This window comes from Elaeis guineensis, chromosome 15 (assembly GCF_000442705.2).
Source record: "Elaeis guineensis isolate ETL-2024a chromosome 15, EG11, whole genome shotgun sequence".
Classification (NCBI taxonomy): domain Eukaryota; kingdom Viridiplantae; phylum Streptophyta; class Magnoliopsida; order Arecales; family Arecaceae; genus Elaeis; species Elaeis guineensis.
In genome coordinates this window covers 62,963,540-63,215,035 of record NC_026007.2, presented here as the reverse complement: position 1 = coordinate 63,215,035, position 251,496 = coordinate 62,963,540, and the positions used below count along the sequence as shown (strand labels likewise).

The window sequence follows — 251,496 nt, the reverse complement described above, 5'->3', positions numbered from 1 at the left end:
CTGGGCTTACGGCCGTTTTATATACTAAAGTGCTCATGTGTAAACAGTATTAATGTGTTGAAGATGAAGAATTATATCATTTTGAAAGAGATAAAATAGTAAAAATAATTTGGAGCTAGATCGAGTAATCTTACAATCACAATTTTGAGAACAAATTGCTTTAGTACCATTGTCATAAGCAACATTCAAACAAGAGAACAAGTTAAAATTTGAAGAAATGAAACTTATATATTATTGATAAGAAAGGAATTACAACCATCATCCTTGCAAACCTCTACTGGATAGGCTGCAAGATGAACTTTAGACACAAAATAGGTATACAAAATTGACTTTTGATTTTTGATAATTGGACTATATTAGAATACAAGAATTAGAAGGATATTGAGACTTGAATCAGAAAGAACTAATGTTTGTCTTTAGCTCCGGAGGAGAGGAGTCTCCCTCTTCTCAGGTCTTGGCTTCTTTGTATAGATGGAGAAGAAGTCTCTCAGCTTCGGACTTCATCTTGAGTTGAATCCAGGAGTAGACATCGGTGGATGCACGTTGTCCGGTCTTCAGACTTTTGTCGGAGGTCGATGCGGTCGTGCAATCTGCCCTGGTAATTTTGTAGCAGATCGATGGAGTCGTACTGTTAGGGTGGAATTTTTTAATTGCTTTTGGTGCATGGTTGGTGCTATCTTTTCAGAAGGACAACTTTTTGGTGCAAAGTCGATGCTGGCTTTGTAGGAATTGCTAGTGTCGTGGTGTTCTTGCTATCTTTTTGTTTCTAGAGGGAATCTAATACTGGGTTGTCATAGATTGGATCTAATGCTGACTAGGTGCTGATGGAGCTTGACATGTAAGTGTTGAGTTGGTGGCTGACTTGACAGATTTTGATGCATTCTACACTGATGGAAATTGAGGGTGGTCCTCTAAGATATAGGCTGGTTCACTTGATATAAATTCCTATGAGTTGGATTTGTCCTATTCATCTTCTTCCTCCATCTAAGCTATGATTGGGTCAATTGTAGCTGGTGCTTGCAGAGAACGGTGAAAAAGCCATTTGAGAACCTTTGATTTGTTGGCTTTTTTGGGATTAAACTCATGCCACCATTTGACCTTGAATTTTTTGGCAAGATGATAATAATGGATTTTGTATAAAAATGTATTCCCAGTTGAATATCCAAGATAACGCAACTGGGAAAAAAAGTTATGTAAGATGGAAACTTTTTATTGCCTTTGTAGAAAGTATGGATTTTTCACGGAAGATGTCAAAGCCCTCCATGGCAATAGAGGAAAGTATTTCTAGGATTGGACCAAAATAATCTCACTAGTTACTAAACCAATAGAAAAATTAGAATGCTATTCCATATTTGAAAAAAAAAATCATGAATATTTTTGAGTTTGATTTTGTAATAGAAAGGTTATATATCAGGCACTTTGATAGTCTCAGTAATTAAAATATTGGGAGTTGAAGTCTATATAAATTTTTTTAAAGTTTGAAGGATGCTCTCTCCAGGAAGTTGGAGCGACGGTTTTGATAATTTGGATAGAGGAATGAGCAATTTTCAAAGGCTTGTTTTTGTCTTTATGATGTTTAATTTCTATGGAGTCTATATTGATCAAAATGAATTCATAAAATCTTTGGATTTTTTGTAAATCTTGGGGTTAAAAGTGCCAAGTTGGTAAAAAATTTTTTTCACCACCATCCTGAAGCTTTTGCTAAATATTTATCCTCAACTGGTACTATCAACTGAGGCTCTTTTTTGTCAAAATATTTGAATGTATTTTTCTTTGCAAAGAATTTTTGAAATGAAGTTAGGTCAGAAATCCCAACCTGCTGTTTTGGTTTTATAGAGAGTAGTTGCAAAGTTTGAATAGAAGACTTTACAACGGCTTTTTGAAAAACTTCCAATCCTAGCAAGTTTTGCAAGTTGGTTTGTGGAGAGCTTAAGATCTGAGACGGTCCTTGTTCTTTTTGTACCATAGCCTCATACCATGAGAGTGATTTGGGAGTAGGTAACTAGCCAGGAGCTATACATTTTTTGGAGGTTAAAGATGAAGATTGAGCATAGTCGAATTTCAACTATTTTTAGACATGATTTGGAGTTGGAGGTTTTTAAGGTGCCATTGGATTTTTCTTGTAGAAATTTAAGGAAAAGAAAATCAAGTAGAAAGTTGTCCTTTTCTCTTATGAATTTTATGTCAAAATCAAATATTAATAAAATAGCCTGCTATCTAGCAAAAATTTGCTTAGGCGCCAGGTATTTTTACATCTTTTGGTAAAACAAATTTCATAGATTAGCAATCAACTCATAGTAAAAACTTCTAATAAAATAAATCATTTTGATACTTTAAAATGCATAAGACAATTGAAAGAACTTTCTTTTTAATTGTGGAATAATTTTGTTGGGTTGGATTCCAAATTCCCGATGTGAATTGAACCAATTGTTTTGTGTTATCTTTTCTTTGTTTAAGTATGTCTCCATAACCTAATTTAGAGGCATCAATTTCTACTTTCTATTATTTTGAATGCATTTGGGTCAGTTAGATAAAGGTAGGGCAAGGTTTTTACTTACTTGACCCCTTTGGTGTGTTCATCCATCCAAGGGGGTGGTTTTTTTTTAAGCCCGTTATAAAGGGGCTTTGTGATTGATTTCAAATTTTTGTAATAATTCGACACAGTTTAAGCTTCCTATGAATCTTTGGAGCTGGATTTTATTTAAAACTTCATCTAATTTTTTTTTTGCAAATTCTATAGATCTCTCTATTGATTTTATATTTCCTTGGTTGATTACATAACCTAAAAATTTAATTTTATTTTTTAATAGCTTTATTTTATTTTTTTTGATAAGATCAAGTCATTTTTAACAATAGCTTCCTTAAATATTTGTAAATGTTTTATATGTTGTTCAAGAGCATTTGAGAAGATAGGGACATCGTCGATATAAATAATGATAAATTTGATGAATGGATTGAAAATATCATTCATTATTCTTTGAAATTCTGAAAGGACATTTTTGAGGTCGAATGGCATGATTTTCCATTCTTATTGATCAAAAAAAATAGTAAATAATATTTTGTATCGATCTTTTTTTTATTTAAATCTATCAGAAGCTAGATTTCATATAAAATTTTGAGTAAATCTTGACTTTAGTAATTCTTGCTAGCAAATATCTCTTTTGTTGGGTATAGGATATCTAATCCATTGAAGAGCACTATTAAAAGATTTATAATTGATGATTAGTCTTGAAACCCCTTTTTCTAATTCTGTCCTCTTTTGAACGTAAAAGACTGTACAGCTTTAGGAAGACTTACTTGGCCTAATTAACTTTCTTGCAAGGAAAGTCTCAATTTCCTTTTTATAATATTCAATTATATTTTGTTTATTTGGATTGATCTAGCTTTTGTTGGAATTTTTTTTTTCAATCAAAAGATTTTTCATAAGGTAAGTTAACTACATATTATTTTCTTTTTCAAAATATATTGGAAAGATCTGAACGAATTGTCTTTTGTTGTTTATTTTCAATTTTTTGGATTATCCTTTTCATTTTAGGGTTTTCTAGCTGTTTTTCTATTCTTTTAGATCCTATTTCTTCTTTTAATTATTGTAATTGTTTTTGTGTTTGGCTTATTTGGTTTATTGATTGGATTTTCAACTATTTTATTGTCTTTGAAAAGGATTGGTGGATAAAAGGAAAATCCAAAATCCATCCCAGAATCTACATTTTAATTCCTCTTTCATAAAAAAGAAATGGTTTGACTAAATTTAGAAATGAAGTTCTCAAGATCATTGCCTTGTCTAAGTTTTTTACCAAAATAAAAGATGTCTTAAGGTAGATTCTTTCATTGCAAACAAAGGCTTTTGTTAGTTTATATTCTATTTTCAGTTCAGACCCACTCGTGGTGTTGATCTTTTCTTTTTTTTTTTTTTTTCAAAATATTTGGTGTGCGTATGAGATCTTTTTAAATATAATTTAGGTCCGCATCTAAGTCTATCAAGACAATAATATCTAACCTGAAGTCTTCTATTATTATGGTGATTCGAATACACCATTGTTGAATATTAACTTGAGACAGGGACTTAATGAAATTCTGGTCTTCTTCTATCAAGTCTCGGTCTTCTTTAGGTTTATGCTTTTCTGTTATCAATTTGATTTGAGATTTGATTTGAGTTATTTTATTTTTTAATTGATTTATCTTCTTTTGGAAGTCTTGAATTGTTATCGAGTTTTCTTCTCTTGTTTCAAACCTTTAGAGTATATTACTTAAATTATAAATTTTTGTTGGCTCAGATTTTCTTGCTTCACTTAGTGATTCTTTAAGTTTCAAAAAATACTCTTTTCTTAGTTCTGGATCATTGATTTTATCGATAAAGTCTAATAACAAGTTTTGTTCTCTTATTATCATGCATATTTCATTGATATTTGATTGATCTCAGTCACTACTTGCCAACTTGGTTTCTTTTGACTCAGATTCCTCGGGACTTGAGTTCAATAGTAACATTTTTAATTAACTTTTTATTGAGTTTATTATGTCCGACTCGATAATTTTTATTTCATTTATTTTTGCCTTTAACTTATATTTGTTGCTATAACGTCTAATTCTACCACATATGTAGCAGAATGGAGGTTTTTCTTTGGACATGAATTTCTTTCTTATTGGAAAAGGCTTGAGCCTCTTGGTTTGATATTGGTTTGGGTTTGATTTTAAATTGCTTCCAAACCATTCTCTTTTAGTTGATTTTCTTTCTTTTTTGACATGTCTTGCAAGATTTATTTGTCTTAATATGCCTTTTTTCCTTTGATAATGGTTGTAAACCAAATTGTTTGTAGAAAGAATAAAGTTCTTTCTTATTTATTAATTGTCTTCTTTTAATTTGTTGTTTCATTTTTAAGTCATTACAGATTAAGAGAGCTTCATTAATTATGTTGATTAAGTCTCTATAGGTTAATCGGTTATACGGGATCCCATCGTTGTTTTGGTTTCTAGATTTTGTTCTTATTTTTTTTAAAAATATGGTTGAAAGGCCAGTTAGAAACTTCTCTTTTCAGAAAGGTTGATTACAATCATCTCTTGTCATTACTCTAGTTAAGAACACATCTTTATACTACCTAAAATCTTGAAGCTTCTTTCATCTCAAATTGGTTAGAATTTCAGAGGTCTATTTCTAAATTTTGATGCATCTCCTGCTAAGTGTTTGACTATTATGAAGATTAATGTTGGAACAACATCTTGATGATCAGAGCCATCCTCATCCTTGATGACCAAACCTTTCATAGTTTTCTTGACTACATAAAGGATTTTGGAATAAGAAATTGGGTCCATACCTAAAATTCTTTATGCAGTCAAAAAAATTGCGAAAGATTTGGTCATCAAGGATGAGGACGGCTGTGATCATCAGGATGTTGTTCCAACATTAATCTTTGTAATAGCCAAATACTTTGTAGGAGATCCATTAAAATTCAAAGATAAAATCTCTGAAATCCTAACCAATTTGAGATGCAAGAAGGTTCAAAACTTTAGGTGGTATAAAGATGTGTTCTTAACTAGAGTCATGACAAGGGATGATTGTAATTAACCCTTTTGGAATGAAAAGTTTCTAACTAGCCTTTCAATCGTATTTTCAAAAAAGACAAGAACAAAATCTAAAAATTAAAATAATGATAGGATCCCATAAAACCGATTAACCTATGGAGACTTAATCAGCATAAGTAATGAAGAAGATCTGTTAATTTGTAATGACCTAAAAATGAAAAAACAAATTAAAAGAGGACAATTAATGAGTAAGAAAGAACTTGGTTCTTTCTATGAATAATTTGGTTTACAACCATTATCAAAGGGAAAAAGGCATATTGAAACAAATAAATCTTGCAAGACATGTCAAAAAAAAAAAAAAAGATCAACTAAAAGAGAATGATTTGGAAACTATTCCAAATTAAATGCAATACAATATCAAACCAAGAGGCCTAAGTCTTACTCAATAAGAAAGAAGCTCAAGTGCGGTAAAATTAAACACTATAGCAACAAATATAAGTTAAAGACAAAAATAAATGAAATAGAAATTGATGAGTTGGACCTGATAAACTTAATAAAAAGCTAATTAATAATATTACTGTTGAACTCAAGCTCTGAGGAATCTGAGTCAGAAGAAATCAAGTTGGTAAGCAGTAACTCAGATCAATCAAACATCAATGAAATATGCATGATAACGAGAGAACAAAACCTGTTATTAAACTTTATAGATAAAATTAATGATCCAAAACTAAAAAAAAAGTATATTCTGAAACTTAAATAATTACTAAATGAAGAAAGAAAATCTGAGCTAGCAAAAGTTTATAATTTAAACAATATACTCAAAAGGTTTGGAACAAGAGAAGAAAACTCGATAACAATTCAAGACCTCCAAAAGAAGATAAATCAATTAAAAAATAAAATACAATAAATCAAATCTCAAATAAAATTGATAACAGAAAAATATGAACCTGAAGAAAATCAAGACTTAATAGAAGGAGACTAAAATTTCATTGAGTTTTTGTCTCAAGTTATTATTCAACAATGGTGTGTTCGAATCATCATAATAATAGAAGACTTTAGGTTAGATATTATTATCTTGATAGACTTAGGTACGGACCTAAATTACATTCAAGAAGGTCTCATACGCACACCAAATATTTTGAAAAAAAATAAAAGAAAAGCTCAACACCACAAGTAGGTCTAAGTTGAAAATTAAATATAAACTAATAGATGTCTTTGTTCTAAACCTTTTGAGTATAAACTAACAGATAACATTCAAGATTTCTAAGAGATAAATCCATTAAAAAATGAAACAACTCAAATAAAATCTCAAATAAAATTAATAATAGAAAAATATGAACAAGGCAGTGATTTTAGGAACTCCATTTTTATGTTTAATCAAATCATTTCTTGTTGATAAAAGATGAATTAAATCGCAAGTTCTGAGATAGAAATTGGACTTTCCTTTTATCCATCAACCCTTTTCAAAGTTAATAGAATACTTGAAAATCCAATCAATAAATCAAATAAGCCAAAAACAAAAATAACTATAACAATTAAAAGAAGAAGTAGGATATAAAAGAATAAAGAAACAGCTAGAAAATCCTAAAATAAAAAAGACAATCCAAAAAATTAAAAATGAATTACAAGGGACAATTTGTTCAGATCTTCTTAATATTTTTTAGAAAAAAAAATAATATGTAGTTAACTTATCTTATAAAAAAAAATTTAATGAAAAAAAATTTCAACAAAAGTTAGATCAATCTAAATGAACAAAAAAATGACAGAATATTATAAAAAGGAGATTGAGTCTCTCATTGAAAGAAGGTTAATTAGATCAAGTAAGTCTTGTTAGAGCTGCGTGGCCTTTTTCATTCAAAAGATGGCAGAATTAGAAAGAGTAGTCATCAATTATAAACCTCTTAATAATGCTATTTAATGGATTAGATATCCTATACCCAATCAAAAAAATTTACTAGTAAGAATTACTAAAGTCAAGATTTACTCAAAATTTTATATAAAATTTGGCTTCTAGTAGATTTAAATAAAAGAAAAAGATTGGTACAAAACAATATTTACCATTCTCTTTGGTCAATACGATTGGAATGTCATGTCATTCGGCCTAAAAAATAACTCTTTAAAATTTTAAAGAATAATGAATGATATTTTCAATCCATTCATCAAATTTGTCATTGTTTATATTGATGATGTTCTTGTCTTCTCAAATTTTCTTGAACAAGATATAAAATACTTATTAAAATTTATGAAAACTATTGTTAAAAATGGCATAGTCTTATTAAAAAATAAAATAAAGCTATTCAAAATTGAAATTAAATTTTTAGGTTATGTAATCAACCAAAAAGCCATAAAACCAATAAAGAGATCTATAGAATTTACAAAAAATTTTCTAAATAAAATCTAAGATAAAATCCAACTGCAAAGATTTTTAGAAAGCTTAAACTACGTGTCGTATTATTATAAAAATTTGAAACCAATCACAAAGCTTCTTTATAATAGGCTTAAGAAAAATCTATCCCTTTGGACAGATGAACACACCTAAGTGGTCAAGCTAATTAAAAAATAAGTAAAAACCTTGTCTTGTCTTTATTTGGTTGACTCAAATGCATTCAAAATAGTAGAAACTAATGCCTTTGAATTAGATGATAGAGGCATACTTAAACAAAGAAAAGATAACATAGAACAATTAGTTCAATTCACATCGAAAATTTGGAATCCGACCCAACAAAATTATACCATAATTAAAAAAGTTCTTTCAATTGTCCTATGCATTTTAAAGTTTTAAATTGATTTACTTAATCAGAAGTTTTTACTACGAGTTGATATTAATCTACGAAATTTATTTTACAAAAAGATGTAAAAAACCTGGCATCTAAGCAAAATTTTGCTAGATGACATGCTATTTTATCAATATTTGATTTTGACTTAAAATTCATAAGAGGAAAGGATAACTTTCTACTAGATTTTCTTTTCCACAAACTTTTGTAAAAAAAATTCAATGGCACCTAAAAAACTTCCAACTCCAAATCCTGTCCAAAAATAGTCGAACCCGACTATGCTCAATCTTCACCTTCAACCTCCAAAAAGCCTATACCTCCTGGCCAGTTACCTACTCTCAAACCACTCTTATGATATGAGGCTATGGTACAAAATGAATAAAAACTGTTTTAGATTGAGCAATCAACTAGTCTCTCCACAGACCAACTTGTAGAACTTGCTAGGGCCAATCCTATTTTGCTAGGATTAGAAGTTTTTCAAAAAGTTGTTGCAGAGTCTTCTACTCAAAATCTGCACCTACTCTTTATAAAACCAAAATAGGAAGTTGGGATTTTTGATCCAACTTCACTTCAAAAATTCTTTGCAAAGAAAAATATATCTAAATATTTTGACAAAAAACAACCTCAATTGATAGTAACAGTTGAGGATGAATATTTAGCAAAAACTTCAATGATGGTGGTAGAAAAAAATTTTCTGCCAACTTGACACTTTCAACCTCGAGATTTATAAAGGACTCAAAGATTTTATGAATTCATTTCGATTGATACAGATTCCATAGTGATTAAATATTATAAAAATAAAAACAATCCTTTGAAAATTGCTCATTCCTTGGTGCAAATTATCAAAGTCCTCACTCCCACTTTTTGGGGAGATCATTCTTCAAACTTCAAAATTTTTTTTCAAGACTTCAATCCCAAATATTTTAATTATTAGGACTATCAAATTGCCTGGTATATGGCCTTTTTATTCCAAAATTAAGCTCAAAAACATTCATGGTTCTTTTATTTCAAATATGGAACAACATTCTAATTTTTCTACTGGTTTAGTAATTTTTGGGATTATTTTGGTCTAATCCCAGAAATACTTTTTCCTGTTGTCATGAAGGGTTTTGAAGTCTTTCATGAAACATACATATTTTTTGCAAGACAACATAAATTTTTCATCTTCTTCAACTTTTTTTTTCAGTTTGCATTATCCCAGATACTCAATTGAGAATACATTGTCGTTCAAAATCCGTCATTACCTGACACCCTTGCCGAAAAATACAAGGTCCAGTAGTGGTAGGAGATCAATCTTGAAAGAACCACCAAATCAAAGGTTCTCGAATGGTTGTTTCACCATTTTCTACAAGCAACAGCTGTAATTGATCCATCACAATTAGGTTCTTTCAATAAAAATCGACAACCAGCGCAAACTTCGCTGGAGCAAAATCCAAGACAGAGTACAAAAGACTCCTCCAATCATTAGCTAAGATGGAGGATGACCCTCAATTGTCATCACTGTAGAATACATCAAAATCTGCAAGTCACTCACTAATCCATCAGCACCTAGTTAGCATTGAATCCGATCTGTTGGGTATAAAATACCCACAGCCAAAGTTCTCAACAGAATCAACTCCGAGAGGACTCCGCCCGGACTCCCACGGGAGCCGGGCTCCGTCGCCAACTTCGACTGCCGGTAAGATCCGTCCGGACTCCTACGGGAGCCGGACTTCACACCTGACTTTAATTGCAGGAGACTCCGTCCGGACTCCTACGGGAGCCGGGCTCCGCCCGTGACTTCAACTCCGAGAGGACTCCGCCCGGACTCCCATGGGAGCCGGGCTCCGCCCACGACTCCAACCTCAAGGGGGACTCCGCCCGGACTCCCACGGGAGCCGGGCTCCGTCGCAAATTTCGACTGCCGGTAAGATCCATCCGGACTCCTACGGGAGCCGGACTTCGCACCTGACTTTAATTGCAGGGGACTCCGCCAGGACTCCTACGGGAGCCGGGCTCCGCCCGTGACTTCAACTCCGAGAGGACTCCGTCCGGACTCCCACGGGAGCCGGGCTCCGCCCACGACTCCAACCTCAAGGGGGACTTCACCCGGACTCCCACGGGAGCCGGGCTCCGTCGCCAACTTCGACTGCCGGTAAGATCCGTCCGGCTCCTACGGGAGCCGGACTTCGCACCTGACTTTAATTGCAAGGAGGACTCAGCCCGGACTCCTACGGGAGCCGGGCTCCGCCCGCGACTTCAACTCCGAGAGGACTCCGCCCGGACTCCCACGGGAGCCGGGCTCCGCCCACGACTCCAACCGCAAGGAGGACTCCGCCTGGACTCCTACGGGAGCCGGACTCCGTCATCAGCTCCGACCGCTGCCGAACTTCAGCCGACGGATCTGCACTCCCAGGCAGGCCACAATAACGGCCACGATCCTGCTCCACTTCCTGCGGTGGATTCCGCGCAGCTCCATCACTCCCTGACAGGCCGCAGTAACAGTCACAGCACTGCTCCACTTCCTACGACGGATCCCGCGCAGCTCTACTACTCCCTGGCAGGCCACAATAACGGCCACTATCCCGCTCCACTTTCTGCGACGGATACCGCGCGATTCTCCCATCCGCTGGCAAGTCGCGACAACAGACGCCGCTCCACTCTCCGCGGCAGACTCCACGTGGCACGCCCCGGTGATAGCCACGGGTCCACTCCACTACTCTTCGCAGCAAACTCCGCCTGATCCTGGGCAGCCCACTGCCAGACGGTTACAGATGTCGCTATCAGGCTATTGCCCCCTCCGCCTATAAAAGGGGACCCCAGATACGTTATTTAATAAGCTCTAGTTTTTTACCTAAAAACTCTGCTAAATTCTCCGTTCGAGCACTCCATTCTTGTTGAGGCAGAGAATTGATTTGAGTGTCGGAGGGTCTTACCGGAGCAACCCCACCTCCAGTTTAGACTTCCTTTGTAGGTCCCGATGACGACCGCGACTCCCTCGACTCCAACTTCTCCGGCGCAAGCGAATTTTTGCACCAACAGGATTGGCGCTAGAGGAAGGGTAGTGAACCTTCGCAGTACCCTTGTTTTTAAAGGAGCGCTCAACGGAGCCGCCTTCGATCGTCTCCTCCGACATCCACTCCTTGTTTCCCCCACGAGATCCTTACTTGATGCCTCCCCGCAAGGCATCCACGCGACGGTCCACGGCCTCCGCAGCCAGATCTTAGGCTCCGGCCTCTTCTCCTGTTTTTCAACCTCCTCCTCCTCCTCCGGCGGCGGCGGTCGGCGCGGAGCAGTTTGACCTGCTGGCGCAGCAGGTCAGAGGCCTCACAGAAGCTGTGCAGGCTATGCAGCAGCAGCAGCCGCAGGCATCAGTACGCCCGAAAAGGGTGTCCCCGGAACACCAGAATCCGACGGGAAAACGAACCCGAGGGTGGAGAGCCCTCAATCGGACCACGACTCCACCCCTGGAAGATCCCTGCCCCCATTCTGCCAGAGGACCCTCGAGACTCGAAGTCGGGAGGATTTCCTGGATCGGAGGCTCCAGGAGATGAACCGGCGGATCGAAGAGGTCCGTCATGCTCCCCCCGCTTATGGTGAGGATATTTGTACTGACCCTCCCTTCTCTCAAATGATCATGCAGAAATTGATCCCGCCAAACTTCAAGCTCCCCCAGTTTGAAAGCTACGACGGGACTTCGGACCCGGTTGATCATCTGGAAGCCTTCCGGACGATGATGCTGCTTCACGGTGCTCCCGATGCCATTCTATGCCAGGCCTTCCCGTCCACCTTGAAGGGAGCGGCGAGAAACTGGTACTCGGCTTTGAAACCGGGTACCATCTTTTCCTTCGATCAAATGAGCCACCAATTTGTGGCCCATTTTGTCAGCAGCCGATGCCCCCGAAAGGGTTCAGAGTCCCTCATCAATATCAAGCAGAAGGAAGGGGAGTCCATTCGGGCCTACATCAACCGTTTCAACGTCGTGGCGCTGGAGGTCCAGAATTTGGACCAATCAGTCGCCCTTCAGAAGAATGACCTTTTGTTCTCCCTGGAGAAGAAGTACCCCAGGAATTTTGCTGATTTGCTGGCTCGGGCTGAAGGATATGCCCGAACGGAAGAAGTCTTCAAAATGAAGGATGAAGAAACAGTGAGGGAGCGGCAAGCGGGAGACTCGAGTAAGCCCGCAATTGAAAAAATGCCCAGAAAAGCCCGGTCGCGTTCTCGATCCCCTCCTGGGCACAAGCGTGCCCATACTCCACCCCGAGTACGCAGGCAGAGAAGTCCGGATCGCGGGGTTCGACGGGGTTCCCCACCGGGGAGATTCCGCAACTACACCCCCCTCAACGCCTCGAAGGTCCAGGTACTGATGGAGGTCAGGGAGCAGCTCCCTAGGCCGGAGAGGATACGCACACACCCCGAGAAGCGCAACCCCAACAAGTTCTGTCTCTACCACCGCGACTACGGCCACGATACGGAGGAATGCATCCAGCTCCGGGATGAGATCGAGGAGCTCATTCGGCGAGGTCGACTCGACAGTTTCATCCGACGCAGGCCTGAGGGTAGAGGAGATCGGCCAAGGGCCCTTCCGCAACCTGAACCACCAAGAAGGGAGGAGCAACCCGAGGACCGGCCTCCCATCGGGACCATCGACTCCATCACCGGAGGGCCTCAAGGAGGAGCAGACCACTCGCAACCGTGGAACTCGAAAAATCTGTAAATGTATCACTTACGATTTCACCTTGAATCTAAATTTCTTTCTACTTGACGTACCATTCCCATTTGGCATGGATTTGCCACGACTGGATATGACCCCTCCAAACGCCTGAAACAAAGTTATGTTGGGAACAGAGGGAGAACCCCATTCTAACATACCTGAAATGAAAGTCCGACTATCTCGAGATCGGATTGGGGGAGAGGCCTTACAACGCCCTAATGTGCCCCTACAGCCATGTCAGGAACAGGAGGAGGACCTCGTCCTGACATGAGCAAAGTCAAAGGCCCGGTTCTTTTAGACCGGATGGGGGGAGAGGCCTTACAGCGCCCTAATGTGCCCTCACAGCCATGTCAGGAACAGGAGGAAGACCTCATCCTGACATGAGCAAAGTCAAAGGTCCGATTCTTTTAGACCGGATGGGGGGAGAGGCCTTACAGCGTCCTAATGTGCCCCCACAGCCATGTCAGGAACAGGAGGAAGACCTCGTCCTGACATGAGCAAAGTTAAAGGCCTGGTTCTTTTAGATCGGATAGGGGGAGAGGCCTTACAGCGCCCTAATGTGCCCCCACAACTATGTCAGGAACAGGAGGAAGACCTCGTCCTGACATGAGCAAAGTCAAAGGCCCGATTCTTTTAGACCGGATGGGGGGAGAGGCCTTACAGTGCCCTAATGTGCCCCCACAGCCATGTTAGGAACAGGAGGAAGACCTCGTCCTGACATGAGCAAAGTCAAAGGCTCGGTTCTTTTGGACCGGATGGGGGGAGAGGCCTTGCAGTGCCCTAACGTATCCCCACGGTCATATCGGGAACGGGAGAAGAACCTCGCCCTGACTTGAGCAAGGTTGAAGGCCCGGACTCCTACGGGAGCCGGGCTCCGTCCGTGACTTCTGCAGCAAGGGAGACTTCGCCCGGACTCCTACGGGAGCCGGGCTCCACCCACGACCTCTGTAGCAAGAGAGACTCCGCCCGGACTCCTACGGGAGCCGGACTCCGTCCGCGACTTCTGCAGCAAGGGAGACTTCGTTCGGACTCCTACGGGAGCCGGACTCCACCCCACGACTTCTGCAGCAAGGAAGACTCCGCCCGCCCTGGCAATGGCCCTTACATGCCCTCGCGGGAATGGGGGGAGAACCTCATCCTGATGGTGACAAAACCCGACCGCCCAACAAGATCGGATGAAGGGAGAAAGCCCCTTAGCGGCACCTCCATGCTCCTGTGCAACCCCGCAAAGGGCGAGGGGAGGGCCCTCACTCGGAGAAGAGGAGGAAAATTAAAAAGGAAGGGTGACGAACTACGACGGAAACAGATGAAGGACGAACCGCACCAAAGACCTAAAGGACTTCGTCCCAACGGAGACGGGGAGTTCCTACCAAACACCCCCGGCCTCTAAAAAGACTCCTGACACAGGTCAAGAAGACAGCGACATCCTCGAAGTAATGCGGAGTCCGGACCGCCAAGCTCGGGCTTGCGGCCATGTACGACGAGGAAGGCAAGCTAACGCATCGACGACTGGGCGTCTCCCAACGACGTCTACATCAGACAAGTCGAACGACAAGAAAAGTTCGGCGGACGACAATCTAATACAACGCACGAACGAGGTAACACAAAACACCCTTTTCATTCCATTTCCGAAATACACGCTACAAAGCCCGGAAGGCCAAGGAAAGAAAAGCAAAACAACAAAAAGAGAAGTAAATACATGAAAAGACAGAAGGACGAAAAGAGCTCTAAGGAGGCTCTGCTCCCTCCGACCTAGAGTTATCTGCTCCACCCCTCATCCAGGACTGCCTTAGATTCTCAATTTCTTCTTCTAGCTCTTTCCTTTTCTGCAGTGCATCCTGGAGCGCCCGACGAAGTCGCTGGCTCTCGGCCTCCGCCTCTCGACGCCTCTTCCTCAAGACCTCGGATTCCGCCTCCGCGTCCGCGACGGCCCGCTGATCGTATGCCAGTTGAATCTTCAGTTATTGCAGCTCGGCTGTCTTTTCCCCGAGGGCGACAGAAATCCCTTCAACAGTTCCTCTTAGGGACTAGAGCTCATCAGAATCCCGGGCGGAAGTAAGTTGAGCCCTGCTGGCCAGCTGCCTCTGGAGACGGGCGACTTCGTCGGTCGCCGCCCTGAGTCTCCCTTTATATTCCTCCACCTGCCTGCGCCAGCTGGCCCGATGCACGTCGTGGCTCACCTCGGCATCCTGAAGCTGCCGCTGAAGGTCGGAGACCTTCTTCGACCACTCCTGGTAGCCATCGACCCGGGCCAAGAGCCGGGACGAACTTCCTTCCAGCTGGCCGATCTTCCCCTTCGCGGCTGACAGTTCCACCTTGAGGGCGCTAATCCTGGCGGCCTGAGCCCAAATTCGGTCGCTGGCGCTCTTCTTGCATTCCTCAAGCTCCTTCACGAAATCCGCCTTCCTCCGGCTACACTCCATGATCCCCTTCACGTGGAGATTCCGAAAGTGGGCGGCCTCCGCGGCGGCTTCAGAATGACCTTCCCTCAATCTGCGAAGCTCGCCTTCCATCTTCTTTGACTTCTTTGTCAAGTGAAGGACTTTCTTCTTCAGCCGCTGGATCGTCGACTTCAGCGGGACCCCAAGGGGCAGGGGAAGTGCTTCTGCAGGACACTGCCATCAGAAGGCAAAAGCGTCAAAGCACGACTCATCGCAGGAAGAAAAACAGAGAGAAGAAGGGGAGGGAGGAGAAGCCATCTGCGATAAGAAATTCAGCTTTATTGATTGGATAATTCTTGAAGACAAAAAAAGAAAAGAAAAATTGCGATGAAATAAAAATACAAGGTCGGAGGTCTCAGACCTCAGGAGCGGGGGTTGGAGAACTCGGCGTCCCCGGTAAGGGGGCTGCAACAACAGTGGCGGCTGGCAAGGGACCGGCCTCGTCTTCGCACTCCTCGCCTAGGAAACTGAGGTCGAGCTCCGAAAATTTTTTGGCCACCTTCTCTTGGCAGAGCTCAAACCCCTTGATGAACGCCTCCTGGCCGAATTGGACATTCAGGTCCCTCATCTCCGTGGAAGCCTTGAATTCCTCTACCGTAAGGACTCTGGCCTCCGAGACCAGGACCGAAATCTGCTCAGCCAAGTTAGCGACCTCGGCCTCCGCCCTTCTCGTCGACTCCTCCAAGGTCTGCCTCTCCTCCTCCTGGGCTTGTTTCTCTCTTTCCAGGGCCTCTTAGAGGGTGACTACTTCGGCCGTCTTTGCTTGGAGGCGAGCAACCTTCGCCCGGTAGCGCTCCTCCACCTGGAGGATGTCCCTCCTTGCACGGTTCACCGCCTCGATATTGGCGAGGAGCTGGTGCCCGATCTGCAAGGACGGCTAGGGGATCAGAACAAAGGCCGAATAGCCAGGTAAATAAAGATTTGCTTACCTCAAGGAAGGACCCCAAAGAGTCCCAGGCCCGCTGCTCAGGATCGACGCAGTCGATCCTCTCGACGACGTCGGGCAGAATGCAGCCGTCGATCAACCGCCTGATCAAGTCCCTGTCATTGAAGGGATTCTCTGGCCCCTCTTCGAAGCAGAGGGACTCGTCAGCGGCAGTTCGACGGCTACTCACCCTGCGGGCCACCGATTTCCTTCTCTTCCCCCTCTCGGCCACGGGCGCCTCCGTGGAGCGGACCCCCGAAACAGGAGCCTCGGTCGGCGGACTCCTCGAGGAGGCCCGGGGAGCCGTTGCCTCGGCATCCGAGGGAATGTCAATCGCTGGAGCTGCCTGGGCGGGTGCGGCCAAGCTCGACTCCTCCGCCCTGGCCCTCTTCGTCGATCCGGAGGTCGCGACACCCTTTCTTTTGTGGGCCCTGAGGCCCCTAGCAAGCATCCGCGCTGCTTCGACGTCCATTCCTTAAAAAAAAAAAAAAGAGAGAGAAGAAGAAAAAGAAGCAAACCAATCAATCGAGAATCGAAAAAAAAAAAAAAAAGAGAAGAAGAAAGAGGAGAAAAGGAGAGAGAAGGAAGAAGAGTGAAAAAAGAGAAAGAAAAAGAAGAAGGGCAGAAGAAAAGAAGATAAGGGAAGAGATGAAGTACTCGCAGGATCCTGGGGGCTCAGGCCAATGTTGAACAAAAATTGCTCCCTCAGAAGATTGGGAAAGAAAGGAGCGGAGTAGGCAAGAAGCTTCCGGGCAGCCTGGAGGTCATCCTCCCCCAAGCTGGGGGCCCGGCAGACAGAATCCCTCAGAGAGCCCCAAGGGGGCAGGCCCAGCCTCAAGGTCGGGCAGTGGATGAAGAGGTATTTCCTCTTCCAATTATGGATTGAAGAAGGGGCACCTTTCAGCAACCCCTTTTTGCCGAACTGGGGGGAGAAGTACCACCAGTCCTTCGCCGAAGGATGGTGCTTGAAAGTATAGAAGTGCCTAAATAGGGAGAGAGACGGTTGGACCTCGACTACGTGGCAAAGGGAGAGAAATCCTATCAAAAATCTAAAAGAATTCGGGGCCATAGAAGCCAAGGAGATGTCTAAGAAGCGGAAGAGGGCGACAACAAAGGAAGGAAGTGAAAGTCGGAGTCCGGTACGGAATGCCTCCTGATACAGACACGACCGGATGGAGGAGTGCTAGCCCGGTCAGAAGGGCTAGGCAGCTCCAGGTCGTACTCCGGAGGAACTCCATACTGAACCCTTATCAGAAGGAGTTCCTTCGGAGTCAGGGAACATGGAATGACGCCCGGTGCAAAAACTGGGCGGAGCCCAGCCCCGGACGCGGGTTCGTCTACAGAGCAAGGGACCTGGGGGTTTGAGGTGGAAGAACTCCCGGAACTGCAGGGAGCGGAAGAGCCAGACGACATTTTGAGTAGCTTCGAATGAGGGCTCCAAAGATCCCGAAGAAGATGGACCAGATGAAGGGCGAGGGGTCACAGGAAACTAACTCGGAGGAATACAAAAACAATGGCAAAGAAGAAGTCCCTAAGCGGTGGGAAGAAGGTTGAAGGTGCTGGAACTAACCTAGATCGCTCTGAGGGACCGGAGGGACGAAGACAGGGATGATTTGGAGGGCGCCTACGGCTCGAGAAGATACCAACTGAAACAGGACTCTCAAAGGGAAGGCAGACACTGATAAAACTCTGGAACGGAATAGGGCCCCTAAAGGTGGAAGGACGGGTTTAAATAGACCCTGGGATCCGACGCCATGATGATCGCGAATCCCCCCAGGCCAGCCCACGCCCGACACGTGTCCCACTCCCCCCGACGGGCGGCTAAAAGCGGCTGACGAATCGACAGAGCCATTATGGCACCGTACCTGGGCCAGTGTACCGGCGGAAATTTCGAAGGGTCCCTTCGTATCGCCCCGATTCGAAAAGACTCCAGCACGCGCACATTTAATGCCAAAATATATGGGGGCGGCCGTGCGCAGGATTCGAGGGGACAACTTCGGCTATGCCAATCTCTCTGTACTTTCTTCATTCGAAATTCAAACTCGGAAGTAGGGGGACTGGTGTTGGGTATAAAATACCCACAGCCGAAGTTCTCAACAGAATCAACTCCGAAAGGACTCCGCCCGGACTCCCACGGGAGCCAGACTCCGTCGCCAACTTCGACTGCCGGTAAGATCCGTCCGGACTCCTACGGGAGCCGGACTTCGCACCTGACTTTAATTGCAGGGGACTCCGTCCGGACTCCTACGGGAGCCGGGCTCCGCCCGTGACTTCAACTCCGAGAGGACTCCGCCCGGACTCCCACGGGAGCCGGGCTCCGCCCATGACTCCAACCTCAAGGGGGACTCCGCCCGGACTCCCACGGGAGCCGGGCTCCGTCGCCAACTTCGACTGCCGGTAAGATCCGTCCGGACTCCTACGGGAGCCGGACTTCGCACCTGACTTTAATTGCAGGGGACTCCGCCCGGACTCCTACGAGAGCCGGGCTCCGCCCGTGACTTCAACTCCGAGAGGACTCCGCCCGGACTCCCACGGGAGCCGGGCTCCGCCCACGACTCCAACCTCAAGGGGGACTCCGCCCGGACTCCCACGGGAGCCGGGCTCCATCGCCAACTTCGACTGCCGGTAAGATCCGTCCGGACTCCTACGGGAGCCGGACTTCACACCTGACTTTAATTGCAGGGGACTCTGCCTGGACTCCTACGGGAGCCGGGCTCCGCCCGTGACTTCAACTCCGAGAGGACTCCGCCCGGACTCCCACGGGAGCCGGGCTCTGCCCACGACTCCAACCTCAAGGGGGACTCCGCCCGGACTCCCACGGGAGCCGGACTCCGTCGCCAACTTCAACTGCCGGTAAGATCCGTCTGGCTCCTACGGGAGCCGGACTTCGCACCTGACTTTAATTGCAAGGAGGACTCAGCCCGGACTCCTACGGGAGCCGGGCTCCGCCTGCGACTTCAACTCCGAGAGGACTCCGCCCGGACTCCCACGGGAGCCGGGCTCCGCCCACGACTCCAACCGCAAGGAGGACTCCGCCCGGACTCCTACGGGAGCCGGACTCCGTCATCAGCTCCGACCGCTGCCGAACTTCAGCCGACGGATCTGCACTCCCAGACAGGCCACAATAACGGCCACGATCCTGCTCCACTTCCTGCGGCGGATTCCGCGCAGCTCCATCACTCCCTGACAGACCGCAGTAACGGTCACAGTACTGCTCCACTTCCTACGACGGATCCCGCGCAGCTCCACTACTCCCTGGCAGGCCACAATAACGGCCACTATCCCGCTTCACTTCCTGCGACGGATACCGCGCGATTCTCCCATCCGCTGGCAAGTCGCGACAATAGACGCCGCTCCACTCCCCGCGGCAGACTCCACGTGGCACGCCCCGGTGATAGCCACGGGTCCACTCCACTACTCTTCACAGCAAACTCCGCCTGATCCTGGGCAGCCCACTGCCAGACGGTTACAGATGTCGCTATCAGGCTACTGCCCCCTCCGCCTATAAAAGGGGGCCCCAGATACGTTATTCAATAAGCTCTAATTTTTTACCTAAAAATTCTGCTAAATTCTTCGTTCGAGTACTCCATTCTTGTTGAGGCAGAGAACTGACTTGAGCGTCGGAGAGTCTTGTCGGAGCAATCCCATCTCTGATTTAGACTTTCTTTGCAGGTCCCGGCGACGACTGCGACTCTCTCGACTCCAGCTTCTCCGATACAAATGAATTTTTGCACCAACACGATCCATAACAATCCAGCATCTGATTTTCTTCAGAAACAAAAAGACAGTAAGAACGCCGTAACACTGGCAATTCTTGCAATTCTTGCAAAGCCAGCATCGACGTTGTACCAAAAAGATGCTTTTCTACAAAATTAGCACCAACTCTGCACCAAAAGCAATCAAAAGATTCCAACCTAACCGTATGGCTCCACTGACCTTCTACAAAGTTATCAGGTCGGACTGAACAACCGCATCGACCTCTGACAAAAGCCTGAAGATTAGATAGCATGAAGATTAGATAGCATGCCTCCACTGGTGTTTGCGTCCAGATTTAACCTAAAATGAAGTCCGAAGCCGAAAAACTTCTACTTCATCTGTAAAAAGAATCCAAGACCTGAGAGGAGGGGGACTCCACTCCTTCATAGCTAAAGAAAAACCTTACTTCCTCTTGATCCAAGTCTCAATACCCTTCCAATTCCTATATCCCAAAATAATCTAATTATCAAAAATCAAAAGTCAATTCTGTATACCCATCTTGTGTCTCAAGTTCGTCCTGCAACCTATCTAGTGGAGGGTTCCGAGGGTGATGGTCGTAATTGCTTTCTTATCAATAATATATAAATTATATTTCTTCAAATTTTAACTTATTTTCTTGTTTGAATGTTGTTCATGAACGTGGTACTAAAACAATTTGTTCCCAAAATTATGATTATAAAATTACTCGATCTAGCTCCAAATTATTTTTACTATTTTGCCTCTTTTAAAACAACATAACTGTTCATCTTCTTCAACACGTATATACTGTGCACATATGAGCACTTTGGTATATAAATGGCCATAAGCCCATGCAAAGTATGCTAAAGGGAAAACTTAGTCGGATTCCCTAGATGAGAGCCTGGCATTTCTTCAAAATTATGAAGATCGGATCCCCAGGAGCCTGGTATTCTTTCTAGGCAAGAACCGATAGGCATCGCCCTTAGGAGCCAACACGGCGACCAGAGTACCAGTATTAGATAAATTTTATAAATTTTATTGTTTATCTTCTTAATTTTTAATTTTTACTGTTTTACTATTTATCTTCTCAATTCTACGATTGTTATTGTTCATCTTCTTAATTATGTAATTTTTACTGTTTTGCAATTCAATGCCTGGATCCAGTAACTCTGTAAGATTGTACTAGCATGATCGAGAGTGGTGAAAGCCGGTCATATTCAAAATATTGTCGTAGAGCGAACGATCCTAAATACTGTCATTCATTTTTTGTTTGATTTACTAAATACAGAACTTCTACAATACAATAGGAATCAACCAATTTTCCTATCTATAGCCACAGTCCCCAATACAAAGCCCACCTTCTTAAGTGTTATATTATAACATTATATTATAGTCTATTATTAGATTAAATTATAACCAATATATTAAATTATATTATAATTATAATATTATATTATATTACAATATTATGTTACATTATATGATAATAGTATATATAATATTTTAATATATAATATTATATAATATTATATTGTATTATTGTTCACTATACAATATCGTACAATATCTTTTATTATCATTTTATTATACAAAAAATATTTTTTTTAGTTATCAAATATATGTTAAAGTTTAAAGTATTTTATAAATATGGTTATCAAAACTCTACTTTTAAAAACTCTACTACGAACAGCAATCCTAAACATAATTATAGTCAATGAATAGAAGTCACCTCATATAAGAAAAGAAGAGAGGAGAAAATATTGAGAGAAGTTCCCATGTAGAGTATGTTTCTTTTTCTTTCTCTTGTTAGTTATTTCAATTTGATTCGACTTGTGAAATATTACTGCCAAAAATGGATGTTTCTTCATGAAAATTGAGTTATTATGAAGGCCAATGATGATAAATTTAAGTATGTAGGGTGGATGTCAGTCAGGATACCATCTCTCAAAATCTTTTCGATACCGCACGATACAGCATGAAGAAAGAAGAAATAAAATAAAAAATAACAAATACGTGGATCAGCCAAAAAAGAGCTCACCTCCACGGAGCATGTAAACTTTACTGTGAGAAAAAGAAATATTACGACAGGAGATCTCATCCTTAACCCTCATACACCTAATTTTTTTCTCATAGGAAGTTCTCCCTCACAAAAGCTCTCTCTTTAGGAAGATCTCCCTAAACCCCTGAAGCGACCACTGTCCGCTGTCCAGGAGCCCTGCTCCTTCTCCTCTCAACGTCCTCGTGTCTCTCTCTCTTCGCAGGTTCTCTTCTCTAGGTTTTCCACACGAAGCCATCCATGCCACTACAAAACCACTTGTTTGTTTAGGCCTTTTAAAGGCTTAAAACTCAATTAGATCATGATTAGGACTCCTAAAAATATCCAAACAAAGCCCCTGAACCCTTGGATCATGACTGCAAACTACCCACACCGTCCAATCATGCAATGATCCATGGAATAGTCCGTGGACTGCGAGAAATGACCCAGAAATGCCATGCGGTCCACAGTGGATCATGAGAAATCGAGGGAAAACACCTTGTCGGTCCACAAGCCATCCCATGCACCGCCCGATCCACAGTGGACCGGGCTACGGGCTCCCAGGTGCGGGCTTGCTGGGCCTAGGCCTGGGCCTGGGCCGGGCCCGTAAGCTCGCGCGCCCGGGCCTGGGCTGTGCCCGGGCCGCACGCTGCCGCACCTGGGCCGTGCACCGCCACACATGACCGCACCGCCGCCGCTCCACCGGCTCGCCACCGGTCGCCGCAGGTCCTCCATCGCTTCGGGATTTGTGCCAGCTTCAATCACGCATATCTTGACCATCCGAACTCCGTTTAAGATGATCTTAAGCTCGTTGGACTCCATTTTTTGTTGCGGATCTCACTGTAAGCTCAATATAGATCAAATTTTAAGACATCAAATCTTAACAATCTTCATCTCGACTCTATATTCGGTCTCTTCCTAACTTCGAGAGCTTTTGGATCTCTTCGCCCTCATGTCCTAGGGCAATTGTCTGTTGATCATGGATGGACAAACATGGGAGTCGAGGCAGGCCGCTCGATCCCATCTCCGTCGTATGCTGTGCTCCTCCTGATCTGAGACCTACTCGGGGCATCATCCTGCAGTATATGATGCGTGATGGGCAGTCAGTCTATGATCATTATTTGATAATGATCAAGGACATTAAGGAGCTTGAAAGGCTCGACATGACCATGCATAAGGAATTGCTTATGGATTTGATCCTGCGATCCCTAATTAGTTTATATGGATAGTTTATGGTAAACTATCATATGAAAGATCATTATGGCACTTTATCTGAATTGGTCAAAGTGTTGATAACAAAGGAACCTTGAAAGAGTTTAGAGGTAAATACCTGGAGAGCCTGAAGAAACAAAGACACGCCTAGAGTAGACATGTCAAGATTGCTCAATGCTATCCTTATGATTTCCTCTTCTTCCAGTTGAGCTATAGACTCTAGTATAGAGTCGATGGGAAGGTGTAGGGCTGAGGAAGTAACCCTTGAATTGGCTATAGGGCAATAGTTGCTGCTGCGGCCATGGGTATCTATCCTTCACGATCATCGTTTGGATTTAGTTCTTAAAGACGGTCTCTATCATTTGCATAGTGATGCATATGTGAACTTAATTGAGCAAGTAGTGAATGCCATTAGATCTGAGAGATTCAGAATTGAGATAAGCTTAAAGTATATTTGGACCCTTAGGCTAAGTCATATTGGAGAAAAAATGATTAACAAACTGGAGAATATGGGTCTTTGGGCTCATTGATTGTTTAGTCATATCTAGTTTGTGTATCATCTCTTTGAGAAAATATGACCAAGCTACTCTTATGAGACAAGAGGAAAAGGACCACTGAGATACTTATCCTTGTACACATTTGATGTGTGTAGCCCATGTGATGTGTTAACCAAGGAGTTATCTCTACTTTGTATATGAGATATAAATCTGAAATTTTTGAAAGGTTCAAAGAATTCAAATGTAAGTAGAGAAACAAATCAAAAAATTTTTATAGATACTTCGATAGATCGAGGATGCAATACCATTGAAAAATTTTTTTCGGTTATCTCATGAAATGATATTATTTCATATTTGACCCCTCTTAGTACATCTCAGCTAACAAGATAAGAAGAGTCATGGAACTGTATAATATATGGTCTGATCTATAATGAACTTCACTGATTCATGTTTCTTTAAGGGCATACTTTATTTCTATGAAATTAGATTCTCTCTAAACCTGTTCCTACATTACCGTATGAGATATAGTATGGTGAGAACTGAATCTTAATTATTTTGAGATTCAAAGATGTCCTGCTTGTCTCTAAGATAGCATGTGGATATGTTAAAGGATAGGTCTATAAAGCTCATCCTAAAAGAGTTTGGGATACTACTTTCTGATGGGATTACAATGTGGTTGTGATCCGACATACTATTTTTTTGAAAAATTGTTTGACCAGGATGAAGTAGTAGGAGGAAAGTTATGCTCAAAGAGAACGTTTCTGAAGAGCAGGGAGCCTTGAGATCTTAAGAACCTATTTATCATGATAAGCCAGTAGATGTATATTCCTCTTTCACCTCGTACATATAGTAGGATCTCCAATCCTCTCGAAAGGTATTTAGATATACTTAACAGAGGATGTAGAGAAAATCGTTTCTCATGAAAGATGAGAAGCATAGAGATGATCCCAAAACCTACAATAAGACGACATACGATATCGACTCTAAGAAAGGGATGTGAAATAATTTTTCTGAGTAGAGATCCTTTGAAGATTTCTATATGGAATAGTCTATAGATTTCACTTCTTATGATAGGAGATCACAAAGTCTATAATAATCTTGAAGTTGGAACCATCATTTTGATGATATAATCAAATTGTTTGATCAGATATAAAGTATTATGGGTTTCAAAAGGGTCAATTGGGAGTATTCAATATTGACATCGGTTAAAATATAGTTGAATATAGATTTCTCCATGAAAGATAAAAAGCAAGAATCCTAAAGATTTATAACGATAGATGCAATTGGATGTTTGTATTTTCATAGATAAAAGAATGGGGACTAGATGCTGAAAGGGTTCAGCATAGAAATCTCGAAGAGGGGTCTGCTACCCTCTCGGACATAGTCGTATGTCATGTAGTACTTGAACTGATTATACTGTAAATGTCACTAGTAGATATCAGTTATATCTAGACTGAGAGTGCTAGATTGCTGTGAAAACATCTTTAAGCTCTTAAGAACTAAGGATATGCTCTTAATTTGGAGAAGGATTAAAGCTAGGAGTGGGAGGATACACCAATTTAGATTTTATATCTGATATTGATGGTAGAATATCTATATCATGGGTGTGTTCCTGTGTCGATATCTTGGAAGGATTCTAAATAATCGATCAATGGAAGCTAAGTACACTGTAGATATGTAGGATGCATTCTGATTTTAATGTTAGTTATAGAATTGGTTGTCATGCCATCAGATGCCGTGACACTATACTATAAAAATAATAGCACCATAGCCTTTGTTAAGGAGCCTAGGTCTCACCAGATATCCAAGCACATAGAACAACAGAACACGCGACTACCTCGAGTATAAATATATAGAGGTGCAGAGAGCAAATTTCACATGTGATGTGGATGACCCACTGGTAAGTCACTTAGCTAGCCTAAGACTATAACCTGTCTTGTGAAGATAGGACTTGGTACATGGCAGATTGGCTTTAGTGCAGGTGGAAGATTGTTGGATGTATGTTTTAGAAGTCAATCTTGGCTGACCCATTTCATATCTCTAGGACATGATTTTGTACTTATTAGACAGTTATATTATCATTCATGTTTATGTGTCTATGAATCATCCAAGGGATTAACAAGATGATGACACATATTCTCAAAGAGTTGAAAATTTGAGACATGTGTCATTGTTGGTTAATTCCTAAATTGCTCCTGATCATAGGATCATGGAGATGGTGATTTATCTGGATAGATCAGTGCACGGATCATTTCCTTCGGACAGATGGATCTCGAGTCTGCAGTATAGAGACACTGGAGCAAGAGTGCAGGTGGTTGTTAGAGAATAACTAGCACTGAGCGTGACCAACACAAAAAGTCACATGGATGTCTGCTCACTCGTTAGTGACTTTCTCGATGCTGCAATTGTATGACTAGTCCTTTGATCTGAGATGGTACTATTGCTCTCAGTGAGACTGCTGAAGTTTGATTGACATATCAACAAGGATTTTAATGAGCCCTTGTAGTGGATGTTGGCGACAGTTGGTTCACTGTAGAAGTGTGGTATGCATCAAGATGGAATCTATTGATTTTAGCAGAAGGGAGTAATCCTATGAGATTTAGGAGGCTGAGTCCTTAAGTCTATGGCCATAGCAGTGTGATTGATAGAAAAGAATTTTCATAGAATCACATATGGACTTAAACTGATTGAATCTATCATATGACCGATGTTGAGGTTTGACGATTCATCTATGATCTGCCATCTGATTGGGACTCATGATAGAGAGACTGTATCATATATTAACTGCATCTAGAGGTTCATCTTTTATTTTACTGGATTGCCACTACATACTGCTAGGTGTCACTGGTGGATTGTGAGATCACAAGCATCATCTTGATGATCAATGATCCTTGATAGACTGAGTTGGAATTATTCCAACCCATTGAAAAGAGTTTCAATGATATTGTGATAGAGATCATAATATATCTCACTACCAAACAGAATAGAACCTATGGGGTCACACACAAAAGAGATTTTTGTCTGATCAGATGGTTGAATTACGATTATAAATCGTAACAGAATTTGATTATCAATTTAATTGATAATTGATCCAATGCAAATGTTGCATTATTTAACTTACTAAAGAGTTAGTGAGTTATATGAGGATTAATTAGCAATAGGATTGCTAATTAACTCAATTTGATTGAGCAATGGGATTTGTATTAAGTCTAATTTGATTGGATTTAATTTGACTCATTATGGGTTTGATTTGATCAACCTTATAGAATTATAGGATAACCCCAAAAAGATCGGATGATTAGTTCCAGTTGAATTAAGATTTGGGTTTGACTTAATTCCTAATTAGACTAGGATATATAAATTCTTATTTGGACTAAGAATCCTTATTTTCTTGGGTGCATCAAATCTTAATTGGATTAGGATTAAAAGTTGAGTGTGACTCAAGCACCAAAAAAGAGTCCAATAGGACTAGGACTCCTCCTTCAATTAGGAGAAATCTAATCTAAATTAATTGGGCTCCATATCAGATTTGGATTTCTATTTATTTGAGTCTAATCTGGTCATAATATGATTAGGATTAATTGATATTTTAATTCAGTTTAAAACAGTAATTTAAACAAAGAGTCCTATGTTCTTAAAAGACTTCCTTTCATGCGCCAAAAATCAGCCCACGCTAAAATTGATTTTGTGTGCATGCCCATGCCAGATTTTGACCTAATCTTTGTTCCCTAATTAGAGTGTAAGAAGGACTCCTAATTCCCTTAGTTCATATGTAATAGCTGGGCGAATTCCTTGGATTGGGTGGCGTTGAAAAATTGAAAGAGTCCATGAACGTTTGGACTCTTTATTCCTATCCATGTTAGGACTCCATGTTAGCCTATAAATACCCACCTTATGGGACGGTGAAAAAGAGGGATTTAGACCAGGTTGGGATGTCCAAAAGGGGAGGATTTGGCATGGAGAAAAATAAGGAGAAAGGGGCGATGAAGAGGTCCTTGGCGTGAGGTATTTCTCTCTTTCTATCTCTTCTTTCTTACACAACTAATAGTTAGTTATTAGGACATCTTCTTCTCTCCCTTTTATCCATGTTTAGACATGGATGTCTCCTCTTCTTCTTGTCCAAAAGTTGGACAAAATTTCTACATCTCTATTATAGAGATTTGGTACATGAATTTTAGGAAAAAAAAAAAAAGAAAGGTTCTTCTCATGGATGTCTGTTTAGGCCTTTTAAAGGCTTAAAACTCAATTAGATCATAATTAGGACTCCTAAGAATACCCAAACAAAGCCTCTAAACCTTTGAATCACGACCGCAAACTACCTATGCCGTTCGATCGCGCACCGATCCATGGAATAGTCCATGGATCGTGAAAAATGACTCAGAAACGTCATGCGGTCCACGATGGACCACGAGAAACCGAGAGGAAATGCCCCCTTGGTCCACAGGCCATCCCATGCACCACCCGGTCCACAGTGGACTGGGCTATGGGCTCCTAGGCGCGGGCTCGCGTGGGCCTGGGCCACACCCGCATGCGCACCTGGGCGTGGGCCAGGCCCGCACGCTCACGCGCTCGCTCCCGGGCCACGCCCTGCCCTCCCAGGTGGCGTGCTGCCGCACACTGCTGTGTGCGGCGGCTGCATGCGGCTACGCCGCCGCTAGCCCGCAGTCGCTTCGAATTCGTGCCAGCTTCAATCACGCGTATCTTGACCATCCGGACTCCGTTTGAGGTTATCTTGGGCTCGTTGGACTTCATTTTTCGTCGCGGACCTCGCTGTGGACTCAATGTGGATCGAATCTTGAGACATCAAATCCTAACAATAGCCAATAAATAGAGTCATCTCTCTCTCTCTCACTTTATATATATATATGTGTGTGTGTGTGTGTGTGTAAAGAGCAAATGTCGAGGGAAGTTTCCTCACAAGATAATTTTTAGTTTTTCGCCTATTCTTACTAATTTCAAAATTGATGGGAACCAACGATATTACTGCTTGAATGGTCAACAATCTCTTTACAAACAGCAAAGTTTATTATAGACGCCAATGACAATGAATGGAACATTTGTTCTTTGGGGTTCTCAGAGATGTATCTTTGCATCTTAGCCAGCAGTCATTGGGTCAGATGCCCCAATCCCGAGTTCTGCTGTTATTTTAAAATTTGTTTCTTCATGATGACAAAAAATGATTGTTTTTGGTCAGGTGAAAGTTCATGGATTTTTTATCATCAGCATTGGATTTAACCACGAAGACAAGACCTTGTGGCTGTTAAGAATAAATATTGCTAGCCTAATATGCTGGATATTTTTCTTTAGTATGTGTAGCATAGTCATCAAGTTTTCTGAAAGTTTTTGAAGATGTCACATAATTATAACCGTAAATCTTTCAAGGAAACCTAATGATTATTACAAGTATGTATAGTTTACAGTCACTTCCAAAGTGTACATCAGCAATGAGAACGGGTCTTTCCAGTTCATTGTCGAATTTTGAGGAAGGAATCTTTGTAAAAACCCAAGGGAAAGAACACATAAGCCATCTAATGTGTTGGGAGCAGGTTGGAGATGTGATTAGTTAGAGGCAAGTAAACATGTTGGACGTTAGCAAGGTTTGCTATAGTTTTTGAGAGGGCTTGTTGATCTGATCCAAATTTGATTTGATTTGCTCAGATTTGTTTGAAATTTTGTGACCAAATAACAAGTTGAACTTTTTTTCTCAGGCTGCTGAACATACCAGATTGGCAATGGACCAATTCAAAACTATGAAGGAAGCCACTGAGTACATATTTAGGCTTGTCTGATAACTCATTATTCCTAGATGGGACCTACTTGTATTAAGGCAATTGGTTACAATGGAACCCTTTGGTTATCCAAAGAATTAGTGAGGATAATAATTAGTGTGAAATTTGGTCTGGCCTGTAGTTTTGTGGGCTTGAGTGTGGCATTAGCTTTAAACTACTTTCATGTTATGTCAAGTATAACTTGGCAACATGGAGCCCCAAAGTGTACTATTGTTGTCATATGCACCAGCATCATGGATGATGTACATGAAGATTGGGATGAATGATCATGAGTTTAGGACTAAGATTTTTAAGTTGAAGGCGTTCCCACTTGTAATTGGTTTGTTTGGTGAGAATATCTAATTTAAAAATTGCTTGAACATTTGGAGATGGACAGAGAGTTGAATGTCTAATGGGAGTTTGTTTTATATAATAGTATGTACTAGTAAATATATCTTTTATATCTCCAATTGCTTTCCTGTTTTTTGAACAAATAACTAGACCATTTCTTCTAGTTTTCTGTTTTAATCTTATCCAATTTTGGTTAGTGTGGCTCAGAAGTCAGAAGTATACTGCACTTTAGACTTGTGGCAATATATCTTGATATAGTTTTCAAAATTTGACTATAGTTTTTGAGACTAAAGCAAATGAGTTATAATGATAGTTATTTGCAATCATAAATGTAACTGGAAGCGACATATAAAACGTAGAAGTTGTTGCTTTTTCAGGTCATGAAGTATCATTTTGAGCAGTTCACAGATTCAAATATTTCTCCAAACCAGGGAGATTTGAAGTTTAAGCATTTCTTTTATCTAATGTGTAATTAAAAGTTAAAATACTGGTTGTTATAATGAGATAATAGCAAAATAATTATCATCATGCAAACCTTCAGTGTGTATAATATGACAGGAGCGGCCCTTGTCCGAAATAACAGCAACCATTAAGCTGAAATCTTACTTTTAGGTGGAAATAGATTCCGAATTGATCTGTCCTTCTCCAACTGGTCTTCAATTGACCTCCAGTGGGAAATTCTGACCATGTAAAAGATTTTGATGACTCAGCTCCAACCTCAAAGTACCTGTGAAAGGTTATTCTAGTTTGCAGCCTAAATAGAGATGAGGACCATAGACTCTCACTATTTAAATTATAGTGTAGATACTTTCGGTGATTTTTTATATCATCATCACCAGGTCTCATCTTTTATATATATATAAACCAGGGTTCTCATCTATGATCTATCACTTCTAGCTACACATAATGGTCCTTAACTAAGCTCATAGCGCTTCTTATCTTGAAAAAAAAAAAAAAAAAGTCACAAAAACACCATATTCCAATAAGCATCTTTGGCGAATCATGTAAATGGAATAGTTAATGATCCACAAAATTGCCATGTCACAAGGATATAGTGTAACATTCGAGGTTGAAACTTGTTAGGGGTGCTTGGGATGCATGTGGTCTATTCAAGAAGAGAAGTGCTTGATGAATTATTGATGCCATCAATCATTCAATTGCTTTGAATATGCTTTGATAAGTATATTTTCTTTATTTTAACATATATTTGCTTATCATATATTAAATAACTAAGAGTTAATATAGAGTGATGTTATTTAGTAAAAATTCAACATATTTTTAGAGGGATATTGAAATACGCCAACTCCCACGCAATATGACCAGCCATACTGAGTGTTTGCCATACCATATCGCATTGTGCATGCCGACCTTTGGGCATAATCTTGGTGCAACGGTTGGACCAGACCAGGGGGTCTGGTTCAGGCTTAGCAAGGAATCACATGAACACAAATTGGCAAACCCTCCTTAAGCCAAAAGTTGGAAGGTGAGTAAAGCTATGGCAGAAATCACTTGAGATAAAAAGGAAAGTAGAGCACAAGAAAAGGTATGGCTAAAGGGAAGGGGATCATACTCAGAGCTTACTAGGAACCCACATAAGCCACCCCATTAAAAACCACATGACCCTCATTTCTACACTAAAAAAAACAAAAGGAGACCCCTTACTTTCCAAATGTTCTCTCACTTCCACAGCTTCCCCACTGTTTCCTTGTCGGATTCAAGTGGTGGACCCAAAGCCAATGTCTCTTCCTTGGACTTCAAGGCATTGTTAACATGATTCTAAGACATATATCTAGTTCTGCCACTTTGAAGTCCTCTATGAGCACTTCAGATGGCTCTCAATTCCCGGTCATCGATCAGCTGGTGCTGTGAGAATGACTGCCGAGAAATCCATGCAAAATGGAATCAACTCAAATACATTGGTGAGACTCTGGCCAGCCGAACTCCAGCTGAGAGGCAACAAATCAAGGAGATGTATCGAGCCATGTATCATGAGGACCTTGTCGAACAATTTCACAAGGCTTGGATGGCCAACCCAAAGAATGAGGTTAGAATCAATCCATATCATACTAACGTACCATTTCAATTCAAATTGTAATCTTGGTCATCACCAAACAGTCTTTCATTAGCTTTCTTGATATCCTTGTTCAGATGTTCAACATCTTATACATGTGGATGCTCGAGCGTCATGAGCGCGATGCCATGGTTGCAAGGGATGCAGTAGAGCAGAGCAATGTTGATTACAAGGCCCTCATTGAGATATACACTCATCGGAAATCAAACCAGCTCTTCTTCATCAAACAAGCTTACTTTACCAAGTTCAAGAGGCCCTTGGACCAGGATATCATCTCTGAGCCATCCCACCCACACCAAAGGGTAGGTTGATCAAGTCCTTGTTTCTATTACCTATAGTTGCCTTTTGCCATGAATTCAGCACTAGCCTAAGTCGTTGGCATCTACTGAAGTTTTCTTGAGCAGAGGCTTCTAACTTAGAATTCTGCTCCATGTTTGGCACCACTTTGATGGGGAAATGCTTGGATTAGAATGACTAACAAAAAATTTGCACAGATATTAGGGGCTCTGGCTGCATCACACAAGTCACACCATGATGATGTCAGTGCACACATCGCCAAGTGCGATGCGAAGAGGCTGTATGAAGCTAGGAAAGGAAGCATGGGATCAATTGATGAATCTGTGATCCTTGAGATGTTCAGCAAGAGGAGCATCCCACAGCTGAAGCTGGCATTCTCCTGCTACAAACATATATATGGGCATGATTACACCAAGGTAAACAAGTGCAGAAGCTTACTTGTATTTGTTTAATCCATCACCATCCAGTTCTTAATTAGTTATGTGGTCATATAATATCCAGACACTCAAGAGTGAGAACAGTGGAGAATTTGAGGACTCACTTAGACTTGTTGTCAATTGCATACATAATCCATCCAAGTACTACTCCAAGGTATTATATCCTTTTGTTCCATCATATCATCAGCTAAGTTAGACATTTGGTGCATCAAAATTTCCAGGTAATGGTCTTTGTCTGTTGGTATGTTTTAGATGTTGCACACAAGCTTGAAGGAGGCAGATGCTGATAAAAGTTTGCTGACAAGGATGATGATGGGTAGTGCAGAAGTGGGCATGGAAGAGGTGAAGTCTGCATTTTCAAAGAGATATGGGAAGAATCTACAGGATGCCATTTGTGAGAGTCTTCCAGATGGGGATTACAGAGACTTCCTTGTGGCTCTAACAAATGCTCCAATCTCTGGGCATCATCTTCATGTAGCATCAGCTATATAGCTAAAATAGTCAAAGGTTTCACAAGGTTATATTGTCTCAGTATCATCATGTTGAAAGGGTTGGATCTAATTAGAAATGTGTCTAATTAAAGTTTCTTGGATATTATTCCTTAGCATATTTTTGTTATTCTCTGTCCATATTTGGGTCTACATATTTGTATTTATAGGCCCCTTGTATACCCTCTTATATATGAAAGAAAAATAAAAAGAAAATCTTTTCCTCCCCATATTCATCATGGTATCAGAGCTCTCAGGTTCTGATCCATTCTCCCGTTTTTCTCGATCATAATTTTTTTTCCCTTCTCCTTTCCTTTCTCCTTCCCCTTTCCCTCTTATCTCTCTCTTCCCGATCTCTTCTCCTTTCCCTTTCTCTCTTATCTCTCCCTTCCCGATCTCCTGACCCGCTACCCCACCGAGCGCCTCGCACCCAGCTTCCCGCGTGCCCCTCGGACATCCTACGCGCCTTTTCTCCGGCAACTCGCACATCTGTGCCCGCTGTCTGATCTCTGCCTGTATTGGTATTGGTGACCGACTCCTCCAACCGTGACCCGGTGAACCCCGCCCCCGGCACCCTCTGCTATGGCGCCATCCAGGAGGGCCACTCTCGATCGTCTTCGCTGGCGACATGACCATCTGCCTCAATAAGGAACTCATTGTGAACAGCTTCAAGACCATCAACAGCCGCGGTGCTAACGTTCCCATCGCCGGTGGTACCTGCATCACCCTCCAGTACGTCTTCTCACCTCTGTGCCCGACGAACGCCCCTCTGCACCCTCCGAGAGCCATGGCATCACGGAAGGGATGGGTTAGCCCCTTCCTTTGATTTATTTTTTTTCTTCCTTTTCAAAAAAAAAAAAAAGAAGAGAAAGAAGAAGAAGAAGAAGATGGAGAGATTTTATGGCTGGATGCTTGGAAGTCTATAGTTAAGGAGTATCCGGTGATTGATTGATAGCGTGTCGGTGAGATTATCATACTTTGAGATGGCCAATCCAATTACTATGTAAGATATTGAAAGTCTATTGAATCGACTTATTACAGTTGACACTCAATCCGGTGGTTCATCAAGAGATAGTGGATCGCTGAATGCTCTTTAGGTGGTTATAAAACTTGATGGCCCAGCGACATATCTGCAATGGGAGAGGAGCATTCGTCTGCTTGTTCAAGGATGAGGTTTGGAAGGATATCTCACCGGCACAAAGAAAAAACTTGCTAATGGTGAGCAGGATATGGCTCAATGGAGAATGGAGAACTCTGTTATTCTGACGTTGCTTCTCAATACCATGACACAGAGTATGGCTAGAAGTGTGCAGCTGCTGGAAACTACACAGGAGATCAGAAAAATGGTGGCCCAAATATTCTCACAGAAGCAGAATTTCGCTCAAGCATTTGAGATCCGTTCTCAATTGCATCAGCTTCGTCAGGGAGATTTATCTGTCACTGAATATGCCACCGAGTTGAAGCGTCTCTAGTCTGAGGCTGATCATTATAGAACTTTTGTTTCACAATGCCCTATTGATGTTGATTGATTTCAGAAGTATTTAGAGGAAGAACGGATTCAAGATTTTTTATATGGTCTGAATCAAGAATTTGAGTCTGTCAGAGTTCAGCTTCTCACCGGAGATATGTTGTCTAGCTTGGGTCAAGTTTTCTCTACTATTTTGAGCGAGGAGACACGACGACGAGTGACCTCTGAATCCAGTAGTCCTATAAGATCTACTCTTACTGTGCAGCCACAGCAGATAGGTGAGAAAGTGTGTTTTCATTGCAACAAGCCTGGGCACACCAAAGTATTTTGCTGGGATCTCCATGGTCGCCCAAATCAGCGTGGGCGTGGTAGTCGGGGCCATGGTGGTCATCGTAGTCATGGAAGAACTAGAGGTCAGAATCATGATCGTGGACCTACCTAAGTCAATCTCTCTGAAGAGACTGAGGATACTGCACACAGCTTATCTGCAGAAGAGTATCAGATCCTCCGACGAATGATAAAAAAGTATGAGTCATCTTCCAGCATCACACCCTTTACTCTGGGACAGCCTAGTCACCAGGACGGGTATCTTGATTCTTCTCTTTTTGCCCACTCAGGTACTCCATATAGTTTATCACATGTATTTACTTGTGTAAACGGAACATCCAACTCCTGGATAATAGACTCAGGAGTATCCGGTTACATGACAGGGGCATCTAATAGTTTTATTTTATATTCACCATGTTCAGATTAGAATAAGATCCGAATAGCTGATGGATCCTTTAACTCTGTTTCAGGGAAAGGATCCATTGACTATACCCCTAGTTTGAGATTGTCATCAGTATTGCATGTTCCATCCTTTCCTACAAATTTATTTTCTATTAGTTCTATTACTAGAGATTTGAATTGTTTTGTCATATTTTGACCTTCTCATTATCTATTTCAGGAGCTGAAAATGGAGAAGATACTTCGGGGTGGTAGGCTGCACAATGGACTCTATTACCTATCAGCTGATGAGAATAGTATGGAATCTTCTTTGAAGGAGTATGTATTGTCTGCTGGTGGTGCCACTTCAGAACTTATGTTACACCATCGTAGGATGGATCATATTTCTTTTTCTATTCTTAGTCACTTATTTTCTTCTTTATCAAATAATTGCAACAAAAAATTATTAGTTTGTGATCATTGTGAGTTGGCTAAACACACCAGGGGAGTGTTTCCTATGTCTGGGGTTAAAAGTTCTGAACCTTTTATTATAATTCACTCTGATATATAGGGTCCATGTAGTACTACTACTCCTATGGGCCATAGGTGATTTGTTACTTTTATTGATTATTTTAGTCGAGTAACTTGGGTCTATTTATTAAAAGAAAAGATTGAAGTTTTAAACTGCTTTAAGGAGTTTTATAAATTTGTGGGTACTCAGTTCGGTGCCAAGATTAAGATTCTGCATTCTGACAATGACACCGAATATATTAATCAAGAGTTTCGTGCGTATCTTCACACTCACAGAATTCTTCATCAAACCACTTATGTTGATACTCCTGCTCAAAATGGGGTTGTCGAGCGAAAAAATAGACATTTATTGGAAGTAGTCCGGTCGTTACTCTTTACCATGCAAGTTCTTAAGTTTTTATGGGGTAAGGCTGTCTTGACCGCTACATACTTGATCAATTGTATGCCTCTCAAGACACTCAGATTTAAGTCCCTCATACAGGAAGGGGTCTACCGATTATGTGGTCTCTCCTAGAGTCTTTGGGTGTATTTATTTCGCTCGAGATCATAGACCCTCAGAAGGAAAACTAGATCCACGAGCATTAAAGTGTGCCTTTGTCGGTTACCCTGCTACTCAGAAAGGGTACAAGTATTATTACTCTCCTGAGCGGCGAATGCTTGTTACTATGGATGTTACTTTCAAGAAACTGAAGCCTAATATGAAAGTCGTTCATCTGATAGTGGGACACCAGAATTACTTCTTCAAGGTGACTCTCTCTGCACTCCTGGATATTCTGGTGTCTAGGGGGAGTATCATAGCAATGATGTCCAGGGGGAGCCTTGTCACGCCCCAAATCCAGGACATAACATGGCCATGCTACCAAGGGATGGACCCACGATAACACGAAGCCATATTCATCTTCTTAAATATAATGACAGGTGTATCACAAATAAATATAATAATAAAGTTCAATTCAATTATTTAATTAAACCAAAACTGGTTCAGAGCATCTAAATCCAAAGATGAAATAATCAAAGTCTTAAAATTCATAATGACTACAATCCATAAACATAAACTGAATTTCTAGTGCAAAATTTTCAAGCTTGCTTTGCTGATCCCCAAGCCTGGATTCCCTTTTCTTCGGTCCTAGCCTCATTTCTCTGTACATGAAAAAGAAAACAAAAAGAATATGAGCTACACTAGCTCAGTAAGTAGACTTCCGCTTCCTTACCGGATCAAGCATAAGTTTTCTATGATAATGCATCATTTAGCAAATATCAATTATTGCGAAAATAAATATTTCATAGAGCATATAATAAAACAAGTTATAAGCTCATCATGCATGCATAAATCATGTATATTTCACAATTATGAATTGTAAATCATTTTCATCATGTATTCATGTCATGTTTCAAAACATTGCTCACAGATATTCGTACTAAGGTCACTATTATACCCGTGACAGGGCCATGTTTCTTAATCGACAGAGTTCTTAATTCATGTGCCAACTTTATACCTGCTGGCAGGGCCATGTTTCTTGTGGATGCTAGCTCCGGATGTCGACCTTCCCTTAGAGATTCATTCATAGCCATCTGAGAGCTTTTGAAATCATTATATCTTTTTCTTAAAGCATACATATACATAGATGGAAAAATAATGAAATTCATACTTCATAATCATGCTATTTTTATAAGACATATTCATGAAATCAATGATCGTAATAAAACATACTTTTTCATATCACATATGCTGATCCTTATTTTATGAAAATTTATGATTTCATCAATATCAATTCTTTGCATAAAAATATGATCATTTAAAAAAAATAAATAAGGAGCATAAGATCTACTTACCTCGATCGTCCGGGACCTTTTAATCTTTCTTAAAAGAATCGGACAGTCCTATTTAAAATATTAAATCATCAATAAATTTTATTTCATATATTTAATAAAATTTACAATATAAAGAAATGACCGATTTGGTGATCAGTCCACTAAATCTCTTCCTTCGACTCTAAACCGATCTAAGGTCATAGGTCCTTAGGTCCCTAGGAGTGGAGAAAATAGCCTAATAAGGGATTCATAGGATTTCTTGGAGAGAGAAATTTTTTTTTTTAGAGAGAGAAAGTAGAGAGAGAATGAATCCAATTCTAGAGGGAGAAAGACTTTAGAGAGGGATGAGAGAAACTTTCTCTCTTTTTTTTTCTTTTTTTTTCTTTTTTTTATTTTTATTCTTATTATTTTATAAATATATATTTTTCTTTTCTTTTCTTTTTCTTCTTTTCTTTTCCTTTTTATTATTATTATTATTTGATTATATATATATATATATATATCTTTTTTTTTTCTTTTCTTCTTCTTCTTTTTTTTTTCTTTTTCTTTTTCTTTTCTTTTTCTTTTTCCTTTTCCTTTTCTTTTCTTTTTCTTTTTCCCTTTTCTTTTCTTTTTCTTTTTCTTTTCCCTCCTGTGGCCTTCTTTGGCCGGAACAGGGGACCTAGAGGTCCCCGTTCCCTACGTCGGCCGTTCACGGCCACCCCTTGCCCGGCGGTGGCCGACGGCAAGGGCGGCCTTCCCCCGAGTTCGGAGGGCCTGTACCGGCAGTCGGTGATGACCGTCGGTGCCAAAAAATCGGAGAAAAGAGGCCGGACAAAGGTTCTCTTTTTCAACAAAATCCGGCGACATCCGTCATCGGCAATCGTGCCCACAGGCACAGAAAAGAAGGGAGAGAAGAGAGAGAGGAAGGAGACCTTACCATAACCTCCTGTGACCCCCACCGGCGTGAAATCGCGGCGAACACAGGTCGAGGAGTCGCAGCTTCAAACGAAAAAATCGAAGAAAAATTTCTGGCAATCGGTGGTGACTGATGGATCTAACCATAGAGGAGAGGAGGGGGGTTCTTATAAAGCTCGTCCTAGGGTCTTTTAATGGCCCTAGGACTCCGATTCTTGATCGGAGAAGAGGAAGACTCCGATCGGGAGTCTTCCTGCTCTGTTTTATTTTATTTATTTATTTATTTTTTACTGGCTTAGTGGGCCGGATTTTTACTGGGCTTAGTGGACTGGGTTATCACATTCTACCCCCCTTAAAAAAATTTCATCCTCGAAATTTAATATACCTTCATTTTCAAATAAGTGTGGATATCTCGTCTTCATATCGTCTTCAAGCTCCCAAGTAGCCTCTCTCTCTTCATGATTACTCCAATGAATCTTTACGTATGGAATGGTACGCCATCTTAGAACTTGCTCTTTTCGATCAATAATTCGCAGGAGAAATTCTTCATAGGTTAGATCTTCATGAACTTGCAATGGCTCATACTTTATCACACTGTTTGGATCAGGTACAAACTTCCTCAGTAGTGAAACATGAAAGACATTGTGCACTTTGGATAAATCTGGTGGTAAGGCTAGTTCGTATGCAACATCTCCTACTCGATTTAAAATTTCAAAAGGTCCAATATATCACGGACTTAGCTTGCCATATCTCCCGAACCTCATGACATCCTTAGTAGGTGATACTTTTAGAAAAACATGATTACCGACCTGAAATTCTAATTCTCTTCTTTTTCTATCTGCCCAACTCTTTTGTCTATCCTGTGTTGCCTTGAGTCTTCTCTTGATTAGATAAGTTTTGTCTCTGGCTTCTTGAACTAACTCGGGACCAATTAATTTCTTTTCACCCACTTCATCCCAATACAGAGGGGATCTACACTTTCTTCCATATAGGGCTTCATAGGGTGCCATCTGGATACTAGAATGAAAACTGTTATTATATGCAAATTCAATCAATGCCACATGATTATCCCAATGTCCTTCGAAGTCAAAAGCACAAGCTCTTAACATATCCTCCAGAGTTTGAATTGTCCTTTCAGATTGGCCATCGGTCTGAGGATGGAATGCAGTACTAAGCTTCAATTCTGTTCCCAAAGCATCTTGAAAACTTTTCTAAAATCTAGATACAAATCGTGGATCTCGATCAGATACAATACTTATTGGAACACCATGCAGACATACAATTCCATCAATATACATCTGGGCTAACTTATCAAGCGGAGTGCCAACTCGAAAAGGTAGAAAGTGAGCTGATTTAGTAAGCCGATCAACAATCACCCATACTGCATCATTTTTTCTTGTTGTCCTTGAAAGTCCAGTAACGAAATCCATCATGATATGTTCCCATTTCCATTCTGGTATCTCTAATGGTCTTAGTAGACCAGCAGGTCTTTGATGTTCGGCTTTCACTTGTTGGCATACCAAGCATTGAGATACAAATCGAGCTATCTCCTGCTTCATTCCATTCCACCAGAAGAGTTGTTTTAAATCTCTATACATCTTTGTACTACCAGGATGAAAAGAGAAACGGGATTTATGGGCTTCCTCCAAAATTTTCTTTTTTAGTTCGAGATCACCTGGTATACATAATCTATTCCAAAAATAAAGAGTTCCATCTGTATGGAGTCTAAACTCAGTTCGTAATCCTTTCTCCATGTCCTTCTTAATCTGACATAAATTGAATATCACTTTGTTGGGCCGCTTTTATCTGTTCGATCAATGCTGGTTGTACCATTAAATTTGCTAATACATTCTTAACATCAGTACAAGTCACTTCAATTTGTAAATCTTCAAAATCCCTAAGAATTTGTTGCTGAAAGGATAGTAGAGTCATCACATTCGCTGAGGACTTCCTACTGAGTGCATCTGCCACCACATTAGCTTTTCCAGGGTGATATTTAATATTTAGATCATAATCTTTTAATAGTTCAAGCCACTTTCTTTGCCTCATGTTCAGCTCTTTTTGAGTAAATAAGTATTTCAAGCTTTTATGATCAGTAAAGATTTCACATGATTCTCCATATAAATAGTGTCACCAAATCTTTAAAGCAAAAATAATAGCTGCTAACTCCAAATCATGGGTCGGATAATTCTGCTCATAGACTTTTAATTGTCGAGAAGCATAAGCTATGACCTTATCATTCTGCATCAACACACAACCTAATCCTTTCTTAGAAGCATCACTATAAATGACAAATCCTCCTTCATTAGATGGTAGAGTAAGAACTGGGGCAGATATCAATCGTTACTTCAGATCTTGAAAACTCTGCTCACATTCACTGCTCCATTCAAATTTTATTCGTTTCTGAGTTAAGCGAGTCAGAAGAATTGCAATTTGAAAAAATCCTTTGACGAATCTTCTATAATAACCAGCCAAGCCTAAGAAGCTTCTAACTTCCGTCACATTAGTCGGACGAGGCCAATTTACCACGGCTTCTATTTTCTTTGGATCAACTGAGATTCCTTCCTTAGATATTACATGGCCGAGGAAGACAACACTATCCAACCAGAATTCACACTTGCTAAGCTTGGCGAAGAGCTTCTCTTTTCTCAAGGTCTGAAATACGATCCTCAGATGTCTCTTATGTTCCTCTATATTTTTAGAATACACTAGGATATCATCAATAAAAACAACAACGAATTGATCCAGATACGGCTTGAAAATCCTATTCATCATATCCATAAAAGCAGTCGGTGCATTGGTTAGTCCAAAAGGCATTACTAAAAATTCATAATGACCATACCTGGTTCTAAATGCAGTCTTAGGTACATCTTCACCTCTAATTCTTAGTTGATGATAGCCTGATCGTAAGTCAATTTTGGAAAAAACTTGAGCACCCTGAAGTTGATCAAATAAGACATCTATTCGTGGAAGAGGATATTTGTTCTTTATGGTTATCTTGTTCAACTCCCGATAGTCAATGCATAATCGCATGCTCCCATCTTTCTTTTTCACAAATAACACAGGAGCTCCCCAAGGTGATGTACTTGGTCGGATAAACTTTTTATTCAAAAGTTCTTGCAGTTGATCCTTTAATTCTCGTAATTCTACGAGAGCCATCCGATAAGGAGGTTTCGAAATAGGTCCAGTTCCTGGGGTGATATCAATTTTAAATTCAACTTCACGCTCTGGGGGCAATCCGGGTAGTTCATCTGGAAAAATATCAGAAAATTCTTTGACAATTGGGATATCATCCAGCTTTATCTTTTCCTCCTCGACGTCTATTACATGGGCCAAAAATGCTTTGCATCCTTTCCTTAAAACTTTTCTTGCATTCATGATTGAGATAATACCCAAAGATTGTTTGGATTCCGTATTATGAACTTCGCCTTGAAAGAAGAATTGTGGTTCATCCAAAATTTGAAATATCACTCTTTTTCCAAAACAATCAATATGTGCATGATATGAAGATAACCAGTTCATCCCAAGAATAACGTCAAAATCATACATATTTAGCTGAATCAAATCTGCTGCTAATTCTTTTTCTTCTATTTGAATTATGCAATTCTTGAAAATAATATCAGTAACAACAATATTTTTAAAAGATGTGCTAACATATAATGGTTCATTTAGTTTTTCAGGCACACAATTCAAAGAAGTAGCAAACTTGAGAGATATAAAAGAGTGTGAAGAGCCAGAATCAAATAACACACGAGCATAAATAGAATTGACTGGGATAATACCTGTCACCACTTGATCATTTGCATTGGCCTCCTGCTGGTTTAAAGTAAACACTCGTGCGTATCCTTTTTATTTTTGATCAACTGATTTGTTAGATCTAGAGTCATCTCTTTTCTTATTTGGGCAATCACGAGCCATATGTCCTTTCTCACCACATAAGAAGCATGCTCCAATCCTCTTGAGACAAGGTCCATTGTGATTTTTTTGCACAGTAGGAGCAGGATGAAGATTCTTTCTTCTTATCAGAGTTATTATTTTTGAAATTTTTCTGCTGATCCTTTAGATTTCCTGCTGATCTCGGTCTCTTCTTATCTCCTCTTTCTAGTTCTGCTCTTTTTAATTCAGATTCCACTTTCAAAGCTCGCTCCAATACGTCCTTGTAGTTATTGAAAATATGAGAAGACAGACGGGATCAAATTCCATATCTTAGACCTTGTTCAAATCTGTTAGCTTTACTCCTTTCGAATTCCATAAGTTGGGGGCAGAAGCAGCCTAGCTCATTAAACTTGTTAGCATATTCTAGCACCGTCTTATCATCCTTTTGCTTTAAGGCTAGAAACTCATTTTCTTTTACCAATCTCATTGTCTCCGAAAAGTACTGATCATAAAATATCTCTTTGAATTCTTCCCAAGTGAGCTGATCATCATTGTTCTCATAGGCAGCTTTTATTGCAGTCCACCAAAACTCGGCATTTTCTTTTAACATAGGAATGGCTAATCGGACCTTCACATTCTCAGGATATTGCAGGGCATCAAACATCTTTTCTATCTGTCGAATCCATGTCTCTGCAGTCATAGGATCAGATCCACCCTCAAATAGAGGTGGGTTGAGCCTTCTGAATCTCTCATAGTATGACTCCATAGATAATGTCGGTCGAGGAGCCGTCTGTGCCTGCTGCTGGATAAGCTGAGCCACCACTTGACATACACCAGCAATGTCCGCCTGTGTGGTCGGTGCGTCAGGAGCCCGCTCAGCTGGTTGATTGTCAGCTCCTCGTGACGTCAGTCTTGCTCCTCTTGCTCCTCTTATCCTAGCGGCCATATTTGCCAAAGTCTCGCCCTCCCTATCGCTCATCGCTTCCTATTTAAATGCCAATCATTATTACGTTATTTTATAACAGAGTTACAGTACAGTTAATGATTTAAGTCAGAGTCTAACTATGCGTAACCTAACTACTCACTATTAGGTTTTAAGTTCTACCCTTGATTAAACCTATTGCTCTGATACCATAAAATGTCACGCCCTAAATCCGGGACATAACACGGCCATGCTACCAAGGGATGGACCCACGATAACACGAAGCCACATTCATCTTCTTAAATATAATGACAGGTGTATCACAAATAAATATAATAATAAAGTTCAATTCAATTATTTAATTAAACCAAAACTGGTTCAGAGCATCTAAATCCAAAGATGAAATAATCAAAGTCTTAAAATTCATAATGACTACAATCCATAAACATAAACTGAATTTCTAGTGTAAAATTTTCAAGCTTGCTTTGCTGATCTCCAAGCCTGGATTTTCTTTTCTTCGGTCCTAGCCTTATTTCTTTGTACATGAAAAAGAAAACAAAAAGAATATGAGCTACACTAGCTCAGTAAGTAGACTTCCGCTTCCTTACCGGATCAAGCATAAGTTTTCTATGATAATGCATCATTTAGCAAATATCAATTATTGTGAAAATAAATATTTCATAGAGCATATAATAAAATAAGTTATAAGCTCATCATGCATGCATAAATCATGTATATTTCACAATTATGAATTGTAAATCATTTTCATCATGTATTCATGTCATGTTTCAAAACATTGCTCACAGATATTCGTGCTAAGGTCACTATTATACCCGTGACAGGGCCATGTTTCTTAATCGACAGAGTTCTTAATTCATGTGCCAACTTTATACCCGCTGGCAGGGCCATGTTTCTTGTGGATGCTAGCTCCGGATGTCGACCTTTCCGTAGGGATTCATTCATAGCCATCTGAGAGCCTTTGAAATCATTATATCTTTTTCTTAAAGCATACATATACATAGATGAAAAAATAATAAAATTCATACTTCATAATCATGTTATTTTCATAAGACATATTCATGAAATCAATGATCGTAATAAAATATACTTTTTCATATCACATATGCCGATCTTTATTTTATGAAAATTTATGATTTCATCAATATCAATTCTTTGCATAAAAATATGATCATTTAAAAAAAATAAATAAGGAGCATAAGATCTACTTACCTCGATCGTCTGGGACCTTTTAATCTTTCTTAAAAGAATCGGACAGTCCTATTTAAAATATTAAATTATCAATAAATTTTATTTCATATATTTAATAAAATTTACAATATAAAGAAATGACCGACTTGGTGATCAGTCCACTAAATCTCTTCCTTCGGCTCTAAACCGATCTAAGGTCATAGGTCCCTAGGTCCCTAGGAGTGAAGAAAATAGCCTAATAAGGGATTCATAGGATTTCTTGGAGAAAGAAATTTTTTTTTAGAGAGAGAAAGTAGAGAGAGAATGAATCCAATTCTAGAGAGAGAAAGACTTTAGAGAGGGATGAGAGAAACTTTCTCTCTTTTTTTCTTCTTTTTTTCTTCTTTTTTTTAATTTTTATTCTTATTATTTTATAAATATATATTTTTCTTTTCTTTTCTTTTTCTTCTTTTCTTTTCCTTTTTATTATTATTATTATTTGATTATATATATATATATATTTTTTTTTCTTTTCTTTTCTTCTTCTTCTTCTTCTTTTTTCTTTTTCTTTTTCTTTTCTTTTTCTTTTTCCTTTGCCTTTTCTTTTCTTTTTCTTTTTCCCTTTTCTTTTCTTTTTCTTTTTCTTTTCCCTCCCGTGGCCTTCTTTGGCCGGAACAGGGGACCTAAAGGTCCCCGTTCCCTACGTCGGCCGTTCACGGCCACCCCTTGCCCGACGGTGGCTGGCGGCAAGGGCGGCCTTCCCCCGAGTTCGGAGGGCCTGTACCGACAGTCGGTGATGACCGTCGGTGCCGAAAAATCAGAGAAAAGAGGCCAGACAGAGGTTCTCTTTTCCAACAAAATTCGGCGACACCCGTCGCCGGCAATCGTGCCCACAGGCACAGGAAAGAAGGGAGAGAAGAGAGGGAGAGGAAGGAGACCTTACCACAACCTCCGGTGACCCCCACCGGCATGAAATCACAGCGAACACAGGTCGAGGAGTCGCGACTTCAAACGGAAAAATCAAAGAAAAATTTTTGGCAATCGATGGTGACTAATGGATCTAACCATAGAGGAGAGGAGGGGGGTTCTTATAGAGCTCGTCCTAGGGTCTTTTAATGGCCCTAGGACTCCAATTCTTGATCGGGGAAGAGGAAGACTCCGATCGAGAGTCTTTCTGCTCTGTTTTGTTTTTTTTTTTTTTACTGGCTTAGTGGGCTGGATTTTTACTGGGCTTAGTGGATTGGGTTATCACAAGCCTGGTATTGGGATAGTCGAAGAATTTGAAGAGTCCAGTGTGCATCCACCAACTGCCCAAGTGCCTCCACCGCTTGAAGCTTCTTCTCCAGAATCTTCTTTTCCAGAGTCCTCTAACCGTAACGGTAACACTATTTCTACTACTCCTTCCAATTCTGATCTTGATATTTTTATTGCAAAGCAGAAGGATACTCGTCCAATTGTTCCTCCTGCTCGTTACCGTTACGATATAGCTAACTATGTTTCATATAAGAATATGTCTCTATCTTATCAAAGCTTTGTAGCTGCATTAGACTCCATCTGTATTCCTAGTACCTGACAAAAGGCTATGGCAGAACCTAAGTGGAAGGAAGCAATATTAGAAGAAATGAATGCTTTATCCAAAAATTGGATGTGGGATCTGGTCACTCTGCCAGCTGGTAAGTGTCCTATGGGATGTAAGTGGGTGTACACCATAAAGCAAACTCCAGAAGGCAAGATGGAAAGATACAAAGCTCGGCTAGTAGCAAAGGGTTACACTCAAATATATGTGGCAGACTATGATGAGACCTTTGCTCCAGTAGCCAAGATGAACTCTGTTCGAACATTGATATCATGTGCTACTAACTTTGGCTGAAAATTATATCAGTTAGATGTGAAGAATGCATTTCTTCAAGGGAACCTTCAAGAGGAGGTATACATGCAAATACCACCGAGATTTGAGACCAGAGCAACTGCTGAAAAATTTTGCAAGCTAAAGCGCTCACTATATGGCCTCAAACAATCTCCTCAGACCTGGTTTGATCGATTCAGTCGGATTGTGAAAGGAATGGGATATAGATAGAATAATGCAGATGATACTCTGTTCTATAGACATTTTAAGAGAAAGAAAACTATACTCTTAGTTTATGTTGATGATATTGTAATAACAAGAGATGACCATTATGAGATTAAGCAACTCAAAGAAAAACTGAAGCAAATATTCGAGGTGAAAGATCTGGATCCACTAAGATATTTTCTGGGCATAGAAGTTGCGCGATCATCTAGAGAGATTTTTCTGTCACAACGAAACTATGTACTAGATTTGCTTTCTGAGACTGGGATGTTGGGGTGTAAGCCTGTTGCTATCCCGATAAACCAGAATCATTGGATAGTGATAGATGGTGGAGCTCCTGTTGATTGAGGAAGGTACCAGTGACTGGTTGGAAGGTTGATATATCTCTCACATACAAGACCCGACATAGCCTATGCTGTTAGTGTCATCAGTCAGTACAAGCATGATCCACAAGAATCTCACATGGAGGGAGCTTTCAAAGTATTACGCTACTTGAAAGGATGTTCTAATCATGGTTTGTTGTTCTCACGACACAACACTGATAAGTAGTGTATATTTATATTTATTGAAGGTATTTTTGATAATTTTTGATGTTAACATCTTCTTAAAAACCTAATTTCATGAATTTATTAATTTTTTTTAAAAAATAAGTAATTTTAGAGAAATATATAAAATTAGAATATATTTATGAAAAATAAGATATTAATTTAATTGAGCAATTTAAGTACTAAAATGAAGAAAATTTTTTGAAAAATTTAATGCATATTTTTTTTTTAATTTTTCAGATAAAAATTGGAGCAAAAATGAAGCTAAAATATCTTTAAAAAAAATCTAAAAATAGCCTCCGATGCATGGTGGACCGACCGATCGGTCCATAGAGCCAGGGCGCGGTCCACGGGAATAGTTATGCGATCCACAGGCACGGTCTACGGGTAGTGGAAGCCTCTTTTGTGCGATCCAATAGCTGACATTCATCCCGACCCAGATCCGACGGTCCATGTTTGCTGCCGGTTTAGAAGAGGAGGTTTTGCGTGATCCGACGGTCTAAAAGCGATCTATCACGCGATCAGACGGCTAAGAGCATTTCTGACTTTGAATAGGAGATCAGAAGCGTTGATCGACGGCCCAGATCTCATCTGAAGTACGATCAAACGGTCAGAATCGAATCCGACACTGATAAGAAGAAAAGAGCTGATTTTTAGGCTAATCTGGGTGGTCCAAGCTTGATCCGACGGCCAGAAAATTTTTTAACAATTTTTATATGATTTTTAAAGATTTTAGGACTCCTTTTTCTACCAAAAAATTATGAAAAATTTATTTATAAATAGGAGGTCCGGGAATAAGCTTTGGGAGGAGAAAAAATCAGAGAAAAAGCAAAGAAAAAATAGAAAAAAAATGTAAATAGCTTTAAAGATCAATTATTAGGAGATTATGGAGCTAGAGAGCTTGATGCGAGGCTAAATCCCTTCAATCTAGGAATATGATGAAGCCTGTAAATAAATTTTTATTTTTTTTATATTTAATTTTTATGCAATAAAATTTTACTTTTATTACATATCTTTTTATTTTTTTTTGAGGTATTGATTCAGCCTACACGGCCTATACTCTCTATTGACATGCCGTGATCCCAAGATACGGTACGTGCTTTGGAGAGATAGATCGTAGTATGTTAGATTGAATCTTAGATCTTGTAATTGAATTTAGATAGTTTATACTCCAACAGGATGAGCTGTAATCTACTGATACAGTCCGTATCCCTTAGAGATAAATTATACTAATACCATAATTATAAGAATTAAATATTCTAATATAAAAAAAAAAATCTCTTTGCATGGTGGATTCAAAATTTTTGGGTTATTTCTCTGAATTATTTTTTTTCATAATTTAATTTATACTTTTTAATTTCTTGCTATTCTATTTCTTGTTAATCTTTTTGCAATCAATTCTCTTTCATTTTTTTCATAAAAAAAAAAAGATAATCGTCCTAAATTTCTGTAGAGACAATCCTAACTCACCCTATCTATATAGTTTGAGTCAGTTTTTATTCTTGACCACTTACGACAGTGATCAAATTTTGACGCCATTGTCGGAGATCTAGGCATGATTATTTAAAAAAAAAATTAATTTCTTTTTAACTACTTTCTAACTTACCTAGTTCCTTAGTCAAACTTACTTTCTTTCTAAAAAAAAAATCTCTACATTGACCCCTCATAATCTACTTAAAGAATTAGATACTTAATCAGAAAATCTAAAAAATAAAACAAATCAATTTACTCTTGACTAACTACCAAATCTGATCATCTTTTCTTCTTGCATTGCATAATTTCATAAAACATCTTAAGGGCACAAATCCTAAACAAGATAAGGTGGAGATTTTATCACCTTTCCTTAGCCCACAAACCACCATCCTGCATATTACATTGACCTAAACATTAACTTAAAATCAATTAGACGTTGGCCCCTAAGGACTTTCGAGCTCAATAGGACAAGGGATTCTAAGAGTAAGATCGGGTTAGGGTTAGTTAGTTTGACTGGTGTCTAAGAAAGTCGTTCAAGGACTACGTCTTAAAGGAAGGTGGTTATTTAATTGGTTCCGTTCGCTTACCTGGCCAACTCAGTTGGTGTCTAAGGAAAGAAACGGGAGGATCCCCACTGACCCTATACTTATCTGGCCAGTTGAGTGGCTAGTCTTTTACCTGAAGTGCTCAAAGGCAATCTTAACAAGTTAGGAGCTATCTAGATCTAGGATTACCCTTAGCTAGGATTGATTGTATAACGTGACTACTAACCTACAAATATTAAGCCTAATTAAAATGCTCTTCTCTATCATCTCTAGATTTAGGACTCCTTAGGTGCCCATCTTTAGAATTCTTTTCTCATCTATTTCTTCTTCTTTAAAAAAAATAATAAAAAAATATAAAAATAACTGAAAATTCTCAAATTTTTTCGAGAACAAGATTATCTGGTCGATTAGTGAGAATAGATCCAAACTTTGCATCGAGTCCAATAGACCTTAAGCCCACCATAGGTGAACCCGAATATGAACCTAGGATCTTGAAAGACCTTTGCTATCCAGTTGGGACAGTCCAACCCTCATGTATCCGACTGTCACAAACTGATGTCAATTTTGAAATTAAATCTCAGATCATAAACATGCTTCCCAAATTCACCAAAATTGAGGATGCATACATTTTTATGAAAAATTTGAGAAAGTATGCGCCACGATGCGGCTTCAACAGCTCACGAGGATGCTGTAAAACATAGGTTGATCAACTTTGCCCTCAAGGATAGTGCCAAAAAGTGGTTATACAATCTTCCTAATCAATCCATCACATCATGGGAGGGTTTTGTTAGAGTGTTCCTGAAAAAAAAATTTTCACACCATAAGACTGCCAAATTTAAGAATAAAATTAATCAATTTTATCAAATACCAGGTGAGTCTTTTTGGAAGTACTTTGATCGTTTTAAGAACCTTTTGAGTCAATGCCCACACCATGGAATAGAAACTTAGAGGCTGTGCCAAATCATTTATGAAGGACTAGACCCAAACTCAAGAACCATGTTAGAATCAATATGTTAGGGTCAATTCATGAATAAAGAACCCATAGAAGCCTGATAATTTTTAGAGGATCTAGCAGAAAAGAGCCTACAATGGAAGATTACTAGGGAATTCGACAGACACACACCTTCAAGAGGGGTTGTATATCAAGTTCAACCTTCTCTAGCTGAAGAGGCTAAATTCGCATCTTTGATCCGTAGGATAGAGGCTCTAGAACTCAAGGAACACACCCAAGTGAACCAACTTGCAACAACAACTTGCAATGGGTGTAATGCCACAGACCACACGATGGAAGGATGTCCTTTCTTGATGGATCCAGCCGAGAATGAAGTAGCACAGGTGAATGCAGCCTATCAAAGACCCACAAATGACCCCTAAGCACCAACATACAATCCAGGATGGAGAAACCACCTCAATTTTTTTGGTCACAAGGGTCAAACTCAATTAGACCTGCTTTCACTCAACCCAACCCCAGACCCACTCAATCATCAAATACCCCATCAGGTTTCAGCAATGATCAAAGGCTTAACTCGCTAGAAAAGAGTCTGAAAATCCTAGCAAAATCATCTGCTAGCACCAATACTACACTGAACAACTTCATGTAGATCACAGGCCAGTTTTTAACTTCCAACACCTAGGCTATTATCTGTTTAGAGATGCAATTAGGTCAATTAGCCACGGCTGTAAGTGAAAGAGAAAAAGATAAACTACCGAGTCAATCCGAGGCTAATCTTAGGACCTAGAACAATCAAAGAGCACAACAAGGAGCCCAGATCAACCAATTAAATGCAATTCATACTTTAAGGTCTGAAAAATAAGTAGACAACCATGTCGATACACCTGAAGATCAAGATGAACCATTGTCTAAACCACCTCATGAGCAAGTGATTGATTAGACCGAGTTTGAGGATCCAAATAAGTCTAAGGAGTCAACAGAGATTAACAAACCACCCAAGCCACTTGAAGAATCCACATCAGGGATTAAGCAATTTGAGACATTACCCACTAATTCTGTAGCTCATTTTCCAAATAGACTTAGGTCCAACAAACACTCAACCCATATGGATCAAATCTTAGAGATGTTTAAACAAGTGAAAGTGAATATCTCTCTATTAGATATGATCCAACAAGTTTCCACATATGTCAAATTTCTCAAAGACCTATGCACAAAGAAGAAGACCACCAATGTTCTCAAGAAAGCCTTTTTGGTGGCTAGTGTAAGCTCATATCTATCAAGCTACATGCTTGTCAAGTACAAAGATTCAGGATCTCCTACAATCTCTTGTGTTATTGGAGAAACCATCATTGACAGGGCCTTATCAGACTTAGGGGCTAGTGTGAATATCCTATCGTATTCGGTTTATAAAAAATTGAAGATAGAAGAATTAAAGCCTACAGAAATTACATTACAATTGATAGATCGATCAGTGAGGGTCTCCAAAAGAGTTGTGGAAGATGTGTTAATCAAGATAAGTAATTTTATTTATCTTGTGAATTTTGTGATCCTCGAGACTGAATCAGTGATTAATCCAAAAGGTCACATTCCAGTAATTTTAGGAAGACCATTCTTAGCGACCACCAACGTCCTAATCAATTGTCGCAATGGACTAATGAAACTCTCATTTGGATATATGACCATTGATCTTAATATTTTCAATCTTAAAAAAAAAGGGGACCAATTTGTTGATGTAAATCTAATTTAGGATGAGATTTATGAGACCATTGACCTAGAGGAAAAAGATTTTGACTGTAATCTCTGTTCAGATTAAGAATTTGAAATAGCTTATGAAATATCTCCATCTAATGATCAGAGAGTTCATCCATAATGGCAACCACCTGTCGAATCACTTATAAAGATAAATTTTCTGAATGAACCAATTGAAAAAATTCAAGTCCAGGAGATTAATGCCCTGCTTGATTCACCTCACCCACCTTACCCACTTGAATTTTTTAATCCAATATTTGATACAGGATAAGTGAGGCAAAATTAGTATGGTCTGGCTGAAGACCTAAAACTTAGCACTTTCTGAAAGGCAACCCAGTTTTTAGTTTTTGCTTTTACTTTCTTTTGCATTATGTTCAGGTTAATCAAGACTTGCTTTGTATCTTTTGTACGGATTTGAAGGCAATATTGACTAAGATAGGGGAAGCACTAATTTTGAAAAAAATTTCTGGATCTGATGACATCTCTCTTTTTTTCTTTCTCTTTTTATGCACCCTTCATTTTTCCTACTCCATTGAGGACAATGTCGATTAAGTTGGGGGGGAGAATAAAAAAAAAATTCAAAAGTCCTCAAGTAAGTTAGTATTTAGCATTTAAGCACTAGATTACATTTAAGAATTGAGTTAAATCAAGTATTTTTAAAAAAAAATTGATGTACAAACTAGAGAGTTTGTGAAATATTGAGAGATCAAGTATTAAGAAAATTCAATAAGGAGTTAAGTTTAAAATTTAAACAGTTTTCTTTGAGTATTTTTAAATTTTTCTACCAGCATCAAAGAAGAGTTAACTTTTTTATGGGCTTGTGTAGAGTAACTATACGTTTCTTCATATATTTAAAAAAAAAATTCTAAGTACTTCATGCTGAGTAACCGAGTCTCTTTGCCTAAGCAGGTATTGAGTTTCGCGTTAAAAAGTATCAAAGGCAAAAAAGCTTTGTTGTAAAGTTAGTTTTAACTCGTAGCCTGTTTAATTCGAGCAAGTAGATCCGAGGGGTATTCTATACCTAGTGCCCTAAAGCCATCTGGTTTAGGAGTTCTTGACTGAAAACTCACTACATGGGTCAAATAAAAAGCTTAAAGGGTTAAGACACTCAATAGCGGTACAATATTAAAAAAAAAGAGTTCAATAAATGAAGGACGAAAGTAACAATGTACTTGTCCATAAGACGGTTAATAATTTAGAGATAAAGGTAGAAATAATTTAGAAAAAAATCAGAAAAAATTTAGTATTCTTAGTTTAACTCTTATATTAATTAGTATTAATACTCCAATGACACACCTCACTCACGCTCTATTGTATATTAGTGACTTTTTTAAAATTATTTGATGAAATTTGAGACTTTAAGTTAAATGGTACTTAAATCTAAATTCTTTCTTTACTCGAAGATGAGCAAAATTCAAGTTGAGGGATGTGATAAGTAGTATATATTTATATTTATTGAAGATATTTTTGATAATTTTTTATGTTAATATCTTCTTAAACATCTAATTTCATGAATTTATTAAATTTTTTCGAAAAATAAATAATTTTAGAGAAATATATGAAATTAGAATATATTTATGAAAAATAAGATGTTAATTTAATTGAGCAATTTAAGTACTAAAATGAAGAAAAATTTTTGAAAAATTTAATGCATATTTTTTTTAATTTTTTAGGTAAAAATCAGAGTAAAAATGGAGCCAAAATATCTTTAAAAAATCTAAAATAGCCTCCGACGCATGGTGGACTGGCCGGTCGGTCCACAGAGCCAGGGCGTGGTCCACAGGAATAGTTATGCGGTCCACAGGCATGGTCTACGAGCAGTGGAAGCCACTTTTGCATGATCCAACGGCTGACATTCATTCCAATCCAGATCCGACGGTCCACGTTTGCTGTCGGTTTATAAGAGAAGGTTTTGCACGATCTGACGGTCCAAAAGCGATCTATCATGTGATCAGATGGCTGAGGGTGTTCTCGACTTTGAATAGGATATCAGAACACTGATCGATGGTTCAGATCTCATCTGAAGCACGATCGAATGGTCAGAATCGAATCCGACGCTGATAAAAAGAAAAGAGCTGATTTTTAGGCTGATCTGGGTGGTCCAAACCTGATCCAACGGGCAGAAAAATTTTTAAAGAATTTTATATGATTTCTAAGGATTTTAGGACTCTTTTTCTTATCAAAAAATTATGAAAAATTTATCTATTAATAGGGGGTTCGAGAATAAGCTTTGGGAGGAGAAAAAATCAGAGAAAAAATAAGGAAAAAATTAAAAAAAAAATTCAAAGAGCTTTAGGGATCAATTATTGGGAGATTATGGAGCTAGAGAGCTTGATGCGAGGCTAAATTCCTTCAATCTAGGATTATGATGAAACTTGTAAATAAATTTTTATTTTTTTTTGTATTTAATTTTGATGCAATAAAATTTTGCTTTTATTTCAAATCTTTTTATTTTCTTTTGAGGTATTGATTCAGCCTACACGGCCTATACTCTCTATTGACATGCCGTGATCCCTAGATACGGTACGTGCTTTGGAGAGATAGATTGTAGTATGTTAGATTGAATCTTACATCATGTAATTGAATTTAGATAGTTTATACTCCAACAGGACGAGCTGTAATCTACTGATACAGTCCGTATCCCTTAAAGATAAATTATACTAATACCATAATTATAAGAATTAAATATTACAATATAAAAAAAGAAAGAAAATAAATCTCTTTGCATGGTGGATTCAGAATTTCTGGGTTATTTCTCCAAATTATTTTTTTTCATAATTTAATTTATACTTTTTAATTTTTTGCTATTCTATTTCTTGTTAATCCTTTTGCAATCAATTTTCTTTTATTTTTTTCATCAAAAAAAAAAAGATAATCGTCCTAAATCTCTGTGGAGATGATCCTAACTCACCCTATCTATATAGTTTGAGTTGATTTTTATTCTTGACCGCCTACGACAGCGATTAAACACCTTCCAGGTAAAGGGATTTACTGATGCAGATTAGGCTGGATCACTGGATGATAGGCGATCTATCTCTGGGTATTACACATATGTAGAGGGTAATTTAGTTACCTGGAGGAGCAAGAAACAGTTAGTGGTGGCTAGATCATCGACAGAAGCTGAGTATAAAGCAATGGCCCTAGGCATATATGAACTTCTTTGGCTTCAGAAGCTGCTTCAGGAGTTACAACTTCTGAACAAGTTTGTTCTTCGGTTGTAATGTGACAGCAAGGCGGCAATTGAGATTGTAAGCAATCCGATACAGCATGATCGTACCAAACACATCGAGATTGACCGTTACTTTATCAAGGAGAAGATTGATCAGGGCCAGATCTGTGTTACCTTCATTCGGTCATTTGGTCAGGTGGCGGATATTCTGACCAAAAGACTTAGCTTATCCTCTTTTTCTGGATTGATTGACAAGATAGGGCTTCGAGATATCTTCGTCTCATCTTTAGGGGGAGTGTTGGAAGGGTTGGATCTAATTAGAAAGGTATCTAATTAAGGATTCTTGGATATTATTTCTTGACATATTCTTGTTATTCTCTGTCCATATTTGGGTCTACATATTTGTATTTATAGGCCTCTTGTATACCCTCTTATATATGAAAAAAATAAAAAGAAAATCTTTTCCTCCTCATATTCATCACATCAATTTGCATGTTGGACATAAGGAAACTCTTATTAATGTAAGGAAAATCTTATAATTTCAAAACAATAGAGAAAATTTAGGTCAAAGGATGGGATATTCTGCTGTTTTTATTTGTGCATAAACTAATGCATGATCATGTATGTGTAGAAATCGGGCATGTTGGATCAGGTCGTAGGTCAATGAGGCCGAACTTGACATCCTAACATCTTCGATCAGGTCTCAACTTGACCTGACTTTATCCCCAGCTCCTGAACCCAAATCCAGCCCGATCTCAATCTTTCGAGCTCAAGTTTGAAGTAGGTTGAGTGGGTTAGGCTTGATCAGGTTGGGATGGGTTGGATTGGTTGGAATCGTCCAATTAGTTGGAATAGTTCGACTCAACCCTAGTTCTGAGCCAGGAGGGCTTACAAAAAGAAAAAAAAAAAAAAAAAAACAGAAAAAAAACTTGTACAAGAAAACATAAGATGAATTAAACATCACCACGCTTCCTAAAACTTTATAAGAAGAATTCAATGGAAACTAGTTCTTTATACCTACAATTATCTTGCCAATAATGGATAAGTTGGAACCAAACTTTGAGACTTTGGAAAATAATAGCTTCACCAACACATGCAACTCACCGTCACCATCAGGACTAAGATAAGCTATTGTAGTTTCTCCATTTGAGTTGGACATCAAGACGGAGATGCAAGACGTTGCATGGTCTTGCTTCTCAATTCTTTTTCTTGGCTTCAGCCTTGGCTGAAATCCACATGCAGTGGCTGGTCAATTTATAGCTCAAAATAACCCCAGATGCATGGCATTCGGGTGTTGAATCCCAAACGAAATCATTCCAATTCAATTTTCAGCATCAACTCCCTTCTTAAGCTGCATTTTTTATCCACAAGTACAGATCTATGTGCAGCTATGTACAACGTTTGGTTGCATTTTAGCCAAAAATTCCACATGCAGCCTCCGTCCAAGTTTATTTGGCATTACCATATCAATTGTATCAAACCAATCTAAATTTGAATCGAATTTCTTTATAAATCCAAATATTTGAAACAATTGATCCCAAATCCTGATTTGCCCATAAATTTCTAATTTGGGAGGTGTAGCGTCTAAGTTAGCGGCCAGATTAGTTCGAACCCAAAACAATGTCGTCTTTGTAATGCTTATATTCTAATTCCAATTATAAGACACGGGTGAGTATACTAGGCTCGCACTAAAAGAGATTTAGGTTAAAATTAATGATATGACAGCTTGCATCTGACTTACACTCACATCCCACCATACATCTAAAACAATAGCATTCTATATTTGGAAAGTCACGTGCCAAGCTAAGATGTCTCCCGAGGTAGAATTCACACAAGCATTAGGATTGGGCTTGTTTTCGTTGTCAAAACGTTACTCTTCATCATAATCATAATCATAATCATAATCATAATCATAATCATCGATGATGATGATGATGATTGTTAGTACGCACATGTCAAGATGATCGTCGGAGCGGCCGCCTCAGACCCCACGAGGTATTATCCGTTCTCCCTAGGGGTCCAGGCGCTTTGGCCCAGTGAGAACCCCCGGAGTCACGGTTTTATCCCTCGGCTCCAGACGGAGGAAAAGGTGCCTCGTAAGAGAATGCGTGCTCGTATCCCATTTAAGCATATGACACTACAGAGTTTGACCAATGTGGGACTTTTAAGGGAGGTCTCCCCGCGGCCTGCCCACAACATAGCCCCCCACTCTATGGAGGGGCATGTGCTATACGCAAGGGACGGGTGGCCCCTTCCTGACGCGCCACTGTTAGTGTGCACGTGTCAAGATGGTCGTCGGAGCGGCCGCCTCGGATCCCATGAGGTATTGTCCGCTCTCCCCAGGGGCCCAAGCGCTTTGGCCCAGTGAGAACTCCCAGAGTCACGGTATTGTCCCTCAGCTCCGGACGGAGGAAAAGGCACCTCGTGAGGGAATGCGTGCTCATATCCCACTTAAGCACATGACACTACAGAGTTTGACCGATGTGAAACTTTTAAAGGAGGTCCCCCCACGGCCTGCCCACAACATAGCCCCCCACTCTGGAGGGGCATGTGCTGTACGCAGGGGACGGGTGGCCCCTTCCTGACGCGACACTGTTAGTGCGCACGTGTCAAGATGGTCGTCGGAGCGGTTGCCTCGGACCCCACGAGGTATTATCCACTCTCCCCAGGGGCCAAGACGCTTTGGCCCAATGAGAACCCTCGGAGTCACGATTTTGTCCCTCGACTCCAGGCGGAGGAAAAGGCGCCTCGTGAGGGAATGCGTGCTCGTATCCCACTTAAGCACATGACACTACAGAGTTTGCCCGATATGGGACTTTTAAGGGAGGTCCCCCCGCGGCCTGCCCACAACATAGCCTCCCACTCTGGAGGGGCATGTGCTGTACATAGGGGATGGATGGCTCCTACCTGGCGCGCCACTGTTAGTGCGCACGTGTCAAAATGGTCGTCGGAGTGGCCGCCTCAGACCCCACGAGGTATTGTCCGCTCTTCCTAGGGGCCCAGGCACTTTGGCCCAGTGAGAACCCCCGGAGTCACGGTTTTGTCCCTCTGCTCCAGACGGAGAAAAAGGCATCTCGTGAGGGAATGCGTGCTCGTATCCCACTTAAGCACATGACACTATAGAGTTTGCCCGATGTGGGACTTTTAAGGGAGGTCCCCCCACGGCCTGCCCACAACATAGGCCCCCACTCTCTAAAGGGGCATGTGCTGTACGCAGGGGACGGGTGGCCCCTTCTTGGCATGCCACTGTTAGTGCGCACGTATCAAGATGGTCGTCGGAGCTGCCACCTCGGACCCCACGAGATATTGTCCGCTCTCCCCAGGGGTCCAGGCGCTTTGGCCCAGTGAGAACCCCCAGAGTCACGGTTTTGTCCCTCGGCTCCAGGCAGAGGAAAAGGTGCCTCGTGAGGGAATGCATGCTCGTATCCCACTTAAGCATATGACACTACAAAGTTTGCCCGATATAGGACTTTTAAGGGAGGCCCCCCCACGGCCTACCCACAACATAGCCCCCCACTCTGGACGGGCATGTGCTGTACGCAGGAGATGGGTGGCCCCTACCTGGTGCGCCACTGTTAGTGCGCACGTGTCAAGATGGTCGTTGGAGCGGCCGCCTCGGACCCTACGAGGTATTGTCCGCTCTCCCCAGGGGCCCAGACGCTTTGGCCCAGTGAGAACCCCTGGAGTCACGATTTTGTCCCTCGGCTCCAGACGGAGGAAAAGGCACCTCGTGAGAGAATGCGTGCTCGTATCCCACTTAAGCACATGACATTACAGAGTTTGCCCGATGTGGGACTTTTAAGGGAGGTCCCCCGCAGTCTGCCCACAACATAGCCCCCCACTCTGGAGGGATATGTGCTGTACGCAGGGGATGGGTGGCCCCTACCTGGCGCGCCACTGTTAGTGCGCACGTGTTAAGATGGTCGTCGGAGCGGCCGCCTCGGACCCCACGAGGTATTATCCGCTCTCCCCAGGGGCCCAGGCGCTTTGGCCCAGTGAGAACCCCCGGAATCACGATTTTGTCCCTCGGCTCCAGACGGAGGAAAAGGCACCTCGTGAGGGAATGCGTGCTCGTATCCTACTTAAGCACATGACACTACAGAGTTTGCCCGATGTGGGACTTTTAAGAGAGGTCCTCCCGCAGCTTGCCCACAACATAGCCCCCCACTCTGGAGGGGCATGTGCTGTACACAGGGGATGGGTGGCCCCTTCCTGGTGCACCATGTTAGTGCGCACGTGTCAAGATGATCGTCGAAGCGGCCGCCTCGGACCCCACGAAGTATTGTCCGCTCTCCCTAGGGGCCCAGGCACTTTGGCCCAGTGAGAACCCCCGGAGTCACGATTTTGTCCCTCGACTCCAGACGGAGGAAAAGGCACCTCGTGAGGGAATGCGTGCTCGTATCCTACTTAAGCACATGACACTACAGAGTTTGCCCGATGAGAGACTTTTAAGGGAGGTCCCCCCGCGGCCTGCCCACAACATACTGTTAATGCGCACGTGTCAAGATGATCGTCGGAGCGGCCGCCTCGGACCCCACGAGGTATTGTCCGCTCTCCCCAAGGGCCCAGGCGCTTTGGCCCAGTGAGAACCCCCGGAGTCACGGTTTTGTCCCTCGACTCCAGACAGAGGAAAAGGCACCTCGTGAGGGAATGCGTGCTCGTATCCCACTTAAGCACATGACACTACAGAGTTTGCCCGATGTGGGACTTTTAAGGGAGGTCCCCCCGCGGCCTGCCCACAACATAACCCCCCACTCTGGAGGGGCATATGCTGTATGCAGGAAATGGGTGGCCCCTACCTGGCGCGCCACTGTTAGTGCGCACGTGTCAAGATGGTCATCAGAGCGGCCGCCTCGGACCCCACGAGGTATTGTCCGCTCTCCCCAGGGGCCCAGTGAAAACCCCCAGAGTCACGATTTTGTCCCTCGGCTTCAGACGGAGGAAAAGACGCCTTGTGAGGGAATGCGTGCTCGTATCCCACTTAAGCACATGACACTACAGAGTTTGCCCGATGTGGGACTTTTAAGGGAGATTCCCCCACGACCTGCCCACAACATAGCCCCCCACTCTGGAAGGGTATGTGTTGTATGCAGAGGACGGGTGGCCCCTACCTGACGCGCCACTGTTAGTGCGCATGTGTCAAGATGGTCGTCGGAGCAGCCGCCTCGAACCCCACGAGGTATTGTCCGCTCTCCCCAGGGGCCCAAGCACTTTGGCCCAGTGAGAACCCCCGGAGTCACGGTTTTGTCCCTCGACTCCAGGCGGAGGAAAAAGAGCCTCGTGAGGAAATGCGTGCTCGTATCCTACTTAAGCACATGACACTACAGAGTTTGCCCGATGTGGAACTTTTAAGGAAGGTCCTCCCGCGACCTGCCCACAACAATGATGATGATGATGATGGTGATGATGATATAAAATTGCAACAAGATCCACATGGCTCCCACAGAAGGATGATCCGAACTAATCAAGAAGTATGGTCCAAACAAACTTATATTTTATTTTTTAACGTAGATCGGTTGGACCGTAGTTAGCGTATGATATTTTTGAAAGAGCTTCGGGGTTTAGGGTGCAAATTGATATCTAAAGTTGAAAAAATTACTAATATACTTAGCAATAGAAAACAAATCTTAAAACCTTAGATTTGGATTCTAAAAGGAATGCAAAAATCACTTCTAAAGCCAATGAAATCTACGTACAAGACCTAGCAAAAGCTCACCCTCTTCTTCTTGTTTTTCTCTCTAGATGTCCCCACATTCTTTCCTTCCTTTGCCCCATTTATAGGCAAGAAAGGTAGTTCTAAAAGGAAGTGGGGCCTGCCAGGTTAGTCCTCATGCATAGGTCAATTTCCTCCAAGGTAAATTGGTAGGATAAGATTAGTTGTCTGTGCTAAAACCCAAAATTTCAGCAAAAAAGGTTTTATAAACTATTCATCAAATTATGCCACTAAAAATGATGCTTAACATGTCTCAAAAAAAAAAAAAAAGATGCAAAATGATATTACCCTCCTGTGTATGATAATTGATAAACTTGTAATATAAACTTTGACAACTTTCTTCTGGATCCCTCTTATTTCTGAAAGTAATATTGCACAGTAGAATACGTCTATCAGGTGCTGATCTAAATAAGTTTCTTCTTTTGGAAGAACCTCTTCAGATGCCCCAACTGCAAAGCAGAGGCAATGATGCAAACACTGAGGGACATAATACTGAGCCATGCAACCCTATCATATGTTCTCTCACTCACTTCCCTCATTTCTGTTTCCCTACATCCACAAAGCAAAAGAACACTCAGGCATAAGCTATTTCATTATTAACAGAGCAGATATGGATTGCCAGCCAGGGTCAGTTTACCTGGTCCTAATATATAACAGGTTCTGATGGATTGACTCCACAGTATCTTCTAATTTCCTTAGCTCGAGCTCGACACCCTAAATTTAGCAAACCCACATATCATGTATGTTCACAAGAAGGATAGGTAACAATTGTAATGAAAGTCCTGCATTCCGGCCAGAGAAGTTGATTTTGTAGTTTCAAGCGTTCACCTCAATTTTTTCTTTCTTAGCAACTGAATCCCAGTCCTTTGCTGCAATGCCAATCCTCCAGTCAAGGTTAACACCTGCACCTGCACCTTCATCGCTGCTATCTATCGAGAAACATGCTACATAGTTGCCAGCCTCAGTGGTTGTGAATGCAAACTGACCTATGGTAGCATTTTCTTGGTGATGAAGAGTGTTTCCATATGGTGATGTCACCTGCAAAAGAGAGTTCAATCCAGCAATAAGAAAAGCACAAGCACATCCAGATACTATCATCCGTCTATACTGCTGAATAGAGATATAAATACATTCATCTACAATCACAATTGAGCAATTGCAGTTTACTTATTCATGCCATAGTTAAAGCTGACCTGCCATGGCTCACCAAAACCAAATGAGCTCATTCAGAAGTAAATAGAGAATGGAGAAGCCTGTTTTGGTTTGCATATAAAATATAGTAGGCACATCAGATGCATAAAATAATATACAAAGGAGCAACAGCAAAAGATGTTTAAATGATGTTCCTAGAGCTGAAAATGCAAAAAGTTAGGGTTAAACAAGCAGTAAACATGTTGGTAACCCCTGAGAAAGAATAAAGAAACCACAGCACAACCACTGAGAAATTAGTAGACAGCAGTTCCATTAGTTTCTCTAATACTTTCAGGTAGTTCATAAAGTTCCCAATGATCTGCCATCCATTTTCAGTCATGTTTCCCAGATGTTCACCTATTGGGGGGAAAAGAATTGCATATATGAAGAAACTCTAATTTGATTGGGGAGCCCATTTCCTGGTAAGGTACAAGCTACAATTTACTCTGCAACCTTTTTGATGTGACTGAGTACTTCTAATGTGAGAGCACACTGGTGCAGAAAAGAATGAAACGATTTTAGCACAAAGCCAGTAGCACAGCAGTTTTCCTTTTCTTAAAAAAAAAAAAGGGTTTCTTTGCTTCATCCTTGCTTTACTCTGCTCATCATAAAATTCCAAGTCCACTACCTGTTTAAAATCAGATTATATAATTAGTTGATACACACAATAAGATAGAGGGTACACTTTTCTCTTCAACTTTGGGATGAGACTGATTACTACAGATGCGAAAGCACACAGGTCCACAAAAGCATGAAATAATTTCAGCATTAAGGGTTTTTTTTAAGTGCTTATATAATCAGTTGATACATATAATAAGACTGTGAAAATCAGTTGTTTAAGTGGTAGATAAAGTGGGAACAATTTGGTGAAGAAGGATTATTTCAGGTTGTGGAAAATAGTGAAGCAGACATACTTAAGTCAGATGAATGATTGACAAACAGGAAAACTAGTTTTGAGTCTGCACATTGCACTTACCTCTTCCTAAAAGAGATCAGGTCAAGACATTCTTATTACGACATTGGTTAAGACCTAATGAAATTATTTTCAATTTCAACAACATGTTGTTACCTGGTCTAGGTGAAAATTCACTTGTTAATCATCATCATCACCCAAACCATTTTACATGAAATAAATTCACTTTGGAACATAACAGAATGGCTCCACGCTAGGATTTCTTTTTCCATTTTTTTTTCATAAGTACCAATTGGAAACCCAATGGCAGCTATCTTGATAGTTAGTGCATGCTTTCAAATCAAGTCAATCTTAGGCTAGTCCAGGGATTGAGAAGAAACCTCAGGACTGCATGGTGGATAATTAGTTTAAACATATGCAACCAGGGAACAACCTTCTGAAATCCCCATAATTAAAAGATCCCAGATAAACAAGGTGACATGGTTTGTTATGGGAAATTGCATTCATCTTCTAGGAAACAGAGTCAAGGACCTAAACAGCCTTTTAAGCATCTTGCAAGCCACAACATGAAGTAATCTTAAGCATTACCAAGTAGCATGCAGTCATATAATATGAATTCACATCTGTTGCCTAAAATTTACATGATAATCTCAACATTGGTTTTCATATTATAGTGAAGCAAGCAATCTTGTCAAGTCATTTAGGTTGTCCTAGTTGGTAGAACCCCTTCCTAAGCACTGTTTCCCCATACGGCCATCTCCCCATATCCCTGCTCCTGCACCTGCACCTGCACCCACTTCTGGTAACTAATAGGCAGACTGCAGGGTAAAAACATGAATGCTTAAAGTTTACTTCCTCTCCTAAAGGTTTATCCATTATATTATCAGGAATTGCATTGAGTAACTAATGGCTTAATCCTCCACACCATCCGAGTTCACTTAATTTCCAGGGTGTTAGCTCCCTCATTTCCACTTGAGTTTCCTCTTGCTATAAAATCTAACCTAAATAAATACTGTCAAGAAAGAAATACCGTGATAAATAAATTATAGTAACAACCGCCATAAAAAAACCAAAACTTTTAGGAACTCCTTGACTAAAAGAATTGAACTCTTGAAGAATCTTATGAGAATGCCCTTGAGAGCATGTTTGGATGCACAGGCAGAAACTGCCAAAAATTTTAGGAAAGGTAAAAAATATAATGATGTTCTATGCAAGTCCTACCAAAATGAATTACGATAGCATTTGTTATTTTCAGGATTTATGATCACACACACAACAAAAAGAAACTCCCACGGTCAGAAGCAGCAATCAGAAAATAGATCTTACAAACTGATAATAGTTGGTCATTATGACCGCAAGTTGGGGTCTTTGGGTTTTAAAGATCGGCCTCTAAAGAAACTGATACCATTTAATCCAGTATTATAAGGTCCGACCAACATTCCAATCCAGAAAAACTCTAGCCTTAACTCAGGCTTTTCTGAAAATTAATTCCATGCATCCTTTAGAAATCCTTCTCCACTTGATCTCTAGCCTCAGTGAAAAGTTTTAAGAATTCATCAAGCACATAACGAAACTAATATATTTAGCATCACAAGACAAACCATATTCGTTTTCACCCTGCGACGCAGAGCATGTAAGTAGTTATGAGAAATTTCATGAAACGAGAAAAAAAAAATCAAGGTAAAACAAAATCCAAAAGAATAGAATAAGACGAGGAGGACATCATCAAAAAATTGGCAAAAGAACTCCATGTGATCAAAATTCTTGCCTTTCGATGTAAACAATCGATCCATTCTAATAAACCAATAAAAATTCACAGATCAAAAACCAAAACCAGCCACAAGAACAAACCTATTCTGAGGTCTCAAGGATTAATGAGAGATGAGGAGTAGGAACCACCTTAACGGCGAGAGTGGGGATTCGGGTGTGGTCCTTGGGCACGAGGAGGTATTTGGCGAGCACGACGACGTTGGGCTGAATCTCCTCCGTCACGCACTTGGTCCCCGACGACGGCAGGCTCAACCTCACCGCCGTCGCGCCGAGCGGAAGCAGGATGAGGAGATGCACGGAGCACATCAGCAGCGCCGCGGTGGGTCGCAGGATCATCGCACCGCGCCGCATCGTCGATGCTCGCTTTCTATTTTTTTTTCTCGTGTCTCCCACCGGATCTCTTCCAACTCGATTGCCGAGAGGAACGCTTCTACGGCGCCTGGTCGAGCCGTAGGTCTTTCTGCCTTCGGACACAGCGGGGTAGGCCGTCGGTTATATCGAGGCGCTCGGGAGATGGACGCAGGCTTCGGCGCGTGTGGACTCGAGGAATTCAAAAGGGTCCTCTAGGCTTGACCCGTGCCAGAATAAATTGGACATCCAATCCTGAGGCGATCGGATTGGTTCGGATCCGATGTATTAAAAACTCTTTTAATCTAAATCTAATTTATTTATTAAATAAATTTTTATTGAGCAGAAAATTTATACCAATCTTTAATGAATTAAAAAAATTAAACGGATTGAATGGTTAAGCATGGCGACCTTTATATAAAAGTAATAATAGGTTTAATTAGGGGTACACAATGCACGAATTGAACGGTTGAAAGTAACAGAAGTATTTAACAAATAATCTGCATTTTGCAAGTCTTAATGAGAGTTGACTGCGAATTTCTTTTAAGGTCCATTGGATTCTCATCAAGATCTATTAGCAGTTTGTCTCAGTCCATATTTTTTTTTTTTTTTTTTAATGATTCAACAAGATTGATATAACTTCTAGTTATCCATTATTCATGATATGCTTCTCGAAAAGAAATTGACTGGGCCATATTGATTTAGAACTGGTGGAATTCTTCATTTAGATCACTTTAGTAGTGACCAAACTTATCTCTCATTTGTACATGGAGAGATTGTGCATGAAAAAACATCGTCACTTTATAGACAAAATGTGTAAAATTAATAAAACATTGCTTATCTTTATGAAAAATAGGAAAATAGAAATATAAAACATTGCCAAACAACTGCGTAATTGCAGACCAATGCTAAACTTTTCTTTGGCATCAGGTCTAACATGACTTGGCAACCAATTTATTATCAGGCGTATCGTGGCATCTTGCCAATTACAATTTATTACCCAAGATGCACCATAATTTAATACTCAAGCTAAATCCATCACAAGCTTCCAAAACCTCAAGCTGCATGAAACGCTTTACGACAACTACGCATATATTGAAACCAAAAGCCAAAAAAAAAAAAAAAAGAAAGAAAGAAAAAACTCATATATGGAAAGCACGCTATTTTCCGAGAAAGGTTGGGTTCACTGCTCGAGTATTTGTGATGCAGGAATCCCCACAGCAGTGCTAGATTTGCCAGCATCGGTAATAGCCAGTGGTAACTCGAAGGCCCCAGTCTTCTCGCTGCTCTGGGAGCGCTGGTTCAAGTGATCCTTGCTCTTGCCCCATATGAGTGAGTAAAGGCCAATCACTATAAAAACTGCACCAATAACACTACAAGTATCCAAAGGAAGAAGATGTTAGTGTTCGTTCTCTTTTTCTTTTGCATTTTCCTTTGCTTTGATCCTATTAAGAAAGAGAGGAGATGGTTTTTTTATGGTGATGGGACAAAAATAAAGAAAAATGTAGCTGTGGTCACTATGTTTGTACCCACCTCCCCAGAGTGATATCCTCTGCTAGAACGATGGAGCCCAAAACAGCTGTTATAATCATGCAAAGAGGGTTGAAAGCAGTCACAAAGACTGGGCCTCTCTCCTTCATCACTTTACCTTGCATATAATATGCCACACCGGAGCAAATCACTCCCTGTCAAAACAGAGATTAGAAAAGCTAGCTCATCACAAATTAATATGCAAGTAATTAATTTGCATTCAAGGATTTCTTAGCTCAGTGCTTGTTAAGATCAAAGACAACATTGCAATTATCTTACGGAATAAACAGCAGCGAGGAGTCGTGTGTCCCAACCAATGATCCAAGGCTTGGCACTGCCCCGTTCCGCCACAAGAGCAACCAGGCTGCCCATCAGTGCTCCCATGAGGCATATCAATGTGGTTAAGGTAAGCTCAGCAGGGTATGAGTCTATTGTATTCGACTGCACCAAAACAAGTTGAAACTAATTAGTATTCTACCGTAGTAAATATTTTGCTAAATTCTCGATAATGAATTCTAAGTATGATTACTTGTAGGATGAAGAAACAAGACCAACAGAAGCAGCCACTCAGTAGCATAAGGGTACCCTTGAGCCAGTTGCTGCTGTTCTGATGACCAACCGCAGTATTTTGATGGCTTCGCCCTTTGGACCATACAAAATCTAACACTGGACCTTTGTATAATATCATAAGCACTGCGCCTGCCACTGTAACGATGGTTCCCACAAGCTTTGCTTGGCTACGTCGTTGCCTTAGATTCACCTTTTCCATCCTAAGCATGCACACAGCAAAGTATATATAATTGGTAAAGGATATAACTAATTACTTTACAGAACTAGCTAGTTGTGAACTACTCTTTACCTTAGAACAATGGCCATTAGGAAGGTGATTGCAGGGAGGATGTTAAACAATGCAGACGCGAAGCCTGCTGAGGTTAAGTTGGCCCCCACGTAGTAGAAGTTCTGGTCAAGCACAGGCCTGGCATGGGAGATAACAGTAGTGTCTAGTGGAGCTAAAGATGAAAATAAGTGTATATTATTTAACTGAGATCAAGGTGGAGGTAGATCAGTACTCGAGTAATGCCAGCGCCATTGTTTTGAGGAAGATGGAGAGGGTCATCTTGGGTCTCACTTTCCTGCTGGGGAGAGAGAAGAATGACACATGCAAAGGTCAAACTGTTAGGAGGATTTTTTTCTTTTTTTTTTTTTTTTCCTGATTTCTAACAATGGATGGAAGGAAATTGAAAGCCATAAATGATGTGTCTATTTGTAATTTTGATGCTTTTTTATACATCAAAATGATTAAAGGGTTTCCATCATTATGCATCAAGGTTAGGAGATATGGAATAGTTATATATTGGATCAGGTCCACCGCTTAGCCAGTGGATCTAGAGCAACACAAACTAAGGTGGATAAATTGGAAAATAGCGCCTTCCATACATATTGCTTCATGGATAAACTAGTCCACCAACTCAGCAATAGATCTAGTCCAACTAAAAATATGCTAGTTATGGGTGAAAGACAATTCCAGCTAGTCAGGACAAAAGAGTCTTCTAACATATCCATTATCAACTTCCCTCAGCACTAAACAATTTCCATGACCGTTAAATGCTGCCATCGGATTAAAAGCTGATTTATTATGTCCGTTTTTTGAAAGGAAACCTGATATGATGTGATGTCCAGAGGTTATGTCAGAAAGGATTTCTACTGGCCAAAAACTGGTGGTATTTTAATTTATCTCTTTCAAAGAGAAACGATGAGAATATAGAGTGGCCATCTTCCTATTTAGATGCATAGGAAAGAAAACAGAGAAAATCATGTTTTCTTATTTGATTAGCTCTTAAAATGAGGAATTAAAGAACTTGTCATGCTATCTAGGTCATATGTGATCAAAAGGCAAAATTGGAATAAGAAAACATAGAAATAGTCATTTATGTCTTCAAAACTCTCCTTTGGTAGAATGATTGGGAATAATTAGCTTCTTTTGCTTTTAATTTATCATCGAAATAAAGATTTTATTTGCATTTGTGAGAACTCATGCGGGTATGTATTTAGTGTGTGTTTGAGAATAAGAAAAAGATCGAGAGAGAGAGAGAGAGAGAGAGAGACCTCTCGAACCATAGGGCGAAGGGGGCAATGGCAGCCACGGCGACGGCGTTCCGATACACCACAAGCACGTAGTGATTCATGCCGCGCTTGAGCGATGCCACTGAGATGACATACATCCCAGCATAGCCAACCTGCAAGAACACCATAGCCAAATATGGCTTCGCTTTGCTCACCACCTCACCAAATGCCATTCTGACCACAATAACTATCTCACCTCTTCTGCCAACTCCCAGACACCCCTCTTCTCTTGCCAACCCCTCAAGAATGCAAGGCAACTGAAAGGATCGTTGAGATTTAAATAGAGAAAAGCCAAAGCAGACTACAAAACATGTAGAGAGATATGGATCTTTCTTTTGGGGTTTAAAATTCTCTCTATTGGAAGTGAGGTGTGCAGGGAATTTATTTATTGTTGGAAGGCCCGCCTAATGGAAACTGGGATTAGTGCATGCTGATGCTGGTCTTTGGTGAGTGGTGCTTCATGTTGGGATTTCAGCTGCCTAACAGACCACATACATTTGTTACCACCCTCGATGGAAATTGTGGCCATGCGACGCAGCTGGTTCGGTAAAATGGTGGCATATTATTGATTAGAATTACTCTACTATGTAGACTTTGGATCATTCAATAAAACGATGCCATATCCTTCGATGATTTAAAATTTTAAAATTTTCCACTTGGTTGAGAAGTATGGATGAAAATAAATTATATAATTAACCACGGTTGGTCATTTGGAATCCAATTCTTGCTGGACTTTTTTTAATCTCACCGAAATGATGTGATGATGTTTTTATGAGATGATAGGATAGTTCTAACCAATAATTCCTTCTGATTCTATTGTTGCTTTTCCAATGGCCACAATCTCTATTCCTTCATCCAGTTGAGCCTTTTCAGCTCACTAGGTGCTTTGTGGGCCAGGATTTGGCTGTCCTCGTCGCTTCGTTGCTTTCTCATCTTTTGGATCTATTCTCTCTCTCTCTCTCTCTCTCATATTTTTGAGAGCGTTTTGTGCCTTGCAAATGTTGATTAATATATTAAAAAAAAAAAAAAAATTTCCAACCCAATAAATCAATGTGCTTAATCTAACCCACATGTATTCAGAAACAAATGTATATTATTTACGATCTTTCTACTCAATTTTTGAATATTTTATTTTTTGATTTCTACAAATATATTTATTCTTAATTATTTTTTTTTGATTTATCAAAATATAAAGAACAAGCATACGTTCTAATTGCAACACTAGTTTTATGCTCCACATTTTTTTTTTATCACACGCGCATGTAGCATTTAGACATCTCCACATGCGACAAAGGAGAAGTGCCCACTGAATCACTAAAAGAGAGAAAACAAACAAAGCCCTCGGAGAAGTCATATGCGGGAGATCGGAAGCGGCCAACGAGGACCACTGCATCCCTTCCATGGGTCTCAGGGCACGCCACAAGAAAATACGTAATGAGGTATCTGCGCTCCACCAAGGGAACCTCAGCAGCCATGCCATACTCCTAGAAGCACCTATTCGAAGGCAATTCAGCACTAGATTGCGAGAATCCATCATGTGAATTGACATCACTTTTAACGTCATAAACAAGTGATAAATATAGCCGTACCATACACTTACAAGCACATATTCAAAGGGAATTCAGCACTAGCTTACAAGAATCCATCACTGCCAACCTCATAAACAAGTGATGATATAATCTTTAGACAAAAACCCGGATCACAGAGTGAAAAGGACAATTGGCTTCCAGTCCAGCGCGTTTAAGCGAGGCCGAGGATGGGGCAGTTGGGGACTTCTAATCACGTTCCGTTTTGTAGGCACTGCATAACGCGGTTATGCTTTGGGAAACCTGAGATCCAGCTATGCGAGAAAGAGTTAGTAATGGACCACTAGACAGCGGTGGTTGGGTGGTGGAAATCTGGCCCGCGCGTCCCCATCCCTCCACCTCCACCATCATATATTCGTGAAGCTGCCTTGGGACCTAGGAGCAAGTGCCCCAAGGAATATTAGGTTTATTTTATCCTCCTGCGGCTACAGTTGTATGAACCTCTCCATGACTCCTTGCTGCTTGGTACACACCAATAATCACACAACAAACTGTAATTGGTAAAGGATATTAGTGCCACAGTACCACGGGATAAGTGTTTTCTTACCCAAATATCCGTGCGGCGCCTCAGCATGCTACACATCAAAACCAGCTCTTTTAAATCTTTTCTTCAGACATACCAATAAGCATGCAGCAGTCTAGTCACATAGCCAAACTTGCACTTCTATGCTCCTACCTGGCAACACTGTTGTACTGAATACAGATGACACCCTCAAATGCCCATAAGCAATCCGACCTCTCGGATCAACTACAATACTCATGAGCACATCCGTGCCATAACTTAAACTCTTTCCAAGAGTGCTCCGCAGCTCAACACCTCTGTGTCAACTCTAAGACTTTGCCCCTCAAACCAAACACTGCTCATTCCAGATGTCTTGATTCTTGACATACCCTCGTATCATGAGATAACAACTGTATCACTGATCCGCAACTCACCAAGCTGCCCTTCAATACTACACATACCAAATCCCCATAGCACGACCATGCAATGCCACTACTATGCTTAAGGCTCGGGCAAACCCATCTTTCATGCTGTCCAGCTAAACTACCAAGCTGAAACGACCTGCAGCTCCTTGAAACTACAGATGATCGTACACATCCGAGTCCTCTAGGGTTCGACTAACTAAGCTTCCCCCACAAACTCCTGTACCACGATCCCGGTCTTGCATCCTTGATATGCCTTTCCATCCGTAACCATCTCTGATCCTTGGCCCAACTCCAGGGCACATATTCCGATCGATATATCAAAGCCTATCTTGTTCTCCACAATCGATCGATTTTCGTGGATCTCCGCAAGACATCACCTTGCGATGCTCATGAGACTTGCCTGTTTGGGTAGGCCACACCCTTGCCCGACTAGTCCTCTATCACTTCTTCGCTCCACTACAGAGATTAAGAACGCATAGAGTAGTCTAGACAAACCCCTTAAGGATAAAACCTCGAGATATCCCCTTCCCGCACAATGTGGCCAACTCGTCCAACCAACATTGCCCCGAATACCTCCACATGAGATCATTCGGATGTGGCACCACCATTGCCCACACAACTGTGCCACGGCGGACTTGTCTCCTATGGGTCTTGGGGAGTCGGGTACGCGGTCAAAGCTCCGCGCCCCTCCTCAAACCAAGAGGAATCCTTGAGTATCCACATATATCATGGCGGACCACCACCATTCCAAATATCACGCGTCCCGAGCCCCCCGATATCAAGCCATGGCCATGCCGCTCCTTGGCGAATCATTGCTCTCTCACTACCCCAGCAAGGCATCCCCTAAATCTCACCCTGGGGGTTCCAAATGATCGAGTAGCATTGCAAATTTTGACCAAGCCAAATCCTTTGCAGCACCGTGCTATGCCCATGCTGGCACCCCTTGCGACATGCCTGCGGATAAACCTGTGACAATAGGCTCCCGATCGGACCGTGATTCAATCTGATAATAGAGAATAGCATAGGTCTGTAAGACGAGAACTCCGATCGGTACCTACAAGTAAGTTTACTTGTCGAAGTACGTCCAGTGGAGGATCCTCTGACGGTCAAATTAGTTGGAAACTAGGAATAGAGGAAGGAAGATAGAGGAGAATAAAATGATTAACCCTCAAGGATGCTTGAAAAACTTATCTAAGGATACTTTTCTTCCTTTTTTTAGACTGAGAGCCGGTAGCCATTTTTGAAGGAGTGACAGCTGATCATTTCATAATTATATATACGGGATTTTGTTATTCTATCAATGGCATAGTGATGTTGGCAATCTCCTATCCTTTTTGTGAGATCTTGAGGATTTTCTATGCTAGACGTTCGCCAATGATTTCAGGCCGATATAGTCCCTGCACTAAATCAAGGACATCCTAACTGCACAGGCCACCTCAGTGCTATAGCAACTAGTTCCACCACCATCCGAGATCAACCTTGTATCAGGCATAACTTTCTTTAGATAAGTAACTAGTTTTGGACTATTCTTTGCCTTAGAACAATGGCCATTAGGATGGTGATTGCAGGAAGGATGTTGAACAATTAACGCAGACGTGAAGCTTATGGAGGTTGAGTTGGCCTCCACGTAGTAGAAGTTCTGGTCAAGCACGGGCGTAGCATGGAGGATAACAGTGGTGTCTAGTGGATCGTTAAAGATGAAAAATAAGTGCATATTATTTAACTGAGATCAAGGTAGAGGTAGATCGGTAGCGAAGAAGTGCCAGCACCATAGTTTTGAGGAAGATGGTGAGGGTCGTCTTGGGTCTCACTTTCCTGTTCGGGAGATAGAAGAGTGATACATGCAAAGGTCAAATTATTGGAGGCTTGGTTGGATGGTGGGACTCAAAATTTTATGAAACTTATCTATTGAATCAGTACATCCAAAAAAAGTTTGGATCATAGATTAGGCTAGGTCTATATTTGACAAGTTTTCAGATTCGAATTCTGTAGGGAGAAAAAAATAATCCACTGATTATTGTATCCGTCCAATCCATGAATCTCATAAAATTTTGAGCTCAACCATCTAAATAAATCCTAAGAGATTTTATTTTTCCAATTCTACTTCTGACAATGGATGGAAGGATAAAGAAAGCCATGAATGGTGTGTGCATTTGTAATTTTAATGCTTTTTTTTTCCCCCGCCGCCCAAAACAAGAACGTAAAAGAACTGAAAGGATTGTAGAGATTTAAATAGAGAAAAGCCAAAGCAACAGCGACACCCAGTCTACAAACACTTGGAAGACATGGATCTCTTCTTTTTGGGGTTAAAAAAATTCTCTCTATTGGAGGTGAGGTGTGCAAGATTTTCTTTATCCTTAAAAGGCCCACCTAATGAAAACTGGGATTAGTGCATGCTGATGCCCATCTTTAGTGAGTGGTGCTTCATGTTAGGATCGCAACCGCTTAACAGACAACATACATTTATTACCACCATCAAGATGGAAATTGTGGCCACGCGACGCCGCTGGTTTGGTGAAATGGTGGAGGCGATACGTATGGTGGCTGCCATAAAAGTATGAGCACAAACTTTCAAAAAATTCCCAAGTGCATGCACACATGAATTTTTGGTATGTTCCCTTGCGATTTGGGGTCTACCTTGCAAAATGCAAACTTGGCCTGCAACCATAATGAGCATGGAAATGTTATTTAAACCTCAAAATTAAGTGGCATACACCTTGGATCCCTCAGAAGCAAATCTTCTCCCTTCTTTGTGTGTGCACTTTCAAGGAAAGGCTTGACTTGGCATGCTGAAACACACTTGGCCAATCAACCTAGGCCATAGGATAGGAGTTTCAGATATAGTTTTGTTTGTCAATGTCAGCACCATGTCGACCGGCATAGTAGGTCGAATACCATTCATCGATAGCAATGGTCATTAAATCCAAACCTAGCTAAAATATTTCATTTGTGGAGGTGCTATCAAATGAAGCCAATGCCTAATTGATTAATGGATCCTTAACTGCATTATATGAAAAACAAATATCGAAATGGGATTCAATTGTCCAACAATTTTCTTATCGAGGAGTTAACAGATCCATACAAACACATAAAGATTTAAACACTAGCTTATTTCAAGGGTTCGCCTAGCAATCAAGAAGAAGTCATTGTCATGCATCACATGAAAAATTAGTGATAATAGAAGCTTTCTATGAAAGGGGTCATTGCTTAGCACCATGGTAAAAGATTTGGCTTTACAAGCAGAATGGCATGATTTTGAGTCCTGGTATGATGGGTGTGGAGCATTGGCATGGAAAACCATTAATGGAAACAATTTTCTCATCAACTTCTGAACTCAGGTCCAATTGTGCATGCTCCCTGAACCTGATGTCTTGAAAACTCTGGGAATAATGATTGAACATACTCTTATTTATTTTAAAGATAATTTATATATAGTATAACCCTATTTTCTTTGCATGTAACAACCAATTATGTTTTGTGGATTGTTTTTGCAGACATGAAACAAATATTATTCACTATCATATCCAGGCCATAATATGTCCTATTTTTTTCAAATGATCTCTCTTTATATCATGTTGTGTCTCCATCTTGCATCAACAATTACTATCACATAGAATTTTTCATTTTTTACCTCATTTATTAACTTTTAATGAATAAAATATAAATAACATGTCTTTTTTTTTTTTTGATAAAAGATAGCCCCGCAGGAATCTTGACTTATAAAAAAAAAAAGAACTTACAGGCTTCCTTCCCAAAGGAAAGGGATAAGTACCAAAGGTGCTTACAGACTTTCTATCCACAGGAAGGGACAAGCAACAAAGTAATATATGAAGCAGTACCTTATAAAAAAGACATAACATTCCCACCACCCAAAATAAAAATACATTCGAAAAATATTTACATGAACCTGCACAGCATCCATCATGAATAAAATTTGAGTAACGATGTGGCTGACTTCATGTTTGCCAAGCATGTAATATATCCATCAAACTTAGTAGAGACCATTGTAAGTTTTTAGAATAGTGATAATAACAATGACCTCCTATGGTCGTGGTCCTGAGTAATTCATATGAGTAGATAATATGTGATAGAGCAAGAAGGCATAAACTAAAATGTGGAGAAAACTCAATCTGAAATTTATCATTTATCCTGGCTACCAAAGAAAATAACATGTCTAATTTTTAACCACTTTAGAACAACCAAAAATTAATGGCATCGAGGTAGATCGAGATATTGCAAGCTTACTTATCCACTTTCGATGGATAACTCATCTTATAATAATCCTTCAAAATATCTAACAAGTATTCATAATGATATGAAAGAAATAAAGTAAAAAGTACCTTTTGTGCATATTATTGGCAAACTATGCTATATTTAAATGCACATAATAATGTCCTTCTAAAAGAAACCAATCCTCACACTATTTAACCAAGCATGCATGTTTAGCAATATATTTTTAATAAAATTAATATTTTAATATTGGTTGTAGTAAAGATCACCAACTCATAACCAGACCCCATGTCAGCCAGCCAGTAGTACGAATTAGTACACCCCTACATCAGATTGTATCGGGCCTGAACCAACATAGAAGCTAGCTTCGCTATTTTGTTAAATATTTTTAAGTGAAGCCGACAAATCTATTATCCACTTCATGGTGTATCAGATTTTTTAAAAAATTCGATGAAACAAGCCTGTGTTTCGAACAACGACAGCTATGAGGATGTTTTGAGCCATCTAGCAGCCTCGACGGCCCTCCAATAGCCTCTCTGCCGTCTTCTCCTCTCTCCTCTCCTCCTTTTTTCCCCTCTCTCTTCATCTCTCTCTCTTCTCACATCTCACAAAGGATTGCAGAGATCTGAAAGCTCGACAGCTCTCTGGCAACCTCGATGGGCCACCATGACCCACCGCTGGTATTTTCCTTTCCTTTTCTCTTATTTTTTCTCTTTTCTTTTTTGTTTTCTTCCTTGCATTTTTTTCACTGACGTTCCGAATCGAACATTCGAACCATACTAGTTAGCTGCCGATATGGTTCGGCATGCCCCAAACCACCTCGATTCGAGATTGTTTCATGAATAGGGCTGGAAGTGGGCCGGGCCGAGCCAGGTCATACTTCTGTCCGAGTCCAATCCAAAATTTTTTTCGAATTTCTGGCATGGCTTAGGCTTGAAATTTTTTGAAAGACTCAGGCCGAGCCTGATCCGAACCCAATTGGGCCAGCCCACGATCCACACCATCTCTCTTCCCTATCTTAAAAAATATTAAAAAAAGAGAAAAATCCTGAGCCCTAACCTGTTCCGACCACGATAACGATGATAACTACTAGGTCTCTGATGATCGATGACGACGACCCCCTGGAGCTTGAGCTTGGCTTGGTCGGCACTAGTGATGTCGACGAAGGTGACGTCGGTCTTTGGAACTGCATCAGTGAACTTAGATTTGGGGCAATCAAAGTTCATAGAGCTGTCGAGGCCACCCCCCCTCCAGGTGCAGTGGAAGAGGAAGAAGAGACCGATGAAGACGAGAACAGGAAAGAGGAGGTTATCGATAAAGGTGAAGAGGTCGTTGCCACCGTTGCCCTCAAAGATGGAGATGTCGACACCGTTCATGTCAAGAATATCGATGAGGTCAAGGTCGTTGAGGACGACAATGGTGGCATGGCAGTCATCGATGGTGGTGAGCTAGAGGGCACCGCTGTCTTTGCTAACGCCAACATGCTCCACCTTACCCTTCTACACCAAGGTGAGCGAGAGCTGTCGAGGAGGTCCAAAGATGGTTGGGGCTGGGGGGCAGCCGGGAGAATCTACAACTGAGAAGGGACACAACCAAGACAAATCTTGGAGCATATGTACAGTGGATAGCACATAATTGAGAATTGGTGAAATACAAAGTGTACGTAGCATGGCATGTTATGCACCATGAGATTTAATCGAATTGGATTTTGGGTTTGGACTCAGACTGAGCCAAAGATATATCTAAGCCTGGCTCGAAAAACCAACGGATCCTATAGTTAGATCCAAGTATGATCTAAACTATTTTGGGCCTGGTTCAAAGCTCGGTCTGAGTCCAATTTCAGTCCTATCCATGAATGCTGAGCTGTAGTTTTTATTTTCTTTCTTAAAATGTTAGCATTTATTGTTACAGTCCAGGACAAGGTGCGCTGCAAATACCATGGCTCCAGTGAGCAACTTACAAAGGGATATAGATTTTCTATGCGGAAATGTCGACTGCAGCTCTATAAAACCAAGTGGTGTTTATTTTCAGGCAAACACTGTTAAGGATCATGCTCCAATGTTGTTCAACCTTTAGTAAGGGCTCATGGGTCTCAAGAACCCTCTTGTAAATTTGGTGGTGATGCCATGTTAACTCTATCAAATCCTTGTAAGTTACAAGCTAACCTCATTATGATAATGATATGAAAGAAATAAAGTAAAAAGTACCTTTTGTGCATATTATTGGCAAACTATGCTATATTTAAATGCACATAATAATGTCCTTCTAAAAGAAACCAATCCTCACACTATTTAACCAAGCATGCATGTTTAGCAATATATTTCTAATAAAATTAACATTTTAATATTGATTGTAGTAAAGATCACCAACTCATAACCAAGCCCCATGTCAGCTAGCCAGTAGTATGAATTAGTACACCCCTACATCGGATTGTATCGGGCCGAACCAACATAGAAGTCGGCTTCGCTATTTTGTCAAATATTTTTAAGTGAAGCCGACAAATCTATTGTCCACTTCATAGTGTATCAGATTTTTTAAAAAATTCAATAAAACAAGTCTGTGTTTCGAACAACGACAGCTATGAGGATGTTTTGAGCCATCTAGCAGCCTCGACAGCCCTCTAACGGCCTCTCTGCCGTCTTCTCCTCTCTCCTCTCCTCCTTTTTTCCCTTCTCTCTCCATCTCTCTCTCTCTTCTCACATCTCATAAAGGATTGCAGAGATCTAGAAGCTCGACAGCTCTCTAGCAACCTCGGTGGGCCACCATTACCCACCGCTGGCCTTTTCCTTTCCTTTTCTCTTATCTTTTCTCTCTTTCTTTTTTGTTTTCTTCCTTGCATTTTTTTCACTGACGTTTCGAATCGAACGTTCGAACCATACTGGTTAGCTGTTGATATGGTTCGGCATGCCCCAAACCATCTCGATTCGAGGTTGTTCCATGAATAGGGCTGGAAGTGGGCCAGGCCGAGCCAGGTCATACTCCTGCCCGAGTCCAATCCAAAATTTTTTTTGAATTTCTGGCATGGCTTAGGCCCGAAATTTTTTGAAAGACTCAGGCCGAGCCTGATCCGAACCCGATTGGGCTAGCCCACGATCCACACCATCTCTCTTCCCTATCTTAAAAAATATTAAAAAAAGAGAAAAATCCTGAGCCCTAACCTGTTCCGACCACGATAACGATGATGACTACTAGGTCTCTGATGATCGATGATAACGACCCCCTGGAGCTTGAGCTTGGCTTAGTCGGCACTAGTGATGTTGACGAAGGTGACGTCGGTCTTTGGAACCGCGTTCGTGAACTTAGATTTGGAGCAATCAAAGTTTATAGAGTTGTCGAGGCCACCCTCCCTCCAGGTGCGGTGGAACAGGAAGAAGAGGCCGATGAAGACGAAAATAGGAAAGAGGAGGTCATCGATAAAGGTGAAGAGGTCGTTGCCACCGTCGTCCTCAAAGATGGAGATGTCGATACCGTTCATATCAAGAATATCGATAAGGTCAACGTTGTTGATGACGACAATGGTGGCATGGCAGTCATCGATGGTGGTGAGCTGGAGGGCACCACTATCTTTGCTAACACCGACATACTCTACCTTACTCTTCTACACCAAGGTGAGCAGGAGCTGTCGAGGAGATCCAAAGATGGTTGGGGCTGGGGGGCAGCCAGGAGAATCTAGAACTGGGAAGGGACACAACCAAGGCAAATCTCGAAGCATATGCACAGTGGATAGTACATAATTGGGAATTGGTGAAATACAAGGTGTATGTAGCATGGCATGTTATGCACCATGGGATTTAATCGAATTGGATTTTGGGCTTGGACTCAGGCTGAGCCTGATCTGAAAGACAAATAGATTCTATAATTAGATCCAAATATGATCTAAATTATTTTGGGCCTGGTTCAAAGCTCGGCCAGAGTCCAATTTCAGTCTTATCCATGAATGCTGAGTTGTAGTTTTTATTTTCTTTCTTAAAATGTTAGCATTTATTGTTACAGTCGAGGACAAGGTGCGCTGCAAATACCATGGCTCCAGTGAGCAACTTACAAAGGGATATAGATTTTCTACGTGGAAATGTCGACTGCAGCTCTATAAAACCAAGTGGTGTTTATTTTCAGGCAAACACTGTTACGGATCGTGCTCCAATGTTGTTCAACCTTTAGTAAGGGCTCATGGGTCTCAAGAACCCTATTGTAAATTTGGTGGTGATGCCATGTTAACTCTATCAAATCCTTGTAAGTTACAAGCTAACCTCATTATGCATTGATTTACATGTAACGTCCACATCCTCTTCTTTGGAAACATCATATGTTCTGGTTATCGATGCTTTTAAGTGTTGAGAAGGATGTGCTAAGAAATATTATATATATTTATTGCAACAAATGGAAAGTGCATCCACCAATGAACGTGATGTCAAACTTGGAATAAAAAATCATCAGTCTTTGAAATAAAGAAGGCTTCCTAGTTGTATTGTTTGATCAAATAAAGATTTACCATTATGGTCAAACTTTTGGTCCTAATATTTTGTCTGTTGAACTTATCTAATACTTTACCAAAAAACCTTATCTAATAAATGTCAAATCATCATACCATTACTTGTGATGGAAAATATTCTCTCTCAAAAAAAACTCAAAAGATAAATTTTTATTTTAGATACCTCAATAACTCGATGTAGAGAGGACGAATTCTACTCTAAAGAGAATACCTATCATAACATGCCTTGAACCAGGTAATATCTATAACTTAATTCATTTTATTTGCTTTCGGTGCAGAAAGCTATTTGTTAAATGATGAAGATAAAATAGCAATATCAACTTAAGAGATTCTCAATGTTTAGAAGAATTTCCAACAGTCCCCCAATGTAAAGTTACTTGAGCACAATAAATTAAACAAGATGTCATGTTCATTTCAAGTCTGATCCTGCCAAATTTAACACCCCCACTCACACATGGCTGCGGAACAAGCACAAGCCACAAAGCATTTCCCAGCACAACTACAGTGATTTTTCACAAACCATGCATAAAGTATATGGACAGGACAGAGTAAAACAGAACAAAAAGATGAAAGAAAAAATAAAGAACAGAATGGATCAAATTAACAAACTCAAAAAAACCAGAAGGTTCATGTTCTTGGGTTGCAAACTTCAAACTAAAACTAACTTTCAACAATCCCTGTTGCATTTCCTTTTCCCAAGCCTTCTCTGTCCACTTCTGAGTAGTTCCTTCTTGTTGCTGTCTTCTTGTACTCCTTGTTTCTCAGTCAGAAGCCTACAGTGAGGGGATGTTTGGGGGATCTAAGAGGTTTGAACCAAGGAGGTCATCACACAAGCTGCCAGTGCTATTGTGAGTCTTGTGACTCTCTGCTCTGGGGCTGCTCCCAGTGCTGCTGGATAGCGAGCGAAAGTTGGTCTTCTGCAGGACACCTGTTGGCGATGACTCCAACCAAGGACTCGAATCCCAGCCATCTGTCAAGAGGTTTAGAGATGATGACGAGCAGTTCTTGCTTTGGTCCTTTGGAGTGCTAGATGCATTGGTCAAGGCTTCCCCTAGAGGTCCAGCCATGGAGGCCTCCCAGGAGATAGGTGTCCAACTTGCTTGTCGTTGGGTCACCTCATTCAGAACACCTCCTACTCCTAGACCCATATGAATGGGATCGAAATCCCGGGATAACTTAAGGGGTGAAAGTGTAAGCTTTTCATGGTTAGGAGAAGAGGATGATGATGAGAAGGCTGAGGAAGCCATAGGGATTGAAATGGAGAGTTGGGTTCTGTCAGACTGCATTTCCTCAACATCTGGCCACATGATGGTTGAGCGGTCAGACTGGTTTTTAGGCCAGTCATCCACAAAATGCCGAAGAGGATGGCATTTGGGTCGTTGGTCACTGAGTTTTGGAGTAGGTATAAAGCTGAACTTCTGTGTGGAGCTTCTTGAAGGATTGAGAATGATTTCAGTGGTAATGTGTCCAAAGTCTCCTTGGGATGAGTCTACTTCAAAGGGATCTTGTTGTTTAGAGATGGGAAACAAGGTATTCATAGGTTTTGAGTTCATAGAATTTAGTGTGGAGAGGTCCTGAGAGTCCTGCACATGATCGTTTACATTCTCTTTGCTTATCAGCATCCTGCAGGAGACCAACGACCACCGTTAAGTACTTGAAAGGGGGATCATGCAGTACAGCTCAAGGGTTCATTTTTCAGGATTATTAGCCCACATATATTCACTACAATATCATGACTATTTGAAAGGAAATCAATAATTTCACTACTATGGTTAGATTGTACGTAAAATAAATAAATAGCATTATTTTGTTCATTGATCTTGGAATTTAGAAGAGGTATCTGAGGCAGTCACAATCTTTAAAGACTTGAAAATGCAATAGCATATTATCTTTTTCTTTTCTTAAGGACAGCAAATCACTGAAGTCATCAAGACCGTAAGTAAGCATAATTGACCGAAGAAAAGCAAACTCGGGCAACCTGATAAAGATCTAATGCAATAGCTTAATCTTGTGAGCAACCAAATACTTTTTGCACATCCAAGTAGAAACTCTCAAATATTTGTGGTTCAAATTTCTGGATTAATTAGGAAATCCTTCAAGGATGTCTATTAAAGCTAGGATTCTTTTTTTTTTTCTTAATATTCAAAAGACTAGAAGATCTAGAAATCAAGCAATAGTCTGACTAGAACTCGCAGTATATAACTGAAACTATGGCTGTTAAATAAAAAGATGAAGAAAAGCAAAACTCAACATCATTCCTGGTTGAGTACAGGCAAGATAGCACTGTTTGAGACAGCTGCATGGAAACAGCTTAACAGTTGTAATATATCAATGCTCGTTACTTATAAACCTAATTGCAAAGTGAACTAGGATATGATATAGGGAATGGTGTAAATCATTTATTGCAAACATGAATAAACAGAGTAATGTCATAAGCACCCATTTTTCTTATCAGGCATTGGGAATGCTGTGGAGAAGTGAAAAAAATTATCTTGTAGAATATCATCATAAAGGCCTGCAAAATTATCTTAAACATGTGATGGCTCCAAAGTATAATCACTTCATAAGCAGATGAAGGTTACTGCTAAATTTGGTTTACAGAATCAGCTTAAAGTTGACAGGTAATGTGATTAAGCTTGCTATAGATACACCCCAACCATTTGTAGGCAACTCCTTTACCTAGCTCATCAAGGCCAGCGATTGCTATGTGTTCTTCAAACTGCAGCTTATTGCAGCAACCTCATTTCACCTTTATGACCATGACATCTTTGCAAAGGAAAGCAGCATAGTAGTTTCTCTTTCCTCAAGTTTCAAATGAGATAGCTGAAAACTATATGTAATCTAATTCTTTTAACAGAACCTTATCACCTATAATAAATAGATTTATTCAATGCATAATTTATATTTTTTGAGATATCCAGGATATTTTAATTTAGGACACATGTACATAATGCCCAGCAAGCAAAATTTGTGAAGAAGAGGGCCTGAAAGTTTTCACTCATGCAGTATATTTTTTTCCAATGAACTATACAAAAGTGAACTATTAAGAGTAACTCATATAAATCCATATATCTTTCAGGCTAAATTTACCAACTCTCTCCTTTTTTTTTCTTTTTTTTTCTTTTTTCGCGCATGATTATGCCAAGTAAACATGATAATGCTGGTTATAACAATAAATAACATGCTGCTTTGGATTCCAATAAGATCTACATAACTTTAATGCTTGGACATCAACTGTTTACCTATTACAATGTTTATAAGGATAACAAAGATGGTTCTTTATACATTTTACAGGATTGTTATAGCCACAGAACTTTTTAATTATGTGACTGGTTGAGTTTCGGATGGAACTAATGTCAAAGTAACACTAATTATAGCCATAATAAACATTGTTGAATTCCCAAATGATCAAATCAAAGTAGTTATGGCGTTTCAACAACCATTTAGCGGTGACAGTTCTTAAAGAGATAACAAGGGAATGGTAAAGTTATACAACAAACAATTTGCATCAACCTATGGGTTGAAACCACACACCTTATCTTCCGTTATCTAAGAGAATCACATATTCAGAATAATATTGGTTAAAAACAACATTATGTTATAAATTTCAAACAGATCAAAAACAATGAAGCAACTTACTTTGAACCTTTCATTGTGCCAACTCTATAAACAATAAACAGTGCACAACTATTTTTATTTGTTACAAGAAGCTGGTGAGGCGACTCTACAAAGTACTTGTGCTGGCACTAGACATGTTAGACTCATGGATCGCTGCTGAGTTGTCATTAACTTGCCCAACCAGATACAAGTGGTTATAAAAGAATAATAATTGGGTCATGAATGTTCAATCCAAAGGGAACTTGGTACAAGGCTGTGCAATATTCAGGAACTAGGCACAATTCAAATAAATTCCCACATCATTCACATCATACACCTTTAGCAGCACCACACATGCAACAATGTCAACTCCCAGAGTAAGTTGACAAGAGACTGCCTCCAAATGAACGAGGGCACAACCACTTGGCCAAGCAACAGTTGGTGGATGTTAGCTCTCTTTAGTTCCTAAGGGTTAAGGAAATCATCTTTTGCCAGTTTATAATTGCCATTTTAACATCTACAATAACGACAATAGACTACCATATGCTTCAAGAAAACAGTAAGCAATTGCTTTAACATCAACAATGACGACAATAGACTATCATATGCTTCAAAAAAAAAAACAGCAAGCAATTGCTTAAACATGTTGACAAACTATCTTTTGGAAACTTGAGGATCTTCAGGACAACAATGATGATCATCACCAATGACATGTTAGAAATGCCTGCAAGATTGGAAAGCACCTTTTCACATCTTGCCTACAATTTCACTAGTATAACAATGACAACTTGATCATAATGGGAGCATTAAAGTCATGCAATGATCAGTTATGTCATCTCACCATCTTTTTGATAGACTTCACCTTCCATGAAATACTAGCTATAGTAATGAACAAGCATCCAGTTAAAATATTTAGCATAAGAAAGGAAAGCACATTTAGCATTTCACAACCACTTAGATGTTTTAACAGTTTATCACTGTTGACATATGCTATTACAGTGTTTATCATAGCAATGCAGTCTAGTCTTCATCAAATATCTCAAAAGGTAAAACCATAAATGCTTTGTAACAACAAACAAAACTAGAGAAACTATAACTATAAGTGTTTTAGAAATCAAATGATGTGGCATGTAAGGAAAACTAAGGCATTGATCTGATTCTACCTGTTGAGCTGTGCAGGGCAAGGATCAGTTGCATTCGACTGCAAGTTTTTTGTCTGCTGCTGCATAATGGTGAGGCTACTAGATGATCTGCCAGCAGAAACAGCTGAAGCTGATTGTGAAGTAGGGATGATGGGGATAGCTTTAGCGGCATGGCCAGTATGGCCTTCCACATGCTTTCTTGAACGATGGCGGCCCCGGTTCATGTGTCGCTCACAGTACTTCTGGTCGGCAACTGCATCCCTCGAACACCGCCATTTTTTTCCGTCAGTTCGACGGCATCTACCAGGCTCTGAATCAACATTTCCAGAATATCCCAGATGAAATGATCCCCATCCCACTGCAACAATCAGAATGTATGCCAGAGAAATCAGTAACTATAACTATTTTACCAACATTAACAAGGCAAAAAATGTACATCATTGTATTTCAGATACAAAAATGAATCTTTACAAAACAAATCAACAGGGAATCTAGCAAACTGAATCGAAAAATTGAGAATCATTTTGTGAAACATAGAGCAAATCCTTTTAAGATAAAAAAAAAACTAAGTTCAAGATCAAACTTGGAATGATTTTAAGAACAAAAGACCAGAACTAGCTGGCATAGTAAAAAATACTGCTAAAATAGAAATAGACACATATCTCCAACGAGAGTAAGAGAAGAAAATGAGGACATGTATTATTTTTTCTGCACCTAAAAATATCAGAAGACTAATGAAATTTTGGTTTCAATAAAAAATAAGCCTATGTTGAAATAGTAAATGAATAGATGCCAGCAAATCTACGCTTTATAATTATATTCTACCTTTTGCTATTCTGGAAGGAGGAGAGACTTACATGCACTGGAACCAAAAGATCCGGCTGAGATGGGAGAAAACCCAGGCTTGAGGCTTCTTCTGATCGAAATAAGCAAGCTATGCGGTATGGGCACATTGGCATCAATGTGCTTGTAGATCAATGCCTGCTGCTCCAGCTCCATCCACTGGGATGGAGTGAAGGGCCCCCTCACCCTTGACAAAAAAACCCCATCCATGTTCACATTTACGCATCCAGAACCCAAGCCTGAAACACCAAAAGCAAAACGGAGAAGAGAGATAAGGAAAAGACAAGACAGGATTCAAGCCATATCGAATGAGACATAGAAGAGGCAACAAGGTAAACGAAAAGGAACGGGAGTAAATCATGGAAAAATTGGAATAAAACAACAGAGCCCTCAAAGAAGGCCCGGCAGAGAGGGGCATAAGAACCCCATGACTTGCCTCCAATATTTAAAGAGGCACATCAAGCAGGATAAATATCAAAAACATAAACAGAAATAAAAGAGCCCATTTTGCCATCCTTTGTCATTCGAACAACATCTACAAGAAAAGAAAAGGGAAAAAAAAAATCAATAGGTCTTGCTGCATTACTGCATTTGCTCCTTCCTATTGTTCTTTATGTCCCCATTTGCGTTAACCCGTCACTCCAAAATCACACCTTTGAAGACAAGACACAACCTAGAGGCCGAAAGAAAGGTAAAGAATCCAACTTTTCTTCTTGAGAAGACCTAAAACCAAAGATCAAAAATACCATGAGAAGACCCCTTTCAATCAACAATGGGATCAAACAGACCACCTAATAACAGACCTCTTTCATACTTAAAAGCCCGTATGAACCCCAAAACCAACACCAAAAGCCCACCTTTCCCAACCCAGAAATCCAACATTCCCCAAGACAAGCATAATGGCAGTGTTATTATACCTGCATTCCTGAGATAAGAAGGTGTAGAAGAAGATGATGATGGGTGATGGTAGTAAGGCAAGGTTCCATCACTGGTGAGCGCCAAGGCATCCGGCTTGGAGGATGGTGATGATGAGAAGCTGAGCATTTGCCCCCCCTCAGGGAAGAGGGAATGGGAGTTGGATCTATGGAGGGGGTCAGCTCCCCTGGTGATGCTTGGTGCTAACATTGCCTCAGTCCTGGCCATCTTGGAGAACCTCCATTCATTCTCCTCAAAGCCACCAGACCTCCCACCTGAGCAAGAGACCCCCCTTTGCTTGAGTTCAGAGTGAGAGGAGACCGGGGGAGAGGAGAAGAGACCACCAAACTCAGAAGAGGCAGCACTCACCACACCTTCCATACCCACCACCCCACCTAAGTCCATTTCCTCCACCACTACCTCACTCTACCATATGGGAAGAGAAGCAAAGAGTGATGAGGTGCGCTCACGAGAGAAGAGGATGCAGAGGGAGGAGGACGAGGAGAGTGACAATGAGAGGAGGAGCATTTTAAGGGGGAAGGGAGGAATGAGAGGCTTTGCTTTGGGCTTGAGTTCAGAAAACCAGCCTGGTTTTCTTTTAGGTGGTGTTGAGACTTGGAAGTAAATGTTGGTGGGAGAGAGAGAGAGAGAGACAGAGCCTGGACATGTACAACGTGACTTATATTTTTTATTTAACAGGAAAAAGTTTCACTTTTATCTTTTTGCCATGGGAGCACAGTATAAGGAAATATTGCACAAGACCTTACCGAGTTCAGATGGTTAGATTAGAAATCAATGTTAGTTTATATAATATGATATTCAACATATGTACAGGAAAAATAAAGACATTTTTTAGTTAATAAAACTAATATTTAGAAGGACAGTTGATGAATAAGACTGTAGATTCGATAATCAATTATTTTAATTATACTTCATCATATTTTATTTTTTTTATTTATTCAGTGTATTTATATTAGATATGTATGATCCATACATCTTAGACAGTAAATATGACTCATGACAAGGCTTGTGTTGCATGGTTTTAGGTTTATTGAGCTGATTTTTCCATGTTACTTGAGAGTGGGTCTGGAGATGTGATTCCAGACCCGCTTCGGTTGCATTGGCTCCCTCGGGGAAAAGCAGGAAAGGCCGCTGCAGGGCCTCTTGGAAGCCAGCAGGAGGCATTGATTAGGTGGTTATGGGGGTTCCATAAACATTTCTTCCTTGGTAGCTTCTCTTTTTTGTTTGTATTGCTGGGCCACTTGCCATTTATCACCTTACAAACTCCACTGGTTATTTTTATTTCTTTCCATCTCTCTCGCTCCCCAGTCCCTACTTTCTCTCTCATCATCAACTTGCGAGAGGGGCGTGCATGAACAAAGATGCATTGCCATGCGGCAATGGCCCATCTTTCCTAGTTTCGAGGGACATATGGTATGTCTTGCATTCAATTGTATCAACAACAAATCAAACTCTCTCACTTACCGAAAAAAAAAAAAAAAAAACAATCAAACTCTCTTGTCATCTTGCTGGCTCTCACACACATCCCCTTTCATGGTTTGCATATTGAGCTTGGCACATCCATGATCTGTTGTCCATCTCCTAAGCTATTGTTGATTAGCCCTTGAGAGAAAAAGGTTAAAAAGGTTTTCTTTTCATCCTCTTTCCTAGTATTGTAATTTAAATTCCTTCTGAAGAAAAATTACAACATGCCCAAGTCTGAAATTTATGCAGCACTCAGCCAGCCAACCAACCAACTTAGAAGAGGACCAAGGTGCAAAAATGATAGCAGTATCCTCACTGTATTTTTTAAAAAAGATGTATAAAACATCACAACTATATTCCTATTACAAATTTTTTAGCATATCATGATGAAATACAACAAAGCCATGCTGGAAATAAATCTTTTCATTAGATTTGCATAAGCTAATTCATTCTATTAACCATCCACCTTTAGTTTTTTCCCCATTAATTACATTTATTTATAAGTTCAAAATATTCTCAATACTAATTGATCATCAAATAGCTTCTTTGAGCATGCGCAAAGAGATTGGTGAACGTGCATGACAGAGAATTGTGATGGTGTGGAATCATAAATAATGAAACTAATTAATTTTTAGAGTAGTTACTAGGTCAACAAAGGCAAGCTGCAAAAACCACTAACATGGCCATATGATACTCTTTTTTTTGAACCATCATGGCCATATGACACTCATGGCAATTGATTTCAAGCTTGGAAGTTAAGAGCAAGTTTAATTTGCTTTCTAATATTTCAACCTTAATTTAAGCCCCTTTTTTTGTACAAATTTAAGCTTAATTTTAAATAGAACTAAATATGAGCCTACTTGATTAGCTTGAGAATTCTATAAAAACTTGAGGCATAAAAGACCTAGTCGAGATGATGGAAAAGAAATGATACTACCAAAGTGAGACTAAGGTTCTAATATTTTTTTCCAAATATAATTCAAAAATATTTCTCAAAATAAACAGTAAAAAGAATTAGGTGCCAATAGATGAAAAGGAGCTCATTCGGTTTCTATCTTTGTTTGCAATTTTACTATTATTTTCCATAGTGACAATGATGTTGTATAAATATGATAACCATAAAAATAATTTTATGGCATATACATAAAGGAGAAAACTCTACTTAAAATTTTTTATTGTAATATAACATTAAACTTCTTGTACTTATCAAGAATCATTTTATAAGTGACGACAAAAGAGCCATCACAAAAATTTAATAATTTTCTTCATGAAAAGATCCTAGTGACAAGAATTAAATTTCCTCATCAAATGATGAATTTTATCTTCTCCCCCTTAATTTTGTTTGGTGCTAGAAACAACAGTATCACCCCTTTCTAATAACTATTAAGATATTATAATTTAAAATATCATTTTGTGATGAGATTTTTCATTGATTCAGAAGATAATATAAAACTTACAATTTTTGATAGCTATTAATTGCCATCAAGAATTGAACTTTTTTCATGATTGAAATCCATACTATCATAAATATATTCTCATAATAAAATAATTTTCTTGCAATATATATTATTTTTATTATGCTGTTATATTGTTTACATAATTTTATCTTAATTGATATTTTTCAATCAGCTTCAACACACCATCACATCACGGCCGACACCAAACGAACAGTCAGCATGATGCTAAATGTTAGTTTGGACTTTGCCATGGGTCTTATAGTGCAAAAAGCAATGCATAAAAAAGCACACCACTCTTTAGGTTTAGTCCTTCACATAGTAAAGAGGAGTGAGTTCCTAAAATAGCAAACCCAATGGCACCCATGGTACAAGATCAAGTGGCCCCACCACAAGTCGGTCATGTGCACGAGTAGCCAATTTTGAATTAAAAGTCTAATTCTATATGAACGAGTAGCGAGGCCAGCTCTTAGCCTCACGTGCTTTCTACACCCATTTGTGGTTCCTTTGTATCGGTCTAAGCTTGGTTGTGATCTACTTTTTAGCATTTCTTGGTCAAACAAATATTAGATACTAATGGGAGGATTTATCCAGGAAAGGTGTGAAGATGACACAACTCCTTTTTAAAAGCCATGGCCTCACGCCCCCCTCCTGTACTTCACTGAATAAAAAACATAGTTTACTCCTCTCTATTCTCTCCACGCTCCTCAAAGGATAAAAAAAAAAAAAAAAACCTTTTGACATCCATGGGTGCCATCGTCCAACTTTTTTCCAACTATATTTCGAAGATAAAATTTTTTTTATGCAAATATATTATTGAATCGTATAATTGTTGCCCAAAGATCTATATGGATGGATGAATAATGGATGGATGGAAAGACTCAAAATATTTTGAAATCTATGTGCAGTGCAATCCAACGAGTGATATTGTAAAAAAAATCAGTTATTCTTTATGCGAAAGACATAATTTGAATCTTTATGTATGCTTTTGTCCCTCGTCCTCCTCATCCTTTCATGTGCACCAGCATAAAGACTTATTTTATTCTTCTTTTTCTTTGTATAAGCAATAGTTTGTTACTAAAATGTACAAAATTTATTATAAATTAGTGTATATGATTTTTTCGTAGGCAAGTTTTCGAAAAATATCATCCATGTAAGACAAGCCACGTATTTAGCTAGTGAAATAATGTGAATAAAAAGAACTTGGCCTATTAGTAATTTTGCGTGAAAGATCTATCATTCTCATTTATGTTAGGAAAGGTTAGTTATTGAGAAGCAAAAATTTTCTAACTTTAAAATAGAGAATCTGCTGAAGATTATGATAACTCTGGTTCCAAAATTAATATCCATATGCTGAAGCAAATTAAATACTTAACACTCTCCTTTTGCCTCAAAAATAAAAAAAGAAAAGAAAAGAAAGGAAAAAAAGAAAAAAAAAATGATGCTCATATAGCAAGCTAACTTTGACACGGGAATGACCACCATGTCTCCCATGATACCTTTAGGATTAGGACCGGTAAACCAGCCCTTTGTCGATGAAATATGTTCAATTCTCATATAACTATTCTGCTATTGCACTGCTCTAAAACGTGACAACTTGGTGTTCAATTAAAATTTGCACTATTGGAAGTTGCAATTCATAGATGTAGCAGCATTAGTTCATGACTGATTGAATTATTTGATTGGGCTAAACTATACTATTGTTGTGCATGATTATTATCCGCATCGACGTAGTTAATGGCTTTTCATCAAAAGTAGACACTCCAAGAAGCCACCAATTTTCCATTAACAGGATCTGCCAATACTTAAAATTACTTCTAAATCTTCTGGCAGACTTTAAGCATCGGAAGTTCATAGCTCTTATTTAAGCTAAATTAATGTATAACCATGTGTATTTCATTTCAAAAGAGGTATGTGATGCTTAATTTCTGAATATGCACAGCGATGTCGATTATTGGATAAGTCATTGATCATCAGATTCGGAGCATCATTTTCAGGTAAAATCTAGCTGTAGAAACTAACTTAGAGAAGAAATGGACAACTAATGACCAGAGGAAGTTAAGTATGAGTCTTCAGATTAATGACCTACCGGCATCAACCACCCATTTGTTGTTTGGAAAATACTTTTCCTATCAACTAGAAGAAGAAGAAGGAGTCCTTGTGCCTGTTCCTTGATTCACATCCCACGCTAAAAAGGCTATTTGGACCTCAATTCTTTTCTTACTTAAGGGTCATAGGACATAAAAGCCACTCATCCAAAGAGTTTTAAGAGGTGATTGGTTTGCAACTAAAATCAAAATCGAAATTGGAATAAAAATAAGAATCAAAATAAAAATCGAAATAGATTTGAATTAGAATTGGAATGAAAATTTGAATCCTTAGGAGAGAGTAGGGATTCAGTTTTAAATAGATTGGATGATTTCCATTCCACTTCAGAATCAGAATCGAAATAGAACTTCTTCCAACCAAACGATTAGAATGGGAGTCACCTATTTATATCTTGATTCCAGATCCCAACTCTTCCAACCAAATATTTTATTAATATTGCATAACAAATACAGTGAACCTTGTTTTGTGTATGCTTCTATTATCCATCAAATTCTAGATGGCTTTTCCTCCTGCATTAGATGAGGAGTATATGGTCATGACCAATAGGTGCCATAGAAGAGAAAGGAGAGGGAGGTTACATATTAGAACAGTGGAAATGAGTGGAGGGGCTCTTAAATGCATTAGAAAGTATGAGCAGTTAGGTGCGGTCCTTCTTGTGCGTCTTTGAGAATGTTGGAAATACTACGCACACCATGAGGTGTGGCATGCACATGGCGAGACATGCTAGTGGCCCGTAGTGGATTTATCCTAGAGAGAGAGAAGGAGGGAGAGGACTCCTAAATGATGGTGGGTAGGGTAGGTAAAGAGGAGGGGTATGCTTTTGTCGTATGTTAATTTAGACCATTGGGTGAAATTGTGCTGTAAAAGGTCATAAAGTTCTAACAACATTATATCCACCTCACACTAACTTGGAAACAGGCTGGATTAATTCTCATTCCTGAATAATTTTACTTTTACTCTGAAAAAGAAAAGGAAAACAATTAGTTTCCTTGATCAATGTTTTGGTGAAAGTGTGTGTGTGTGTGAGAGAGAGAGAGAGAGAGAGAGAGAGAGAGAGAGAGATTGGATTGATGTGGAACTTCCTGATCACTTTATTACACAATAACTTGTAGCAATGTAGGTTGTAAAGCATGAAAAGTTACATTGTAGTTAAAATGCAAGTTTACTGATACGCCGAGCAATTAAAAAGCTATGTATCATCTATTATGGACGTATTCCAAATTGAGTCATTAGGATTCGGATTTTAGTAAACTCAAGGCCTAAGCCTGATAGTCTTTAGGATCTAAGAGAAATTCTTTGTACATCGCCGGCGATGTAGAAAATCCGACGTAGAGTGTATCATCTCGTCTGATTGGTCCACATAGTCATCACTTTCCAACACCTATTTAATGTCTACAGATCGATTTTTTCGTTTAAAAATTTTGTATGATGAAAATATCCTTGTCTTTTAGAAAAAATTATGACATCCTCTGGCATAATATAGTCCAGGATGTCATAATATGGCCTAAGATATCATAATATGAGAAGAATATTTTTGTCCAATCACTTTTCAACGTGCATTTAATACTTCCAGATCGATTTTTTCGTTTGAAAATATTTAATGATGAAAATATTTCTATTTTTTTAAAAAAAATTATGACATTTTGTGCATATTATCGATGCAGAATATCATAATATAGATATAAAATATCATAATTTTTTAAAGAACAGAAATATTTTTATTATACAAAATTTTTAAACGAAAAAGTAGACCTGTAGACATTAAATACGCATTGAAAAATGATGACTACGTGGACCAATCGGATGAGACGGTGCACTCTACATCAAATTTTCTACACCACCCATGGTGCACAAAGAATTCCATTAGAATCAAAATTTTGTTTTATGTCTAGTCTATTATAAGTTCAGCACAGTGTGTATTTGATAAAATATTTTGTAAAATCTCTCGGGTTGGATTGGGATGTGTTAAATATTCTATGGCTTTAACTTCTTCTCAGTATAGTTTTTTTTTTCCTAGTTTTGATAAGGTGCCGGTCAGATTAATTATGATTTTAACTTTTTCAGAAAAAAATATTAACAATCACTTAAAATATTGATCTTAATGTTTATTAACTAAAGCAATTCTTAACAAAATATCATAAATCAACAACAATATTCTAGATGACTTGTTTGATATTATATAGGGAGTTCCTAATATCAAATAGGCTCAAATATTGCCTGATGGGGTCACTGGAGCATATCATATGGAAAGAACCTCTTTTGTACATCCCGTGCCCCATTTTATAGGTCTTGAACCACCATCTCTTTTCTTAAAAATACTCGCTAAACCCACTAAATGGATAAATTTAGAGAGCCAACTCCATCAATTTCTTCCCCTTTCTTTCCTCTCTCTTATCTTCACTTTTATCTCCTCTTTTGCACACCAGCATATCATTGATAGTGTTGAGAACTCTACTAGCTAACCATAACCTATTATTTCATCTCCTCGTTGGCATCTCCTCTTCTTTTTCACCCTTCTTCTCTTCCTGGCTATCAAATATCAAAATTTGATCTATTTGAACTTAAGTCTTTTTTTCCCTTCTTTTTTCACTTTGACTTCTGGCATCATCCTTATTGTATTGAGGATGATAACGTAAGTAGTAGGTTGAGCTCATTGCTAGAAGCCTCAGACAATACACAAGAACTAGTATGAATGAGCTATTTTAGGAGGCTCAGATATGTATTACCTAGATATAGACTAAGGATTAAGAAAATAGCAATATTGACCATGCATTACCTCTGTCTCAGATGTGTGATGAAGCTCAAGACATATATCAGCAAAATGATAGATGTGTATTTAAAAATTGTTAGACATGTATCAACATAGCAAGAAAGCTCATATATATACCAAATGGACATGTACCATTTTATTTGAAAAAATCTGATGAAAATAGTGTATTATCTCACTTGAGATGCATATCAATAGGACATGAAATATGATTTGGTAATATAGTATGCATTTGTGAATTATTATAGATCACCATTGAGTCAACTGCCAACTAAAATACTGGTGCTCGGGTCTCTTTTTTCGAAGGCCAAGTATCAACCTTTCCTTGCAATCCATCGTTCTGCATGTTGTTGCGAAAAAAAGGAGCAAGATCCCTTTGTATCCCCTTTTGCAAGCTAGATCGAAGGTGGATCTAATCAGATCGAACTATCCGAGCAAGATCTTGCCAAGGCCTCGTGCTCCTAGCGGAGGTGGTGATGGAACAGAAGGAAAGGGTATCATATTCTACACAGATTTGGATAATAACAATAGTGGTGGTGGTGATAGGACGGGAGGAGATAGAGTATTTAAGCAGTGACATAGAGAATGGCCGAATGGGTGAAAGATTGAAGGCGAAAGTAAGATCATATGGAGGGGAGGTTGGAGACCACCAATACCCTCTTTCATTCATCTCTTTTCTTTTTTTTTTTTTTTCAACCTTTTTCTCTTCATCCAGCTTCGTTAGTGAAAGTCCATTATTGCTATTGCTATTGTCAAGACTTACTGTCGGACGTCTAGATAGTTGGTTAATATTTAAAAATTTATGATCTTTTTTAGCCCAAGGACAAAGCCCCAAGTCAGATCGGTGATCAGCGAACTCCTGGAGATTCGAGAGCAATCTGGGACACTGATCTATCTCGGTGTTTCGATCACTAGCCATTGGTTGTAGCAAGCTGAGTATAGGCCCTTGAAGCAGCGGATCCAGGAGCACCTTCAGGGCTGGTAGGTCAGCATCCTCTCCTTTATAGGGAGGACGACTCTGGTGAGATCAGTACTGAGCTCAGTTTCGATTTACCTCCTGACCAATATGATTATCTTAGTTGCTTGTATCAGATGGATGGATCAACAGTTTCGCAACTTTCTCTGGGGCTCTAGACGCGATCGTCATCGACTCCATTTGCTCTCCTAGGAGGTTGTGTGTAAGCTTTTGCAGGACGGTGGCTTAGGGATTCATTCCTTATTGACGAGGAAGGAGGCTTTGATTGCCAAGCATGTAGTTAGGTTCTTGCTCCAATTAGTTTATTTGTGGAGTAGTGTGGTGAGAGCCCGCTACGGTGAGTGGAGCCAGGAGACTCCCATCCAGCCTGCCCATGGTTGCTCCTTCATCTGGAGGGAGATTTGTGCTCAGGGGCCTGATGTAATGGATCAGATCAGATACTTGATAGGTGATGGTCACTTGATAGAGATAATCCAGAATGCCTAAGTTTTCAGCTTTCCTCTATCTCGCTGGCCGACCTTTATCAGCAATGAGGTCAAGGACCACTTAGGGTGTTTGACCTCATCACTGCCGATGTTTTGGGCTAAAGAGTACAAGAGATCAGTCGCTTCTTTGGGAGCCACTTGCGAAGCGGATCCTTGCCATGTCAATTCCGATACACCCCACTTGGGATATAAGGGTCTGAGGATGTTCTTCCTGCCTGAAGGTTCTCTTGAGAGATCTCTCTCGTTTGTACAGCTAGATGCCTTTTAGATAGATTGAGGCCATCTGGATTTAGAAAGTTGTTGCTCATCCTAAGGTGCGGACCTTTCTTTGAAAGCTTGTCTAGGATTGGCTTCCTACTCAAACTTTACTCAGGGAGAGAGGCATGGAGGTTCCAACCTTGTGTCCAATTTATGAGGTGGAGGATGAGTCAGCGAAGCATGCTGTCCTGCGCTGCCTTAGGACAAGGACGATCTGGAGACAGATGAGTGATTACCCTTGGGAGCTAAGTACTGATCCTTGGTTGGCGTCCTTCCTGAGCTTGATCCATTAGATTGTCGCTGACAGGACGTCTATTGTTGGTGGGCGGATGGCTTATATTGCTTACCATATCTGACTGTCCAGAAACAGCCTTATCTTCGACAGTGAGGTGATTCTTGCTCATCGAGTGCTGGAAAGAGTTGTCTATTTAGCTCAGAAGTACTATCAGTTTGATACTGCCGCTTCATTCCTTGACATCGCCGATCTGTGAAGCTCTCTGATTGTTCGGACAGTGACTCATAGGATTCTTTTCATTTTCTGAGAGCCCCCATCCTAGAAATTTGTCAAGGTGAACTTCGATGGCAGTATCAGAGATGGCCGAGACGGAGCTAGCTTTGTCATTTACGGCCCAGATGGGAGACTTTTGGCAGCTAGTGGTTCTCATCTCTTTGAGCTGTCGGTCTCGATTGCGGAGCTTCATGCTACTTGGGCTGGTATTATCTTTGTCAGGCAACAGCTTCTCGCGGAGAGGATTTTCTTGGAGGATGACTCTGCTACTATCATTTTGTAGATCCAGGAAGAGGTCAGACAGCTTGATGGTCATCTGCTTATCCGGAATGTTAGGGTCTCTCTTCGTCGAGCTGCTGTAATGAGAATCCGACATGTCTATAGAGAGGTGAATACTGTAGTAGATTGGATGGCGACTTTTGTTGCTGAACATTCTGACGAATGGCTGTAGAGATAGGACAAGATCTATCCATAAATTCTGCGGGATTTTGTGTATCTTAATTTATTGGACTGCTTTCATATTAAATTAGTGTGACCGTCCGTTTGTATTAAAAAAAATTATTATAAAATTTTTAATTCACCTTATATGTGCTTCAAGGGATGTAAGATTGAATACATGGTATGCCAAAAAGGACTCTCCCAGATGATATACCCTGAGAACCTCCCCCCCAAGATTTCGTCCATCAACCTGGTTGATCTGGAATCAACGGCCATAAGTGATTCATATCCGACGGTCAGGAAAGCGATACATGATTACCCTGGGGTCTTCGTTTGTGCCTTCTAAAAAGCCCATCAATCAGTGACCAAACAACAAAAGTCCATCAATTAGTGAATTCTTATTTTAATACGGCAAAAAAAAGACTGAAAGCATAGAGATCGTGGAAAAGACAACAATATTTATAAAAGAAGAACAAAATATCATGAAATCCTTACTCTTGTAAACTTTAAATTGGCAAAAATATATTTTATATTTAACTTAAATTAAGTCACAATTTTATGTACATCATAGCAGCTTGTAATATTTGGGACTAGTCTGATATTGTTCTTGTATTTTATTTTTATTTTTAAATATTTAAAGAAGAAAATAAATTAGATTAAACAATATACATGATGAAATTTTTTTGTTTCTCAAATTATTTGTATTTTTTTGGTAACTAAGATCTTTAGTATTTTTGGAAGTAAAATTTTCTAGTTTCAAAAAATTCAAACATAAAAGCAACAAGTAGCATAAGTTTTGTATAAATGCTTTTTTTCTCCACCGAAGGGAGGGGGTTGTAAGAAGTAAAGAGAAAATCTTTGTGCATTGCAAGTAGTATAAAAATTCGATACGGAGTGTAACACTTTATGTGATTAATCCACGTAGATATTATTTTTTAACACATATTTAATATTTACATTTTTATTTTTTTTTTAAAAAAATTTGTATGATGAAAATATTTCTATTCTTTGAAAAAAATTATGATATTTCATGGCATATTATGACTTTCTACGTATAGGATGTCATAATATGATTTAAAAACTTATGACATCCTGCATAAAATTATGATTTTTTATATGTTGGATGTTATAATATAGCCTAGGAAGTCATAATACGAACCAGAACGTCATAATATAGAAGTGACATTTTTGTCCAACTACTTTTTAAAGTATATTTAATACCTACAGTTTTATTTTTTCGTTTGAAAATTTTGAACAATGAAAAAATATTCTTACTCTTTGAAAAAATTATAATATTTTATATCATATTATCACATCTTGCATCAAAATTATAATTTCCTACATACAGGATGTCATAATATGGATATAAGATATTATATTTTTTAAAAAAATAAAAAAATTTATTATTTAAAATTATTAAATTAAAAAATAAAATTACATATATTAAATATATATTAAAAAGCAGTAGCTATATTAACCAATTACAGTATTCCACGTCAAATTTTATATATTGCCTGTGGTGTGCAAAAAAAATTTTCTAATTACAAATGCTATTTTTGGCATTTTTTTCAGATATTATTTTTTATATAAAAAATAAAAAAATAAGATGAAGCGGGCATTGAGATAAATATAATTTATGTGTATTTTTGAGTTTTTTTTTTTTTTTTTTCCGGCTAATTCAACATACAAGCTACAAAAGGAAAGCGATGTCATTTTCTTGTCTATATTTTTATTTACAGCGGAAGCCCGCAATTCCACGTTCTTTTGAGCCCCTCGTGGCGGACATAATGGCAGGCCCCACGCCAGCGGGAACTGGTCGCGCGTCACGTCATGCCCCGTGGTGACACGTATGAGTGACACGGACAGAGGCCCTGGCAGAGTACTAAATGTTCCCGGTTTTCCCAAAATTTTTTCTGGTTGCCTCCCGCTGCTGGCTTTGCTAAATATTACCACGTCAGTTTACATATTACAAATACTTGAAATATTTGCATGAATTTATTATTTCTAGACTAGGTCACATATCATTAAATTATTTATTAAATCTTATTCAATTTAACTTACGCGTGGTCGAGATTTATTCATCAGCATTTTTTTTTTGACAACCCAACAGCATATTACCATACCTTGAATATTTTTCATAAAAAAATTAGGGCCAATTTTAGTCTAAGAATATTTAGACTTGGCCCCTTCCCATATACCCATCTTTTTTTATTAAAAAAGAAACCTAAACCTTATGAACACATCTTTTGCCTATATGTTATCACATATTTTTATCGGTAGAATTTTAAAAATCATGAGATATGACTGTTTTGATTTTTATGGAATGAGACATATTGCTATTATTCTCTATTCTGATCTTGGACTGTAAAGTATCCTTGGTGTGCTGATATTTGAAATAGTATCCTCTTTGGACATCCAGTGATGCATTTCACCATGATTTCAAGCCATATTTAGTGTATCATCATAATTATGATTATATTATTGATTTTGCAGTTACATAAATGCTGCATGTTTTTTTTAAAATAAAATAAAAAAATTTAGTCGAAAATTGGGTGAGAGCATGATTTAGATCCATATCATCAGCTTGCATCTTGAATGATTTTACCAGTTATATTGGCACCCTTACATAAATATCCTGTGTCATCGCTACAAATTTGACATAATAAATTTTTTTCCAAAATTAAAAAAAAAATTATATAACCATGATACAGATTTTAGTGACAACAAACATAAATGTAAGCACATACACCACCAATAGCAACATTAACAAAAATTTGTACCATCAATGATGTATGATACATGATTATTTTCAAAAATTTATCGATAATTTATGAATAAAACATAAAATTTATGAACAATTGAATATATGCATATTAATTTGACTATTTAAGATTAATTTGGTCACAAAATTTGCAAATAATTGCTTAGTTATCCATTGATTGATTACTTGAAAATAATTTGAAAAGTCATTTGGTCAATGAAAGAAAAAGAATGGAATGTTTCAATAATGTAGGAAATATTATTTCTATGCTTATTAGGCCAGCCCCCCAAACTTATTGTTGTAATTTTGGGTTAGCTAGTTTTGAGGGCGAAGGGTGCTGAGTCCCAAGGCACCTCCGGCCTTTTGTGCCTTGGGAAGTGGGTGGCTTGGGAGACATTTGATAAAACAAACCCCTTGTTTGTTAGGGCTGCTCATGTTCCAAGGACTTGGCTTGAGGCTCAATGATTAAAGAGAGAAAGTGAAAGGAAGTGAGGGAAACGAGGGGGGTTGGTGTGGAGAGGTGAGCCATGGGTCAGGGGGTAGGAAGAAGGGAAAAAAAAAAAACTGCGTTTTTTTCTATGTTCCTCAAGCACACGGCTGAGGTCCAGTATTAAGGTGATACCTTGGGGCATGAATACGGCGTCCGTTGTCCTTTTCTTGCTCAGAGTATCAATATATATATACACACACACACACACACACACACCATATGGGTCCAATGTCTAATGAGTCCGGACCCAGTTGGAACAACATCAAGATCGTTGTTTGTACTGGTAGTTGGCCCTTGTTACGAATGCACCCTAACTTTGCTCATTAAAACCACGCACTACCATGAACAAAGATAATACATTCTAGATTTATTTGATTATGGGAAGTTAGACTATGGAATCTCAATCGAAATGAAAATGAGTGGTTTTTATTTAACCATTTGGTTGGTTTCAACTGCAATCGCAAACCAAATGTGCTCCTCTAAGGATTGATTTCTATTTTGTAGGCTAGAGTTTTATCTTGATAGCATGCATAAAATATTTTATTCATAAAAATATATTTTATGAAAAATATTTGTTTGCCATCATCGATTTTTCTATCTTTGGACTAGCTAGCTGACTTTATAGGCATTCTATATCATAATTTGGAAATAATGGTCATGTTGATCACACATGCATACACACATGAATGCTTCAAAATTTCTTAAGAAAGAAAGATGGTAGAAGAAGTAAACAAGGGATGACCGCCAAGGGAAAGCTCTAGGAAGAGCAGAATCGAGTAAAATAAGAGTTGCATAACTAAAACAATTTCTCAATATTTGTAGTCTTTTGTTTTTCATATGGCTCTTAACTTGCATGTCTAAACTTGTTTTTGGTTGCTATATAAAATTTCTATTAATAATATGTTGGTAAATGCACAAGTTTGGTCTAACTTTATCATGATCCAAGGTAAGAATTTTTATGAAGACCAGTCAACATAATAGCTCCAAGTACACTGAGATCTGTATGTGGTGGAGCCACACAGCTCATTTGTGATGTTAGATTTGATTTAAAAAAAATGATTGTCATCCTTGTCCTCCTCTTTGTTTTGAGATCTTGGGATGCTTGCCTTCCTTGTCCTCCTCTTGGTTTTAAGATCTTGGGTCCAACCACTTTCTGTGCTCCCCTTTATCTCCTTTTTGTTACTCCACACCTTCTTACTTTGTGATGTGGTGGTGGTTCCAAGTTCCACATTCTAGAGTATATATTATTCCAAAAGCCAACACCACAATCCCCTATGCACATGTTTGCCTTTGGTCATTACTTTCCCAAGTTGTTATGTGGAGTCTCTCCTGGCCACTTACTTTGGTGGAATTATGTGTGGATGCATGTGTGTTATGGAAGACCACAAGGTTTTAAATGATGCACTATTGCCCCTTTTTATGCCTACTATGTAGATATTGGTCCACATAATCAACTCCAAAGTATCATGTGGAGGCCAGAACTGGAAGAACACAAGGAATACAGTTTTTGGATTGAGAACATAGATTCAAGCTGATTCCTAGTTGGTTTGCCCAAGTGGGCTATATATATTAATCTCAGAATTTTGATGTATGAAATCAAATGATTAGTGGGATGGGTTTAAATCTTTGCTAGTTTAGATCCACAACTGTATTGTATTTGGTAAATGTCAAAATCATCATAGTAACCAAAAAGTCTTATACCAACTATTATGTTAGCTAGCTTTTTGGATCCTTATTTACCAATCATTTATCCTTTTATATAAGTTTGAAGTGACAAAAGTATGGTTCATCCTATACGGCTAATTCAATAAGAAGATTAATACTAGTCCGTTTGTGGGCATGCAATAAGGTCATATGTCCCCCATGGAAATTTATAGGAGAGAGTTGTTCTCTTATTTGCTTTTAAAAATATTTTAATTTAGTCATTACTTTCATAATATGAATTATATACAAGCTGATATATTTTTCTATGAAAATTTATATCCTACATCAGATGCACCATATTAGTGGTGCACCACATAAATAATCTGAGAAAAAAAAAATCAAGCACATAGATTACTATTTTAATAGATGAATTAAACCCTATTCCATATAATCATAGGGCATAGGTATTTTTCACTACATCATTTATTACCCAACCAATGCTAGCTACTCTGTAGTTTTGGATGTAGCTACATTGGTTATTGCAATTTGTTTAAAATATGCCCTACACCCCAGCATCAAATCGTCATCAACCTTGATACTCTTTCCTTGATGTTGGGAAAACACTAAAATCATGAATAACAAGAAGAATCATTCTGCTAAACTAATGAAAGCTTCATAGGCAACACTATGCTATCATAGCGGGTGCAGGCATCAAGAAGTGAACAAAAGAGAAGAAGTCTTGCTAGTGAGATTGGTGGGAACCCAATGGATGATGTGTTACATATTTTACACATTCCTTGGGAGACATCAAGATGCCACCCACACATCATGCCTTGGAAAGACAAAGGGGATAATCTACCATGTCTTATACTTACTAGTCTTTAACTACCACCCTATTTTTTATATCCTATTATGAAAGGTTGTTTCTCGTTAACCAAGGTCATAAGCATGCCTTGGCTCACATGCGAAGGGTGGAAATCTTGATTAGTTAAGTGATTAATGACGATGCTAAATCGAATATTAAAAGGATGAAAAGCATTACCACATGTTCTCCGAGTTGGGATTTGTGCAATAAATAACCTAAATATATAGCCGATCCATATACAAACATATACTTAAATGGAAAAGGTTGTCATGCAAGCTATTATTAACTAGTAATATGAATACCATATTGGCCACATGGATTTTCTTATGTTAATTATTGCTAGATCCAAATCTTATAACATCACTAGATAGGAAGAAAGAAAATAAGCACGAGAGGAATAGATTCTATTGCAGAAGTAGTAGTATAAGTTTAAATCGGTTGCATGATTCATCTTCTTAAAATCTTTACATAAATTCTCCTCATAGATGCAATTTCTAGATTTTGGTTCTCTTTAAGAACTGTCGACACTACTGTCATGCCCCCGATCCGAGATTGTGAATCGAAGATCATGACAACCGCCGTATACTCATAGAAAACTCTTCCCATAAGCATGCAAGGCATCTTATCATGTTATCTTAAAACAACAGTGGAATAATTAGTCAATAATTCAAATCCAAAATATGACGACCTAAATTTTCTCTTTAATGTCTCAATAAATTCAACAATGATTCATAGTCCTTACATCAAATTCAATAAGACTTTCAACCAAAAATAAAAGTATAGAGATTCTGCTTTTGATCATTCTTCCATTCATATCTTGTATCATCTTAATTCCTCAACATCTGTAAAAACAGTAAAATAGGAGGTAATGAGCTAGACAGCCCAGTAAATAATGATCATTTTTCAACAGATTTCATCAGGTATTTAAGTAAATAATCATTTATAGAAAATAAGCATATATAGTTCATCAATTCGAAATCAATTTCAATTATGCAACATAATTCATGCCAAATTCATTTCTTTTTCGAAAATTCAAGTTTCTTTCGAGATTTCAATTTCTTTCGTTCTTAAATTCTTTTCGTCAACCATGAGCTATGACCACATTTTTCCTGTGGCAGGGTCATAACACCGCGTATCTTCTTGCGGTGAGCTGCGAATCATCTGGCAACAAAGTCCTTCGGAACTGCTGGTCTCTCTGGTGGTTTGTCGCTGGTCTCTCTGGCGACATGAACCCTCAGGACAAATCAATTGCCAACGTATATGCCCCCATTGGCAGGGTCCTTTACATAGTCAGGTTGTCAATTCATAATATTTCTTATATCATAATTCTTCATAAATCATATTTCATATTCTAATTTCGATAATAAAACATATAAACATGTAGTATCGAAATCAATCAATATAATACATCATGGAATCAATATGTTCAATCATGCTTCATCATAACATTTCAAATAAGATATTTTCATAACAAAATATCATTCATCCAAATTTATGCATCATTTCACAAATCATGTCAGAAAAATATATTATAATTTATCGATAAATCTAGAAAAAGTGAAACATTACTTACCTCGAACACATTCCAAAAAATCCACATAATTCTATAAATTTTCTTCCAAAAATTTTATTCGTAGATCATATTGCGATATCCCATGATCAAACATCCACAAATCCTATACAGAATCAATTTCAATAATTAAAAAGAATACGAATACCATATTTCAACGGTTTAGATTGGGTCCGATCATCTAATTTCATCTAATCAAAATCTAATTAGGACCTAAACGATCCAAAGTTTGACTATCAGATCAAATCGGATTTGAAGTGATAGGATCGAGGTTTCTTCATCGATTTTATAAAATCAAATGGAGAGAGAAAATCAGAGGAGAAAAAATTTATGAGGTACAATTCGAATTGATCAGGTGACACAATCCAATATTATGATTGATCCAATATCTCGAGTGATGAAATCAATATGATCAAATCAAGTCATGACTAGATCGGAATCATGGATGATCAAATCTAAAGATTCATGATCTGATTAAGGTGGGTGCCAGTACGCTGTCTGACAATCATGGATCAGGATTCTTCATTAGAATCAGATCAGAACTATTAAAAAAAATTTCTTCATTCACTAACCTTTTTAGAGAGAGAATCAATCAAGAGAGACAATATTTTAGAGAGAAAAAAATTTAGAGAGAGAAAATTTTAGAGAGAGAATATTTTAGAGAGAGAAAACTTATCTTGAATTCTTCAGACAATATGATTCAACAAATTCGATAGATCAGATCAAATCATGTTAAGATTATCATGTGGACAATTCAATAAGATCATGAGAAATAAAATCTAAAAATACCTGATCTGATCAAAGTGAATGTCGGTATACCGTACGACGATCACAGATCAAAAATCCATCACGAGAATCATTTAAATTCATCATCATTCTTCTCAAAATTCTAAAAATCTTAGGAGAGAGAAATAATTTAGAGAGAAAATTTTAGAGAGAGAAAGTAGAGAGAGAAAGTCCAATTCTAGAGAGAAAAAATACTAGTTCAGGCTGAAGAAAGAGAGGGAAGAGAGAGAAACTCTCTTTCTCATATTTTATTATTTATATCATTATTATTAATTAATTTATTTTATTTTATTTTATTTTTTTCTTTCTTCTTTTCTTTCTTTTTTTCTTTTTTTCTTTTTTTTTCTTCACGAAAGAGAGAGGAGAAAATCCTATTTATTATTATTATATTATTATTATATTATTATTATATTATTTTTTTTTCTTTTTTTTCTTTTTTTTTCTTTTCTTTTCCTTCTTTTTCTTTTCTTTTTTCTTTTCTTTTCCTTCTTCTTCTTTTCTTTTTCTTTTTCTTTTTCTTTTCCTTCCTTCTTCCCGTGGTTTCCTTTGGGCCGAAACAGGGGATCTCACAATCCCCTGTTGGCTGGCCGGCCGGTGGTGCAACCGGCGTAGGACGGCCGTCAGCAGGAGGGGAGGCGACCCAACGACGAGAGGAGGGCCAAACCGGTGGTCGGCGGTGACCACCGACGTCAGAAAAATGGTAAAAAAATAAAGGTTCTTCCGCAACAAAATCCGGCGACTCCGGTCGCTGGCGAGCGTGCACACAGGCATGGAAAGGAAAGGGGAGAAGAGAGGAAGGGGAGGAGAGCTTACCTCGGCCTCCGGTGGTCCCGCCGGCGAGAAATCGTGGTGAGCACGATCAAGGGCCGCGGCTTCAATCGGAGGAATTAGGGAGGAAAAGAGGGGAAAAAGACCGGTGGAGGGTCTCTTAGAAAGGGGGAGGTCTCTTTATAGAAAGCCCTAGGACTCCTGATCGTCCTAGGACTCCTGATCATAGTGGTTTAATCGGAGAAGAAGACTCCCAGTAGGAGTCTTCTTCCCGATTTCCCTGTTCTTGTTTTTTTTTTTTTTTTTTTTTTTGTTTGGACTTTGGATTCGTTACTCGGACCGGGCCTCACAACTACATTTCGAAATCGAATAATAAATTCTAAAGTAGTTGGGTCCAATGGAATAATTTTGAGAGGAAAAGAGGATTAAATTATTCCACCATTTCATTGGAGTAAGTTATTCTTGGTGTTAGTGGGCAAATAGGTTAAGAGGAGAAAAAGTATAGATGCAATTTCTAGACTTTGGATCTCTTTAAGAACTTTCGACACTACATTTCGAAGTCAAATAATAAAATCTAGAGTAGTTGGTCCAATGAAATAATTTTGAGAGGAAAAGAGGGGTTAACTTATTCCACCATTCCTTTGGAGTAAGTTATTCTTGGTGTTAGTGGGCAAATAAGTTAGGAGGAGAAAAGGCAGAGCATTGATAATGTATCAATTTTCTGAAATACCAATTCTACCTTAGTAAAAAATGATTTATTCTGTACGCTCAAATAATTATTTGGCTGAAAGGAGAAATAATAAGTTTTGTTCCTTCTTATTTCACTTCCAGCCGTAGCTTAATGTTTCCAAAGGGATGTGTCCCGAGTTTTACCCAAAATTTTAGATGGTACTTGCGTTAGGTTATCTTTCTTTATATTATTATTTTTGTGCCAGAGATTTGGGTTTTTTTTTTTAGTTTTTTAGTACATACACGTGATCATATTATTTTGATATTAGAGCAGTCCAAAAAATCAGAATACAAAAAATGCTACAGGATCAACGAACAAGATTCATCTTCAAAGTGCTTCATCATATGAAAAGCGACTCGATCATGCTGTTCATCTCCCGATAAAGATGATAGACTGATATTGCAATTGAAAGATGAAGAGCAATTTAAATATCATAAAAAAGTGGATGAACTTCCAACTGGTTTGTATTGTTTTAGATCCTATGGCAGAATCTTCTTTAATAAAAATTCTTTTTGGTTGCAGCTCTTGTCTGGCATAAATAATGTCTGCCGATGATCATGTCTTCTAATAAGTCATCTGACCTAAGAAGTCAGATTGATGGACCTTAAGACGATACCTCTTCTGGATGGCTTAACATTAGAAAAAACCCACAAGCCAGTATTTCTTATTATACATTAAAATTCAGCGTCACCATATCTGGATGAGATTCATGAAATTTCAATAGTCAGGAACTGTTTAACTCCGGCTTGGGCCAAGGACTAGGATATTTGGGTCGCGACAGCCTAACAAACGAAATTTAGCGCACAAGCCGGCCCATATGCGGCCCAATTGGCATAGACTTGTTGATCAATGGTCCAAGCTTAGCCTGCTGTATGCCACGGGGCCACTTCAATTATTACTTGTAAGGGCAGAAATTTTTTTTTTTTCGCTGAAAAAGGACTGATTTTTTTATTTCAAAACATTTAAGCTCATAATTACGTAAAAAACCAAAGATCTATTTGATGTTGCTTTTGATTTTTATTTTTGCTTCGCATTGTTTGAGGAACAAAATAAATTCAACATAGCTAATATGCATCATAAAATCCTTATTTTTAAAAATTATTTATAAAAGTTTAAGAACTTTGGATAACAAAAATTAATGTTTTTGAAAGAAAAAAATATAATACGGTAGAAACTTCGTCAAAATATTATCTATGCAGTGTTCCATTACCTAATGAAGAAGGATTAATAAAAAGGAAAAACCATACCGGACAAGCATCAGAGACTCTTAATAGAGCTTTTTTTCTAAAGAATACAAAAAAAAAATTATTTACATAAATAATATAAATTTTAACTTATTTATCGAAATAATGTAAAAAAAAAAAATATTATTTTGAATGGCGTTTTCTTCCTGCCACATCACCCATATTTTTCCACGTAGGCATCGTCTAAAAATAAAAAATAAAAAATATCATTTAAAATGATATTTTTAAAAACGTCATTCAAAATGACGTTTTCTATTTTTCTCCAAAAAAAAAAAATCAGAAAAGAATAGAAAAAAATAAATTTTAAAATTTTAAATTAATAAATAAATTAAAATTTTAATTTTGAATGAAATTTAAAATATAAAAATTTGAATTTATAATTCAAATAAAAAAGATAATTTTAGATGATTTTTTTTTCCAAATTAATTTTTTTTAAAAAAATGTCTAAACAAAAATCTTAAAATTTTTAAAAATTAAAAATATCATAGAAAAAGAAAAAAAAGAGAAAGAAATGTGAAAGAAATAAAAATTATAAATTTGAATTTAAAAAAATAAAAATTTTAAATTTAATTCAAAAACATCATTTCAAATTCTTGCCAAAAATGTTCAAAAAAATAAAAAAATAAAAAGTGCTATTAAAAAATCAAAAATTAAAAAAAATAAGAATTATAATTTGAAATTTAAAAGAAATTAAATTTTTAAAATTAATTAAAATAAAAATATCATTTCAAATTACTATCCCAAATTCAAATTAATTAATTTAAAAAATATTGCAAACAAATAAAAAAATAGCCAAAAAAATTTCATAAAAATAAAAAGAAATGAAAAAAATAGAAAAATTATATAATTATAAATTTGAATTAAAAAAAAATAAATTTTTAATTTGAATTAATTTTGATAAAAAAATAAATGCCATAAAAAAGTGAAAAAAAGAGGAAAAAATATGAAAAAAAAATTTATAAATTAAACTTTAAAAAAAATAAGAATTTTAACTTTAATTCAAATAAAAAATATCATTTCAAATTACGTTGTCCATTCCAAATTATTTTTTTAAAAAATTATCTCAAGAAAAGAAAAAAAATATTGTAAAAAAATAAAAAAATACCCCAAAAAAAGAAAAAAATAGAATTAAAAAAAAATAGAAATTATAATTCTAATTGAAAAATAAAATTTATAATTTTCAATTTTAAGAAATAAAAATTATAATTATAATTGAAATAAAAAATATCATTTTAAATAACTAAATTAATTTAAATATAATTATTTAAAAAATATTTTAAATAAAGAAAAAAATATGTAATAGAATGCCAAAAAGATAAAAATGGAAGAAAACTAAAATTATAATTTCAAATTATAAAAATTTTAAATTAAATTTAAAAAAAAATGTCATAAAAGAAGTAAATAAAATAGAAAAAATGGTAATAAAATAGAAATTATAATTATAAATTTAAAAAAATAACTTTAATTTAAATTAAAAATTATCATTCAAATTACTATCCTCATTATTTAATTAAATTTATTTATTAAAAAATCCCAAAAAAATAATTAAAGAAATTAAAAAAAAAATTTAAAAAACTAAAAAAAAGAAAAGAGAAAAAAAAAGGAGAAAACACCAAAGGGAATGGCGTTTTCTCTTTCCCCCCCTTCTTCTCTCCTTCTCCCTTCTCCCTTCTCCCTTCTCCCTCTTCTCTCTCTTCTCCCTTCTCCGGCGTCTCTCCGGTGGCACGACGGCGAGCTCTCGACGGTGGTGAGCTTCCTCTCTCTCTCCCTCTTCCTCTCTCTCTCTCCCTCTTTTTCGTTGGCTGGCGGCGGGCCGTGTGCCGGTGGCGGGCCGCACGCCCCGACGGCGGGCCCCGCGCCCCGACGGCGGGCCCCGACCCCCTCCTCTCCCTCTTGCTCTCTCTCTCTTCCTCTCTCTCTCCCTCTTTTTCCTTGGCCACCGGCAACAGACGGCCGGCGGCGGGCCGCACGCCCCGACGGTGGGCCCCGACCCCCTCCTCTCCCTCTTCCTCTCTCTCTCTTCCTCTCTCTCCCTCTTTTTCCTTGGCCGCCGGCGACAGGAAGGTAAGATGTTAATTGCAACAGGAATTGATGCAGAGAATGAAATATTTTCATTAGCATATGCAATTGTGGATGAGGAGACGACTGCAAGTTGGAGTTGGTTTTTTTTCCAGCTCAGAACACATATTGTTAAATATAGAAATAGAATATGCTTAATTTCTGACATGCATCCAGGTATATTAAATGCCATCGCAGATGAGTCTATTGGATGGAGTCCACCACGTGCCTATCACCGATACTGTTTAAGACATATCTGCAGTAATTTCAATACTCATTTCAAAAATGTGCAGCTGAAAAGAGCAGTATGACAAGCAGCAAGTGCTCATCAAGTTCGCAAGTTCAACTTTATCATGGGTAGGATCAGAACAGTGAATGAAGAGGCTTGGAGCTGGTTGTCCGAAATAGAAAAGAAGAAGTGGACGTTGGCACATGATGATGGCCTGCGCTATGGTGTCTTAACTACAAATTTGTCGGAGGTTTTTAACGGTGTTTTACGAGGAACTAGAAATGTGCCTATTACAGCTTGTGTTCCAATGACATTTTATCGTCTTGTGAAATACTTCAATACGAGGCATGCCCAAGCCTTGAGATATGTAGAGAAGAATCCAAATAATCTTTTTACTCCTCATATTGCAATTAAGATTGCTGAAGATCAAGTTAAAGCTAACCAGCACCGAGTAACAGCATTCATCTTTCAAAGAGGTATATATGACGTACTTACGAGGAGAGCAAGCGGAGGGTTACAAGGTGGAGGAAATTCTCATACTGTTACTTTAGCTGAAAGAAAATATTCTTGTGGAAAGTGGAGCATGTACAAATATCCATGTTCACATGTTTTAGCTGTGTGTCAAAAAATTGCTATACATTTTAGTAATTTTGTGGATGATACATATACAATTATAGCATATATGAATGCTTGGAGCGGTGATTTTAATTCATTACCACATGAAGATTATTGGATGCATACACGTATGTTCAAATGTGTTCCTGATCATCATTGTTTGAGACCCAAGCAGAAAGGTAGACCAAAGTCAACGAGACTACGAAATGAGATGGATGATAGGCAAATAAGAAATAAGAACCACTGTGGCATTTGTAGGAAACAGGGTCATGACCGCCGTCGCTGTCCTAGGATACTTCAACATACTTCAACTGCAAGCAGTGGAAGAAATTAAAGGCTCTGAAGACTTATTTTCGTCTTTGTTTTATGTATTTCTGTGAGATTGTATTTGAATTTACGTGTTTAATATCCTGAGATGAACTGAAATTTGTGTTTAAGTTGTATTGTGTGACAATATTATGTCTTAAAAAAAATCTCTTAAAATATATTGTGTCTTATTTTTTAATACATCTATGATAATATCGTTATTTTAGATTCATTAGCGTATTATGGCTTACGATCCATGGTATCTCGGTCCTCGAGACAGCAGTATTCTTACATTACAGGAGCACCATCGATCACAGACTATTTTAGATTGCAGCGTAAGTATTTCAATCCTATTTACTATTTAAATTTTTATTTTAAAAATTATGTACGTTATCTAATTATTATATTTTATTGCAGGAGCCCAGACACCTTCGTCTACGATGATCCGATGCTGACTTCTGGAGGACAGAGGATATCCCACATAGAGTGTTAGATTATTTACGATATCTGAGATTTTATGGAGTATATCGGATTGGTCGTATACATATGGACATTGGTCTTATTACTGCTTTGCTTGAGAGATGGTGTCTAGAGACACATACATTTCATCTTCCATTTGATGAGGCGACCATCACTTTACAGGATGTCAGCATCCTTACTGGACTACCAGTTGACGGCGATCCAGTTACGGAGTTGATCCCACGCTTACCATTCTGGAGTGGCAGGCTTTGTGCTTGCGATTGCTAGGGTTTGAGCCCGACGCATATTTTTTCGATCATTCATGACTCAGGATTGAGTGTTTGGATGATCGTTATCGATATTTTCATATTGCGGATGATGCACCAGAGAAGATGGTACAGCAGTATGTTAGAGGTCAGGTGCTGCGGTTGTTAGGTGGTGTCCTGTTATCCGATACTTCATCGAATAAGATGAAGTTGATGTTTTTGCCATTATTAGAGGATTTAGACTTCGCTCGTCGACTCAGTTGGGGCGGTGCAGTACTAGTTTGCTTATACAGAGCTATGTGTCGGGATTCTTATGCTGATTAGAGCGAAATTGATGGTTATATTGTATTATTACAGGTATGTGAATTAAAAATTTTTATTTTTAATATTTAATTATATTTTATATTGGGTATATCATCTATTTAATTTTTAAAATTTGTAGATTTGGATATGGGAGCGTATGCCGACTATCAGTCTATTACGACGATAGTTGCTCGAGATACCATCAGAGCAGCAGGATCCTGATATTCCATTCAGACTAGACGGACCACTGGGATATAGGTATCAAAATATTTTTTTTTATTTCAAATTTACTATTTTAAATTCGATAAAATTTATTTAACATTAATACATTATGAAACAGATGGAACATTGCATTCAACGTTCATCACGTATCGACGAGAGTGGCATGGGTTTATAGGTGCCAGTTGGATACATTAGTTGATACATATAGATGGATAAATTTTAAATTTTTTACAAATATCATTTTACAGTATTCATAATCTATTAAAATTTTAGCTTACTAATTTTTTTTATTTTAACTATATCAGTTTTTGCGGGAGCCATATACAGATGAGATATTGGCTATACTGTCGCAGATGTGTACAGTTGGACACGACATATGGACTGCTAGGGTGCCACTTATTTATTTTGATATGGTAGAGTGGCATCTTTTCGATCGTGTCCTGCGGCAGTTTGGTCAAATTCAGGGCATCCCAGAGCAGTTTGATACCAGCCAAGGACTTCATCGTATTGATCGATGAGAGAGAGCTCATATTGACTGGCGTATCAGACATGCAAAGTATATCGATATTTGGGATGCACGTTGAGATCACATTATTCATGGTGATCCTATTTTGAGAGGCCATTCATATACCGATGACTACATGGCTTGGTTTTTTAGCATTACGGTGCGAGTCATTAGACAGTCTCAGTATGCAGTTCTTGGATACGAGGACGAGAGTTCTATTATGCATCTTTTGGTAAGATTACGAAAATTACTTTATGTTATTTGTGTTATATTTTTATTTTATATTTTACACTATATTGACTGTTTTATTTTTATTTTGTAGACTGATTCTATGTCGGATCTCGTGTTGAATGCTCGTCGTGCTTTATCTATGACTGACGAGGACGAACGGATTCGGATAATGCGGGAGATAGAGAGAACAAGTTCTGAAACATTGGTGGCGATTGGTGTTGATCTATATAGCTGTGCGCCTTGGTATGGAGCAGCTCCGATGTCAGATATGAGATATACGCCGTCACCATATGTTTCACATATGTCATCACCGCATATTCTGCAGATGTCATCATTAGATGCTGCACAGATGCCACCGTCTTTTGATCCACAGATGGCAGCGCCTTCTTCTTCCTACATCCCCTAGATGATATCACCGGGTACCAGTTGGCCACATGAGGATGATACTTTCTTTTCAGGTCCATCCGTGTATCCAGATGAGAGGGTTGAATGGGTCTCTCAGTCCGTAGATGATCCGACAGCATCAATTATTTCTGAGCAGCATGATCAGCAGATCTCCTCCACTCATATAGGGGAGGAGCCATCACAGTAGGAGCAGCCGAAGAGGACCTTCCTGAGAAGGTCCAAGCGACCACGGGCACCGCGACGTCCTTGTGGGACTTAGTCTTTGTTATATTTGTACTTAGTATTTTTTATATTTTTATTGTACTATTTTTTGTACGATTGATATTTTTATTCTATTTAATAATATTAAATATTAATTTTATTTTATATTATTTAATTTCAAGTGATCGGATATTATGCTTTGTGCGTATGGATACACATACTCGAATGTGTCTCAGAACATTAGGAGAGAAAAAATTATGCTAAAAAGACTATAAAAATTATAACGTAAATACTAATATATCGAATGTTGCTCTTTGAATTGATTTTGATGATTACAAAGTATTTGAGGGGATTACTAATGATTTTGGCTTGAAAAAAGATTTATTATATTTCAGAGGCAAAATCATAATTTTATCAGATCTGATTCAGAAGCCTCAAGAGCAAGAACAAAAGATGTGTAATCTATTGGAGGCATTTTCAATATTTTTGGAAGTGTATTTTGTAAGAAAAACAGGTTTATATTTTTGAGTCGACCCCATGAATCAACTCATGGCTAAAAAGGCTGAACGGCATGCAAAATTTTTGCCTGGCACACTTTGTGAGTCGACCTCTTGGCTTCTTTATGGTAATTTTTATTTTTTAAATTTATTATTTTTTGATATTTTTTTTAAAAATTTAATTTTAAATGAGAAAAGTAAGTTAAAATGATATTTTTTATTTCAATTAAAATTAGATTTTTTTTTTAATTCAAAACTATTCCTTATATTTTTTTACCGACCCTCTGACGCCGGCGGCCAACGAAAAAGAAAGAGAGAGAGAAAGGAAGAGGGAGAGAGAGGAGGCAGCTAACCGCCGTCGAGAGCTCGCCGCCGTGCCGCCGTGCCACCGGAGAGACGTCGGAGAAGGAAGAAGAGGGAGAAGAGGGAGAAGGGAGAAGGGAGAAGGGAGAAGAGGGAGAAGGAGAGAAGAAGGGGGGAAAGGAGAAAACGCCATTCCCTTTGGCATTTTTTCTTTTTTTTTCTCTTTTCCTTTTTTTGGTTTTTTTAAATTTTTTTCTTAATTTGTTTAATTATTTTTTTATAATTTTTTAATAAATAAATTTAATTAAATAATGAGGATAGTAATTTGAATGATAATTTTTAATTTAAATTAAAGTTAATTTTTTTTTAATTTATAATTATAATTTCACATTTTTTTTTGAAATTCAATTTAAAATTTTTATAATTTAAAATTTTTAATTTTAGTTTTATTCTATTTTTATCTTTTTGACATTCTATTACGTATTTTTTCTTTTATTTAAAATATTTTTTAAATAATTATATTTAAATTAATTTAATTATTTAAAATGATATTTTTTATTTCAATTAAAATTACAATTTTTATTTCTTAAAATTGAAAATTATAAATTTTATTTTTCAATTAAAATTATAATTTTTATTTTTTTCAGTTCTATTTTTTTTTCCTTTTTTTCTTTTTTTAGGGTATTTTTTATTTTTTTACAATATTTTTTTTCTTTTCTTTAGATAAATTTTTTTAAAAATAATTTGAAATGGATAACGTAATTTGAAATAATATTTTTTATTTGAATTAAAGTTAAAATTATTATTTTTTTTAAAGTTTAATTTACAAATTTCTTTTTTTTCATATTTTTTCCTCATTTTTTCACTTTTTTATGGCATTTATTTTTTTATCAAAATTTAATTCAAATTAAAATTTTAATTTTTTTAATTCAAATTTATAATTATATAATTTTTATATTTTTTTCATTTCTTTCTATTTTTATGAAATTTTTTTGGCTATTTTTTTATTTGTTTGCAATATTTTTTAAATTAATTAATTTGAATTTGAGAAAGTAATTTGAAATGATATTTTTATTTTAATTAATTTTAAAAATTTTATTTCTTTTAAATTTCAAATTATAATTCTTATTTTTTTGATTTTTTTAAATTTTTTATTTTTTAATATCATTTTTTATTTTTTTTATTTTTTTGAACATTTTTGGCAAGAATTTGAAATGATATTTTTGAATTAAATTTAAAATTTTTATTTTTTTAAATTCAAATTTATAATTTTTATTTCTTTCGTATTTCTTTCTCTTTTTTTTCTATGATATTTTTAATTTTTAAAAATTTTAAGATTTTTGTTTAGATATTTTTAAAAAAAATTAATTTGAAAAAAAATCATCTAAAATTATCTTTTTTATTTGAATTACAAATTCAAATTTTTATATTTTAAATTTCATTCAAAATTAAAATTTTAATTTATTTATTAATTTAAAATTTTAAAAATTATTATTTTCCCATTTTTTTCTATTATTTTTTTTGAAGGGAAAAAATAGAAAACGTCATTTTCAATGGCGTTTTTAAAAACACCATTTTAAATGATGTTTTTTATTTTTTATTTTTTTGGATGATGCCTATGTGGAAAAATATGGATGACGTGGCAGGGAGAAAACGTCATTCAAAATGATATTTTTTTACTTTTACATTATTTTGATAAATAAATTAAAATTTAAATTATTTATATAAATAATTTTTTTTATATTATTTAGGAAAAGAGCTCCTCTTAATATATTGCACCATCTTATCCAACATAATAAATGAAACAATGATAGCTGGTTTCCCATTTCTGCTTGGTGTCAGGGCCAATAAAATAACAACCTCATCATCACCTATTACTATTACTATTATTAGAGTAATTACTCTGACTCTCCTGCGGTTTGGGATAATTATATAATTTTATTTAATATTTTAAAAATATATATATAATCTTCTGATCTAATATAAAGTTAAAATTAAAAAAATATAAAAATAAAAATATAAGATATATTAAAATTTAAATAAATTATATAATGATAATGTTAATAAGACTATTAACTTATTTAACAAAAAAATATTAATAAAGAGTTATATATATATATAGCAAAAATCAAGTGATAGGTTGTATATTTTCAAAACGTCGGATGAAAAACTGTAATCTATTATATATATATAAAAATGGAGCAACTGCATTAAGGCGTCTCCATTCGACATGTGGCTAAACAGTTGCATGACACGTGGTTAAAAAAGAAAAAAAAAAAAGGGCTCGAACGATGGAGAGAGGACCGGCCCCCCAACTCCCTACTATCATGACTACTCCGACGATGTCGTTCACGTTCTTGGATCACACTCTCACATCTCTTATGCGCTGTCACGATGCCACACAGAAGAGGAGAAAGAAAAGACCTAACGCTAGATTCAGCAAGAAGGGGACGAGCGAAGGAACCTTGAGCCTCACCCCAGGAGTTGGAGATATTTACAATTTTTTCCTCTAAGTTTCTTCTCCCCTCCCTCCTCCATCGAGCGAGCCCTTCAGAGAAAAAAATCATCGCAATGAGTTCGCGATGTGCTTTTGTTTGTTTTCCTGTTCTCCCTCTCTCCATCCTCTCCTACTCTCTCTCTCTCCCTCCTATCTCCTCTCTCTCCGCTCCACCCCCGGTCTTTTATTTCTTTTTCATTTTAATTTGAGTTTCGAACCCGGCAACTGTTGGATGAAGATGAATCGAGTCCGCACGGGCTAGGGGTGGGATGCTTTTATTTTATTTTGGGTGGTGGAGCAAATAGGAACCGTTGAATTAGATATCACGGATTGATGATGTGGACTATTTGGATGATAGATGTGAGGTTGAGTGTATTGTATTTTTTTTTTATGAAAGAGAGAAAGAGAAGCGTATTTGATTGGTGCCTTCTAATTAGTAACACCATGAGTCTGAAACTTGGAGAGACCATACAATTTTTTACAGCATTTTTATTTGATTCCACCACGAGTCATACACCCCTCCAACATAACTTGGCCATCCCTCTTACGAATATAGTGTACCTTCTGCCTTGGTAATATTATGTTATTGTCTGTCAGCATTGACAAGGGTGTTCTAGCAAAACGCTGGCCTGTAGATGATAGTACAACCTCCTGTGATCTTTTTCTTGATTTATGATATCTTTGTCCATATATTGTATCTAGGTGCTAAAAAAAAGCACCCAACCTTCCGTGGGCCTCTTCTCGAAATCCGACGTGTCAGTGCTCCATTTAAAAATTATGCTGTTCCGTGGGCCAGGGAGCTCAAATTTTTCATTTTTAGTCCCATGCTTCCTCTCCGACCCCACAGCTCATCTCTCTCTCTCTACCACATTTCATCTCAAAAGAGAGAAAAAAAAAAAAATCCCTCAACCATATTTATTTTTTTTATTTATAATTACCGTAATATCTTTACGGTTTCCAGCAATCAGAGAAAAAAAAGAAAAGAGGAAGAAGATGGGCCTAATAAATTCAAATTTTGGATTCCAACTCGGTCTGAAATCCGACATAGAACTATTTATTTAAACAAAAAATCTTACATTTAGGCTTTTGATAAAGATTATATTCAATTAAGCTCTTTTGATAATTCGTTGAGTTAATTTAATTTAGAGATGTTTTACAATTAAACTCTGACAAAATATTTATTATATAAAAATTTTTTTCTACTGGATCTTCATATTTTTGACTTTGAATCTAAGGACAAAAATAATATTAATTAGGATTGTCCCCATAGGTCAACTGCTACAATCATGCATATAAATATAAATACAATATGACTACCGCCTACCTCCTACTATTACTTAACCATCCATTCATAAATACATATAAAACGGACACAAACTACTAATCTCATATATATATATAGATCATCATTGTCTCTTAGTCATTATGGATGAAATTCTGAGCTACTGGAACTAAGAAGTTATTAACAATTCAACTATCAAAAAATTTGTCTCTACTTTTTTTTTTTGAAGTAAACCTTTAATGATGATTAAAAATTCAATAAAATAAAAAAATTATATAATAATAAAATATATATTATGTTTATTGATAGACTATGAAGAAAAGAGATATTGTGGGATGTAAATAGATAGTCATGTTCTGCTTAATGACGAAGATTCTGAAATAATTGATGCTGAAAATATTGATTTAAAAATTAATTTTTTTATTAATAAAAAATAAAAATAATTATATTACTTATTATTATTATTTAAATATTTTAAATTTATATTTTAATTTAAAATATTTAATATTATTTATAATATTTTTATATTATATTAAAATTTTAATTTATAAAAATATTATTTAAAAAATAAATATATGCCGTACATCATATGGATTCTAAACTAGTTATTTTAAAATTTCATCTGTGCCGATCTAATTTAATTTTATTATTATTATTATTATATATTTTTATAATCGAAAATGAGTCACGAGCACTGCATGCGTGCTGCTGGCGGGTGTATCGCCGGTGTCGTCCCCAGCCACAAATGTCGCTCTCGCTCTTCTTTCCTCCTCCTTCCGCCGCCGTGTTTTTCTACCCAGAAAACTGGAGACAGAAAAAGAATCATTAAATCGAATTAAATCAATCGGTTAAGTTAGGCCTCCTTTCCGCTCCTCCCCGAATTAAATTATATGGCGACCTTCTCCCTCTCCTCCTCCTTATCCCCTTCGCCTCGTTCTCTTCTGCCCTCCTCTTCTCCTCCAGATGCCCTTCCCCTCTCCATCTCCCGCCTTCGCCGTCGTCTCCTCCCTCCGGCGATCCGCCGGACTGCCGCGATGGGCTCCTCTCCCTCCGCCGTCAGGGCTTCTCCCACGTCCGGCTTCGACGCGACCGCCGTCGACGCTCTCGGCGATGTCAGCATCCTCGCCGCCTCCACCGGGGAGCCGGTCTTCTTTAGGGATCTTTGGGATCAGAACGAGGTCAGACCCTCCCTTCTCCTAATTGTCTCCCTTTTTTTCTCCTTCACTTTTTTCATATTCTTCTCGTAGTGGTGATAAAATTGGTGATCGGTCCGTGACAGAATTGCTGTGAACTGCATGGGTTGGTGGAATTCGAGTCTTTTGGAAATGTATGAATTGATTATCCATCAAATTCCGGCGAGCGAGAACTCTTTAAGAAGCTTTTGTGGAACAAATTAAGGAAAAGCCTCTGATTTTACACTATGAAAAAGGAAAAAAAAAAGCCTCTGACTGTAACTTCTATATTTTTTTAAAAAAGAAAATGGGGAGGAAAGTCCACCCTATTTCTTAAAAGAGAAATAAATCAAACAAAAGTGAGTGTCTTTTGGCTGGTTTCCAATTTTTTGTTTGGGATGAAACATTCTAAAAAATATTTGGTGACATTAGCTATGCTACGTACAAAATAAAAGCGAGTGTTTCTTGCCTGGTTTCCAATTTTTTATTCGTGATGAAACATTCTAGAAAATATTTGCACATTTTAGATAAGAATTTGACACTGTATATGAGAATGTTTGGTGCATAACATAAGTGTGGTAGAGATTACTTGGCATCGATGGAAATATTAGAAAGTAATCTAAGTTTAGGAGTAGATTGGACCAAGTATGAAGTATAAAGCATAGTTTTGTTGCTGAGATCAGGCCTGACCTAGATGCCCAGTTGGCAAAGTTGCTGGTCTGTTGTCTTGATCGGAGAGGTTGGCTTGAACGTTGCAGCACATCTCTGAGGCAAAAAGAATGGAGAAACTGTGCTTAAATGGCGGCTTTGATGCCGCAATCTGATCTGAAATACCACATATAAAGAAAGTCCACTTGTCGGAGAATGTCCAATGGAGGATCCTCCAATGCCTAAGTCAAACTCAACTCTCAAGAAACAGTAGAGATGTTGTGAGAGCAGCAGAGTGACAGTGTAAAGGGGTACGGAAGAGCATTTAGAGAACTTAGGAAAACTTGGTTGGAGGGTCCACGGGATTGGTTTATATTGGTGAGGGCTGGTACATGTCTCTAAGGAAATTGGGCATGCGTTTCATCTATTTTTGGTAATAAATCGTGCCTCGTCCAAAGATCATGCCTAAGCATTTTGCCCATGTGTCTTGCCTACGTGGATCGCTCGCTCATCTTGCGGTTATGGAAACCTTTTGCGATCGTCATTGAGCTATCAATAGTTGGGAGGGGATGGGGGAGTTTGAAATTCCAAGGACTCTTTGGGCCCTCCTAGGATTGGCTATGTGGCGAGCGTTTATTGGTTGGCTTGTGGCTTCATGGTGAGCTCCTATTGGTCGGTCCACCGCATATGCTGTGGTTGCTTTCAAGACATATTACATAGCAATACTACATTGAAGTTGTTTAGTGTTTCGCAAAGGGACTAGAAAGAATCCACTAGAGGGGGCTCCTGTACTTGGTTGAAGTATATGTAAATGTGAAGAATGACTGCAAAAAGATTTTTGATATTAGCTGTTAGAAGGAATTATATAAAGCACATCATGATGGTTTGCTTATTTTCCTTATTTATGATCTGCTTCATAAGGTGTAATCCAAAAATAATATACAAGTCTATTTCTTTCTTGTTCCTTTGTCTCATTATCTTGATACTCTTTCTTCAACTAAATGTTTTTTCAGGGAATGGCTGTGGTTGCACTTCTGAGGCATTTTGGGTGTCCTTGCTGGTGAGAGGATAATCAATAGTGGAAAAGGATCATTGTTTTCTTTGATCAGAACATGACCATAGTTCCTTTCCTTTGTTCATATTCTTAAGCTGGGAACTTGCTTCTGTTCTGAAAGATGCAAAACCAAGATTTGACTCGGCTGGTGTTAAACTAGTTGCAGTTGGTGTTGGTACTCCTGACAAAGCTCGTATTCTTGCTGACCGGGTATTCATCCTCCTAGTTTTATAATTTATTAGTGATATGTATAACATGATAAACATGCAGAACATGGAATTTTTAGCTTATATACTTGAGGTCTTGTGGTGACTAGAATAGAGCCATTGGACTTGATTATTTTAGATTGCTCCATCTCTCAATAATGCTGATAGGTTTTTTTAGTAGTCACAGTTGCATGTTGAGGTGTTGCTGTTAGTAACAATAATGGGTTTCCAAGAGCTGGTAAACTTATTGAGTAATGTCTTGTTGTATGGCATCAGCTTGTTCTAAATCTTATAAGAACTTAGAATGGCTTCATTTTTCCTAGAAAGTTTCATCAATGGATGCAATGTCCCTCCAAAACTGTTTTCTGTAAATCAAATGCGGCCATAGCATGTGCTTAAATCCAATAGCAGAAAAGGTGGTCCTGCTCACCTTTTTTTAGGCATCTAAAAAGATTTGCATACAGCATCAACCAATTTTATTACTTGATCATAAGTTTGCAGTGATTATCTCATGATTCATCCTTTCCAAATTGAGGAAGCATGAATTTTTGAATTGCTGATAGTCTACATTCTGGCATGCAAGTTCATAATAATATTTGGTAGAGGATCTTTTCCCATCTCTTTCCTCTCAAAAGAGAAACCTTTTATCATGAAACTTCTATTTATCATCGTCAAGAACAATGCAAGCCACCTATGTGAATTGATGCGTTAGTTGATATCTATGTCTTTTCATTATGCAGCTACCATTTCCACTGGATTGCCTTTATGCAGATCCAGACCGCAAGGTGATGAGTGATGCTATGATTCCTATTTATTTTGCCTTGAAGTTCCATGAGCACAAGCTCCCTTACCTTAATTTTTCAGGCATATGATGTTCTGGGCCTATATTATGGTTTGAGCCGTACCTTTTTCAATCCAGCCAGTGTAAGTGTTATTTTCGTTCTTAAATTTGCATTATCTATATAATTTGCACCAATGAAGGAAAAAGCGAAATCAATTTAATATTGAACATGTTATTTACATCCTTCTTTTTCCTTTTTTTCCTGACTTTCATATAACAGGCCAAAGTGTTTTCAAGATTTGATTCTCTCAAGAAAGCAGTAAGGAACTATACAATTGCAGCTACTCCAGATGATAGGGCCAGTGTCCTGCAACAGGTTTTTTTTTTTTTTTTTGCCCGTCCTCTGTGCTCAAGAGCTTTTGTCATTAACATCAATCTTGCTATAGAGTTGATTACTTCAGCATTCCAAATTTCTCAATTGAATTTTGGCATTTTTTATTAGGGCGGTATCTTTGTATTCAAAGGGAAGCAGTTGTTGTATGCAAGAAAAGATGAAGGGACTGGTGATCATGCACCTTTGGATGAAATTTTTGATGTCTGCTGCAAGGTTCCAGTTGCATGACTCTAGTTTGCCGATCATAAATATGTATACTTGGTAAGTCATCAAGTGATATGGCTTTAGGCTTTTTGGTGCAAATGATAAATCTCTTGTTATCGGTTACATTAAAGAAGGGTTACTCTTGCAGATAGTCATAGTTAATAATTATTTAGAATCAGCCATAGGTTGATAATAGAAAAAAATGCTTTTACTGTGTCATTCTGAGCTTGACCATGTGCATATGCAGCACACGTGTTTGTTCTTCAAATAGTACACCATTTTCAGTCTGCAGGTCAGAATTCTGTAAATGACCTGAACCATGTACGTTCATCTTTCTGTATTCTACTTAAATATAAAATTCACTGCTTGAGATGGACTGTGTCTCCATGTCTGTCTGGATTCTGGAACTGGCTGCTTTTGTAGAGAAGGAAATCCTAAATGTTTTCTCTAGGTCATACCAATGTTTTTAAGATAGCAGCACACTATGCATGGACAACTTATTGATGGCGAGGGTTCACATGATTGTAGAGCTTCAACAGGTGTTTCTCTACATTCTTATTATATGTGAGATATCATATGGTTGTTTCAATATATATATATATATATATATATATATATATATATATATATATATATAAAGTACTGCTTTTTTATGTAACATCCATAACATGGAGAACAGAAAGTGGAAAATATTATGCATCTTTGAGAGCATGTATTTTATTGATAGTCTTTTTCCTTCATGCTGTAATACATTTAGGTGTAAGGGAAGGAGCTTCTTTTAGGTGGCTGATTAATTCCAAAAGTAGCCAACAGTTGTGCAGCTAGTGGAACTGTCTGATTCTCAATGTTGGAGATCAGGAGGGAAATTCAAGAACTTTCATGATGGAACACTAGTGAATTGTTTTCAATCAAATTCTTTTACCTTGTCATAAATAATGGGTTGTTCAATTGGCAATCAATGATAGAATTGTTAGCATTTAAAACATGAGGAATAGGAAGCCAGTCTCTGGCCTAAATTGTATATTGTGTAATCTGAGACAGGAAATGATGAGCTTTTTTTCTTAAAAGAAATTGTCATTTTGCCCATTCTTTGTGGATGCACTTCAACCACATCAGGATTGTTGAAGGATTTGCTAGGGCCTCTGGGATCAGTATGAACTGATTAGTGGCTAAATAGGGTCCATTTAGACTACCTTCAAATGTTTCCCTAATCTTTATTTTGAGCATGAAAGAAATCATAAAATATTCTTAAGAAAGGAAATATCAGTTTCTTTTTCTGAGTCTTCTGTAGCACAAATTTACTAGTTGTTGAGGAACAGATGTAGCTGCATATAGGTTTTGTTTTGTTTCTTTTTCTTTTCCTGGTCCTGGTGCTACTTATACTCATTTTATTTGTATTAGTTATTGCTATAACCGTGCTTGACATAATGGCAAGATACCCGCATGCCATGGGTGAAACTGAAATTGAAAATTGGGTTATACAGAATTTTTATTGAATGATGTTGTCATGGTACTCAAACAGAATTATCAAGATATTTAAACAATGTGGTAATTCTGACATGTTGGTAAAAATTGATCTACCTGAACCAAGGATCACCGACTCGGAATTAGACCTCGGCTGGCTAGCAGTACAAGTTAGTATGCCTCCATACCGGACCGTACCAGATTCGAACCGACACGAAAATGAGGGTTAACCGAGGAGGAAAGGGAGAGAAAGAGAGAGGAAGGAGAGAGAGAGAGGAAAGGAAAAAAAGAGGTCGGCGGAGACACCGATGGTAGCCACCGGAGGGCCGTGGAGGCCGTCGAGGCTTCCTAGGCTCCACAGTCCTCCATTAGAGAAAATGCGAGAAGAGAGAGAGGTAGAGAGAGGGGAAGGGAGAGAAGAGGAAGGAGTAGAAAGCGGTGGGGAGGCCATCGGATGATGACCCAAAATAGCCTTGTGGCCGACATGGGTTAGAAACAAGGGTCCGCCCCTATTTCGTCGGCAATGGGTTTGCCTGTTTCACTATGGCCGCCATGGGATAATTTTAGGTTGTCCAGTAGCCACAACAGCCATCCAGCGGTCTCTCCACCGCCTTCTACTCTCTTTTATTCTCTCCCTTCCCCTCTCTCTATCTCTCTCTTCTCGCATCTTTCAAAGGACCGGGAGCCATGAAGGCCTTGGCGGCCCTCCGATGGTCTCGGTAGGCTATCACTGGCCTTTTTCTTTTCTCCCCTCCTCTCTCTCTCTTCCTCTCTTTCCTTCTCCCTCACTCCATCTTCGCTGGCGTTCTGATCGAACGCCCGAACCACACCGGTGAGCCGCTGATACGATTAGGCACATCCTAAACCATCGAGTTCAGGGCGGTTCGTCGCATGTTGTCATGAATAGTTTGACCATACCATGCACATCTAGGAATTTTTGGTTAATAATGTTAATACTTCTAAGGGAAAATATCAAGTGGTTTTGACTACCATGGACTAATTTCACATAAACTGAAATTTCCATTTAGTTGTAAGAGTGAGAATTCATTTCCCCCCTCTTTGAACAAAAGACGGGCAAGACTTTCTTTATTCTTTTCAAGAGTCATTTTATTCATTTGCAGTTTTGCTCAGTCCATGTTGATTTGCAGCTTCCTGATCATCCTCTTGCTTTCAATCCACTTGTTGAAGTTCATCCGTAAAGATTGGATATGACTTCATAATCATGGATGTCCCTCAATTTTCTTTTGCATGTTACATGGTACAAATATTTGGTTAAGGCTCTTTTCTTAAGCTTTCAAACATGCATCCTCTGGTTGTGTAGAACCTTCATTTTCCTTTGGTTTGATCGAATTCTTAGAGAACTGTTTGATGCTTGATAATCAGCTAAAGGAAATTCCTCTCTCTCTCTCTCTCACATGATTTAGTGCTCACTACAAATGTCCTTTGCACTCAATGGTATAAGTTGCACACTCAGTGTCGACATTATCGATGTGCCTGAATTGAGACCAAGGAATCGGAAAAGGTTTGCAGGGGTGTCTGGATCCCTAAGTTAATGTCATCTTTCAGAAGAATACTTTTTCACTATTTATTTAGGCATCCCACAAGGTGTAATAAGTGTTCTTATGGTTATAGCATACCTATTAATATGCATCATGTGAGTTTCATTTTCCTTGGAGATCATTGTCTAGTATATCACTGAGAATCTGTAATTCCCAAAGATAATAAAAAAAAATGAAAATAGCTTTAATAGGTTCTTCCAGAAGATATTATATTTTGCCTAGCAGGTCTACATGCATAACTCAATTTTGGTTGTAGACAGATTAAGGATCATATTTCCTAGAAGATACTCTTTACATTTCTTGAATGAGGGAATTGTGTTGTTGTGCTCTGCAGTGCTCCTAGGTATATTTTGTAGGAGTAATATGCTGTCTCTGTGTCATTTTATTCACTCAAATGCCAGATTCCTCACGTGCAGACTTGTATTATTTATTTAGTTATTTTTATCATGTGATTACCAAACCTTTTGTAAGAATGTGGTATTATCAGACTGTTACTGACTTCTAGATTCCCACCTAGTAGATTAAAATTTTTCATGAGAAGTTCTTAGGTACATGGCCTTTGTGAAAACTTGACAACCTGTGGACCAAATCTCTTAACTTCTTGTTGTTGGAATTCAATGGCATTTTTCCAGGTTATGAAGGACAAGTAAATTGGAAGCCTAGGGGCATGCTGATTATTTTCCTGTTGTTCCATAAGCATGGGTTTTAGGGTGAAAAGAATGCAACATCCTGGCAGCTGATTATAAATACATTAAGAAGGTTGGAAATCCTGATAGTTTTGCTTGTGATGAATATTTTAAGTAGGTTTGAATAATTACTAGTTTGTATGATGACTGCAAAAGCTTCAATTTCCAGTATGTACATTGCTAGTGGTTCCTGTATGCGAACTTCATTTGTGAATATGCGACGTCATTGTATAGAGCATTTTTCATGGAATGTGAGGTGTGAGGTCCTTTCTCTGTTTGTAAAAGCTAGATGCTGCCGGAACAGGGAGGAGAATTCTTCTTTGTTGTGTTCAATTGCTATCTGGAATATGTAAATATGTGGATTCATGCTACTGTTTCAAGATAGTGATACTCGTTTTTTTTCAACTGTTAGTGAACTTTATGCATTGATATTTTATCTATTTTAATACTGATAGGACTTGTATTTAAGAATTATATTTCAGACTGGCTGTAATCTGACATGTGAGATGTGTTTGAGGGGGGGATGGAATAAACTGCTCCAATGTATATGAAAGAATAGTTTAATCCAGGTTAGATAGAAACAATTGCCCTGCCGATGTTTGAATATGCGGCTTGGCGGGTTTAATTGGTATGTGCGGAATAAAGAAGCTTTTGTTCGTTTTAACCCTCCTCAGACGTGCAACTAAATGCAGGATCTGCGCAGCGTTTGTTTGTATTAAAAGGATTGTTTATAGATACAGGGGAACAGAAAGGGTTCGAGTGGGTCCCTTCGACCCAAGTTTGACCTCTGCAAGGCCCGTTTTAATCCAATGATCCAAGCTCTGAGATCCATGGGCTGGGCATGATTGCAAATTAGGGCCCAATCTCCATTGGGGTGCTATATGGATCTAATCAAAATTGGTGTTGGTAAAGTTGCCGGAAGTTGTTACCAGTAACCAAGGTTCCCAGTCCTGCATGCATCTGTTTAAACTTTATTATCTCAATAAATTGGGTGGGCGCTACAAACACCTTCCTGTCGTCTTAAAAAAATAAAAAAAAGAAAAGAAAGATGTAATCAACCTGATCGATCTGATACAACTCAACAAAAATTATTCTAAGGCCTGATTTTAGACCATCAAACTTAGACTGCACCAGCAACCATTCTAAGAAGAGACTCATCACCAAGAGTCCAAGAGGATTTGGTAGATCCAGATTTCACTCATGCTCGTCCTGACTTAACTCCGAAATATTCAGCTTAAGCTTCAAACTAATCAAGTCAGCTGTGAAACCAACAATTTTGAATCCAACACGACCTTGAACTATGGTTTGACTGCAAACAGTAGTGAAAATTTCTTGGTCCGGTCTTAAGACTCAAGGCCCAACTAAGAATGGTCCAGGAACCACAAGAAGCCCTCCATTTTCCTTTCCTTTTTCTTTTGTTGCTTGTTTTCTTTCTCATAGACTAATGTTTAATTTTCTTGTTATATTGTTTGATTATTTTTCTGAAAATACTTTTTTTAGGTACAAGGAATGTATGCATTATTTTTTTGATAATGCTTTCTAGTTATACTGTTTAATTCTCAATCTCACCATTGCTAAAATTCTTGAAGAGATTTTGAGTTTTCCTTCATCATAAGTAGTTTGTACCTTGTAGAGAGGACAAGAAGAACTGATTTATGCAACTTGTATTTACTGTTAGTTTTTATCTATTAACTGGAGAGAATGGATCGTATTTGATGATTCTATTTTTTCTTCTCTGTCACACACAAGGGTGCAGTTGATTATTTTTCTCTTTTTCTTTTTTAAAATTTTCTGGTATTAAATTTTCCTAATTTGGACAGTAAAATAGGATGATATCGTTCAGATTTTCTGTTTAATCTAAAAATTGTTGAAATAAATGATGTATCTTTTTTTTTTGCGTGCTCCTTTTCAAAAAACTAAGTTTTTTCTTGATAGTCAATATTTGTTGAAGAAGAAAAATTATGCAGGTTATTTTTATCTTTTACATCTTATTTATAATTTTTGTGGAGTCAAAAGGGAAAAAAAAGTGCCTCATCACATGCAATTTATTTATTATATGATTTCTCAAGATAAGAAGAATTATTTTGAAATCTTTGGGTCATTTGGAGAACAAAATAGAAATCAAAATGATGTGCATATCTTTATCTTTCTATTGAGTTATGTTATGTTTTAAGGAAATATCATTTAGAGAACAAAGAGAATCATATGAAAAAACATTTTTTTTTCTCTATTGAATATTTTGTAAATAATAACTTTAGTTTCTTCTTTTGGTTTGTCTCCTATAAAATATGCAGCAAAAGTAATTTGCTTCTATACTTTGTTTAATTCTAGAAAGAATGATAGTAATAATTATCATGTGCATTTTTTTTCTCGGTTGTTTTCCTTTTCATAGTCTCATATTTAATTTTCTTGTTATACTACTTGGTTATTTTTTTGATAATGCTTTTTTAGGTGGAGAGGAATGTATGTATCATCCTTTTGATAATGCTTTTTTGCCATATTGTTAAATTCTCAATCTCATCACCATGGGAGTATCCAATTTTTAGTTTTTCTTCATCATATATAGTTTGTACTTTGTAGAAAAAAGAGAAGAACTACTTTATGTCGCTCACATTTACTATTAGGTTTTATCTATTTGTTGGAAAGAATGAATCCTATTTAATAATGTTACTCTTTTCTTCCCTTTGTCATATTACACGAGTATGATAGATTATTTTTCTCTGTTTTTTTTTTTAAAAATTTTATGATATCTTTTATGAAGTTTTTCTTTTCGGACATTAAAAAAGGGATGACATTTAATCTACAAATTGTTGAAACAAATATCTTTTTGATAGGTTGCATGATCTTTTTGGAAAATCTAAGTTTTCTCACGATAATCAATAATTAGTGAAGAAGAAAAAAGAATTATTTATGCATGTTATATTTATTTTTATGAGAATATTCTATGGAAATGCCTCTTTATATTCTTATTTATATTTTTTTTATGGAGTTAAAAGGAAAAAAAAAAGTGTTCAGTTGCGTCCAACTCATTTAATATGTGATTTCTTAAGACACAACAAGATATCTTAATCATTTGCTTAAAATTATAGTTGCGGAATGGATAATATATTGAGAAGCCTTTTCTTTAATAATGCATTCTATTATGAATGAAGAACATATTGATGGTCTAGGTTTATTATCAAAAGACAAAAAATCTCAATTGGGTCATTTAGAGAACAAAATAAAAATCAAATTGATTTGCATATCTTTATCTTGCTTCTGGACTATATTTTAAGAAAATATTATTTAGAAAACAAATAGAGAATCATTCAAATATATATATATATATATATATATATATATATATATATATATATATATATATATATATATATATATATATATATATATATATTTTATTGGACAGAGAGCCAAAAGAGAATCATATGAATATACATTCTTTTCATCTCTTGATCACCTAAATTAAGATGGCGAATACATGGCTCAAACTCTACATATCTAAAAATTCACTTCTATGAGGCTAATATTTTGGAGTCTTGATTGTTAATATTAATCAAGATGTCGCCTTGAACCCTCCAAAAGTTTTTGAGCTTTCACCTGCATTTTGATTCATCTTGGTATGTAATTTGATAAATCATCTATCAAAACAATTAGAAATATTTTTAGTGGATGGCTGCTGATTCATGATCGTATCAATGACATGCCAGCCACTCATCCGATGGTTCTCTTGAAAATAACCCTTAGACGCTCAGATGTTCCGCAATGGGTTGCATGAGATATTATGTGCAGTGGGACATGACCAGCCGCCAAAGTATTGGGATGTGAAGAAGAGCTGATGCTGCTGCTGAGCCAAGCTCCAAACGGGGCTCTCTCCGCCAAGAGATGCCCCTCCTCCTCCTCTTCCTCTCCCTTCCTTCCCTTCTCCAAGCCCAATCCAACTCTCTTCTCCAAAACCCGCCCCCGCTTCCCCTCCCGGAACCCTAGACAACGGCCCCTCCACCTCTCCCTCTCCACCGCCGACGGCGCCGGCGAACCCGGCCCCTCCGGCCGCCCCCTCTCCTCCCCCTCCTTCCCCTCCCCGCCGGAGGACGAGACTGTCTCCGTCGGTGATGACGGCGTCCCCCTCGAAGGCGTCATCCAGTTCGAGAAGCCCGAGGCTTCCAACAAGCTCGTCTCTTGGGCGTACGTCTCTATCCCCCTAAAAAAATTCCAACCTTTCGTCTAATTTCATGTCTAAATTCGCTATTTTTGAAAATGTCCGTCTCTAAAAATCCAACCTTTCGTCCAATTTTATGATTTGTATCTTCGGATTGCAGACAGGTGGGTCTTTTGGCCGGAGGGGATGTACTGTGCCTTCTTATCTTCTCAGCGGTTGGGAGGTTCAGCCATGGACTCCCTGTTCTCGATGTGGAGACCTTGCGGACTGCCGACCCTTTCGTTGCTGGTTAGAGATTTCGCACCTTTGTTTCATTTGAGAAATTGGGATTGGTGTATTTTGTAGTCCTGAGGCTGTTTGTATTGATCTCCTTGCAGGGTGGATATTGAGCGCCTACTTTTTAGGAGGTTATGGGGATGATGGAAAGGGACTGAATGGTTCGAGAACAGCTATTATTGCTGCTGCCAAGTCTTGGGCGCTGGGAATACCGGTAATTATCAATTTATTTCCTAAAATTCTGATTTGATTGTATAAAAGGGATGGTATGCCGCACCAGTACATATTGGGTCTACTATATCCTGGTACACCAAACCAACCTCTGTACTGGACGTGCCGACACTATACCAAGCTGATACTGGTAAGGGTCCGGTACCAAGATTACAAATCTTGATTGAAGGTGTAAGGCATGAACTTCCAAACTTTGAACTCCTTTGTATTTTGGATGAAGTATCTAAAATTATAAAGACAATTATACTGCTGCATCTCCTATGTCTTGGACGTGGGAATTTCAATTTATCTAGTTACACTAATTCTTTTACTTGCATTTCTTACCGCTAGCAAGGATCCTCATCTGTCTGGTAGCTCATAATTTTAGAGCTCCATGAAATCTTCTGCTTGACCACAACACTAATTGAAATGTCGGAATGCTTAATGATGTCATGGTGGATTTATTTCATCAGAAGCATGCATGAGTCATATATGATCGTGAAATGATGTTGACTATCTCATCATGGATCTTCTTGCTGATTTTGCTGTTGTATGCGCCTAATTGTGTTGATGTTATACAGAAGCTTCCAGTTTCACATTGTGAGGCCATGATAAACAGGCTAATGTAATGCATTATCCTGTTTAACACGGCCTCACAAGGTGATAATTTAATGCATTATTTGCCATTACATTATCTTTGTAGAAGCAAATGGTTGGCAGAGTTCCTCGGTGAGATTAACTATGTGGTAGGCCATGTTAGAAAGTATGAAGAAAAATTCTGAAAAGAGGAAACCATTCCTTCATGCCTTCTCTACACTATATCCAATGTCTTTTGTAGTGATTCCTTGCAAGACTTGCTTGACAACCATTTTTATGCATTCTTACTGATATGATTTCATTGCCAGTTAGGACTTGTCATCAGGACAGCAACATCAGGACATATTCCACCAACTGCATTCATCTTGATGGCTATGGGAAGTACAGGTATCTTGCTGATTGCATGGCGAGCTCTGGTCAGCAATCTTCTTTCTAATAGAGAAAGCAAGCAAAATGATGTATACAGGCGTGGGAGCCCGTTTGAACTTTTTGAGGTGATAAACATGGCATTTTCCAAATATGTTTTTTCCTGTCCAGGAAGACATTTTTATCAATTCAGCATTAATGATACCTTAGCTTCAGTTGATGTTGTGACTGTTCTTGAATTCACAGTTAGTTGGTTCAGGAAATGCCCTAGCTTCAGCAAAACTCATGGAGATTTGATGTCTCCTTGGCACCTAGTCATGAAAGATGAGCTTCAGTTTATGGAATGAATGAGACTGGAGGATGATCTTATAAGATAATAAATGGAGTTGTATGGACCAACATTTTAAGCAATAGAGAGAGTTTTGGCCATGTCATTTAGATTAAAAGTATTCTTATGATATGTGGTAAAATCAATAAGGATGGGTCTAAAATTAGTACTTTAATGTTGGAAAAGGTATTAGGTATGGGTTGATATAATGGTGAATAACCAGATTCATTTGGTACAAGATGAACCCCAGATACATGAAGAGACCCTTGCAAGGAGACGAGCTTACATTTGTTTTGAGAGTTCATGAAGATGGATGACAAGTTGTCAGCAAACTAATTTGGATTCTTTTTCCTTCTCAAGTTTCTGACATTTGAAATGTGCAGTGATGAGAGTGCCTTTTATGATTTGCGACATTTGTGGGTGACCATTTTGGCAGATGCAGTTGTTCATTACACATGCTTATAAAATGTCTATGAGTGACATCACTTTTAAGAAATCAAATATGTGCTTGCAAAAGATCAAATCCATATTTAAAGTGAGAGCTCGTGGACAGTTAACTTTTAATTAGTCGAAGACCAAATGCATGCTTCTCATTAAGTGTCTTCTGATTGTCAGAATATTATATGGACTTTTTTAAAAATGTATAATATAAGTGATTCTGTATAGGAAAACACTCTTACCATGAAATTGGTATCTTAAAAAAAAATGATATGCTTTAATATTAGTTTTTATCTATTGAAATGACATATAAGAACCCCTTTTTCCTTTTTAAAAATCACTTTTTTTTAAAAAAAATTTAAGGATGGTGACTTAATTTGAACATAGAGCTGGGATTGGTGGAGAAAACAATGGATAAATGATCCTTCCATGACTTTAAGTGATTCGAGGTGGAGAGGGAAAAGGGATAGAAAGCAGGACGGTGGATGGTAGCCAAAAAGTTTTTGAAGTTTTTTCTTGCTCAAATTGTTAAATCGACTTGCTCATTTGCTGAAGGTATAGTGGAAATTGATTTTGCTGCAAAGTAAGGGAAGCATCTTAAAGAAAATTTTTGTTGTATTATGTTAGTCTCACATTCTTTACTCTGCATTGATACATTTTTTAACTACCATACACAGCAACATTTTCCCAGACTATAGCATTTATTAGTCAATATGGCAATATACTTGATGAAACAAGTACTGTTCTACTAGCAGACGTTCTGATCATCGTTGCAACCCTAGAGATATTCTGGTATTCTTGTTATTTGTTTACTTGCTGAACTGGAAGTAGATAAATGTTTCAGGCTTTGACTATGTCGCCTCATAGATATTATGGTGTTTTTTCTTCAACTTTTTATGTATGGCTCTTTTATCAGCATTTACACAAGTGTATCATGCAAATTTCATTGCTTCGAATGCCAGTTGAAATTTGGAGATGTCAGGATATCCAACTATTGAACTGGGTAAAAAATAGTCGACTTAAATTGTTAAGATTTGATCTTCATTCTGAGATTTCTTAATTTCGAGCTAGTAGGCTTTAATGTTCATTAATTAGAGCTGCACATCATTAAGCTGCAGCTCTTGTCACATGGTTGCCACAAAGGATAATACCTTCAGCCAAGGCACCAAATAGAGTGATAGATCATATGGAAAAACTTTTGGTGGCAATATAGGTACTTTCAGCAGACATTTTCTTTTCTAGTACAAATATCATGGATATGGTGAGAATCAACAAATGTTTTGTTAAAAATTCTGAGGTTTCATATATAATATCTCATGTACTTTCTCTCGTAAATAATGGTTCCAAGAAAAGATAGCTCATTCTAATAGGGGTTATTATAATCAGTTGTGCTCTGAAGCAGAGAAATATTCTGTCTGAGTTTTGGTGGCCTCCCATACTACAAGCCATATCTTAACAGGGAGTTGTTTTTTCCCTTTTTTTTCTTTTGATTTCTGTGGTTTCCTACTTCCAATTTCAGGAAGTTGAGTTGTTCCTCTTGAGGCTTATAAGGTCATGTTTAGGAAACATAAGAGAAATTATTGTCATATAAAATGCAAATCCTCCTGTGCCTTACAGCTAATCTTCTCTCCATGGATTATTAGACCTAAATTATTCAGGAGGAACAGAGACATTATAGTCCTGTCTGATTGTTCACTTGCTTCAATTAGGAACTCAGGAAAAGAAATATTTGTAATGGTGCTGTCATCATCAAATAATTTATCTTCTATGAGCTTTGATACTTTAGTAATCTGTGAAGGTTCTGTTGCTTATGTTTGGCTTTGACATTGAAATTAGCTCTTTGAGAACCTTCAATTAAAAATGCAAGTAACTTGAATGTTTCATTTTTCCACTGCAGTTGCTTACATCTTTGGTTCGGAGGTGGTGATTTTGAGCCTTTCGTCAATTGCCAAGCTATGGTTTCTATTGCTCCTTCATATCCATTTACTACCACCTGCTGTGTAAGTCGATGTTCTGCATTTGCATATTATAGTAGCAGAATCCTGTGAGTACAGTGAAATTGCATTTTCTCTTTAATAAAGAGATGGGTATCGACTTGTTGCCTCAGCATCAGTTGTTTGTGCTACTTCTTGTGCTCGAATGTTCTGCAGTACCCCTTCTATTAATATTTTAAAAACCACTACAAGAATATCTACCAATACTTTGGAGGAACCAGATCAGTTCCATAGTTTAAAACCAATAATCTATGATATCCACTAATTTATAATGTTTTTGTTTTTCTGCTTTAAGATTAATATTGGGTGTCCATACATATGTGCATACTCGTGCATGCTATGTCTTCTACAAAAGTGCAGTGGATTACTAGTATATGTCAAGTGCAAGAGATCTGAGGGATGACCCACCTCTAGTCTCACCTCTGCCTCACTTTCTCAACACCATGATTTTCCGACAGAAGGATGTCAAGTGTGTGAGTTTGTGAGCGTTGTGCAAGTCTTCATTTTTGCTTCAGGGTAAACTGAATACTATATACATTGAATATAAGTAGATGGTATTCCAGGTGGTGGTGAATGAAGATTGTGGTCTAGAGACCAACCGTTACAAATGTTTTAGGGAATAATCAATGTCTCTAGTCAGTCAATTGAGCCTTTCATGTGCTTGTAGTCTATTTTGTCAATTTTGTTGGCACATGTAAGCCTACATATGGATTAGATGGTTTCCTCCGGAAAAGACAGATTTAAGCCATTCACAAATGACTTTAAGCTTGATGGAAAGCAAAATGCACCAAGGAGACACATCACAAGGGATGCCAGAAGGGCTCAGTGGACATCTGATAAAAATCATAGCTATGGAATGGTTGCTAGCCCCAGATTCGATGGGTTGGAGACTGCCGAAGGTGAGAAGCTCACAATGGTGGATGGAATTCGATTCAATTGGAACTCACAAGATGGCTGTAAAAGATAAATATTGAAGCTTACTAGATACATAAATGGGAAGAGAGATGTTGGTTAGTAAATTTCACTCAAACCATGTAAAGGAGAAGGGCCTGCAGGTTGGTTAGTGAACATAGAAGGAAAAGAGATGTATAATTGCAGACTAGCATTTGGCATGAGTACTTGCAGGTGACTTGTTGATTTGTGAAAGCAAAGTATTATTATTACTTTTCTTTAAAATCATCTATTTACCATGCAACACTTTTAGTGCCTTAGGATCATATTTATGTTTTAGAGATAGAGAGAGAGAGAGAGAGAGAGAGAGAGAGAGAGAGAGAGAGAGCAAAAAATGTGCCTTATTAGATGAGTGTTATGATTTTTTACAAATGTTGAAGGCAAATTTAAATGATGGAAAAAAAAATGAAGGGATGTGGCTTCCCAACTACTGAAGTTACATTCCAGTAATAAGCCGCTCAGGATCAAAGTTTCCGAATTTAGAGAGAGAGAGAGAGAGAGAAAACTTTCTCAAATATTGGGATAATAACAAAATAAGGTAAAGTCATTGCTATTATTATATATTAAATTAAACATGCAAAATATAGGATATGCTATCCTGATATATGATAGGCTTACTCCAAACCACCTCCACTGGCATCACATAGCAACCTTTTTCTCACAACCGGTGATTGTTTCCTGAACAAGTCATGCAATTATTCTTCATCAATTTGATTATCAGAGATTTAATTTAAAAAAGTTATCAACATATCTTTATTGATTTTGAAGTTATTGTAAATATGAATGATGATCATGAAATTGGGAAAATAGTTCAGAAGCTACATATTGTCGACCGTTGTTTCTACGTTATGCTAGGATGCTTTATTTTTTTAAAAGAATACAGCTGGTTGTCTGTTTTCATTAACATGAGGTGCAAACATCAAGTGGACGCATGTACCATGTCTCTATTCTTATAAATATAAAATTAATAGAGAAAATAGTTATGCCATCAAAATTATGAAATAGTCTGTGTTATTGCCTTTTAAATTAACTTGACATAATTAGGTCCATAAAATGTAATAAATAAAAAAAATATATGAAAATATATTTTGGTACATGAATCCAAGATCCAAGTGTCAACATGATAGTCCCTGATACAGTTCTTATATCCATGTGTGTAATGTTGTATAGGAGATGAATGTTGTTTTCTTGAATTTTTTTTTTTTTTTTTTTTGCTTTCTTGCCTTTTGAATGATACATTGTTTAAAATATCTCTACCCTCTCTTTGCAACGTGATGATCCTTTTGCTTTGCACTTTTATCCTTATCATCTGATTGATTGGTGAATTATTATTTCATACTCCATTCATCATGGATAAGACTTGCGCTGTTTTAGAAGCTCCTCCATGGTGACTCCTATGGCTGGTGGCAATGAACTAAATCCCCAAAATGTAATGCATGAACTCCACTCTTATATATAACGTCGCATGTGTTTCCAACCAGAGGAAGATAAAGGTAAGCATTTCTTAAACAATTAAGAGCATATTTCACAAAAAATAATGTCATAAAGCATCTACTTTGAGATTCATGAGAACTCTAGTCTATTTGAAGGATGAGAAGAGAAGATGAACGTAATACTTTTTTAAGCTAAACCATGGTCATAACCATTTAGCCTTTTTTTTTTTTTTTTTTTTGTTGATGGAACATAACCATTTAGCTATGAAAAGAGAGAAGTTGCTAGTATCACAAATTATCTAAGATGTACCTATTGTCCTATTACTTATTAATAATACAAGGATTGGTAATATCATGTATACTCGTTTTCCTGGACTCCTTGTTCTGTTCTTCACGGATAATGAACTTCTGCGCGACCAGCCAGCCACTTGGGTTGGCGTCATCATTACCGCTTTGTATCTAGATATGTTCTTCTAATCCCCCTCCCCATAAATTACAAGTCCTTTAAAAAATAACTTACATAAAGAATGCAAAAAAAAAAAAAAAAAAGAAAAGAAAAAAAAGAAAAAAAAGAGGGCAAAATATATTTCTTAGAAATCCTCTGTTCTCCTAATGCTATCCAATCTGTCTCAAGGTGCATGATAGCATTCTAACTTGAAAAATAAATGGATTAAAATGTATTCCGGTGTTCCTCCTCAGTGCATGGGACAATCAGTGGAAAACTTAGCAATACTATAGCTGATTTAAATGTCGATGTGATGGTTCTTGGCAAACCGACGAACACAAGTTAGAATTGCTCTTTTGATTGATTCAATTCTTACGTTATACTCTTCTCCATTCTTTTGACTTGTCTCCAACACAAACATTCCCCATCGTATATGTATCCTTGGTTCATTAACTTAATAACAGTTTGCATTCAAATAATCTACTATTTATACCAGTCTTACTGCTGGAATAAAATGTGGGGCGGTAAGGACGAGTCTATAGTGCCAACCGGAGTGAGTGAAACTGACCTTTCAGGCTAAAGGTGCGTTTTGCAGCCTTGAGTTGGTCGATTCCTTGGCTTTCTTTCTTTGCATGCGCACGAGACCATGAGATTCTTTCCTCATCTAACGTAGCATTCAAAGGATGTGGATGCTTGGAGGCCTTTCTTTAGGATACCCACCATTTGAACCACTTCACTGCTTTGAAATCTGTGGCATGATCATAACGAAGTCTTATGTTTATGAGCATAAGCACAAAGACAAGCCTTGCCTATTCTATGTTCACCGTCCGAATCTTGCTTTGGTATGTATGCTTACAAACATTAAATCCTCTGTATGTTTCTTCGCATTAAGCCATATCTAGTTCATGATCGGCATGCAAGATTGAAAATTTCATACAGTCCTACCCTTCAAAATCATTTTTCCTCGCCAAATTATTGCCAAACTTTGAGAATTTGATTGTACTTGTTACCGTTAAAAGGCCGAGTTTCTATGCTTATTAAAATTCACTTGATTTTAGTTGTTGCATGTATAACCAGGTTTTGTTTTGGTGTTTTAAGTTCCTTGGGACAAAAAGCCGAAATCAGACAAGTGAATGAAATCAAATTTGTTTCTTTTCAGAGTCATGATCCATAGCTAACTCAATTGGATTCAGAAATGTTGTCTTTGGTCACTGTCACGGCTTGCTAATAACATAGAACCATGGTCGGTTCAAGTCTGAATGTCTCATTGCTGAAAGCCGGAATTGGGATTCCCAGCCGAGAAGGATTGCTACTTATGCAACTATCACAACTCAGCGTGTCACACAAAAAAATTAGTCAGAAAATATTTATTTAAATTTTTTGATCCTATATAAATATTCAAGATCTATTCAATATATAAATACTGTGGGATTAATTCTTGCAACTACTGTTTTAGCTTGTTGAACCCAAAAAAAGGGTTGTTTGTGGATCTTCTAACAAATAAAGCCATGGCGTTTTTTTTTATTTTTTATTTTTTTACTTGCAAATGGGAAATTCATACGGCTCTAATGATGTATACACATCATGCAAAATTAGAAAATAAAATATTACCAAAATATGTAGATACTATTGCCACGTCCTATCATAAAACATCATCCGAGTTATTCCCACGGTGATCCAAGGAAGTGAAGTGACCTGTGGTCGTCACTTCTGCTCTCTCCTCTCACGCAGGCACAAAGGAAATGGATTGGATCTTCATCACCAACACTACATCATCATAGAGGGATGTGACAACCTCATTTTTATCACATATATTCCATGCCAATTAAGGCAATAATAGGATACCAGGAGCCATTAATGTGGTGGTCTCTCTCAGCCATTGGCTAGCCGTAGGAATGGGCCTTGGCATCTAAGCCACTTCAGAAACTTTCAAAAGCTAGGGCCAGCAAGGTATTAGCACGGTATATGCGACTAAGCCTCCATTAGAACTGTAGGTGGCCATCGTTCATATTGATTTGGTGTCACACAACATGACCTTTTGCCCTTGTTATTCTTTCAAAAGAAAAAAAAAAAGGGTGATCATTGAGCTATTCAATAGTTGCAAATCTATCCAGAGGCACTTCAAAAAGTGAGTTTACTAGTAGGAAAAAATTCACACCTACATCACATGACTTCTTAGCAAGATATGTTAAATATTAAAGTGAGAGAGTGATTGAACTCAAAATTTCTTGTATCCACATAATGTGGTTTAGGAAATAGCTTGAGCCCTTAAGGTAATACCTCACTTGCCTGACCCCGTATCCAGTTAAAAAGTCTGAAATCCTTTTCTTTTGTAACGCAAAAGATGGTAAGCCCATCAGAAGTCTCTAATCTTCTTCACACTACCTTCGAAATGTTCTTCTTTGCAACAATGTTGTTACTTTATGTTTGAACAACATAACTACAATGTGATCGGATAGATCATAGCATTATGACTCTTGGTCTAGCTTCATATCATCAGTGTCTTAGTACCAGAGCAAAATTTGTGGTCTTGATGAGAACAATCTCTTCAACTTTCGTTATTAAGTAGTCAGGTTCCAAAGTAAGAGCCACCCACAATTAAATTTATAAAACTTGTCCCAAGTATTCAGCTTGTCACTACTAGCATTCCGCTAATCAGATGGCTGTTCTGTAAGCTAGAATGTTTATATGGGGAAAAAACAAAAGAGCAAAGCAGATTTCTTCAGCCTTAGCAGCAAAAGCAAACTTTTGCATTGAAGACCCTGTCCTCTTCCCTGGCTTCTTTAATCACACAAGAGGGGAATGTTGGAGCATGCACACATCCATTTGTAACTTTGAAGGGAACCCTTTGCTCAAAAAAAAAAAAAAAAAAAAAAAAAAAAGGGGAAAAAGAAACTTTCAAGAGAACCCCACCACCTTGCTCTGATGTGAGGACTTCCGGAAACAGTCCGAGACTGTGGTGTTGGTTCTTCTAGGCATGCTTATTTTTGTGGTTTATCTCAATGTCCCTTATTGCTTGGCTTTACAGCCTTTACCATCCCCTGTCCACCCGAATCCAACCACTACTTTCCCTGTTTCCCGGTGGGAGGAAATTACTGACCACTCCGTAATTATAAGCATAAACAGTCATTTGGATTTTGGAAAAAAATCCAGAGAATTGATAAAAGTAATATGTGTATATATATATATTATATATATATAGACAGACACACCCACACAAATAATATGAAACTTAGGAAAAATTGTATGTATGTGTATGAGATAGATGGTATCATTAGTTTGTAACCATGAATATTTCTTGAAATCAGCATGAATAATTCTCTTTTTTTTTTTTTTTGATGTAAAAATCAGCATGAATAATTCATAAATAAATTTTAGAATTTGTGAACAAGTGAATAGTTTATTTATTGACTTGAGTTTTTAGTATAAATCGAAGAAACATTCTCAAGGAAAAGAATCATGTATGGTTCAAAATATTTTAACAATTTGCAAGATATTGTTTTAATGCTTAATTGTCAACGTTCCCACCTTGCCTTCCCATCGCATGCACCAGTGAAAAGCAAGAGCTTAAAATAAGGAATAAAAAGGGAAAAAACCCAAGGATAATGAGGTGACAAGAGTCTATCTTGGACTTCTTAAGACAAGGGGGATGGAAGAAATGCATCAGAGGTGATTGGGACATATGACACTTGCCCTTTGGATGTTGACATGTCATTCATCTTGATGGAGGAATAGTGGAGAGAGAGAGAGAGAGGAGCAGAAGGGGAAGAGAGGCAAAGGAAAAGCACATAAAGCATAGGGCTCGGCAGAAGAGCAAGGGAGATGCTTTGATGGGAACTTTAATGGTGTGTTGGAAGACAGTGGAATGTCATGTGAACTTGCAGCCGGGCTCTCTCTCTCTCTCTCTCTGATGCATATTGACTTGGGTAATGTTCTCTTGGACTCAGCTCTTGTCGCTCTCATTCAGTTGATATCCAAAATAGGTCCCCTCCTCCTTTAGCTTTAGGCTATCTGGGTTCTTGTTGGGATCTTGCTTGGATTTTGGGTTGTCCACGTGAAAGGAGAGCCCCGCATTTAATTGCATTATTATTGTACAGTGGCAGAAGCATTGCATGGAATGGCTTTCATTTTGCTTTCCATCTATTATTATCATCTCTTTGACTACTTTGAAATGAAAACAAAACAAAGTAGTAAGAAAGCCCCAGAACACACAAACGGACTGTTGTAAGAGAGCCATTTAGCTGCCTAATTTTGGGAAGGTGCCACAAGAGGGACGCTTTTTTTGAACGATACTGAACGGGAGGAATAAAAGGAGGAAAAAAAATGGGAGGAATTAGACGCATGCTTCTCAAGCATAAATAAGTAAAGCCATTTATTCATTACCCAAGAAAAAGCCATTTATTTGTATTGGTTGCTCTTCTTAATTTCAGTATTCTCAAAGGTTTTCACTCAATCAATTTATTTTTCAGATCTGTAGCTTTTTAAAGTTCAAATTAAGCAAATAGACCTGCTGTTGGTAACTTGGTACTTTACACACCACAATATTTGAACTAATTCTAAAAGTTTTGCTGAAATATTTTGGTTCAAGGCCTGTGTAACTGGTTTTAGCCCTCAGGTTAGTTAATGCATAACGTTGCAGTACTACAAAACTTGTTTCAAAGTTACAACAAAGAAGCTCATAACTGTGCACTGCTGCAAAATTTATTTAAAACAAAGCTGCTCTTCTTACCTGATATTTATCTTAGTTTTCTTTTTCCATGTTTCTTCTTTCTGCTAATTTGTTGACCACTTTATTCATATTTCTGCAATAAATTGGTATCCACTTGTATGACACTAGAAGAAGGTACCACAATGACTTGTCAATTCACTTGCTTGGCCTGTGGCCCTCAGGTCTCATGTTGTGTGACCAAAATTATCTTGGTACTAAAATTCTATTCGATCATTTCAGAGAGGAGGGGGGACAGATGGGCTTGTCTTTTTTCGGTTGATGGCTGAAATTCCCACATCTCTTTTCCTTTTTACCTTGCCACTGACCTTTGTCCTTAAAGATCTTTTAACTGGCACTCTTTGTTTGCGTCCCTTTGTAACATAACTCTTAAGCGAGAGTTTTCTTGTCTTCCCTTGTGGGGTTAGAGCTTACCAGCTCTTCAGCTGTATCTAGGACTGGTGTTCAGGCCCACAGATTCCATTTGATGAAAGAGGAGACCAGTGCCTGGGCCTTTGCTTTCTTTCTCTACAGACTGCTAAATATTTTCACATGAATTAGAATAGTGTTGAAAGAAGAGAGACCTGATAACTTTGGCAGAGTGGAAGACAACACCCATGGCTAGAATGAATCATGGAACAAAATCTAACAGAAGTTATGGGATTTGGCTTGGGATTGGCTTTGGGCCTTTTGCTGCACAGCTTATGTGGAAGGCAAAGAAGGTCTCCTTTCGGTGGGGGCCGAGCTATCAGTGAGATACCACTCTGTAAGAGCTATAATTCTAACTTTATGTTGGGACCTACAGGCCAAGGGATAGTCTCAGATAGATAGTTGCTATGAGACGTAGACCTTAGCTCAGCATAAAAGATGCTCCTATCTATAGAAGCACTTTGTTTCACTTTGCTAATGCTCAGTTAAGTCATCGAACCATGGCATTGACCGTTCGCTTTCTCAGTAGCGAAAGCATTTCATTGACCAGCCTGAAAAAGTGCTATAGGTGCATAAAGAATGGCAATGCTAGAATATGACCATGAAAGAGAGATTATGTTGAAACAATAATACTTGTCCAATTAATAGGGACCTGTGGAAAGATGATAGGGTGGAGAAGGCTATGCCATATAGGTGGATAGAAGTAGTTACTTCTCCAGCACAATTGGAGTATTATTGAGGCCTGGATTCTTTCTATAAAATTTAATACCAAAATATCATGTAATCAGTCTCATGAGTTGTACCATGAAGTTACTGAAGAGAGAAGCTGAATGTTGAGATAATGACTGAGGCTAAGAGTTCTTACCAAGCTTAATATGTGATGATATTTGTAGGAATGCCTACCAATCATGGGTTAGCTTTTCCCCATGGCAATATGGCAAAAGAGTTTGCTTTCCCCACATGATATCTAATTCATGCAATTGTGCTTGACCTGCAAGCAAGATGCAAGAATGGGGTATTCTTACGTGTAAGAAACTCAACTCACACCCATGAATGCATCGACAAATACACATTTTTTCTTTTCTTTTCTTTTCTTTTTGTTTTTTAAAGAAAGAGAATCATACAAACTATTGTCTTTGGTAGCTTGTCTACTTCTCATGCGACATGAGGTTCCCCACTTAAAAAGGCATCACAAGATCCTTATAAGAATTTGGGAGTAATTTTCTTCTCTTCTCAATAGTTTTCATGACTCTGGCTTTCTGAAACTTCTCATGCTTCTTAGGATTAACTAGCTGCTTAGCCAATAAAAGGCACTCTTTGTGGTCCTATGTGCACAACATTAGGGAGCACGTAAAAACCTATTTTATCTTTATTATTATCCTATAAGCAAACATAGTGACCTTATAGCCATATCTCTTAAGTCTCAACCAAGTGCATATCTTTATTTTTATCTTCCAGTCAGCTTGGTATCTTTTTTCTGAAAAAGTCACATTTCTTGTGTTGTGAGTCAAATTTTATGAAATGTTTGTGGAGAGGCTGCTGGAACTTTGGAAGCCTTGGTTTTATGAAGCTTTGGTGGTGAAGTAAATATTGCATCATAGAGCTATCAACAACCAATCATGTATTGCACTTTGGCAGTTGGCTTGATGAGATTTAAGTTAATAAGGGCAACTGAGCAAGTCTTCTACCATGACACAGAACTTTTCATTTCCCTTGAATAATTAGGGTTATGGTAAGAGTTTCTAACCGAAAAAATTGCATTCTTGAATGTAAAGGATGTGAAGTTACTGTTAAATTAAACCTTCGAATCAAAATGGCAAAGATATTTAGATTATGTATGGTAGAGATTATACATTCCCTTTTAATTACTCGAAAAAGGCGTCTATGCACCTTTTGAAGGATGCATGAGCCCTCCTTCCTATTTTATTATGGAATCATATCTAACAATCTCCCACAGTTTTATAGGCTATTTTGGTTTGGTCTTATGGATGGTTTTTCTTCACGTAGTGAAAGAAGATTAGTAGTGTTCTTCCCTGACACCAACTACACCTTGCAGGATACGTATTCATCTAAGCATGCATGAAACAGAGGATTTTTAAACCATAATTCCAACCTCATTTGAACAGAACAAAAATAAAGCAATCCCATTTCTTCTTTAGCTGAGCTTTGATAAATCTTGCGAGACCTGATATCTGGTGAGCATATAGCAAGCGCCATTTGGGTTTTGATTCGAGGCCCAATCATTTAGCTTCTCGCAAGAGCAGAAATCAGCTCAATTCGTAGAATCTAATGCAAGATATATATAATCTAACAAGCATCACCCAGGTAATTAATCATTTATTTATTAATAAGAGAACCATCTATATTAAATTCCAATAATGCATGGGGAAGCAGCAGGCTAGCACTGAACAAGACCAAGCAAACATCCATGAGTGGTCGATTGTGTGATTTCCATGCAATTTTGAATCACGGTTTGGAGGATCCATCCAATTCTGCCCACAGGATTGTTCACCAGTGGTTCTTTGATGCTTTTGCTCCAGATTGATTCTTCCTCAAGGAGAGCAACATTATTTGAGGACCATGATTCCAGTAATCTTAGATGTAGCCATGCATGGCGTGGCATCGTACAATGTGTTTTTTCTCCAAGATGGACATTGTGAGACTGATAGATTCTCAGTGAATTACCTCCAAGAGGGAGGAAAAAGATAAAAAGTGGGGTTGGTGAAAGTGAAAGGTGGAGGTGGAGCAGAGTATGACGAGAGGCATTGCTCCAAAGCGAGGAGGCAACATTCCAAGCAAAAGTGCTGTAGGATGTAGTTAGTGGATTCACTCATCATTACTATAATCAAAAAAGAGATGGCTAGAAGAATACATGGCTGTTGTCTTTGTACTAGAGACCCCCTCCACAGCCCCACCTTTCCTCCATTCCCTTCCCAAGCTCACCTCATTCCCACTTGCTTTTCTGATACCAAATCATTCCCACAAGAAAATCTGTCTCTATGGAGGCCATGCATATCTGCATGCACTATAAAAACCTTCATGAAAGCCCCACTACAGACCCCTTGTATAATTATATCATTTCCAATGGTTCAGGGGTCCAAAGATCCAAAAGAAAGTAAGATAAGCACATTGCTCATTGCAGCTATGTTAGAAAGTTTCCTAGAGACACCAATGGGCCCTGCCAAGCTGCGATCCAAGGATCCCACTTCTTAACTAATAGGCAACATGATTGATTACAACCAGTACATCTATTTCAAAAAAAAAACTTACGAGTGCCACTTAGTTAAGACTAAGGATCCAAACTCCACAAATCAGAAGTTAAGCACGGTGCTCATCAGACCCTATATAAAGAAAATGTTATAGGGACTTTAGATTAACCCTACACATATAGCATGAGAAGGATCTCAGACATGCTCAGCATATACTCTAATCATGACCCAATATTTCTGGTGAATTTGATTAGATTCTAATAAGAAAGTTGGACGAGTACTCTAATCATGAATCAATATTTCTAGTGAATTGGGTTAGATTTTAATAAGAAAAATGGACGAGTCTGAGTATAGTAAGCTTGATGGATTCTAAGTGAGGTTTTTTAATGCCTTTATATCTCAAACGGCGTTTATGATAGTAGTATTGATCTCGTATGAGAGTGAGGCATTTTTTTTTTAATTTCTTGGGGCCCTTCATCGTTCCTGGCGACCCACATCCCCCTCTGTTTGGAAACAGCTCTTGATCACAGCCAGTAGCTTAAAAAGGCATAAGAAGTTCATGTGAGCTTTTAGCAAAACCAGCTTCTCCATCTCTACTCCTACAGGGACTCTTACTTTTCTGCTTGGTTTAGTGGTGATGTATCAATATAAACTATAACCAATCAATCCTCTCCTCCAACACCCACCCCGCCCTCCTGTGATTTTGATTTTTGAATGAACTATGGGTTGGATAGGCACAAGGTTGGAGCGATAAGTTTTATTAGGACCTCTGCACCGCAGTCTAGTACAGGGATAGTACTGTAGTGAAGTGACTGGTTGGACAGTAGTCCTCCCTGTCAATCTATCTATCTCATGGCCATGACACTGAAAATAGCAGCCTTGTTTTGGCCCCTCTGACCAGCATCCAGCTTGAATGCTAGCACAAGGAAGTGGAGAAGGAAAGGGCCTCCTACTCTCCCCAATGGCAACCTCGCCATTAATTCTATCGCCTTTCAAGATTCTTCTTATGGGCAATGGGCAGATCAAGACCTAATTGTGGGTGCTTTTGCTGCCTTGACTTAGGGAGGGCCTTACTATGAGTAAAGATCTTCAGGAGTGTTTAAGGGCCTTAAAGAAAAGCAAAGCCACAACCATGGTGTATTGGTGATTCTCAAACACAGGTCCCTATGGAAGGCAGGAGGGTGCTAGTTATTAGCATTTGCTTGATGGAGCTCATGCTTTTTGCTTAGTTTAAAGGGACATCTGATGTTCTCCTCAAGTGCTTTTCATGGAGAGTACGCATTGAGGATTGGAGAAGTGCTCCATGGTGTTTTTTCTGAGTTTGAGCTTCTTTGCATTGGGTCTTGGTAGACAGCAGTGAAAGAGGAAGTTGAAATCCATGAACAACAACAACAACAACAACAACTGGTTGGGCTTCTCTCTCTCCCCTCACATGAACATGGAGGTGTCTTCGGAGACACATCACCAACCAAATCATCCGAGTCATCAGCACCAAGATCGGCCCGCCCATGCTGCTGTTTCCTCTCTAGTCCCTTGCAGCTTCTTCCTATCTCCACCTCAGCTTAACAGCTCTGGGCTCTGCTATGGAGTTGAAGGAGAGACTCTGGGGCTCTACTCTCAGCTGTCTGTCATGCCACTGAAGTCTGATGGGTCTCTTTGCATTATGGAAGCCCTCAGCAGATCACAGCAGCAAGGTCTATCTCAACCGCTGCTCAATTTTCTTTCTTTAGCTTCTTCCAGCTTCCAAACAAACTATTGTTTCTAAAAACACTTTAACATCTTTTCTTTTCCTTTTCGCTAAATGTGGTGAAGGAATGGCGCCATCTCCATCCCCAAAACTGGAAGACTTCTTAGGTGGTGGTCCAAACATGGGGTCCCATCATCAGTTTGGGAGCAATGACAGAGAAGCAATGGCCTTGAGCTTGGACAGCATATACTACCACCAAAACTCACAGCCTGAGGACAATAGAAGCCATCCCTTGGACCTCCTCCAGGTGCAACAGCATCAGCAGGAGCATCCATACTTCCAGCCATTACAAGAAGGCTTGTGCTCTGGGCTAACAGGCCACGAGATGTACAATGCTCCATTGGAGGAACCAATGGCAGATGATGGGATTCCAAGCTTGAAAAACTGGGTAGCTGGGCACTATGATGCTGTCAACAATGGATTGGGTGAGGAAGGTGGCATCGGGTCTAGCTCTGTTGGTACAATGGGATATGGAGACTTACAGTCCTTGAGCTTGTCCATGAGCCCTGGCACTCAGTCTAGTTGTGTCACAGCTACACAACAGATATCACCTTCTGCAAGAACTGAATGTATGATCTTAGATACACCCAAGAAGAGAGGGGCTGGGAAAGCGGGACACAAGCAGCCAGTCCACAGGAAGTCCATTGATACGTTTGGCCAGAGAACCTCTCAGTATAGAGGTGTTACCAGGTCAGTGTTGGGGAATGTGGTGCATTGGTTTCTAAGCTGGCGTTTTATTTATTTATTAGTTTCTTGTTCCGAGGTCTCGCCATCTATTTAATTTATTTGATTTTGTTGTTTGCTAGTATTTCCTATTGCTTGTTTTTTTTCTTTTCCATGGACTGTTTGTATTTGAAGTTTTCTCATGTTGGTATGTGATGATTCTAGTAGATTTTCTTTCTTTCTTTTTCTTTTCTTTTCTTTTTTTTATTTTTAATTTGTTCTCACTTCTTTCTCTTGAATTGCTTTATGTAATGATGTTGTGACGTGTTTTGTGAATCAGGCATAGGTGGACTGGGAGATATGAAGCCCATCTTTGGGACAACAGTTGCAAGAAGGAAGGCCAAACAAGGAAAGGAAGGCAAGGTCGGTAGGGAAAAAAAAAAAAGAAGAGAAAACCTCATCAAAATTACATTTTATTCACTTGTTCTTCCCTAATGTTTGAGCTTTTGACTAACTTTTCTTGACTATTGGATAAAATCTTCATCATCTTCTTGCCTGGGGGTAATGATGTCTTCTGCAGTTTATCTGGGTAGGCATCTCTGTATGTTAAGATTTATGTTGGCTAACCTCCAAATCCTTTATAATGGTATAGCACTAACTTTTGTGATTCCAGGGGGTTATGACATGGAAGAGAAGGCTGCAAGAGCTTATGACTTGGCTGCTCTGAAATACTGGGGACCATCAACACATATCAACTTCCCGGTATGTTTGATCCTTCAAGACCCTTTGCTAACAAAAACCCCAACGTTTGACTATAATATTTAAAATGTTATGGCCTAAGTTGGGTTTCATGCAGTTGGAAAGTTACCAAGAAGAGCTGGAAGAAATGAAAAACATGAGCAAGCAAGAATATGTAGCCCACTTAAGAAGGTAAAATTTCTCTGCTTCAGTCTCATGGAACAACTTAGCTTGGTGTTGCACAGAACTTCTAAGTTCTCTTCCGTGATCTTGGTCGCAGAAAAAGCAGCGGGTTTTCGAGAGGGGCCTCTATGTACCGAGGAGTAACAAGGTTTATTCAGTTCTCATTCATTGTAGAACCACAATCTTTTCCTTGGTCGAGATATAGTTTTGATCAAATTGTCTGTCCTTACTGATCTGCAGGCATCACCAACATGGAAGATGGCAAGCTCGAATCGGGAGGGTTGCTGGAAACAAAGATCTTTACCTTGGAACCTTCAGTAAGTCTATGAAGTTATTTATGTTAACATGTGTCTGCCTGGTGCCATGTCACACATTCTTCTATCGGTTCGATTTTACAACTCATTTTCAAGTGATTGTTCTCAAAAAATTAACAGTTTTATCATGTTGCTATTGATCTAGTATATCTTTTCTTTCCAAAATGGTCATACTTTTGGAAGGCTGGTTTCTTAGTTGTTGCAAAAGATCTAAGTCTGACTGGTTTACAACCTTCTAATCAAAAGATAGAATTAAAATAGGTAATTTCTCTCGTATGGTGTTTGAGTAATACAAGCTTCATCAAGACTGTCTGTTGGGAAAAATGTTTAGGATATAAAATAGGTTGTTAAGGTACTACTGTTTGATTAGGCTTAACTTTAGTTCTCACAAGTGTGCGATGAATTCTTAGGCACTCAAGAGGACGCAGCTGAAGCCTATGATATTGCTGCAATTAAATTCCGTGGGGTGAATGCTGTTACCAACTTTGACATAACAAGATACGACGTGGAAAAGATCATGGCAAGTGGTACACTGCTATCAGGAGAGCTCGCGAGAAGAGCCAAAGCAATAGAAGCAGGCAATGATGCCTCTTCAACACAAAAGAGCAGCACAGAGGTTGATCTAGCTGAAGAGAACAATAGCTGTGGTTCTGATTGGAAGATGGTCCTCTACCAGTCCCCTCAGCAAATATCGCAATCCTCTGAATTGCTCAATCACAACCCTGTGACAAGTATCGATGATTACCGGAGCTCCACACCTCTCTCGGCAGCTCTGCATGGCATGGTGGGCATGGAGATGGTTAGTTCGGTCAAAGGGTTGGAGGATTCTGGCAAGGTAGGGAGTAAGCACATATCAAATTCATCATCTCTGGTAACCTGCCTGAGTAACTCCAGAGAAGGCAGCCCCGACCGCCCTGGTCTTTCGATGCTCCACTCCAAGCCTTCACCCAACTTCATCGGTTCCACCCCAATGAGTTCTTGGATTCCATCAACCCAGATCAGGCCAACAATTTCCGTGGCTCAAATGCCAGTTTTTGCTGCATGGAATGATGCTTGAGCTCCTACTGTGATGGTAAAACCATGTAAAGTTGATGAAGTAAAAGAAGAAATTGGAGAGAAGAAAAAAGCAAGTTGTATTGGAGAAAGAAGAGAGGAGTCTTTTTCTTTTTCTTTTTCCCATTTCCCATTTCCCTTTTCCCTTCCTTTTTTCAGTTGTTTTCTTTTGGATGAAATTGGAGATTCATGAGGTCTAATGGTGGGAGCAGGCTCTGCCCATTTTCAGGAGATTAGATTTCTTTTTGAACTCCTTTGGGACCGTTTGGGAGGAGGATTTTGCAGAGGTGGAGGCCTAAGGTTTTAAGGACAATGATTTCCTTGAATGAAATGATGTTTGGTTTGCTTTTGTTCTTGCCAAGTACAATATACAAAACAGCTCATTGCATCACAGCAATGCAGTGTCATCTTTTGACCAGCATGTCACTCTTTTCCTTCTTGTCCAAACCTCCTGATGACCATCATTAACAATGCCCTTTTCCTCTGCAAGCTTTGTTCAAAGGCTTTCAAGTTCCAACATTCCTCATCTATTCTAGAGGCTGAAAGATCCCCAAATCATGGTTGCTTGTCCCAGATTGATGATGGTTTTTGTTATGGCATAGGATTCTATGGAGGGCCTTTGCCTCCAAGGCTAGTGTACCCTATCTAGGGGAATGTGGTTATTTTTTTAAGTGTTGTTACTCCAACTGGGTAGCTAAAAGCATGGTGGATAGTGGACATGAGATAAAATGGAGACTAATTAAATTCCAAAACCGGAATCTGAACATAAAACACCACTCAACATTATAGAAAAAACAAATTAATAATGGTTGCACTATATTGAATTTTGTTTTCTTCAAATTTGATGAGGTGCCTTATGCTTCTAAAATCATAGCTTTCGCCGGCAACGTAATATTTGTAAGCTTTACGCTTATGATTGCATCAGGTTAGTTTAACACGGAAGAATTTAGATGGATCCTCCATTAACGAAGGCTGCTATTAATGGAATTTCCGGATCAAAAGGGCATTTATATTAGCTTGCAGTTAAGACAGCCTAATTTGCCGAGTTTATATTTGTTCTTGATATTCATATCTTTATTTGAATCCTTTGTTCATTCTTCAAGGCATATCTAACGATTTAAGTTATTCTAGGTGGCCATTCGCTATGTTTAGTGTATTCATTTCCTTACACTTGGTCGGGCCGTAATGTGAGAAAGAGAGACATCAAAGCTAAACTTCCATGCACTGTGACTTTTTATTTAAGCCTCATATAAAATTCATGCTGAGGAAGCTAAGCTTCACACTGATCTTGATGTAGTGAAAAGAATGGACTCATATTTCATAACAAGGTGGAAATCCCTCGCTATGTAGTCCATCCTTTAGATTATAATGAAATCTCTTCTTCATCCTCGCTGGACGTAGGTTTGTGGCCGAACAACGCAAATCTGTGTACGTTGTATTTTTTTTTCTATCTTCTCAAATCTCTTTGTCCTTCATCGGTTTCATTCAAATTCGTCACAATAGATCTACAGATTTTTATTTTGGGATAGAATCTGCATGTGGTGTATAGGCTTAACCATGCCACTGGACTCCTCGTAGCCAAAAAGGAAGAAGCAGAAACTTAGGTGACTCCTTTGCATCCTTGACACAAGAAGTGCTTCACGATTGTCAAAGGAGTTCTTGTCAAGAGGAAGAAGCGTTCGGCCTCTGATTCTAGGAGGAGGAAGAAGAATGTCCAGACTATCTTCTTTCTGGCAAAATATTCTTAAGAGTATAGCCAGCGTTTTAGTGCAGTCTCCCAAGAGCAAGGCAAGCTTGTTTCTGGCTACATAAGTCGCATGGTGATGCCCTCCCTCTGGCAGAAAAGTTCCCATATTTATTTCAGGTTTCACGGGAGAAGGATTAATTCTCTGTGGAAGAGCAATTTGAGTAGACTAATGGCAGGTTTATGTGGTGCCCTCACTTGACTGCAAGTCGGCATTATCATATCCATCCAAGAAACCCGTGGAATATTGCACTCCATCAATTATTTCCAAGACTCAGCAATCTCGGCCTTCAACTACCCAAAAGAAGAAGAATAAGAAGACAAAAAAGAAAAATCTTGGCCCCCTGCATATATATAGACCGATATGATTGCCCTCCAGGCCAGCCCCTGCCCCCTCTTCTTCTTTTTTTTTTTTTTTTTTTTTTTTTTTTTTTTTTTTTTTTTTTTTTTTTTTTTTTTTTTTTTTTTTTTTTTTACAAAAAATGAGATTGCCGGGGAGGGAGACGGTGGCGGCGGTGACCGACCTAGCAATCCTCTTTGGACGTGACCATGAGGATCCTCACCCCACTGAGTGAATGTTCGATATAGAAAGCAGTAAGTGCGAATCCCTTCCCCACCACGCATAGGAGAAACTCCGTGTCGGGTGAATACGTTACCCCCAGCTCTACTTCAGCTCATAGAGGACCAGATGCCGCATCTTCCCACCCCAGCACAGGCATCGGGTGGGCCACTATCTTGTCCAGCTTAATTATAATTTTTTCCCATCTTATATTTTCCGCCTTTAATGGATATCTATATCTTTTTCCTTCTTCTTTTACATTCGATGTCCTTCACTTGTTATACCAGCACAAGCCCTAAAGAAAAAATCAATTCTAATCTAAAGATTTAGAATAAAGCTACAAATATATTTTTTTATTCTTTTCACAAAAGAAACTATAAAGATCATGATTCACGTTCTAAAATATATTTTAAAAAAAATACAGTTGAGCCAAGGGTTGTCTGAACGGGTATTATTTGTACGAGATTGGTTCACCCTCTTCTATACGACATTCAAAGGATTGTGAGGGCTTGCATCTCCTTGGATGTTAGGTATGTCTATTTGGAGGTGAACATGGTTGCGGACTAGGTCATCTTTCGTATGATAAAGCATTTATGAGATATTTTATGAATCGGCAGCTGCTACAGTTACTTTTCACGATATTTTATTTTGTGACTTTGTTGCATGTATATCGATATTTTTGTATGCCAAAAGAGGAGGATATAATCATCAATTTTCTTATACGTGCACATGAAGATTTCAGACTAAATAAGGGGTCCGTCCGCATCCTTCCCCATCTTGCCTCTCCAAATGAAACATCATGTACAAAGTACCAGCCAAACAGATGCCTCATTTATAGACAGATCACCGTCCCCGTTTCCCTTGCAGCTGCCCATGTGCATGCCCTGTGACAAACATTTGACTTCAGACTCCTCCAAATTGATGGTAATCTGGTGGGACATCCAAATAAAGGCCTCATTCAAGTGGCTCTCCTTTCGGCTGTGATCCACCAGCCCTCTCGCACCTTCCCGTCATATAAATTCCAAACAAATTAATGCACCCTGCTTCTCGCTTGCCTTCAGATTTCAATGCGAGCTGTCATATATATATATATATATATATATATATATACACACGAGATTGGCTCACATCCGACAATCATCATCTCTGTCGTCCCATGCATTGCAGTGCATTGCTAAGTCTAGTCTCACGTTAACAACTTGTTTGTTATTGAATGAGGCATGTATGCTATTAGAGTACGGGACACCCAACTTCAAACAAAAATCATATGGGTGGGGCACTATAAACTATCATATGATCAGACTTCGTCGTTTGCAATATTTCTCTTGAAACTAATTTTAAAATTTTAAAAGATAAATCTAAAAGTTAAAAACTTTTTCAACTGATGAAATTATTAATTTCATAATTAAAAAAATTAATATTATCTTTCTTCATCATTTTCATTACATACTATTTAGCAATTATACTATATGACCATATGATATACACTAAATAAATTAATCATCGAATATGTCAATATACACCTACAAAAAAATTAATACATAATTTTTAAAATTTAGAGTTCACCAATATACAGTATATAACCAAGTGATACATACTCTAAACTTTTTTGATACATACCCAGCAACAATCTAATGCACATCTACAAACAAATTGATTCATAGTCTACCGAACATTGTATTCACTAGTACACAATATATGACCAGTTGATATATACCTAATAAAATATTCACTCGACTTCCAAATATACACCTTTAAGTAAAATGATACATAGTTTTCAGAACATAGCACTCATCAATACATAATACATGACTAAATAATACATACTAGACAACTTATTGAGCTTTTTTTTATACACATTCAGCAACAATCTAATACACACATATAGATAAATTGATACATAATTTACCGAACTTAGTATTCACTAATATATAGTATATAGTTAATTGATACACACCTAGTAAAATATTCATCCGACGTCCTAATACAGAGTTTATATAAAAGCATATATAATTTTCATGAACTTTTAGATGCAAATATCTCAGAAAAGAAGAAAAATTTGAAAGAAAAGAAAAAACTCGAGAAAGATCTCATAGATAGGAGAGATGATGCATAGGATTTGGAGGATGGGAGAAATAGCTTGATAAGGAAGAAAGAGGATATGGATGGTTACAAAGAATCTCTCTTAGCTATGTATTGTATTTTTTTTTTATTAGTTTAGTTATAGAAATAACAGACTCCGTTAGTGAAAAAAAAAATTAATTCGTATTTGCCTTTCAGATTTTTTCTTGAAGATACAAAAAAATAATAATATAAAATTAGACACATCTCTGGCTTATAGTGCCTGCCTCATATGATTTTTGTTCCCCAACTTCTATGTAAAACCTCCTGCCACCTTAAAACCAGCATGACATACCATCCGTAGATATTTCCTTGCCACCTCTCTTGTTCCCATCCCCATATCATTAATAGGCATGCGACCTTTTGTTTTGGGACTTGGTAGAAAAGCATACTCTTCAATAGGCTTTTTGCTCTTCCTATGTGAGCAGGGGATCCTTTTGGTGCTTGTTGTATGCTTTCTTCCGCAGATTGGGCTTCCAAACCTGTTGATGTTCTCGCGTTATTCTTGCTTTAAATCTCCCTTGCATCATGAGATTCATATCTCCCATCTCATGAGCTCGTCAGATTTTAGTAGAAGATTGCCTAGGAGCTGTGAGTAACTCTTTCAGACACATGCTGAAGCAAGATTTTAAATCTTATGAAATAAGATTTACTCTATTTTTTCGGTGAAACTTGACATGCCGCCACACCATCTCATCACGACACTTGAGATGAGATATCCGAAGATGTGCTGATCAAGATACTGAAATAATGGTAGGTTAATTTCATCTTGACACTCGAGACAATATCTTATGTTCCTTCAAGATCTAAAATCATGCTTTGAAGCATTATCTTTTGTCAGGGCTGCGGCTAAATGTCAAGGCGCGAATGATTGTTGAATAGAACGTATCCCAGTAGATTGGGCACAGTGTCTGAAAATGGCATCTGATCTATTGACTCTCGATGGTACTAAGGTGACATACTAATCCGTTGGGTTCGTCCATTCGATGGAGAGGATGCTGCCTATTCATCCAAATTCGGCTCTGAATTGAATATTCTCCAGTGAAGGTTGGAGTTCTATGGTCACGTCTAGGAGAGGTAGATGTGCCGGATTGTTTCCCTCCAACTTTCATTTTTTTTAGCAAAGAAAAAAAAAAGCACTATCTTTTGCTCCCATTATTTTGTTGTTGCACTTACAAAACGTGTTGGTATTTTTAATCGATAACGTAAATTTTGTTTAATTTATTTCTATATTTTTGAGGTTAGGTTGGGCCAGGCTTAACCCACATTCATTAAGAGAATAAAAGATAATTAACAGTTAAAATGGCTCACCAGAAGATATATATTATTTGTGTTTTCGGACTCTTTATCAGATCTATTCGTTATACAGCTAATATGAGACTAAACATACACTTATACAGGTATTCATATATTCTTCTTATTTAAGCTCTAACATCATTGCCAAGAGTTTAAATCCATTCAAATCCAATTGCAAATATCACGATGGACTCATGATCAATCCAAATAGACTCATATTGCAGTATCTTGTCTATATAGACTATGGATCAGATTCATTCTGATATTATTTGAGATGATTTAAAACTTCATCTATAAAGATTAGCTAAAAAATATTATTTAAATTTTTTAATTTTAAATAAAAACTTAAAATTTATCTAGCTTATATCTGATATTGGACTAAATATATGCTCGCCAGGCCGGTCCTTATATTTTTTAGACCCGGGGCTAAATAAAAAAATGAGATTTTCTCTATTAAAAATTAACATACTTTAAACATTAATTATCATTAAAAAAATTAATTTACGTGTAATAATTTTTTATAGATATATTCGTTAAGTAGCATATAAAACCCATCATTAATCTATGTAATTATTTTTTTTATTATAATATTATAGAAAGTCATTCTTGCACCCCATTGGAATATCAATACAGGGCCTGGGCTTAGGGCGGTCGTCCAATTCGACCTGCCCCAGGACCGGTCCTGATGCTCGCACAGAGTTTTCACATTCTTACTAAAATGTATTTGTTGGTGATACACCTATGTTGTAGATTTGTTGAGGCCAAAGAAAGTACCGACAGATTGCATACCGGAAATATTGGTCGATCACAAAAAATCAAATTAAAAGAAGGTTTTAAGGCTCAGCCTTTAGTAAAAGAGGAAAACTAAACAAACAAAGCTCCCTGTGCCAGGTGATACTAGAGGATCGGTATACGCTTGCAGTTTAACACACCAACCCTGCTGAGTGCCCCATTCATATCGAACCACTTTTGGAAGTATTACCTCCTAAAATGTAAAATAATACAGATCAGATGATTTGTAGGGTCCGATATGAAATGTGTGATGGGGATCCATCAACGCTGCAGATCTAAAGTCCAAATCTATAGGGACCCGCCGCATCCCGACACCATAAATTAAGGAGGGAAAATCTCTCTCTCTTTTATTTTTAATTGAGAGATGGGAAGCATTTTTTGGCCCCCCCCCCCCGTCAAAAATCCATCGTGGTTACATTACGATGTTTCTAAAAAATAACCGGATTTTTTTTTAACAAAATATATCATATTTGATAGGAGGAAGATCATTATTAGTCTCATATTGATTACGAGTCAAGAGAGATCATCTATACAAATTAAAATCTTTCTTAACTCACAATCAATATACAATTAATGATGCTCTTCCTCCTACACCATAACATAGTCTTCCAATCTCTTTCTATATAAGTCAGAGTCTCCTTGACTCACAATCAATACAAAACTAATAATATTTTCAAATATTATTTGTTTTAATCTATAGACCTCACAGTTTGTCCCTTTGGATTTTAAAAAATGCCTCACATGGTATGGATGATCTCTTCCTATATAAGTTAAAGTCCTCTGTGACTCACAACTAATATGAGACTAATGATGGTCTTACTCCTATACCACAATAATGTCTATATTTTATAATGAGAATATTTTAAATTAAGAAAATGATAAAATAGGTTCTTAAAAAAAATTTTAAATTGTAGAATTAAAAGAGAAAATATAAATAAAAAATTTTATAAAAAATAAATATTTTGATTTTATAGTTTTATAATAAAAATAAAATATAGTTAAAGATAACTTTTGGTGCGACGGCAATATTGTTTTACTATGATGTTGATGCCGTGGATTCGTTGACGCAGTAATGGCTTCCCCATACCGTGGAGGCCGTACGTGAGATAAGATTGCAGATATCTAATCCCCCCAGATTTTTTCTTTTTTTTTTTTTTTTTTTGCAGTGAAGGCGCAAAATTATATTAAGCTAAGTTGCGGGCAAATACAAGTGTATCAACATCCAAAAGATGAAGGAAAACAACGTAAAACAGAACGTGAAAAGGAAACATATACAACAAAAAAAAAAAAATAACGTACAAGAAAATAAAAGCCTGTCGTCCAAAAGACATCCGGTGCAATTGTCCAAGTCTATCAGCCATGCGAACGTTGAACCAGCAACAAACATAATGAAAAGTTTGCAAAGTGAAATCTCAATCGAATTTTCAGCTAATAAGAATGAAAGCAGCAGCAACGGCAACAACATACGAAGAATCTGAGCAAACCAGCAACTATATAAATACTATCGATAATGGGACTAACGGGAGGTAGAAGCCAGGTAATAGATAATAGATAGCCAATCCAATCATATACAACAGCAACAGCAACAACAACAACATAAAAAGAACCTGAGCAAACCAACAACCACGAAAATACTACCGATGATGGGACTAATTGGAGGTAGAAACCAGGTAACAGATAATAGGTAGTCAATTTAATCATATATATATATATATATAATAATAATATTCTATGAAAAAGTATTAGAGATTTACCAACTCAGCTTCTTAAATAAATTTTATTGTGTCACATGAAAGAACACATTTTTATATTAAATTATGTTATTAATATATGATATTATTATTTTTTTACAATTAAAGTCTAACCCTCTTGACATTAAATTAGATATTAATGTATGTTATTATTATATTTTTATAATTAAAATCTATTTATATAGGTAGTCGAAAATATGAAATGATATTAAGAATTTGAATAGATATTATTTTATTATTTATATATAATTTTTTTTAATTTAATCAAATTTAAAAAAAATTATTTTTGTATATTCGATTCTCGTGCAATGCGCGGGCTTTCGTCCAGTAAGGAAGAAAATGTAAAGTAACTGTTGGGGAATACCCACCGACCGACCGACGGCCGGAGGGACCGACCGACCGACCGACGGCCGGAGGGACCGACCGGCCCTCCGACGGCCGGAGAGACCGACCGACGGCCGGAGGGACCGACCGACCGACCGACAGCCAGAGCGACCGACCGACAGGCGCCATCACCGGCCAATTAACGGCCCATAACCGACTGAGGATGTGTCGGTCGGGCATACTTTTCCTGTTTTCCCGACCGACTGAACCGGTGAGTCTGATGGCCAACTCACATAAGACTCGTTGACCAACAAAAGGGCCCGAATCTCCACCCGACGCCACACAGCTGGCCACCGACCTAGGGTCGGTCGACTCCTCCGATCGGCGTACAGCCGCCAGAGCTTGTCAGTCCTGACAGCAACATGCGGCACTGCCACCTAGGGGCATTATCCCGCCTAGGGCATTGTCAACCCTAGTGATTTGACAGTCCCACGGCGATATGACACTTTTACGGCGACTCTGACAGTCTACAGTGAGTTGACAATTCCTCAATTGTCCACGCCATTAATGGCGGCGCCATACCATGCTCCACTATATAAATCGGGAAAGGCAACAGTGCAGGGGACCTCCATTTTTCGACTTCGAAACCACAGGCTTGCTCCTCTCTCTCTCTCTCTCTCTCGAATGAGCTCTCTGTCTTCATTTCACTGTTGCCCAGTCACCTCTCTGACTTGACCGTCGGAGGGTCCCCGCCGGAGCTGCCTCCGGTCAGTGTGGACTTCCCTTTTTGCAGGCGCTCGTTCCCCGGCGATCAGGCGACGAGGCGATTGGCCGCAACAGATTGGCGCGCCAGGTAGGGGAAAGCAAGCTATACGGCACCAAGTCTCCCCAAGCAGGAGATACTGATGACGAAGACAAGAGCCCAGCGATCGAGGATCACCGGGTCGGCGAGGCGCACTTCCCACCGGGAAGAGGCCTCCCCGCCACCCTCAGCTGTGGAGCCCAGCTCTCCACACCCCACGGTGACCACGGAGGCGCAGATCGCGGCCATCGTACGGCAGATGACCGTACTGACAGACGCGGTCAAGAGCCTCCAGCAACAACCGACGGCCCGTCCGATGCCCTCCAAGAGCAGCCGCCGACGCCCGCGCCGATCCCCGTCGCCTCCGCGCGAGTGCCCGCAACAGCGCTCCCACGGGGAGGAGGAGGGACGGCCATGGCGCGATGACCGACAGTCCCAGCAACTCTCTCCTTCCCTGCTGGAACGGGCGAGGAAGGAGAAGCGACCGCGAACGCCATCCGCCTCCCTCTCGGAATCTTCCGGAGACTCCACCCCTGGGGTCTCTCAGCACCGACGGACGGACGACTACGAGCGCAGGTTCGAGAAAATCGACCGTCGGCTTGCGCAGTTGCAGGTGGACGGCCAGAAGTCTTCGAACGACGTCGACTTCCAGACCGCCCAACCTCTCTCCCGACTAGTTCTCGACGAACCGATCCTCAGTCGATTCAAGATGCCGCACGTGGAGCCATACGACGGCTCCACCAACCCAATCAACCACCTTGAGAGCTACAAAGCTCTCATGACGATCCAAGGGGCAACCGACGCTCTCTTTTGCATCGGCTTCCCCGCCACACTCCGCAAGACTGCCAGGGCCTGGTACTCCGATCTTCGACCGGAAAGTATCCACTCCTTCGGGCAGCTCGAGCACTCTTTCGTGGCTCACTTCAGCACCAGTCGGAAGCCGCCGCGAACGTCGGACAGCCTTTTCTCCCTCAAATAGGGGGAGAATGAGACGCTCCGACACTTCGTGGCACGATTCAACACGGCCACGCTTGAGGTCCGGGACCTCAACGAAGACATGGCTATCTCAGCCATGAAACGGAGGCTAAGGGCATCCCGATTTACCTACTCTCTGGACAAGACCCTCCCCCGGACGTACGCCGAGCTGCTGGAGCGCGCATACAAGTACATGCGCGCGGATGAAGGAGCTTCCGACCGACGCTTGGCCGAACCCAGAGGCCCGAAGGAGAAGCGGAGGAAGGGTCGGGAACCCGTCGAACCCAGCAGGCCCCCGACCGATAGTCGGGTCTCGCCACTCCGACGAAACCAAAAGTCACCCCGGCAACAGACTCCAAGGCCGACATGCCCCAGGTATGATTCCTACACTCCTCTCTCCGCTCCTCGTGCGCAGATTCTAATGGAGATCGAGGGGAAAGAATACCTGCGACGGCCTCCGTCTCTGAAGGTAAAAGGCCTCGACCGTCGGAAGTACTGCCGATTTCATCGAGGCCACGGCCACAACACCGAGCAATGCATCCAGCTTAAGGATGAGATCGAAGCCCTTATTCGCCGGGGGTATCTCGGTAAATTTTGGAAGAACCCGCCGACCCAACCAGTTGCCGACCGACGACCCCAGCCGACTGAAGAAGCGGCGACTAATCAGCCGACGGCCGGGGTCATCAATATGATCTCCAAGCGGCTGGGCCCGGGGACGTCTGTGGGAGGGGAGCCGATGAAGAAACTGTGCCCGGACGACGTAATCACTTTTACAGAGGAGGACGTTCGGGGCATCCAAACTCTCCACGACGACGCTGTTGTTGTTTCGGCAACAATAGCAAACTATGATGTAAAAAAAAATTTTGTTGATAATGGAAGTTCGACAAATATTTTGTTTTACTCGACCTTCTCCCGAATGCAACTGTCAACCGACCGACTTAAGAGGGTCTTTATGCCCTTGGTCGGCTTCGCCGGGGACGCTGTCGCGATGGAAGGAGAAATTACCCTGCCTGTGACGGCCGGCACCGAACCGCGACAAAGCACGATCACCTTAACTTTTGCGGTCGTCCAAGTGCCTTCGGCCTACAACGCCATACTTGGACGACCCGGACTAAACGCCCTCAAGGCAATCGTCTCGACGTACCATCTTCTCGTTCGATTTCCGACCAAAAATGGGGTCGGAGAGATGCGCGGGGATCAACAGCTCGCCCGACGATGCTTCCAGATCTCCGCTCAAAACGATGAGTTGAGGGGCTCCCTGACGATCGACAAACTGGACCAACGGGAGAAAGAAGAACGGGGTTCGCCGGCCGAGCAGCTCGTGTCGATCCCGATAGCGAAAAATCCTGACCGGAAGGTTTGGGTCGGGTCTCAATTGCCCGACCCCGAACGACGACGATTGACGGAGCTGCTGACAGCCAATGCCGACGTATTTGCTTGGTCGGCAGCAGATATGTCGGGCATCCCCCCGGAGACAATAACCCACCGACTCAACGTCGACCCGACGATGAGGCCGGTGAGGCAGAAGAAGAGGTCATTCGCTCCAGAGAGACAGAGGGCCATCGACGAAGAAGTGGATAAGCTGCTCGAGGCGGACTTCATCAGAGAATCCATGTATCCCGATTGGCTCGCCAATGTTGTCATGATTAAAAAAGCCAGCGGGAAGTGGAGGATTTGCATCGACTATACCGACCTGAACCGAGCCTGCCCAAAAGATAGCTTTCCACTTTCAAAGATCGACCAGCTGGTAGATGCGACGTCCGAATTTCGACTACTCAACTTCATGGACGCCTTCGTCGGATACAACCAGATCCGGATGGCGCCTGAAGACGAGGAGCACACTGCCTTTGTGACCCCAAAGGGCCTCTACTGTTATCGGGTGATGCCCTTCGGGCTGAAGAACGCCGGCGCCACCTACCAGCGACTTGTCAATAAGGTCTTTAAAGACCAGATCGGGCGCAATATGGTGATATACGTGGACGACATGTTGGTGAAAAGTGCACAGATCCCGGATCATGTTCGGGATCTCGAGGAGACCTTCCGCACTCTACGACGACATCGAATGAAGCTTAATCCGACCAAGTGTGCTTTTGGGGTGACTGATAAATACTTAATTTAAGTATTTTAAATTAAAAAAATTATATTTAATTTATCTTATTTGATGTTTCTTTCTATGTTTTACAGGAAAGATGATCGCCGATACAAAGAGTCCAATTCATAGATCAAAAAGACTCAAGTTTGAAGAAAATTGGATTTAAAATAAAATTAAAATAAAAGAAAGATGCATCCGATATTATAGAAAATGAAGATACTATGCAAGGAATCTAAAAAGGATATAGATGTCATTATGAAGAAACTTTTGTTTCTTTTTGGAATATAAAAAAAAAGTTCACGTGAATTTTTTGGCTTTGGGCGGTTTCACGTGGATTTGGGCGTGTGAATAAGGCTCTGGGCGGTTTGATCTGAAATTCAAAACAAAAGGAAGCTGGCGTGGACGCAGGGACGCGGTTTGGACGCAGCGCACGGACGCGGGACGCGGGAAGCTGACGCGGTTTGGACGCAGGGCGCGGACGCGGGACGCGGCTCACGCGGGTGTGGGCGCACTGCAACATGTTCAAAATAAGGAAAAAAATAATATTTAGAAATATTTTGAAAGATTTGTATTTTTTTAGTCCCACATCGAAAAATCATGTAAAACTTCTCCCTCCTAATACCTATAAAAAGACTTTTGTACTCTCATTGGAGGGAGAGCCCAAAAATTCTTCTAAAGCCTTGCATAGAGGAACAGAAAGGGACTACTTCATGAGCAGCTAGGCTAGCAGTCTCGGGAGTGGAGAAGAAATTTTGTAACGACACAGAGATGGTTTATTGTTCTAAACTTTTCTGTATTTCTTTATATGCAATAAAGATTATGCTTTTTATTTAAATTGTCATGAGTTCTTTATTTGCTCCCTATCATATGCTTTTATTTATGCTTTCTTGTTAGATTAATATTAGGAACAACTTTTACTTTCCGGAGACGCGTCGTGATCTACGGATACGGGGCGTGCCGAGGAAAGAAGAGTTGTGTACCTAGTCTTTCCGGAGACGCGCCGTGATCTACGGGTACGGAGCGTGCCGAGGAAAGATAGATATTTTTCCTAAGATTAATCACATCTATTTAGTTAAAAAAGAGATACAACTCTGCTAGTGCAAATTAATTCAAAACTCCCGAGCTCTTTTTATTTTTTAATTACCTCAATTTTACGATAATTTATTTTCTAAATCAAAAACAATATTTCTTTCTTTTACCTTGCAATTTCAATTTAGCCCAAGATCCCTGAGGATACGATCTCGACTCATCCTACCTACGTAGTGAGTAGAGTTACTTTTGGTGCTATCAACGACTACGCATCAAATTTTGGCGCCGTTGCCGGGGATCTTGGCACGGTTGAATTAAAAAAAAAAATAATAATAATTTTTTTTTTTAAAAAAAAATAAATGCTTTTCAGTTTCTATTTCTCGCTCTAATTTTTTTTCAGTGCTTTCTAACTAGATAATCTTATTTGCATAATTACATAATTATCTTGCATAAATATTTTACTACTTTTTAATCTTAGAAATTTTTCTGCTTAGAATAATTTGCTACTTTTCATAGCCCAGTAATTTATTGCTTTTTAGACTTAATCACTTAAATTTATTTTCTTGCAAAACTAAAAAAAAAATTAAAAAAAAATTATACAACAAGATAAAATTATAAAAAAAAAAAAAAAAAACCACTGACATTTCATAACACTTAACTAAAATAGCGTAACCTCAAATATAAAAATTTCTAACCTGATTGGACACCTTGTTTCTTTGCATTGCATCTCCATAATTGATCTTAAGGGCAATAACCCATTAACCAGATAAGGTGGGGATTTGATCACCCTTCCTTGGCCCACAAATCACTCCCTTGCATTTGCATAACCTAGACCTTAATTTAAAATCAACTAGACGTCAACCCTAGGAATTTCGAGCTCAATAGGATAAGAAAGCTCTAGAGTTGAACCGAGTGCGGATTGGTTAATTGCTCGGTGTCTAAGGCAAGTGGTTAAAGAAAGTGGTTTTCAATTGGTTCCGTTGACTGACCTGGCCAACTTAGTTGGTGTCTAAGGAAAGCAACGAGCAGGGAACCTCCCACATCTTACGCTTACCTGGCCGAGTCAGTTAGCCAGTCTTGAGCTTGGAGTGCTCAAAAGCAATCTTGAAAGTTAGGAGCTGTCTAGATCTAAGTTAACCTTAGGATAGAGAGTCTATGATTGTTTAAGTTGATTGCAATTAACATCTAAACATTAATTAATTTCTCCCTTTTCATAGATTTAAGATTCTTAGGTTCTTCTCTTTAGATTTTCTTCATTCTTTTCTCACTTTATTATAAAAATATATATTATAAAAAATTAAAAAAAAAAATAAAAAATAAAAAAATTTCTGTGTGTGCTCTACAGTATAATTGTAAGGTGTATGCTTGGCCGTAGATCGTTACGACCAGAAATCCAACCTTTTGATCCAAAAATAGAAAGAACCTTCAGAGCCAACAGACATAAAAAGATGGATCGAAATCAGGAGAATGATCCACCCAAGCAATTGAAGGAGTACTTTACTCCTTCCACATATACCTACTCTCCTTGTATTCAAGTACCCCCTGTGGAGGCCACTCAATATGAAATTAAGTCAAGTATCATCCAAATGTTACCTTCATTTTATGGACTTAGTAATGAAGACCCTTATAAACATCTTGAGGAATTTCTTGAAATATGCTCAACTGTCAAAATTCACAACTTCTCCGATGATGCTCTTAGGTTGAAACTATTCCCTTTCTCACTTAAGGACAAAGCCAAATACTGGCTACATACTTTGGATTCCATGACTATATCAACCTGGGACCAGCTGCAAGGAGAGTTTCTCAAGAAATATTTTTCCATAGGAAAAACTAATCAAATAAGGAAAGCCATAACTAGTTTTTTCCAATTAGATGGAGAAATGTTTCATGAAACATGGGAGAGATTAAAAGACCTTATTAGAAAATGTCCCCACCATGCTGTACCCAAGTGGCAGTTAATCCAATATTTTTATGATGGGCTCTCTGAAAGACATCGACAAATGGTCGATGCATCATGCGGTGGGACATTTATGCTGAAAAGTGAGGATGAGGCATGGCAACTGTTTGAAATTTTAAGTGAAAATTCATTACATCATATGTCTGCCTCTATTAGAGATAAACCCATGTTAAACCCAAAAAGAGGTGGAATATATGAAGTAGGAAATGCAATAGATATCCATCAAAAGGTAGATGAACTGTCCCAAAAATTAGATCGTCTTTTAAATACTGGACAATCCCCGATTCCACCTAATTCAATCCAAGAAATTTGTGCATTGTGTGCAAGTCCGAACCATTTTGTTAATGAATGTCCAGCCACACCTCAATTTTCTGAGTTTGTGCACGAGCAGGTTCAGCAAGCTCAAGTCCAACAAGCTCGCAGACCAGGAAACGATCCATATTCGAACACTTATAACCCCGGCTGGAGAAATCATCCAAATTTTTCTTGGAGACCACAACCAGTGGTTGGTCCTGCCACACCTCGACCTCAATATCAAGACCCAACATATAGGCATGGACCATACCATCAATTTCAAAATGCTCCTCAACCATCTACTACTGGTCACAGTTCAGCTTTTGAGGAAAAAGTCCTGAAAGCACTAGAAAGATTAGAAGTCAACACTCTGACCCTTAACTCCCACACACAATCTATTGCTAAGCTAGAGACCCAAATAGGTCAATTAGCAACTGTATTCAGTAGGAGGGAAGGAGGAAAATTACCTAGCCAACCAGAGAGCAACCCAAGAGGGCAATTTGTGATTGAGAGTTCTAATACCCCAGAAGCTTTTTCTGAACATGCCAAATCAATCATGACTCTGAGAAGTGGGAAGGTCATTGAACACACTAGCAAAACCAAAGAGACTGACCCTAAATCTCTAACCGAATCCAAATCACCCAAGAACAAGGAGGACCTGAAAATAGAGAAGGAACCAACTGCACCGGAATCATCTTACTTGCCTAAAGCCCCATTTCCGAATGCCCTGAAAGCCCCTATTCCTGCAGATAAGAAGGGAGGAAAACTCGATGAGATGTTGGAATTGTTTAAGCAAGTCCAAATTAATCTTCTCCTTCTAGATGCAATCAAACAGGTCCCTGCTTATGCCAAATTTTTGAAGGATTTGTGTACCCAAAAACGTAAATCTAGATCACAAATCCCAAAGAAAGTACGTCTCACTGAACAGGCTAGTTCTGTCTTTCAGCATGCCACTCCTCCAAAGCTTAAGGACCCAGGAGCCCCCATCATTTCCTGTGTTATAGGAGATTATCACATTGAAAAAGCTCTTCTGGATTTAGGGGCAAGTGTGAATCTTTTACCTAGTTCGGTGTATGAACTTTTTGGATTTGGAGAACTGAAACCCACATCAGTCACATTACAGTTAGCCGACAGATCAATTAAAGAACCACGTGGAATGCTTGAGGATGTCTTGGTCAAGGTAGATGAGTTTTACTTTCCAGTTGATTTTCTGGTTCTCGATATGGAATTAAGTGGCAACCGCAGACAAATTCCCATTATCTTAGGACGACCCTTCCTAGCTACGGCAAATGCATGCATTAATTGTAGGACAGGAGTCATGGACGTATCGTTTGGGAATAAGAAACTAAGATTGAATGTGTTTGGTGCTTCCCAAGGACCATCAATGGATAGTTGCTTCGAAGTAGATACACTAGAAGATATTATAGAAGATGCAACACCCATAATTCTAGCACCAGACCCCTCAGATACTTGCTTGGCTCACTCTGGAGTGTGTGACTTTGAGGAATATAGGAAAGAAGTTAACATCTTGTTAGATACACCACATGATAAAACCACTCCTCCATGGACAATCAAGTATGAGCCATTGCCCACATTAGCCAGTACACCAATAGTCCCATCTTTAGAATCACCACCTACGTTAGAATTGAAACCTCTTCCTGCCACGCTTAAGTATGTATTTCTAGGACTCAATGACACCCTCCCGGCAATCATTGCATTAGACTTGACCCCTAATCAGGAAGCACAATTGGTTGGTATTCTGAAGGAACATAAAGAGGCTATCGGTTGGTCCATTGCCGATTTAAAAGGAATTGACCCCTCCATTTGCATGCATCATATTCATTTTGAGGAAAATGCCAAACCCCATCGAGATATGCAGAGGAGATTGAACCCAAACATGCGTGAAGTAGTAAAGAAAGAGGTGGTAAAGTGGTTAGATGCTGGAATCATCTACCCCATATCCGATAGTAAATGGGTCAGTCCCACTCAAGTAGTACCTAAGAAATCTGGTATTACTGTGGTGGAGAACGAAGAAGGTGAACTACTTCCAACTCGCATATCATCTGGATGGCGAGTATGCATAGATTATAGAAAACTGAATACCGTTACTAGGAAGGATCATTTTCCATTGCCCTTCATCGATCAAATCCTAGAACGGTTAGCAGGACAAAGTTTCTACTATTTTCTTGATGGTTATTCAGGGTACAATCAAGTACCTGTATTTCCGGATGATCAAGAAAAGACGACCTTCACTTGCCCCTATGGCACCTTCGCTTTTCGGCGTATGCCATTTGGGCTTTGCAATGCACCCGCTACATTTCAACGGTGCATACTGGCCATTTTTTCGGATATGGTGGACAAATGTCTTGAAGTTTTTATGGATGATTTTTCTGTGTTTGGAACCACCTTTGAAGATTGTCTCCATAATCTTTCAAAAGTTCTTAAACGGTGTATGGAGACAAATCTTGTCCTAAGTTGGGAAAAGAGCCATTTCATGGTGCGGAAAGGAATTGTATTAGGACATATTATTTCTGAAAAAGGGATTGAGGTAGATAAAGCCAAAGTTGAGGTCATTTCAAAACTACCACCCCCTACTTCGGTCCGACAAATACGATCTTTCTTAGGTCATGCCGGATTTTATAGACGCTTCATCAAAGACTTTAGCAAGATTTCAAGACCCTTGTGCAATCTGTTGGCCAAGGATACACCATTTGTCTTTGATGAAGACTGTTTGAAAGCATTCAACATATTACGAACAGCCCTGACAACAGCACCCATAATAAAACCCCCTGACTGGTCCATTCCATTTGAGATTATGTGTGATGCCTCTGACTTTGCAATAGGTGCCGTCTTAGGCCAAAAAATCAATAAGGAGCCACATGTGATCTATTATGCTAGCAAGACTCTTTCCGATGCCCAATTAAACTACACCACAATAGAAAAAGAGCTACTAGCAGTAGTGTTTGCCCTTGAAAAATTTCGCTCATATCTGTTAGGGTCTAAGGTTCTAGTTTACTCTGATCATGCGGCTTTGAAACATCTCCTCTCGAAGAAAGATACTAAACCGCGTTTGATCAGATGGATCCTTCTTTTACAAGAATTTGATCTGGAAATCCGAGATAAGAAGGGTTCTGAGAATGTGGTAGCTGATCACATCTCCGGGATCTTAGTTGAACACACGATAGGCATAGATGAGGTCAAAGAAAAATTTCCTGACGAACAACTTTTCGCAATCTCCTCTAGCCGTCCTCCATGGTTTGCCCATATTGTCAATTACTTGTCAACAGGACAAGTACCTTCTCACTGGACAAAACAAGAAAAGGATCGATTTTTCTCACAAATTAAACATTATTTCTGGGAAGAACCTGAACTATTTAAATACTGTCCTGACCAAGTTATTCGCCGTTGTGTCCCCGAGAGTGAATTTCAAAGCATTCTCACTTTTTGCCATTCTTCGGCATGTGGGGGACATTTTAGTGGAAGAAAAACTGCAGCAAAAGTACTGCAGAGTGGGTTTTATTGGCCAACGCTTTTCAAGGATGCACATGAATTTGGCCGAAGTTGTCTGCGATGTCAGCAAACAGGAAATTTATCCAAGAAGGATATGATGCCGCTGACCCCCATTTTAGTAGTAGAAATCTTCGATGTTTGGGGGATTGATTTCATGGGACCTTTTCCAGCCTCATTTGGATTTGAATATATTCTGGTGGCAGTTGATTACGTATCAAAATGGGTGGAGGCAATAGCTACACGGACTAATGATAATAAAATTGTAATTAGTTTTATCCAACGAAACATCATTAGTCGATTTGGCTTCCCAAGGGTGATCATTAGTGATGGGGGGACTCATTTTACGAATAAACACTTTGAAGCACTTATGAAAAAATATAATATTTCACACAAAGTGGCCACACCATATCACCCCCAAACTAATGGTCAGGTAGAGGTGTCAAATAGGGAGATTAAACATATCCTAGAAAAGACGGTTAGGTCCGATAGAAAGGATTGGTCTCTTCGCTTAGACGATGCATTATGGGCTTACCGTACTGCTTTTAAAACACCCATAGGAATGTCTCCCTATCGACTTGTATTCGGAAAAGCTTGTCATTTGCCGGTGGAATTGGAACATCGTGCATTTTGGGCCATACGGCAATTTAACTTTGATATGAAAAATGCAGGTTCCAATAGGAGACTCCAATTAAATAAACTTGAAGAGCTACGCAATGAAGCATATGAGAGTGTCAAAATTTATAAGGCTCGAACTAAAGCATATCATGATAAATTTATTGCACGAAAAACGTTCGAGCCTAATCAAAAAGTTTGGCTCTTCAATTCTAGGTTGCGTCTGTTTCCTGGAAAACTTCGCTCACGTTGGGACGGACCTTTCATTGTAACTCAAGTATTTCCTCATGGAGCTATCGAACTCAAAAACCCTAAACAGGGGAACACTTTTAAAGTGAACGGTCAACGATTGAAACCTTACATAGATGGAATTAGTGATGGAGAATTAATTGAAACTGTTGATTTAGTGGATCCAAAACTGCCATAATACTCAATTCAGTCTGGCTGAAGACGTAAAACTTAGCGCTTGTTGGGAGGCAACCCAATGATTTCATTTTTTTTTTTTTTTACTTTATCGCAGCTGCAGGAATTTAGAACAAGAGCCTATTAATCAATGAAGCTATCTTCAACTTTCGAAGCAAAAATTATCTCAGGTGCACTCTCTCCTTTTATTTTCTTTGCTTTTCTACTCCATTGAGGACAATGTAGATTAAGTTGGGGGGGAAATTAATCAAATCCTCGAGTATGGTCAGAAATAATTAGTTTTGTGTATTCAAATTTTATTTTGATCAAGAGTCAATTAGGCATCCTAATAAATGAATGATTAACGGTCAAGATAATTTTAGAGATACTGAGGAATAAATTATTAAGAAAACCCAATGAATGGTAGGGTTTGAACTAGACCAAATTTTAGGAGTGATTCTACAACCCTCTTCTTACTGATCTCAATAAAGAATCTGCTTCATAAAAAATTAAGTGGAAAGATCGAGGTATGTAAAAAAAAAAAAAAAAGTCTCTTTAAAAAAAAAAATTAATTAAAAAATTAAAAAAAAAAAAAAGAAAAAAGAAAAGAGAGAAAAACAACATTGGTCTCCTACTGAGTAACCGGGCCCTTTCGCCTAAGTAAGCGTTGTGGTTCGCGTAAAAAGGTAGGCAATGTTATATGTATATATATATATATATAAAAAAAAAAAGGAGACTAAATTGCAAGAAGATGATAAACCTCTTTCCCATTAAGTTAGAGGATTTAAAGAGTAAAGTAGGGAGTTGGTGAAAGAAAAGCTCTGAAATTTCTTTAGTTAATACTCAACCACTAATTGGGTCAAATTGATAATCCAATAAAATATCTCTTTAATGGTCTGACCAAGTATCATCTACCTTTTGGGATGCCTAACCTAATTATTGATTCAAAACCGAGTCAGTACACAATGCTGATATATCTATTTTACTCGAGGACGAGCAAAATTCAAGTTGGAGGGTGTGATAAACACTTAATTTAAGTATTTTAAATTAAAAAAATTATATTTAATTTATCTTATTTGATGTTTCTTTCTATGTTTTATAGGAAAGGTGATCGCCGATACAAAGAGTCCAATTCATAGATCAAAAAGACTCAAGTTTGAAGAAAATTGGATTTAAAATAAAATTAAAATAAAAGAAAGATGCATCCGGTATTATAGAAAATGAAGATACTATGCAAGGAATCTAAAAAGGATATAGATGTCATTATGAAAAAACTTTTGTTTCTTTTTGAAATATAAAAAAAAGGTTCACGTGAATTTTTTGGCTTTGGGCGGTTTCACGTGGATTTGGGCGTGTGAATAAGGCTCTGGGCGGTTTGATCTGAAATTCAAAACAAAAGGAAGCTGGCGTGGACGCAGGGACGCGGTTTGGATGCAGCGCACGGACGCGGGACGCGGGAAGCTGACGCGGTTTGGACGCAGGGCGCGGATGCGGGACGCGGCTCACGCGGGTGTGGGCGCACTGCAACATGTTCAAAATAAGGAAAAAAATAATATTTAGAAATATTTTGAAAGATTTGTATTTTTTTAGTCCCACATCGGAAAATCATGTAAAACTTCTCCCTCCTAATACCTATAAAAAGACTTTTGTACTCTCATTGGAGGGAGAGCCCAGAAATTCTTCTAAAGCCTTGCATAGAGGAACAGAAAGGGACTACTTCATGAGCAGCTAGGCTAGCAGTCTCGGGAGTGGAGAAGAAATTTTGTAACGATACAGAGATGGTTTATTGTTCTAAACTTTTCTGTATTTCTTTATATGCAATAAAGATTATGCTTTTTATTTAAATTGTCATGAGTTCTTTATTTGCTCCCTATCATATGCTTTTATTTATGCTTTCTTGTTAGATTAATATTAGGAACAACTTTTACTTTCCGGAGATGCGTCGTGATCTATGGATACGGGGCGTGCCGAGGAAAGAAGAGTTGTGTACCTAGTCTTTCCGGAGACGCGCCGTGATCTACGGGTATGGAGCGTGCCGAGGAAAGATAGGTATTTTTCCTAAGATTAATCACATCTATTTAGTTAAAAAAGAGATACAACTCTGCTAGTGCAAATTAATTCAAAACTCCCGAGCTCTTTTTATTTTTTAATTACCTCAATTTTACGATAATTTATTTTCTAAATCAAAAACAACATTTCTTTCTTTTACCTTGCAATTTCAATTTAGCCCAAGATCCCTGAGGATACGATCTCGACTCATCCTACCTACGTAGTGAGTAGAGTTACTTTTTGTGCTATCAACGACTACGCATCAGTGACCTCGGGGAAGTTTCTCGAATTCCTTATTTCTCAGAGAGAGATCGAGGCCAACCCCGAAAAAATAAAGGCGATCATCGACATGCGTCATCCGAACACCAAGAAGGAAGTCCAGCGGCTGAACGAAAAAATCGTCGCTCTTAGCCGGTTCATTTTTCGATCAGCTGAAAGATGCCTTCCATTTTTCAAAACTTTGCGGCAGGCAAATGGTTTTTCTTGGTCGGATGAGTGCCAACGGACCTTTGAAGATTTGAAGAAGTACTTGGCTTCCCCGCCGCTGCTCGTAAAGCCGCAGGTTGGGGAGACCTTGTATCTCTACTTGGCCACATCCTCTGAGGCGGTCAGTTCGGTGCTCGTCCGAGAAAATGAGAGCCGAACCCATCAGCCTATCTACTATACCAGCAAGGTACTCCACGGCACTGAAGTCCGATATTCGGAGACGGAAAAGATGATTTTCACCCTGACCGTCTCCGCACCGCGACTCCATCCATACTTCCAGGCCCATGCCATAGTGGTTCTCACCAACCAGCCCCTGAGGGCGATATTGCACCGACCGGACACATCGGGACGACTGACAAAGTGGGCGATGAAGCTCAGCGAGTTCGACATTCAGTACCGGCCACGGCCTGCCCTGAAGGCTCAGGTCCTGGCCGACTTCATCGCCGAATGCCCGACCACCGACCTAGGGTCGGGAGCTGCGGACCCGGGACGAGACGCGGTCTCCGAGCCAGACCCGGTCTCTACCTGGGTACTGCACATCGACGGAGCTTCAAATGCTCAGGGGAGTGGGGCAGGGCTCCTGCTCATAAATTCAGATGGGGTAATCGCCGAGTACGCCCTCCGATTCGACTTCAAGGCCTCCAATAACCAAGCCGAGTACGAGGCACTCCTCGCCGGCTTGAGGATGGCAAGGGAGCTGGGCGTCGACAGCCTCCGGGCATTCTCCGACTCTCAGCTGATCGTGGGGCAGGTCAAAGGCGAATTCGAGGCCCGAGATCCGACCATGATTAAATATCTTTAGAAAGTGAAGGACCTCGTGGCGCACCTCAGATATTTTGAAATTTCCTACATCCCTAGGTCAGAGAACGCCCGTGCCGACGCACTTTCCAGACTGACGACTTCGGCCTTCGACTCTTTGGGTCGGACGTTCGTGGAAAATCTCGAGCGGTCGAGCATCGATCGGGTCGAAGAAGTACAGCAGCTGGCAGCTGAACCAAGCTGGATAGACCCGATCGTTCGGTATTTGACTGACGGGATCGGCCCCGAGGATCCCACGGAGGCCAAGCAGCTCCGATGGTCGGCCTCCCAATATGTAATCATGGACGGCCGACTCTACAAAAGGTCGTTCTCTCTTCCATTGCTTAGTTGCTTGGGACCGACCGACGCAGACTATGCTCTCCGAGAAGTGCACGAAGGGATTTGCGGGAATCACTTGGGGGGCAAGTCCCTGACCTACAAGGTCCTGCGACAGGGTTACTACTGGCCTACCATGAGGAAGGACGCGGCCGAGTTGGTCCGGAGGTGCGAACCTTGCCAGAAGTACGCCAACGTTCAACACCGACCGGCCAGCCAAATCGCTCCTATTATTGCTCCATGTCCCTTCGCTCAGTGGGGGGTCGACATTCTCGGTCCTTTTCCTTCAGCATCGGGTCAAAGAAAGTTCATAGTTGTCGTCATCGACTACTTCACCAAATGGGTGGAGGCCGAACCCTTGACGCAGATCACCGAGCGGAAGATGGAGGACTTTTTCCAAAAATCCATCATCTTCAGGTTCGGGTTGCCGCATACTATCATCACCGACAATGGACGGCAATTCGACAACCAAGACTTCAGAGATTTCTGCGTAAGGTTCCACATCACGCACCGACTGACTTCAATCGGGCACCCACAGTCCAACGGCGAAGTCGAGGTGACCAACCGGACCTTACTCCACGGACTTAAAACCCGACTAAATGAAGCCAAAGGCCTCTGGGTCGACGAGCTAGGCTCCATCCTGTGGGCTTACCGAACGACCCCCCGCGTTCCGATCGGGGAGTCGCCTTTCAGCTTGGCCTACGGGACGGAGGCGATGATCCCACTCGAGGTTGGACTGCCGTCTTCAAGGGTCGAGCGGTATCAAGAGCCGGACAACTCCGATTGTCGGAGGGCCGACCTAGACCTCCTCTCCGAACTGCGAAACGAGGCTCAAATTCGCATGGCTTCGTACCGACAGAAGGTAGCTCGGTATTACAATGCCAAAGTCAGACCAAAGCTCTTCAGGCCTGGTGACTTGGTCCTGAGAAAGGCAGAGGTCTCGAAGCCCCTGGACCAAGGGAAGTTGGCTCCAAACTGGGAAGGGCCCTACACAGTAGCAGAAACCTATGGTCCGAGAGCCTACCGACTGGAGACTCTGGAAGGGAAGCCCATTCCCCGAACGTGGAACGCCGATAACCTGAAGTTGTATCACCAATGAATTTTATACTTGTCCAGTAGGAATACGAATCCAGTCTGAGATCTCGGAGTTTTAACTCTTCGACTGACGATCGGCGCTCGCCAAGCTCGAGCCCCGACGTGCCAATTCGGACTTGGTATCCGTGCGAAACCGACGGCTCCATAGCCGACGATACATCGGGCTCTTACGAGGACCGATACACTTATATCGACGGGAGTTGACGCTCCTTCGACGGTCGACGATACATCAGGCTCTTACGAGGACCGATACACTTATATCGACGGGAGTTGACGCTCCTTCGACAGTCGACGATACATCAGACTCTTACGAGGACCGATACACCATATTGACGGGAGTTGACACTCCTTCTACGATCGAACTTTCAGGCTAGACCATCGGCTAGCACGCCGATCGGGCCCCGACCAAAGAAAGGCGGAATGCCTGCGCGACCGCCGTCGCGATTCCCGATCGAGCTGCGGTCGGTCGAAGGATATTCGGCTTGCCACCGTCTATCGCACAATACGACCTCAGTCGCATTCATGATTCACCGACCGGGCTACGACCGGCCGGAAGATATTCGGCTTACCACCGTATATCGTGAGGCGCAGCACGGATACCCGACATAAAGGTATCGGGGTCCGACTTATCGGTGCTCCCTCGACTGAATGCGCCGGACGACATTCGACTGAACGCGTCGGAAGGGACCCGACTACCGAACCTTTACCACGGTCGGTCGGCTCCCAACTCAACGGACGCGCCCGACTCACGGCCGGGTAAAGGACACCCGACTGACGACCTTGACTATCAAAGGCCGATTAAAAGTCGGGACTTGTCCTACCTGCGTGGCGGCACGAGTTGCCGAACGTCCTAACCGACCTATATGAGTTAGCGACTTACGAAGGCATTCAACAATACACAAGAAAAAGAAGAACGAGCAGAGAAAAAAGTAAAGGACTGATTTCATTCCAGGTCAAAAGGACTTTACAAAATCGGGCCGAAGCCCAGTTACAATAGTTCTAAGAAGTAAAACAAAAAAAGATAAAAGCCGACGAGACCGCGGTCATCCTTCCGAGTCGATCTCCTCGACCGACGGAAGATCGGAGATGACCAGTGTATCCACCATGATCGGCGCTGGGTCGACGGCCGAAGCAGGATCGTCGGTAGGTCGGGAGCTGGCAGTCGGCGCCGGGACACGAGTCGCAGTCGTCTCTCCTTCGGCCGCTTGTTCCTGGACGGCCTCCCCCGCCACGACGACGCCTCCCAATGGCTGGTCGGCCATCTCCTCAGTGGCTTGCTCCTCGACCCCCGGCGGGACGATACTGCTGAGGTCCAGCTCCGGGTACAAGGCATGGACCGTATCCCGACCGTCCTCATGCCCCACCCGGTACGACGTGAAGCCGGACTCCAGCATTTCCTCCCGGTACTGGTCGGTGGCACGAAAGTCCTCCACCGCCCGACTGGCCGACTCCTTCGCCGACCTCACTTCCGCTTCCGCCCGGCTGAGCGAGTCCCTTGCCGACTCTGCCTCTGCCTTCGATATATCGGCGTCGGCCTGGGCGATTGACAGATCCTCCTCAGCCTTGACAAGTTTTTCCAGGCTGACTCGAAGCTGCTCGCGCTCACCCTCGAGTTCGGCGGCAACACCGTTGCGCTCGCGCCGCAGACGGTGCACGGTTCGGCCCTTGCGTTTGGCTTCTTTTTTGGCCGACCTTAGTTCGGACCCGAGGCGGGAGACTTCGTCCACCAACTTGGCCTTCCGATCGGCCGACTGCTTTAGGTGGTCGACCAACATTGCCCGATCGGCTTCGGCCGTCGCCGACCTTTCTTTCCAAGCCGCCCGGACGTTCCCGAACCTCCGGTATCCAGCTTCAAGCTCCGACATGGTGTAGATCAGCTGCCGACGCAAGCATTTCGTCAGGAAAACAAAGTAACGAAAATACTAAGAAAAAAGGAGGCGAAACAGGACTTACCTCGACCATGGTCGGGTAGAATGAAGACAACATCTCGGTCACTTGCCGAGACCTTAACGCCTCCACGTCGGCCGGGAGGAGGATTCCCTGGCACAGCCTCCTGGCCAGGTTGTGGTCGGCCAATGCCGACGCCCCTTCGGGGAACTGTGCGCTGGGCGGCACAGTGCGACTCCCCGACCTTGTGTCGTCCGCGGGGTCCATCGGGGCCTTCCCTCGATCGGCCACCCCGACCGACGGAACCGACAGGGAGGGGATGCTCGAGTTTGAACCGGCACTCCCCGTTGCGGCCACAGACGCCGCCGGATGGTGTTCGGCTTCCCGAACGTCATCTGGCGCCACACCCACCGGCGAGGCCGCCGATGTTCCTTCGGCCGCTTCTTCCACCGGCATCTCCTCCGGATGCGCTGCCGGAGCCGCGAGTGCTATCACCGGCTCCGATTGATCGGTCGCCGACGCTTCGACGGTCGGCACCGCTGGAGTGGGCTTCTTCGGAGGACGCGAAGGTCCTGCCCCGATGCCGATGCCGGCCTTCCTTGCTGCGTACTGCCGGATCTCGGCGTCGGTCGGCCGCATCCTTGGAGGTGTCCCTGCGATACCGACAGATATGTTAATCTAAAAACCGGACAAAGATCCGAATGAGAAGAAGACCGGGGGATCGGGCGATACCTAGTCGGGGGACCAAGCTCAGGCCGGCGTCATAGAGAGCTTGTTCGGTAACAAGCTCCCTTTGCTTCGGAACCGACATGTCTTTGAGCCGATGGAAGTCCTCCCGGTCGTCCGCCTCCACCCGGCTGTTGTTGTTTGCTTCGGTTCGGGGCACGCCCCAGTGGAAAGGGAAGCCCCAAGGAGAAGGAGATGAGATGAAGAAAAACTGGTTCTTCCACCCATAGATGGACGATGGAAGACCAGTGATGAAGGAAAGACCCTTCCGGGAGTTGAAGAGCCACCACCCTCGGGCCTTGGGGTGGGGTCGGAGTACAAAAAATGCTCGGAAGAGCGAGATACGAGGGTTGGTCGGCAGAAGCTGACACAACAGCGCGAAGCTGATTATCAGTCGGACGGAGTTCGGCGCCAGTTGCGCTGGACAGAGTCCATAATAATCTAGCAGATTCCGGACGAACTCCAGAATCGGAAGTCGAAGACCCGCGCGGAGATCTTCGACATATAGCGCCAGTTGGCTCGGCGGAGGGTTGTTAACCCGACCGTCGGCCCCTGGGGAGGAGAGTTGAAACTACTCCGGGATGCGATACTGCTTCCGAAGCCGATCAATGTTCGACCCCGAAAGCGAGGAAACCTCAACTTCCGGAGTCGACCGGGAGTCATCGGTCGGATTTCCCGATCGAGCTCCCCGAGATGGATTTCCGGCCATTGCACCAGAACCGCAGAAAAAGCAAAGAAGGAGAGGAAGCAAAGAAGAAGAGGAAGGAAGAAGAGGGGATCACCAACCGAAAATGGGCCCTTTGGGGAGCGGGAGGAGAGACGACTGCCGGCGACGACGGAGAAATCGCCCGGACAGAGTCTCTGCAGCAAAAATGTCAAGAATGAGGTCTTGGGTGCGGATGGTCCTATATATATAGGGCCGTCCGACGGCCGAGATGCCCCCGCGCCGACCGAGGCCTCACGGATGTGCGACACGTGGCGACCTCCGGGCCCTCCCTTCGGCCCGATGATTCGGTGCGCCCATCCCGGGACGGCCGCACCGCCCTCATTTAATGCGAGGGGCGCCGGCCCAACCACCTCCAACACATGGCGAAAGAGGCCATGGTTCCGAATTAAAGCGCCCGCGGCGATTCGCGTTCCCGATGGGACGCCTGACAGCACCCCGCGCTCCCAGAATCGGCGCTGGGTGACGGTTTGCGTTCCCCAGAAGGCGCCGGACATCCGATCGTTTGACACCTAACGTCGACGTGACACCTGACGCCGACGTGACATCTGACACCGACTAGACGTCTGACGCCAGCGAATCCCTCGGCATTTATGAGACGCCTGACATCGTGTCAACCCGCGGTACGGTCGAAATTTGGCATACGATGAATCCACTCCTTTTCGCCCGACGTCGCTGTCCGAGCAATGGCATCGGCCAGCTCACCGTCCGACTCAGGAATGGAGGGGGGCAACTGTTGGGGAATACCCACCGACCAACCGACCGACGATCGGAGGGACCGACCGACCGACCGACGGTCGGAGGGACCGACCGACTGACCGGTCCTCCGACGGTCGGAGGGACCGACCGACCGACCGACGGTCGGAGGGACCGACCGACCGACCGACAGCCGGAGCGACCGACCGACAGGCGCCATCATCGACCAATTAACGGCCCATAACCGACCGAGGATGTGTCGATCGGGCATACTTTTCCTGTTTTCCCGACCGACTGAACCGGGGAGTCTGATGGCCGACTCACATAAGACTCGCTGACCAACAAAGGGGCCTGAATCTCCACCCGACGCCACACAGCTGGCCACCGACCTAGGATCGGTCGACTCCTCCGATCGCCGTACAGCCGCCAGAGCTTGTCAGTCCTGACAGCAACATGCGGCACTGCCACCTAGGGGCATTATCCCGCCTAGGACATTGTCAACCCTAGTGATTTGACAGCCCCACGGCGATATGACACTTTTACGGCGACTCTGACAGTCTACAGTGAGTTGACAATTCCTTAATTGTCCGCGCCATTAATGGCGGCGCCATACCATGCTCCACTATATAAATCGGGAAAGGCAACAGTGCAGGGGACCTCCATTTTTCGACTTCGAAACCACAGGCTTGCTCCTCTCTCTCTCTCTCGAATGAGCTCTCTGTCTTCATTTCACTGTTGCCCAGTCACCTCTCTGACTTGACCGTCGGAGGGTCCCCGCCGGAGCCGCCTCCGGTCAGTGTGGACTTTCTTTTTTGCAGGCGCTCGTTCCCCGGCGATCAGGCGACGAGGCGATTGGCCGCAACAGTAACAAGTGCCTGTAAAGTAACATATGAATGTAGAGAAAAGCCGGTTGTGAAAATGAATAGATAATCATCAAAGAAGAACCATAAAAATGTAAGGACAACATCCATATGATAACGAAGGAAGCACCACTTATATACAATAACATCAATCCACCTGGCTCTGTAATAAGCAACAATGTCAAACCTATCTAGAACGCAGTAGATACACTTGCAAGTTGAACAAACCGATCCATTGAAGCCGCACAGAAGCAATAGAGTGACAGCTGGACAGAAGTTAAATCCATAAATGATCCAAAAGGCCTTGAATTGAATATACCAAGTGTGTGAGACTTAATTCAGTTGCATGAAGAGACTTAATAGAACCCTTTATAACAGCTGATGAAGATGATGCTTCAAAGCAGAGTATAGAATTATGAAATGATTGCAAAGATTTGCAAAGTAAGCAAGCAAGCAGCGCCATGGTAGCCCATAACTTCTAGGAAGACAAGATGAAGCAGTGTAGGAAGCTAGGTAGTAATTGAACAGAACTCGGAAAATAGCAGCCACAAATAAACACAAATGGGCAACCATAATAACAAGCAGCAACTGGAACAACCTGCGTGAAAGAGGAGAGATAAAACGAAAAAGAGACATCATGAATGGATATAGTTAGTGCCATTTGCATCCGCTTGCAGGAGAGCATTGGGTTTTGGGGACATAGGGCTCAAAGGATCAAAATGCTCATCATCGTCCTAAGCATGCTTCGCAATCTAATCAACCATGTCTCTTGAAAAATATGAGAAGTAACTAAAACTTTAAGGGACTTTTGAAATTATAAGATATCTTGCAAAATGGGGTGGCCATCGTGTTTAGAAGAAGATGGCGAAGCAATCTAAGAGATCATCATAGTAAAATCACCTTCTAGCAAACTTTGATCCTGCTTGAAAATATGAATTGCCGCTTGCAATCCTGTCCATGCACCAATGAATCCCACAGATGGTACACAGATAGGGTATCACACCCCCGATCCGAGATTATGAATCGAAGGTCATGGCAACCGCCGCATACTCATAGAAAACTCTTCCCATAAGCATGCAAGGCATCTTATCATATTATTCTAAAACAACAGCAGAATAATTAGTCAATAATTTAAATCCGAAATATAACGACCTAAATTTTTTCTTTAATGTCTCAATAAATTCAACAATGATTCATAGGCTTTACATCAAATTCAATAAGCCTTTCAACCTAAAATAAAAGTATGAAGATTCTGCTTCTGATCACTCTTCCATTCATATCTTGTATCATCTTAATTCTTCAATATCTGTAAAAACAGTAAAATAGGAGGTAATGAGCTAGACAATCCAGTAAGCAATGATCACTTCTCAACAGATTTCATCAGGCATTTAAGTAAATAATCATTTATAGAAAATAAGCATATAGAGTTCATTAATTCGAAATCAATTTCCAATTATGCAATATAATTCATGCCAAATTCATTTCTTTTTCGAAAATTCAAGCTTCTTTTCAGATTTCAATTTCTTTCGTTCTTAAATTCTTTTCGTCAATCATGAGCTATGACCATATTTTTCCTGTGGCAGGATCATAATACCGCGTATCTTCTTGCGGTGAGCTGCGAATCATCGGGCAGCAAAGTCCTTTGGAACCGCTGGTCTCTCTGACAGTTTGTCACTGGTCTCTCTGACGACATGAACCCTCAGGACAAATCAATTGCCAACGTATATGCCCCCATTGGCGGGGTCCTTTACATAGTCAGATTGTCAATTCATATTGTTCTTATATCAGAATTCTTCATAAATCATGTTTCATATTCTAATTTCGATAATAAAATATATAATCATGTAGTATTAAAATCAATCAATATAATGCATCATGAAATCAATATGTTCAATCATGCTTCATCATAATATTTCAAATAAGATATTTTCATAACAAAATATCATTCATCCAATTCATGCATCGTTTTATAAATCATGTCAGAAAAATACATTACAATTTATCGATAAATTTAAAAAAAATAAAATATTACTTATCTCGAACGCATTCCAATAAATCCACATAATTCTATAAATTTTTTTTCAAAAATTTTGTTCGTAGATCATATCGCGATATCTCATGATCAAACATCCACAATCCTATACAGAATCAATTTCAATAATTAGAAAGAATACGAATACCATATTTCAACGGTTTAGATTGGGTCCGATCATCTAATTTCATCTAATCAAAATCTAATTAGGACCTAAACGATCCAAAGTTTGACTATCAGATCAAATCAGATTCGAAGTGATAGGACTGAGGTTTCTTCATCGATTTCATAAAATCAAATAGAGAGAGAAAATCAGAGGAGAGAGAATTCATGAGGTACAATTCGAATTGATCAGGTGACACAATCCAACATTATGATTGGTCCAATATCTCGAGTGGCGGAATCAACATGATCAAATCAAGTCATGGCTAGATCGAAATCATGGATGATCAAATCTAAAGATTCATGGTCTGATCAAGGTGGGTGCTAGTACGCTGTCTGACAATCATGGATCAGGATTCTTCATTAGATCAAAAATATTAAAAGAAACTCTCATTGATAAATCGATCAAGAGAGAGAAATCGATTGAGAGAGAAATGGCTTTAGAGAGAGAAAATTCATCTTGGACTCCTCAGACGATATGATTCAACAAATTTGATCGATCAGATCAAATCATGCTAAGATTATCATGTAGATAATTCAATAAAATCATGAAAAATAGAATCTTAAAAATACCTAATATGTTCAAAGTGGATGTCGGTGTACCGTCCGGTGATCCCAGATCAAAAATCCATCACTAGGATCATTTAAATTCATTATCATTCTTCTCAAAATTCTAGAAAATCTTAGGAGAGAGAAATAACTTAGAGAGAGAAAGTAGAGAGAGAAAGTGTAATTCTAGAGAGAGAAAATACTAGTTCAGGCTGAAGGGAGAGAGGAAAGAGAAAAAAACTCTCTTTCTCATATTTTATTATTTATATCATTATTTATTAATTAATTTATTTTATTTTTTCTTTCTTCTTTTCTTTCTTTCTTTCTTTTTCTTTTTCTTCACGAAAGAGAGAGGAGAGAATATCCTATTTATTATTATTATATTATTTTTCTTCTTCTTCTTCTTTTCTTTTTCTTTTCTTTTTTTTTTCTTTTTTTTCTTTTTCTTTTCTTTTCCTTCTTCTTCTTCTCTTTTTCTTTTCTTTTTTTCTTTTCTTTTCTCTCGGGCTCCTTCCTGGCCAAAACAGGGGACCGGCAGGTCCCCTCCTTGGAATTCCGACCGGCGGCACAGCTGGCGTGGGGCAGCCATCAGCAGGAGGGGGAAGACCCAACAACAAGAGAAGGGCCAAACCAGTGGTCGGCGGTGACCATCGGCATCGGAAATCAAAGAAAAACGGTAAAAATAAAGGTTTCTTCTGCAACAAAATTCGGCAACTCCGGTCGCCGGTGAGCGTGCACACAGGCATGGGAAGGAAAGGGGAGAAGAGAGGAAGGGGAGGAGGCTTACCTCCGACGCCGACGAGGCTTTTTCGACGAGTAATTGGACGGGCACAGAGACGGGTCTCCGCGGTGGTTTTCCGGCGATTGCCGCCGACTGAGTCTCGAATCTTTGGTGGAAGGGAGAGATGAGGGTTCTCCTCCTTAAATAGAGTCGGAGGGGGGGCTCTTTTTGACTCCGATTGGGAGACGGCGAGAGGAGGAAGAAGACTCTCTTCGGGAGTTCTTCTCCTCTATTTTTCTTCTTTTTTTTTTTCGTTTGGGCTTTGTGGGCTGGGATTCATTACTCGGGCCGGGCCATCACATAGGGTTCAACCAAAGTCCGACAACGCTTGTGCCTGGCCGTCAAAAGACAATAATAATGACATAAAGGGAGCAAGCTAATCTTGAAGGCCCAAATGGCCAACTTTGGTGCACGAGAAATTCTTTATGCATCACGGGTGGTGCAGAACTTGCGCATCACCCGTAGTGATTGGATCATGTGTAGAACCGAAGTATGATGCATAAAAAAAAAAAAAATTTTTTTGCTTCCGATCCTGTGCACGAGTCAATCATCGTAACGATGCACATAATTCTGCACCGCCCACAATGCATAAAGAATTTCTCAGGGTGCACATATTTGACCCCATCAAATGGCCCAATTTTGAAGATCTAAAAGGTCCGAGATGGTGTGGGAAGTGTTCAAAAGATGAGAAATTTTTTGTGCATCATGGATAGTGCAAAATTGTGTACATCGCTTGTGACGGTTGATTCACGTATAAGATCAAAATATGATGCATGAAAAAAAAAAAAAATATTAATTTTATACAGAAACTAATCCCCGTAAACAAGCAGTTCTGTACCGCTGCGGTGCACAGAGAATTTCTCAAGTGACAAAATAAGTCATTGGCTTGATGGGCCCAGAGTTATCTCGCTTAGGGAGAAATTACAACGGATATGCATCACGTCAGCGATGTACCATAGAAATAGTTTGAGATGATATGGGATTATAATATGAGACGAGCCATATGATGAAGGGTTCCAGTCGTATCTTTGGGGCGACCGAGTGATTGATGGTCTCTGCACCCCGCACTACTCTCAAAGTAGGTGTACAGCCCTCAAAGCACCCCAACATCATCATTCTTCCGCGCAAAAGATGCAACACAAACCCTATGATTAGTAGCGCTTAAAGAAACGCAAAATCTGTAGCCTATGGGTCTTCGTGTTATCTTCTCAGCTTGTCTTGGGTTGTTTCCATGATGCACTGCTGACTTGGCCGGATGTGATTTCTCCTCTAGATAATTCTGGGCCCCACCAAGCCAATGACTTGTTTTGTCACTTCGGCCGCTTCCCGCACCATCTCCAACCTTCTCGATCCTCCGCATGGATATGTCCACCCCAACCCCTCGCCGGCTCCCACCACTCCTTTCCAATGGCTTCTCCCCTGTTCCTGTCTCCCTCGTGCGCATTCCCTGGAAACCCCGGCGCCATCTCCTCCCACCGCAAGATCCCATTTTGGAGCCAAAAGCCCCACCTTCTCTCCCTCTCTTCCAAGCTCCCCCTAAGAAACGCCCCCAGATTCTCCGCTCAGGACCAAGAGGAACAGGCCAAGCCAGCGTCTTCCGTCGCCGTGGCTCCTGATGAGGAGATTGATCGCAAGCCAGGCGATTCTGGCGGTGGCGGAAGAGGGGGAGGAGAGGAAGAAGCGAAGGCCCAGCAGCAGCAGCAGCAGGAAATGGACTGGAAGGCGGATGAGGAGTTCAAGAAGTTCATGGGCAACCCGTCGATCGAGGCAGCGATCAAGCTCGAGAAGAAGCGGGCCGACCGGAAGCTCAAGGAGCTCGACCGGGAGTCAGACGGCAACCCTATCACCGGTTTCTTCCGGAAGGTGGTAAGGGACAGCCTGACCAAAGAGAAGGAGAGGTTGGAGAAGGCCGAGGAGGCTTTCAAGGCATTGGATCTTAACAAGGTAATGATACAGCTGCTAGAATTGAACGCAGATGAGGAAAAATACCATATTTTGATTCAGATTGCAGTGATTCTAGTAGGAAAAAAAAAAAAAAAAGGAATTTTTTGACTATAAATTTTATGTCTCTGTAGTTAAAGGGCTGCTTTGGCTTTGACACGTTCTTTGCTGTGGATGTTCGGAGATTTGGTGATGGAGGGATTTTTATTGGGAATTTGAGGAAGCCAATTGAGGAAGTGATGCCAAAATTGGAAAAGAAGCTCTCCGAGGCAGCGGGCCGAGAAGTTGTCCTTTGGTTCATGGAGGAGAAGAAGGATGACATAACAAAGCAGGTAATTGGGCATACTTAAATCTCATTCTTGTTTAGGGGAATTAGCTTGTTTTTAGAAATAGCCAATAAAAAAAAACTGAGCACAGCTTTTCTTTTGGGTAGTGTAAACTAGAAGAAATGCAATTCTGATGGTTCTGTTAAGCTTCCAATATCCATTTAACCTGAAATTACAATACATGTCAGGTCCTTAAACTTTGTACACTCCCATGCCAATGAATATATAAGCTAATAAATCGCCTTCTTAGTATGCCATGAAACTGTTTAGCAACCATTAGAATCCAAACACCTGAGCTGCTAAGGGACGAATAATCATGGTATATTAGGTTCAACAAAAATAAATCTTAGCTGCCCTATGTTTTCCCTTAATTATCCCCATAAGCATGCAATGCACTTATCTTTCTTTTGTTAATTAGAGAAAGGAAGGATAACCCACCTTGAACTTACTTTCCCTGGCCCAAATCTTGAATATGCACCATCCAAAATACATCACTGCCTCTTGACCAGATGGGTGCTACCACTAAGGCAAGCCCCGGTTCACCATGCAATGCAGTTCTCAATCGGAAACTCAAGAACGTTTTGGTACATTTAAAACCATACATAAAAGGAACGACTTGGCTAGTGAATTCTTCATTGCAATCTGCAAGGAGAAATAATAGCACATACTTCATATAGATTTAGATGTAATTTAAATTTACATTTGAGTTCATGTTGACTATGGGCATGATGTTTTTAGATGCATTCATTTTGAAAAGAATCTGTTTCTCAAGGCGGAACTTGTGCTCTTTAGGTCTGCATGGTGCAACCAAAGGCAGAAATGGATCTTGAGTTTGAGTCTACAAAACTGAGTACGCCTTGGGGATATGTCAGTGCAATAGTTTTATGCGTTGCTACTTTTGGAACAATAGCATTGATGAGCGGCTTCTTTCTCAAGCCCGATGCTACATTTGATGACTACATAGCTAATGTTATCCCTCTTTTTGGTGGTTTTCTCTCCATCTTAGGCGTATCAGAGGTATATTCATATTTCTTGGACTTCTGCAAATCAATCATTTCTCTTTGTTTGTGCTTAGCTGCTTCTCTAATGAATGTTTTTGACCATTTATTGTTTTTCCTTTAATTTTGTTATAGTAATCATTTAATCCCATTGTTTATTTTGGTTACATGTTGTTTTTGGGTTATTAGAATGCTGTGTTACATAGAATGATATGAAAGTAAAGTAGAGAATCAGATGTTGCATCAGTTATTATAATTGATTTTAGAATAATTTCTAGGGTGATGTGGTGTGATAGATACTGTATACCGCATTCATGCAGCCTGATGATGATAGTTTTAGCATCTTGCAGATTGCAACAAGGGTAACAGCAGCTCGCTATGGTGTTAAGCTGAGCCCTTCATTTCTTATTCCATCAAATTGGACTGGATGCCTGGGGGTGATAAATAACTATGAGTCATTGCTACCCAACAAAAAAGCTCTCTTTGACATCCCTGTTGCCCGCACAGCCAGTGCATATCTGACATCATTAGCTCTTGCACTCGCTGCATTTGTGGCCGATGGCAGTTTTAATGGAGGAGACAATGCTTTGTAAGTGTTGCCTAACCACAAGGAAGTATTGTTTGTGAAATTTCTGTTTGATGACACTGTTCCAGGCTATTTTTCCTGACATTTTTTTGTTCTGTTGAAGATTTATAAGGCCTCAATTTTTCTACAACAACCCTCTTCTTTCTTTCGTTCAATTGGTCATCGGGCCTTACGCAGACGAATTGGGAAATGTATTACCTAATGCAGTTGAAGGGGTTGGGGTGCCTGTTGATCCCCTTGCTTTTGCTGGACTTCTAGGTGCGATCATTATTCTAGCCTAAAATTTGTATACTTATGTCGCTGATTACTCTTTCAGTTTGATTAATTGATCTTCATGAAAGGCTATTATCCTGACTATAAACATATCCAAGATGAACTGCAACCATCCTTTTCATCTCTTGCAAAACCTTGCTATCAGGAAGTGACTGTCAACCCAGAGAATTATCTAATTGGTTGACTCTTGGGCTATTGCCATTTGGCAAATGGTTCTACCAGCAGTTATGTTGGAGATGTTCCATCAAGCCCAATAGAAACCTTTATTTTAAACAACAAACTTATTCCTAGCTATTTGAAGTTAGCTTTTTGAATCTTTCAGCATTTATTACTACTAAGAACTGCATATGTTTTTCGAATTTTTTGATCTTTGAGTCCTTTCTCACAACCACCATTTTTTTATGTAGACCTGAGGTCATTCTTTCTCTTGGTACTGACCCTTGGAGACAAATTGGAACCTTTTGTCTTACTGGGGCCTTCTCTAAGATGTTGCATGTACTCGTATCTCATCATATTCTTTACTACCTCCTTGTCAATACAACTCTTGTACTTTCTCTTTTTTGTGAATTACTACACGGTTCACTCATGTTTGACATTCTGATCTCAACGATGCTGATTTTGCATGCTCCAACCTTCATCATCGCTCAATATTCTGAACCATATGGGGCAGATAATCTTATTTTCGTCTTATAGTACATTCTCTGAAGTCACAAAGGCATATTTTGATCATGTAAAGTCCTAGAATCAACTCTCTGCTTTATTAAGCTTTTCTTAGATTTTGTTAGACCAGCCTTCATTGCACATTCCTAACCGGAATGGCATGCGGTAAGCTAAAAAAGAAAAATGAATTATAAAAGGTGGCATGTCGATCCACTGGCAATAAAAAGTATGAGGTGTCATCCTTTCATTTTCTTAACTTGCAAATGGATATGCAGTCCCATTAACATGCGTTGCTGATCATATCATGCAGGGATGGTTGTGACATCTTTAAACCTACTTCCATGCGGAAAGCTTGAAGGAGGACGAATAGCTCAGGCTATGTTTGGAAGAAATACTGCAACGCTGCTATCATTCGGAACATCATTGCTTTTAGGGATAGGTGGCCTCAGTGGCAGCGTCCTGTGCTTGGCATGGGGTTTGTTTGCCACATTCTTCCGAGGTGGGGAGGAAATACCTGCCAGGGATGAGATCACCCCTTTGGGAGATGATCGATATGCATGGGGTGTTGTCTTGGCCATTATTTGTTTCCTTACTCTATTTCCAAATGGTGGTGGCACGTTCTCAAGCTCCTTCCTTGGTCAACCATTCTTCAGAGGCGATGTCTGATTGTTTAACTTAATGCAGATGTACATATGTGCTAGGTAATCTACACTGTCTAATTGTATTTTAAAAACAAGGGCATATATATGAGAAAGGTTATCTGCCCTTCTGCTAAAAATGTTGCTTTTTTACTTTTTTTGATGGTAAGTTTAACTTAATTACTAGAGTTCAAAGGTCTGCTAGGTCATTGTAAAATAGTATAGAAAATGTGATTCAATACATATAGCATTTTTTAACTTACTACAGTTGTAGTTTAGTTTTAATAGCTTAGATCTACATGTTTCTGGCGACTAGTTCAATTACGAATGAGTAGAAGGACCCCAGCAGAGGAAGCATATCAAATTTATTTGTTCAGATCCGATCACTAGCCTTGTTGTTCCGAGGCCTGGCTGGTTATCACTGCTGAACGTATGGAGGGTGATCACTCTGCCGCATGTATGGAGTATTTTAGGTCAAAATATATCAACATCGGGGACTTGGGTTTTGCAAGTCTCCAGCTTTTTCGATTTGACTGCCTTCAGGTAGATAATTAAGTTAGAGTGCTGACTTATTGTCCATGATTGCAATGAGCATTGTTATACTAATAGTTTAAAGAATTTTGTTGCTATATTTATGTATGGATTTATGTGGGCACATGTATGGTTCTGGTTATGAAATCAGTGGATTTTTAATTATATATGCGAGATTTAAGAATTTAAATAATATATTTTAATTAATTTTTTGGATTATTATAAATAGTATTAGAGCAAATTTATTTCATAAAAGATGTTACAATATGGGCTCATTTAGGTTAATCATAAATTGATTGTAACATCTATGGTTGTATTTGAGTGGATTTGGATTCTAATAAAGATGTTAGGATTTTAAAAAAAAAAATGTAAAAGTCCGTACGAATGTGTATTTATTCTTAAATTGACTATGTATTTGATAGATTTTAGATATTTATATAGGATAAATAATTTTAATATCATCTTTTAACTAATTTTTTATTAAATATTATCTAAAATTATTATAAAAAATTTAAGATAATATTTTTATTGTATAAAATTAAATATTTTTTTTATTTTAAAAATTTTATTTTAAGTTTATCTCTTAGCAACAGGACAAATAGTCCGATCTAATGATGAAGTTAAGTCCGATCTAATGATGAAGTTAAGCTTGAAGGAGAAGGTTCTTAAATTAGATAGCCCGTCATAAATTTTTTTTTTTTTTCCCCCAAAAGTTCACCACGTATCTAAGATCACAAAATAATCGTCCTAAACTAGAACTTATTTTTATGCATCAACCAGGAGTGAGTTGTGTACCCAAAAAAAAAAAAAAAAAAAAAAAAAAAAAAAAAAAAGCAGGAGTGAGTTGGGAAACCTCCTGGTTCAGTGACTCAGACGTACTGGAAAGATCCAGCTCTCCCAGTTACGAGAAATTATTAAATGCACCGGGTGCAAGTGAACCAAGGCAAATCCCGGAGCGTATGCACGGTGGATAGCGCGCAATCGGGAATCGGTGCAGCGTGGCGTGTGCCTCAGTATTGCATGCATGCAGCAAGTGCAGTGCGACCCTTATATTTTTTTGAGGTTGAAACTAAGGAGAGACTATTTACTTAGAGGAAGAGAAATAGAGCTGAAAATCAGAGAAGAATTATATTGAAATAAAGCTTAAAAAATTCATCATAGGTACGATGATACAGTAAAAACAATAACAAAATGATAAAAATGGAGCTGACCCTTCTTTTTCAATAAATAAGTATATAAAAAGAACAGGACATAATATTGAAAAAAGCAAACGGCCAAAATTTAAGAGAAAAGTAAAAAATAGACAAAAGATATAATCATACATCACTTAGCTTGCCATTGGTTGGAGCGGTAGGCCTCTGATCTTAACTCATAACTTATCATGTTGAAAAGAGAGTTTTTTCTTGCAAAGATGCATCCAATCTTTGAAATGGAGAATAACTTCATTGGTGGAGGCAGATGGAGAACAATGTTTGTTAAGAAAAATTCACGAGTTCTTTTCTTTCCAAACAACCTAAATAACAGCCGCCACCAACATAAGGAAGATAGATGGAGCAGGTTTGAAAAAATTACGCCTCAGCCAAATGGTGCACAAATTGCTGAAGGAAGAGAAGGAGGGAGGCACATTACAAAGTAAATAAATAGTCTTCCAAAGACTTCTAACGAAGGAGCAGTCTATGAATAAACAAATGATCCACATTCTCTGTTGTGCGATGGCAGAGGATACACTCGTCCAAATTTTTATCGACTTTTCGTCCCAATACTTTTTTTTATTAAGCTTTTTTTTTCTTCAGAGTAATCACAAAAAAATACTTTATTTTCGAGAGGACACAGACACAGGGACTCCAAAGTGAGTCAGCAAAGCAGCATTTGATTCCTTTATACAGATCCGTAATTGAGAAATTGATATTATCTTCTTCATTCTAAATCATCTTATCTATCCAGAGTTCAAAAGAGAGCAGCTTAGAGAAATATGGGAAGATAAGCTTGATCTCGGATCTTTCCACCCAGGTTGGCAGGTACGTTGACAGATTTTTTGAGGTTCCAAGAAGACCTCCCCTTTGTATTTCACTGATTCCCGATTGCGCGCTTTCCATCGCCCGTGTCACCCCACTCGTGAGTCACAGGTGTCAAAATCTTACACGCGTGCAACCGCCATCAAATCAAATATAAACTACAGAAGCTCGGAGGCAGACACCGATCCGCTCCTCCGATCCCTCCCCGGCGAAACCGACAGGTCCGAGACGACACCGATTCGCTACGAAATGGTGAGGCTTCGAGTCCAATCCATGGCGACGGAGACGCTTCGGGTCGAGGACCCCAACGTCTCCTCACTCCCTCGGCCTTACCTCCGGCGACCCACAACCATAATCCCAGCTTCAACCCCAATTCCACTGGCGGAGGATCTCGATTCCGACGCTCCTTCGCAGAAAGATGCGATCTTGGAGACCACGGCGACCCTAGACTCAGACCAACCTTAACGTCTTCTCACTCCCTCGGCCTTACCTCCGGCGACCCACAACCATAATCCCAGCTTCAACCCCTGTTGGGATATACCGACTGACCCTGACGTCGACTCACCGACAGATTCCGATGCCGACCCATCCTTGAGATGGACCGACCGACTTTGCCCGTCTGGCAACGGGCGACACCAACACTGCCTCCGATCACCCGAAGCCGACCCTGTATCGCCAACCCCTTGTCGGGTGGGACGTCGCCGTCTCCTTGTTGGGTTGGACAACCGACGCCCGACTTCTACAGGCCCTTCTAGACACCGACTGTGCTCTTGAGTCGCCGCCCGATAGCCAAATCCTGATATATAGTCGGTCGGCCCCTCTCAAAAACGCCGAATGAACGGCATGGGCTGCAGTCCTGTCAAGGACAGGCCGTGCATCCGCCAGGGGGCGTTGTCCTGCCAGAAACCCGGGGCGCTGTTCTGTCAAGGACGCAAATTAATTCCTAGGACCTGTCAGTCCGTCGACGACATGACAACCCCCGACGATTTGACAACTCTTCAGTTGTCTACATCGCCGACGGCGGGACCATATCACCTCCTACTATAAAATGAGGTAAGGCAGTAGCTTGCAGGGGGGCTCTCCCCCTCCCTCCATCGCTGAGTCCCCTGATTCCTCTCTACTGTTGCCTAGTCTCTTCGCTGACTTGACCGTCGGAGGGTTCCCACCGGAGGCATCTCCGGTCAGTGTGGACTTTCTTTGCAGGTGCTCGTTCCAACGATCAGACGATGAGGGATTGGCCGCAACAGGTTTGGCGCGCCAGGTAGGGGGAGGACGTGGGCACACGACCTCCACAGAGTTTAAAGAATCTTTCGAGATGACAAGAACCAGGGCTCAGCGGTCGAGAGCTACCGGATCGGTGAGACATTCTTCTCGCCAGGAAGAAATCTCTCCACCACTCCTCACGGTGGAGCCTAGCTCTCTCTATCCCGTGGTGACCACGGAGGCGCAGATCGCGACGATCGTGCGGCAGATGACTGTGTTGGCGGACGCGGTCAAAAGCCTTCAACAACCCACTCGTTTGCCGCATTCGCCGGCGGAGCAACTGACGGCGAACCCGATGCCGTCCAGGGGCAGCCGCCGACGCTGCGTCGATCTCCGTCTCCTCCTCAGGAGCAGCTGTCCCCGCATTCCCATCGAGAGGGAGAGAGGCCGCCACGGCGCGACATCGTCGGTCCCAAGCCCCTCTCCTTCCCAGCTCGAGCGAGCAAGGAAGGAGAAGCGGCCGCGGGCACCGTCCGCTCCCTCTCGGATTCATCGGGAGATTCGACTCCTGGAGTCTCCCAGCACCGACGGATGGACGACTACGAGCGTAGGTTCGAAGAAATCGACCGTCGGCTGCCCAGCTTCAGATGGATGGTCAGAAGTCTTCGAACGACGTCGACTTCCAGACCGTCCAACCCCTCTCCCGATTCATACTCGACGAACCGATCTCCAGTCGGTTCAAGATGCCACACGTGGAGCCTTACGATGGCTCTACCGACCCTGTCGACCATCTAGAGAGCTACAAGGCTCTCATGACGATCCAAGGGGCGACCGACGCCCTCCTCTGCATCGGCTTCCCCGCCACGCTTCGCAAAGCCACCAGGCTTGGTACTCCGGCCTTCGCTCGGAAGTATCCACTCCTTCGGATAGCTCGAGCACTCTTTCGTGGCCTATTTTAGCACCAGCCGGAAGCCGCCACGAACCTCAGATAGCCTTTTCTCCCTCAAACAGGGAGAAAACGAGACCTCCGATATTTTGTGGCGCGATTTAACGCACCACGCTTGAGGTTCGGGACCTCAATGAAGTATGGCTATCTCGGCCATGAAGCGGGGGCTGAGGGCGTTCCGATTCACATACTCCTTGGACAAGACCCTCCCCCGAACATACGTCGAACTGCTGGAACGCTCGTACAAATATATGCGCGCAGACGAAGGAGCTTCCGACCGATGCCTGACCGAGACCAAGGGCCGAAGCAAAAGCGAAGGAAAGGTCGGGCCCCTGCCGAGCTTAGCGGTCCTCCGACCGACAAACGGATCTCGCCCCGACGACCGAGCCCGAGATCTCCCCGACGGTCGAGCCCGAGACCTCCCCAACGACGGAGCCCGAGGCCGATGCATCGCAGGTATGACTCCTATACTCTTCTTTCTGCTCCTCGTGCGCAGATCTTGATGGAGATCGAAGGAGAAGAATATCTGCGGCGGCCTCGCCTTTGAAGGCAAAAGGCCTCGACCGACGAAAGTACTGTCGATTCCATCGGGCCACAGCCACAACACGGAGCAGTGCATCCAGCTCAAAGATGAGATTGAGGCCCTCATACGACGAGGGTACCTCGACAAATTCCGACGGAGCCCGCCGACTCGATCTGTCCCGACCGACGACCCAACTGACTGAGGAAGCGGTGAACAACCAACCAACGATCGGGGTCGTCAACATGATCTCCAAACGAGCGGATCGGGGGACGATTGCTACAGGGGAGTCGACGAAGAAGCTGCGCCAGGATAATGTAATCATCTTTACAGATGAAGATACTCGAGGATCCAAACTCCCATGATGACGCTGTTGTTGTCTCGGCAACAATAGCTAATTATGATTAAAAAGAATTCTCGTCGATAATGAAGTTCGACCAATATTTTTTCTACTCGACTTTCTCCCGAATGCGACTATCTACTGATGGCTCAAGAGAGTCTCCACGCCCCTGATGGGTTTCGCCGGGGAAGCCGTCATGGTGGAAGGAGAAATTACTCTTCCCGTGACGGTCGGAACCGAACCACGATAAAGCACCGCCCACTTAACTTTCACGGTGTCCAAGTGTCTTCGGCTTACAACGTCATTCTTGGAAGACCCGGACTAAACGTCTTCAGAGCGATAGTCTCGATGTATCATCTATTGGTCCGGTTCCTGACTAAAAACGGAGTTGGGGAGATGCGCAGGGATCAACAGCTCGCTCGGCGATGCTTTCAAATCTCGACTCAGAGCGATATGTGGGAGGATTCCTTGTCGATCGATAAGCTAGATCAACGAGAAGAGCAGGAACGGGGTGAACCGGCCGAGTAGCTAGTTTCCATCCCGATAACAGAAAATCCCGAATGGGTGGTCAGGGTCGGATCGTAATTATCCGACCCAGGGCGACGGCAGCTCATAGAGCTGTTGAAAGCCAATGCCGACATATTCACTTGGTCGGCAGCGGATATGTCCAGCATCCCTCCGGAAACAATGACCCACCGACTCAACATCAGCCCTGACATGCGGTCGGTGAGGCAGAAGAAGCGGTCTTTTGCTTCCGAAAGGTAGAAGGCCATCGACGAAGAAGTGGATAAGCTACTCGAGGCAGGCTTCATCAGAGAGACCACGTATCCCGATTGGCTCGCCAATGTCGTCATGGTGAAGAAAGCCAACGGAAAGTGGAGGATCTGCATCGACTACACCGACTTGAATCGGGCCTGCCGAAGGACAGCTTCCCACTTCCGAAGATCAACCAGCTGGTGGATGCGATGTCCGGCTACCGACTGCTCAGCTTCATGGACGCCTTCGTCGGATACAACCAGATCCAGATGGCACCGGAGGATGAGGAGCATACGGCTTTCGTGACCACCAAGGGCCTTTACTGCTACGAGTAATGCCCTTCGGTCTGAAGAATGCCGGGACTACCTACTAGCGACTTGTCAATAAGGTCTTCAAAGATCAAATCGGGTGCAACATGAAGGTGTACGTGGACACATACTGGTGAAGAGTGCGCAAACTTCAAATCACGTGCAAGATCTCAAAGAAACCTTCGCACTCTACGACGACATCGGATGAAGCTGAACCCAACTAAGTGCATCTTCGGAGTGACCTCGGAGAAGTTCCTCGGGTTCCTCGTTTCGCAACGAGGAATCGAGACCAACTCTGAGAAGATCAAAGCAATCGTAGACATGCGGCATCCGGACACCAAAAAGGAGGTGCAGCAACTCAACGGAAGGATCATCGCGCTCAGCCGGTTCATTTTTCGGTCGATCGAGAGATGCCTCTCGTTCTTCAAAACCCTGAGACAAGCAAAGCACTTCTCTTGGCTAGACGAGTGCCGACGGGCCTTCGAGGAACTGAAGAAATATTTGGCTTCTCCGCCCCTGCTTGTGAGGTCGGAGGTCGGGGAAACGCTGTATCTTTACTTGGCTACCACTCCAGAGGCAGTTAGCTCGGTGCTCGTCCGAGAGAACGAGAATCGAGTTCACCAACCAATATATTACATCAGCAAAGTACTCAACGAAGCCAAAACTCGATACTCGAAGGCGGAGAAAATGATATTTGCCCTAGTTATTTCAGCACAGCGGCTCCGTCCATACTTCCAGGCGCACGCTATCGTGGTTCTCACCGACCAACCCCTGAGAGCGATCTTGCACCGCCCTAACATATCAGGATGGTTGGCGAAGTGGGCTGTGAGACTGAGCGAGTTCGACGTTCAGTACCGACCGCGACCTGCTCTAAAAGCCCAGGTTCTCACCGACTTTATCGCGGAGTGCCCGACGACCGACCGAGCGTCGGAAATGGGGAGCCCCGAAGAGGTTGGGACCTCCGAATATGACCTCGATTCAACCTGGGTGTTGCACATCGACGGAGTTTCCAACGCTCGAGGAAGCGGGGCCGGGTTCCTGCTCACCAACTCGGAGGGAGTGGTTGCCGAGCACACCCTTCGATTCGACTTTAAGGCCTCCAATAATCAAGCCGAATATGAGGCGCTCATCACGGGCTTGGGGTTGGCACGGGAGCTCGGGGTCGACAGCCTCAAGATCTTCTCCGACTCTCAACTGATCGTTGGGCAGGTCAAAGGCGAATTCGAAGCGCGGGATCCGACCATGGCCAAATATCACCAGAAAGTAAGAGATCTTGTAGCGCCTTCCAGTACTTCGAGATCTCCCACATTTGCAGGGCGGAAAATGCTCGGGCCGACGCACTCTCCAGGCTCGCGACATCCGACTACGGCACTTTAGGTCGGACACTCGTAGAAAGTCTCGAGCAACCAAGCATCGACAAGACTGAGGAGGTGCTACAACTGGCGACCGATCCATACTGGATGGATCCGATCGTTCAGAACCTGACCGACGAAACTAGCCCCGAAGACCCCGCGGAAGCCAAACGACTCCAGTGGGTGGCTTCCCAATATGTGATGGTGGACGATCGACTCTACAAAAGGTCATTCTCTCTTCCTTTGCTGAGGTGTCTGGGGCCAGCCGATGCAGACTATGCACTCAGAGAAGTGCATGAAGGGATCTGCGGTAATCACTTGGGGGGCAAATCCTTGGCCTACAAAGTCCTGCGACAGGGTTACTACTGGCCCACCATGAAGAAGGACGCAGCTGAGTTGGTTCGGAGATGCGAACCATGCCAAAGGTATGCCAACATACAACACCGACCCGTCAGCCAGCTGACTCCCATCGTCGCCCCGTGGCCCTTCCCCCAGTGGAGAATCGACATACTCGGACCTTTCCCTCCGGCGTCCGGCCAACGAAAGTTTATAGTCGTCGCGATCGACTACTTCACTAAGTAGGTGGAAGCTGAACCTCTGGTGTAAATCACCAAACGAAAGATGAAAGACTTCGTCCAGAAGTCCATCATCTTCAGGTTCGGATTGCCGAACATCACCGACAATGGATGATAATTCGACAACCAGGACTTTAGAGACTTCTGTGCGAGATTTCATATAGCGCACAGGCTGACCTCAGTCGGGCATCCACAGTCCAACGACGAGGTGGAAGTGACCAACCAAACCATTCTACATGGACTGAAGACCAGGCTGAATGAAGCCAGGGGCCTCTGGGTTGAGGAACTACCCTCTATCCTATGGGCGTACCGAACGATGCCTCGTGTCCTAACCGGAGAATCTCCCTTCAACTTGACCTACGGGACGGAAGCAATGATCCCGCTGGAGATCAGGCTACCGTCGACCAGAGTCGAGCAGTATAGTGAGCCGGGCAACTCCCAGTGTCGGAGAGCCGACTTAGACCTCTTGCCCGAACTCCGACGCGAGGCACAGATCCGTATGGCTTCCTACCGACAAAAGGTGGCCCGGTACTACGATGCCAAGGTCAAGCCGAAGGTTTTCAGGCCCGGAGACCTGGTCTTAAGAAAAGCAGAAGTTTCGAAGCCTCTAGACCAGGAGAAGTTGTCCCCGAACTGGAAAGGACCCTACAAGATAGCCGACACCTACCGACCGAGAGCCTACCGACTAGAGACCCTAGAAGGAACGGCCATCCCCCGGACTTGGAATGCCGACAATCTGAGGTTGTACTACCAATGAACTCTGTATCCCCTCATCCAGAATACAAATTCAGTTTCCAAACTTCGGAGTCCGGAATCTCGACTCTTCGACTGTGGGTCAGCGCTCGCCAGGAGTACGAGCCCCGACGCCCCGACTTGGGCCCAACGTTCCATTGGGAATCAACAGCCCGATCGCCAATGATACATCGGACACTTATGATGATCGATATATCCACAACGACGGGAGTCACACTCCTTCTACAGTCAAACTCTTGGGCAAAACAATCGGCTAACTTGCCGACTTGGCCCCAGCCAAGAAAGGCCAAGCGCCAACGTGACCAATGTTGCGTTCGCGACCTACCGACCAGGTCACAACCGGTCGAAGAATATTCGGCTTGCCACCATTTATCACGCGCGGTGACATATGTACCTGATCAAGGTCTGGGTAATGGGAACTCGACTTGCCATCGTTTTTCCAACTGAACGCGTCGAACGCCATCCGACTGAACGCACTGGACAACATTCGACCCTACGGAATGATCGGATCATCGGGCTATGTTCGGAGGTCGGTCGACCCTCGACTCGACGAACACGCCCGACTCACGTCCGGGCGATGCACAGTCGGTTTCGACCTTCGACTCGATGAACACGCCCGACTCACGTCTGGGCAACGCATAGTCGGCTTCGACCTTCGACTCGACGAACATGCCCGACTCACGTCCGGGCGACGCACAGTCGGCTTCGACCTTCGACTCGACGAACACGCCCGATTTACGATCAGACGATGGACGTTCGACTCAGGCCTTCGACGGTCGCATCCTACGAACGTCAGAACGATCGGTCTGTAATCGAAACTCGCCTCACCTTTTTCGTGGCGCACACTACCGACTATCTCGGCTAACGACCTGGGATATTAGCGAGCGACCTAATAAGGTACGATGGGTCTATGACTTCACGCTTGGGAAGCGCTTCAGCGAAGCACACGACTCAGAATGCGTCTTAATATGCAAAGGGAAAAAAGTTTAAAAATTCTCGATTTCACTCATAAATATATCGAGTTTACAAAATTGGGCCGAAGCCCGATTACAAGTATATAAAGCAAGACAAAAACAACTCCGATTACTCTTTGGAGTCGACCTCTTCAACCGGAAGAAGCTCGGGGGCAGCCGGCGTGTCCGCTCGGGTCAGCGCTGGATCGGAGGTCGGGGCCGTCTCCCCTTCGGCGACCTGCTCCGAGATGGCTTCCTCCATCGCTGTATGATCCCTCGACGATGGGTCGGCCACCTCTTCTGTGGCTTGCTCCTCCGATCCTAGGGGAACAATGCCACTGAGGTCGAGCTCTGAGTACAAAGCCTTGACTGCTTCCCGAGCATCTTCGTACCCCACCCGGTACGATGCGAAACCGCTTTCCAGGAGCTCCTCCCGATATTTGTCGGAGCCGCGGAAGTCCTCCACCACCCGACCTAACGACTCCGTCGCCGATTTTGCCTCCGCCTCCACCCGACTCAATGACTCCTTCGCCGACTCCGCCTCTGCCTTCGCTATGTCAGCGTCGGCTTGGGCGATTGACAAGTCCTTTTCGACCTTGGCGAGGTTCTCCAAGCTAACCCGGAGCTGCTCGCGTTCGGCCTCGAGTTCGGCGATGATGCCATCCCACTCGCACCGCAATCGGTGAGCGGTTCGACCCTTGCGCTTGGCTTCCTCACGGACCGACTTGAGTTCGGCCCCCGAGGCAGCCAAAGCATCGATAAGGCGAGAGATCTCATCCTCCAGTCTCGCCTTCCGATCGGTCGACAGCTTCAGCTGTTCGACCAGCACCGCCTTCTCGGCTTCGACGGTCATTGCCTTGTCCTTTCAGGCCGCCCGGACGTCCCCAAACTTTCGGTATCCGACGTCTAACTCGAACATGGTGTAAATCAACTGCAAGCAGAAGCCGACCGTTAGAAAGATAAAATAGTAAAGGCAACAATGAAGAAAGAAGGCAAGGTAGAACTTACCCCGATCATGGTCGGGTAAAAGGAAGACAGCATCTCGGTCACCCGCCGAGTCTTCAGGACCTCCAGGTCGGCTGGAAGGAGGGTCCCCTGGCATAATCTCCTGGCCAAGTCGTGGTCGGCCAGGGCTGGCGCTCCCTCGGGGATCCGGGCGCCCGACGACCCGATGCGGTCCCCCGACCTTGAGTCGCCCACGTGGGCCATCGGGGCCTTCCCCCGACCGGCCGCCCAGGCCCGTAGATCGGGGAAGGAGGGGAGGCTCGAACTCGATTGAGCTCCCCCCAAGGTAGCAGTGGGAGCCGACGAAGGACGCTCGGGCTCCCGGGCATCACCCCGGGCCTCCTCCATCGGCGACGCCGCCGACGCTCCTTCGGCCATTCCCTCCATCGGCTGCTCCCCTGATGGCACTGCCGGCGCCGAGAGCGCGATGATCGGCTCCGACTGATCGACTGCCGATGCAGTGGCGGTCGGGGGCAACATCTGAGGCCTTTTCGACGGGCGTGAGGGCCCGGCCCCAGACGCCGGCCTCTTCCTCACTGCATATTGTCTGATCTCGGCGTCTGTCGGTCTCATCCTAAGCGGCGTACCTACAATTTCAATAAGAGAATCAGTACGTGTTCGGGGACAAACAAGAAGCGAAAAGACAATCGATGGACTGGGCAGTACCTAGATGGGGGATCAGGCTCAGACCGGCATCATAGAGGGCTTGTTCGGTAACAAGCTCCCTCTGCTTCGGTACCGACATGTCCTTAAGTCGGTAGAAATCCTCCCGGTCGTTCGCCTCCACTCGGCTGTTCTCGTTCGGCCCAGTCAGAGGCTCACCCCAGTGGGAAGAAAACCCCCAAGGAGAGGAAGAAGAAACAAAGAAGAACTGATTCTTCCACCCATGAATGGACGATGGAAGATCAGTGATGAAAGAGAGACCCTTCCGGGGATTGAAGAGCCACCACCCTCGGACTTTAGGATGGGGTTGGAGGACGAAGAACGTTCGGAAGAGAGAGATCCGAGGGTTGGTCGGCAAAAGCTGACACAACAGAGCAAAACTAATTATTAACCGAACTGAGTTCGGCGCCAGTTGCGCCGGACAAAGTCCGTAATAATCCAGAAGGTTCCGGACAAACTCCGAAATCGGGAGACGAAGACCGACCCGAAGGTCCTCGACATACAGAGCCACCTGGCCCGCGGACGGGTTGTGGACCCGTCCCCCAGCCCCAGGGGCGAAGAGTCGGAACTGCTCCGGGATACAGTACTGATCCCGAAGCCGATCGACATTCAACCCCGAAAGTGAAGAGGCCTCTACCTCCAGGGTCGACCGAAGATCATCAGTCGGATTCCCCAACTGAGCTCCCCGAGGAGAAGTCCTGGCCATGATGCCAGAACCAGGAAGAAGGAAAAGACGGAGAAGAAGAAGGGGAGAGAATTCCAAAAGAAGCAAGGAGAAGGCGAAAGGAGACAAAAGTCTCGAAGGGACTTCTCAAGGAATGGGAGCAGAAGCAACTACCTGGGACAAGGGGGACCCCTCGGACAGAGTCTCTGCAGCAGAACTGCGAAAAATAAGGTTTTGGATACAAGCGACCCCATATATATAGGGCCCCTCGACGGTCGGGATGAGGGCGCACCGATGAGGACCTCTCGGATGATTGACACGTGGCAGCATCCAGGCCCTCCTCCGGCCCGACGATTCGACGCACCCATCCCAGATCGGGCCACGTCGCCTTCATCCGCGCGAACGACTCCGGCCCAATGACCTCCCGACATGTGGCGGAAGAACCGCACCTCAGAATTAATTCGCTGACGGCGGTCCGCATTCCCGATGGGACGCCTGACGGCGGTCCGCGCTCCTAAAAGAGCGCCAGACGGCGGTCTGCATTCCCCAGAGGACGTCTCACACCGGATCGTCTGACATCGGATCGTCGGACATCGAGTCGTCTGACGTCGATTTGTCCGGATCGTCCGTTGGTGAGATCAGCAGGATCAGGGCATGACGCAATGAAGATTCACTCCTTTCGCCCGGCGCCCCACCTGCGTGGAAACGCGGGCTGACATGACATCAGGCTCAGGAGTGGGGGGGCAACTGTTGGGATATACCGACTGATATACCGACTGATCCTGACGCCGACTCACCGACAGGTCCCGATGCCGACCCATCCTTGAGATGGACCGGCCGACTTTGCCCGTCTGGCAACGGGCGACACCAACACTGCCTCCGATCACCTGAAGCCGACCCTGTATCGCCGACCCCCTGTCGGGTGGGACGTCGCCGACTCCTTGTCGGGTTGGACAACCGATGCCCGACTTCTATAGGCCCTTCTAGACGCCGACTGTGCTCTTGAGTCACCGCCCGATAGCCAAATCCCGATATATAGTCGGTCGGCCCCTCTCAAAAACGCCGAACGAATGGTATGGGCTGCAGTCCTGTCAAGGACAGACCGTGCAACCGCCAGGGGGCGTTGTCCTGCCAGAAACCCGAGGCGCTGTCCTGTCAAGGATACGAATTAATTCCTATGACCTATCAGTCCGTCGACGACATGACAACCTCTGACGATTTGACAACTCTTCAGTTGTCTACATCACCGACGGCGAAACCATATCACCTCCTACTATAAAACGAGATAAGGCAGCAGCTTGCAGGAGGGCTCTTCCCCTCTTTCCATCGTTGAGTCTCTTGATTCCTCTCTACTGTTATCTAGTTTTCTCACTGATTTGATCATCGGAGGGTCTCCGTCGGAGGTATCTCCGATCAATATGAACTTTTCTTTGCAGGTGCTCATTCTCGACGATGAGGCGACGAGGGGATTGACCACAACAACCCCAATTCCACCGGCGGAGGATCCCGATTCCGACGCTCCTTCGCAGAAAGATGCGATCTTGGAGACCACGGCGACCCTAGACTCGGACCAACCTTAACGTCTGCTCACTCCCTCGGCCTTACCTCCCGCGACCCACAATTCCACCGGCGGAGGATCCCGATTCCGACGCTCCTTCGCAGAAAGATGCGATCTTGGAGACAACGGCGACCCTAGACTCGGACCAACCTTAACGTCTCCTCACTCCCTCGGCCTTACCTCCGGCGACCCACAACCATAATCCCAGCTTCAACCCCAATTCCACCGGCGGAGGATCCCGATTCCGACGCTCCTTCGCAGAAAGATGCGATCTTGGAGACCACGGCGACCCTAGACTCGGACCAACCTTAACGTCTCCTCACTCCCTCGGCCTTACCTCCGGCGACCCACAACCATAATCCCAGCTTCAACCCCAATTCCACCGGCGGAGGATCCCGATTCCGACGCTCCTTCGCAGAAAGATGCGATCTTGGAGACCACGGCGACCCTAGACTCGGACCAACCTTAAGGAGTGGTGGCGGAGAATCCAATTCTACCTTCCCGCCCGTTCAAAATGGGATTTTGGAACCCGCCGAAACCCTAACCGACCTCAAGAAGCGGCGGCGGAGCACCCAGAGGGTCTCATGGAGGTAGACGAGGAGTCTCCGGCGCGCAGAAGTCTCTGTCGGGTACTGGGTTCCTAAAGTTGGTTATGAAAGAGGAGAAAAGGGTCGTCGAGGGGATTCTGGGGCGCCTGGTTATTACCGTCCATGCTATGTTCCTGGCGTCCGGCTTCGTCGTTAGTGGTCGCAATGGATCTCGTTTGCGGGCAGGATGGGTGTCGGGAGCTAATACTGAGGTGTCAATTCCGTACACTGTCCCTGATCTTGAGGGCCTAGGTAGTGGAAGGGATGAGAAAGTTGCCATCTTGAAGTTAGCAGTAATGGGAACTACGTAATGGTTTATGGGTATATGAGTTGATTTCATCCATAGCTCTATCGTGTATGTTTCGATGAATCAAAACTGGCGCCTTTGTTAAGTTTGGATATGGATTCCATGGGCAAAAAGGAAGAGGAGGTATGTAAACTTTGGAAAGCTGTGAAAGATAGGCTATCTTTCCCTCTCTTAGCTGATATCTGTCTGAAGAATTGGCTGCCTCTGCCGGCGTGCTTCGTGCTCTTTCTGGTTCATCTCAAAATTAAGGTTCTGAAGCTTATTCCTGGTGTTGATGTAACTTGTTCTGAGTTGAGGTACCTGTTGTCAGACAATGAGCTTTAGAAGCAGAAGTTTGTGGAGAAGTTTGGATTGGTGGTTGTGAGGCGAGTTGGATGGAGAAGATGGAAAGGAAAATATACTTTTATGGTGGGTCAAGAAAAAGAATGCTACCAAGTGGATTGGAAGGAGGACAAATTTGTGTGGCCCGAAAATTTTTTTCCAATGTTTACCTAGTTCTTCCCCAAGGATACGAATGGTGGAGATTATGACCAGTCCCCAGCAATAGGTAATTTTGTTGAGGGGGTGCCCGAAATTGTATTTCTTGGTCTTCCATCTTGATGGAACTTTTCACCTCACTATGGTTATGGACTTATTGTGGATTCAATGCTTAGTTTGGAGGATCAAAAGTCATTCGCAGTTTTGTTGCCTGTTCATTGGAGAGATACTATATATTTTAAAGGCCTAGGTTGTCTTTAAGCTATGTATTTTCCTCCACGAAGAAGCACTGGTATGGCCTTAGCATGTGAATCAAGTAACCTGAATGTTTACTTTCCTCAGTCTCAATGGTATAAAGCAAATTTCAATGTGGACTCCTGATGTTTCTATCATGTTATGTTTTGGATGGTTAATTCATGAAAGAAGGTTTTATATTTTATATTTGAAAAGCATCTTCGAATGAATGATTTTAGTCAAATATGGATAGAAATCATCTCTCTTTCAGATGTCATTCATAGTATTAAGTTCACGAGTGAGATTTTCATGCATAAAAGTTCAGTAATCTTAATTAGATCAAAATTTTCCCCTACATTGAACCATACAAGATCAAATGCACAAGTTCAAGCATGCAACACATGCATTCAGGACATCCGAGCTTTTTATTGGGTTCGCTCACAATTTACTTAATCCAGTAGCTAGAATTAATAGTTGCAACTTTTCTTTTCTCTAAATGTCTATATGTTACCACTACTTGATAGAAAAATTGGTTAGAGCTCAGTGTGATCTTTATATTTTATTTATTTTTATCATTACTTATCTTTGATTTTTATCCTTATGTTGAATCTTGTCAAGAAGAAAAGTTAATCATGAGAAGGAAATATTGGAAAACAGAAAGGCCTCTCAACCACTTTGGTCCTTAGACCTCTAGGTAGTAGGAATAATCAATTGCATGCCAGAAAAATTTTCAGGATTTATTTCTAAAGGAGTAACTCTGCAGCCTCAATATTTTTTCTTCATGAATTTATCCTAGGGTTGTCTGTTATCATTTTCTGCTAACATTGCCAATTAATTATGTTTTCAAAATTCATGTCTCTCTTGAAAAGGGCTAGTTGTTTACCAAGAGAGCTCCAGAGCTGTTAATCTCAACATTAGAAGATTCTTGGTAATTGTATATGATTAAGGCAATGTTATTTAGTGGTTTCTCAAGTTATTGGATAATGAATCATTTGAAAAACAAGCAAAGAATAGGCAAATCTTCTGGAAATAAGTACCATGGATGGTGGGACTCTGGATAGGCCATGACAAACACTTTTCAGATGCTCAGAGTTGCTGCTGGGCCAATTGAGCGAGTTCTATGACGGCTGAGCATACTGGAACAGAAGGATATATGCTTGATAGGGTGTAAAAGCTGACCAATCATTTGCTGGGGAAAAATGCCTTTATTATAGATTGTCCGTAAATATATCCTTCTTGGTGCTGATGGCTATACTACTGGATCATCCAAAATCAATACACACACACACACACACATACACACACACACAGAAATTTAGCTTATTGCATATTTGCCTCCAATATCACTATTTGTGTATATATCTAATTCTATTTTTGTACGGATGCCCCTCTTGTTATATTTTTGGCTAATGATGTTCAAAATAACCATACCGATTTTCATTTGATACTATTATCATTTTATGTTAATATTTAACATTCAATTTGTACTAAAAGGTGCTATTCTTTATATAATTTTGTTAATGATATTAATGCAAAAATAAAGTTTTTCATATTTAAAGTAGTAATATAAAAACACTGTTAATCAAAAACAGCAAGTATCAATGCAAAAACAGGATATGATTTCAAGGGTATACATGTAAAAAATGGTTTTTGAACGGTAAATATGCAATAAGTTACATTGCAGGGGCACATATGCTAAAAAACCCTAGATGCCTGATTTTTTTTTTTTGTTCATCACAAAGAGGTCCTTCAAGAAAATATGTGTCACATATAATGTTCTGGAATTTGTGCATTGGCACAGTTAAAGCAAGATTGTCTGTAGTGCATGAATGACGTGTTGCATGCATGCTTGCAAATACATAAAGGATGATTACCATGCAGCTGGAAAGATAGCATGGATCGAGCTTTTCAGGGATTGGATTTCCATCTTGAGATTTAGTGTTGAGATGAAAAATCAAATTCGGATTTTGAAATGGGATCTAGAAACTTTGCTGTAAGTCTAAGGAGACTATAAAGCTTAATACGAGGACTTGATATCTTGACCACAGGCTATTTGTTGGTTGAATTTTATACATAGATGTGTCCTCTATGCATGAGGTTAAGCTGTGACTGATGAGGTAGGTCTCTCTTCGTATCCAAAAAAAAAAAAAAAAGGATATTGTAAGCTTCTCCACCTAGCAGCAAAGACATTCTAGATTTCATGGCTTTGCACCTCTTTTACCTAAAATTGTGTTGTCTAGCAATTTGCTACCAATTTTAAAGGGTTGAGTATAGGTTAATTGTGGTCTAACTGTGTTCTCTATTATTATAGACTTGTGCCCTAGAGCAAACCCCACATGTTGATTGGGAAAGGCTTGGATGATGACAAGATGTCCTTCTTACATGCATAACGCATACAAAAAATATAAGTAATAAGCCTTTCATCTTCTATTGCTGCCTTACATTGCCTTTGGCTCCTATCTAGGGCCATTATCAAAAAATTAGATTATTCAGATTCCATTCTTCCTAGTGTTGTTCAAGTAACACTTGGCCATTTCCTCACCTTACAGAAATACATAGCTTGAATTTAAGATCCTCTTTTTAAGAGGCTGACTCTGACCTACGTTGCATGTAGTCCAATTTTCTTGGTTGATTCATCAATACATTAACCCCATGGATTTTGGTTTGTACAAACAATTTCATTTCTTTAATAGATTCACTATGCATTCACCTCAAAATTCACATTTGAACTATATCCATTTTATGCATATCTGCACTTTCAACCAGTACTGATTTTTCCTTTTTGCTTGCTATTTCCGTCATATGCTAACAGATGAATTTATGAAGTTGTTTCACATAAAAGGTTTGATGAGAATATGGGAAGTCATGTGGATTTCTTTATAAAGTATATCACGAAATGTTGGCCCTTTGTTGTTGGAAAGATACTTTTCAAGAGGTGTCACTTACAACCATATGATCAAGATTAAAAGATGGTAGTTGGTCCCTAAGCTTTATTTTGGAATGGTTTTCTAATGTGCCGTTTGACATTGCTTTCATTTTTTCTATTTTCAAAAACAAAAAATTGAAATTTTATTTATATTTTTCTAATCTTTAAAAATATAAACATATTTGATATAGTCAATTATTTTTTAAAAATACATACGGCAATGGTGGAAGAGATGGTGGTAGTTGCAGTAGAGACAATGAAGGTGGTGATGTTATTGGTGGTGGGTTTGGTGATGATATAGTAGAGGTAATGATGATGGCGGCGGTGGTGGCGATGGTAGTGGTGATGGTGGTGGTGGTGGTGGCAAGGACATTGTGATACAGTAGAGGTGACTAGATGGGCGGCTATTATATGGTGGAGGCGACAATGATAGTGGTAACAACAGTGGTGGTGGAGGGACTGACAATATAGTAGTCGTGGTGATTTGGTAGCAATAGTGTCAAGAGTGATAGCAATGGCAGCAATGGTGGCAATGGTAGTGGTAGTGCTAGAGATAGTGGCAATTATGTTGGAGATTATGTTGGTGGTGATGGTTAAAAGAAAAATGAGTTTCTTATTTTTGAAAATATTGAAAGTGACAACCCTCAAAAGAAAATATTTGAAAGTAATGATTTTTTATTCCTTTTTTTAGAAATAATGAAAATAACATTTAAAAGGAAAAATAAAAACAATATTACTAAATATTTTTTGTCTCAATAAACAAAAAATAAAATTGATGCCAAACAAACTTTTAGTAGCAAGATTTATGAAACCAAGGTTGCCCACTTATTAATAATCATATGTTTCTTCCATTATTTTCATTACTTGCTACATTGAACGATGACAGATTTGCCCCCCTTCTTTTGTTCTTCAATTGTTTTTTGCTTCCTGGCGAGGATGTATGCATGCTTGGCATTTGTGGTATAGCAGGGAGTGATACTAACCAGCCACCAATACCAGACAGGATAGCTCCAATTGGAACGCAAAAATTTGTGTTCTGGTGGGCACAGGCCTAACCAATCCTCAGTCGGTGGGACCATAATATCTATCACCTGCCCTCAGTTTTTTTTTTCTTGAGAAACCTGCCCTCAGTTACTGTTTTGCTTGTTTTGTGATGACATGTAATCACATGATCCAATTTTGAGTATAAATTTTTCATCCGCAGGGAGAGGATTTTCTGGTGAAATGGGCTAAAAATTCATTGCAGAACAAAGGATGATTACTTCTTGTCTACGCATGCATCATTTTGCTTATATGATGTCTTTAATTGAAACTTCTGTGCCATTCTTTTTTCTGCTGTTCCTTTAAACCAATTCTTGTCATGAGATATTAGCTTTATCTTTGTTATGTTTACTGCCATGGGAACCACCATTAGTATATAAAAAGCAAGAGATCTTCTTTCACACCTGTAAGAGGCAGCACTCAATCAAAAGTGTACGGAGTATTGCATAATCCAAGAAAGGGTGCTACTTTCTGGGAATGCTTGCTTGTGGGTGGTGCACCAAAAGATTGTGGGGCATGGGAAAAGGTATTTAGTAAACTATAAAACAAATGTACCATCCTTTCATTAGAGAGCAAGTTATGTTTTCATTTCTGCTGTGCATGTTTTTAAATTCCTCATTGTGATATCTTCTCATCATTGTTGCAGCCATCCCCATCTTTTTATGGTGGGCAGCAAGCTCGTATGTCGGATGCCTTCTGGATGCATTATAACACGCAAGACTTTCAGTAATGGTTAACCCATTGGATGTTGATACATGCCTATACACTAAAGTAGTTAGCATTATTCTGTTTATTTGGCATCCTCTTATATCGACAAGACATCAGTTGGATTAACGGGTTCATTCGCATACATGCTGCAATGGTTGTTGGGTGGACAGGTTAATATCAACTTGCTCTGTACTAATAGACCAAGGTGACAATTTTGTTTTGTTTTTGGTATAGCTGGAGTCTTTGATTTATATTCTCTTTCACACTTATACAAAATTTCTCAGCAAATGCTTGACATGTAATTAAGAGGTGGCGCAAGGTTGTATGTTACTATGTGAAAAACTGTTGATGCAGTTCCTGCTTACTAGTGGTAATATTGTGTTGTACTTCTAGACTTTGGATCCTGAGAGTCTAAAACAAAGCACCGCAGAATGTGAGGATGGGATGAGCTGCATTGCAAGTCATCTAAGAAGTTAGGTGAAAGGGTGGTGAAAGGGGTTATGTTGATTCAACTGCTTTTTCTGTGCATATTTTTATCAGAACAACTGCAAGCTTTCCCCAAAACAAGAAGACAAATGCGATCAGCAAAGACCCTTATAGATTGATTTAGCATGGAAAGAGTTGAGAGCACAGAGGAAGAAGCCAGACTTTGATGCCAAATGCTGCATACTTTGAAGATATAAATCATCAGCTAATGAATTGAATCAAGATACAAGTCCAAATTGAAGGTTTGAAATATATACATAGCTCAATGGAGTAATTTGAAGTTAAAATCATGTTGTTTTGGAAAGTATATTAGCCAATCATTGGCTGCTTAGATGTATGCTTCCCCAGCTTAGTAGAAACACTATTCATTGGCATCCCTAGTGTCTGCCAGTATGGCTTAGCTATCAACATCCCCAAAACCAAGATCTTCCTTTTAATGGTTAAAGGGCTACAATGATTCACCCTCGACCCCTGTATCACTCCGTTATGCATGTCCTTAATAGGCACCGTTTCCACAGCAGGCCATCTGATGTCTAACTCATGAAAAAGTTTAATCTTCCCTGCCAAGGCTTGCATGCTCTGCTCTTCATGGCTTCACATCATTAAGGCCTCTGATTGGGCTAATGCATTAGAGTTCTCTAATTGGAACTGCGTTTATTATTCCCATGCTAGGACCACTGGATACTATGTGATGATGTTTAGTATCTTTTATCTCACACATGCCAATGGAGGTAAAGTTGTAATCTTCTCTGCCAGGAGTTGCTTGCTCTGCTCTTCATGGTTTTGTATCATCATAGGCTTCTGTACATTTTCAGCAAATAACCTTAACCTAATATAGTTTGCGTCTTGTTTATCTGATTTTGTAGGACTCAATGACATCCATATAGTCCCAGGCTAATTTGTATCAAACTTTATGAGAACTGGAATTGTGGAATTTAAAATTAAGTGGCTTATTAAACCACTGTTCTAATAATACATTCAAGGTCTAAAATAATGGCCGCTGTAACGGTTTAATGTCCCCTCTATTATGTTATGTATAATAATGGAGGAACAGATAAAATCATTATAACGGGTTATTAGTGTTATAATGATCAGTTGTAACAAAAATAATGGCTGTTATTGACATTTCTACAATTTCTTTACTGAAAATAATATATTTTTGAATATTCACATCTTTGTACAATATTTACCTCCAAAATGTTTGTACCATCTAAACAGCAATAACTTTTATTTATTAACTGTTATACGGTTTCTTTCTACCAAAAAACTGTTATACGGTTTCTAACCTGTGTCAAATTTATGTAATAGAATATATGGATCATGATTATCCAATTTCATAGGATTCAGTAACATCCATATTGTCCAACGCTAATTGCTATCTAATCTTATGGCAATCGCGACTGTAGAACTTAAAATCAAGTGGGATTCATAAAATTGCTATTCCACTTGACTTTTATAAGGTATTAGCTTCCATATGAGAAAATGCATGCCTATGCTTTTGATGCTTTTGATAAAATTTGAAAAATTCAAATTTTATTAAAAATTAATTTTCACACTCATCAAAATTCTCCTGCGGTTTCCCTTGAAGAATTTTAGCAAGGCAAGTTGCAGATATGATTATTTTTATCTTCTAATGGTCCTCATCAGACTGCAATGCACTTAAAAATACCCCTACCATCCAAATCTTAGTCATCCATGAGACTTAAACATGAGATCTCAATCCTCCACAGATGGTGGAGATGTGAACCCAGCCCCTGGGTTCACCGCGTACGTTTGTTTGACTGGCTGATGTCTTTCCTGTGACTATGTTCCAACATATCCATCTACAAGCAAACTCCTGCAACTTAGAGTTGTGAAGGACAAGAAGGTAAAAAGATGATAAGATTCCACCTGCTTCTAGTAAGAGAGAGAAAGAGAGAGCTGTTGGGTGGGCTGGCAGTGGGAAAAATGAGTGTAGAAATAGTTGGCAGTGTGTCAGTAAAAGACCGATCCTTCAAAGCTTGGTGTTGAAGAGAAGCACCTTCCCTCCTAAAAAGTAATAAAATAACCAAGGGTTTACAATAAAATAAGCCCTCTAACCTTCTTTTTAACCACAGGAATCCATCTAAAACAAACTAGCAGTTCATACATGCTTTGGTTAGATTAGCTTGCTCTAGGCCTTCAGAAAAATATATCTTACGGAGGGCAGTTGGCAGTGGTTAACACTTACAGCCGCTCTGAAAGCCCTTTCAGAGAAGGACCATTTCACCTCTCCTTCAGGTAACAAACATCACTACTCTCTTCCTATTGCTTATTTCTGATCCCCCAGAACTGTCCTCCAATTCTTGGTTTTCTTGCTATTTGATGCTTTCTGTGTGGAGATAAATGAGTTCACTCTGTTCTTATGTGCCTATGCTGAAAAGTTGCATTTTGATCCCTGATTAGTCTCACTGGATGAGCCCCCATTAGTTCCAATTCTGCTGGTTTATCCTAAGCTGATGGTTTGAGGCTTGTGCAGGTGTCCATTGAAGGCAATGCCGAAGGAAAATTTTTTTGTTGGATCTTTTCCTTACCTTTTTGTTTTCTTGGTTACTTCTTTGCCTGAACTCTAATTCAAAACACAACATCCATTTCCTTTAAATAACATCTGTATCTGGTGCTTTGGGAGGATCTGCAGTGATACTCATTTAGGCAATTTTCAAAGAGTTTCTGTATCTAAGCCATTTTAACTCTCTTGTTTGCATGCCTGAAAATTTCTGGCATGGTCTCAACAGAACCATAACTCATTCAGTAGGATCCATTTCATTCAGCAAAATTTGATGCTTTGAAGGTTTCCCGCAGATCCCTTTGGGGGAAGTATTCAAATGGTTCCTTCAATAGCCCTCTTTTGTTACTGGAAGGCTTCAAAGATTTCTGCTGTGGTCCATTTCAGAACCCTAGTTTAGTCATATCCAGCTCAATTTCTGTATAAAATTTCTGCTGAAGTTAATGCCCTAGGGACCTTTGGTGGTTGCCTTTTCTGGAAAATTTGGAAGGGCCCTCTTGTTGGTGAAATAGAAGTTCATGTGCTGTAAAATTCATTGTGAAGGCATTATTATTTCCCCCGCACAGCCATTTATGGTGAAGGACCCTCTTGTTGGCTTCTTTAGATTACTTTCTCCCTTTGATTTCCCTGAAAACCTTATTGGTGCTGGCTTGTCAGCCTAGCTTGAGTTTTAGCCCTTGAATAAAATAAGAAAGGTGGCACCTTTGCTCTTTTTATTTTTTTTCCTTACTGGTATGGAGAGCTGTTTAATGATAGGGACCATTTCTTCCATTGTCTCCTTTATGTAACTGGTGAAAGGTTCGCTTTCTTGCCTGTGGGGCATTTTGCAGTAGAATAGATGTCATCTTAAGGTTTTAAAGTCATCCAGCTGGTGCATTGTAGGCATGTTTTTTTTTTTCTTTTCCATCTTTTGTGTTAGTTATATATAGGATTCTTCTTCTAAGGGACTACTTTTGCTTTTTACCTCTTGGTGCAAAGCTGCTAAAGTTAATTGTTCCTTGTTGAGTCCTGCAAGAAATTACTAGTCAACCTCCATTCATCTCTTTAGCTAAAGATACTGTCATTTGATCCATAGGACTTGCAATATATGATTTGAAGACTCTGCATGGAGCCTTGAACACTTGATTGGTTGAAAGTATGGTTTCTTTTGGGTTGTTTCATTTGACAGGATAGTAGTTTTATTAGTGGATAATGATTCTAATTTCTTGTTTGAGCAGGAAAAGGGGAAATCTGTAACTAGCTAATCTTCACAAATGTTTTCAGCTCAGCGATCTGACCAAGCTATGGGAACATCTTCAATGACGACTCCTCGCTCCTCTGCAAATGTTACTGAACAATACCTTGTTACTGATTGGAACTCCCTGGTTTCGGTGGATCAAAATATGGATTTTAGTGGGCCATCTAGTATTTCTTCTTACAATGTTAGGGTGCCACAAAACCAGGAATTCAATTGTTCTATTGCTGATACCAGGCCTTCTTCCTTCGGCAACGAGAGCTTTCCTGAGATGGTGAGTTCTTTTGATCTGTCGGAGAGCTGCAAGGTTGCAGATGCTGTCTGTCCTCCAAGTTTCCCTTCAACCAACAAGCACAGCTTTGAGAAAAATCTCAAGGGGAAGAAAAGAAAAAGTTTGACTGAATGTGGTGCTGTACACCCCCATTCATCACTGGAGAGGATTCAGGTAGATGAGTTCTCTTCTTCCCAGACTTCTTTTTGTTTCTACATACAATTCTATACAATTTGTGAGGTAGTTGATATTTTTTGTTTGTCCATACAATAGAAGGCTGGGGTTGAACAACAGAAAGATCTCTCTCCTGAGTCTGCCAAAAGCCCAACAGAGAGAGATGAGAAAAAACAGAAGAGTGAACTGAACCCAGGTGTCACCTCTCATAAACAGGCTGCTAAACTTGCCAAAGAACATTCTCAAGATGATGATGCTCTTAAAGAAGATTACATTCATGTCCGAGCCAAGCGAGGCCAGGCCACAAATAGCCACAGCCTTGCAGAAAGAGTAAGTTTTATGTTAGGACATCTTTCAACATTGATTCTTTTTTATTTATTTTTGTTCTATACTTAGGTTTAATTTTATTGACTTGCAGGTGAGGAGGGAAAAGATCAGTGAAAGGATGAGGCTTCTTCAAGATCTTGTTCCTGGATGCAATAAGGTAATTTACAACAAATCTCTCTTAAAGGTTATATCCCCTCTATTCCAAGGCTTATTGTAGATTAAAAAAAAAAAAAAAAATGTTCATTTTTCTCTGGCAGATTACTGGCAAGGCTGTTATGCTTGATGAGATAATCAACTATGTGCAGTCACTGCAACGGCAGGTCGAGGTATGTCCAATTCTTTCTCGGTATTAATGTAATTGTTAGTGTCCAAGGCAGTAGTATTTAATCTTTGCATTAATGACTACTAATCTCCTGCAATTCAGCAATCATAAAGTCCCAAATATGTTAGAAATTTGTGTTAAACTCTCAACTAGGAGATACTATCTTCCTTTTAGATATTTTTACTGCTAATAAAAGAACTTGCTGGAATTGGAGTATGCAGTTCCTATCAATGAAGCTTGCAACTGTCAGCCCTGAACTGAACTTTGATCTTGAGCAAATCCTTTCAAAAGATGTAAGACTGTTCGATAGTTGGCGATGCATTTCTAATACTTTTGGTGTCTATACTGTGATTTTGAAACGGTAATGTTGTTTTGACCGTTGTTTCTTGTTGGCCTCATTCCATAGATTTTTCATGCACAAGATGGTGGTTCAGCTGTTCTCGGATTTGGTCCCAGAATGAGCAGCCTTCGCCCTCATTTGTATGGACCATCCCCACACGGAGTCATGCAGTCAGAAATCATGTGCAGTGTACCCCATTCAGAGGATATGGTTAGAGCTGCTCCACCCCATACTTCCCCAGTGGCTCAAGTAAAAGCATTTCTTTACACCATTTGTGTGTTAACATTTAAAGTTCTTCAATTAATTGGACCTTTGGCACACAGATATCAAGTGTATGGCATGATGAACTGCAAAATGTTGTTCAGATGGGCTTCGTTCCTAATGCAGCTGTTACTGACACAGAAAACAATGGTATAAAATTGCTTGCTGGTTTTGAATCAGTGTGTGAACATTTATGTATAATTTATGAGTGTCTTTGGGTGACGCAGATTCCATGAAGGTGGAGTTATAAATCCTATAATGGAACCATCATTATCCTTTCTTACTCAGATTGCTGTACATCAAAAGATTCATGGCCCTCTGGTGCTGAAGAACGCCGTGTTGTACAGTTTCAAAGGCCTAACCATTTCTCTTCATTTTTCAGAAGAATTTATGAAGTGTTCATGATGATTTTGTATAGCCTGAGCTCAAATAGCTGATTCAATTGGAGTCATCATTTCGATCAGTATGATATTGGTTGTTTGCAATACTTTTGGGGAACTGAAATTGAGTTAATGGATCATGTTAAAAGATGTGTGAGTGGGACTGGTTTCAAGAGTGGTTTCTTAAAATATTTTATGTACTGAGTGAGAGGAGGATAGCTTTTAGTTGTTTGTAGTGATGTAAGGAGGGCTGGCAGCATAAGAGCATCAAAGAATGAAATTTCTGCTTCCATCTTTTTCATGATTGAAATTTAGAGTTGTTCATTCCTCCCATTGTTACCTATAAATATGTATTTAGAAAAATGGGTGTTAGATCCTAGTATTTTGATTGTTTATTTTAATGGATGGTAGTAAATAGAACTTGAAATCTAATTGTTTTGAATGGCCCATCCCTGCAACACTCACCAAACCCTTAGACTTTTTCACTAAAAAAAAACACGCACACACCGAGAATATCCATTGGTGAAAGAAAGATCCTGTTCTTCTACCCAAAAAAAAAAAAAGAGAGAGAGAAAGATCCTGTTCTGTCCTAGCAATCATAGCATGGGAAATAGTGCAAGTTGGAACTTGTGTGAGATGACCTCTTGTTGCCCAGCTAGTCATCACATTATAGTTCTAAGTTAATTCAATGGTTCACAAGATAGAAATTTGGTGCCTCACTGCCTCCAATAGTAGGTAGTGCACCCAAGGTAGAAAGGGGTGTCTATAGTGCACCCAAGGTTTTTTTTTTTTTTTTTTGGTAAATAGTGCACCCAAGGTTGAAAAGGGTGTCTATGTACCAAACCTAAAAAGAAATTAATTAGTTACGCTAGCTCAAATTGAAAACATCTGGACCCTTCTATCATGTGTCTAAAAATTGATAAGAGGTAAAGATTTCAAGGTAGTTTTCTAGGTTCGAGGACCATGCAATATCGGCACAGGCATTCTAACCTTGGCTACATTATTACTCCGCAGACAATTAATTATGCAAGGTAATGCTAAACACAATTTTAGATGGTATGTTAGCTGAAGGATATATATATATATATATATATATATATATATATATATATATATATATAGCAAATTTATAAGGATATACACCTACTTTTAGGTATATATAAAGGCATATCTATAAAAAAATTCTAAGAGAAGTCACTTCAAAATTAATCAAACAGGTTACTTTATTTGGATGTGCTCTATCACAAATCTTACTTTTCCTTGATTCCCACCTAAAGTAATCCATGCTGGCTTGATTGTAAATTATACCCATTATACGTGTTGATATTAGTTTATCTATATAAATGCTCTCATGATGCTTATTTGAATGGGGTTTAACAAGGATTTTATTTGAGTTGAAGTCTTGAATGAACAAAAAAAGCTTAAGATTTTATAAAAGGACTTTTGACCTAGATTTAATTTGGTAAGTACCAAATTGTATCTAATTTCAAATCATGTTGCATTTGAATCGGTTGTCTAACCAATCAAACTAACTCAAAAAATTGTAAGAGAGGTTCCAACACAATATGGACTAAACAAAGTCTAGATCAGAGATTACATCTATGACTAGAGAACAGTACATAATGTAGACCAAGCCAACTTGGGCCAAATCATTTAAAATGTCATTCATATTTCCTCTTAATATAAGAAATAATAGTTAGAAAATAATTATCTCTTTAAAAAATTAATAGTTCCTTGGGTTTGAATCCCTATGCCATCAAGAGAATCCACACCAATCTCCATGCAAAGCCTTGCATGGGTCAGTCTCGACCTCAACTCCATGAGCTCTTTTATATATTAGTTAGATCATCATATGTCTAGTATAACATTTGTATATGCATTATAAGTAGTATTTATGTGTAAATTTTGATAAAATCAAATAAAAATCACCTGTTATTTTCTGTCTTTCTTGAAAGCTAAACAATGCTTTCTATAATATTTATTTGCTGCTTCATTCTATGGAGTTGGCTGATGGTTTTCTACAATTTTCATATTTGAAAATAAATTATTTAGTTTGTTGTGAGGATTTGATAAGATTTACTTCACATTGATGTCATATGAATGATAATATAGGGACCTGAAAGTTGCCGATCGATGAAGGGGAGGAAAAAGATTCCATCTATAAATTTAGGCTACCAAAAACAATACACATCTAAGAAAATATAATAAAAATAAAACATAAATTGTTGAAATATCTTAGATATAAATATATATAGAATAAGTATCAGATAAATTAGATACATGAAAGTGATTATAAAAAATAAATTTAATTTTTGTTTTAAAATAAGATAGAAATAAAAGCAAATCCAAATATAAGGTTAATAGACAAAAATTAGGTCAAGTACAATGCAAAAAAGTTAATAAATAAATAAATAAAATATTTTTTTTGTAAATGGAAGATAAAAATAAAAAATAATCTTGTAGTTTTTTGTTAAAATTATTAGTAATATTTTTTTAGATAATGCTATTGAATAAACTAAGAATATTTTAATCAATAAATTTAATTGCTTCACCAATATTTTTGGTACAGCTATTCATTCTTTTTCTCTTGCAGGCATTGCTTAAACCGCAGTCGAATGTGCACGACACGTGTCGTGCGATCATGTGCTGTAGTCGAATTTGCTTGCATTTAACAAGGTTTTGCTCGTTATGTTAAAAATATAATCTCTATTTCGAGAACATGCACGTGTGATCGACACGTGTGGTCTAACCGGGAACACCAGGCAAGGGGAAACCAACAGGGCGGGCCTCGGACCTGGGGAGTCTCTCTCTAGTCTCTCCCCATGGCTTCTTCCTCCTCCGTCTCCTTCTCCTTCTCCCTTCCTCGCCTTCGATACTCGCATCCCTCCAAACCACGCGGCCTACTCCCCTTCCTCCCTCTCCTTGCCGCCCCATCTCGACGCCGGTCGCCGCTCCGAGCCTCCCGGAAGCTCTCCAGCTACCCCCAGGAGGCGGTGGTCGTGGTCCCAGACGCTCGCGCTTGGGTGGGCGATCTTGGTGGCGATGATGTGGACGAAGACGATGACGAGGAGGAGGAGGAGGACGACGACCGGAGCCTCGATCTCCTGTTGCGGTTCCTCCACAACGTCTTCCGCAAGATCTCGCGGCGGGCGCGCAAGGCCGTCCGATCTGTTCTGCCTCCTTCCATTCCAAATAATTTGGTTTGCTCGCACCTTGATTTCCCGTAATTGCTTCTTTTTGCGTGGGGAAAAAAAGTGATTTTTTCTTTTTTTTTGGTCGGATTTTACCTCTTAGCAGCAAATGGAATTGGGGACTTTGGAGGTTTAATTAGCTTATGTCTACTTGTTTTCCGATAATTTCCCTTTTTTATGCTAAAAAAAAGATTTTTTTTCCTGTTTTTGCTGGTCTTTGTTAGGGATTGTAATTGGCTTTTTTTCTCTGAACTTGAACTAACTAACGTTTTCTTATTTTCTGTATGTCTCTTCTTTGTGGGAGAATGAGATCATAACGTAGCTGACAGTTTCTTTCTTTCTTTCTTTTTTTTTTTAATTTCTTTTTCGAACAGGTGGGTTTTTCGGTTGATGGGGTTTTGATTCTGGCTTTCTTATGGATTCTTAAGGCACTCCTTGAGGTAATTCTGCATCTTTAATGTGCATTCTCTGTTTTTCTATTCTACTTGCTGTGCCTTATTTGGTTTTGCTCGGGTAGATTCTGGATTTAATTACATAGTGTTTTACCAATCGTATCACCAACTAGCTTTGGTTCTTTAATGGTATTTTGTCGATTTAAAATATGTAACAAGACAAATAGATAGCCGATAAACAGAAGGAAAATGGCTAAAGTTCTCAACTGAATGTTTGTAGGTGGTGCAGTCGTTATCCTCGAAAGTGAGACTATGTATATAAGGTGAATTAGTTTTTATGGCTAAGTGCATAGTCGGCTCATGTGGCTTCCTGCTCTTCATGTGTATGTGGTAGCTGCGAGGATTTTGCCTCATGTCTTCTCTTTGGGTTTGAACTTCCCCAAATACTATTGTGTTAAATTGATAAGTAACGAGTCTTAAGCTGCCAATGTATCAGAAGTTGCATGCTAAGGACTAAGCCAAGAAGCTTCAGACAATTTGAGACAAAGTATTGCCATAGCTACAACAACAGCTTTAAGAGTCAGCTGAGTGGAACCACTCTTGTCCCACTATGACCAAGTTATTTTTCAGCAAAGGAAAACTGGTGGGCATTGTTACTTGGATATAAAATGCTTTTCAGAATGTCATGATTGCAATGGCATGTCTATAGGGCAAGGGTCGAGAGATATTGTAAAGATGGTATTCTGAAGATCCTGCTGGCAATCCTAGCAACCAACTTGAAGAGATGGTCCAGACATTAGAAAGCACAACTCATGTGACAACCTATACTTATACCATGATCCAAGGCTATCTCTAATAGGTAATGGAGGAAGCGAGACACTTCCCATCCAAGACTATCTCTAACCATCCTTGAACTAAAGAACCAAATGAAAAGAAGCCCTGCACTTCCTGTATAGCTAAATCTTCAGCACAAGTTTATGTTATGCTGGAGATATTGCTTTTTAACAAGAATAGATATGATGGTCCTATTTTCATTCTTTAGAGCTTACTTTCAAGCCATTCTAGATGCATTAAGAAGACTATTGAATGTGTGCAACTCAATGGCCCTATCTTTAAGTGTTTCATGGATATATTTTCGTAGAACAGTCTTTCTTTTGATTTTGTGGAATTCTTGATTTAGTCAATCATTGTTTCAATGTGCAGTACTTATGTCTCTGCACTCCATCATAGTGATCTCCTTCATATTTCTTCTTAAGATTGAATAGTACCTATTATGCTTCTCCCTGTCTTCTAACTTGTATTGATTGCTCCTATGATTTTCTCCAGGACATTGCATCCTAAACTTTGAAAGAGCAAGGTCTTGATGCTTTAGAAGCCTGCACATGAGCTCAACCTTTCTTAAACATCCTATAAAACTTCATCGCCCATGTGCCTTATAAGAAGTTTTGGAAGATTCTGCATCTTTAGTACAAGTTATCTTATGTAACTTTTATATAAATGTGTAGGTGATCCTATGTGTATCCATGTGCCTTATAAGAAGTTTTGGAAGATTCTGCATCTTTAGTACAAGTTATCTTATGTAACTTTTATATAAATGTGTAGGTGATCCTATGTGTATCATTAATGTATTTTTCAGTCAACAAGACTATGCTCTACTGGCCAGCTAATGTAGGAAGAATGTACTGCACTGATTCCTTGCAATCAATATGTGAGGGAAAAACATTTGAATATATGGAGATTATGGTATGAAAGGGGTGCCTTTGGTCTCCAAACTAGTTCACAACACAATGTCCATGTTGTCTGCCTTGTCTATACTCATCTTTATGGTTTCGAAAATAAGTCACATCTGTTTAATGATCATTTCTGTCTCTGATCTTTTCTGCTTTTCCTTATATGCGGTCAAAATGCTGCATTTCAAACAAGAAAAGTACCATAAGTGATAGCTTCAAATTCTTCTAACATCTTCAACATGCATTGTTTCTTCTGTTTTCTTGATTTTAACCACTTGAAGCTGAACTGTCACAAAAATGATGAAACTTAGAAAAAGCTATCTGAAAGTGCGAACAACTGTAAGCCTTTGACAAATCTAGTTTCATCCCATCTCAATGCGAGTAGTTTCCTTAAACAAGCTTCCACAAATGAGTTTTACCATGTCAAGTTGAGTCCAGCAATGATGTGAACCCTTGATGCATGATCTTTTTTATAAAGCATATTATTTAGTAAATCTCAGCATGTTGCCATTCTTCCCTTAGGTGTATAACAAATGGATTGTAGAGATACTGTACATGAGCAATGCAACACAAACCTCTTTCCTTTTCTTATTTGTTCTGCCTATATGATACATCAAAAAGGAAAATTGGGTCAATTCAGCTCCCAAGGTGGCCTCAGCCCCAAGCCAAAGGCCCAGGAAGGGGACCTATGCCAGTACATAGGTGTGGCTATCTTGACCTAAACCTGCTTACTCGACTGGTTGGGTTTGTAGGTTGGTACAGTCAACTAAGCCTGACCTGCCAATGGGTCAGATCAAGTTCAAGTCAAAAACCCCCAACTGAGTTGTCACAGGGGGAGAAGAGAAACAGGGGGAGGGGGGGGGATGGATATGTATAATTTTTTTTGGATTCGTATGTATGTGTATTATAATTTATGTAATCATTGATATGAACCATTAGATCAATACCCAGTGGCTCATAGTTTAAAGAAATATGTGACTTATAATATCATGTTGTTTGCTTGTCATAGAGTTAGTTAATATTATTTATGTCTAATTGTTGGTTGCAAAGCATGCTTTTTAATTATTTGATATAGCAAAACATGGTTTGAGATAACTTGCAGCCCAAACAACTTAAAAAGGTGTTAAAAATAAACTACCTATGCAATGAAAAGCCTAAAGCTAAATGGGCTTGGACCAATTAAACGGGTAAGTGGGTTGGTTGCTAGTCAGGCAGGTTGACCATGGGTGTGTTTTTGGTCAGACATCCTTGATACATTTGCAGGCTGATCAGGTTTGGATTATGCCCATAGGACCTTGATATATGAGTTCAACCTGACCAGACCCGGCGATTGCAGCACCTACTTAGTAGATCCTATGAATACAAGGCACAACAAAACTTGAGAAGGGAGAAAGAGAGGTGAAAGGGGAGAGAGCTCACATTTTTGGCATCATAATAATACCAAATTAGTATTGATACTAGCACAGCAAATTCAATCTTGGCTCAAAGAGTCCACCCTAGTTCTGAATGATAACAAACAAATTCAAAAAGCCCTATAAACAACCATTAAAAACAACAAACTACAGGAGAAAAAAGGGAAAGCAAAAAAATAGCATCCTAATGAACTACAAGGATGCTGACCCATCCCAAGTGCCAGGATGAGACCCTTCAGATAGTCTCAACCTGGTCCCTGACCGATCTGAGTCTGAGATCAGAGATTCAAAATTATGTTGATAAGTGTTGGTCCCTTCAGCAACTTGATATTTGAAGATTTATGGAGCCCTTCTGCTTCAATTTTTCTGCATTACTCTTTGAATGTGAGTTTGACAGCCTGTAACATCTTCTAGACAGCATTGCTTTCTCTAGGATCTGAGCAAATAGAGATGAATGAAATTTTGGATCCTAGCTTCAGGGGGCAGGACAATTGTTAGTGATGTTGCTTTCCTATAGAAATAATTCTCTTTGGATTCTCTTTTACTCTAATGGATTATGGGGTTTATAATTCTCTTTTCTTTTTCTTTTTCTTTTTTAAAGCGAAACTATCATACCCTAACAAGTATTAGTTCTTTTTTTTTATTTGTTCAAATTCCTATGGCAGTCTGTTGTATCCCTAATTTTTTTCACAATGCTTCCAATCTAGTTTATTCCTGCAGTGATGGATGTGATTTTCATGATATAAATGGGGGGAAAAATTCTTTGCTATTCCTATTGCGATCTACTATATTGTGACATATAACTTTCTACCTGCATGTTTTCTTACCTCCTGATGCAGTTGTGTGCTTTAAATTACGAAATTTTATTTTTGTTGTGGTAAGAGGTAAGCTTAATTCATTCTTGAAAGCCCTCAAATCTCCTTTTTCTTGTATACCAACAAACATGAAAGGTAAAGTAGAATCTCTCCGCATTTCCTTCAACATCATGCCAAATAACAAAACAGTTGAGGTTCCTCTCCTTGTACCATGTACTTAAACATGGTTCTATCTTCCACTTTTTTGTTTTCCATGAAAAACAACCTCTTTTTTCTTCTTTTTCTTTATCCCCTGTTGAACCAGGGAACTCCACCCTTTGTACAGAAGTGGTAATATCTACTTGGTGGTTCTCAAGGATATTCTGTATACTCCCTGCCTTCTCAGTTAAAATGGAATGATGACTGCTTGTCCATAATTTGTTGTAGAAATTATGAAGTTCTAGGAAACTCAAAGGCAAGTCAAACTATTTGGCATGAAGAATTGAAAGGAAATTTGGAACTTCTAGCTATGGGTTGAAAGCAGGCTGGTTGGGTCGTCTTGGAGGTCAGTCCAGGCTGGGCCCAAGACATTGAGTCTTCTGCCTAAAACCCAACCGAAACCAACCTTTAACCTGAGCTCCTTAACCCAAATAGGTTGGTTTGGGTTGGGTCACATCGGGTGGGGTCGGATTGGTTGCATCAGTTTAGCTAAGTTACCTACAAATGCTCCCATGCCATATGAATGATATTTAAAAGAAAAACAAAATGAACTAAGAATAGCAATGTGTGATTTTAATGTGCATCTAATATATGTGGATTATAATACTCATATGGGTTTGGGTTTGGGCAGGGTTGGGTTGTCCAATATCTCAGCCCAAATCCAATCCGAATTTGATTTGGGTCAAGATTTTCAACCCAAACCCAGCCTGGATTGTGCCTAAGCCCTCTCAAGCCCAGCCTAATTTCAAGTTGGGCTCAGGTTGGATTCAGGTTGAGCCGCCCAATTCCCACCCCTGCTTTTAGCAGCCAATGTTAACAAAGTGCTTGTTGCTCTATAACAGCCTTTTTTTTTTTTTTTTTTTTGTATATATTGTGATAAAGATTATATAATTGTGTTAGATGTTGTCCTTGAATTAACCATTTAATAAAATCTGTTTTTCTGGAGCATGATGAAGTCATATCAGTTGGATCAGAATTGCCAAAACTATACTCATGTTAAATACTATGTAAAATTTTACCAAAAAAAAAAAAGAAATTTATGAGAAGGAAAAAACAAATGGAAGAAGCAAAAAATATATATATCATATTGTGTAAACTCTTTTATCTCAATCAAACTTTTGGACTTACTATTGGTCTCTTGTCCTTGAACCAATTTAATTAGTTTGTGTTGCATTCATTTTAGGTGATCTGCACGCTTGGGAGCATGGTGTTTGTGAGTATCTTGTTTGTCCGTGGAGTCTGGTCTGGTGTGTCCTACATAAGAGAGAACCAGTATAGCTTCATGAACAGGATTGACAATGATGACAGCAGATGGAGCAGTGCACAGGCTGCCACTTGATTAGTTGTTTGCCCCTTTTAGGGAGCTTGAAGAGAAGAAGATTGCGTTCAGAATGCAAACAAAGGTCTCATGTATCAAGATCTTGAGATGAAATAAAAAATGAGAAGTTCCCAGTGGAATGATCTTGGGGAGTATCAGCCTCAACGACTAAGATTTGGTTAAATCCTTTTGAATGATTGTCAGAGTCCTTACCTACCCCTATGCAATGAACCTCTCAGATAAAGCATGATGGTGGTGTCACCATTCATAGATAAGTTTGGTACCAGGAGAAAGGATTATATGATTTAAAATTTCAAAGTCAAGGAACATACAGTATTTTGTCTCATCATAGTATTCCTTTCAGAGATGGCTGCTCAGATGAAATTCCAAAGTTACAAACTTGATTGTACTACAGGAATTTGGTATGGTGCAGCTGCTACTTCATATGTCCCTTTTCATACGCTGCAGTTATGGATAGTGATATAAGCTGAAGGGTTTACCTGCCAACTGACCTGGGAACCGTGGTTGAGTGTTGGATCAGTGAGGTGGTTTTTTGCCAACAATATTTTCTGCCTTTCCAATCATTGATGTCAGTATCTTGGGATAATTGCTGTTTAGTTTCCCTTGGAATACCTTTTTGTCAGATGGTTCTAATGTATATGTAACAAGCCATTGTATTATAGACAACAACCAATTGGACCTTGCTCAGCAACTGGTTTTGTTGCTCCTCTGTTATGGAGATCATGCCATTTAGGTACATTTACATTTGTTGGTGACATTGTTTGCATTATTTGTATATGCCTTTTGGCCTGATCCAGTTTAGGGGAAAAAGGCAAAGGTGTTTTTGCATGTATGGTGATGAAACTTTATCGAGCATTCGAGCATGACATTTTGCATGCAGGCTGGCTAGTGATGAAACTCTATCAAGCTATGATTATTTTTCCATACTAGTAAACCAATCTGCTGTCATATTGGTGCCGGAAATTTCATGGTTACCAAAGCCATAAGCTCCCAACATTCTGGCAGAAATCTCACCATTACCTGAACATGGAAGCCTTATCCTGACCTAAAAAACCAAGTCTCACTATTTAATCCTTTTGTGGTCCTTTCATACCTGCCGTAGAGACTAATAATTTTCATAACCCTCTTGAAAGCATACCATCGGGCCAGAATCTGACACTAGTTTATGATAGTTGTATTTACTAAAGAAATAATTTGGATTTTGGCTCGTGCTGATGGCTGGCAAGCTTAATGAGTCAAGGCACATGCAAGAGATCACAGATTAATTTGCTGTATGGATCGTTAAGTTTGCAGGTGATTAACAGAAAGAATGGGTATGTATTTGTATGTATGGAAGGAGTTCTCTCAATCATAAATGTCTGGCTGTATGAAAAGGAGGAGTTCACGTATATCTACTTCTACTAATATAAATAGCTAGGAATTTTATTTATTTTGAGCATAGGAGGGAGTCTATAAATATTTTAGCCTTGTAAAGCCCAGGGTATGGACGATAAGTACATTTAAAGCCTCACATGACATGTTTAAATCAACTTCAAATGTTTGGTTGGTCTCACTTGGTATAAAATTAACATAGATGAGAAGGCAACAGATTGGATAGCTAACCATGCTTGAAGTTCTGAGGCAAACAGGGTTTTGAATAATCATGCACCTAATCTTTTCTCTGTCTTTCTAAGATAATTATTATATTTTGAATATTTTTATAGATGCTTATTTTTATGGGAGTTAGGGAAAAAACAACATTTCATGGTTGTACATTTGTTGTATGCTTTCGGAAAAACAAAAACAATAATAAATTCTTTTTCTGGTTTCCTGAAAAAAAAAAAAAAAAAAAAATTTCTTGTCAGATGCCTGTCCATTTTGATCTGCTAGGTTCCAAAAGCATTTGATAGCAATTGATGATCTGATTTCATCTTTCTTCTGTAGAGCTGCTAGCTGGTGGAAAAGTCAACCAAGCTAAAGCAACGGATCTATTATTCTGGCGGTAACGCTCTTTTCTTTGTCCTTTTAGTGAGTTGGAAGCATTCTTTGGCAAGCTGATTTCTATATGCATTTTGCAGGGGAAAACATGTAACATGATTTATGCTCCTTTTCTTTTTTTTTTTTTTGGTAAAAGCTTCTTAGATACTTATTGCATAGCAAATAAAGGCTGAGGTGCAGCTAAAACATAGTTCATGCATGATATTGTTGCTCTCTCTCTCTCTATGTATGTATATATGTATGTGTGTGATATTGACTTAGATTCCATCAGAACAGCCCGGCCTCAGAAAAGAATACTACGATGAGGCAGGGCTGTTCTTATGGAATCTAAGTCAATAGACATACTTGTAGCATAGGAAATTGCTATGATGGCAGATGCCACACCATAATCAACTACAATGATGAACCGTCGGATCAGTGATTTGTTTCCCAGCAACGTGACCTCTGCTTTTAGAATCAATGGCTCCAATTGATGTCATTTAGTACCTGAGGACAATTGCTGTTGAGTTCACATGCAAGAAGCCATTTTATTGTAGGTAGTAACCAATGAGACCTTGTTCAGCACTCAGTGTCTTACTCTTCTATTAAGGAGGCTCGTCATGACTAGGGTACATTCACCAATTGTTGGTGGTAACATATGCGATTGTTGTACATGGGATATTTGGCCATACCCTAAATTGGTGGGGAAAGGTAACACAAAGTTAGTGATCAGATTTTATGGAGTTCTTGAGTTAATGATCCAACTTTAACAAGATGTGATTTTTCGCTTTTCTACCAACTGATGCGGCCAAAATCAAATTTGTCTATCACAAGTTGATATATGATACAGCATAGGTCTAGTTTTAATTGGATTTATATTCATAGGCTGATCCAAATAAGAAAAGTCGGGTAATAGCTTTCCACTTGATTAAAGATCCTGAAGAGTTTAACTCTAGTAGGACAAGAACTCCCCATCGATAAAAAGAAGGTTCTATTATGCATTATTCTTCTATTCTCACTTTTCTATTGGTCTCCAAAGTCCTATCTAACAAGCCTCTGGGCCAGATTAGCTCCGACAATCCTTCTACTCTCCTTTCCTCATGTGCAGGTTGATCGGCACTCTCTAGACCTTGACCATCAGAAGGCCGATTTTTTGTGGCAACACCAACCAACCAATGTGCAGCCATGTTACCATCCTGTACTTGTGGAAAATTTCGAAGTTACCAAACATACAAGATCAGTGCATTCTATGAAAAATTTCACCATTACCTGAGCATAAGGTCTTCACTATACTAACCAATTAAACAATTCCTACTTCCTAAATCTTTAGCGGCACTTTGACATGGGTCCTAGAGGGCTGTATGTTATGCCCTTACTTGAAAAAAAAAATGGAAAAATACCATTAGTTCAGAATTTGAGACTGGTTTATTGTGTTGTGTATTAATATTTATTGACGAGAGAGGTTAGATATTTGTCTGTTCTGACGGCCGGCAAGCTCAAGACACATGCAAGTGTCATAGATGTGCATGTTTGCAGAAGATAATGGTGAACGTCAGATCCATACAAACGATATATAGGCATCGGAACCCAAATAAGGGTGGCGGGGTCCAAACTATAGCTTACGTCCCATCCTCTGTCAATTTCGATCAAGATTTACTTTCTCAGTATCAGAAAATTTTATTATAATATCTATATGCAATATGATATGGTACAATATGGTTATATCGATATGAAATGATTCAGCGGATCAAAACAATTTGATGTATCGGTATTAGTACAATATGCTCCATGTCATCTGGTATGAGATGGTATGGTGAACGCTGTTTCTAATGATATATGCCTTGGGAGAGATGGGGAGGATTTTTTTTAGCTTGTTTTAATTAATTTTTAAAGGTCTCCTCCCACAAACATTTATCCCTCGTATTGTGGGAGAGATGGGAAGGATTTTTTTTAGCTTGTTTTAATTAATTTTTAAAGGTCTCCTCCCACAAACATATTCCTAGTATTGTGGGGGCATGGTCGGTCACACCAAGGTCTCGTCCAAACACCTTCTTGGAGCTCCGGCCCTAAGCAAGACAACAGCTTTGCCTCCGGGCCACCTTTGGGGACACGACATGCTGTTGTGTACAAAGAATTACTCATTTTTGAAAGGGTGAGGGGCCCTACTTGGCTACACCAAGGTGGTTTTATGGTGGTCTAGGAGTTCTCTTTCATTAAACTGAGATTTTCATTTGCCGAAAATGATGATATATGTGAAACATGTATTTTAATTTTCTCTGACAATATGAGTGCATCATAATATTGGATGATGCAGTATCAGCATATGAACCTAGCATTTCTTAAAACTATTTTAGGTTATCTAAAAATAGTTAAAATACTAGTCCTTTAAAACTTCAGCCACAATGTTGTAAGATGGCTATTGGGTATTTGAATTCTCTATTGTTTTAGATGGGCCAAAGGGTATCAGTTTGATCTTATAAGTAATTGTTTATGTTTTTATTCTATCATACAAGCATGGAAATTGGTAGTCTCCAATTCAGCTGTGAACTGGAAAAGGATCCAGATTCAGCTTTTTATGGAACACATTTGTAGGTTGTGAGCCACCAAGGTTGAAATCCTCTGAAAGAAATGTCAGGGAGAGAGAGAATAGCAGGAGAGAATGACACTAGCTAAAGTAGACCAACTTTAAGAAAAGTTACACTTTGGTTCGTTATTTGTATAATGGGGCGGTGATGCACTATTATTTAAGGTTCTTTTGGAAATCGACCCGGATAGAGTTAGGACGCCCTCCACTTCCAAATAGTCGCGTGCAAGCACGGAACTATATGACTATGCAATCAATCTTGTTATCTAACAATAGACGGATGAAAGGATGGATCAGACGGTTGTAAACTACGGAGATGGAGCTTTCGGAATCTTAGGTGCAGCCATTTGAATATGGGATGGCATCCGGTACCATCAAAGGGGTTGTATTTTTTGCATGAAAGAATGATTAATTTTTTTCATAAAGTCAATCATTGAATTGCATCTTGCAAGTAAATGAAAGATATGATCTATACAAAATACGATCCAATGATTGATGTCACGAAAAAAGAAGATACAATACAAACCCTAGTGACTCATTGTTGAATATGCATAAGATGCTCTTATGGAAAATGAGCTTGGGTTCTCTTCTGTGCATCATACGGTGTGGTGTACAATGCACTATCTATTGCACGATGGATGGCCACGTACAGATGTACGTCCGTTGCTTGCGGTCATGTACGGTCTTCTATCGCACGATGGACAGGACGTGCTGTGCATCGTACAGTGCGGTGCACAGCAGAAGATCTGCATGGATGGAAAATATATCTTCACTCTTTCACATTCACATCCTGTAGCCTGAACCCCAAGCTTTTCCAAGCAAGTGAAAGGTGAACATGCACTGAAATTTGCATGCATTTTTTCTCATATTTGAGAGGGAGGTAGAGACGAAATATTTGCCTAAATTTCATTGGACGAGGGAAATTGAGATGTAATTAGTTAGTAATTTCGAAATCTGAATAGACATAGATGGAATTTCCAAAACCTTGCATGTGACAATAAAATTTTGGAATCCGTAAGACCATATCCTATTAGAACTTCGGTACTAATTTTTAGTTACCAAGGTGACATTTAGTTATGGTCCATAGAGTTGTGCTCCATTCAATTCAACATTGATTCTTGATGTCGGCTCAATGAATCTTAGGAGTTGTACATGCTAGCACAGGGTCAACTCCCTCTGCTATGCCCTCTAAAAAAATGGGAACTACTTATTGACAAGTTCTATAAAAACATGTATACAAAATCTCAAAATGAATGAATATTACAAAAATAATCGTTTGGCTATTTTTTGTACAATCTATTTTATTTAAAATGACAAGTTACAAAAATTAAAAGATGAGTTTATAAAAAGCAAGATCTTTCTCTGTTTTTCATAAAACCTATTTTAGAGAGAATCATGTTTTATGGATATTTGTTTAGCAAAACTCATTAGCAACTTAATATTTTTTTTAGGTAATTCTTGTTGCAAAGTAAATTTGGAGAGAATAAAAATATATATATATATCTAGAAGGATGGATGTATGGGCTTTTTGGTAAAAAAATCTTGCCTAGAGGGCTAAGTACAGAGGATAAGGGCAAGAAACAAAATCCAACTTCATATACGTTGGATTTCATGACGATTTAAATTTGATGACAAGAACAACATGGTCCTCACTATTTTGTATATTTAGAAAGTGGATAAGGAGGGAGGAAAAAGATGAGAGAGACAGTGGATAGGAAGAAGGAAAAATTTGAGTGATACAGTAATTAGATGGAATAACATTATGTAACCCGCATAATAAGAATGCAGATCTTCTATCATGCACTGAATGATACGATGCACAGCACGCACTATCTATCGTACGATGAACAGCTGTGAACGAGCGTGGGTTGGATGCTGCACGTTATGGATGGCTATATGTAATTTTTCAACGAATGGTACATCCGATATACCATACTGTATAGTACATCATGGGCATCATGGAGGATTTGTGCATCATGAGTACCATGGAGGACCTGTGCTCGCATGTTAAAACCTATCCTAGCTCAGGACCGGAATTATTTATCACCCAAATGGGAAGGATATCTCCTTGGACATCAAAAGTGGGAAAGAATACTATTTGGCCACTGCCAAAGCACTGTTTGACATAATGAGTGGGGGATGCGATGGCATATCTCTCACTCTGCAACCAACCACACTTTTAGATTGAAAACAACCAGACCAATGAATTGTGTATCTATCCAAAAGATTCAGACAACTGGGACCTAAATTGCCAATGATGCAAACAGAAAAAGAATTAATGGCTACATTCGTCACAACCATTTATAATCTCAGTTGGTTTGCAAATACAGCCCCTATATGATGTATTACCTGAACTCAAGTGAACTTGGATTTTAGTTCCAAGTCCTGACAAGATTAAAATGCAACTAGGATAACTATCCCTTCTCACAAGGGGCACCCCATTGTCTCTCTCTGCAAGCTTTGATCTCTGACATGTGTCTCCATAAATTATACCAAAGAACTGCTATCTAATTGCATGCAATGCGGTCCTTCCAAATTTGCTGTGCTCAACCCTTGCCGACAACCTACCTAAACTATGACTTTAAAAATCCAAACCAATCCACAAATCGGATCCGGGTCTACTTTCGCTCCAAAACCGATAAGATCCGAACCCTAAATAGACTAATTGTAAAGAAAATAAAGGAAACGGAGAAGGATGGTAGGTTGTTCATACGAGAACTAAGTGGCAGGGGTAACCTCACCGGAAGTAACGAAGTCTCATCCCAACAAAGATCCCTACTTTCCTAGGGGAACTGAGGCAGGGAGAGTCCCAAAGGAAGCTCCTTTGCTCCACCCATTTCCCCCACTTTCTTCTGTGTTCCTCCCTTCCATGGCGCCGCCGCCACCGCCGCCGCCGGCGAACCTATCTCCGCTCCTCTCTTCCTCCTCCTCCTGCTCATCCTCCTCCAGCCACTGCCACCACAACTTAGCATCGCCATCGCCTCGGCCACACCGGGAGGTAGCGGCGCCGGCGCCGTTCCTCTTCCTTCTACTACTAATAATAACACTCATGGGGTTCCCTCCGGCGGCTGTCGGCGACCCGGACGACGAGCGGTGCCTGACGAACCTCCGGCAGTCGCTGTCGGATCCGACGCACAGCTTGCGGAACTGGTCCAAGAACACCTACGCCGCCCCTTGTAACGGCTTCACCTCCTACCTGGGCGGCGCCACCTGCAACAACGGCCGCGTCTACAAGCTCTCTCTGGCGAACCTCTCCCTCTCCGGCACCCTCTCCCCCTTCCTCGCCAACTGTACCAACCTGCAGTCCCTGGACCTCTCCTCCAACGCCCTCAACGGGCCCATTCCCCCGGAAATCTCCTCCCTCCTCAACCTCGCCGTCCTCAACCTCTCCGCCAACCGCCTCTCCGGGCCCATCCCTCCGCAGCTTGCCCTCTGCGCCTACCTCAACGTCATCGACCTCCACGGCAACGCCCTCTCCGGCCCCATCCCCGACCAGCTCGGCCTCCTCGTCCGCCTTTCCACCTTCGACGTCTCCAACAATCAGCTCTCCGGTCCCATCCCCGTCCTCCTCGCCAACCGCTCCGGGGGCCTCCCCCGCTTCAATGCCAGCTCTTTTATTGGGAACAAGGATCTCTACGGCTACCCGCTGCCGCCGGCGAGGGGGAAGGGGCTCTCCGTGCTGGCCATCGTCGGGATCGGGCTCGGCAGCGGGCTGCTCAGCCTCGTCCTCAGCTTCACCGCCGTCTGCATCTGGCTCCGCGTCACCGAGCAGAAAGGGACGATGGCCGGCGAGGAGGGCAAGATCTCCCACGTCATGCCCGACTACTGATTCCATTGTGTTTACTAGGAATCTCTTCTTCTGCTTCCTTCTCTCCCCCATTTCTCCCTCCATCCGCCATAAAAATCGGATCGTGGGACCTCCCCTGTTTCTTCGTGGACCGTTGTTCCTCCTCTCTCTCTCTCTCTTTTATTTTTCTTTTTTTCTTTTTTTTGGGGTTGAGTTAACCATTTGTAATTTTTTGGAAAAGAAATTAAGCTCTGATAGATCCATATGTATACCACAGCTTAGAAAACTAATTGAGTTGGTTGAATTCTAATTTAAGAACTCTCTCCCCCTCTCTTTCACTCTCTCTCTCTCTTTTATTTTCTTCATCCCATATGTCTTTCTTATTAAGTTTAGTTGTAGCAGGATTTTGCTGCTAAAGGAAAGATGTTTAGCCCAAAGGTGATCTTTTTCTGGATTATTTTCCTTGGAGTGTGGGAGTATGGGACTTTGGAGTGCAAAAGTTGGAGATCGGAGAGATTGGGAACATATGATGGGATTCAGTTGTTTAGATTCTAAATAAAATGCACTCTCTTTCACATTTCCTTTTGCTTCTGTCTTCGATTCTTTTATTAATGCAGGATTAGTGACTAAAAAGAAGAATCTCTAGCCAATGGCATGTTATTTTTCTTTCTTTTAAGTGTGGAAGTTTGGGACCTCGGACAGCACAGGTTGCTTGGGTCTTGGATGTTGGGGAGTTGGAATGTAGTGATGGGATAGGGACTGGCGAAGGCGCAAGGCTCTGTTCTTTTGTTTGGTCTTCTTCAATGTTCCTGTTTGGTTTTTTGTTTTTTTTTTTTTGATAGATGTTCCTGTTTGGTCCTTGGAAGCTGGGATTCTGCAGCTATTGTGGATCTGAGCTGATCTGTGGGCACTTTACCACTTATTTGTTTAATCCAAAGCTAAGGTTCCATTATTATCCCCTCAGTTTAGCTAATTACGAAATCCATCTTCTTTTGCACTTGGCTTTTATGGCACGTTTGAGGGTTACCATCCTGCCATCTGTTGTGTTCTGTTGTGCGTCTGTGGACCGAGAAAAAAGGTGCCGTTTTTGTGGATCTATAACTCATCTTCTGCCATTATCTTTTTAATATATATTCTCCACTAGAGCCTCTAATTCAAATCTTTAGGTTGCTTAAAAATTTAATTATATCATCATGTTCTGTCCTTTTGTGTAGGCCTAGGCTACTTAGTTATGCGCCCTGAGACACCGTGGAGAACTAACATGAATGTAGAGAGAGAAAGAGAGGAAATGAGATTAACGTGAGGAGGCTGGCAAGAGCCTGACACAGTTGCAGCTCAAAGGACAGTTGAAAGGAGCAGTAGTGGCCATTTGAGCCTTTTATTCCCGTCAGGCAACTGGATGATGGGGAACATCATCACAAAGGGACCCTTGGCATTATGATGGTGGCTTGGAAAAAAGGAGGAGCTAAGCAAGGGGGAAAAAAAGGGGACCAGTGGAAGAGTTATGGCCATGTCACGTGAACCGGATTGGGTTGGGTCTAGAGACAGTCCATGGGCCCATTTGGCTTTCCCCCAATCCCTCTATAGACCGAAGAATTTTTAGATGAATTTGATCTACCACAAATATTAAAGACAAAGCTAATAAAAAATATCATACTGATATTTTGAACTGAAAAATTCTGCAACCATCTTAATAGCGATGTCTTGAAGTGGTTTAGCAGGAATATGTTGAAGTGGTTGCAGAATATTTTAGTTTAAAATATTGATATGATCCTTTTTTTTTTTTTTTTTTTTTGACTTTAGCTATAGCATATATGGTTAGACTAAGTGTATCCAAAAATTTCCCGGTCCATAGAGGATTGAGGGAGAGCATCAACTAGATGCTACTCATACTAGTCTCCAATGGATATTATGGATTGTGCACAAGTTTGTGGGTGTAACGTTGGTAGAATGAGTGGAGGTTGTAAGCCCCACCAAGATGGTATTCCACCACCATGTTCTATTGCTTTGTCATATTTTATTAATTTATGCCCTTAAAATCATCCTTTTCTGGATCTAAAAGGTAGATGGAAGCACGACTCCTTGCTTTTGCAATTGTTAATCAGTTTCCTCTTTTGAGCCATGGTGGCCGGATCCCAAAAACACCAATTCTTGGCTTTATCTGTGCTCCCTTTAGAGATCACAATTTATAATTTCAGCAGGTTTGACATTATGGAAAGTACTCAAGATTGCTGAGAGGAGGCTATGGGTTTGAATCCATATAATATTGAGGTAGTCATGGCTTTAGCATTATTGTAGGTTTTGGAGGTACTTGTGAATCCTGAGGCTTATAGAGTGCTCAACAAATTGTAGGACTTTCTCCTTGGCTGGTTGCTGTATTTGATCTTCATGGTTGAATTGCCAGTGAGAAAAGAAATAGTTTATGCAAAGATATGGAGTGTGGTGGACTGACTCAAGGTGGGTAGAAGTATGATGATGCCCATCATATCTCTAGGTCATGAAGCTTTCAAGATGGCTCCATACCATTCGCACCTTTTTGGTGGGCACAGGGCAGGGCAGGCGTGCTTAGAAGAGGGCCCAGAGCCAAAAAAGATTGGATCATGAGCATCTTTTGTTGGATTTGCCGTGTGTTAATGGCTCCTAATTTTGTATGCTTCTATTTCAAAACAAAAGCTCTCCTCACCCTGCCCTTCTCCCATCAATGTTATTATCATCTTCTGATGCCTGGAATCTGCATGTGATGCTAAAGAGAGTGGCTTCCTTTCTCGAGGGGGGTGTGGTGGGTTGGTCAGCCATAAAAGAACAGCCCATGGTCGTGCATGTCATAATTAGTTCATTTATAAAAGCGAAGCGTGCACTAAAGGAGGACTGGAGATGAGTGGGACCAAATCCACAGTCAAATCCAATGTGGATTTGGTCCACTTTGCAGGGCCTGGGATCCCAACATTGAACGGACCTCTCCACCTGTTGGTGTCCTTTGGGATTTTTTTTTTTTTTTTTCCCTGGTTTAGGAGTTGCCACGTGCATCACTTGCAAACCACCATTTCAAATTTAGTTTGGTCCAAGCTGGAACGGCTATTACTGATGCAAACAAGCTAGATACGGATATATTTAACGTATATTTAATATCTATAAATTATTTTTTTTAATTTTATATGATCAAAATATTTTTATCTTTTAAAAAAATTATTATTATTTTTTTAAATTTTATATGATCAAAATATTTTTATTTTTTGAAAAAATTATGACATTCTGTGACGTAATATAATTCAGGATGTCATAAAATGATCTAAGATATCATAATATAAGAGGAGCATTTTTGTCCAATCACTTTTCAATGCGCATTTAATGCTTACAGATCGACTTTTTCGTTTAAAAATTTTGAATGATGAAAATATCTCTATCTTTTAAAAAAAAATTATAATATTTTATGCATATTATGGATGCAGGATATCATAATATAGACATAAAATATCATAATTTTTTTAAAAGATAGAAATATTTTCATCATACAAAATTTTTAAATGAAAAAACTAACCTACAGGCATTGAATGCATGTTGAAAAGTGGTGATTATGTGGACAAAACGAATAAGATGGTGCACTTCATGTCAGATTTTCTACACTACCTGCGGTGCACAAAGAATTCCGTGTTCTCCCATATATTACATATTAAAAGCTCCAACTTGGTGCTCCTTGTTAAAAGCATTTCCTATAGCTTATTAGAAAATTGTTTGTACGACCAAAATCCCCTGATAAAAAAATATTACATTTTTATTATAAGAGTTAAATTAAAATAAATATACAATTTAAATATTAACAATACTTTACACCATATTATATTAATATAAAATAATATTATAATACAATATCCTATTAAAACAATGATGCCGTATACATATATTATAATTGTTGGTGCAAGATTTCGCAAGGCATTGAGATGCTAGAGTGGATGGCGAGGTTGGATCTCTAAGGATATGTAACTTGCAGAAAAAATCCTGACTAGAGGTTGCTCTGGCAAAAATCTTCTGACACTCAAGTCAAAACTCTTGTTCAATAAATGGAGGAGCATGAGAGACAGAATAATGACATATTTTTTTTTAAGATTCTCTTTAGACCTCTTTTTATGGATAGAGGTGGAAGCTATAGTGGATAAGTCGGTTGGCACAATCTCGTCCGACTCGGATGTGATTTGTGCATAGTGATGAAATTGTCATTCGAGACTCTCGAAATATGACAGTTGTGATTATCTTATCTGTTTTGTGACAACTGTTGCCTAGCAGGCGTTGACATTTGAATTGATGTGCCAACTGATGTCAATGAGCCGAGGATTAATCGATCACGATCAGAAGTCGAACGTTCTACGCTGTCATCGGATGAAAAAGTCCAGAGCTAAAATTCATTCAGTAGCATAAAATTGGTCAGTCGAGTGTGATCAACTGACAACCATCTTCTGATCGGACTGAGCTAGCCATTCAGGCGTGCTATTAACTCATCAGCCTAGCTTACAGAAGTCGACTGTCGAAGAGATATCGACAGTCATGTGTGAGAGTTATCGAGTGACAGTCGACGAATTTTCATCTGCTCAAAATACAAAGCACTGATCGAACGAATGTCGATGACTAGTCAACGACAAAGCGATAGTGTTTATAGCCAACTGGGGATTGGCGAGGGCCCCAGTAGGTGGGTTTATCGAGTTGGAAAATCCTAGGCCTTGAACTTGTTCATATCATCGACCCATGCGAAGTTTCACCCAACAATAATAATATTATGCTACATAATAATATATGAAAATATAATAATAGTAATTGTAATACTTTATATCATAATAATATTATACTACATAATAATATATGAAAAAATAATAATAGTAATTGTAATACTTTATATCAATATATTATAATAATTAACTAATGATACACGTTACATTATATTCTATTATTTTATATCATTTTCTCTTATTATATTATACATTATATTACATTATATTATATTATATCATATATTATAACATAGTATAGGATACTACTATTATGATAATGCTACGTTACTAGCACTGGTATATCATAATAGTCATATTTTAATAGCATAATATTATTATATTTCTATAATATTATATTACTATATCACAACATTATACTATTCTAATATTATATATTCAAAATAAATAAATTGCAACCATTTTTTGATAGTATAAAGAGTTCCAAGATTGAAAGTACCATGCAACATGCTTTGTTGCCATTATCTCACATTAAAAACACTTCCCTAGTTTAATTACCAAATAGATGTTAAAGTTCAACGTACTTTAAAAATGTAGTCAATAAACCATAAATAGCTTTTCGTTAAAAGCTTTACTAGCAAAAGTTCCATTTTCAAAAACTCTTTATCAACAACAATCCCAAATAGGGCTTAAAAGCATTACATCATGTCCAAAACCCTATTGATTTGATTTAAAAGAGCTTTCACAAAACATAATTATTATACTACTGAACAGCTGGTTACTAAATAGTAAAAGCATGCGGCCTTGAAATGGTAGGGCTTCCATCTTACACAAACTTGCCCCTAAGATTTTCTTTTTCTTTTGATACTTCTCTTGGTACCAGTCTTTGGATCATCGTTTGATAAAGTTTGGGATACGGAGCCCACAGCTGAGCTCCACAAGGCCCTTTCAACATCTGATGGGGTGAAACAATCCCCATCTATGCTCAATTCCTGCAAAACAAATGCATAGAATGTGGGAACTGAAGTCACTTATAAACGCTTTCTAGCAAAGGAAGAACCAGCTGAAACCTACAAGTGCACATATATAGAAAGAAGAAATAGCTGCCCAGGATAAGATTTTGTCAAAACTCATACAATTTGTCTCGCCTCATTCATTATCTATTCATTCTCTGTTTAACCATTGCCAAACACACAGAAAGCCAATCCGAACAAGAAGAAAAATCCTAGTTGTTGTACCAGAAACCTGCGATTGAATCACACCTTTCTCTTGAGATTTGGTTCAACTCTCTTGAGATTTCCACCTTCCAGATATTGGATATCCATGAAGAGTTGACCAGTGCAAACAAATGTTTTCCAATGGAAAATTCAATAAGTCATACTCATCAAACATCTTGGCAAATCTCTTCATACCCTAAATCTTTCTTTCTTCAACCATTTCCAACTGCACCAGAAGTGAAATAAATAGCATCAATGTCACTTCTCATGCACCAAGGATAACTTTAACATCTTTTCAACAGTACTCTCTCAAAAAGGCATCAGTTCCACATTTCAAATTTCAACGTTCATTACTAAACATCTGCAAGTCTTTGCCCTCCTTAACTGCGAAGAAAATGAAGGGATAAACAACCTGAAAACATTGACCTCTTTCTTTTTACATAGATTGCATAATACATACCCTTTTTGTCCCCACACCCAAGTCTTCGTAATAATCCTTTTTTATGTCACTTCTTTTTCCTTAGAGAATGACTGAATTTTCATGCTATCTAAGGATAACATCTTGGGGCATCAAATTCTCAAACAAAATAACTAGCAATATCTAACATAATTCAGAAAAAGAAAGAAGGATAATAGAGTCTGAAAAGGTATTTTTTAAGATCATATTATCCCCAGCAGATCAACATCCTAAATATCTTCTATTAGACTTATTGTGGTATCTCATATATGGATTAAGGTGGTTTCTACTACAACCAAATTACTTATTATGCCCGATGCAGTGAGCATGTTTGAATTGTATGACCAAATGACCTGGCAAACTAGCAACAGATATGTACAAGGAAATTCATCACTTCCCAACACGGAGATCCAAATTCCTTGGTCCCATGCTGAATAGCTAGTCAAATGACAGCTCACAGTATGATTATTCAGGAAAAAACAAGTTCAGCTCATATCCTTAGCCCAAGAACCTACAATTAAAAGATAACATGGCAAGTCTAATGGATTTACTAATTCATCATCAACTTAATCCCTTTTCTATAAAACTAGAATTAAGGATAAGTAATTGAAAGTGGCCTCCTACGACATTAGCCTTGGGCAAAGCTTGCATCAGCTAATAAGTTGCTATATTATCAAAATTGATTTCTAAGAAACATAGTGAAGATGACCTCCTGAAGCCAAGCTTAACTTCTTCTATATCTAGGCACGATATACATAAAAGGGCAATAGAATTTCTGTGGTATTTTGTCGAATGAGTTGCATTCATTGGATGAACCCAAATGGTTGGGAAAATTGTGGATGGTTATGGTAAGTGAGTTGCATTTAGTAAAATAATGAATTCAATCCACATGGTGCCAATCAAATATGCATACTGGAAGTAGCGAGTTCACTTAAGTTAAAATATATAAAATTACAATCATAGTTGAAAAAATTGACCTTTGCTTTACTCTGTAGCTTCTCAGCAAATGCGAGATACTGCTTCAACGTATACTCCTTGGAATTTCCCAGCGCAGCCATCATAGCCTAACAAATACATCAATCGGGGTCAAAAAGAAAAACTTTTTCCAAATATATCACTCAAAAAAGGAAGCAATGTAGCGGAAAAGAACAAACTTTCCCAAAAACCCATGTCTAATTCACCTCATCGGACATGAATGGCGCGACATCCGGCGCATAGGCGGCCAGAACGGCTGACGCCGTCGCCGGTCCGACTCCCTTCAATACCGTCAGCTCCGACACGGCTTTGGACAGGTCTGGAAGCGCTGCGAATGCCTTCGTAGAGGCGGATTCCACGAGGTTTTCATCCAACGACGACACGAAATCCAGCAGCCGAGGTCTAAAACCCAACAACCATGTTCAATTAAAAAGAAGTAGAGGAACGTCGGGGCAGAATGGAGGGATTACCTCCATTTCCCACGGGAGAGCTTCCACTGGACGAGGCGGCGGAGCTCGGTCTTGGAGAGGAAGGGGTGGGGTTCCCGGCGGCGGAGGAGGAGGGGGAGCTCGGTACGGTAGAAGGCGTCGAGGGGTAAGAGGTCGGGCTTGTGGAGGGATTGGAGGCGAGTGTTGTAGCTGGAGAGCGCCTCTCTCCATGCGTCCACGTCGCCGCACTCGAAATCCATTTGGGGGGATTCGGACTTCTGGAGGCGCTTTGGCATGCCCTAAGAGCCCAAAACAGTGACCTTTTGCTCCGAGGCTTCCAGAACAAGGAACACTATCGGGGTCTTCTGGATGCTACATGGAAAAGAGCAATGAGATACCACCACACAAGATCGAGAACGGCCTCAAAATTAGGCTGACAAATCTAAGCATGAAAAGTGCAATCACAAACAAAAAAACATAGGTGTATGCCCTCCTATTTAAATCCAACAAAAGATTAAAAAATATTTAAAAATTTATATAAATTTAGTTCAATTGGATAAAACTCAACCCGAGAGACTTTATGTCACAATTTAAGTCTTAATCCAAAATGACCGGTAAAAAGATATAATTTAGCTTGATCTTGTGTGAGTACCACATTGACTATTATATGAGGATCATGCATCTGTATTTAATCTGATATCGATTATTTACTATATAGAGTTTATGTACTTATATAGAATCAAAAAAAATCAAATAATATTTTTTGATTAAAATTTTAAATAAAATTTTAAATTATTATCTGTTGCGGCCAACTCCCTGTCGTCTGTCGCTGGTAATGAGCACCTGTAAAACAACGTCCTCACAGATCGAAGTTGTGTTCGGTAGAAACCCTCTGATGCTTAAATCAGAGAGAAAATTGGTGAACAGTAGATTTTTGAATATCGAAAGTAGCAGAGCTCTGACTAAAAGGTGTCTTACCGGTGCTGTTCACTTATCTTCTTTTTATAGATGATTTTGATGTGACCATCGACCACGTGATCTCATTTTTTATGGCGCTAAATTATCGGACTATAATTATGGAGTTAGTGGGTTGTTAATTTTCACTAATTACCGTAACACGTAGTCGATAACCATTCATAACGATTTTAGTATGTTGAGCAGATTGACCGACTATATGTCGGTAGTATTGATATATCGGTAGAATGTCCGAGCGAACCATCGGCTAGTAGTTCTGATGTGCCGACGGTCATGGATCGGAGGTTATTCAAGTTATCTGCTGTTGATTGATAGTAGCCGAATGTCGATCGATCAGCCGATAATGAGTCAGTGTGATTGGTCCAGTCAGCTGAAGAATAGTCAGAGTTGTATGTTCGGTTGGTCAGCCTTTGTTGAGTCGAAGTCGGGATTGGTTGATTTGAGTCAGAGATCAATTAACTTACCCCAATGTTGCCCCCCACTCCCAAGTCCAAGGTGACCTTTCATGTGCCACCATGTGGTTTTGTCAGTTGGACGAAGGGAGTCATTTTGTGTCATATCAAACCCCGATTTAGCTGCTAGTTTTTTCGAGATATGAGCATTGACTGTTTTGTCATTTCGATGAGTACAGAATCATCATTAGACTGTCATATTGATAGGACGATTCGATATCAAATGTCAGTGTCAGACGTCATTTCGAGAAGATGATTCGGCACCAGACGATATGATTCTAATAAGTAGATCCTTGCCACGTATTCGAATGTTATTGGGTCAGAGCTGTTCACGCGGATAGTGGTGACGTGGCTCGATCTGAAATAGATGCATCGAACCATCCGATCAATGGTCAGCTCAGATGTCACCACGTGTCAACATCTGGTAAGATCTTGATTTGGATGCTTCGATCTTGGTCGTTGAGAGATCCTATATATATATGGCCGTTAACTTTTTACTTTTCATTTGTCTTCTTTACTGTGGAAGCTCTGTCGGAGGATCATCCCAGCGTCTGAAGACTTCTTTTCCTTGTCTCCTTCTTCTTTGAGTTTCAGGTTAAGTCCTTGTCTTTTTGAGTCGTCCATCTTCTTTAGTTTTCTTCTCTTTGATGGCTAGGGGTTTCTCCTCTTAGGATGGTCGGTCGGAGAATCTAACTAACAACTCTCCATCAGATCCGAAAGTGAAGGCTTCTTCACTTTCAGAATCGAACGTCGATCGGCTTCGGGAGCAATATCGCATCCCGGAGCAATTTTAGCTCTTCGCCTCTGATGCCGATGGTCGGATGAACGCCCCTCCTTCAGGTCAGATGGCCCTTTATGTCGAAGATCTTCGAGCGGATCTTTGATTTTCGATTCTGAAGTTCATCTGAAATATTTTGGACTACTATGATCTTTGTCCTGCCCAGCTGGCACCAAATTCGATCCGACTAATAATCAATTTTGCTCTGTTGTGTCGGTTACTGCCGACCGAACCTCGACCTTCTCTTTTTCATACTTTTTTTGTCCTCCGACCTCATCCAAAAATCAAGGGTTGGTGGTTCTTCAACTTCCGAAAAGATCTTTCTTTCATTATCGATCTTCTATCATCCATTCATGGATGGAAGAACCAGTTCTTTTTTGCTTCTTCCTCTCTTCCTTGGGGCTTTCCTTCTCGTTAGGATGATCCAAGAACTGGCCCCAATGATAACAGTCGGGTGGAGATCGACAATCAGAAGAACTTTCATCAGTTGAAGGATATGGCGGTCCCGTCATAGAGGGAGCTTATGACGAAACAGGCTCTCTATGATGCAGGCCTCAGTTCTGTCACTAACTTAGGTATAGTGTAGTCGGTTACTTCTGATTTTATTTTTGTTTGTTTTTGGATTGTACTGACTTTCGTTCTGATTACAGCCATGCAGATGAGGGTGCGAGTGTCGAGCGCCGACATTTGTCAACATGCTGTGAGAAAGAGAACAGCGTCCGAAGCTGGTCCTTCCCGACCATCCAAGAAGAGTCGAGCTACTGCTTCAATGCCAGGTCGAGCTACTGCTTCAACACAAGCTCCAGCTGCTGCTTCAACACCGACTGGGGAACCCGATGTGCCATCTGCATCGATTCCTAAGCCGATCCTAGTGCTATCAGCCCCGACAGTGCTTCCCATTGCACCGCCTGGAGAAGGAGCGACGAGAGAAGGAACTGCTGCAGCAACGTCGGTAGCTCCACCAACCGAGGAAGTTTGGGCTAAGGTGGAGGCTACAGCGGAATCTGAGCAATCTGCAGCTGCACCGGTTGGTCCTTCAGCAAGAGTTTCTTTGGCGCAGTCAAGTTCAAGCTTCCCCTCACTTTCGAATGTGGGGCCGCCAACAAAAGACTGAAAAAAGGCTCCGATGACTTCAGTGGATGATGCAACATTGGAGGGCCACACGGTCCACTTTGACCTTAGAATGCCCAGAGATGAGTCGGCTCTAACCAATCCGATATTGGCTAAGCGGCTCATTCAAGCCACTCTTCTCCCAACCGATCGGGAGAGTCGAAGAAATCGAACAGTGGCTGAGATGTTCTTGTCCTTCTACCCGATGATACTCAAGATAAGCTATTTTTATTCTTTTTTTTAATCTGATCCGACTCATCTTCTGTCTGCAGTTGGTCCATGACATGTTCGACCTAGAAGCCAGCTATATAAAGTTCGATGACTTCCGTCGGACATGGATGAATAAGGTGGCGGCCGCCGATGCTGAGAAGGTGGCTGCCCTTGAGCAACTTAAGTCGGCAGCTGAACGGGAGGACAAGCTTCAGCAGGAAGTCTCCTGATTGATTGACGACTTGGAATCTTCTGGAGCCGAATTTGAGTCGGCTCGCCCAAACATTTCAGCTCTTGAGTTGCGGGTCAAGAGCAAGAAATACTCCATCCATCGATTTTGACGGAAACAAGACAAATATATTACTGAACTCAAAGCTAAACGTAGATGATATCGGGCCAGTTTAGAAAGGTTGGCACTGGTCGAAGAGGAGTCATCTTCCGCACAAGTCGATGCTGAGTTGGAAAAGGCAGAAGCAGAGTCGGTGAGGGAGGCATTGAGTCGGACAATTGAAGACTTCAAAAATTTAGAAGAATTCAAGGAAGAGATCCTCGAAGGTGGATTCGCCTCCTACTACATCGGGTATGAGGACGATCGAGATGCGGTCGAAAAATTATATCCAAATCTCGACTTGAGCAGCATCATCCCTCCAGGGTTGGAAGATGGGGCTGCTGAAGAAGATGCAGTGCTGATCAAAGGAAGAACGCTGACAACACCAGAGGTCATCCAAGTCTCCGAAGCTACTCCAGAGTAAAGAGATGAAGGTGGCGACTGATGATCGGTGTATTTTTGTTTTTCTTCTTTTTGTAATCAAATACTCGTAATCGAACTTTGGTCCAATTTTGTAATCTCTTCTTTGCAATGAATGAAAAGAATTTTCTAAGTCAAGACTTCATTTTGCTTGTCTGATTTTACTTGTCTGCAATGCATAGTTATTTAGCTACCGAACATCAATCGGGGAACCAAACATTTGGTAGGACTTATAGAATCATCCGTTAGTTGCATAATTTTTTTGACGTACTTTAAAAATTAGGATAAATGATAATAAGTCAAATACTCTGGGTCCGATATTTAGTCGGATTTGTACGTCAAGTCATTTAATAATCGATGGCAAGCTGAATATCCTTCGACTGACCGTAGCCAAGTCGATACAATTTTAATCCAACTTTGATCGTATTGGCATAATGTTCTGCTTAGTTAGGACTAAGTCGGCATGATAGTCTTTCGACTATGATCGACTTTTACAATGAAAAGCCGAAGTATATTTAATACCGAGACATAGTAGGTATTATGGCTTTTACAGTGAAAGCCGGTATGATTAATGTCGATTTTTACAGTGAAAAATCGAGGTAAATTCTGTATTGAAGTATAGTCAGTAGTTCAGCTTTTATAGTGAAAGCTGGTACACGATCGATGGTTGATAGAAATTGATCGTTCACTTATCGGTTCAAAATCATTCCGTAATTAATCAAGACTTGTGATTCTGAAATTTCGTATATCATTCTGAATAATATATACATGGGCGATTTTATTGGTGATACATCTTTAAATTATCGGCTTCATGTTTCGAGAATGACCGACCCTTCAAGTGTTTCTAGCTGATATGCGCTCGGTCTGAGTGTTTCAGCTATTCTATAAGGTCCTTCTCAATTCGAAAATAGTTTTCTTTAATCCAAAGGTTTTGAGATTTCTGCTTTTCTTAGGACCAAATTTTCTGACTGAAAAATCTTCGGCTTGACTCTTGTATTATAGTACCGAGCTACCCTTTGCCGAAATATAACCATCCGAACTTGAGCTTGTTGTCGGACTTCTGAAAGTAAATCTAGGTCGGCTCTCCGACATTCGGAGTTGCTTGGCTCACTGTATTACTCGACCCTCGTTGATGGCAATCCGATCTCTAGTAGGATCATTGCTTCTGTTCCGTAAGCCAAATTAAATGATGATTCTCCCATCGACATGTGAGGAATTATTCGGTATGCCCATAAGACTGGATATAGTTTTTTCATCCAGAGGTCTTTAGCTTCATTCAGTCGAATTTTGAGTTCATGTAGAATTATTCGGTTGGTTACCTCCACCTCTCCGTTTGATTGTGGATAGCCGACTGATGTGAGTTTGTGCCTAACATAAAATTTTGCACAGAACCCTTTGAAGTTTTGATTGTCGAATTATCGATCATTATCAGTGATGATGGTGTGTGACAAACCGAATCTATATATGATTGATTTCTGAATGAAGTCTTTCATCTTACTTTCAGTAATTTATGCTAGAGGTTCAACTTCAATCTATTTGGTGAATTAATCAATAGCAATTACTATGAATTTTTTCTGACCAGATGTCGGAGGAAAATAATCAAGTATGTCAATTTTCCACTGTGCGAAGGGCCATGATGCAATAATCGATGTTAGTTGGTTGGCCAGCTAGTATTGTATGTTTGCATACTTCTGGCATGGTTCACACCTTCGGACAAGCTCAGCTGCATCTTTCTTCATAGTGAGCCAATAGTATCTTTATCGTAAGACTTTATAGGCTAGTGATTTGCCCCCCAAGTGATTTTCACAAATTCCTTCGTGAACTTCTTGGAGTGCATAGTCGGTATCTGTTGATCCCAAACACTTTAGTAAGGAAAGGGAGAACGACCTTTTGTAGAGATGACCATTCATCATAATATATTAGGAGGCCATCCATCGGAGTTGTTTGGCTTTTGAGGAATCTGTAGGGAGAGTTCCATCAGTCAGGTACTGGATGATTGGATCCATCTAACTCGGTTCAACAGTGAGTTGTAACACTTCATCGACTTTGTCGATACTCGACTGTTCGAGATATTCAACGAATATTCGACCCAGCGAGTTGAAGGAAGTACTTGCAAGTCGGGAGAGTGTGTCAGCCCGAGCATTTTCAGTTCTTGAGATGTGAAAGATCTCAAAATACTTCATGGTTGATATAAGATCCTTCACTTTCTTAAGATACTTCATCATGATAGAGTCTCGAGCTTCAAATTCACTCTTGACCTGTCCAATAATTAATTGCAAGTCAGTGAAGACCTTCAGACTGTCGATGTCAAGTTGCTTGACGATTTTCAAGCCAGTTAAGAGCGCTTCACATTCGACTTGATTATTCGATGCTTTGAAGTTGAACTGAAGGGCGTATTCGGTAATCATCCTTTCAAAATTTGTAAGAATGAGACTAGCTCTACTCTCTTATACATTAGATGCTTTGTCGATATGCAGCACCCAAGCCGATGTTAGGTCGGGTTCGAGAGTCATGGTCTGCTTTATTGTTTCACCAGTTTCATCCTCTGATTTATTGTCTGGTATTGTACATTCGACGATGAAGTCGGTTAGAACTTGCGCTTTCATTGACGGTCGTAGATGGTATAGTATGTCGAATTCGTTAAGCTTTACTACCCACTTTGTCATTCAACCTAATGTATCAGATCGATGCAAGATTACCTTCAATGGCTGATCTGTCAAGACCACAATTGGATGTGCTTGGAAGTATGGGCGAAGCCACTGTGATGATATAATCAGAGTGTAAATCATTTTCTCTGTCCTTAAATACCTCACTTCAGCATTATGAAGCACCTTGCTAGTATAATAGATCGATCTTTGGATTCATTTTTCATCTTCTTGGACGAGCACCGAACTGACCGCTTCAGATGAAGTTGCCAAATAGAGATACAGTGTTTCTCCAACCTTTGATTTTATGAGTAGAGGTGAAGAAGTTAGGTACTTTTTCAAGTCTTCGAAGGACTGTCGACATTCATCCGATCATAAGAAGTCCTTCATCTGCTGCAAAGTCTTGAAGAATGGTAAGCATCTTTCAGTCGATCTAGAAATGAATCAGCTAAGTGCGGCAATTCTTCCAGTGAATTGCTGTATCTCTTTCTTAGAGTTTGGGTGCTTCATGTCGATGATGGTCTTTATCTTTTCGAGATTAGCCTCGATTCCTCATTGAGATATAAGAAATTCAAAAAAATTTTCAGAGGTCATCCCAAATGCACACTTAATCGGGTTCAACTTCATCTGATATCGTCGAAGTGTGCTGAAAGCTTCTTCCAGATCCCGAACATGCTCTGAAGTTTGAGGGCTTTTTACCAACATGTTATCTATATATACTTTCATATTTTACCTGATCTGTGTCTTGAAGAACTTATTGACAAGCCATTGGTAGGTGGCTCCGGTATTTTTCAGATCGAAAAGCATAACTTTATAACAGTATATGCCTTTATCAGTTATGAAGACTGTGTGCTCCTCGTCTTCAGGCACCATCCGAATTTGATTATATCTGATGAAGACATCCATGAAACTTAAAAGTCGATGGCCTGAAGTCGCATCAACCAATTGGTCAATCTTTGGTAATGAAAAACTGTCCTTTGGACAAACTTCATTTAAATCTGTATAGTCGATGCAGATTCTCCATTTTTCATTGGCTTTCTTCACCATCACTATGTTGGCGAGCCAATCGGGATAAGTAGCTTCTCTGATGAAGTTTGTCGGGAGGAGCTTATCGACCTCTTCGTCAATGACCTTCCATCTTTCAGGGGTAAAAGATCGTTTCTTCTGTCTCACCGGCTTGACATTCGGATTGATATTGAGTCGGTGAGTTATTACATCCGGAGGGATGCCCAACATATCGATGGCCGATCAAGTAAAAATATCAGTATTTATTCTTAGTAGATTTATTAGTTGCTGTCGCTCCAGATCAAACAGCTGCAATCCAATTTGGACCATCTTCTTAGGGTTTTCTTCTTTTAATGGGATGAAAATTAATTGTTCAGCTGGTTCACCCCTCTTCTGATTCTCTCTTTGGTCCAATTTATCGACGGACAGAGAATCTTCAGATTTATTATTTTATGTGGAGACTAAGAAGCAGCATCGGGCTAACTATTGGTCTCCATGCATTTTTTCGACTCTACTCCTTATTGAGAATCGAACTAATAAATGGTATGTCGAGACCACCGCTCTCAATGCGTTAAGACTAGGTCATCCGAGTATAGTATTATAGGCTGAAGGAACTCGAACAACCGTGAATATTACAAGAATAGTACTCTGTAGTGGTTCAGTTTTCATGACTAAGAAGAGAAAAATTTCTCCTTCCACAGTAACAGCATCTTCAGTGAAACTGACCAATGGCGTCGAGACTCTTCTGAGTCGATCAGTCGATAGTCACATTCAAAAAAAAATCGAGTAAAAAAAATATCAGTCGAACTTTCATTATCTACAAAGATTTTTTTTACATCATAATTTACTATTTTGTCGAAAAAATAACAATATCATCATGAAGAGTTTGAATTCTTCGAACATCTTCTTTCGAAAAAGTTATTACATCATTGAGTCATCGCCTCTTCGCCGACTCTTTTTCGAAAGTTATCCCCTAGTTCAGTCCCCCGAAGATCATGTTGATCACTCCTGCAGTCGGTTGATTATTGATGGCCTCCTTAATTTGCGATTAAGGTCGTCAGTCAGTAGGAGGTTAAATTGACTGATCCCTTCAGTACTTCCCAAGGTAGCCTCGTCGGATCAGGGCCTCTATCTCATCCCTGAGCTGGATGCATTGTTCGATATCATGACCATAATCACGATGGAACCGACAGTACTTCCTCCGATCACGGTTCCTCGAAGGCATCTTCATCGGTGGGGGGTGCCATAGGTAATCTGCTCCTTCGATCTCTATGAGAATCTGCACATGGGGAGCAGAGAGAGGAGTATAGGAGTCATACCTGCCGTAGCTCGGCTTCAAACTCCATCGTCAGGGTGAAGCTCGCTTATTGGAAAGTGGCCGAGTTGATTCGGTCGGAGCTTCACTCTTCTTCTATTTCTTCTTCTGACCTTTACCTTCTATCTGGCGTCGGTCAGAAGCAGTCTCATCTGCACGAATGTACTTGTATGCATGTTCGAGAAGTTCAGCATAGGTCTGAGAGAGAATTTTATCTAAAGATAAGAGAATCTAGATCTCCTCAGATCCCTTTTCATGGCCGATATAGCCATGTCCTCATTGAGGTCCCTGACCTCAAGTGTGGCCATATTGAAATGGGCTACAAAGTCTCTTAATGTCTCAATCTCTCCTTGTTTGACTTAGAAGAGACTATCGGATGTTCGTGGCGGCCTTCGACTAGTGCTGAAGTGGGCCATGAAAGAATATTCGAACTGCTCGAAGGAATTGATGCATCCCGATTGAAGCCTGAAATATCAGGCTCGAGCAGCTTTCTGAAAAGTTGCCAGAAAACCGATGCACAAGAGGGCGTCGGTTGCCCTCTGGATCATCATAAGAGCTTTATAACTCTCCAGGTGATCGATTGGGTCGGTGGAACCGTCTTATGCTTCCACCTGTGGCATTTTGAACTAAGACGGAATCGACTTATCTAAGATGTGCTGAGAGAGAGGCTGGGCGATGTGGAAGTCATAGTCACCAAAGGACTTCCGACCTTCCACCTGAAGTCAGGCAAGTCGAAGATCAATCTCCTGAAATTTGCATTCATAGTCGTCTAACCGTCATTGTCGGGAGACTCCGGGAGTAGAACCTCCCGACAAGCTTGAAGGAGAAGCAGAAGGCATCCGCGGCCGTTTCCCCTTCCTAACACTGTGGAGATGGGAAGGAGATGGGGAACGTCGT

General features: G+C 40.1%; 12 protein-coding genes, 1 non-coding gene and 1 pseudogene across 28 annotated transcripts; 9 read left to right on the top strand and 5 right to left on the bottom strand.

Annotated features, from left to right (window-relative positions):
- Nucleotides 1-31,714: 31,714 nt before the first annotated feature.
- LOC105058206 (uncharacterized) lies at nt 31,715-33,459 on the top strand. The gene is made up of 5 exons (XM_010941064.3): nt 31,715-31,971; nt 32,076-32,300; nt 32,493-32,711; nt 32,797-32,886; nt 32,985-33,459. The coding sequence occupies exons 1-5, from the start codon at nt 31,756-31,758 to the stop codon at nt 33,222-33,224; spliced, it is 990 nt and encodes a 329-aa protein (XP_010939366.1). The 5' UTR covers nt 31,715-31,755; the 3' UTR covers nt 33,225-33,459.
- A 27,653-nt stretch (nt 33,460-61,112) lies between these two features.
- On the bottom strand, nt 61,113-65,191 carry LOC105058205 (transmembrane emp24 domain-containing protein p24delta3). The gene is made up of 4 exons (XM_010941063.4): nt 64,837-65,191; nt 61,662-61,871; nt 61,471-61,547; nt 61,113-61,382 (listed from the first exon to the last, which is right to left on the bottom strand). Exons 1-4 carry the CDS (start codon nt 65,056-65,058, stop codon nt 61,238-61,240), a joined length of 654 nt encoding a protein of 217 aa, XP_010939365.1. The 5' UTR covers nt 65,059-65,191; the 3' UTR covers nt 61,113-61,237.
- Nucleotides 65,192-66,100: 909 nt separating this feature from the next.
- On the bottom strand, nt 66,101-69,047 carry LOC105058204 (WAT1-related protein At1g21890). 2 transcript variants are annotated; one of them, XM_019855055.3, is made up of 7 exons: nt 68,692-69,047; nt 67,656-67,721; nt 67,445-67,561; nt 67,115-67,355; nt 66,865-67,026; nt 66,589-66,740; nt 66,101-66,428 (listed from the first exon to the last, which is right to left on the bottom strand). In XM_019855055.3, exons 1-7 carry the CDS (start codon nt 68,880-68,882, stop codon nt 66,239-66,241), a joined length of 1,119 nt encoding a protein of 372 aa, XP_019710614.1. In that variant the 5' UTR covers nt 68,883-69,047; the 3' UTR covers nt 66,101-66,238. The 2 variants fall into 2 exon arrangements, with proteins under 2 accessions (XP_019710614.1, XP_010939363.1); XM_010941061.4 differs by having other exon boundaries at nt 67,656-67,718; nt 68,692-69,000.
- Nucleotides 69,048-80,309: 11,262 nt separating this feature from the next.
- LOC105058202 (growth-regulating factor 6) lies at nt 80,310-87,054 on the bottom strand. The gene is made up of 4 exons (XM_010941060.4): nt 86,441-87,054; nt 85,538-85,762; nt 84,702-85,038; nt 80,310-81,564 (listed from the first exon to the last, which is right to left on the bottom strand). Exons 1-4 carry the CDS (start codon nt 86,841-86,843, stop codon nt 80,715-80,717), a joined length of 1,815 nt encoding a protein of 604 aa, XP_010939362.1. The 5' UTR covers nt 86,844-87,054; the 3' UTR covers nt 80,310-80,714.
- Nucleotides 87,055-118,887: 31,833 nt separating this feature from the next.
- On the top strand, nt 118,888-126,728 carry LOC105058201 (thioredoxin-like protein AAED1, chloroplastic). 3 transcript variants are annotated; one of them, XR_012137139.1, is made up of 10 exons: nt 118,888-119,333; nt 120,989-121,035; nt 121,125-121,239; nt 121,976-122,020; nt 122,100-122,159; nt 122,297-122,392; nt 122,519-122,671; nt 122,862-122,906; nt 123,038-123,153; nt 123,372-123,681. XR_012137139.1 is itself a non-coding variant. In XM_010941058.4 (8 exons), exons 1-7 carry the CDS (start codon nt 119,046-119,048, stop codon nt 122,636-122,638), a joined length of 771 nt encoding a protein of 256 aa, XP_010939360.1. In that variant the 5' UTR covers nt 118,891-119,045; the 3' UTR covers nt 122,639-122,671; nt 126,270-126,728. The 3 variants fall into 3 exon arrangements, 1 of the variants encoding a protein (XP_010939360.1); XR_002166116.3 differs by having other exon boundaries at nt 122,862-123,153; XM_010941058.4 differs by lacking the exons at nt 122,862-122,906; nt 123,038-123,153; nt 123,372-123,681 and adding an exon at nt 126,270-126,728 and having other exon boundaries at nt 118,891-119,333.
- Nucleotides 126,729-130,109: 3,381 nt separating this feature from the next.
- LOC105058200 (uncharacterized) lies at nt 130,110-138,834 on the top strand. Of its 3 annotated transcripts, none has more exons than XR_834090.4 (6): nt 130,110-130,505; nt 130,640-130,767; nt 130,857-130,969; nt 131,871-132,056; nt 134,592-134,694; nt 138,677-138,834. XR_834090.4 is itself a non-coding variant. In XM_010941057.4 (5 exons), the coding sequence occupies exons 1-5, from the start codon at nt 130,159-130,161 to the stop codon at nt 134,619-134,621; spliced, it is 804 nt and encodes a 267-aa protein (XP_010939359.1). In that variant the 5' UTR covers nt 130,110-130,158; the 3' UTR covers nt 134,622-134,800. The 3 variants fall into 3 exon arrangements, 1 of the variants encoding a protein (XP_010939359.1); XR_012137100.1 differs by lacking the exon at nt 138,677-138,834 and adding an exon at nt 135,252-135,864; XM_010941057.4 differs by lacking the exon at nt 138,677-138,834 and having other exon boundaries at nt 134,592-134,800.
- On the top strand, nt 135,953-150,907 carry LOC105058199 (AP2-like ethylene-responsive transcription factor CRL5). Of its 2 annotated transcripts, XM_073249054.1 has the most exons (10): nt 135,953-138,359; nt 146,923-147,554; nt 147,673-148,297; nt 148,611-148,693; nt 148,851-148,859; nt 148,944-149,032; nt 149,127-149,200; nt 149,289-149,339; nt 149,432-149,508; nt 149,916-150,907. In XM_073249054.1, exons 2-10 carry the CDS (start codon nt 147,239-147,241, stop codon nt 150,560-150,562), a joined length of 1,971 nt encoding a protein of 656 aa, XP_073105155.1. In that variant the 5' UTR covers nt 135,953-138,359; nt 146,923-147,238; the 3' UTR covers nt 150,563-150,907. The 2 variants fall into 2 exon arrangements, with proteins under 2 accessions (XP_073105155.1, XP_010939358.1); XM_010941056.4 differs by lacking the exon at nt 135,953-138,359 and having other exon boundaries at nt 140,885-147,554.
- A 14,971-nt stretch (nt 150,908-165,878) lies between these two features.
- LOC140854206 (small nucleolar RNA R71) lies at nt 165,879-165,984 on the bottom strand. Its single transcript, XR_012137339.1, has one exon. It is a non-coding gene; the product is annotated as a small nucleolar RNA R71 (small nucleolar RNA).
- Nucleotides 165,985-185,363: 19,379 nt separating this feature from the next.
- On the top strand, nt 185,364-189,561 carry LOC105058198 (probable zinc metallopeptidase EGY3, chloroplastic). Its single transcript, XM_010941055.4, has 6 exons — nt 185,364-185,943; nt 186,075-186,272; nt 187,059-187,283; nt 187,615-187,853; nt 187,954-188,108; nt 189,094-189,561. The coding sequence occupies exons 1-6, from the start codon at nt 185,407-185,409 to the stop codon at nt 189,447-189,449; spliced, it is 1,710 nt and encodes a 569-aa protein (XP_010939357.1). The 5' UTR covers nt 185,364-185,406; the 3' UTR covers nt 189,450-189,561.
- Nucleotides 189,562-202,491: 12,930 nt separating this feature from the next.
- Nucleotides 202,492-210,305, top strand: LOC109506669 (putative F-box protein At1g23770; annotated as a pseudogene).
- Nucleotides 210,306-212,330: 2,025 nt separating this feature from the next.
- On the top strand, nt 212,331-216,483 carry LOC105058196 (transcription factor bHLH74). 6 transcript variants are annotated; one of them, XM_029268402.2, is made up of 10 exons: nt 212,331-212,588; nt 213,929-213,988; nt 214,071-214,532; nt 214,632-214,862; nt 214,951-215,016; nt 215,117-215,185; nt 215,403-215,474; nt 215,588-215,770; nt 215,845-215,932; nt 216,010-216,482. In XM_029268402.2, the coding sequence occupies exons 3-10, from the start codon at nt 214,107-214,109 to the stop codon at nt 216,030-216,032; spliced, it is 1,158 nt and encodes a 385-aa protein (XP_029124235.1). In that variant the 5' UTR covers nt 212,331-212,588; nt 213,929-213,988; nt 214,071-214,106; the 3' UTR covers nt 216,033-216,482. The 6 variants fall into 6 exon arrangements, with proteins under 6 accessions (XP_029124235.1, XP_073105761.1, XP_019710637.1 ...); XM_073249660.1 differs by lacking the exon at nt 213,929-213,988 and having other exon boundaries at nt 215,588-215,731; nt 216,010-216,483; XM_019855078.3 differs by lacking the exon at nt 213,929-213,988.
- Nucleotides 216,484-218,892: 2,409 nt separating this feature from the next.
- LOC105058195 (uncharacterized) lies at nt 218,893-225,975 on the top strand. 5 transcript variants are annotated; one of them, XR_012137170.1, is made up of 6 exons: nt 218,893-219,362; nt 219,728-219,793; nt 220,026-220,128; nt 220,242-220,604; nt 221,072-221,250; nt 221,348-221,517. XR_012137170.1 is itself a non-coding variant. In XM_010941047.3 (3 exons), the coding sequence occupies exons 1-3, from the start codon at nt 218,985-218,987 to the stop codon at nt 225,237-225,239; spliced, it is 600 nt and encodes a 199-aa protein (XP_010939349.1). In that variant the 5' UTR covers nt 218,895-218,984; the 3' UTR covers nt 225,240-225,975. The 5 variants fall into 5 exon arrangements, 1 of the variants encoding a protein (XP_010939349.1); XR_012137169.1 differs by lacking the exon at nt 221,348-221,517 and adding an exon at nt 225,084-225,146 and having other exon boundaries at nt 220,026-220,604; nt 221,072-221,246; XR_012137167.1 differs by having other exon boundaries at nt 220,026-220,604.
- Nucleotides 225,976-232,459: 6,484 nt separating this feature from the next.
- Nucleotides 232,460-233,835, top strand: LOC105058194 (receptor-like protein 44). The gene has a single exon (XM_010941046.4). It carries the CDS (start codon nt 232,649-232,651, stop codon nt 233,606-233,608), a length of 960 nt encoding a protein of 319 aa, XP_010939348.1. The 5' UTR covers nt 232,460-232,648; the 3' UTR covers nt 233,609-233,835.
- A 5,050-nt stretch (nt 233,836-238,885) lies between these two features.
- On the bottom strand, nt 238,886-241,761 carry LOC105058193 (uncharacterized). Its single transcript, XM_010941045.3, has 4 exons — nt 241,404-241,761; nt 241,140-241,335; nt 240,936-241,022; nt 238,886-239,276 (listed from the first exon to the last, which is right to left on the bottom strand). The coding sequence occupies exons 1-4, from the start codon at nt 241,655-241,657 to the stop codon at nt 239,127-239,129; spliced, it is 687 nt and encodes a 228-aa protein (XP_010939347.1). The 5' UTR covers nt 241,658-241,761; the 3' UTR covers nt 238,886-239,126.
- Between the last annotated feature and the right edge of the window lie 9,735 nt (nt 241,762-251,496).

What these genes read in the sequence shown, in the direction of transcription:
- LOC105058194 (XM_010941046.4), top strand. Translation starts at nt 232,649, where the DNA reads ATGGCGCCGCCGCCACCGCCGCCGCCGGCGAACCTATCTCCGCTCCTC.
- LOC105058196 (XM_019855078.3), top strand. Translation starts at nt 214,107, where the DNA reads ATGTTTTCAGCTCAGCGATCTGACCAAGCTATGGGAACATCTTCAATG. An exon ending in AGCAAATCCTTTCAAAAGAT is followed by an intron (nt 215,475 to 215,587) that starts GTAAGACTGTTC and finishes CTCATTCCATAG; the next exon opens with ATTTTTCATGCACAAGATGG. An exon ending in TACTGACACAGAAAACAATG is followed by an intron (nt 215,933 to 216,009) that starts GTATAAAATTGC and finishes TGGGTGACGCAG; the next exon opens with ATTCCATGAAGGTGGAGTTA.
- LOC105058200 (XM_010941057.4), top strand. Translation starts at nt 130,159, where the DNA reads ATGCTGCTGCTGAGCCAAGCTCCAAACGGGGCTCTCTCCGCCAAGAGA. An exon ending in CTTGGGCGCTGGGAATACCG is followed by an intron (nt 130,970 to 131,870) that starts GTAATTATCAAT and finishes TTTCATTGCCAG; the next exon opens with TTAGGACTTGTCATCAGGAC. An exon ending in GCCCGTTTGAACTTTTTGAG is followed by an intron (nt 132,057 to 134,591) that starts GTGATAAACATG and finishes TTTCCACTGCAG; the next exon opens with TTGCTTACATCTTTGGTTCG.
- LOC105058198 (XM_010941055.4), top strand. Translation starts at nt 185,407, where the DNA reads ATGGCTTCTCCCCTGTTCCTGTCTCCCTCGTGCGCATTCCCTGGAAAC. An exon ending in AATGGAGGAGACAATGCTTT is followed by an intron (nt 187,854 to 187,953) that starts GTAAGTGTTGCC and finishes GTTCTGTTGAAG; the next exon opens with ATTTATAAGGCCTCAATTTT. An exon ending in TGCTTTTGCTGGACTTCTAG is followed by an intron (nt 188,109 to 189,093) that starts GTGCGATCATTA and finishes CATATCATGCAG; the next exon opens with GGATGGTTGTGACATCTTTA.
- LOC105058202 (XM_010941060.4), bottom strand. Translation starts at nt 86,843, where the DNA reads ATGGACTTAGGTGGGGTGGTGGGTATGGAAGGTGTGGTGAGTGCTGCC. An exon ending in TTCTTATCTCAGGAATGCAG is followed by an intron (nt 85,763 to 86,440) that starts GTATAATAACAC and finishes TTGGTGTTTCAG; the next exon opens with GCTTGGGTTCTGGATGCGTA. An exon ending in ATCTTTTGGTTCCAGTGCAT is followed by an intron (nt 85,039 to 85,537) that starts GTAAGTCTCTCC and finishes TGATTGTTGCAG; the next exon opens with TGGGATGGGGATCATTTCAT.
- LOC105058195 (XM_010941047.3), top strand. Translation starts at nt 218,985, where the DNA reads ATGGCTTCTTCCTCCTCCGTCTCCTTCTCCTTCTCCCTTCCTCGCCTT. An exon ending in CTTCCATTCCAAATAATTTG is followed by an intron (nt 219,363 to 219,727) that starts GTTTGCTCGCAC and finishes TTTTTCGAACAG; the next exon opens with GTGGGTTTTTCGGTTGATGG. An exon ending in TTCTTAAGGCACTCCTTGAG is followed by an intron (nt 219,794 to 225,083) that starts GTAATTCTGCAT and finishes CATTCATTTTAG; the next exon opens with GTGATCTGCACGCTTGGGAG.
- LOC105058201 (XM_010941058.4), top strand. Translation starts at nt 119,046, where the DNA reads ATGGCGACCTTCTCCCTCTCCTCCTCCTTATCCCCTTCGCCTCGTTCT. An exon ending in ATCTTTGGGATCAGAACGAG is followed by an intron (nt 119,334 to 120,988) that starts GTCAGACCCTCC and finishes ATGTTTTTTCAG; the next exon opens with GGAATGGCTGTGGTTGCACT. An exon ending in GGGCCAGTGTCCTGCAACAG is followed by an intron (nt 122,393 to 122,518) that starts GTTTTTTTTTTT and finishes ATTTTTTATTAG; the next exon opens with GGCGGTATCTTTGTATTCAA.
- LOC105058205 (XM_010941063.4), bottom strand. Translation starts at nt 65,058, where the DNA reads ATGCGGCGCGGTGCGATGATCCTGCGACCCACCGCGGCGCTGCTGATG. An exon ending in TCCCCACTCTCGCCGTTAAG is followed by an intron (nt 61,872 to 64,836) that starts GTGGTTCCTACT and finishes TCTCTTTTGCAG; the next exon opens with GTGACATCACCATATGGAAA. An exon ending in CTGTTATATATTAGGACCAG is followed by an intron (nt 61,383 to 61,470) that starts GTAAACTGACCC and finishes TTGTGGATGTAG; the next exon opens with GGAAACAGAAATGAGGGAAG.
- LOC105058193 (XM_010941045.3), bottom strand. Translation starts at nt 241,657, where the DNA reads ATGCCAAAGCGCCTCCAGAAGTCCGAATCCCCCCAAATGGATTTCGAG. An exon ending in CTCTCCCGTGGGAAATGGAG is followed by an intron (nt 241,336 to 241,403) that starts GTAATCCCTCCA and finishes GTTGGGTTTTAG; the next exon opens with ACCTCGGCTGCTGGATTTCG. An exon ending in CGCCATTCATGTCCGATGAG is followed by an intron (nt 241,023 to 241,139) that starts GTGAATTAGACA and finishes TGTATTTGTTAG; the next exon opens with GCTATGATGGCTGCGCTGGG.
- LOC105058204 (XM_019855055.3), bottom strand. Translation starts at nt 68,882, where the DNA reads ATGGCATTTGGTGAGGTGGTGAGCAAAGCGAAGCCATATTTGGCTATG. An exon ending in ATGGCGCTGGCATTACTCGA is followed by an intron (nt 67,562 to 67,655) that starts GTACTGATCTAC and finishes CTCCCATGCCAG; the next exon opens with GCCTGTGCTTGACCAGAACT. An exon ending in CTAATGGCCATTGTTCTAAG is followed by an intron (nt 67,356 to 67,444) that starts GTAAAGAGTAGT and finishes GTGCATGCTTAG; the next exon opens with GATGGAAAAGGTGAATCTAA.
- LOC105058199 (XM_073249054.1), top strand. Translation starts at nt 147,239, where the DNA reads ATGAACAACAACAACAACAACAACAACTGGTTGGGCTTCTCTCTCTCC. An exon ending in CAGCAGATCACAGCAGCAAG is followed by an intron (nt 147,555 to 147,672) that starts GTCTATCTCAAC and finishes AATGTGGTGAAG; the next exon opens with GAATGGCGCCATCTCCATCC. An exon ending in CAACACATATCAACTTCCCG is followed by an intron (nt 149,033 to 149,126) that starts GTATGTTTGATC and finishes GGTTTCATGCAG; the next exon opens with TTGGAAAGTTACCAAGAAGA.
- LOC105058206 (XM_010941064.3), top strand. Translation starts at nt 31,756, where the DNA reads ATGGCTCTCAATTCCCGGTCATCGATCAGCTGGTGCTGTGAGAATGAC. An exon ending in TGGCCAACCCAAAGAATGAG is followed by an intron (nt 31,972 to 32,075) that starts GTTAGAATCAAT and finishes ATCCTTGTTCAG; the next exon opens with ATGTTCAACATCTTATACAT. An exon ending in ATGGGCATGATTACACCAAG is followed by an intron (nt 32,712 to 32,796) that starts GTAAACAAGTGC and finishes TATAATATCCAG; the next exon opens with ACACTCAAGAGTGAGAACAG.